This window comes from Anastrepha ludens, chromosome 5 (assembly GCF_028408465.1).
Source record: "Anastrepha ludens isolate Willacy chromosome 5, idAnaLude1.1, whole genome shotgun sequence".
NCBI lineage: Eukaryota > Metazoa > Arthropoda > Insecta > Diptera > Tephritidae > Anastrepha > Anastrepha ludens.
The window spans coordinates 51,223,240-51,511,597 of record NC_071501.1 but is presented as its reverse complement, the minus strand read 5'-3'; the positions used below and the strand labels follow the sequence as shown (position 1 = coordinate 51,511,597).

The following is a 288,358-nucleotide window of genomic DNA, read 5'->3' as shown; positions in this document are numbered from 1 at the left end:
TTTGCAGTTTAATACTGATCTGATTTACCACTAAAAAAATTTTTACAGTCTGATCACAAGTAACGCTGTCAGTCAGTAGGGTGAAGCACACCATAGGTTGTGGTGAATTGGATTAAATATACATTCAATAACGTCTCGTTATGCCGAAATGCCAATAGCGTGCCTTTATTGGCATAACATCTAACAACTTGGCAACTTTTTAGTAGCGAACTATGAATTTAAGACTTGCTGCTCAAGTTCTAATAACCCAGCTTTTTTAACTTCCGAACAAGCATGCGTAGGTTTTTTTTGTTTGGTTTTTTGAGAAACAAACAACGGTTAGCCGCTTTGCCGTTAGTACCACCTAATGGCGACTATGCGTACAGGAACCAAATTGCCTAGAAGGAAATACCTTACCGGCATAAAATAAACCTGTAGGAAGTATTTTTTTTTCTGGTTATTCTAATTTGCTTCGTATACAATTTTTCAATAAATTCTCAGTTATTAAATTCTTTGAGCGCCAAAGAATGAATTATAAAATTACCCATTATTAACTTTAACAAAAGATTTTCTACATCTAACAAAACCAATGATTTCTCTTTCTACATATATCAGTCCAAAAATTTGCAAGCAAAGTAATGAGAGGAAACCAGCAAACCTGAGACAATGCAAAATTCAGCCACTGCATTGCCGCACTTATTTATACAGGAAATCGCAGTGCTTCTTGACTAGCATCTCTACCACTTTGCACTCAAGTCTTTATTTTTATTTTCCCGTACAATACAGCATATCTTTGTTCCCAACTCTGATTGGCAATGCCACACACCTCAATATGCACTCGGCACTGAATTTGTGCCTCTTAAGGGGGGAGCCTGGTTTATAAGGTCAAAAAAATCAATATTTTTTTTTTCGTTTTAAGCGATTCCTAATATATATATTTCAGAATATTCACACAAAGTTACAGAGCCTAATGCTCAATATTTCCGTAGATACAAAGCCAAAGGTAGGCGAGCGTTAGGTAGTTACGCTGTGACCGGACAGCTATAGTACAAACTTTATCTTCTTTTCTCGACTTTTAATTTTTATGATTTCTTTGAATTAGCGTACATGAATGAAAAAAAAAACTAATCAACCTTTTGAAATGAATCATAGCTTGTTCCCTTCAGTATTAAATTCTCTTCTATTTGAACTAACAAAATAGATAAAAAAATTTTTTCAAGATTTTTATATCAAGTTGAAGTGAATTTTTTTTTTATAGAAAGGCATTTTTTTTCTTTAAAACGCCCAAAAAGTTGAAATTTTGGAATTTCACTCAGTTTTTTTAGTTCATCTAGAATAAAAAAAATATGATAATTAGAAATCCATTTGAATTTTTTGCTTTAGATAATAATTACGAGCTGTATCTTGTACGCCAGTTGGAAACTCCAGCGTTGCATCGCTCTACTAATTTCTATGTTAAACATTTTTTTCAACTTATTTTAACCAGTACACAAATTTTTTATACTTTTTAAATGTTCATTAAAAGATAGAAAAAACTTTGCAGTGCTAAATTAATTTTTTCCTTAAAAAAAAAATCGCAAAGAGATGCAATTTTTAGACCTCATAAACAAGGTTCCCCCCTTAACACGCCAGCTGTTGAGAACGTCGCTTAGTCCGATGACATTTTTAGCTAGTGCCATGCCTCGCACATCTTGGATGGACGTGAAACCAGTTAACCTTTGCTATAGCATGACACCTACCATTCCGGCAGATGTGTGTTCTTCATGAACGGATCGCCGATTTCATATATATTAAGGAAAATTAGAGTTTTTAAAACGTTTTTCGTGGTCGTTATCACAATTAGGGTGTTGCATCCAAAGTTTAGTTTCGGTTTCCATTGAAAGTTGTTTCAACGCGGTGTGTTCCAGCATACAAACTTTTTTTGAACTAGGTTTTGAAAGATATTCTTGCCTTACAAACTGAATTTTTTCAAGAGAGACATCTTCTTGCAGCTGTGACTGATGGTGGAATTAACACTGTGGACTCTAGTGAGCCTTTTCAGTTGAATGTATTGGTGTTACCTCACCACAATTCGACTTCTCATTATAACAACCACTATTTGGTTGCTGATTGGTATTCAGCTTCAACGACCGAAGCTTATCGCACGTGATACTATATCGACGTTGCTATGAAATTGAAAAAGTAGAAAGCATCAAGTTTTGTTCTTATTAATATATTTTCACGTGGTTGCGTTCATCCGTGATATACACTTACGGTAAAACAAAAACGATTTCGGATTCACCAATTCGCAATATCGGCGACCGGAAATCCAAGACAGCCGCAGATTACGTGGAAAATGTGCATTCATTCATAAAAGATCAGCCAAATTGCATAGAGATTCATGGAGTTGGAATAATTCGTATCACAAAAAATTATTTCTTGAGTTTTTGCCGAACATTTGGACTGTCCCATTCTATGTATTGTGTGATTAAGACTAGCAATTTTTTGACTATAAAGACATTTTATAAGTAAACCATTTCTTAGTTTTATTTACTAATACAATGAAATCGATTTGGGCATACCAGTAGAAGCTTTAACACACAAATTTTTTTTAGTGGTAGTCGATATAACGAATCGGAGAGTGATTACTTTGAATAGAAGAAATCATCTGGCCAAAAGAAAAGTTTTACATTGGCCAACAACTGGGAAACAAATAATGCAATATTTGTGATTTTTTTTATTTTACTTACAATTTCCAAGACCTCTGGAACATCAACTCAAAACGTATTCGGGTTAAAATGGAATTACTCAACACACACATACACGTGTACGTACATTAGTACAACACGCATGACCGCAAATGGAATGTGTCAGCACATGTTGCATGTGGCACAACTGGACTATACACGCTTTGATAGCTGCTGTCACTAACTTAATCAGCAATATGAGCGAACAAGCCAACAACAGAATGTGCAAGACAATGATGTTTGCAACAATAATACTTAGTACTACACTATCAATGCGCCAACAACAGACCTATTGCTTATAAGAAATTCAGCGCCCTCCGCTCCCTTGCCCCCTCACTTTGTGAACTCGTATGAAACTTTGTAAGCTGTTGTCAACAACTTTACCTCCAAACTTCAACTGTTGTACAGTTATTCAAAAGTTAGATAGACTGCACTGCAGCTAAAATCTTTGTTGTTTTATTATAGTTAAGAACATTCACTTCTTTTGTATACAGAATTCAAATATGGCACTGACAAATGACACTTGCATATCTTGCAAATATTGTTTTAGGTATAGAACATTTTCAAACAACCGAAGTTGTCAAGTCAACCCAGAGCAAAATATTCCCTTTCCTAATATAAATGATAGTAAATAATGCATAACTATTTCTTATGAAAAGAGTAGGAAGTTAAATTGCTTCTCGTTCAGTACCATCTAAGGGGTGGTTAAATTTCAAGGGCCGGTGTTGAATGTGAACCACACCTAAACGTCAAGTTTTTTTTGCATTTCATTAAACATTTTTCATTTCCAGACTAACTCAATTTGAACCATGGAGAGATACACTTGCTCGATTGTGTTAAAGTTATTCAGGCCTATTATGGAAACGGGCGTTCAAATCAAAATGCATATCGCGCACTTTGTCATTTTTTCGGTCAGTTTAATCGTCCAAATGTGCGTACAATCGGAAAAATTGTGCAAAAGTTTGAGCAAACCGGGTCTGTAGGAGATGTGAAAACACCAGTGCATGCTCGTATAGCTCGTACTGCAGAAAATATTGGTGCTGTTCGCGATAGTGTGGTTGAAGAGCCGTCCACCTCAACTCGTCGTCGTGTCCAACAATTGCACCTCTCACGCTCGTCGTTGATGAACATTAAGCATAAAGACTTGCATTTACATGCTTACAAGGTGCAATTGACTCAAGAACTAAAGCCTCTTGACCATTTCAAACGTCGTCAATGGTCAGAAGGTGGCAGGAAATGGCAACAGTGAATGACCAATTTTCGAAGAAAATCATCTTCAGTGATGAGGCACATTTTAACCTCAATGGATTCGTCAATAAGCAGAATTGCCGCATTTGGGCGAATGATAATCCAAAGAGTGATTGCCGAAAAACCAATGCACCCACATAGAGTGACTGTTTGGTGCTGTTTATGGGCCGGCGGCATCATTGGGCTGTATTTTTTCGAAAATGAGGCCGGTCAGGCAGTTACTGTGAAAGGTGTTAGCTATCGTGAGATGATAACGAACTTTTTATGGCCCGAATTGGAAGATATGGAGGTGGACGATATGTGGTTTCAACAGGACGGTGCCACTTGTCACACAGCTAACAAAACAATGGCTCTTTTGCGCGAAAAATTTGATGGCCGAATCTCACCAATTCACTTAGACCTTACAGGTCCGATGTGATACCACTGTGCGACACGGCTGACCGTGAATACGACGCTAATAGCATTTAGGGCTGCTCGGTATTCCAGTGCAACCTTTGATCTTAGTATAGCCGCATTCATTGATTTAATGGCCGATTGGCTATCCGGGAATATATTTATAGTAGTTTTTGTTATGGCATGCGTATATGTAGCCACTTCTTTTATGGCTAGAACCTCTGCCTGATATACATACTCTGCAGTAGTCTGCTAGTCGAACAGATATTTCCAGTCCTAATTCTTTCGAAAATACTCCATAGCTAACTTTATCGGCTAGCTTGGAACCATTTGTATAAAAATTTAATTCCCCCCTTCCCCATGGCCTTGGTCTCTTCCACTCTCTTCTTGACGGTATACTTGTCTTGAAGAGCTTGTCGAGGGTAAGTCTAGGAATAGAATAGTCTATTTTTTGTTTGTGACTATTCAGAGAGTGCCAAATAGAAGCGTGGCCAAGCCGCCGATCGCTCCACAGCGCTCCACAGAAGCTCCTCTTCCAATCTGCGGGGTTCATAGCAATAGATCTCCAGCTCCTAACTCGTAGCTTTTTCAGGTCGGCTAAGATTTGGTCAAGCCAGGTTAACTTTGGACGTCCTCGGGCTCTTGTCGTTAGACAGTTCGTTGTTAAAAATTTTGTTTGAGGGCGGCTGTCTTCCATGCGCACAGTGTCCCCTAACCATCGGAGCCTTTGGGATTTAATGTGTTTCACTAGATCTTTTCCCTGGCATAAATTTAGCGACTCAACACCCTTCGGAGCTGTTTTCGTTCGAAGACTCTTTTAAAGTCCTTTCGTCGTTGCCTGTCAATGTCCAACACTTGCAGCCGTAGGGTAGCACCGGCAGTATTTTTGACTAGTAGAGGCAGAGTTCACATTCATGCGTTAGCAGTTTGGACTTCAGCAATTTTGTGTGGGCGTAATATGCTTTGTTTGCTGCCATTATTCTATCTTGTACAACAGTAGTTACGGCACAATACAAGACAGAATCATATCTTCTAATGGGATGATTAATTTTGCGCCACATTGTATGTACATCGGTTGTCCAATCAAACCTGACGGCTTAAATGCACGCCTTTGTATGCTACTTAAAAATGTTCGCATTGATAATAAAAAGCTTCTTGCAACAAAGACGCGCACACTTCGTATAATAGGCATTTTCAGTTTTCGGGTTTCCCCAACTGTCAAGTATCGCATGCAATAAGCAATTATTTGAGCTGTCATGCAACAATCTTGTGATCACACAAACATTTTCATACAGCTCCACTACAGCTGTGTGTAAGATATGTTGTAATCCAGAAGAATAATTAAATCCGCCAGAAAATTTACTACTTAAACCCTTGCACATGCATCACCCATTCACTGGCGCCATTTTCATCTTCATCTTTAGCTTCCAAGCGTTCGAGCTATACATATTTGCGACAGCGCCGTCCCCACCGCCAGAATGTGAAAAGCAGATCCCTTAGCCCAAAAGAATAAACTGCATCAAGGGGTTTACTTTAAAACAGAAATTTATATTAAAACTATCACAACCGACTCATTGTTGCATACGTTCATTCATCTGTTGGATAGTCGGTCGGTTGATTTGTCGGTACAGTCGGATGCACGATGGCGCTTTAGACCTCCGCTAGTAAGTACTTTTGCAGTGGGAGGCAGTTGAAGAACGTGCAAAGGCAAATAGCGTCAAAAGAAGAAAAAACAAAAAAAAACGCCAAGCACGAAGTAAAAAATAAATAAAATTGCGAAAAATCCCCAAATCTCATTGCTCGAGTCATTGTTTCCAGTCACGCTCGCAGGAGTGATGGAAGATCCAAGAAAGGATAAAGCAGCGGTTGCATTGCAAGCAAACAAAGTATGAAATGGCGAATAAATAAAGGAAAGCAGCCACAAAAAAAAAAAAAAGAAAAAACAATAACAAAAGAAACTTTTTCTCCCCTTCGCATTCCCCGCATCAGATAGGCAGTCCGACATTCAGGCGGATTCAAACTTCAAGGCACCGTACAAGATAAGCAGCGTAGCAGTACGCGCAGGCAGTGCCACCAGAGTTCATGCCACAAGTATGTACTACTGGATAAGCCCAGCCAGCAACCGATATCAATTGAGCCAACGGTGCTGTTGCCAGCGCGCTCATTCAACGATAAAACGGTGTATTTGTATGTGCTTGGCGTTGATATCGGCAAAAATATACAATAACATGGCAGCGCGCATCCGGCAAAGACAACGGATATGAATATCCCTTGAAGCCATCAGACAGCGCAAATGAGCGTATAGTTATTGAGATGAAAATTGCAAAATGAGCACTGCAACTGAAATGAATGAAAAAAGAATAGAACGACAACGGCGGATATGGCTGGACAGCACAGTGACACAAAACAAAGGAGAAGGGTATGCAACATGAAAATGTGCTGGAAAAATACGACGATTGTACATAGTGGAGAGCTGTTTGTAGTAAAATTTTACGTATACGCAGTGTAGTACAATCTCTAACTGTGGAACTTTGTGCTTGTATGTATGTACAAGCCAACGTTGCAAAAGTAAAATTACATACCGCGCAAAAAATCATTCAAATAGCAGTAATTGTGCAGTTTCTTCTTTTCTTTTCATTTTTGTAAGGGTAAAAAATACTCAGATTCATTTGCGGTCGAAGTTGCTGGGCGATGAAACAAAAGCACTGAGTTGAAATATATATATGTACGTTTTTAGTTGGCTATTATTGTTTTACATCCACAGTCGTGCAAGCGATACCTTTAATACTTAGCTTTTTTATTTTAGGTAAGAAAAATCCTGCATTTTAGTGGGTAAAGTTTTTTCTCACCCACTGGCCGAAAGAATCCCTTCAACAGCTTTCCAGATAAATATTAACTAACGAATATAATTTTTTTACCATATAAATATTTAATCAAAGCGCAAATTGCGAGTTCTTTATCAGAACATTGAGCTAATATCCGTTTTATTTGTCTCCATCCAATTCATTTCGATTACGATTTTGCGAAGTTCATAAAAACCCAGCTTAACTATTTGATTTGTGTACGCCTAGTTGGTTTTCCACAAACGGAGGGACCGACTTACAGTTTTATGCAGCCTCAAAACGGCAGATGGTTTTTTATGAGGAGCTTTTTAAGAGCTCCAGAGCTTAACGACCCAAGTGACCTAAAGCTAAATATTTTAATAACCAGCGCTTACACACTTTTCTAGTGTTTGGCCGAGCTCCTCTTCCTATTTATGGCATACGTCTCGTTAGTTTTTCGGCTACGGCGGCCACTCCTACAATGATATTATCTTCATCCCAAAATTTGCCGTCAAATCTACACTGCAGTTGTTAGACCACGAGTAATCTCGATCTTAGGCCAAGAGCGCAAAGATTTGTGAATATTTCCATTAGCGGGAAGCTGAGGGATACACTAAAAGAAGCTGTAAGTGCCATTTGAATCACCCTCCCTTAGAACAGGGGACAGGATATCAGTCGGCAGCTCTTGAGGTCTTGCATGTGAAAAAGATATTCCAGTAGCATCATGAAATTCTAAGCTACTCGAGCATACTAAAAATATTTCATTTAAGATCGCTTACTTCGTTAAGTCAATTTTAGCGCAAAAACTCCAAGATGGAAAGAATGGTGTAATAATTAACACACGTCTCCTCATACCAGAACCTTTTACATCGATGGATTTAAACTTGCAAACAGGTTTCTTACAAAACACAACTCCCAAGCTTTCCTCTGAGTTACTCGATCAATACAGTTTCTGCTTCTTAAAAATTCCAGCCATCTTGGACGCTTCGAAGCTTGTACGCGGACGTTTAGTAAGAGGCGTCAGGAGTTGAATACCCCAAAGCCAGAAAGACTTATATATCCTTTCTAGAGAGGGTTCAAGCCGACACTCAATAGCCGGCATAAAGAAGCTTGGTTAAGTTCAGTCTAAAGTGGCTGCCGACGCACATGAGAAGCTACCGCGTAAGAGAGTACGAGAGTAGAACTTTTCTTTACATTCAGTAAGGAAGCTACACATATTGCGAACATCAACTGAGTTTAGATCCGCTACGCTTTCAACTGTTTACAAATAGTTTAAGAAAAATAGCGTCAAGAACGTTGCCGGAATGACTTGAATTTATATCCGTTCAAGGACTGTCACTCCAGCAGCATTCCCCGTGTACGTATTAGGAATGTTCATGCTGTTAAATCTACAACAAGAACGAAATATGGCATTAATTAACAAGAATAATGCTGCTATTGAAGAAGTTTACATTTGCCAAGCACCAGCGACTGCTAACGGTTGAGAGTGCCTTCAAGTTGCTCTCGATACACTAAACAAATGAGTACAGTATTTTCAATTTGCTGAATGTTTTTCGAATGTTTTATGTTTATGAGAATAATTCAAATTTAATGGCAAGATTACCGAAGCATAAACATGTAATGAATCGCGATATTTGTATTTTTCGTTGACTGTTCTGAAGAGCCAATATATGCCATGGAAGAGTCCAACATTAGCGGGAGCCAAAAGAGCTCGACTAAGCAAAACAAAATGTTTAAGTTTTTAAATTTTCATGAAATTGTGCACCTTGATTGAGTTTCATAAAGTCAAACTATTAATCAGCTTTACCATCTTTACCTTCTACCCGAACTCCGTGAAAGATTAAAAAAAAACAGCTCTTTCTGCATGCAGCGAGTTTTCATGGGATATTCAGCATATTGACAACGTTAATATGAAACTACAGGACAGATGTCTACGGTATTATTAACGGAAGTCTATGCCAACTTGAATATGGCGTACTGGCTAATTGAGAAAAAGTGACGGGGCAACACTATTGGAATTTGTAGTGACATTCAAGCTGCACTAAGAGCCCTTGCTAACCCAAGCTGATTTTCGAACTTAGTCGGTGTATGTAAGACAAAACTGAACAGTATTGCAAAACAAAGTTTATCTTATTTGGGTGCCTGGACATTGCCTTATTGCAGAGAACGAGTTTGCTGATAAACTGGCTAACGAAGGCTCTGCAAGCTAGATCTGAACCCTTTCTAGATGTCAATTATGCAGACTAGTCAAGTGCTTTGTGAAAGAACCAAACAGAAAACTAGCAACCTTTCTCCTAAAACTTAGTAAGGCCTGCGAGTACTGGTGGGTATAATCACAAGGCACAAGCCCAATGGTCAACAGGTCTCTATCAGGTTGATCAAATTCTGCACCCCGATTAATGCACTTTAAAGCACAGGAATTTCCTCTCAAACGGTTTCCAAATAAATACAACATCTGACGCATCCAATTTTATTCCGTAAGAGGAAATCTGCCTTTATAGGAACCGAAACAAGTAAGTGCATTGAAGCTGTGTAAGAGAAGTCAACGCGCATCTTGAGATGGCCGACAGAAGAAGATTTCCAGCACTGTTACAAGCAACAGAGGAGTTTTCGAGATAGTGTTTTCAAAATATATATGAAATATAAAAGCTCCTTGCCAGTAATTTCTGTAGTACAAATATGCAGTTCAACTGTAGTTATAACGGTTCTACCGATTGATTTAATGACTTACATTTTTATTTTGATATACGCAAATGCTTTTATTGGAAATTGGAGTGCAAAATATTGGCAAATGTGTTTTAGGAATTTGTGAGAAATCGGGGGTTAAACATGACGACTAAATATAAAAATATCGCCAAAAGTTTAAGAATAGTACGCAAGAAGCTGCAGGAATACGGCTTGAATACAAGAAAGCCCGCGCAAAAACTACTATAGTATAAAATACTGAGACTTGTTCGGTGGTACCTTAACTAGGTAGTATGGTCGGATGAAATTAGATGTAATCGCGTGACGATAAAGGTTAAACATCCTGAAAGCCAAATGATCCGGGCAAGCGTTTTTTTCTGTGTACGGCATTCTTTACTCTTTGTTGATGGAATAATGAACGCCCATAAATATGGAGAAGTTGTATCCACTAGTATCGTTCTCGTCGTAGAAGAAAAATATGGGCATACTTCTAAGAACATCATTTGGGACGACTACGCACTATATCATCGGGCTAAATCGGTAATTTTGTGTATGGTGTATTATGGGTATGGTTAATCAACGATATATTGGCATGTCTATGGTTAAGAAGAATGACATGTGTAGCCATTTTATGTCTACAGGTGCAATAAATATTTGCAGATTTCAGAATATCGCATATGGTGTGGCCAGAAAATGATCCCTTCTTGAACCCGATTGAGCATCTATGGCACACGATGAAAACGAAAGTGGCTTAACACAGACCACAAACTCTACGGCTGAACTGAAAAAAGTGTTTCACAAGGTAGGAGAGCAGAAATTTCCAAACGAAATTCTTGAAGACCTCGTTGTTTCAATGCCTGCCTGGGTTCAAGCAGTTATTGCCACCAAAGGTGGTTCAATTAAATGCAGTTTATTTACATTTGCAGCGGCAATGCAGGTCATTTACTAAAATATTTATCAATTTTTATATCGAAAATTAACGAAGTTACTCATAAATTTCAATGCATAGTAAAAATTTCCATGTGCGTATAACAGAAGAAGATAATTTTAAAATTTTTTAGTTAAAAATGAATAATTTTTCCTCAAAAAATGTTAATTTATGGAGAATTATTTTCTACAAGTCTTAATTTTCAGAAAGATTTGATAAGTTAAACCGCAGTAATTACGGAAAAAGCGCAAAAAATTAGGTGGTATGGTTCGCGTGGCCACGAGTGTAGGTATCGGTATCGTTATTTAAGGGGGGAAACCGGTTTAGATCGATCGAAAAATCGTTTTTTTATTGCATAGATCGTTAGTATAGCTACTAAAGAATATGTGGTAAAAATTTTAGAGCGAAATTCGCATTATTCCCGATACTATGACCACTTAAGGGGTAACACCACTGCAGAAATTTCAAAAAATTGATTTTTTTTTTATAAGCTTAAAAAATTCTTTGAACCTTTTAAAATACAGAACAAAAAGTTGTATACGTTACCGAAGTTTATTTCATAAATATTTTAAGCTTTTAACCAAGCGTTAGTGACTGCTACCTAACGATTTCTCCAAATTTCCAAACTTTAAACGCGTTTTTCTCAAAACACGTTTTCTGAAATTGGCACGCAGCATAACTCAAACAATTTTAAATATTTTTAATCAGGTTTTTCACTACGTCTGTATAATAACCTTCTCCTTTTCTTCCTACACAAAAAAATTCTTTAAAAATCGTGTTTATTTTACGCGTGTAGAGTGGTGTTACCCCTTAAGGGGTTATATACCTTGTGTTTTTCAAAAAAATCAAAATAAATTTTATTTCTTTATCGTAAAGTACAATCCCTTGAGAACATTTTCCAAAAATTTCATAGAGATCTGAGCAATAGATCGAAAGTTACAGCGTTTTAAATTGTGCGTCGTCACGTCCTGAGCGTACGGCCTCATACGGCGCTTGAAACTTTAAACGCGATTATCTCAAAAACGTGTTTTTCCAAAAATGCTTTTGCGGTGGACGCGATTGCAAAAAAAGTATTCAACCGATTTTTATAATTTTTTTTTTAAATTGTTCGTAATTGATGTCGCCTCTTAGTGAACGATCAACTTTTTATGTGTAAATTTTTATTTTGCAGATATGAATTTTTTAATGCCAATTTTAGGACTGTAGAAGTGGAGTTTTTTAAAAACATGTTCCTATTTTCACAAAAATCAAAATATTTAATATATTGATCGTTCACTAAGAAGATATAACCCTATACTAATGAAATCTTTTCGATTTTTTGATTTCAGTTGACTTGGTGGACTTGAATCGCGTCCACCGCAAGCCTCTTCCAAAAAAAGGGTCTTGGGGGAAAACGCCATAACTCCGCCATTTTTAAATATTTTTACACAAACAAAGCCTTTTTTTTCTTTAAACATTGTAATATTCAATAATAAAAACTTTTATACAATAAAATTATTGCTACATATCTTTAAAAAAAACCCAACTTTCGCTAATTTCACCGGACCACAAGATATATAACCCCTTAAGTGACCACCCATCGGTTCGGCACCGTAGCGCGCGGTAGTTAGAACGACGTTTTTCTCGAAACTACTTTTTTTCAACTGGTGGGAATTCTAGCTTAAAAAGTTATTGACCAATCGTTCTAAAATTTATCGGGATTTTTTCTTTATTCAATTCTAATCTATATGAATCTAATTCTGGGATTATATTATTATTTAAAATATATTTTTTTAAACAAAATAGATGAAAAAATATGGTATAAATAGTGTTCAAGCGCCTCAAAAGCATGCAATTTTCAATATTTTTTTACCACAACTAGGTTCATATTCTTAGGAAATATGTTGTTAATAAAAAAAAATTGCTGTTTATTTTAGAGAAAAATTGCAACTTCAGGAATTCCCACCAGCAAGACACTCGGATGGCGATCGTCCATGGACAGCACGCTCTAACGCCACTATCTCCCGCGGAAATAGCTTCAAAAAAATTTAAAAGTGTACCTAAAAATATAAATAAAATATCCTCTAAACGTAATCAACTTCTGATTATTCCTTCTTTGTTCAAAAAATTCTTGAAAAACGCCAAAAGTTTGGCCTCCTTAACCGGTTTCCACCCTTAATTACCCTCCTTCGTACCCACGCAACTCATAACTCATAACCCTCCCTAAGGATAAACTAAGAATGCTCACGGACATTCTAACAGAGCGTTGTAGATTGCGCAGTCATTTGCACAGGATTGCGATATGGTCCGCGACCAGTCCATGGAGACTCCAACACACCTGCTTCTCGAATGTGACGCCATAGCGCGTAGAATATTCAAACATCTCAGCCAGATGCAGCCAGAAGAAAGGTATGTACTCTCAGGCCAACCCATCACTATCTTAAGTTTATTAAAGGAACTATATTTCGAGGTCGAAGTGCAAACCTCAATTTCATTCACTCACTCATTCATTCATATTTGTATAAAAGGAAATTCCTCAAAGAGCATTTAACTATTCCCTTATGAATATTTGTAGACATGTGAAGTGCAAAATATACTCTCATTCTGCATGGCCATGAACTTTCCAAAAAAAATACGAACGGAAAGAACTTATTTTTTAAATCCCAAGTTTATTGGCACTTGGTTACAAACTAAACATTGAAAAATCGATTTTCACATCTTACATCCATTCCTTTTTTTGGCTCATTTCAAATAAGTTCGGAGACAAGGCAAGGCACAACAGCCCCCGTAGACGTCAGCGTCAGCCGGCGGCACGAATATCAAACATGTCAGCAGGCATATAAAACGCAATAACAGTGCAGCTAGTTTTTTTTATAACAGTCTGGACCAAGTGCTCAAGCAAAGCGGAAAAGCACACGGTAATGTGCAAATCGGAGAAGAGAGTTAGACAGGTGGATGGACAGAAATGTGGTGAAGGATAGCAGGAAGTATAAAAAAAGCAAGTGGTGGAAAGAATTAACAGGCACAGACTGGGAGTGGGCAAATCAAAAACTAAATAACTTCGATGCCCGGAAAAAAAAAATATGTAGGAAAGCACGCACTCTAGCGAAAATTAGCGCGGCAAAATGCAAACCACATCCATTGCATCATCGACGCTTTTACAATCATACCTGCTGGCTGGCTGTTCTTAAATATCCCAACTGACGCTAAAGCAAATTATAAATCGCTGTAGGTGAAGTTGTGTTGGAAAAACAGAGAACAGCAACCGCAGAACAAATGCAAACGGCACAAAGAGCCCGATGTCCCAAAGTGGCAATGCACTGAAATGCAGCAAGAGACCGCACCAACATGATGTAGTTAAACCCGCAACCGAAATGGTAAATAGGAGGAAAGCTATGAGACAAAATAAAAATGCATCAGCAGACCGCCAACTAACGGAAGGACCTGGCAACGGACGAAGAACTGTATTTCAGGAGTAGTATGCATGTCACGTGATTGCCTGAGGCGACTGCAGCTGCTTGGTAAAAGTGGATGGGATAGAAGAGCAGAGGGGCAGAGAAGCAGACGCGCAGAGTGCTTATTATAAATTGGACTGCTTTTTGCGTGCGCTCACTTTCCGGGCAGGCGATGACGTGACGGGGCGCCTAGTAGAAAAACTGGCTGTGAACGAGTGAACGAGTAAATAGTAAAAGTTTTACCAATGCTAACTGCTCTGCATGCCAGCCGGCAGGCAAAACTAGGATGGTTGCAAATACATACATATACATATGTATGTATGGTATACGAGTATAAATGAAAAACCAAACGAGCTGAGAAAATGTGAAGAGGCTAAAATTTGTAATAGAAAAAAGGCCATGAAGCGTTGAGTTTGAGTTGCAGGCAACGAAGAGTGGCAAAAAGGAAACACAAATAGGCGAACGGCTAAGCAGCGCTGGTAACCGAACACACAGCCAGCAGCAAGCTGAAGTAGTACGCCAATGGTGGCGTTGTTGCTACTACTGTCACTAGCTCTGCCTCTGCTGCTGCCGCTGCCGCCATCGAAATGCTCTTTATCCTTTTTTGTCAATTGTACATTTGCGTGCAACGCTGCTAGGGCGCATATGCGCTCGAGTATGGAATATGTATACATACACATACATACAAGCCATAAAAGGTATGTCTGTCTGAGTGCCTGCATTTAGATTTTTAATACTTTTTTCATTTCGTAGTTTTCAAACCACCATTAAGTTTTTCATATTTTCTCATTTACTTTTGCTTTTCACATTGCATTTTTATGTTTTTAATGTTGTTGTTTCTTCAACTATGTTTCCCCCAGAGAAAATTTCTTTAATTTTTATTTTATTTTCTTTGAATGAGTTGTGGTTGCTCAGTAACTATGTTCATATGTATGTATTTCTGTAAAAGAGTGTGCCTACTTTATTTCTCCTATTCATTTCTACTATTTGATTTCATTTCTCATTTCTTTTTGTTTTGATTTTCTTTTCGCTGCGCTAAAACGCCTCGAGCGCATTTCATTCATTCAATCATTCATTCGTTTATTCATTCACTCCTCCATTCATTCACTCATTCATTCATTTGACAAAACTTACCTCTTTCAATTCCGGAAATGTCTTTTGCGTAGCCTGAAATTAGAAAGAAGAATTAGGAAAATTAATGTTTTAGTTACGTTTCGGGTTGGCGGTGGCGGATATTTGCGCCACACCTCTAACAAATCATTAATTATAAAACGTACATACATATACATAGTATATGATAGAGAGGTACAAAGTGATAAGGGTGTGAGCTAACAAGTAGGTACTCTTTTCAATTAATTAAATCTGTGATAGTACAGTTTGCCGTGCGCTTGAAAAAACAACAGCACAGCAGGACGGGTCGGAATAATCCAGAGAGAAGTGCATTGAAATAAATTATGTATAAAATTAAAATAAATTATGTGGGATAAGCAGGTATGCATAAAAAGCATTTGTGTATTTGTTATTGAGGAAAGGAATCAATATTTTCTATTCCTTTTTCCTGTACGTTGAGAGCCCTCACTGCACTGTAAGCCCCCTCTAAGCGCCATTTCTCAACTGCCTGTTAAAACTAATCTGCTCTGTAAAGGCATTTCCCTTTTCTCAATGATCTGTTATCAGCATGTATAAGGTGGCACAAAATTAATCATCCAATTTGATTTTGCAAAATCTTTTTTACTGAATAAACGAAATAATTTTGAGTGGCAGAAATCTTTGTTTTCATCTTTTCGCGCCTTATTTAATTATTATTATGTTTTTTTTTTTGGTACGGAAGTTGATTTTCGGGTAGTTGAGGGCGGGTAGATGTTGAAATGGCGTTTGCCGTGTAGCACGTAGCGCCGTCCTGCTGGAACCACATGTCGTCTAGGTCCATTCAATATGGGCCATAAGAAATTGGGAAGGCCACCACGTCTACCGAAAAATGGGCGCAATGCGCGCAACGTTTGCGTTAATGAACACTCATTTTGATAATAAAGTTTTATCATTTGAACGTGCTGTTAAATCGTGTAACTTGCCATGATGATTTGGCATAAAAAACTGAATAATAAACAAATCTGTCACCAAAACAAAATGGCTGCCACAGGGCGCCAAAATCGACCCGCGCCAATTGAAAAACCCTTTATGAGTAATAGTGGCTTGTCTTCTGTTTGGCACTGTTGTGAGTGTTTGACTCAAGCATCTGTCCATCTCCACTGCCAAGCTGCTAGCAGAGATGCTTACAAAACTTAAAAACACAAAAGAAATATAATATATAAGGCTTTTTTGCTTTTCTTCTCAAAACTGTCGAATTTTGACTTAGGTGAATTAAGTACGAAGGTATCGGGCGAAATATGTAACCGGAAGAACTTCAATAAAAAATAAAATAATCTGGCTGGCCTTGCCACATAATTAATTAAATATTATAATAGCAATTAATACTAAATATATCTTGCCACTTTTACTGCTGCTGCCGCTGTTGTTGTTGTAGTTGCAACAGTTGCTCTCGTTTCTTGGCGTTCCTTTCTGTCAATATGGTTGGGCCTCATCACGACTGTAGCCACGAAAATTTTTACGGCGTCCCATTTAGCGATGGTCGGGAACATAACCCGGGCTAATCTTGTGTGAGATGGCGGAGGTTCGAATTCCTTCTCCAGCACTGCTCGTTCTTCACTGAAACGTTTGCGGTGAAAGGCGCCATCTTCTGCACTCTCGACTGTATTCGAGCAACTGGGGCAAAAAAGGCTGCCAGCCAGACGGAAACGGTTAGGTAGTAGTCGATATCGCCATGCTTCCTACTCATCCACTCTTGAAGATTTGGTATGAGTTTGTAAGTCCACCGGCCTTTGGTCGACTCATCCTCATCTTTTTTGTCATTCAGCCATCGATAGCGTTCTTTCTGCAGCGTTTTCTGCTACCGTCGGTCTCACTACTTTTACTTCATATAAGTGATATAGCTGCCATCGCATGTATGTCCACTGGTATTTACGCATATTGCGGAGTCTGCTTTCGTTCTACAAGCGCACCACATCGCATGTGGCTATATTTGGCCTCAGCCCATATCGGCTCTGCGCTTCATTGTTTGTCTGTTTGTATGCCACAGGTGGTTAATTGACAAGTTCGAATCAATTTACAAAAATAATAAATTTTCCGATAGGGTGATTAATTTTGCGCCACCTTGTAATTGAAAATAGTTATCCGGCCGTTTATGAACCCCTTAACGACACTGCTATAAGAGCGCTATCTGCTGTTTTTTTTTTTTTTGTTGTTTTGATAGACGTATTTAGATTTTTTTACCTGCTGGTTTGTGCTCCTTAACTAAAACCACAAGAACTGTCTCCTAGCCGGCCTTGAAGTTTTAGCATTTTTCTAGCTGTTGGTTGTGCAAAATTTTTAATCTTATTCCGAAGCCAAGAGAATTTGAAGGATTTTTTTTTTAATTTTGACTTTTTTCAAATTGTTTAATGTCATAGACCAAAAGTATTCGGAGCGACACCTCTCTTCTGGCTGTCTGTTGTGATTGCAGCTTTTCGATGTCGAACATTCTTTGCGTAGGTAGATGTACGTTTTTTGCTGCACAGAGGCGTGTGCGCAGTTTGGCTGCAACAAGGTAATGATCCGAGTCGATGTTGTCTCCTCGGATCGTACGTACATCTAATACACTAGAAGCGTGTCTTCCATCTATCACAACATGATCGATCTGGTTTCGCGTTTTTCGATCCGGGGACAGCCAGGTAGCTTGGTGGATCTTTTTATGCTGGGATCTGGTGCTGCAGACTACCATGTTTCGGGCCCCGGCGAAGTCGATCAGCCTCTGTCCGTTACCGGATGTTTCGTTGTGCAGGCTGAATTTTCCGACTGTGGGACCAAAAATTCCCTTCTTGCCCACCCTGGCGTTGAAGTCGCCAAGCACGATTTTTATGTCGTGGCGGGGGCAGCGCTCATAGGAACGTTTCAAGCGCTCATAGAAGGAATCCTTAGTCGCATCGTCCTTCTCTTCCGTCGGGGAGTGGGCGCAAATTAGCGAAATGTTAAAAAATCGCGCTTTGATGCGGATTATTGCGAGACGCTCGTCCCCCAGAGTGAACGACAGTAGTTGGCGACGAAGTCTCTCTCCCACAACAAATCCGACACCGAATTTGGGTTCCTTTACATGGCAGCTGTAGTAGACGTCGCAAGGTCTTATGGATTTCTTGCCTTGCCCCGTCCAGCGCATCTCTTGGATGGCAGTGATGTCAGCCTTTACTCCCACGAGGACATCAACCAGCCGGGCAGAGGCACCTTCCTCATTAAGGGACCGGACATTTCAGGTGCATGCCCTCAAATCGTATTCCTTATTTCGTTTGGAGGGGTCGTCATCAGTCTTGGAAGTTCTCATCCGAGGCTTTGTTGCTGTTTTCATTGGGGGGCTTTTTAAGTGGCGGGTCCAAAACCCAGCGCACAACCAGCTATCCTGGAATGCTTCGCCTTCTCGTCCGAGGCTTTGTTGCTGTTTTCATTGGGGGGTTTTTAAGTGGCGGGTCCAAAACCCAGCGCACAACCAGCTATCCTGGAATGCTTCGCCTTCTCACGTTAGCTCACTCCCGAACGGGTGTTCGGAAGCTACCCAGAGGATACGTGGGCTAATCCCGGACGTTGTGAGCTGCTTAACCATATGCAGAAGAATCGTCCTGGCCACTCCCAAGTGCATGGCGATCAGTAACTTTCCCCACTTGCGTGGACTTCTACACATGGAACCTGACTTGACATTGGACTTGAATATTCTGCCCTTCGTGCGCCTAAATATATATGCTGACCTCTATACCTTGCCAAACATCCCAAACACTGCACGGCCTTTTGATATTCGGCTGCCGATCCTACTTCTTCTCTGCATATTCGCAATGGTGGGGCTCCAGTGGTGTTGATGCACAAATTTTTCGTTGTGGCAATGTTAATTTTTAGATCTGGTTATTTTTATCAATACTTTTGGTATTTTTTTACCTAAACTTTCATATTACACTTTACTGGTATTTGTTCCTTTTTCAATGAGTTGGAAAATTCATCTCCCTCAAAAGATGTAATTATGTAGCTCGTGAAAATTTTCACAGGATAGCATTAATCAACTTACTTCTGCTTTAGATCTGGTAGATAATTTCACGGCATCTTTTGTTTTGTATATGATATCCGACACATGTCCGCCATGGCTACGAGTTAGATGGTCCATTCGATCACTCCAATTTTGACTAATTTTTCTAATATATCTGAATAATAAATCTAAATGACCCCGAGCAAAAATGAAACCCAAACGATGGCTGCATTTTATAGGCACGTGCCAAGATCCCGACGTCATATTTTCCACGTAGTCGAAGGACAAACGCCAACAAGTTGAGAACTACGATGAATCAACACCTTGCCCAGTGAACGTCGCGAATAGATTTTTTTTTTTTTTTTTTTTTTTTTTTTTTTAAAGCTAAATTGCACAATTTGGAAGCGTTGTTCTGGCGTTAAACGCTTCATGATGACTTGCCAGCCAACGGGACTACGAAAGGCAAGCAATCAGCAGGAAGAAAAATGCAAAATGCAAGATACTCATTCTATTCACAGACATAAAAACAGATAAAGTTTGTTGCTAGGTATTTTAGCTGGACACTGTGAATTGGGAATTGAATTGGACAATGGATCGAATGACACGAGCATTTCTTGCTTGAATACGCCGAAATATCGAAGAGACGGGAAAAGTTTTGCATACCCGCAATCGCCACCACCACAAAATTGCTTAGATTTCTTAAGGGGGTCCTCTAGTTTCTCGTCTGTTTTTTTTCGGGTTTTTCAATAATTTTTAACGGGCAAACGATCAAAATAATAAATCTCAATGTGTTCACATAATCTTTAGTAACATTTAAATGAGCTTTACAAATTTTTTGAAGGCAAAATATATAATAGAATAAAAGTTATAGTGGCCGACAAGAAGACATAAAGTAAAAGAGGTGCTTGACGGTGACCAAGATTGCGGCTGTTTGGCTTATCTGAAATCGAAAAACCAAACGACATTTTAATCTTCATATTTAAGTCTAGCGATTGAACTAGAATGAATTCTTAATTACAAAAATTAATTTTTGTATACACTTTTGAAAATTAAATTCTATTTTTTACTTATTTTTTCCTCATTTTTTCGCTCATAGGAAAAAAACTATCGAAGCAATCATGATAATCCTAGTTCAATCGCTGGCTTATAATATATTAAAGATGAGGTATATATTTGAACAAGATCGGTTCAGTAGTTTTTGAAATATCGTGGTCACTATTTTGAAAAATAGTGTTTCGAGAAAAACGCGTTTCAAAGTTCGCGCATGTAATTTATAGCGTTGAGCGCGCTAAGTATACCTGCTCCGTTCAAGGCCGTAACTTGTGAGCCACTTCGAATATCGAAAAATCCTTCAGCACATACTTTTAACACATGTTGTAAATGTGATTTATGCAAAAAAAAAAAATTCGATATTTTCGACCCAAGAAACTAGAGGACCCCCTTAAAGAGATAGGTTTCAACCAATTAATAGGCAATAGTAGATGTTTAGATTGTAAAATTCAGTGGCTCGTTAGTTCAATACATTTCTGACCAATCGTCTAAATTTGTTTTTCACCAATATTAAATTGAATCCTGCTTTTCGCTTGAACGAAATCTGAGCATTTAACTCATTAATTGGGCTGCCAGTCAGAAGCTCAATTCTGGTGAAGCTTTCACTTTAAAAACCATATCTTTCTGCAATTTACATTTCAAAGAACTCGTCGAATACCCTGACTGACTGCCTGACTGACTGGCAGAATGTTAAAAGAAACTCTAGTTTGGAATTTCACAAGTATTTGTTACTACTAACTACTGGTAGCACAACAAGGAAGCAAATCAGGCGTAACAGCTGCAACGAGAACAGTGCAACAAAAAAGTGTAACAGAGAGAGCAGGGGGTGGGTAAAAACAAAGGTACGATAACGAATGCCAACTATAACTGGTTTGGAGAGCTACAACTTGTACGCCTGGCTTACTCCGCGAGTGATTTACTTTGCATTGCTTTGCTTTGACTTCTCCGACTGCCGACTCTTGTGGTGGTTGTTGTTGTTGCAGCGTGGTATCTATTACAATTTTTCCTTTCATGCTGTCCACCTGCAACTACCTACTCTCTCCCCTCTTGGCGTTGCTATTCAAGCTCAGCTGCGCATTTATCCATACTCTGGCGTTTTGAATTTGTTTGATTTTAACCCTTGTCGCTTTCCGCTTTTACGTTTTTTACCAGCTTACGCTATTTGTTTTCCCCTTCCATGATTTTGCTCGACATAAGCAGTTGCTAAATTAATTTTTCCATTTCCGTTTTGCATACTCGGTATGTACATATGTACGTGCAGTATGTATTGTGTGGCGCAGGTTGGAGGTGGGGATGAGGCTATAAACATTTATCTGCTTGTATGCATGCATTTGCATATTCATAAGTTTGCTTGACTCTATGGCTGATGCATTTGGACGCATGCAGTCACGTAAGTATGTACTACCTGTGTGTTTGTAGGTATGTATGCATGGATATATACGTAGATGAATATACACAAACAACATAAACAATAATTGTGATCATCCATAGGTACATATAATATTTATGTGAATGGGAAAATCCGTTTACTTTCAATGAGAAAAATTATGTAGAAATCTACTATTATTTTTGCTTGCCTCAACATATTTATGTGTATTTATGTACTTATATGCACTTTCCATTAAATGATCTGCCAAACGAATAAATTGGTATTCAAATGCAATTAAAGTGATTTTCCGCATTTGCATTTGCTTTTTCTGTACTGCTACGCGTCGTTGCGCTTAATGTCTCTCATCCCTGCTGTTGACTTAATAAAGCTTGCGATCATTAAATATAAAAGTGATTGTTTAAGGAAATTAGATAAGCTTTCTGACACAGCACGTTCACACGCGGGGCATAAAAACGTGACAAAGTTGACAGTTTTTGGTTTCATTTGGCAACTTAACGTAATTTTCTTATTTTTTTTCCATTTGCAAAAGTTGGCGAGTAAGCAAATAGTTATAAGACTAGTTAGTTCAACTAACTACATCAACTGCTTGCCACGGTACAAGTTAACAATTGTGGGCATTTCCATGAAAATTTCGTCTGCAACTAACTGAGCAAAATTAAAATAAAAGAACACACAGATTTTATTTATGTAGAGATATTTAGCGGCCACCGTAGTGAAAGGGTTAGTCCACAACTATCATCGAAGCAGGAAAAGGTTCGAAAGCAAGTGTATTGATATATTGATGGAAAAAGTATCTTCTAATAGCGGTCACCTCTTGGTGGCAAATCTGCGAATATACAGTATCGGACAAAACATATTGGACTGATACCTATTAGTGAAGCTATTTCTTTTTACTCTTGCAAATATTATTTTAAATAAGAAAAAATATCACAGAAATGAAAAGCAAACAGTTGTTATATGAAAACATAAAAAATATTTAAAAAAGGCAAACATATACAATATCCAGTGCGACAAAACATATTGGACTCGTCTCAGTTTATCGAAGTAGGCGACCAAAAGTCCGTTATTTTTTTGCTACTGTACAAGCCATGTATACTAAGATACTATTTTTTTTTTTTTTGGTCAATGTGAGCGTTGGAATAAGAGTCAATCGTAGTTTCCTATTGAAAATTCTAGAATTCTGTACTTCTATTAAAAAAAACGTGCTAATGGCGGGAAAAAAACATTCAGTTCAATTGAAAAAACTAATTATAAACGACTACGAGCACGGTTTATGGCAAAAGGATATTTGTTAAAAGTTCGGAATGAAAAAATCAACAGCTAGTTTCATTATAAAAAAATTCCGAGAAACTGGAGGTTTTGAAAGTCTTAACCATGGAGAACAGCCCAAAGGTACTACACAGCAGACTCGAAAATATTGATAGAATTGAAGAATCAAAATTCAACTTGAAATGCTCAGACGGAATGAGAAGAGTTCGCCGGCCAAAAAAAAAAAACCGTTTAGATCCTCGATACTGCAAAGGTACGGTTAGGCATGGCGGAGGTGGTATTATGGTGTGGGGTGGTTTTTCTGGGTTTGATGTTGGACCTCTCCATTTAATAGATGGAGTTATGGATAGGTTTATATACAAAAATATACTAGAGAGCGTGATGATTCCCCATGCTGAGTGGAATACTATATGCCACTTTCGTGGTCGTTCCAACAAGACTACGACCCAAAACACACCTGGAAGTTGGTAGCAAATTGGATCGCATCGGAGAAAATCAATGGGATCGAGTGGCCAGCACAATCTCCAGACTTCAATCCAATTGAGAACGTTTGGGAGATACTCAATAGGAGGATAGACAGGCAAGGAGTAAATGGGGGCAAAAAGAAGCTATTTGAAGCTGCCAAACAAGCCTGGTTGGTTATTCCACTCGACGTTATCAACAATCTAATAGCACCCATGCCAAAAAGATGTAGTGAAGTTATAAAAAATAATAGTTATGCTATTAAATATTAGTTAATTATTGTTATTCCAATATGTTTTGTCGCTCTGAATATAACTTTATGAAGTAAACTACAATGTTTGTTAAGTTTTTTTATGCATTCAAGAAATAAATAGTTCGTCTTAATTTCTGGGTATTTAATTTATATTTGAAATGACATTTCACGTTAGGAAAATATAATTACATCGAAGTATGAATGAGTTCAATATGTTTTGTCCGACACTGTATTAATGCCACGAAAAACTCCTCATAAAAAACCATCTGCCGTTCAGAGGCGGCAAAACCAAAAGAGGAGGAGGAGCTCGACCAAACAGCTGATAAAGGGTGTACGCGCTAGTTATATATAAGTTTGGGAAAAAGGAAAGGAAGGAAACATGTTCATGTGCAGACCCAATTTGAAATAGTCGTTAGGGATAAACAAACGCTACGAGATGTTTGTTTATTCACTGAAATTCTGGCTTGGGGTAGTTTGGCGGTAAAAGCACCAAATCTAGATTTGCGTTTTTAAAAGGCTCTGACAAATTATGAAACCGTGTGCAAGTTGGTGCTTGAAGTAGCCTTAAGTAAATTCAGTAGGCAGAGAAAATAAGGTTCCCATAAAATTTTGGTAACGAAGTTTATGAAGATACTAAAATATTTTTTATCCAACTCAATTTTTATACAGCATACGAAGATTTGCAACGAGTTACATATTTATTTGAAAGTACAGGTAACCCTCCTATAATACGGTAGATAGGTTCCTTGATAATGCTGTGTTGTATGAGAACCCCCAGCCGGGGGTTATGTTCCGAAAACTTACTAGAAAGCATTTTTTTTAATTCTACATAAATAACTTATTTTTTATTAAAAAAATGTTTGTTCAAAATAAAAAAGACGATATCATAGTCCGGACTCTTGCTTCACTCAAATTACGGCTTTTTCCAATGCATCTCACATTCCTCCTTTCAAAAGACGAACCAAGATTTGTTCCTTTACTTCTAACGCAAAGGCCCTAGTAGCCAGTTTGCTTAGTAAGCTAGGGTTATATTGTATATATCCACTAGAAATAATAAGAATAATAAAATTTCTTTTTGAAAGTTGTTTTTTATATTTCTCGGACATGGCTTGGGACTGAAAATTAAGTACAAAAAGTTATTCTTTAACACACCGCAGCTCGACACAGACTGCCGACCAGCAGCGTGAGTCGCTTTTGTTTTCAGGCCACGCAGATAAAAAAGAAATAGTTACGCCAACACTCACTGAGATAGAAATGTATACATTTCAGTGGCAACACTGTATCTTTAACACGACAATCCTCGCTGCGGTAATTTTAAAATAATTTTATATGAATTTTCTTACGAATTATAAACTTAGCAGAGGCCTCTTCGAATCGTCACCATGATTTCTGAGCACGGCTATGCCAACACAGGACCCGCCAACTTAACTCTGTGTGAAATAACCAAAACTGATTAAGTCGTAGGTCGTTATTTAAGGGTATGAAGACCATACCAGGCATTGCAGGTACAGACTTGGCGTACTGAGAGTGATAAGCGAATACAAAACCACTTCCAAAAAAGTCATTGCGGGCATTACGCCCATCGATATATTGGCAGAAGAGCGACCGAGAGTGTACATGAAAAAGGAGTAGCACACTAACATATCAGCGATTATAGAAAAAGAGAAAGCCGCATATGTACTTACGAAAATGGCAGGAGCAATGAGAAAACTCGGCAAAAGAAAGGTGGATCTGTACGCTAATCCCAAACATCGAAAGATAGTTAATCGATAGTTATGGTGGCTTATCTTGAAGTTAATACAATTCCTGACAGCTACCACAAGTATCTACATCGCTTTAGGCTACATGAGTCGCCTTTATGTCCAGTATGTCATGAAGAGGAATATGCAAGCATGTGCTTTTTGTATACCCACGATTTGCGACTAGCAGACGTGATTTAGGCGCACTATCCGAAAATCCGATAATTCCAGAAAACCTAGGCGACATTATTATGAGCTCAAAATATACGGCGGATAAAATTGTGTCAGTAATCAGCGATCGCACTAAAGCACGCAGACGACTACGAGATCAGCGGCAGCTAAACAGACGCGACTAGCCGAAGAAACGGACTCTTACTTCGACATGAGACAAGTATGCTGGGACAGGCCCAGCTGGTATGGTTTCTTTCTGAATAAAAAAAAAAAAACTATGAGAAGATTAAAGTGTCTGCAACTCTAGATGAACTGTATGTAAAGAGAAACTGATGGTGCTCAAACCGCCTCCCGACGATTTACATAACTATAGTACCTGAAGGGGATCGGTACTTTGACGGTAGGAAGTTTAGTTTGGGTTTGAGCTTAACAATAATGCCGGTAAGGCTTTCCTCAAAAACGCAAACTTTATTTGACTCAAACAAATTATTGAACGTCACATACGGCGCCATGCACATATCCTCAAATTATTTCCCAATTCCCTCAACTTTGTGCCAGAGTTTCGCAGTGCTTCAATTTTTTCTATCCAAACTAATTCTCTTGAACTTGACTCAGATTTAATCTGCGAGTGCAAGACTCACTTTTTCGGTAACTCCTGTCAGGGTTAGGCAGAAAAAAATTAATCCGTTTATTTATCTGAAATGCACTGTCCTAAATATGACCAGATCCGCCACTAGTCACTGGTTAATGGATGAGAATCCCTGAAGAAATGTCGAGCTAGGATTAACGTTTAAAGCCTACGTCTACATACAATTTCTTGGCAGTACCATGAACCAATTCTGTGGTCTATGTGACATGATTGTCAACTCAGCCTAGCCAAACTTCTCAAATTGGGGATAATTGAATAGAATAAAAACTGTTCTATCATGAGAAATGAGAATTCTTACCCTGTATGAATCAGAGTTAAATGTTTCTGCCATAAAACTGGTTTATCAGACTGCCAATTCCTCTTCCAGTAAATAAATCTAACTCTTAACAAACCATCATTTTGGTGTAGTAGTCGAGGACTATGAGTACATCCGGAAAACCGAATCTAATACTTTTAGCAGAAAACGTAAAACACGTGTTCTTACGCAAATATGCCTAGAAAATAAAAAATAGTTTAAAAGAGCTAAAAAACACGCTTTTATTGCGAATCGAACTAAACGGTAGAAAATAAATTTTAATGACAAAGAGACCTATAATGAAGTAATAGCAAATCGAACGATCAGTCATAGTCAACTATCTCAGAACAGAATTATAACAAAAATTAAGATACAAATAGAAAAATTCAAATTAGAGTTAAAAGCGTGAGATGCTTGATATAGTAAATATTACAGTCATTCTATTGGCAACTACCTATGTACAGAGGGTTATGAAAGTGAAGCAAAATGCATCCCACGCTTTTAACTCTAATTTGAATTATTCTATTTGTATCTTAATTTTTGTTATAATTCTGTTCTGAGGTAGTTGACTATGACTGATCCTTCGATTTGCTATTACTTCATTATAGGTCTCTTTCTCATTAAAATTTATTTTCTACTTTTTAGTTCGATTGGCAATAAAAGCGTGTTTTTTAATTTTTTTAAACAATTTTTAATTTTCTACTTCTTAGTTCGATTAGCAAAAAAGCGTGTTTTTTAGTTTTTTTTTAAACTATTTTTTATTATGAATGAAAATTATTGTTATCATTGCAGTCAGTGAATTAATGATTCGATATATTCGTGTTATATTTAATTCCTTTCTTATCGACTGTGAGTCTAAAGCTATGCAGTTATCGGCCGTGATAAAGAAGTAATCGGGATGAAGAACTTATTTCGTGGAGGGAGCCTGAGAAACTGATTTACAAGAATAAATAAAGATTTTTCATTTTACAACCAAATTCACCTTACTTTATGCCCACAGTAAAAAAAAGAAAATATTAATCCTGGCAATCCTAATAAGGATAATGGAAAACTTTTATCAAATTATTGCATTGTCATCGGTCCTTGATAGGTGTGCAAAATTTCAAGTCGATCAGATTTTTAGAAGCCAGTGAAAATTAAGCTCAAAGATTCCGTTACATACATACAGACATACATACAACCTGACCTAATAAAAGTGTGTTAAAAACACTTATAGTAACGGAAAGGGCTAAGCATTTAGGCCTTGTACAGGACAGGAAGGTAAATCGAAAGCATTAAACATCTTTCCAATAGATCCGCAGGCAAAATATATCGCTAGCAGTGCAGCAATAAGATTGAACACCTTAAATATGTGGTCAAACATGGGCTACGGCCGCGCTAAGATTATATCTGGCATTTCGGAGCTTCCCGGACTGGTGGAATATAGATTATTGCTTGTAATTGCCATTACAAAGTTGTCCGCCCTCCTAACCGAAAAGAATGAGAACGGAACGATGTACACACAGATGGCTAAAATTTCGATGGTAAGGTAGGTAAATGTGTATATTTCGAGCATCTGGAAATCTCCTTCACATTGAGATGAAATGCAAAGTCAATAACCAAGCGAGACTTGGCACCAAGTTGAATGATGAGTGGGTAGACATTAACTTAGGTATACCCTTACAGAGTTGTAAGTCACTTATTTTTCTTAAAGAAACCACCTGCAGAATCGCCCGACAATTGTGCTGACTATACTGGGTTTGCGTCAACCGCTTTTGTGCTGCTGATGAAATTCATCAGATGTTTAATGTCAGCGCCAACTATATCAGCAGGCGCAGCAAAGAAGTAGGAGCCAAGATGCGGATCTTAGCCGCGCCAGAGCAGGGCAGCTAAGGAGAAGGTGCTGAGATGATTCCACCTCATCCTCCATACATCTAGCGCAAAAAAGACTCGAGGTGATTCCAAGTCTTACAGCATGCATTCCTCGCGCATAGTGACCTGTGAGAAAACCTACGAGATTCGAGAGCTGATATTTTGTCAACCTCAAAAGCTCGCCCGAGCGCCCCCGGTCCCCACGTGGCCAGAAGGATTTCGCGACCTTATAAGTTTGTGTACTTGCCCAACGCTCGTTGAGTTGGCGCGATGCTCATCTTTCCAGGAGCAGACCGCAGGTAGTCAAGGGGATCCCAATTCTCTCCTTCGCGGGTAAATCACCTCACATGTCCCTTGTCTGGTCAGCTCATCCGTCTTACAGTTTCCCGCAATGTCGTTGTGGCCAGGAACCCAGATGAGGCTTATGTCAAAGAATTCGGACGCAGTCGAAAGTGAGGTCAAGCATTACACCGTCACTGACCCGAGGGCTCTTATTGCCGCTTGGTTGTAGGAGTAAATATTTACTTTCCTGACTGTTAGTACGCATGTGAGCAGCCAATCAGCTGCCACCATGATTGCGGCTACCTTTGCCTGGAACGCACTGCAGTGGTCCGGTAACCTGAATTTGAGTCCTCGCAAAAGACTCCTCCGCCAAACTTTCCTTCCAACTTCGATCCATCCGTGAACAAGTTCACCAGGCCCTGCCTCCAAGTGTAGCCCCCCGTCCACTCTTCCCTAGGCGGAATATGAGTGGAGAAGGTTCCGGTTGAACTAAACGAGGGTATACACTGATCCGTTGACAGAGGGATGAACTCGAATTTCCCTCTGTCACTTTTTTCTGTTCCTACGGCTCGAGTTACTACAGCACGGAGTGCTTTGATAGGCTTAAAGCTGCAAAAGAGTATTCATAGAAGAAGCGGAAAGCGGCTGCAATACGGGAATATGGGGAATGTTTTGAAGATTGAAAGAAGCATTCGAATATGTGTATTGGTTACCATGGAGATTATTTTTAATAGAATAAAGTAAATATCAGTGAATAAATTAACCATTTTCATTTTCTTGACAAGTAGCGGGTCCTTTTTGGGCAAAAGGTAATTCTACCTAAATTGTGGCCTTACAAAGGTGATGGATAACAATAAGTATTATTTCTATTATATTATTCTAGCTAAGTAGCAGCTAATGCGTACATACGCAGCTAATGCGTACGCGTAATGATCCGAAAGCAAGTACCTGAGAAAGGGTCATTAAAAAGTTTAATCAAAACAATCGTGAGCGCCGTAAGGAATTTTAACTGCAAAATAAATTCAGACATAAAGCCAACAATCTAATTTACTTGTATTCCTTTTCAAATACTATATAATATAATTACATGCAATTGCTACTTAAATGCTCAAGTACACAAGATACCAAAGTGCTCGTGCAAGTAATTACAGATTTTAGCCCACAACAAATGCACATTTATCTTTCTGACTTGCCTGCCGCTGCATCAAATACTTACACTTATATACATACATACACCAGTAGTTATACCCAGTTAGTTAATTATCGCATCAGCAAATTTCATAATGTAATATACAATATTGCAACAACAACAACAAGCAAACAACAAGGGTATGTATGAGTAATCAACGCCAATAAAGAAACTGTGTCGGTTAAAATCGGATGGCGATAAGCAAACGGGAAGTGAAGTGGAAAGGCAAAGTGCGATAATACCTACAGACTATAGTACATATATACATACATACATATTAATGTACGTAGAAAGAAACAGGTCTGCAGAAATAGTGAAAAATTGTTAAGTCATAATAAGAAAAATAAAAAACCTGAAAAACAATTAAAATAATAAAATATTAAAAAAACTGATTGAGTGCGTGTTTCGTGTAAGATTTTCGCGCAATAATACCACTTGTTGTTGTTTTTGTTGCAAATATGATTGTTAGCATTTTTCAATGCCATTCCAGTTAATGAGACTTACAACAACGAGGCAGCCGCTGCTTGCGAACGCGTGCCACAAAGGCGCCGCGCACACAGCACACAACGAAACAAGGTAAGGCGGTTAAAACAGCACACCTTTGTAGCATGAAGAATTGACAAACAGAAAATGTGATAAAACATAAATAAAAACATCAAAAATTGTGTGAAACTATGAAGCAAATACACATTTCGCAACCAGCAAAATGCTCGTAATAGTAAAGAGCTGGCAAAACTTAAAGAAAATTATGAAATTCCAAGCAAAGCATTACAAAAATGTGACGAAAGTGAAAATGTATCAGAAACGCTAGACAACCGATGAAAAAACTAACAAAATATACGAAATGCCAGAAAAAAGTTTGAGTACAGAAAAAACATTCGACGTGAAATAACTATGGGCAGCTTACGGCTGTATTTTAGGTTATTATACAGGGTGGTTAAATTTCAAGGACCGATGTTGAATATGAACCACACCTAAACGTCAAGTTTTTTCTGCATTTTATTTGACATTTTTCAATTTCAGATTAACTCAATTTGAACAAATTTGAAAGATATACAATCGAGCAACGCGACAAAGCTCTTCAGGCTTATTATGAAAACGGGCGTTCAAATCAAAATGCATGCCGCGCACTTCGTGATTTTTTCGGTCAATTTAATCGTCCAAATGTGCGTACAATCGGAAAAATTGTGCAAGTCGGGTCTGTAGGAGATGTGAACACACCAGTGCATGCTCGTACAGCTCGTACCGCAGAAAATATTGCTGCTGTTCGCGATAGTGGTTGAAGAGCCGTCCACCTCAACTCGTCGTCATGCCCAACAATTGCACCTCTCACGTTCGTCGTTGATGAACATTATGCATAAAGTCTCGCATTTACACGCTTACAAGGTGCAATTGACTCAAGAACTAAAGGCTCTTGACCATTTCAAGCGTCGTCAATGGTCAGAATGGTGGCAGGAAATGGCAATAGTGAATAACCAATTTTCGAGGAAAATCATCTCCAGTGATTATGCACATTTTCACCTCAGTAGATTCGTCAATAAGCAGAATTGCCGCATTTGGGTGAATGATAATCCAAGAGTGATTGCCGAAAAACTAATGCACCCACAAAGAGTGACTGTTCGGCGCGGTTTATGGGCCGGCAGCATCATTGGACCGTATTTTTTCCAAAATGAGGCCGGTCAGGCAGTTACTGTGAATAGTGTTCGCTATCGATAACGAAGATGATAACGAACTTTTTATGGCTCGAATTGAAAGATATGGATGTGGACGATGCGCGGTTTCAACAGAACGGTGCCACTTGTCACACGGCTAACGAAACAATGGCTCTTTTGCGCGAAAATTTGATGGTCGAATAATCTCACGTCGCGGCGATATCAATTGGCCGCCAAGATGATGTGATTTGACGTCGTTGGACTTCTTTCTTTGCGGTTATTTGAAAGAAAAGGTGTACGTCGATAAGCCAGCAACAATTCAAGAGCTAAAGGATGAGATAGTTCGGCACATTAATGGCATAGAACCTCAATTATGCCTCAGCGTCATCGAAAATTTGGACCATCGGATGGAGGTGTGCCGCCGAGGCCGCGGCGACCATTTGGCCGATATTTTATTCCATACGCAATCGGGCGATACCAATATTATCATAATAAAGAGAAATGACAAATATTTCCTAAAAGAATTGTATTTTATTCAAAATCAATACCGGCCCTTGAAACTTAACCACCCGCTATAACTATTTTGATCACAATTTTCAAGGAATATATTCAGAAAATTCAAAATAGAAGTTTATACCACAAAATTGATATTATCGCCTTCAAAGTAGTCCTCATCGACTGCAACGTACTTACATATGTTAACGTTTGATCCAGCTCTCGCATAATGTCTGGAACTCTATTTGCGGTATAGCCAGCCATTAGAGCCGTCTTCGATTTTTCCCATTACTTTCTTTCGGCTGTTAAAAAGTGTTTCCCGTATTGGTTCTTTGACGTGATCAAACAGAAAAAAAAGAAATCACTTGAGCCATACCAGGTGAATTCGATGGCTGTTCAGTATCCATTTCGTTTTTGGTCAAAAATTACGTATATTGATCGTACTGTGCCACGGTTGCAATGGTGAATTCTCATGTCGCGCAGAAGCGTAGACAATGACAATATCTGATGAAGCGTAGCTTGGAGTATTTGAGAGAAAGATTCTGCTGAAGATTTTGGGACCTTTGCACGTTGGCGACGGCGAATAGCGCAGGCGAAGGCACGATGAGCTGTATGAGCTTTGAAAGTATTCGATGCGGTACCAGCTGACGGTAGCAGAGGAAGAGGAAAGTCTCCTCTACGTTGAAAAGATCAGAGAGAAGGACTTGGCTTCACTTGGTGTGTCCAACTGGCGCCGATTAGCGATTATCTCGCCTATTAAGAAGAAGAAAAAGAAAATCCACGAGTTGTTTTCCCACAAATCCTTTCTGTTTTGGCGAATTGCTTCACGTAAACGTCTCATAACGCTCAAACAATAGTACTTTTTAACTACCTGACCTTCTGACAAGAATTTGTGGTGTACAATACCGTTGTAATATCCGAAAGTCCTCAACATCGCTTTCTTTTTTGACTGAAAACGACATGGTATTTTTTGGATTTGGGTCGTTCGGAGTTCTCCACTCACTCACTTCCATTCACTCATGATGTATGGATTGCGTGTCGTGCACAAAAACTCACATCTCGTTTCCAGTAATGATATGTTTGCTAAATGTTGGGCGGGTCAGCCTGGAAATCATGTATTTAGCGACATCAACGCGGTCCCTTTTTTGCATGAAATTCAAGTCTTTTGGGACCAACTTTCTGATGGTTTATTTGCGGCTATTGATCATTTTCGCTTTCACTTTATTTATGTTTTCATCAGTTTTCGACGTCGACGGTCTACCACTACGTTCGTCATCCACAACGGACTCACGATTTCTTCTGAAGCGTTCAGCCGCCACTCGTAAACGGCAGTCGACTGTTTAGAGTATCATTACTAAAACTGTTTTCCAACATTTCTAAGGTTTTCGCACCATTCAACCCATTTTTAACGCCAAATTTAACACAATTTCGTTGTTGCTAATTCTTGACTTAGACCGTTACCTGGCGGTTTTTCCTGGAACTTTTCGATCAAGGTGCTGAACAGTGTTTTATATGTAGTATCGTAAAGTTTCTCTTGTGACTTTTTTTTTGTTAAGGAGGTTGAAATCAAAATGTCAGAACCATATCAATGGTGCCGTCACATCAATTGTATGTGGGGCACGCTCCCACTAATGCTATAACAATCCTCCACCTCGCCTAATTCTACCCTGGGACCACAAAAGTATAAATTCTGGGTAGAGCCGCGTTTATGTCCGAATACATAACAGGTACCTGCGTCCAGGTTCCTCTCCTGTAGGCGTATGAAGGCTATACACCGTCAATTACTCCCACTGTGTTTATAGGTGGTTCCAAAGTAAAGAAGACATCGGAAAACTTGCAGAAGTGTTATCTAAACTCACTACCGTCTTGTCTTCTGTACGATACTGCATTGAGTGTTTCACTCAAACGTCTGTGCTTGTTGTCGGTTCGTCAGAAACTGTTCGCCTTCTCTGTTGCTGAAACGCTTTGCGTTACCAATCAATATGGCGAAGTCGCGTCAAACCTGCGAACGTTTGCGCTACCTCCGACTTACTGCTGGTTGCGCACATATCTCGTATGAGGGTGCTGGAGGACGGTTGATGACTCAGGGCTTGCTCCTCCAGTATAACTCGTTCCTCTCTAAAGCGGTCGCAATAAAACATGACATGTTCCGCATTTTCGTCAGTATTCTAGCAGTTTGGACAGAAATGGCTGTCTGCCAGCTTAAAACGGTACAGGTATTCCTGAAAACAGCCATGTCCGCTGAGCAACTGCGAAAGGTGATAGTCGGTGCCTCCATGTTTTCTCAGTAACCACTCATCAACACGTGGTATGAGTTTGTAGGTCCAACGTCCGCTTTGTAACTCATCCCACCGCTGCTGCCACCGACCTATTGTCAGTAGTCGCTCCGCTGTTTTTTCTCCTGGTGTGGGCTGCCCTCCTTGTCTGTTATAGAGCCGAAACATTTCATCTGCCAAGAGGTTTAGGGGTATCTTCCTAGCTATTACGCAGATTGCATCATCAGGCACCGTTCTATACGCGCAAGCTACACGCAGCGCGCCTTGCCTGTATGTCTGGGTGACTTCCCGTAGATTAGACTTTTTGGTCGCCGCCCAGATAGGTGCTGCATACAGAATTATAGAGTCAGCAACCAATGACAGTAGTCACCTGCGATTTTCCTGTGGCCCTCCTATATTAGAGAGAACTGTCGCGTTAGGGCACCATTGATAGATGCCACCTTGGAACTTACATTTATTAAATGCTGCCTGAAACAAAGTCTTGTGTCGATCCAGACCTCAAGATATTTGATCGCCTTTTTCGAGACTATACGGTATGTACCTACGTTCAGCTCAAAGGACTTTCGCCCTCCAGCACTTCGGAGCACCTCGGTTTTGTGACCGGCTAAATCTAACTTAGCCTCGTTGAGCCATTGTTGCACTCTCGCTGCAGCATCGTTGCACTTTTCTTTTAAGTGGTCAAGTTTCCTATCAACTACCACCAGGGCAATATCATCGGCGCATCCCACAATTTCGGCGTTTGGCTGGAGCTTCACCTTCAGGACTGCATCGTACATGATGTTCCGCAAAGTTGGTTCCAGCACTGATCCTTGTGGTCCACCACCGGAGACCTTGTACGTTTTTTGTCCATTTTCAGTTTCATATCGCAAAATGCGGTCACTTAGATAACTGCTGATAATGCGGACAAGGTAGGCTGGTACATTGAAACCTTTGAGGGCCGTGATGATGCTACCAGGTCAGTTTGCCGAGTTAAAGGCATTTCTAACATCTAAGGTGATCACAGCCCAGAACTTTCTTGCCGATCTTCCCGCACTTATAGCCCAGTGTGCTATTTCCACCACCGTTCTTATTGCATTCACCTCAGATCTAGCTTTCCGGAGGCCGAATTAGTTGTCTGAGAGATCTGTCGAGCTTTCCAGATGCTCCTGAAGTCGTTCGCCTTTCTTTTGTGACTGTACTACATGTAGGGATGTACATATGTACTATACAAACGTATGTGCTCTTCTGATACTATTACTAAGTTCAGCTCAAAACTCTTCTACTGATGCTGGTTTTTGCACCGTAAATACTCAAACTTGAATGGTGAACAATGCCCACAATTTTATGATTTATTTCATTGGACTTCCGTTTACTACTGATGTCTGATATTTAAGTATATTTAAGTATGTATGTATGTGCATATGTATAAATTTTTAACCCCCACTTACATGCACACATATATATATATAATATAATTGATGCTCATTTGCAACTAAAAACCAGTTCAATGATTTAGCACAATCAGACTTATTCGCTGGGTGTGAGTGATCGTGTGAAATTTTGTAGATCGCGGCGCCCGCGAAACACGAATCACTATTTTTTCCCATGCAAGCAAAGCTGGATTGCACGAGTATGCAGATGTGTAAGTATGTAGATATTTATTTACTTTGGCTATTCTCTCGCCACGAGCACTGAATGAGCAAAAAGAGATAATTAAATAAATAAAACAAACAACCGGTTACTCAAACATTCGCTCACTGCCGCTATCTGAATTATACAAACAATGGCATTTTTTAGAATTTATTTTCTTTATTTTTAGCGGTTATTTTTATCGCTTCCAGCCGTATCATATAGCAAATATGCAATCTGCAACTCATAGCTGTATTTATTTTTATGTCACACCGCGTGTGCATATGTATATGTGTGTGACTTCGTAGTGGTCTAGATAATCCGATAACCGTGTGCATTAGCGAGTGTGTACAAATGTTTTCAGATGGATAAATAAACAACAGCTAGGCGACATTAAAGTCACTAGTAAGCGAATTGTAAACTCAAAACGTGTTTGCATTGACAGGAGAAAAAAACCAAACAAAAGCAAAGAATAACAAAATGATGTGGTGAGAACACAAGAAAAAAAATCAGCTAAATTAAGTGGCTAGAAGCGGGTCTCGACAGCGGATTTTTATTCGATTGACAGACAACGTAGAACAGACAGGTGTGCGACAAAATGGATTACGCAACCGTAGCATAGACACAAAAGCAGCTAGACACAGCAGTAAGTAACCAGATCAAGAGCTGCCTGTTCGCGACGGTATGCTCGTGCCAGCTGCAACATACCAGAATACGCAGTCGGCAGTTTTATTTTTTGATTACGTAAGAAGCAAAAGAAAGAAATCACCAAAGAATTATTAAAAAAAAAAATAAGAAAATTTATAAAAACATAAAATTTTTAAAAAGCGCCTCTTAGTGAGAGGAAAGCCTCTGAAATTAAGTTGAATTGCATATTGAACAAAATATTTTTTAAGATTTTTATGGACAATATACTTTTTTCATTGGGATAAAAACAAAACTCGAAAATTCGCCTTCATGGCAACTGAGAAGCACAAGGAGGGGCATTAACATTCACTTAACTAACTAACCCTGATGGGATATTCCACTGCCTTTTACAGCAGGGTGCACACCATATTATCCCTAATTTGACCAGACTATACAAAGCAAGCTTACTGCTAGGATATTTACCTACAAAATGGGCTGAGGTTAAGGTTATATTTATTCCAAAGGTAGGGAAAAAACCCGAATAATTGCCTAAATCATACAGAACAACTAGTCTCAGCTCATTTTTCCTTAAAACAATGGGAAAGATAATTGATCAGTATATTAGGGAAAACAATCTAGCAAACTTCCCACTGCATCGACTTAAATTTACCTATCAACAGGGAAAATCCACTGAGACTGCAATACACAGGAGGAACAATCAAATCTATCAAAGCCACAAGAGGTTGCCCCCAAAGAGGCGTACTCTCTCCTCTTTTGTGGACTCTAGTCATAGATGAACTTCTCCACAAACTGAACAATCTAGGTTTTCACACTCAGGGTTACGCTGATGACCTAGTTATTTATGTATTAGGCTGGCATGAGGAAACCATTTCGGATCGCATGCAGCAAGCCCTTACAATAATAAACAAATGGTGCACGGAAAAAGGGCTTTCCATTAACCCATCCAAAACAGCACTTGTACCGTTTACTAGGAGAAGGAAAATAAATCTCAAATGTCCGACCCTTAATGGAACAACACTTCAACTCTCGACAGAAGCGAACTGTCTTGGCGTCAGTCTTGACAAAACGCTTACGGGGAATTTCCATATTGAGAGAGTTACTTCAAAAGCCACAAGGGCATTCTTTGCCTGCACAAGGCTTTTTGGTAAGACATGGGGACTAAACCCTAGAATGACCTTCTGGACATTTGCCACAGTTGTGAAACCCATAGTCACTTATGCATCACTGCATCGCCTGATATGATTTGGTATTACTGGGGCTATGAAAACATGTCCCACGGATGCATTGGGTGTGCTCCTGAACATACCACCGCTTCCAATCTATCTGCCGCTTTTGCGAAATGGACATAGAAAGCTGAGAACATGTGCTTTGTGAATGTCCTGCGTTGGGCAGACAGAGACTTCATCACCTTGGTGGTATCGTGGTATCTCCATGCAATTTTTGGAACAACAAACCTAAAGTTGTACTAAAATTTTTAAAAAGCCTAAAACTCTAGGGTTACAAAAATTGGCCTTTCACAATAGATCAGCTCTGGTCGCAGTGCGTAATGGCCTTCTAATAATAATAATAACTAATTAGCAAATCTAGCTATTGTAAACAAGGGCGAAAACCCGACATTTGCAAGCGCTGTACGACAAAGGGTTTTTGACTTGACACTCACAACTAACCACTCACTTGATATGATCAACAACTGGAGAGTTTCCATTGAAGACTCAAAATCATAAACATATTATTTTTAAAATTAAGGGACCAGTTAGGAACGTAATGCAAATAAATACTCAGAGTAACTTAAATCCCAACTAACCAAAAGCATGCTTCATATAAAATCGACAGAGGAAGTGGATGCATCGGTTGTAAACCTGACTGACTCCCTCATATCCTCATATGATGAAAATAGTCCACTCAAGACAAAAACCTCATCAAAGAGGGGTCCTTGGTGGAACAAAGAACTTGCGAATTTGCGTCAACTAGCAAGATCAAAATTCAACGATGCAATGAAATATCAAACATGGGACAAATATATGAAAGCCCTAACATTGAACAACAAAGAACTGAGGAAATCAAAAATGACCTCATGGAGAAAGTTCTGTAAGGAACTAAACGATGTCCCACCCACGACAAGAATACAAAAATCATTGACCAAAGGAGTGACGAATCCAATTGGCACACCAAAGGCACCGGATGGTACTTTACAGTAGAGGGCATAAAACATAACCCAATACAGATGACATTTCTGTAATAATTGAAGGCAACCACGAAAGGACCGTAAAGCACTTAATTCAGGATGCCTTAAATATAACCTGGGAGTAGTGTAGAAAAGAGGGATTTTCAATCAACCCTTCCAAAACCAGTATTATCCGATTTTCGAGGAAAACGGTCCAAGATATACGCACCCTAAAAGTACATAAATGGAATAGAGGTACATCTAAAGGAAGAGGTTAAATATCTAGGAATTACTACTTGGATAAAAAACTCACTTGGCAGACCCACAACTTAGTAATATAAAAGGCAACGAAAAACCTTTGTACAACAAAACAACTCTTGGGCGAATCCTGGAGTCTGAACCCTAAAATAACCTTCTGTACCTACACCCAAATGGTAAAATCTATTGTATTATAAGGGGTTTTGGTATTGTGGGTTAAAACAAATCAAACTACTGCGATAAATATTATTAAAAATAGCTTTTAATCAAGGCATGGTCTGCACAGCTTCAAGTACATATTATAGTTTTTTTTACTTGTGTACCTCAGGGTACGTACATACATATATGTATGTGTATGTATTTGTTAGTGGTATTCGTATATGCTTGTACGCGAATGCCTTTAATTTTATTAATTTTGTGGAAAAAACAATCATTCTATCGCTCTTTCGTAGTACATTTGCCATCCACCGGAAATATGAAACCGCGCCATGGCATTTGCATGGTATTCAAACAACATGCATATAGATACAGGGTGGTACAAAAGCAAACATGTTAATAAAATAGTACATTGGTGTGAAATCACGAATCAGAGACGGCCAATCGGCACCACCAAGGCGATTACTGGACTTAATGTAAAATCAAAAAATTCATTCTCTGTATCTTATTTTGTATTAACTAGCAGTCAGCAGTCATGGATCTGTAGCGTTCTCAGTACTTACACTAAGCGAAAAGGCTATATGGGACAAATGAACTTCATAACTTTGCTGCTAAAATAGCTGCATAATATTTTCTTGAACAATTGCCTTATGATGTATATAAAAGTGTGTTTTAAATTATTTTTTCGTTTGCTTCAAGTCTCGTTACATTTGAACATTGCTTGAAATTTGAGTTTATTTGAAGGAAATAGTAAAAAGGGACAAGGTTTTCGTTAAGATTTTATTTCTTGTTGTGGCCATTGCGTGATATTTTTATAACCATTTCACAATTTAAAAGATTCCATAAGCTAAATTGAGTAGTTTTCATTAGCAAAGAAATAATTTTCCTGCGTGCAAAATAACTTTTTAAGACACAATGCCAAGGGGAACGCAGCTATGCAGCGAGGAGCGCGCTAGTATTCTAGCTTATAGCGAATAGAGATTCTCAGTTCACAAAATTCCGCTAAAACTAAATGGAAATAAAAATGTCATTCACAACTTTTTGAAAATTTACAAAACAAACTGGTCCGAAGCCTAAGACTGACGACAGCTGTAACAGAGCGATAAAACGGTTGGCCCTCAACAAAAACATCAGCCCCAACCAAATTAGATGTGAACTTTCTCCCAATGTTACGAAGAGAAGAATGCAAAGGAATTTTGGATTTAAAAGATTTGAATTTAAAATATCAAAATAGACTAAGTGAACCGAAGATTACGCCGAAGACCACGCCACAAGGTGCTAGACTCGAATTTGTCGATAATCATAAGTTCCGCGATGATGAATGGCAATCCATCAATTATTGCGATGAAAAAAAAATTTAATCTTGATGGTCCTGATAGTTGTCAGAAGTACCGGAGAGATATTCGCGAGCTACGTTTAACGTGTCACTCCCGAAACTTCCACGTTGGGGTATCTTACCTACCGCGGCAATAGCCCGATTTGTTTAATTTCGCATACGGTGAACGCAGAATATTACGTAGAGGTCTTATTTTATTGAATTTTTCCGAAGAATTTCCGGTGAGCCTTGGACGTATCAGCAGGAGTTTTTCGCGTCGTAAATTATTCCTGTGCGGAAGTGGCACGCAGTTAGCCTAGACCTAAATCTAATGGAGATCATCTGGAGTATTCTTTGGTGGCAAGTTTATAGGCGAACCTTAAAAAAGCTATGCAACAGGAATGCGCAAAAATCGTTCTTAAGGCCTTACAGTCACTCGTAAATTCGATGTCACGACGACTAGTATCAGTTACAATAAATAACGGAGGACATACAAGCAATTAGTTATTATTTTATATTGTTTTTTTAAAGGGACAGCTGCTTAAGAGGCTTCAAAAAATCGATTTTTTTTTTTGCATAAATGTCTTCCCAAACTATCCAAGAATGTGTCTTCAAAATTTCAGAAGCAAATTCAAGAAAGCGTCGAGCAGGTATACGAACGGCCGAATCGCTCGAAGTGCGATTTCTCGGTTTTTTATTTTTACGATTTTTCCTAATTGACGGGAAAGATAGGGAAAAAGTTAAACGTCCTATCGAAACGAGATTACATTGATTGTATTCGGAATTAAATTTGTTTGTTTGTTAAAATTTGTTTTTCCAAAAAAATGAATTTTTTTTTTAATTAGCGAAATATTGTTGAATTTCTCACTTTTTGTTTAATTTTCTTGGTTTAACTAGAAGCTATACTATACTAAAATAAAAATTTTTTTGGGTTTTTGGTTTCAGATGAAAATTGCGACCTGCATCTTTCCCGCCGCACGACACATGCACACTCGAGACGCCTCGGCAAAATGCTTGTACCAGGCATAATATGACATATATTTGAATGAAAAAATTTTAGGAGACTGTTGAAATATATAACACTAAAACCTGAAAGTCTCGTTTCAATCGATTACTTCTTTTCTTCCCAAAAAACCACGCAAAACTTGATTATTTTGAAGCCTCTAAAGCAGGCTCCCCCCTTAAGATTTATTAATTTCTTAGGTGTAATATTAGTTTTGTCCAATATATCAATTTCCTTTGACGCTCCTCAAAATTATTAGATTTTTACAAAAAAAAAGGTGATATAAATTCTTTAAACTGCATTATTTTTTTTTGTTTTCTTCCCTTACGCCGATTTGACCTCTAATTATTTTATTAAAAAAAAATTGTGCATCAGTGTCCCATATAGCTATTTCGTCGACTAGTGTATGTGAATATTAAATTTTCAAAAAATGGTTGTAAATATTTACACTCACTTTATGATTTTAATATGCATATGAAGCGAAAGAGGCAATATCCAGCTATCAACAAAACCTTTTTTTTTTTACTTTTTGCTTGGACAAATATAGTGCAATAACGTCCTTTGACAAATGTATCCTTAAATAGCCTTGAAATTTACTACCGAATAATTTTGAAAAAATATGTATATGCTAAAGGTATATAAATATGTATGTATGCATGTGCAGTAGTACAAACCCAAACTTCGTTCATTTTGCCGTTATATAAAAACGTAAACAAATAATTGAACTTTCCTCCAATGAAATGAAGTATACGCAATGGCTACCACTGTTTGAAACTTTAAAGCCCTTTAAAAAGTTTTCGTGTCAAATGAAAAACTGAGTATACAGCATTACCGTATAAAAGCTATAGGTTAACGCAGTATAGTTTAAAAAAGTTATTTGTAGCGCATGATGTAATCCCGCTTGATCGCTAGATGAAGTAATTTTTTTATCAGCCTAGCCAACGAGACGAAAGTTCACCTGGTTAAAAACTATTATTTTGAATAAACACGCAGTTTAGGTAATATGGCATTAATTTCGGAAATAAGTTTGGAAATCTAAGGAGACTTCTTTGCTCCTCAGAGATGTGATATTGACTGCCAGTCGAGATTTTGAGCGAGAAAAAGCCATCAATGGCAAAGTAACAAGCATACATACACACATATATACATGCATATGAATACATGCGTATGGTTCCAAGATGCATATGCTTGAACGGGAGCACCCTGTTTAAGGCCATCAGTTTTTGTGAAATGTTTAGTGAGCTCTGGTATGTACAAGCAATTAAATAAACATACGCATATTTATATGTATGTATGCTAAAATCTGAAAATTTTATAACCCAGGGCGCATATTAAATTTTATTTGGTTATCTGAATGGCGAGTACAGTAGTGGAAGCTCACTTGTTTTCAAACTAATTTAATGCATTGGAAAAATCACAAGTTGGAGCAAGTTTTATTGCTGAACATAAAACTTTAATCATAAATTCAATAACTCACAAAAGTGATATCGTTGCTGCATTAAATAGTTAAAAATGTACTACACACAAGTACATACATATATAGGTGTACACATAAATGTATAGTTTGTATTGGAGCAAACATTTGCCGTTTTGTAGTGATTTAAAAGGAAAAGTGGAGAAAGACAACCTGCTTTTGAGCAGAGCAATATGGCAAGGCCAGTTTATCTACTTTTTACATCTAATTTCAAACATTTTTATTTCCTTGCATCTCATCCACATAGTTGTCCATTTATTTTCATACAAGTTAGGACCTAATGGTAAAACCGCTTTTTATCACTACAATTAATGTCTCTCTTAAGGGGGGAAACCGGTTTAGATCGATCAAAAAATCGATTTTTTTATTGCATCAATTATTAATAAAACTACTCAAGAATATGTGGTAAAAATTTTAAATGAAAATCGCATTATTCCCGATTCTATGAGCACTTAAGTGACTGCCCGTCGGTCCCTCACCGTAGCGCGCGTTAGTTAGAACGACGATTTTCTCGAATTTTTTTTTTTCAACTGGTGGGAATTCTAGCTTAAAAAGTTATCGACCAATCGTTCTAAAATTTTTCAGGATTTTTTCTTTATTCAATTCTAATCTATATGAACCTAATTCTGGGATTATATTACTATTTAAAATATTGTTTTTTAAGCAAAGTAGATGAAAAATATGATATAAAAAACTACTTTGTGTTCAAGCGCCTCAAAAGCATGGAATTTTCACTATTTTTTTACCACAACTAGGTTCATATTCTTGGGAAATATGTTGTTAATAAAAAAAATTCCTGTTGATTTCAGAGAAAAATTGCAACATCAGGAATTCCCACCAGCAAGACACTCGGATGGCGATCCTCCATGGACAGCACGCTTTAACGTACATAAAAATATAAATAAAATATCCTCTAAACTTAAACAATTTCTGATTATTCCTTCTTTGTTCAAAAAATTCTCGAAAAACACGAAAATTTTGGCTTCCTAAGCTTTAAGGGGGGAGCCTGGTTTATAAGGTCAAAAAAAATCAAATTTTTTTTTTCATTTTAAGCGATTCCTAATATATTTCAGAATATTCACACAAAGTTACAGAGCCTAATTCTCAATATTTCCGTAGATACAAAGCCAAAGGTAGGTGAGCGTTAGGTAGTTACGCTGTGGCCGGTCAGCTATAATCGTAGTACAAACTTTATCTTCTTTTCTCGACTTTTCATTTTTATGATTTCTTTGAATTGGCGTACATGAATGAAAAAAAAATAATGAACCTTTTGAAATGAATCATAGCTTGTTCCCTTCAGTATTAAATTATCTTCTATTTGAACTAACAAAATACATAAAAAAAAATTTTTCAAGATTTTTATACCAAGTTGAAGTGAATTTTTTTCTTTAAAACCTCCAAAAAGTTGAAATTTTGGAATTTTTCTCAGTTTTCATAGTTCATCTAGAATAAAAAATCATGATAATTAGAAATCCATTTGAATTTTTTGCTTTAGATAATAATCACGAGCTGTATCTTGTACGTCAGTTGGAACCTCCAGCGTTGCAGCGCTCTACTAATTTCTATGTTAAAAATTTTTTTCAACTTATTTTAACCAGTACAAAAATTTTTTATACTTTCTAAATGTTCATTAAAAGATAGAAAAAAACTTTGCAGTGCTAAATTAATTTTTTCCTTAAAAAAAAAAATCGCAAAGAGATGCAATTTTCAGACCTCAGAGCCTGGTTTAGGCTCCCCCCCTTAAGGCAGAGTTAATATTTGCAATCCAACATGGCTCTGTTACGAGCACTCATTGCACTCAATACTACTATCATCACACATTTGTGTGCGAATACTCAGCACTACAGTAACACTACAGCTACTGCTAGCTGCTGTTAAGCTCTAACACTTGCAGCTATCATTGCGAGAGAAAGGGGAACAACATCTTACACCTACTCAGTAACGCTGGATATTGGCGCCAAAATCTATGGCGTGCAAAAACAACGTTGATGAACATCAAAATCTACCGCTTATCACAACATGCTATATACATACCATACTTGATAAAGCTTTATTACAGCGCCCCCTTGAAATGAATTCGAGTGATAGGAAGTCATTAAGAAATCTGCAATAAAGTGAGTCACATCGCAGTAAATGAAAACTTTAAGTACAAGTGCATTTTTATTTTATATTATACATACTATGTATGTATGTATGTGCACATTAACAGTATGTACGACACTGATAAAGAGTGACACTGTTAAGTGAAATTTTATATTTGCTTTTAGTGTATTTTATTCACCGATTTCAAATTTTAAGCACCTTTTCTAGCACGAAGGGGAGGAATTAACAAACCATTGCAAGTTCTCAGTATTATAGAACCTATTTGACACTAACATCACAATTATTGGGGCAAAAATGCCGCTCAGTATTGAGTTTATTTTAGTACAATGATTAGGTTCAACTCTTTTGCCATGTAAGGTAATAAATGTGGTTATTACATACAAATGTATACACATATGTGCCCATTGCCCATATTCGACGGACCCGACGGATTTCGATGACTCTTTGGGCCCATTCCAATCGACGAGGCTTATCCGCAGGCAACAATCTTTGCGTCAATTGAATCTTATACGGGAATAAATGCAAATCAATGCGGATAATTCGTTGTAAAGTGGTCCCAGCAATGCCCAACTACTGAGAACGGCGATTTTGGGATGTCCTTGGCGACGCCTTGGCCGGTTTTGATTTAGCCTCTTTGGATTAGAAAGAGCATCACCAGTGGAAAACCTTTCGTACAAACGTTTAATGGTGTTCTTAGAAGGCGCACTTTTCACATTATTTAATTTTGTATACACACGTTGAGTTTTCACAATTGACTTCTTTTGTTGAATGTAAATTTCAACAATTTGGGAGCACTCGCGTGGCGTGTACTATTCCATGGTAAAAATCTGCTTGGACTGACGCTTCCAACGCGGTATGTCATTAAGCGATCTGACGTCTCTGTCAAAAGATACAGGATTGCCAGATGGGTCCGTCGAATATTGGCAACCCTGTATATAGAAGATGTTGATTGAGATAGAAGCTAATGTACCCACAGAAAATACCAATTTACATAGATTTTGGAGAGGAGATCTTAAATGCGTATTTTTTTCGAAAATGCTGATGTAAGAGTAACCAATTTTTATACACAGAAATTGAAGATCCGAACTTGGCCGTTCTTTGATTTCAGCGGGATTCCACGCACAGTCATAATCTTTCAATCGGGTGATTGGTGATGCCAGACTTTAGACGACATACTTTTAGGTAGCGTTAGATTAGATTAGATTAGATTAGATTTGTGGGGGGCTGGACAAGTCGAAGTACTCAGTTACGTAGGGTGCTGACAGAAATAATCGCGCTTCAAGATCGACTATTGTCTCAACAAATTGTGGGATAGATACCGAAACCGTTACTCAAAAATAAATGGATTCACAAGATGTAATACCTTCAAACTAGCCGAAGTAGGCGTCGAATCTGTTAGCTTTTCATAAATAATTGCAAAATAATATAAGGCAAAGTAATAAGCAACGTTCCATAAAACTCTTCGTACAACAGTTTAAGTTTAAGCTCCCAGAAAAGATGCTTAGAAAAACATTCTATTAAAATCTTCGCACAGCTAACTCAGGGAGCATTGATTTCCGCCACAAAAAGTTTTTTTTTATTCTTTTTTTTTTCTTTGACGCGATAATTAGCAAGTGCAGCACTCAGACATGAATTAAGTCCATTGTACTACATTTGGATTCCCTTTCAATTTTCTTTAAATCTACCCGATCTCCGAAGAAATCTGAGAAGATCCTGTGGTGCCAAGGAGCCAAGATGGTCGCTTCTTAACACATCAGTGTCAAAGACCTCAAACCTGATTCGTGGTGGTCCGCCGTCTCATCCCCCTCTTCACAAACTGGGCAGAGTACACTGTCTGAGATGCCCAACCTTTCCATGTGATTCGCCCACAGAAAGTTGCCCGTCCTCAGTCCAACCAGCCGTCTGCACTGCCCTCTGATTAATGGCAGAAGGGTTTGCGACAGTCGACCGGACATGACAGGTAACATCAATTTAGTTTATTCTTACGCATTTATAAAACTTATTCTAACATTGCCAGCGCTCGAACCAGGATTTGTAATATGCATTGTTAATACTTGCAACAAGAAGTTACGCAAACATGCCGCTCATAATTGTGAATGAGAAACTTGTGAGTTAAACTCTCCTCTCTATAGGATATATACCTGTGGGCAAAAAGTAAGGTGAATTTGGTTGTAAAATGAAAAATCTTTATTTATTCTTGTAAATCAATTTCATCCCCTTCAAAATAGTCGCCTCTCGATGAAATACACTTATGCCAACGATTTTTCCAATCCCCGAAACATGCCAAATAGTCCATTTCCGGTATAGCCATCAGAACCTTCTTCGATTCAGCTTTTATCTCCTCAATCGACTCGAAACGCGTTCCCCGGAGTGGTCTCTTGAGTTTTGCGAATAGCCAGAAGTCACACGGAGCCAAATCAGGCGAATACGGTGGTTGCGGAACGATAAGCGTGGAATTTTTGGCGAAATGGTCACGAGAACGAGTGCAGTGTGAGACGGTGCATTATCGTGATGCAAAAACCAAGAGTTGTTGGCCCATAATTCTGGTCTTTTTGGACGAATTGCTTCACATAAACGACGCATAACGCTCAAATAATATTCCTTATTAACAGTTTGGCCAGGTGGAAGGAATTCATAGTGCACCACACCACGAAAATCGAAAATCGAAAAAAACTGTCATCATGACCTTTATTTTTGAACGACTTTGACGTGCTCTTTTCGGTCTGGCCTCGCCTTTAGCACGATATTCGCTTGATTGGTCGGTTGTTTCAGGGTCGTAAGCATAAATCCAAGTCTCATCTCCAGTAATGATGCATTTGAGCTTGTCCTGATAGTCTGAAACCATTGTTTCACACACATCAACGCGACGACTTTTTTCCAAGAAATTGAGAGTTTTCGGTACCAAACGAGATTTGACTTTTCGTAGGCCCAAATGGTCGATGGTCATCCGGAGCGCTCCAAGTCATCAACACGTTCCGACCCTCTTTGAAGTCTTTGTACCACTTATAAACATTTTTCTGCGACATGGTCGAATCACCAAATCACCTTCTGCAACATGCTAAACGTTTCCGCAGCCGAAATTTCATTCCGCAAACAAAATTTGATGGCACTTCTCTGCTCAATCAAATCAGACATTGTAAAAATCGAAAAATGCACTCTTGGTCGTTTGGTAAACAAAAGCGTAAATATATTACTGATAATGACATTCACATGAAATTTGGCCCAGATGTTATTAACAGTGCTGCCAACTCATCAAAAAAATAACTAGAGCGAAATTTTAATCCCGCGATCTTTGACAAATAAATTCACCTTACTTTTTGCCCACAGTAGTATATTTCAATACTAAGCTCGTAATAGTAATTAACAGCAAGCACCTCAGTCTGAGTAAAGTATTCGCAACTGCGAAATGAAAACGAATTAAAATTTTAATTGCCAAGGCATGCGGTCAGTTAACAGTTAACAAGGTTGAATGCAATGCAGCGCTAGAGTGATAATATTTAAATACGTAACCATCGGGTGTTTTTTTAAGAGTTTAAGAACTTCAAATGATAGTACAAAACAAAAATATTGTTGGAATGATTTTTTTTATTTTTTGCCATAATCTGGTAGGAAATTTCATCGATTGTTAAGCGCGCTGTAGGGCAGGTTGTGCCATCTCGTTGAAGCCAAATATCGTCGCTATTTATTTGATACATTTTTCGAAACTAAAATTCAGTCAGCATTATTCGATGGCGTTTGGCATTCACCATAATGGCAGCTAGAGAGAAATAAGCACCGATGATGCCGCCAGTGCTCTATGAGCTTCGCGAACAGATTTTTTTTTTTTTTTTTCAAAGCAAATTTCCACAATTATTTAATGCTTCGTCAAAAAAATGTTTAAAATTCTAAAAAACAGACGGCTGCAAATTAGTTTTAACAATAAAGAAAACATGGTTCGCTGCTGAACCATAAAGGACGGCAACCACTACAATCCAACTTGACCATAGCTAATTGGTTTCACATTATTTTCACTTCGGTCTAAGTGCATACATTTTTGTTAATTATTGAAAAACACATTAATCAGGGGTTTTATTGATATCACGGATGCACACGTATATTGGAAATATATAAGGATTTAACCGTTATTGCGAACGGATGTAAAACAAACATTATTAAAAACCAACGATACAGTCGAACGATTCCGTGGCTATGGTTTATTTTAGTACACAGAGCTATACATATATACATATGTACATACACACATACATACATATATACATACATACATATATACATACATACATATACACATACACACATCTACACCAATATTTCAGGTGATTCATTTAAGTATCTACATTGAGCTGCAGTTTGTTGCGCGTAGCTTTTTGCGCAAGCAAAGCAAAGCTGCCTATTGAAACCCGTTTTCTTATGCGTCATGTCATTACGATTTTGTCTGAGATAGACTAAAATAATTACGATTTGCATATAAATTATAAGGTATTACAATATTTTAATACAAACATGTACAGGTGTATGTATTGTAGTTATTAGAAATCAGGTCTAGGCTGTCCTATAGAAAAAAGCTTACTTCTAGTGTTTAATCTTCTCAAAAAAAATATACGCCCATATTCGAAAATATGTATGGGGCATAGACCTCGTGAAAGTGTAGCACTTTTCATATGAGAAAACAATTCTACAAATTATGCATCCAGTATCCCGTTGAATTTCCGAACGATTGGGCAAATTACCTACCTTCTTCCAGGCTGAAATTCAAGCAATTTGAATCTGTGCGGGAACAAATCATATGAGGGACAATAAGGGTGCACACATAAGTACATGTATGTCTACTCGGACAGTCAAGCTGCATTATCCCCTTCGCGACGGCGCACCTGTACTATACTTTCACACTTTTCACGAGTTCAGCCTCTGTGGATCAAAAAGCGGCTGCCGTATATACCGTCACAAAGGAGTTAAAAGCACTAGCTTTACATTCTATGGAATCGAAACTAGTGTACGAATGCTTTAACAACCTAAAACAACTTAGTGCCACAAATCAAACTGTACTTTGCTAGATTCCGGGTCACTTTGGAATAAAAGGCAATGAAATTGCTGATGAGCTCGCTAGGGCGTGGTCGACAGCAGATTTTCATGGTCCAGAACCATGCTATGGTATCAACTGGGCAGAAGTTTAATGAGGGAAGAGAGTAAGTAGTTGGGAGACTACTAAATAGTTGGGAGAATACTGAAAGAATTACCCACTGGGAAGTCACACAAGAACTTCGTCCCGCCCAGAAGCTTATAAGACCCTTTACCTACAATAGGAAATTGTATAACATGCGCAAAGTAGATATCAGGTTTTCGGACAGGTCACTATTTCATAAATGATCATCTCTTACAAATTCACATTGAGAATGAAACAAAGTGTAGACTATGCCTGAAGAACGGTGAAACCACAGAGCATATCTTATGCAACTGTATTGCTTTGACAGAGACAAGGATGCACATCTTTCAACGAGATCAAATGGATCCGAATGAAAAAAAGAATGCTCCTGTTGGCGATATTTTTGAAATTTTTCCGCAAGCCGGAAAATTTACCGAAAGAATTTGGCTTCAAGCCAATACCCAGCCTAAGCAGGGTACATTTAGGTTAAATAGAACCTAGTGTACTATATTTAATGATAGTAGTGCCAGTCCATTGGACCAGTATAAACTGTTTCTAAAACCTGTAGGAGGACACAAAAGATATTTTAAGTCGAATTAGGCCATTGAGCGTACTACAATTAAAATATCATTATTACACCGCAACTGCTAATATCATTTATAAACAAGAAGTATAGAGGAGAAGTGGGAAGTCCAATATATTACCTTGAGGTACCCAATGAAAGGAGCAGAAGATTCATCCGCAATTATAACAAGACAAATCCTTCACTTAGATAAGTTTTTAATGATAAAAGGAAAACCGAATGAAAGCCAAGAGAGCCCAATTTACACAAAATAGTTTTATGTAACACAGTGTCAAAGACCGTGGATAAATCAGTGTAACTGCAATCAAATCATAAATGCCAGACGAAAATGACTCCTTACAACATTCGCTCAAAATGGCCAGATTGATAGTAGTCCATTATCTCTTCGTAGCAAAGTATAATTTTCATTTAGTAATAGCTTCGAATAATTTGGAAGTAGTGGCCAGCTTTGAAATTGGTCTATAGTTGCGCGCATCATTTTTATTACCACTTTTCAAAAGATTGAATTAACTCCTGATACTTCCCAATCATCAATTTAATTAATCAAATTAATTAATTAAAGATCATTTTTAGTGTAACTGCAAGGAGAATTACCAAAAGACCGTCCTGCGTCCAGTCTGCGATGAGGGTTTCAAAGCTAATATTCCATCTAAGATGTCCCCAGCAGAGATATCCCAATCACCAAAATTTAGCGAGGAAAACTCACCAGATTGTGGCACAGCAAAAGAGTCACCATTGTCACGGACAAAGTATGATTGAAAAAACTGGACAAATAAATCAAGCAGAGATTTCGGTACTTTTATCATCCAAACGAACGGCAGTTGGTACACTCACACAGGACTTATTTGATTTTATGAAGCGCCAAAACGCGACGCCTTAATATTATTATTAACACGAAGAATATAATTGCGATAAAGGAATTTATTTATTGTAGACAACTGGATTATTTGAAAAAAATGGTGATATTAAATGCAAAAATTTTGGTTCTTGGTTTTTATGAGCTTTTCGTAAAATTTATTACTTAAATTTTCAAGTTTTTTTAAGTCAGTTATATAAAGTGTGGTTAAATTTCAAGGGCCGATGTTGAATGTAAACCACACCTAAACAGCAAGTTTTTTTTGGCATTTCATTTGACATTTTTCAATTTCAGACTAATTCAATTAGAACCTAGGAAAGCTACATACTCGAACAACGCGTTCAAGTTATTCAGGCTTATTATGAAAACGGGCGTTCAAATCAAAATGCATATCGCGCACTTCGTGAAGAAAATCATCTTCAGTGATGAGGCACATTTTCACCTCAGTGGATTCGTCAATTAGCAGAATTGCCGCATTTGGGCGAATGATAATTCAAGAGTGATTGCCGAAAAACCAATGCACCCACAAAGAGTGACTGTTCGGTGCGGTTTATGGGCCGGCGGCATCATTGGACCGTATTTTCTCCAAAATGAGGTCGGTCAGGCAGTTAATGTGAATAGTGTTCGCTATCGTGAGATGATAACGAACTTTTTATGGTCCGAATTGGAAGATATGGATGTGGACGATATGTGGGTTCAACAGGACGGTGCCACACTGTTACACTGTCACACAGCTAACGAAACAATGGCTCTTTTGCGCGAAAAATTTGATGGCCGAATAATCTCACGCCGCGGCGATGTCAATTGGCCGCCAAGATCATGTGATTTGACACCGTTGGACTGCTTTCTTTGGGGTCATTTGAAAGAAAAGGTGTACGTTGGTAAGCCAGCAATAATTCAAGAGCTAAAGGATGAGATAATTCGGCACATTAACGGCATAGAACCTCAATTATGCCTCAGCGTCATCGAAAATTTGGGCCATCGGATGGAGGTGTGCCACCGAGGCCGCGGTGGCCATTTGGCCGATATTTTGTTCCATACGTAATTGAGCCATACAAATATTATCATAATAAAGAAAAATGATAATAATTTCTTAAAAAATCGTATTTTATTCAAAATAAACACCGGCCCTTGAAACCTAACCGCCCTTTACTAAGAAAACTATAGCGCCGTTTTTTGAGTGAGGAATATTTGAGGAGTATATTTAAATGCTCGAGGTAAGCATTGAAAACAATCAATGGCAACTAAGGCCGATAGCATATTCTCCCAACAAAAATAATAACTTATTACTTAAAGCTTGAAAAATTGGAAGAAAAATAGTTAAAAGCAATTCTTTTTTGAGGTTTGGTGCTAGAAAATTCATAAAATTCAGCCCTAAGTGGCGTTGAAACATGGTTTCTATCAGCAGGGGAGAAAATATGACTCAAGGGAATTAAGCAAAAGTCCGAACATTTCTTAGACCATTTGGCTTATATCAGCATCTAGGGCTACGATTTTTGCCTGCTCCAGTACATTACATTTTCTTCATTCAAATTCAGTTTACTTTTCAGCTGTTTAGAATATGCCCACTATAGCGCTTTCTAATAAGAGCGGCAAGAATATGGCATTTATCGTGAAGTCGGTTGTATTCCCCTTCTCCCCTCTGACCTTACATAATGGCAAACAATTTCCACTATTTATTGTATAATTACGCGTAAATATTTTTCACATATTTGTGCATATACAGATATAGTCTGTAGGTATGTATAGATAATATTTTTATACTTTGAGTACATTATATGCTTCGAACGTGTGCCCTCACTTAGTTAATTTTCATGTCCGTTAGTAAATTGTCGAACGTGTGTAATTAGTAATGCATTCGTGTGGTAATTACACGATTACAACACACACTGCTTGAACAATAAAATATGCGTTAATTTGTAATTAAAGTTTACAGCATCTGCCACAAACACAAATATCACTTAGTCGTTATGTACTGTATTATAGGGTGATTTACAGATTTGTTTAAGGAAATATGAACTTTTTTAATTTATTTTTTATATGGAATAAAGCTCAATAAATTGAAATAATCGAATTCTTTGAGAGCAATTGGTGATGAAATCACTTACTGAGTACAGAAAATTCATTAAGAGAAAATCAGCAAAATGCCGTTGAAAGATTTCGTATCACATTTCTGGCCTTCCCATCTCAAAAGCTTTCACCTTTTTTTCCGAATAGAGGCTCAAACGCTATTTTCCCAAATTCACTGTCAAATAATTCTATTCACAACCAAATTGTTAAAGAATTCTCTTTACGCAAATCATTTTCTGAAAAACACTTTCAGACAAGAATATGAAACAATACAAAAAAAAAATTAGTGAGTTGAAAAGCTTTGCCTACGTTTTTAATCGTAATTATTATTCCCAAAAATTGTAATAAACTTTTAATGACAGCGCATTGTGATAATTTATTTAGGAAGTGCTGTTTTTAATGACAAAAATTGCTATAAAAAGTAGGCAGTTAAAAATTTTTTGTATGTAAAAACCAAATAACCCAAGTTCACTGACCGCTTCGGATTGTGTTTTACAGCCGGAGTTTTTATTTGAAATTAAACTAAATTGGTAATAAATACTAGATTATATGGGAGATAGTTACAATTTAATAATCCAAATTGGAGCAAACACAAAAACGAATAATTATTTTTTCACAACAAATGTGAGTGGCCTTACGCTTGTACGCTTTATGCACTCATACAGTTATGTACATATGTAAATAAAAACGCACTATATGACTGAAAGCGCAAATATCCCAATCGACATTTTAGTAAGTTTTATAGAGAAGAAATATAGTAATATATAAAGATCACTTCTATGTTTTAGCTTATGAATTATTTTCCACCGGTTTGTTAGTGTCTTTCTTTTCTATGCACCGCAATCGGCGTCTGTAGGGGCCTAGTGAACCTTTAAGGGTATTCGGGAGATCTTTCGAGAAACGCGTTTTTAAACTCTTCAAGACTGCCAAAACACTCATTGTAGAGAACAATCTGAGCATCAATTGCTCAAAAACGTTTTCTTTATATGGGCTAGAAATTTGCAAAGTTGTATTACTAGAAAGAAAGTTGTTATCAAAAATAGTTCCCTTCGGAGATGCGATGTGCTGATAGGGAGCATGCATCAGTTCATCTGCAAAATATGGCTAGCAGAAAGCATGCCCGACGATTGGAATCTTAGTGTTCTTTGTCCTGTACTGAAGAAGGGTGACCCGACGATCTGCACCAACTACCGGGGCATCAGTCTTCTAACCATCGCTTACAAGGTCCTGTCTAGCGTCCTATGTGGAAGATTTAAGCCGTTTGCCAACACACTGATCGGGCCTTATCAGTGCGGCTTCAGACGTGGTAAGTCCACCATCAACCAGATCTTCACATTACGCCAAATCCTGGAAAAGACCCATGAAAAGCAAGTCGACACCCATCATCTCTTTGTCGACTATAAAGCTGCGTTCGATAGCTCGATAAGGGATTGCCTGTACGCCACCATGTCTGAGTTCGGTATACCAGCGAAGCTCATACGGCTTTGCAGAATGACGTTGAGCAACACAACCAGCTCCGTTAAGGTAGGAAATAACCTCGCCGAGCCATTCAGTACCGTTCGATGTTACAGACAAGGCGATCCACTGTCATGCAATCTCTTCAACTTCGTGATGGAACGGGTGCTCCGAAAAGCAGGTGTGCATCGTAATGGCACTATTTTCTACAAATGTGTCCAGCTCCTTGCGTACGCCGATGACATTGACATTATCGGCCGCTGTAAGCGAGATGTCACCGCTGCGTTTTCTGCTATCGAAAAGGAATCATCACGAGTGGGTCTGGCGGTGAATGAGGGTAAAACGAAGTGCATGCTGTCTACAACGCGGAACACACGGCGTGTAGGAACGCATGTCATTGCGGACAACTATACCGTCGAAGTTGTGCCATAATTTATTTATCTTGGCACCGCCGTTAACAGCAAGAACGATACCAGCCTGGAGATCAAACGGATAATCACTCTTGCTAATAGGTGTTACCATGGGCTAAGTAAGCAATTGAGTAGTCGCGCCCTCTCTCGCATGACCAAACTGACACTTTACAAGACGCTCATCATACCCGTTTTGCTTTATGGCGCAGAGGCATGGATAGTGTCACAAAGCGATGCAGCCGCTCTTGGGGTGTTCGAGAGAAAAGTTCTTCGTAAGATCTTCGGTCCTGTATGCGTTGGCGAAGACTACCGTTCAAGAATGGACCACGAGCTGTATGAGCTCTACGCCGACATTGACGTAGTTCAACGCATCGCTATCCGACGCCTGCGTTGGCTAGGACATGTCGTGCGTATGGATGAAGAAGCTCCAGCAAAGAAGGTGTTCGAAGGCGAAGTCCAAGAGAGCCGACGAAGAGGAAGATCATTGTTCCGGTGGAAAGACCAGGTGGAGAAAACCCTGTGCTCGCTTGGTTTACAGAATTGGAAAGGCGCGCGCGGAGCAGAGGCTCGTGAGGTCGTCCGTAACTCGGTAACGGGTTGTTATGGCCTCTGCGCTGCTAAGCCTTGTCGCCAATCCAGTCAGGAAAGTCTGGAGCCACTATGTAGCCAATATAAACTTGAACATCTTGTAAATGTCAAGTCGCCGCTTCGGAGCTGAGATTTGACTTTTTACGGTGTGTTGTTAAAAGCCGATTTTATGCGTGTAATTCATATACAATTCAATTCCAGTCGCCAAACCAGTCCTGAATTGACGTAAAAATTAACTGCGATCATAAAACGATTCTCAATCACCTTCAATCATTGGGATTTATCGAAGAATTGGGGGCCTGGGTGCCTCACGAGCGCAACGAAAACAACAAACAAAGTCACCTTCAATTTGCTTCTCAGCTTCTCGCCCGCCATTGAGTAACACGCGGTCCTACTAAACAGCGCTTTTTGTACCGAATCGTTACGAGAGCTGAGAAATGGTGCCTATAGATCAATATGAAGCAAAGGAGAGAGTAAGCGGCTCAAGGAGATACGCCAAGACCGAGAGTTAAACCGGATTTTCATTCAAAGAAGATCATGATATGTGTTTGGTGGGCCTGGGAGGGCATGGTGCACTGGGAAATGCTCGAAAGGAATGCCAGGGTGAACAAAGAACTCTACATTGCCCATCTACACCGCGTGAATGAGGCTATTCGACTGGAAAGACCTGATTGGCATGGTCAAACCATAGTGCTTCGCGACAACGCCAGGCCCCATGTTACACAAGTCATCAAAGCCGCACTCCAAGAGCTCGAATGGAAGGGTCCTTCAGCGTCCGTCGTATTCTCCGGACCTTACTCCGACCGATTATCATCCGACACCCGCTCCCTGTCAAACCAAATGAAGGATCTTACCTTCGATAACAAAGAGGTCCTTAAAAACTGTGTCAACAACTTCTTCGACACCAGCCCAGGGGATTTTTGGCGGAAAGGCATCAACAGATTGGTCGAGAGATGGGAAGATTGGTTCATATAGCCAGCCCGTGGTGTCCAACATACACAGCCCCAGAAATTTTGCGGTGATCTTTTCTCTCTGAAATCATTCTTGAAAGGCATATTGCGGTCATCTATTTTTATTATTTGAAGTAATGAAGCCACTCTGTCTCTACAAAGGGCTTCCTTAGGTTTAGCGGCAAATTATCACCATCTGTCGAAGCATCCAATTCAGTGAACGCCAGCTAATACGGTGCGTCGAACTGTGTAATACATTGGGATCTTTGAGAGGGTCTTGCCTTCTTATGTTCACTACATCATATTTGTACACATTCAATACATAGTGCATGGCGAGTGCAGTAAATACGTTATGCTACAACTACAACAATAAATAGGCAATTTCATTAATTGCCCAATTGCAGTAATCGTGCACTCGCCGACTCGTTCGACTCCAATGAATAGCGAGTAGTTGGCGGAACGAGTCATCGAACAACTATGGCGCGTGCATGCGTATATGTATTCATGTATGAATGTACGAGTCGAACACCACTTTTGCAGCAAAAAAATGCTGAAGCAGTGCATTTCATGACTAATTTATGTGGGAATAACATTTGGTCGCGCAGATGAGCAGCGAAGAGAGAGAAGGAAAGAGAGATAGAAAGAGCGCACGCACACGGGTATGGCGCAGAGTTCAGTATGGCTAAAATTATTGCAGTTGCGGTGATAGTTGAATGCGCTCATGCGCGGTTAGCCGCCAAACTGGCCGCAGTGTTTGCAGCAGTTGTTATGAGTGGTTGATGTTATCAGCAATAATTTTTACATTTTTTCATTTTAATTTACTGTTGCCACAACTTCACAATGCTGCTCTGAGCAGCATTTTCCAAGCTTCGTCGCACACACGCACTAGCACATAATTAAAACTGCAACTGCTGGCGATGGATGAAAATGTCGATAGTGCACAAATACTCGTATGTATATACATATGTATGTATATCGAATATGCCACCAGCCTATCAGCCAGTCGGTCGGCTAGTCAATCATTTGAGTTTCAATAAGTGAATGGACATTGAAAGGTGGTTGGACGCCTGCCGTACAGCCGTTCGCAACGGGTTGTTTAATATACAAAAGGAGGGAGCGCGCGCTGCTTTGGCCGCTTCGCTGACTACGTTTCGCCCTATCGCTGCAACAACAGCAATTACCACAATGGTATGGCAATTCTAGCTACGCCAATAGCAAGAAAATAAGTTCATTTGGAACGGATAATGTGAAAGGCTGTGGTTTCGCATTATTTTTTGGTTGGCGATATAATAAACATGCACATATTCATATACATATATACATATCTACATAGAAAGCTGATATGCGATTTCTGAAAATTAATTTTTAATTTATGTATATGAAAAATACGTAAACGCGAAATTCCATTCTACTGAAAATTTTGCTGAATGCCGCTGTGTGTTCATGGTCGCATGTAAACTCGGATCGTTCTGGTGAATAAAACTAAATTGTGACGAGAATTGAGGTTTACTTACTCAATTCATAGACGGAGTGTTGGGTTGGCCTGGCTGGCTGAAAGCCATCACATAGATCTATTGGTTCATAATGGTACCAGATGCTGCTTGGCCTTTATGTTTCTTTGTTGTAGACTTCTTGCAATACGCCTGCGTCCTTTGCCAATCTAAGTAAGCCCTGAGCTAAAATCCCGAGATACATTCCAGCTGCTCATGTTGTAAAGCTCCTAAGCATTTCATTCGTGTTCTAGCTAATGCAGGGCAAAAACATAGAAGGTGTTCTAGAGTTTCCCTCTCTTCTAGTTCATTGAGAAATCTACAGTTATCGCTGTTCCGCGATTTTTATGTTGTATGCGTGTGTCGCTAGCAAATTGTGGCATATCAGTATACCTACGATAGTTCTGCTTTTTTTTCTAGACAGAGCTAGTACGAATCTGGCGTATTTATCTGCATTCTTTGCACAAATAATTTGCTTAGTTTTGCAAGTGCCTGCTTTGTTTGTTGCACCTCCTGTCTATCCGTATTTTCATGCCCGCAACGTTGCCATTGTATATCGTCTATAAGGACTTCAGCATGTAATTTTCATGTTCAAATGGTATGTAAACAGCACTTTTGGCAATCTCATCTACAATTTCGTGATTTATATCCGGGCGGTACCCACTAGATATGCAGCCGTCTGCCTGCAACTAGTCTCTCTATGGCTTCCCTGCTCTTAAGAACTTTTTGAGATGAAATTTCATATAAGTTTATCGATGCTTCATTGCCAACGAATATATTTATTGTATGTTGGAGTTGCTCGATGTCTTCGCGAATGCTATTCCTGCTGCCTTTCCTACAGCAAAGAGTTCTGCCTGAAAGATACTGCAGTGGTCAGGGAACTTAAATTGCCGCGCAGCGCAATACATGGTTGCATCTACTATGTTCCAACATTTTCGAGCCGTCAGTAAATAAATACATGAAGCGTATTAGGGACAGGTTTCATGCCTTTAAAGATTCGCTAAGATCTTTTATTTAGAATTCAGGCCCATTTTGTATAGGTCCTTCAGCGAAGGTGTTTGATAGTTCTAATGTGTAAAAATCGAGTTAATTCATAGAAAGTTGCATCGATGGAGATATATTCTGGCAATGCCCTAACGAAAGGGTGAGAATTTTATGAAGAGTGTGCAAAAATTTAATGCATATTTGGTTCACCATAATGCATCTTCTCATCGTATAGTGATCTGATAGATCGAAAATTTGTGGAGTTTGTGTTGATACACACCCAGAAGAAAGGTGTTCATATCCTTGCAACTCCGTCTAATGAAGACATGGAAGCAGTTGGTCAGTGTTGACTAGTGGATTTTCTCCTCGATTCACCATCTTTCACAGCAATTCAGATCTTTAAACAGGAATTTTCAGGGAAGCGTGAATAATGATTTGCATTCGCCTGCTTAAGTTTCAGTTGCCAAACCAATGCATTTTGACATAATATATTTTACAGCAACAACAATCAGTAATCACCGAAAACTCCATCGAAATTGTTCGTATATTTATCAAAAATGAACCGAATTCATCATTGAAATTCATGGAATCGGAGTTGAATATATCCAAAACGTCGATTTATCGCATTTTAACTGATCATTTGGGTCTGTGCCCGTTTCATTCCGCACAAATTAACTGAAGACCAAAAATTGCTCAGAACTCAAAATTCGAAAGACCTCATTAAAGAGGTGGGAAAAGACGAGAACTTCCTTTACAACATTGTAAGTGGTAATAAAACGTGGTGTTTCCAACATGAACCTGAAACTAAGCGTCGAAGTGCCGAATGGAAGACCCCAGACGAGCCACCACCAAAAACATCGCGTTTGGAGAATTCAAAAATCAAGTCGATGCTCATTTGTTTTTACGATTCAAAGGAAATTGTCAGCAAGGAGTTCGTGCCAATGGGCCAAACCGTCAATGCAATTTTCTATCTTGGCATTCTGAAACGTTTGTTGGATCGCATTCGTCGAATTCTCCCTGAATACCGCGAAGGAGGAAGCTGGCGCTTATTGCATGATAATGCACCATCTCATCGATCCACTCTTGTGACTGATTTTTTGAATAGAAATCACATTTGAACCATCAATCACTCATCGTATTCGTCTGATATGGCTCCCTGTGACTTCTACCTATTCAGAAAATTGCATTTGCCCATGAAAAAGAAAATGTTTTGCGTCCGTAGAGGCCATCCAAAAGGCTTGTACCGACATCCTGAAGGACAGTCCGGTCAATGATCTACAACTCTCTTTCGAAAAGTTTTTAGATCGCGCAAAACAGTGTATCAATGCTAGAAGAGGCTATTTTGAATAATAAATTATCAGAACAAAGCTCCTGTCGTTTCTATTTTAGCTTCTTCTTCTTCTTAATTGGCGCGATAATTGGACACACCAAGTGAAGCCAAGTCCTTCTCCACCTGATCTTTCCAACGCAGAGGAGGCCTTCCTCTTCCTCTACTACCACCAGCTGGTACCGCATCGAATACTTTCAAAGCCGGAGCGTTTGTATCCATTCGGACGACATGACCCAGCCAACGAAGCCGCTGGATCTTTATTCGCTGCGCTATGTCTATGTCGTCGTAAAGCTCATACAGCTCATCGTTCCATCGTCTGCGATATTCGCCGTTGCCAACGTGCAAAGGTCCAAAAATCTTACGCAGAATCTTTCTCTCGAACACTCCAAGCGTCGCTTCATCGGATGTTGCCATCGTCCAAGCTTCTGCGCCATACGTTAGGACGGGCATGATGAGAGTCTTGTAGAGTGTTAGTTTTGTTCGTCGAGAGAGGACTTTACTGCTCAGTTGCCTACTTAGTCCAAAGTAGCACTTGTTGGCAAGAGAGATTCTACGTTGGATTTCAAGGCTGACATTGTTATCGGTGTTAATGCTGGTTCCTAAATAAACGAAGTCTTTTACAACCTCAAAATTATAACTGTCAACAGTGACGTGAGTGCCGATACGCGAGTGCGCCGACTGTTTGTTTGAAGACAGGAGGTACTTCGTTTTGTCCTCGTTCACCACCAAACCCATTCGCTTTGCCTCTTTATCCAGTTTGGAGAAGGCAGAACTCACAGCGCGGTTGTTAAGGCCGATGATGTCAATATCATCGGCATACGCCAACAATTGTACGCTCTTATAAAATATTGTGCCTGAGCGATTAAGTTCTGCGGCTCGTACGATGCTCTCCAACATCAGGTTAAAGAAGTCACACGACAGCGAGTCACCCTGTCTGAAACCTCGTTTGGTATCAAACGGCTCGGAGAGGTCCTTCCCAATTCTGACGGTGCTGCTGGTGTTGAGCAACGTCATCTTACACAGCCGTATTAGTTTTGCGGGGATACCAAATTCAGACATAGCGGCATACAGGTAACTCCTTTCCGTACTGTCGAATGCAGCTTTGAAGTCGACGAAAAGATGGTGTGTGTCGATTCTCCTTTCATGGGTCTTTTCCAAGATTTGGCGTATTGTGAATATTTGGTCGATGGTAGACTTTCCAGGTCTGAAGCCACACTGATAAGGTCCAATCAGTTGGTTGACGGTGGGCTTCAGCCTTTCACACAATACGCTCGCTAGGACCTTATAGGCGATATTTAGAAGACTAATCCCGCGGTAATTGGCACAAATTGCAGGATCGCCCTTCTTATGGATTGGGCAGAGCACACTTAAATTCCAATCGGCAGGCATGCTTTCATCCGACCATATTTTGCATAGGAGTTGATGCATGCACCTTACCAGCTCCTCGCCGCCATGTTTGAATAGCTCAGCCGGCAGTCCGTCGGCGCCCGCGGCTTTGTTGTTCTTTAGCCGTGATATTGCTATTCTCACCTCGTCATGGTCGGGTAACGGAACGACAATTCCGTCGTCAACGATTGGGGTATCGGGATCTTCACATTCTCTATGACATGCGCAGCTGTCCCCGTTTAACAGGTTCGAGAAGTGTTCCCTCCATAATTTAAGATTGCTCTGTACGTCAGTCACCAGATCGCCGTCTTTGTTCTTACAGGAAAACGCCCCGGTCTTAAAACCTTCTGTAAGCCGCCGAACTTTCTGGTAGAATTTTCGGGCGTTGTTCCTATTGGCCAGCATCTCAAGCTCCTCGCACTCACGTATTTCGGCCTCTCGTTTCTTCTGTCGGATAATACGTCTCTCTTCCTTTTTCAGGTCTCTGTAGCGATCCCACATGGCTCGCGTTGCGCCCGATCGCAGCGTGGCTCTATAGGCGGCATCCTTTCTTTCTGCGGCAGCATGACATTCCTCGTCGTACCAATTGTTTTTTCGGGCTCGCCGGAATCCGATTTCTTCTTCGGCGGCGGTACGTAGGGAGCGAGAAATGTTGCTCCATTGCTCGCGCATGCCGGTTTGTTGGGCAGTGCTCTCCGAGAGCAAGAGTGAGAGTCGAGTGGCGAATCTTCTGGCTGTCTGTTGTGATTGCAGCTTTTCGATGTCGAACATTCTTTGCGCAGGTAGATGTACGTTTTTTGCTGCACAGAGGCGGGTGCGCAGTTTGGCTGCAACAAGGTAATGATCCGAGTCGATGTTGGGTCCTCGGATCGTACGTACATCTAATACACTAGAAGCGTGTCTTCCATCTATCACAACATGATCGATCTGGTTTCGCGTTTTTCGATCAGGAGACAGCCAGGTAGCTTGGTGGATTTTTTTATGCTGGAATCTGGTGCTGCAGACTACCATGTTTCGGGCCCCGGCGAAGTCGATCAGCCTCTGTCCGTTACCGGATGTTTCGTTGTGCAGGCTGAATTTTCCGACTGTGGGACCAAAAATTCCCTCCTTGCCCACCCTGGCGTTGAAGTCGCCAAGCACGATTTTTATGTCGTGGCGGGGGCAGCGCTCATAGGAACGTTCTAAGCGCTCATAGAAGGAATCTTTGGTCGCATCGTCCTTCTCTTCCGTCGGGGCGTGGGCGCAAATTAGCGATATGTTAAAAAAACGCGCTTTGATGCGGATTGTTGCGAGACGCTCGTCCACCGGAGTGAACGACAGTACTTGGCGACGAAGTCTCTCTCCCACAACAAATCCGACACCGAATTTGCGCTCCTTTACATGGCAGCTGTAGTAGACGTCGCAAGGTCCTATGTTTTTCTTACCTTGCCCCGTCCATCGCATCTCTTGGATGGCAGTGATGTCAGCCTTTACTCTCACGAGGACATCAACCAGCCGGGCAGAGGCACCTTCCCCATTAAGGGACCGGACATTCCAGGTGCATGCCCTCAAATCATATTCCTTATTTCGTTTGCAGGGGTCGTCATCAGTAAAGGCAGTTCTCATCCGAGGCTTTGCAGTTCTTTTCATTGGGGGGGATTTTTTAAGTGGCGGGTCCCAAACCCAGCGCACAACCAGCTATCCTGGAATGTTTCGCCTTCTCACGTTAGCTCACTCCCGAACGGGTGTTCGGAAGCTACCCAGAGGATACGTGGGCTAATCCCGGCCGTTGTGAGCTGCTTGAACCATATGTAGAAGAATCGTCCTGGCCACTCCCAAGTGAATGGCGATCAGTAACTTTCCCCACTTGCGTGGACTTCTGCACATGGAACCATCCTCTATTTTAGCTTAGTCTTGTTTATTTTGGACTTCACCTTGTATAGAGAGTGGTAATATATTTCTGTAAACAGAGTGGAATTTACCTATTGTTGCAGAGAATAATATATGTATATGTAAATAATTGGCGCGTACACCCTTTTTCGGTGTTTGGCCAGGCTCCTTCTCCTATTTGTGGTTGTTTCACCAACCCATTCGGCTACGGAGGCCGCCGCAAAGGATAATAGATTTATTAAATTTGACCATTAGCCGTGGAGAAAAACAAAATTGTGTGAACAACTTCGGCTGCCACGTCACAGAGACCTCGGCAGCCGATATCTGCCCGCTTGCTTCACTCGTACAATCAGTCGCTGTTCAGACGTCAACGTCGAGATAAGGGCGAAGACTGTCTTGATTTTTATTCGTTAACAAAGCACAATCACAAGCCCTAAACAGGTCAGCAAATTCGTGCGCCTGGTTAAAGTTTCCCCTTTATAAAAGGTTTTAATTGAAGATGTCTCATCATTACAACCAAAGAAGATTAAAATATTTACTTTCGTCATTTTCGCGATAAACCGACCTACACTTCCGAAACGGCTTTTAAATATGTAATTTAATACTTATAAAATTTTAATAAGGCAGTTTTCTGTCACTTTAAGATTATGCGGCGAAAAAGTCCAAGCCTTTTAGACAACGCGAAGCCTGAAATTAGTTAATATTGCAGCTTCTCAAAATAGCAGACAATGTTGATATATTTTACTCGACACTCGTATCTAAATATCTGCCGCCATCTATACGATCCAAATGCTTCGAGAAAAATTTTCAACAAGCCGAAATTCGACGCCTTCCGTTTTGGAAACGAGTTCAAATATTTATTATTAAAATTTAAATGCTGGGCAATTCGCCACTTATTTTTCACAAAAAACAAAAAAAAAACAAATTTTTTTAGAAGAAAGTTAAAACCTAATGAACTATCAAATATATAGTTAAAAAATTTCAATATTCGGCTTTAACTTCCCTAGAAAATCCCCCTGTACGAATTTTACGATACGAAACACGAGTTTTACTAATACAGAGGAAATCGAAAACTGAACTTTATGTAGATGAGAACTATATCAGAACCAATAAAAAATATCAGTTAAACTCATTTTTACTTACTGATTTTTTTTAACAATGTGTGTATGACTATAAATAGCTTTAAATACAGGCTGGTATTGCGTTTTTTTTTTGTTTTTTGCAGTCGCAGTGCATCACTGGCCATTTTTTTAGTCCTTATTCACTCCGCTCGGGAGCAGACTCTTCCATCGTACACGGTTCTGAGTTGTTGTTTTTGCCCCGTCCCAGGAGATGTCGACATCTTTAAGCTCGAGCAACGTCAACCTTCTCCAAACAATCTTTGGCCGACCGCGACCTCTGCTCGCTTGCGGGTTCCCGCGCAGTGCCATTTTCATTGTTGTAGCAGTAACTTTGCCCTGTCAGTGTAATGTAATTACCGGTCTTCTTCGTCTAGCTCATCTAACTGTAGGCCCAGGACTTTTACCTTGAGTTGTAGCTTGACCTCCTTTGTCCAGGTGGTGAAAAGGGTCGCCGTGGATTTAGTCAAGGAGAGTCGTAAGTTCCTCGCAGTGAAGAAGCGAGAAAAGCTGGCGAGATAGTCGTTTACCTTGGAGCATAGTCCATCAATGCCATTGTCCGATGCCAGTCGTCGTTCAGTCGTCGGCGAATGAGACCAGGGAGACTCCCTCTAGTGGCTGGGGGAGTTTCGAAATATAGAAATTGAAAAGCAAGGGTGAAAGGACACCACCCTGCGGTACTCCTTGCTTTATTTTCCTCTGTTTAGATGTTTGGTCTCGAAATATCACAAACGAATGACGACCACTCAGGTAGTTCGCGGTCCACCCCTTCAGCCCTGGCGGGAGTGTCCACTGTAAAATGTCATCTAGTAGCGTGGCGTGGCTGATTGTATCGAAAACCTTTTTTAGAACCAACGCTACTAGGACAGTCCTCTCGCAGGGGCGGTTTTGGTTGATTCCGCGATTTACCTGGGTGTTAATGTCGGCGAGTGTTGTGGTGGTGTTTTCGTAAAGAGTGGGAGTAGAAGGGCTTCAAGAGTCTTCACTGCTGGGGAAAGGAGAGTTATCGGGCGACCTGCGCTAGCAATTATGATGTCAGGCGAGCTGTTGCAATTGCCCACTACCCTAGTGGGGGCGTCGTCGTTTACAGTGCTGAATGTTGAATCGTCTATCTGCTCCGCCAATATCTGCCCCCTAAGATCATTTGGCAGGCTTGAATGCCAAAGATCGTGATGCGCATTAAAGTCGCCTACTACCAATCGGTTTTCACCCCAGATGAGCGCACCAATATCAGGGTGATATCCTGCCGGGCAGCAGGTGACAAAGGGTATGTAAATATTATAGATTTTGAGCTCGGCATCGCCTGACCGGACAGCTATCCTTTGACATTCTAAGGTGCTGTCCCTGCGGTCGATGCCTTCATCGATGAGACGATACTACACTGTATGGTGGACTATAAACGCTAATCCTCCACCGTGGTCTCGCTCGGGATCCTTTCTGTGCACGTTATAGCCGTCCCTGGTGATCAGGGAGGAGCTAGCGTGCAGTTTTGTCTCTTGGACCGCAGCTATCTTGATACCTATCGACTATCTCGTCAATCTTACTCGTAAGTCCATTGCACTTCAGTTGTAAGAGTTTAGACCAAGAGCTGCTGTTTTGTCCCCACAGTGGGATAGGAGCAGGAGGGTTGTGGGTCAATGGGGCAGTTGTGTTGCGCCTGAGGGTTCCTTACAGTTGAGGTATGGTAGGTGGCGGCAGTTTGATGTGCCGGCACTAAGCACGGTATCGCAGTTGAGGCAGGGGCCGCCTGATGTAGCAGAACGTTGCCACATACCTTGTGGACCACTCCCTGTGAGTCTTAAGGCCAGAACAGGTCTTAAGATGGCACCACCCGTTGCACTTACTGCACCTAACCGAGGTGGTGCAGGTTGTAACAGATGTAGCAGTAAAATACCTCTGGTCCAGGGTTGGGTTCAACGCCAGCCCTGAAGAGAAATATTTGGAGCAAACGTGCTGCAAGAAATTGCTCCTGTGACGAGAGATTGGGGGTGGGATACGGTACACTAGACAGGGCTAGTTTACTGGGGCGGCAGCCCTTGGTCGGGAAAAACCCGAGTCATTCCGGTAACGTAGAACCGGCTGCCATAGAATGTGCCGTTCTCGTGATGCTATCTGCTGGTTTTCTAAACGTGTGACCTATCCATCGTCACTTTCTGCGTTTGATTTTCTCATTCGTTGATCTCCACAGGGCGTCGTTGCTGTAGGTGCTCGGGCAGAATATTGTACGGTCACCATTACAAATAGTAATGGCTTCAATGCGGTGACTACTTGCAAGGCAAGTGAATGAGCACAGGAAATACAGTATAGTGCGCTTTGTTGCACGCCCAGGGTCAACGAGTAAAATTATGCAATTATCGCCAATGCGCAATTAAGTTAAAAAAGTGTCCGTTTCGTGGTTTTTATAAATATACTATTTAATATTTGCTAATAAAATCTGAACAAACAACACGTCTGCAGCTGCCCCGACAAAAGGTTTCAAAACTTGTTTTCTCATTTGAGTTACGTACGGAAGTAAATAATTCGATCTGCTTGTAATACAATAAAAACATGCGATAATTTGATTTTAATTTAATAATTTTTCTTAATTAACAAAAAATTAATCTTGAATATGCAATTAAAGTGGTATAATACCGTTTTTTATTTTGCAGTTAGAAACTGAAAAGAAACAATGAACAGAAAATGCTGGCACTACGAGTGAGTGAGTAAGTGAGCGTTAACCAGATTATAGCTAAATGAATTTCCAAATGGGTACATTGGTTATCTAATTTTTTCCACATTACTTTAAATTAATGAAAATTTAGTTCAGATTTGAACCGGTTAATTAAGAAATAAATCTTAAAAAGGTATGTGACTTTTTTCCAAAAATTTGGGATGATGAGGTGCAATGGACTGGTTTAGTATTCGGTATTTCGCCATTAAAGTAAACAAAATTTATTTTCTGATTTTCTTATATTTCTGTAAGCTCTTATATCTAGAAATATTAGTCCCAGCTTTTAAAAAGCAGTTTTACAAGAAAAACAAAAAAATTATCTGCGGTACTTCTCAAACTTTTATATAGTTTTTCAGTCAGACATATTCAATATTTATACAATACTAAAATACAATGGTGCGAGACTACCGTTCGGAAATGCGTAGGTTCCAATCTCCGTACAAGAAAATCAAATAATGGACCAAGTTTTTTCTAATAACAGTCACCCCTCGGCAGTTAATGGCAAACCTACAAGTGTATAGTATTTCTGCTATGGAGAAACTGATCATAAAAAACCATCTGCTGTTCGAGGGTAGCATGAATTTGTTGGTCACTCCATTTGTAGATTAATGCCAAGACACACACTAAAAATAGGAGAAGGAGTTCGACCAAACACCTAGCAGAAGTATACGCACAAATTATTTATTTATTCTATTCTTAATAATGTGACTATCCAATTTTATTGAATTGAACAACGATTGGAATTCATCTTCATTATTCATCCGCATCAGTAATGCCGATCAAAATAGTTAAACGCATGTAAAAGCGATAGAATTAAGTAAACCCTCAACGAATTAATGAGAGATGCCTCACAGGTAGAAAAATTCATAAAATGTAGAAACTATATTGTGAAACTCTCTCCCTGAGAATCAACAACAAACCAAAATAGGTCTAGCCCATGGTGAACAGATCTTTAGAGGTCTACTATTTAGCAGACCCTTATTCGGCTCTCAGCGAATTCGACAGAATCAGCTGATCGGCTGACATCACTTGTGGTGTGGTACACGAAAAAATCAACCAATGGCAGCACTTCGTTTCCGGCTGAACAACGACTGATCGAAAGAGTGTGTGAACAGGATGAGCCTGTAGACTTTTGCTGGCGAGTGCCCAGTGACGTAGCAACCGAAATTACTTGCTCAAATTCGTTTTTCACCATAGTTGAAGGCCAAACCTGGTAATCCATCATCCTTAGGTCTAACAAGTTTCCATATTCTTAAGTATTTTTCATAGGCTCCACTGGCAAATGGGGAAATTCTTCAACATTGCTGTGAAAGAATTTTTTACGTATAAATTTTCATATTTGGAATTAGGGCATTGTAGCGCAACCTCAATTGTGAGGTCAGAGCAAGAAATTCGCAATAAATATTAAATAAAAAATATGAAAAAAATCAAGCAGAGTTGCTCGCATTCAAGTGTGTCAGCGCACGAGGAAAATATTATATGTACATAAGTATGTATGTATGTGCACATCTCTACATTTGTGCGAGTATTTTGGTCATTTTATTGAACGAGTTTTTTATTTTTCCTTTCAATTTCTGTACGATACGTATAAATGTATGTGTATGGAAAGTGCGTGTCCCGCTATTTATTTTCATTTCTATTATTACGTTTGCTTGTTTGCTTTCATTTAAATTTTTATTATTTACTTATTTAGTTTTCGAAAGTTACTTGGTGCATTAGGGGGAACATCGTAGTGACCCAAAATGGTAGCCAAGCTTAAAAAGTATTATTTTCGCAAGTAAAATGCTTAATGCAAACATATACATACATAGACAAGCATAAATAGATGGAATATACAGGGTTTGATTGAAAAGTAATGAGCCTTATTTTTTTAAGCAGTTTTATTAAACCTTTTGGCTTATACAACTAATATTCTTCAAAATACGACCCTTGAGCGTCAATACACCCGTCGCGTTCAATTCGGCTCTCACAGTTTTTTGGATCGCCTCGATGGAGTCGAAACACCTCCCCTTCAGCTTTCTTTTCAGGCGCGAGAACAAGAAGAAGTCCGGAGGCGACAGGTCTGGGCTGTAGGGAGGGTGGGGAAGCACCGGAACCCGCATCTTGACCAATGCAGAGGAAGGCGGTGTGCGCCGGCGCATTGTCGTGATGAAGTTTTCCGGTCACGATTTCCCGCACATTGTAATAAGTTAAATTTAACTCTTCACTGATCTCACGTAGACTAGCCCGACGGTCAATGTTCAAAAATTCACGAACCCGGTTCACATCTTCGTCTGTTTGCGTCGTCGAAGGCCTTCCAGATCGCTGTTCGTCTTCGACGTCCTCCCGGCCTTGCTTGAACGGCTTGTGCCACCGTTTTACCTGGGCACTGGACAGAGATTGGTCCCCGTAAGCCTCCTTGAGTAGCCCAATGGTTTCGGTACTCGTTTTGTTTAGCTTTACGCAAAATTTGATCGAGTAACGTTGCTCCAACGATCGCTGCATTTTCGCCACTACAAAATCCTAACACACTTTTAAAACAACGTAAACCACTTCCTTACCCTCTTTCAAACTGTTTCCCAATGGAGTAGGTGACGCCTATTTCGTTTATTTTGTTTTTTTAATTGTGCGTGTCAAAATGGTCCAGTGCCTCATTTGAATCAGTCTAAACCATTAAATATGCGCATGCAGCTAATAAAGTACTTGCGCCATAGTTTGAGCCGTAAACGGCTGTTTGCTATAAGAGAAGCTAAGGACTTTTGTACGGAACTAATTTTCTACTGTATGGTTTGCATTAATAAATGTATAAGAATAGACTAAGAGTCGGAAGAAAAGGTTGTTCAAGATTAATTTTGCTGCATGAATCGTTTCCAAGGCCACCTATGTATGTATGTACACACATTCAGGCCACCAAATCGTCTATCACAAACATTGTGAAATAAAAAATGCTGGTGTTTAAAATGAAGGGCAAATTTAAAATTTAGGGCAAACATAGAAAATGGTAAACATATGGGACGGCAGGAAAGCTCACTCTAAACTAAAGCGAAAATAAAGTATCGATGAGGAAATTTATTTGTACAAGTCCATAGCAACATACCTACAAACTCCATATTTAGCGGAAGCAACCGATGCTTGAAAGTGGCAGACATCGTTTTCATAGAATTGGAAATTGAAGACATTATGCGTTGGCTCAAATGACGCACATATTTATGTGGACACAGATGTGTGCATTTAGATATCATAAGTATGTACGGTGTATATACAAGTACAGCTGCGGGCATATAATTGTGGTAGAGCATATTAATGTTTGGGAGTGGTCCAAAGATGTAAAATACTTTTTGGTTAAGAAAAAATTCTCATGCACACAATTAAAAAAAATGCCAGAAAGTGGTAAAAAACAAGTGCAATGTTCCGATTTGAGAAGAAAATGTCAACAAGCAATGGTTCTCACTGAGAAAAACAGCGAATTTAAGCATAAATTTACGAGTTCTAAAAATAAAAGACTTCAAAAAAGTAGTAAACTCACTTTGAAAATGAAAAACAAATTATAAATGAATTCGAAATGTGATTAAACTCATGAAGTGAACGCACCATTGGAGCATTTCGACCATAATTCGTACTGAGGTTCTTAGCGGGAAAGGGATAGGAAATGCAAAAATTCTAGAACGATTACGAATGTTAATGCAGTAATGAAGCCAATCAAGTTCAGGCTTAATTTAGAGTTTTAGTTCTACTTTCCTACGACTTTAACTTAGTTAGGAGCAGCCGAAAAAGATAGGAAGGGAAAGGGTCAGTAAATTTAAAGTAATTGAGTGAAAAGCTAAGAGAGATTTTTTGTACTCGTTTAAGCAAATTTATAATGGGGTCTCTTAATAAAAGCTACATATTTCAGCTCCTCAAAGGAGCAACTCACAACCCTCGCTAAGGACAAACTTAGAATGTTCGAGGGCATTCTCACAGCAGCCCGGAGAGGATACCGTGAGTGCAAGGACTACGCAAAAGTGGTTTTCAAAATTCCGAAGTGGTAACTGCGACGTGGAGGATGCCCCGCACGCTGGTCGTCCTGAAGTCTGTAACTCCGACGCCTTGCTCGAATTCGTGGAAGCTGAGCCAAATTTGGCAGTCGATATGATAGCTCAGAGGTTAAATTCATCGCATGGAACAGTTCACAGGCACCTGGTTCAGTTGGGAAAGGTTGCAAAGCTGGAAAAATGGGTTCCGCATAGACTTTCCGTCGCCAACCTTCAGCAGAGAGAGTGAATGTGTGTTCTCAGCTGCTGCAACGGCTTGAAAATGAAAGTTTTTTAAACTGTATCGTTACTGGTGATAACAAATGGGTCCTTTACAATAATCCTGTTCGCAAACGTCACTGGTTAGATAAAGATGAAACACCAGAACCGACCCCTAGAGATGGCCTTCACCTCAAGAAGATTATTCTGTCTATTTGGTGGGATATGGCCGGTATCTTTTTTTATTATGAACTTCTGGAACTAAACCAGACGATAACTGCTGATTATTATTCCCATAAGCTATCAAACCTGAATGAGGCACTTAACAAAAATCGACCGTCTTTAATGAATAGACGCAAAGTTTTGTTTCACCACGACAACGCAAAGACCTCATACCGCAAGACAAACATTGGGCAAGCTGAACGAGCTCGGATGGGAGCTAATGCCGCATCCACCATACTCTCCGGATATTGCACCTTGTGATTATTACCTTTTCCGTGGACTTCAATCCCATATGAGTAACAAGAACTACTCCTCAAAAGAAGCTATAAAAAGGGATATCGAAGCGTATTTTAGCTCCAAGGACAACAAATTTTTTGAGCAGAGAATTAAAAATTTGCCTAAACGTTGGGAAGACATTGTAAATAATGAAGGAAAATATAATATATTATTGAGTAATAAATACTTTAAACATCTTCTTTATTAATTTTAAACCCACCTTTACAAAACGCACGAACTTATGGGCTGACCTGATAAATAATTTTAACGCAATAACTCACATTCTACACTTTGAACCCTTGAGCTAAGTTTTTCGTTTGGGCGACCCAAGTTACCACACTCCGTCCTTTACGTTATAAAATAGACTCCGTACTCTAAGGCTTACGGTAAAAGCAAACACTTCTGATCTTTTAATTATTTCGTTTTGCACAGTACAAGAATTTGCGCGTTACTAAAATGCGACAAAAATCGTTATGAAATACCGTTTTAAACATAATTACACAATCAACGTAACGATATTGGCACATTTTTCTATTATTTCTTTAGTAGATATCATCATCATAATCATTTGATCTTATTATTTTTTCGTGCGGTGTATACATCGATTCGTCCAATATTGAAAACAAACTTTTTTCCTTTTCTATTCTATTAAAATTATGTATTTTCATTTGTTTAGGTTTGTTTAACTTTGGTTTCTATGGATGTGAGTGCTTTGTCTAAGTTTGCCGTCAGTCTTTTCCTGCCTTTCCTCCTTTCTATTGTGACCTACGCTGCACTAATGGACATTACCGCTGTCTGGTTGATAATGTTTTCAATAAATAAATATTAGAATATGTGTACATTAAGTTACTTATGTAAGTACACATTCCTTTTGCTATGTATGCATGGCCAGCAACGTAATGGCCAGTTTTTTGTTTTCATTATTTTAATTTGCTAACCGTCTGGTGCTTGCCATTTCTGTTGCTTCATTCTATTTTATCATTGCATTTGAATCTTTGTCTTGTCACGTTGCTTAACTTCATACATAATTTGTTTTGCCAATGTTCACACTACGTCGAGTTCTTTACATGTAATTATCTAATGTTTGTTGTTGTCAATAAATTATAGTGTGTTTTTAAGTTTGCTGGCTGTTGAATCTTTCATACTCGATTGTTAGCTTAGTGATTTTCCTTTGTCTCGCCTTATGTAAGAAATTGCGTTGCGTTGTATCACTGCCTGGATACTTTTATTGCTATTGAATTTCATCGAAAATTTTAATAACTATTTCTAATAATGCGGGTGCGATAAGCACTGGACATGGGAGATTCTAAAATAATGAAAAAAAAAACCTTTACTTCCTTTATCAGATATTTTGGAGGCGCCTTTTTAGTTTTCGGTGAGTGAAACATCTTAGTGAAATAATAATAAATTAGTGCAATATCTTCGATTATTTGTAAAGCCTATGAAATAAGACTTTCAGCTATTAGTCCATAGATGCCGCTAGGAATATGTTTAAACCTTCCCGAATGTCTTGTTTTTGTCGCCTGTCATCTGTCAACAATATTCAGTTCATTGTTTGTTACGTTTCATACAACAGTGCATTTTTGTCGCTCTTAAAAATGTCGAGTTTCGTGCCTTCAAACTACGATTTGCGGACATCGTTGATTTTCTGTTATCAATTGAAGAAAAACGCTTCTCCCGGTTCAAAAGAAAGTCTTTTTTGCATCGAATCCTTACAGGTGATGAAAAATGGGTGTATTTCTCCAATCCCAAGCGTAAACGATCGTATGGTCCGCCCGGCCACAAGCCAAAAACAACGGCCAAACCAAATTGCTTCGGCCGCAAGGCAGTGCTGTGTGTTGTCTGGTATCAGCGTGGTATGATTTGGTACGAGCTATTAAAACCAAGTGAAACAGTTGACGGTGGACGCTACCAACGACAATTGGCCGATTTGAACAGCGCTGTACACCAAAAACGCCCAGAATATGCCGATCGGCGTCACAAAGTAATTTTTCTTGATGGCAATGCACCGCCACATCGAACAAGAGCGACCCGGAAATTGGTGGAGACGTACGATTGGGAACCGCTGGTGAATGCGGCTTACTGACCAGACTTGGCGCCTTCCGATTATCATTTGTTTGCATCGATGGACCACGCACTTTCCAAGGAGCGCTTAAATTTTCACGAAGAAGCCAAAAAAAATGGCTCGATGATTGGTTTGCGGCCAAAGACGGCCAATTTTTTTTTGGCGCGGCATCCACAAATTGCCTGAGAGGTGGGAAAAATGTGTCGCTAGCGATGGCTATTATTTTGATGATTAAATTTTGTAACAATTTTTTGTTAATAAACGTTTGAAATTGCAAAAAAGTCTCATTTCATAGGTATATACATATTTTTTGCCACTTTTTTGGGGTGACGTATGGGAAAAACTTAATTTTTTTTATTCAAAATTTTTAGGAAAATTTGTATGTATTTCTTTTTGATACGATCTCATTAAAAAAGCATATTTTGTACTGAAAAATAAAAGACAATTATAAAAATTATTTGAAAGGGCAGAAAATATTTCACTTTAAAAAATAATACAAAATATAGCCAAATTTCCAATATTGAATATATGTATATCAAAGTTATTAAATTTTTTTTTAAAGTTGACCTCGAAAAGGCGTTCGACCGCGTGCCAAGAGATCTCGTTTGGACGGTATTAAGAAAGCACCTGGTCTCGGAAACCATCATTAAATACGTTATTGACACCTGCCATCAAGAGTGAGCTGACCCAAAGCTTCAACGTTAATGTAGGTGAACATCAAGGCTCAGCTTTAAGCCCTCTTCCCTTTAATCTGGTGATGAACATTCTGCTGCATGCTGACGATGTAGCTCTTCTCGCACGGGACAAAGCCATCCTCTACGAAATTCTGACTTAGTAGGTTACCGTCTATGAATCGAATATGCTACGAGTAAACCGCACAAAGACCGAAGCAATCGAGACAGCAAATAACACCCCCCTCAAAATTGTCGATAGCTTTAAATACCTGTGCGCGCATATTAGTGAAGTTGACACCTTCGAATGAGAAATTCCTCACCGAATTCAATGAGGATGGCAAAGCTAGAGGACAGCTTCCGGTGTCCTGTGCGAGAAGAATATGCCACAAAAATTAAAAGGTGAAATCTACAAAAGCATGATCAGGCCGAAAATGACACATACATATGTACATGTCAGTAGGGGGCTGCACCACATAAACTGGAGCTGAAACTGCACGCGGTAGAAATGCGGATGCTGAGATGTACCAGAGGCGTTACACTGCTGGACAAGATTGAAACACATTTATTCTTGGTAACAATAAAGTTGCTCCAATCAGCACCAAGCACCAGGAAACCCGCCTACGCTGGTACGGTCATGTCATGAGAAGACCAGAGTATCACGCAGTGAAGCAAGTGTTGCAGACGGAGGTAGCGCAAAGAGTTTCAGACGGATCACCAAAAATTTTGGAGAACACGATTGAAGACGGCATGCAATGAAGAAACGTCAGTGAAGAAACAACTCACGCCTGCGTGAGCTTGAGATTGCGCACAAAGAGAGCCAGTTCGAAATAGGATAAGGCTATGTTTCAGAAGAATTCTGATATGTAATTATTGAATTCCTAACAAATTGAGAGCAGTAATTTAGCAATTCAGAAGTAATTTTATTGGGGCTTTTCGAGCATCACAAATGCCGCCTTCGCCAAGCTCTTAGCAAGCAGAGGAACACTGTGCTTTAAATTGTATTTCCTTTATACTTTTTTTTCTCCTATAGTATGAAAGAAAATCACCTCCTACGCACAGAAGTTTAAACCTCAAACTCTGGCTTTGTGATTGTCAAATTCAATTTAATCAAATTGCAGGCAATAAGCGTTGTTGCTCAACTGGAATTTCGGTACATAAATTTCTCACTCACTGACAGCGCAAAGCTTGTCTCCGCCATTCCCCTTAGATTGTGAGAGCCGCTGCACAAACGTTAAACAACGTATGCGTACACGAAACAAACATGCGTTGGTGAGGGCAACGACTTTGTTTTTTCTTTTTTGTAGAAATTTTGATTTTGGAAATTCCATTGCAAGCCAACGAACCATGTTCGATTTGTAGAATTGCTGTTGTTATAGTAGCATAAATTGTTTGTGTTTTTTTATTCTTTCAGCATTTCTTTATTTTCTGTAGTGAGAGAGCATCATTGTATGAATGTTACTGATAAAAACATTTGCCAGCGCTATGAGTCATTGTTAAAGTAGAGAAGAGTATACATACAGACAAGCATAGGTATATACATGCATACGTACGTACATATGTATATATAAAAGAACTTACATATTGCAGACATTTGACGATTTTGCGCAATTTTCTATTGTTTCACTGCTGACGCTGGTAGATAACAAATGTTGCACGTTGCAACAAATGTGGCGCAACGCACAATATCAATAACAACAGCAACATTTGCGACTCTGCACATAAACGACAGGAACTAAAATAATAGAGAAGCAACTCAGCTAAATGCAAAGATATTGGCGTCTATGACAGTTTTATGGATGTTTTTTGAAAGTACTGTGGCGCGAGATAAAGAAAAAAGCTATTGGACATAGGTGAATACCTATATACACACATACAATCCCGTGTAGAAAAGTAAACCGTATGGATAGGGGAGCGAATAGATACAGATATGTATATATACATTTAGTAGCCCCAAGCGCCTTCAAAAACTAAACTTTTTTTTTTTTACTGGCGCACGTCGAATACGCGATTCAATGAATTTGATGTTGTGTTAGAGTATTTTTCCGTGAATTACTTGAAGCCATAATAGCGCAGTTCAAATAAGACTCTCCTATATGTTCAGATACCCTACAAGACAGCTGACTATCATATAGGCACTCATATTATCATCATCACTATCCTCATCAAACTACACATTTTTGTTCTAGCCATGGGAAAGTTCTGATAGTTTCCCTTTGTCGGTGTGATATTCTATGTCTCTTTTACCAATAGCAATTTCTTATAACTGAAAACTATATCTACTATGATCTAAAGGCAAGGCAACTTCTCATACTTGTCATCAACAAGTAATCAGCACTGATGGGCCAAACTACTCATTTTCGTCATCAAAAAGTAATCAGCACAAACTCCTCATTTTCGTTAAAAAGTAATCAGACTGAGGAATTTCGTTAAAATGTTTTATTTAGAAATTATATAATTTATATCTTTTTCTTTTCATTAAAAAACTTTTACACACCAATTCGGTATTTCGTCCACGGAGATTCGAATTCACGAATTTTCAAGTTTTAGCCAAGCATCTACTCATTTGACTATGGCGACCTTACAACAAGCACCGCTAAGTTTCACACTAGTACTTTTTTCAGAGCACCACATTATTTCGTTAAAATTAATCAACACTGATGACAATAACTCCTCGTTTTCGTTAAAAAGTACTCCGACTGAGGAGTTTCGTTAAAATGCTTTATTTAGGAATTATAAAATTTATATTTTACGGAGATTCGAACTCAACAATTTTCAACTTTTAGCCAATGGCGACCTTACAACAACAACAGCCAAATTTCACACTAGAACTTTTTTCAGAGCAGCCACATTATGAGCATACAAATGAGTTGCCTTGGCGTTTAAAGTACAGTAGATATATTTTTCACTTATATGAAATTGCTATTGGTAAAGAGAGATAGAAATCACACCGAACAGGGGAAAAGAATATCAAATGAAATATTTGATTTCCCCATTGAAAAATGTTGTACTACTGTGGGCAAAAAGTAAGGTGAATTTGGTTGAAAAATGAAAAATCTTTATTTATTCTTGTAAATCAATTTCATCCCCTTCAAAATAATCCCCTCTCGATGAAATACACTTATGCCAACGATTTTTCCAATTCCCGAAACATTCCAAATAGTCCATTTCCGGTATAGCCATCAGCACCTTCTTCGATTCAGCTTTTATCTCCTCAATCGACTCGAAACGCGTTCCCCGGAGTGGTCTCTTGAGTTTTGGGAATAGCCAGAAGTCACACGGAGCCAAATCAGGCGAATACGGTGGTTTCGGAACAATATGCGTGGAATTTTTGGTAAAGAGATATAGAATTCACACCGAACAGAGGAAAGTAATATCAAATGAAATATTTGATTTCCCCATTAAAATATGTTGTAAATGCTATTCTGATAATGCGCATGTATTAGAGACTAATAAAATACTTGTAAATGCGTTGGAGTTTTTGTCGAAAGTGCTCAGCACTGTCTTGTCGGGTAGTTTTATAAATATGCATACATACATATTTTACGGAACGAAAGCTGAAATACTTCTAAATCTCCCCTGTTGCTGGAAGGGGTAACTATACCGAGACCCTACATTCGAAAGTGCAGACTTAATTCTAAACAGCGGGCGCTCTCAGCCAGTGTAGAATGTTTGCTGATTAGCAGTGGAATTGAAGCTGCGATCAGCGAAGGTAGGCAAATTTCACAAGCCCAACCCCAACAGGCTTTGAAAATCTATTATATAATTTTGTTTACCACAGCGCGCGTATAAATCAACAAAGCAAGTGCACTTTTTATACAAAAATTTTAAGGTGGCGAGCCAGACGAAATCTTAACTGCAATAGAAGCAGAAAAATTTATGTATTGAGCCATACACAATTGGATGATTAATTTTGCGCCACGTTGCATATATTTGTCTATACGATTTTTCAATAGGCGCGCGACATAACTCTTACAGGCGCTTCAAATTATCAAAAAACTTCACTTCTTGATTCAATTTGATATTCTAAGAATGGGAGCCAATATCTTCATATAAAAATATGGACTGAGATCGGGAATCCCAATTCCAGTGAACGTGGAATTGACAAATTGTTTGCACTTAAAACAAAATAAATAAATAATTGGCGCATACACTGCTGTTAGGCGTTTGGCCGAGGTCCTCCTCTTATTTGGAAGTGGAGGGATCTACAGTTTTAAGCCGACTCCGAACGGCAACTAGTTTTCATGCCAAAAACACACTCGAAGGCTTGTATTGCCTGCCGCAGGGCGACCGCTATTAGAAAAAACTTTCTATAATTTTGCTGTTTCGTGCCCACGCACTCCTGGTAGTCACGCACCAACCCATTCGGCTACGGCGCCATTTACAGTTGTGATATTTTCGGTCGATCGACCGCTGTGTTGTCACATTGCCATAGATGGGTTTAAAAATTTGCCTTTACTTGTTGAGTGACGAAGGCTTTGTGAAAAAACTTTGTACTTTCTAAATGTGCAGCAGGCATCGCACCAAGGAATAGTAGTCACGCACAAACCTACCCGTCTATAGTGAGTGGCCTGATACCATTGTCTCTCTTATTATAATACATTTTTCCACAATTTCTATGCCATCCCGCAGATCATTCACATATATGTATATCTGGCGCTAAAGGAAATCGTTATGATATCAATTTTTACAACGGATTTGCTTCTCTGTATTTCCGGCGCCACAACTACTATTCCACAAAGAACAAATACATATGTACATGCATGCATGTGTATGTATGAGTTAATGCTTCATCTACTGCAACTGTCCATCATCATGGCAACGGAATTCTGTTGATGCTGTCATTGCTGATAGTCTGTGCTGAATGAATACTCGTCGCTTTTAGTTAGCTGTTGGCTGTCAGGGACAGGAAATGTGGCAATGACTGCACTTGTCACGTACAGCGAATAATGCTCAAAAGATGCGCACTCATTCGCTAGCATGTTGCACGCAACAAAAACATCAATGACACTGGCAGCATATGTAGCAAGAAGAAAAGCGTGAAGTTATAATATTGTACATACATACATATGCAGGTATGTACATAAGTGCGTGTGTATGTATTTTATACCGATTGCAGCCAAAGTATTGCATTGAATGCGTATTTTGTGGGAGAGTTGTTGAACGAACGAGGAATGGCTGGATGTTGGTGGATTGTTGCACGAATGTCGCAAGTGTTGCTGATTGATTTGTTTTGATGTATGCATAGGCATGCGTGTGTGTGTGTTCGATACACACACATACCAATAAACTATACACTTCAATATTTACTGCGTGCACGCTTGATTGAAATTGAATTTATTTTATTTATTTACTTGCAAATACAGCAGCATAGCAGGCAATGGCGAGAATAACAATGAGAGGAAGAGTGCGATAAAAGAAATAAGCAGAAAACAGCAGGAAAAAGAATGTTAGTCGATTTAGATGCCATGATGAGCAAAAATGTTTGTACAATCTATATACTATAAAGTTCCGCTTTGGCGAGTTTGCCAGCGGAAATTGGCAAAACAATAGTTGTTGCAATAGCGGAGCTTACAAAATGGTCGCTCAACAAGGAGATCAAAGGGCATGACGACACGCAATCATATTCTTCTACACGCAATCAAGTATTCAGTAAACTCTATGGTAACTAGAAGCTGCAGGATGCATGCTCGTCAAATGGAAATACATACATACATATGTATGTAAGTATGTATGATACATGAATTCAAAGGGAAAAACGAAAACATTTCAAACATTCTGTTTTTATATAAAATAACCTTTTGCGATGCAAGTTGGCCTTTTTGCGATTGGGAAACGCTCTTTTTAATTATTATTTTTTTAATCATTTTTTTAATATTTTTTTAAATTACATATTTTCTCAAATATTTGTTTTTGTTAATGTTTTTTAATAAGCTATTTTTTATTGCCTTTTAGATATTTTTTAAACTATTTTTAATTATCTTTTTTGTTAATTTTCTCACAAAAACTTAACCTCGTTTGCTTTTTACATATTTTTTAAATTATTTTTAAATATTTTTTTTTTATTTTTTTTTTTACTATATTTTTTTAATAAATTTTTTTTAATATATTTTTTTAATATATTTTTTTAATATATTTTTTTTTAATATATATTTTTTAATAATGTTTTATTAACAAGTCCTTCTGTTATGGTTTTTTAAGTATTTAAAATATAAAATAAGTATGTATATATGTACATATATAGTTATTTTTCTATTATTATTTTTAGTTTAACTTACTTTTTTATTAACAATTATTATTTTTTAATTATTTTACTTTAACCATTTTCTTTTTGTTTCTTTTTATTTGTAATCATTTTTTACATTACTATTATTATTTTTTTGTTTGTTAATGGTTTTTAATAAGATTGTTTTTACACCATTTTTAAATTATTTTGTTTCAATTATTTCTTCATTTTTTTAATTATTTAATATTTTTATTTATTAATTATTCTTTTATTTTTTTTTTTAGTTTTATTTTTAAATAATTTTTTTTGTTGACAATATGTTTTTATTTATTTATTTATTTTTTTTTTTTTTGATAATTTAAGTTAATTTTGTTAATATTATTTTTTTAATATTGGTTTATTAACTACTTTTAATTATTTTTTGGGAACTGGTTTTTTAATTATTCTGTTTAGTTATTTTTTAATTATTATTTTCAGTTATTGGTTTAACAAATTTTTTTGTATTACATAATTTTTTCAATTTTTTTAATTATTATTTTTGAACTATTTTATTCTGGCTTTTTTTTAATTTTTTAAATTAATTTTTTATTAATTTTTTAATTATTTTTTAAATTTTTTATATTCTTTTATTATTTTTTTGTGGTTAGTTTGTGTTTTTGAATTATTATTTTCGTTATGTTTTCAGTTCATTCTATTATTATTTTTATATAAATATATTTTTTTTTTGTAGTTATAGTTTTTTTAAGTGATGTTTATCGCACAATTCGCGATATTTTGTATGAAAATAATAATACGATTAAGTCAACAAATCAAAGGTTGGTCAAAAAATGTCAGGAAAGTGGTTCTGCCGAGGATAGAAAGAGGACTGGAAGACCAAAACCTGGATGTTGTGTTGCTGCTGTAGTGCAAAGTGTTGATGAACAACCTTCAACATTGATATCTCGACGGCAACAACAATTAGGTATTTATGAATGATTTTAGCTATTGCTGTGCTCAGGTTGACAAATAAAAGATGCCAATTTTTACATATTTATAATTGCTAAGAGCCGTATTTTGAAAAAAAAAAACAATGTTGCACGTTTTATTTCGAAACAACATCTAAGCGCCTCTTTTGTTTTTTTCTTAGTTGGCAGTTACACCGTCTTTGGGTGTTTGACCGATCTTCTGCTTATATTTGTGGGGTGCGTCTTTATGTCGTTCCACAAATGGAGGGACCTACAGTTTCAAGCCGACTTCGAAGATATTTTTGGTTTTTTTATGAGGAGCTTTTTCATGGCAGAAATGCACTCGGAGGTTTGCCATTGCCTGCCGAGGAGCGACAGCTATTTGAAAAAACTTTTGCTATCAATTTGGTGTTTCGTGCTCAAAGACTCGAAACTACGCACTTCCGAATGGTAGTCACGCACCAACCCATTCGGCATAGCGGCCGCACGTCTTTTCAAATACTCTATATAATAATTTCTCTGATACTAATAAATGATAGTGCATGAGAACTTTAGGGGAAATCAAAACTTCTTTGAAACGCTTCGATTTGTCAAAGAACACGCTCTCTCCCAATCACAGTCATCACAGTTCTGGTCCTAAAGTTTTTTATAGTGAAAATTCATCCCTTTCACTTGCAACACCCATTATTGGAAAGCCCTTTATGTATATACACAGGTGTTGTAATTTAACGGCACTTCTGACTGCAAGGCTAGTTAGGGATAGTTTCCAAACAATAATTATTAACTGATTATTTCTATGACTAGTGACATGTATACATCATTTACGTACTTATATTAATAATTTCTAGAAAATCATGACCACTGATCACCAACAATAAATCCCAACAGACCAACGGCGGAAGCGCCTAATAGAAATGTATGACAGTGCACATATGAACAAACTTGTCTATGGTTCTATATGTCATTACTATTATTATGCACGTTTTCTATTTTTCCATATACAGTATATGCAAATGTCTTCACACAAGTGTACACACATGTTTGTACGTATGTATCGTATGTATGAATATGCAGTACTCGTAATCAGATCAGCTTGGTGGTTGGCTATCTCATACACTTCAGTGAGCAGACACAGCCCCACCACTGACAAATTATAGGCATTACAAGTATCTGTTTGCATGTGTGTATGTATGTATGTATGTATGTATATATGTATGTATGTATGTATGTACATAGATATATAAACATTTGTAAGCTTGTTGATATTCCGCGAACTGTCAAAGCGTCAGACAGGTTGCTTGTGTTTGTATGCTTGGCTGGTTGCCTGTTCACTTGGCCGGCAACAGATTCATTTGCACAACCGACAACCGGCAAGTAGCCCAACTCGGCAGCAAACAATACACCGAGGTCAATGTCTCGATCTTGTAGTGCTCTCTGAGCAGCCATATACATACATAGATACATACATATACACATTTGCACATACAACTGTGCAAATTATATACCCATACAGACACGTGCATTTGTAAACATGATATGAATTGTTAGTTTTGTAATTTGAAGTATTGGTGCAAATGTCTGTTCTCGATTTATTGGCCAAAAAGCACTTGGCCGTAAAGTGATAGGTTAAACAGCTGGGCGAACGCAGCGCTTCGAAACCGGTTATATGAAATTTTAGTGGGTTCGCAAAATTCTGCTAAATGCTAATGAGTATGAAATTTGGTATATTGTGGAAATTGCGTTTTTTACTATGTGACCTCGGCAGCAATTAACTGAAGCTTGAACAAAATGAATAAAGGTCTTATGTAAATTTGGCACTTTTGGAAAAGTGACGACGGCCATAATGGAAACAATGGGTTGCAAAATGTTATGGGGAAACTGCTAATTACGTTGCTTATTTGTGCAGAATCGGCTTAGTTTTGGAATGGTTAAAACAAAAGCAGAAAAAAACCATCAAAGAAGTCAAATAACGGCTTACATTACATATTGCTGAAATGAGCGAAGAGTTGTATGCTTTTTGAAAACAAATTTGCTTAAAAACAGTTAATGGATAAGATATAGTTTTTACAGTCTGTTACATAAGAGCGTGGCCACTCTTACACGTAGATAAAAAATCAGAGCGTCCTGCTTTTTTTTCTATGGCATAGAAGGCACCTCTGTCCTTCATGCTTTTTGTAATAAGTCAGCTGTCTGTCAAATTTAGTCTTCAATTGAGTGGTTTTTCGAAATGAGTGCTGTTTACGCCTCTCGCTTTGAGACAATTTTTCTATGTTTGCATGATAAAGGACCCAAATTAACGCAAACTGCTGCTGCGAAATATATGGGAACGTCGAAGCAGTTCGACAGCACGTGGATAAGTCGCTATGAAAAAGGTCGGTAACGTTGATGATTTTCCTGATCGTGGAAGTACAAGCAAAGTCTCAAAAAAAGACGAAAAAAGGATTCTCGCATTGTTCTCGAAAGATCCAACTTTGACTGTACGTGGAGCTGCTGTGAAATTGAAAGCAAAAGGTGCTGACATATCTTACGTAACGATTCGCGGGCACTTGCCTGCCAATAAACTGAAATATCGCAGTACTTTGGAAAAACCAATGTTGAGTGCAAAACACGTTGAAAAACGAGTGTAATGGGCGAAAGAAAACTTGGGCCGCGATTGAAGCAACGTAACTTCTTCTGATGAATCCTCCTTCTGGACATTTCCGAGCATCAAACACGCCTGGACAACCTCCACCAGTAGGATGCTTCAACGGACTGTTAAACACCCCGTCAAGGTCCATGTTTGAGGGTGCTTCTCAAACAAAGGTGTCGGTGCTTTGTTCTTATTTACCGAGAATTTAAATGCCGAAAAAATGAATAAAATATATCAAAAAACTTTGTTACCATCTGCTAAGCAATGGTAATATATATCAAGAAAAATGAAAGCTGGATCCTTCAAGAGGACAACGATCCGAAGCATCGGAGTCGAGCGTGTAGCGAGTGGAAGGCGCAACACGGATTTGTCACTTTAGATTGGCCATCTCAGTCACCGGATGCAAATTCCATTGAAAATGTGTGAGGCCTGATGAAAATGCAGCTTCGCAGACGCAAACCATGGAATTTAGATCAACTTTCTCGACAAATTCGAAAAATTTGGAGGTCTTCTCCGATATAATATGCAGAAAAACCAGTCGAAAGTATGCCGCGACGGTGCCAGGCCATAATTGAGAAAGCAGGAGATTGGACTTGCTACTGAGGTATTTGCATTGAGTATTGACGACCAAATTATCAATAAATTTGCGAATTTTCGAAAAATCAATTGTTGTTATTATGTAACAGTGACTACGCTCTTATGTAACAGACTGTACGTTGTCGATAGTACTAGGCATATTTTTGCGTTGCGACTATGGATGAAACTTGAGTCTATCTCCATGATCATAAATCAAAACAAGAGGCTAAAGATAAGGGTGGTGTGTATTCGATTCCTCGGCTCCGAAACAAATTCGCGTCCAGAAATCAGCCAAAGACGTGTTAGCATCAGTTTTTTTGGGATGCGAAAGGAATTTGGATTTCTGGATTACTTGCAAACTGGTAAAACAATAAATTCTGAATGTTATTGTAACCTTTTAGATCAGGTGAAGGAAAAAATTCGTGAAGAAAGACCCAGTTGGCAAATGTAAAAAAATATTTTTCATCAGAACCGTGCACCGTGTCTCAAGAGCATTTGACAGTGGCTAAAATCTATGAATTAAAGTTGAATTGTTGGAGCATTCATTGTACTCACCATATTTGGTCCCTAGCGACTTCCATCTGTTTCCAGGTCTCAAAAAAATTCATGCGTGGAAAGCGTGTTTCATCAACTGATGAGGTCATAACAGCTGTGGAAACGTATTTTGGAGCCCTTCCAGATTGTTACTTCAGCGTTGGAGTTCATAAATTGCACTCTCGTTAGGACAAGTGGATTGATGTCCAGTGAGACTATACTCGTACTGAATAATAAAGTGTATTTCAAAACATAAAATTGCGGAGGTTCCGGGCAACAAATTCGATGGGAAACAGCCCACAATCGGAGCCCAGCCGGACATCAAGATTCATTGAAAATATTGAACTCGTCGCTACATGCAGGGAGGTTTGACGGATATTTTCTTTACCGATGCGTCCAAGAATGAAATAGGGTCTGGAGCCGGATGGTACTTAAACGATAGTAATAAGTATCACTATGCTATGGGGGAAGTGGCAACTGTTTTTCAAACAGAAGTTTTTGCCATCCTGAAAGTAGCCGAATGGATAATCGAGAGGAGATGGAGCGGGAAAAAGATTGGAGTTTTCAGTGACGGTCAGGTTGCACTGAAGGCCCTAGAGAACGCGAAGCAAACCTCAAAGATTGTTCAAGAATGTAAGAAGAGGCTTAAGTCTGTCGCAAGATAAAACAGGCTTGTACTTATATGGGTTTCAGGACACTCCGATGTTCAAGGAAATCGCCAACTTGGCCAACCGTAGATCAGCGGTGCCCCCACAAGGGCCAGAGCCAATAATTGGAAGCAGTTCCGCAGGAATCATGAATTGGATCAACGATTATGTAGGCATAATCTACGTAAAGAGCGATGGTCCGGTCTAGAACGCTGCAGAACTGCAAAGGGTTTGGTGACAAGTCCGAACAGAAAACTGTCAAACTTTCTATTAAAACTTAGAAGAAAAGACGTTCGGTTGATGGTCGGTATCATAACAGGACACTACCCATGGGGTCAGCACTGAGCACTTTCTCTGTGAGTGTCCTGCCTTGGCTAGAGCACGGCTACGATCTGCGAGAAAATGTTGGAGCGATTTTGCACGGTAATCACTATCTTTTGGAGTGATGAAGCTAATTTTCATTTAAATGGAAATGTAGATAACCAAAATTGCCATTATTTGCCACCTAAAAGATAAAACCCACTATTAAAACATCAACAGCCACTTCACTGACTCAAAGTGACGGTTTGGTGTGCCTTGTATGTTACGCAGTGGAATAATAGGGCCATATTTTTTTTTAAATCCGTCGAGGGTAAGCAATTTCTGTGGCGGTGTCTCTTATCGGCGCATGCTGAACGATTATTTTCTACTAATAATGAGAGAAAATCCTTCTTTCGGTACACAAACATGGTTTTGGCAATATGGCGCTACGACACACACGGCTAGAGTGACCATGGCGATATTCTGTGATTTCTTGCTATAGATCTGATAAGACATATCCTGGCCGCCCAGGTCACCCGATCTTATCCCTGTGGACTTTTCAGCGCTAAAAGAAAATATCGATCGCGAGTTTAATGGAAAGACGACATCACTTCTTCAGAAAGTGGGACGGTATATGGAGGCCAGATTCCAGAGTGTATACGACAAAAGTCAACAAATAGAGAAAATACGTTTTAAAAAATAAAATCTGTGGTCAGATTGGAGGTACTTTTTCCAATACGGGTTTTTTGACAGATCACGCGTGCCTACTGGCAAACTAAATGATTCATTCTTTTCGGTATTCATTGACATTACATCATGGAAAGACTACGTCTCAACAGCGTTTACAAATCGTACAAATGTATTACGAAAATCGACGCTGTGAAAAGTGTTAATCGCGTGTTTAGACCAACGATGAGGGCTCAGCGGTCGTATTTAAGCTGAAGAGCAACCCGAAGCCATTCAAGAATTATTGGCAGCCAACATTACTAAAGTTATTCACAAGATACCTACTGAAGTCCTACATCTTTAAAAAATAAATGTCATGAATGGTTCTACAAAAAAATAATAAAAATTGTCCAATGAATTAGAATTTTTGTTGTTTTATTTCAATTTAAAATCTGATACCTCTAAATTGATCCCCCATTTTGAATGTTCAATCGAGCTCCTCCCTCCCTAAAGATCCTGGTGTCGTTTTTCGAGTAAATTTTTATTTAGTAGACATATAAGCCATACTATTTCGAAAGATTCCTCCATATTGGCGTTTGTGTGTCTAAATAGTTCCAAATTCACTGACCCTTCCTATACTCTGAAGTTGTTATACTCGTTTACGTATTTCGTTCATTCCAATTGGGAATACCCCACTTTCGTTTGGAGACCAACTCAAAAAATCTCTATGAATAGAGCTGAACGGATCCAAGGAATGTTTCTTAAATACGCTCTACTGGGCTTTGGTGAGGCCATTCTTGCATATCAGTTTCGTATGCTTTTGGTTGACCTAAAGTCTTTGGAAGTAAGAAGATCAGAACTTTCGTTTTCGTTTCCTTATAGCAACATCAGTGACAGTAGGGACTACGCATTGCTTTTGGAAACAATTAAATTCAATATCCCTCAATGTAATCTTTGTTGTTTTACGCGGGTTGAGCTCCATGTGACTATTATCTATTCTCGACTCAACTTCATTAGGCAATGAAAGGAAAGAAGCCATTCAAGCCGCTGTAACCCTCATCACAAAGAACATTCCCAAAAAAAGGCAGAGTTTGTTAGATAACTTGGAAAAGCGTGCAAAATTGTGTATCGAAACATAGGGCCATTATATTGAAGAATCAGCAATTTATTTTCGAGTGAATTTATATTAATTGGCATTTTCTGGCCATTGCAATGAAATTCACTCAGAAGTGGATTACTAAACCTGCAGAAATAATTCTTTTCCTTATGTGGCCCGTGTGTCGGTTTTGGCCTAATCCAAAATGGCGCTTCAACTGGTTGTGTCCTGCGCTCGTTGGTGCCAGTTGAAAATCTCGGGTGAAAACAGGTAACTTGGTCTTTCAGCTAAGATGTGGTCTTCCACGTCTTCCCTTTTGAGCTACCGTGTCGTAAATTCGCCTTGCTGTAGCGTCTTCTTTCATACGGGTGACATGGCCCAGCTAGCGAAGCCGCTGAATTTTTACAAACTTATCCGAGCCCAAGTCCCTAGCTCTGAGGGAGCAGATTGGCGACATCGCACCGAGCAACATTATCGGGCAAAATGCTCGAACGTGGGGACAGCTGGAGCGCGGTAAAAGAATACATCGAGAATGTACTACGAAAAAAAAAAAGATTGACTTCGACCCAGTGCAGCAAAGTGAAGCCGCACAGATAGAGACACAAGAAGACGAGCCTATAGCATGAAAGCTGGCTACTAATATGGTGGACCCCGACGTGGGTGAATAGAATTGGTCCTTTATGAATGCCGTTCTGGGTTCTCCCGAAGTAATATAAAAAGCAGTTCCGGGAAGGGTGTCTCCCCAGAAGGAGAGGAGGGATCGTTTTATGCGCCGCACCACACGACCCACCAAAAAAAAAAAATATCCCTAGCTCATAGAGCTCGTTATTCCACCGTACGCGGTACTCCTCAATAATGCGACCAAAGATCTTACGTATAATATTTCTTTCGAAGGCTCCCAAAACTTTCTCATCTACAGCTGACATCGTCCATGGTTCTGCGCCATATAACAGGGCGGGAATGATGAACGTTTTGCAAAGTGTCAGTTTGGTCCTTCGAGAGAGAGAGAGAGATCTGTACTTCTTAATTGCCTACGGAGCCCTAAGTAACACCTGTTGGCACGAGTTATTCCCCATTTGATCTCCGTTTGCAGGCATAACAAATATTTTTATACACCGGTCATTTCAATTTGGAAAATTTTACTTTCTTTTTGAATAGAGGCTATATTTTACATACCGAAAGTCGTTTTCGAAATGTTACTTTCATACAAGGTGACACAAAATTAGTTATCGAATTTTGTTTTCGAAATAATTTTTTTACTAAATAAAAAAATTTTGAGCGATGGAAATCTTTATTTTGACCTTTAAGCGCTCCACTGCTTGTAGGCAATACCGCAGCTGTCTGCTTCACAGATGTCAAATATGATGACGTCCGACGCCATTTGCAGAAATTATAAATCGATAGGGTGATTAATTTTGCGCCACCTTGTATTAATATTTATTTAACATTTAGTAAAGTTATGTACGTATGAATGTATGTAAACAATAAACCTCTAAGCACGATTTTAGCACTTCCAAAAGCAGAAATCTGTAGCTTTACATGACTCAGCATACTTGGCATATATGTATGTATTTCAGATTACTTTTTTCATCATTATATCTAACTTGAGCCTTAGAGTGAAGAAATTGCTATCCAGCCAACTATTGATTGGCAAAACTAACTGCAGCGTCTTACGAACAACAACACCGCAAAGCACTTCCCTCAGCTCAACTGCTGAAGCGCTCTTAGCCTGTTTCTGGTGTTCCCAATAATTGTGCCAATGTGTCGAAACAAGTAAAGAGATAAACAAACGCATACACATAAAACCAATATCTTACCATTTTTCGCATAAAGAATAGCACTCAAGTTAGCCTCAAAAACTCTTGCTTTTTCTTGCTTTGCAAAGTTTCTTTGTTTTCCACTTTACACTTTAATGAGACATACAAACACATTGTACTCATGTGCATACCAATAAATGGATGTATTCATCTGCATATACACATGGTAGAAAAAGTCTGCGTTCACCCACTGTTATAAAGTATTAAAATAATTTAACGTGTTTATCTTAAAACTCTCAGTTATTTCTTTTCACGTATTTCAAAGAAAATTATTCATAGAGGTTATGAACAAAATTTTTTGGAGTTTGAGCTGCGTCGTGTTCAGATAACGGGATTGTAGTACAGTTACTTAAATAGGCTAAGCAGAAAAAGTGTGCGTTCATTTCGAATAGTGACGATTATTTGCATGGCAATTACGTTAAATTAAATTTTAAATCATTCATGTAGTTGACGCGGTTAAGAACAAATCTAAAGAGGGAAAAATTGATATTAGAAATACATTTTTTGTTACTATGGACCAAAGGCGAAAAGAAATAGATATTGGTAAAAGGAAAATCATTATAACCTTGTGGCAAAATAGTATGAGCTATCGGGAAATCGCGAAAATTGCTGGGCGGCAATACTCCTCGGTCCAAAGAGTGATAAACAACTTCAAGCAAACGAATTGTTTGGAGTCTAAGCCTCGTTCTGGGCGTCCAAAAAAACTGACGGAAAGAGAAGAACGCAACATAACTATTCTTGTGAATTCTAATCCACGACTAACAGCAAGCCGAATTTCAAAAGACATAGAAGTAAAATACCAAAAGAAAGTACATCCAGATACAGTAAGAAAAATTCGAAAAAGAATCGGATTTCACGGCAGAGTGGCCCGAAAAAAACCCTTCATATCGCGAGTAAATCGACTTAAGCGGATGGCTTTCGCCAAGGAATACGTAAACAAGCCACCTGAGTTTTGGAATAGTGTGATTTTTTCAGATGAGGGCAAGTTTTGCATTTTCGGGATAAAAAGTCGTAAAATTATTTGGAGGAAAAACGGAACGGCACTTGGAAAGCAAAATCTGGTACCTACGGTAAAGCATGGGGGAGGAGGTGCCATGATATGGGGGTGTATGGCTAGTTCGGGCGTTGGAAATATGCAGTTTTTTGAGTCGATAATGAACAGACATGATTATCTCGATATTTTAAAAACGAATTTGTGAGAAAGTGCAATCAAACTGGGACTCGGTGAAAGATTTGTTTTCCAACAGGACAACGACCCGAAACACACAGCAGAGATTGTTAGGTTGTGGTTGTTGTATAATGTTCCAAAACAACTTCGCACACCTGACCTTAACCCCATTGAGCACTTATGGAACGTTCTAGAAAAAAAAAATACGAGAGCGTACAATAACTAGCAAGGAAATGCTTAAGAACGCGCTTAAAGAGGAATGGGTACCCATAAGTCCAGAAATAACAGCCAACCTAGTTGGATCAATGAAAAGACGCCTCCTAGAAGTCATAAAAAGCCGGGGATATTCAACTAGCTATTAATTTTAAAACATTTCTATGATCTTAAGCCTTTTAGTTTATTATTATTGAAGTGAACGCAAACTTTTTCCGTTTAGTTTGAATGGCCTTTTTAATTTTATGTGATCTCATTTTAAATTTGATTTTGTTATTGGTAGCGAAATATGTGTGATAGTTACGTTTAAGTGAACTTAATAAAACTCATTAAAAAAAATTTCTGAAATATTTATTGTTTTGAACTTTTTCTAATGCAAAGAATATTTGCATAGGTGAACGCAGACTTTTTCTACTATGTGTATATGTACATACATATATATTTAATATATAGTAAACATGAGCCCATGTCATCAGTCATCTGTGTGCGCTTCCTTTCTTCTTCGATGTTGTTCGCACAATCTTTTACTCATTGCTTTTCTCTGAATATTTTTTTCTTGGAGGGTTTTTTTCATTTTCACTTCTTCTAAACTTGAATGATTCATTGTTATTCTTTATGAGGAGTTTGCTCGCATGGAAGAGAAGGAGAAGACTGCAATGTTTATATTACTGTCATTACGCCAGTTACCGCTTAAAAACCGGTTTGTGATTGAGATTTTAGACAGTTTTTGGTGCCTTGCCTAATATAGGCGGACCGCAGTTGATTGGCTAGGCTATTGCGGTTGTTATGTTGATGGATCGATTGAGCAACATGTGCAAATGATAAAAATGTATTCTAAGTAATTTAAGGGGTTAGGCCACTGTAGAATTTCGAAAAAATTGTTTTTTTTTTATTGAAATTGTTACTTCGGAGCTTCTAGAATATGATGCAAATAGAATTAAACCGAAAAAAATATTTTTTATTTCAAATTTCGCGCCTTTCCTGCAGCGCGTCAGTTCTCCCTAAAATTACTATATATATGCATTAAATTCGCGCTTGCGCAGAAGATAAGTGTAACTGCTTACCGATCGATTTTTCTCGTTTCTAATGTCCTGTGGGCAAAAAGTAAGGTGAATTTGGTTGTAAAACGAAAAATGTTTATTTATTCTTGTAAATCAGTTTCATCCCCTTCAAAATAATCCCCTCTCGATGATATACACTTATGCTAACGATTTTTCCAATCCCCGAAACATGCCAAATAGTCCATTTCCGGTATAGCCATCAGCACCTTCTTCGATTCAGCTTTTGTCCATACTCAGTGTATCGCAACCCAATATCAACTTTCAACAAACGCCACAATTGTGGAGCATAAAGGTGCGCCGTAAATATTATTTTCAAAGCCATTATTAGTTGTTCTCCGCCTCGCTTGAGCATGATTGGGTAAATGCCATCGGGTCCTGGGGACTTAAAGTTTTGATGCATGACGAGAAGGCGAACCTTATCGTTTCCTCGTTAACTATCCTGGATGCAATAAACCAATCACATATGTTGGTAATTATATTGACATGATCCGATTGATCGATAGAGCTTTGACCAACAACATTCCTGGAGCCAGGGAAATGTGTTGAAAAGAGAACATCGTACACTTCTGATTTTGAGTCCGTATAAGTATCATCTGGTTTGAGCAGTGAGTCTAGCCTAGCCATCCGGTCTCTTTGAAGGGCTTTGCATAACCTCGCTGAACTCTTTCGTTCCTCCATTTCACTGCAGAAGGTTCTATAAAAGTCCAATTTAGATGATCTAATTTTCTTTTTATATACCTTCCTCAACTTTCGGTAGGCAGTCCAATCTTCTTCCAACTGAGTTTTAAGAGCTCTGTTAAGAAGTTTCCTGGAAGTTTTCCGGAGTTTCGCGAGTTCTGCGTTCCACCAAGGGACTGTCTTACCCTCTCTTCTCCTACGTTCCGGGCACACCTTGTTATAACACTCGATCAAAGTTCGCCCCAATGAGTTTGTGGTTTCTTCAATTGTGCAGTTGTTGTCCGGAGTTTGCGAACATCACGGATTTCCTCTTTAGTGAGATCTTCATATCGTGTCCAATCCGCGGATTGTCGAGGATTCCGGCATGCTGGGGTCAAGGTTGTCTCGGCCGCAAACCTGAACTCTATAGAACGATGGTCCGACAGGGAATCTTTATCGAGTACTTTCCAATCAGTGATATGGAGGTAGTAGAGTGTGTAGTACGCTACTTCAGTCAGCTTCCAGATATAGCAAAGATGTGCTACTGATACTTCCATAAGTAGTTTTTCGAACTTCAAGGAATATAAAAGGAGAAAGGACTGCCCCCTTAATCGAACTGTAATGGGAAATTTAACCTAACGATGAGCACTGGTCCATTGTCGATCTTTTGTTTAAAAAAATTGGTATCATGAGCTTGGGCGATCTTCTGCATTGCGATTTGACTTTTTATGATTGATAATACTTTTATTTGGTGCCTTGAAAAGCAGAAATCAAGTCAAATAGCGTAAACTATGTCTGCGCTCTACAATAAAACAGTTGTATTTGTTCGTTTTATTTTTATTTTTGAAAATATGCTGCTTATTTTTATCATATCAACATACATACTTACTTACATATTTCACCATATTTGTAATGAGTAAGCAAATTAACATGGAAAAATCACAATCAAAACGTGAACAACATATTTCTCAGGAACTTGAAAGATAAGAACTTTCAGCTGATTGTTCATACATACATATTATATATATTTTCATCAACATATGGACACCGTTCATAGCGTGAACTGAGTACTACTTTGCCGTGAGATACATATGAAATTTCACGCATATTTCACGGCAATGAATTTTTTTATGGATTTTGACAGTCATTTCACGTGAAACGCGAACTTAGAACTATGTTTAAAAGAAAAAATGCCTAACGCTATGTTCCGGCTGTAAATATTTTGCTCCACGCTGCTGTATTTAATAATATAAATACTAATTTTTATTTTATTTAAAATGTGAAAATGTGATTTCCAACTTACCATTTACGATGATAATGAAAATGATCGACACGAAAATCAGGTTTAATCCACATTTTGATGACATTGTTTAACAACAGCAACAACAAAAAAGTATTCACGCGATAATACTAAATTGCAGTTCATCAACACGTTTTAACCGCGAGAAAGCGAAAAACACAGAAACACACTTTAGTATTTACTTAGTTCTACGAGGGTTTAAATTGATTGGCGCTGACGGTTGATGCCGATAGGAATTGTTGACTTTCAGTTGGTTACCGAGAGATCAGGCTCAAGCGTCGATGTATGCTAAGCGACCCGTAACCGACTGCACAAATTCAATTCAATTCAACTGTTGTTTATATGTGAAATGCCGAGCACCAGGATGTGTAGATGTGTGGATGTGCGGATGCTATGTTGCGGTTTCAAGGCTAAAGAGCGTATCGTTGTGACTGAAAAATTTTCAAATTTCCACAACAAACGTGCGACTACGCACCAAAAATTCCCTAAACCATACAAACACAATGACACTATGGCGTTCTACAAAGGACTAGCCGTGGAAAACCTAATTCGTAGTAGGTTGCGGCATATCGTGAAATAGGATTGTACGGCGAATTTCGCTTTGGTATTGGTACTGGCGCGGCGGTGCTGGCAGTAGTTGTCCGCCTTTTCAGTGGGTTTTTTCTCCTCTTCCTTTAATTTGGCTATTTGGCAGTGTACAGAAACGAAAGCAGCAAAATTTCCGCTCTTTTCCTAGCACGAGCTTACTATTGTAGTTGTTTGTGTTAGCGTTGTTGCTTTTAGAGTATTCGGTGGGTATTTCTGCCAGAAGCACGTCAATATTTCGATTTAGTCCTTGTGCGCGCCGCGCGTACGTTGCAAACGGGTACCGGTAGAGCAAGTATAACGGTATTTAAATTTGACGCTTTTCGCTTCGAATGATGCTTTGTTTTTTTTTTGTTTTTACCCGCACATTTCAGCTTTGGCTGGAAAACCTAAATGAAAACAAAGGATTTTCCGCACCGAATCAGCCCGATGAACCGTCAACAGACACAACACACAAGTCCACCACCAAAAACGTCCTCGATGCGTAACTTTCGTTTTGGCGCTTCAGTTTGCCTTTACCGTTGCGCGGCGTTTTGTCGTCACACTCTTTTTTTTGGCTTCGACTCCGACACTTTTTTATTCACTGCCAATTATTTTTTCCATGTTTTGCTTTAACTTCACTCAATTCAATATGATTTGTATGCTTTTAACCGGATTCCCACTTTACATTTGCGTATTTTCCGTTGGAGATTGCTTCGATTTAGATATTTTTTCAATGTATTCCTTATTTTTTCGCGTTGATTACCGCTGATTTATTCAGGATTTTCCCCACATTTTTTCGTTTGCTTTTATATTTTTTTCCGTAGAATTCACTATTTGCATTTGATTTCAATATTTTGGTTGTTATTTCTTTGTTAATCCTTTCTATTTTCGACTTTCAAGCCAAAAAGTCAACTTACATGGATATGGCGTGATGAAACTATTGTTTTTTGATCTGAAAAAAAAAAAAAAACACACAGAATTAAGAGCCATGACCAGAAAATTTAAATAAAAATAGTTATGACTATCCCTAAAACTTTGAAGACAATTCTATCTAATTATTACATATCGAGGCATTTACCTCGTAGACTATTGACCGAAAAGTAAATCCACAATAAATATAGTTTCTGGCACGAAGACGGAACTTCGGGGCACAAAGAAATCTTTAAGTTGCTATCTGAGCAGTATCTACTGTGATGATACCCACTGTTACCGACAGTTACATTTGGAAGTAAATTTGATGTCAGATTGCGTGAGCAATGGAGCAATCCAGAATGCATGCAGGGGGTTTGACGGATATTTTCTTTTCCGATGGGTCCAAGAATGAAATAGGGTCTGGCGCCGGATGGTGCTTAAACGATAGTAATAAGTATCACAATGCTATTGGGGAAATGGCAAATGTTTTCCAAACAAAAGTTTTTGGCATCCTCCTGACTAGAATTACAGTGAGGTATGCCGAATAATCAGTCAGGCCCGAATTAGGAAGGCCTCACTGAGGCACGCCTCACTGAAATGCGGTCTGCCTTATTTGCGCCTAATCACGGCCTTACCAAAATTTCTACTCGGGCTGAAAGTAGCCGAATGGATAATCGAGAGGAGATGGAGTGGGAAACAGATTGGAGTTTTCAGTGACAATCAAGCTGCATCGAAGGCCCTGGAGAACGCGAAGGCAAACCTTAAAGAATGTTCAAGAATGTGAGAAGAGACTTAATTCTGTCGCAAGACAAAACAGGCTTGTACTTATATGGGTTCCGGGACACTCTGGTATTCAAGGAAACGAAATTGCCGACGAATTGGCTAACCGTGGACCAGCGGTGCCCCCACAAGGGCCAGAGCCAATAATCGGAATCAGTTCCGCAAGAATCATGAATTGGATCAGCGATTATGTAGGCAAACTACATAAAGAGCGATGGTCCGGTCTACATAGAACGTTGCAGAACTGCAAAGTATTTTGTGACAAGTCCGAACAGAAAACTGTAAAACTTTCTACTAAAACTTAGAAGGAAAGACGTTCGGTTGGTGCTCGGTATCATTACAGGACACAACCCATGGGGTCAGAATATGACAACCATTGAAATCATTGAGGACCCAATGTGCCTGTCATGCTTGGAAGAGGTGGATAGCACTGAGCACTTTCTCTGTGAGTGTCTTGCCTTTGCTAGAGCACGGCTACGAGTTTTGGGTTCCGATTTCATGATAATGAGTAATATTCGTTCTCTAAAACTGGAGGATATTTACAGATTTGCCATCTACCCCCTTCCTTGTCTATCTACCCTCTTTCCAGAGCTTTAAATACAATTGGCGTTTTTAGCCTGAGTGTTTTAAGAGCCACCAAATCTCCTGGTGCTCCTTGGCTCGACCTTTTCAAATTTCAGTTTGAATTTCGAATCCACAATATAAAATAAAGTAGAGCCTAGCACACTCGCTACCAATAGATTTGAAAGTAATTTTTAAAATAAAGTCACTTAAGCAGATTTTTGCAAACTGCAACGGTTACGCGCCACGGCCTAACTAACCTGCATCATAAGCGCAGCCCTCATGACGTACAGGTAAGGCTTGCTTTGATGCCGGGACATGAAAAGTAAGAGTTTCTTGTGAACTGCCCAGATCTAAAACTTTACAGCTACAGCAAGGATAAAAAGTTAGAAATACACCATCTTCAATCATTATTTTATTTATTATCATTCTTAAGAGTGACAAGCGCGTCCGATATATCAAAACTGACAGAAGGATCGAAATGGCTAATTAAGTTCGTAAGTAAGTTATCATTAAAAGCCATCATATCCAGCTCTCACACAGGTTTGTTGGGCCTAAGTAACCACATATTCTAAACGAGCCGCTAAGTTAGCACCAGTGTTGCCAATTTAGCGACTTTGTCGCTAGAATTGACGACTTTTGCTTGAGTCTTGGCGACAAAAAAAAAGTTTTGACGACAAAAATTATTTAGCGACTTATCTGGCGACTTTTGGAGAGCAAATCAAAACCGTTTTAGGCAATAGATACTTTTCTATCAACTTGATTACCCGTGAATGCCCTTTACCTTCCATACTCTAGAGTAACAATTTACTGACTATAGATAAAATAACGCAATCCGTCGCCATTTCTTTCATATGAAAATTTTCGAAATTCCGTGCGTACAACGATAACTACATTTATAAAAATTAACAAGCAGTTTCAATTTTTAATTTCAGATGATCCGTTTTTGAGTAATCGATGCAACCATGGAGGAGGAAATACTCCACGAGATTGTTTATAACTTTTTTTATAAATTAATATTTTCCCATAAAAATTTACGATGACAGTCTTTAATGGACACTTAATTAAAAAAAAATCCGATCCACAAATTCCTTCATTTTCCCCCTAAAAAAATCACTTATTTCTGTGGCTATCACAGTGGTGTTCCCCCTTAGCTTTTTTATGCCACTTTTTCTTTACTATGCTTAAATATATTTTATAAATCCATTTCAAGACTTTAATTAATAAGAATATAGTAAATTGTTATATGATTTGCCTGGTTTTATTATAAAAGCGTAATAGTTAATATTATTAATTTTATAAATTTTCAAATTTCCATTTGAATCCAGTACTGGATCAACTTCGTAAATAACTTTTTCAACATTGCTTGAATCACTCATGCTTTCCAATGATATTTTAAAGATACGAATGTTTTTCAGACACAAATTAACAAAGCGTTAGAAAATTTAGTAGATTTATCGAATCTTAATAAAAAAACCAGTATTTCAGGAGATTCAAACTAACTTCCGTTGATCTCAAATTTCAGTAGAGTTGGTGTTAGCGACTTTCTAGCGACTTTTGATATTGGCCCTAGCGACTCAGATTTATTGGCGTTGGCAACACTGATAGCACATCCAGCGTGGGAACGTGGTAACGGCAGCGCTAGTCGAAGTGGCGGCTTAGGTAAAGTAAAGCTATTTTTTTTTTCTATTCAAAGGGTGGTACTTCCAAACTTCCAATCCTCAGGTGTTTTTGTCTCCAGACGGCATTCAGAACGACCCTCCATATTAAGAGGTCGGAAATGCTTAGCTTTTTACAGAGTGTTCGTCAAAATCTGAAAGAGGTAGCTAAAAATGTGAGAGGGAATTGTAATAAGTAAATCGGCACTAACGCTGCATTCGGACAATTTTGAAAAGAGAGGCTTACGCGGTCGTCTCGCGCATAATAAGCAGTTCATATCTCATTGAAAGGCAAAAGCGCATTGCTTTTGCAAAGAATTTAAGTTTGATATTTTTGGAATTAAAGGCCGTAAGATCATACAACGAAAGAAAAGTACGGCACTCGATAGAAAGAATTTGATGCCTATGGTGCAGCACGGCATGAATGGAATGTATTGAACCGATTATGGACAAATATGTTTACCTTAACATTTTAAAGTCTAATTTGAAGCAGAGCGCTGAAGAATTGGGTTAAGTAAATTAATATTATTTCCAGCAGTGCTAATGACCCAAATCATACTGCTGACATTGTAAAGCTTTGGTTGCTTTATGATATTCCCCCAACAGCTTCGAACGCCGCCTTAGTCCCCAGGCCTAAACCCGATAGAGCACGTATGAGATACATATACTGGAGTGAGTAATACGACAACGCAAAATTACTTCGAAGATAATACAAAACGTCTAGCAGAAGTTTTGCAATGGATTGTCTTTATGTAGGTAAAGCGTTTTTTAATAAGACGTGTTATTTTGATATTCAAAGAAAAATGCTATTTTCTAATATAAATGATCGGATGTTTATTTTATTGTAAAGAGGAAGGTAGTGAAAAATAACATCAGGTAAATGACCATCACGACTACGCTTACAGGACAATATCCTCTTTATGAAATTTTCCATAACCGAATTGCAAAGTGGCTGCCCTAAGTCCTCGATAGCCTCACGAATTCCATCTTTGAGGTCTTGAATCGACCCTGGGCTGTTAGCGTAGACCTTCTCTTTCACGTGGCCACAAAGAAAAAAGTCACAAGGTGTTAAATCACAAGATCTCGGTGGCCAATTGTGATCACCTCTTCGAGAGATAACACGGTACGGAAACTTTTTCGGTCCGGTTTCGTTGCTTGTGTGGCACGTAGCGCCGTCTTGTTGAAAATAAACGTTATTCAGATCAATACCATCCAATTCCGGCCATAAAAAATCGTTAATCATCTCTCGATGGCGCAATCCTATTCAAAATAACACTTGTTATGGGGAAATCCTTTATATACCTATAATTGGCGCGTACACCATTTTTGACTGTTTGGCCGAGCTCCTCCTCCTATTTGAACGTCCGCAATTTATGAATTTTTAAATCAATTTTAATTAACCATAGGCGGAAATGTGATGATTTTAAAAATCTTAAAACTTCTTTTACACAATAGTTTACTTTGTGTACTTATTTTTTGCAGCGGCTGTATGTATCCCTTGGTTCTTGTTTATTGTTGTTTTTACTCCCTTGTCACGCTCATCATACCAGGCTTCCTCAAAGTATTAGGCTCATTAATTTATTTAGAAAGCCAAAAACCAAAAAGAAAACAAATTAAATCCGCTATTTTATACGTGTCAAAATAACTCGTATGTCCTTTCCAGCATTTCGTGCGTCTCAGCTCTCTCGCTCTAATTCTATACAGGCACTCTTTATCTCCATATTGCCTGCAGTGCGTATGTTTCACTCTCCGATGTTACTATTATCTTTCATCCTTTGTGACAACCGAGGTCCAATTCGACTGTGAGGCTTTTTAAAATGTAAGACACGCTCAGAGCGCCGCATAGAGAACAAAATAAGTGCATATGTTGAGTATTCTATGTTGATTAGTGCGCAATGTCAAAGAATTAATGAGAAAGCAAACCATCACTGCAAGCAGTTCACGTATCTCATGTATGTGTGTATGTATGTGCGTATCTTTGTTGAATGTGTGTGTAGATGAAAACAAAAAGCAACAGCGTCGATATTGTCAATGTTGAAAAAGTGGATAAGAAAGAATGTGCAGCAGAAGCAGAGTGTGTACAACATGGCAGTTTCCAATAGTATAAAAGTACTGTGTAAATATACAGTACCTTGCCAAAGAATTATAATCATTTGAGTTTTCGATTTTAAGTTGGATGAAATGTAGAAATACGTTAATGTTGCAAAACATGGAATTGTATGCGATTGGGAAAGATAATTTCACCAGAGAAAATAATTTGTGCGTGAAAAGTTAGTAAACTGATGATGCACACATCAATTTATTACTTTTGGTAGGATAAAAAGAGCATTTTTTTATTACAAGGGAATCCATATTACTCAGCTAGGAAGCTACTCAATCTACGAGGGTTGCCTGATTTGAGTTCAATATTTTTTGTTAGGTTGCCACATCTGTGATTAAATTTTCTACCAAAATTGTATCGTCATTGCTTAGCATTTGTAAATTTTTTTAACCCTGATTTCGACCGAACATTCATCAAATGCATCATTACGTCAGGCGAGACGTGGGTTTATGAGTGCGACACGCAATCCAGACATCAGCGAGTGAGTGGAGAGCTCCGAATGAACCAAGACCAAAAAATCCTCGTCGCTTTCAGTCAAACAAGAAAGCGATGTGCACGATTTTTATGGATTACAACACTATTGTACACCACAAATTTTTGACAGAAGGTCAGAATGTTAATAAAGACTATTATTTGGGCGTTATGAGACGTTTACGAGAAGTAATTCGCCAAAAAAGAAAGGATTTGTGGCAAAATAATCCGTGGATTTTGCACCATGAAAAGCACCGTCGCACATTTCCATTAGTATCGATGAATTTTTAGCCAAGAACGAAAACAATACCACTCAACAGTCATCGAATTCATCTCATATGGCTCCCTGCGATTTTGTTCTGGTTAATCAAATCAAAAAACCACTATCGGTAAAGAGATTTAACACGTTCCCACGACAGTCGGTTCTACGTTACTGGAACGGCCCGGATTTATATTCGACCAAGGACTGTCACTCCAGCAGCATTCCCCGTACATTTGTGGGGAATGTTTATGCTGATACAACAACCACAATAATAACAACAACGAGATTTAACAGCCAAAAGGAAGTAATGGAAAAATCTCTTTATCTCTGAAATCTCATACACATAGTAGAAAAAGTCTGCGTTCACCTATGCAAATATTCTTTGCATTAGAAAAAGTTCAAAACAATAAATATTTCAGAAATTTTTTTTAATGAGTTTTATTAAGTTCACTTAAACGTAACTATCACACATATTTCGCTACCAATAACAAAATCAAATTTAAAATGAGATCACATAAAATTAAAAAGGCCATTCAAACTAAACGGAAAAAGTTTGCGTTCACTTCAATAATAATAAAATAAAAGGCTTAAGATCATAGAAATGTTTTAAAATTAATAGCTAGTTGGATATCCCCGGCTTTTTATGACTTCTAGGAGGCGTCTTTTCATTGATCCAACTAGGTTGGCTGTTATTTCTGGACTTATGGGTACCCATTCCTCTTTAAGCGCGTTCTTAAGCATTTCCTTGCTAGTTATTGTACGCTCTCGTATTTTTTTTTTCTAGAACGTCCCATAAGTGCTCAATGGGGTTAAGGTCAGGTGACTGTGGGGGTGTGCGAAGTTGTTTTGGAACATTATACAACAACCACAACCTAACAATCTCTGCTGTGTGTTTCGGGTCGTTGTCCTGTTGGAAAACAAATCTTTCACCGAGTCCCAGTTTGATTGCACTTTCTCACAAATTCGTTTTTAAAATATCGAGATAATCATGTCTGTTCATTATCGACTCAAAAAACTGCATATTTCCAACGCCCGAACTAGCCATACACCCCCATATCATGGCACCTCCTCCCCCATGCTTTACCGTAGGTACCAGATTTTGCTTTCCAAGTGCCGTTCCGTTTTTCCTCCAAATAATTTTACGACTTTTTATCCCGAAAATGCAAAACTTGCTCTCATCTGAAAAAATCACACTATTCCAAAACTCAGGTGGCTTGTTTACGTATTCCTTGGCGAAAGCCATCCGCTTAAGTCGATTTACTCGCGATATGAAGGGTTTTTTTCGGGCCACTCTGCCGTGAAATCCGATTCTTTTTCGAATTTTTCTTACTGTATCTGGATGTACTTTCTTTTGGTATTTTACTTCTATGTCTTTTGAAATTCGACTTGCTGTTAGTCGTGGATTAGAATTCACAAGAATAGTTATGTTGCGTTCTTCTCTTTCCGTCAGTTTTTTTGGACGCCCAGAACGAGGCTTAGACTCCAAACAATTCGTTTGCTTGAAGTTGTTTATCACTCTTTGGACCGAGGAGTATTGCCTCCCAGCAATTTTCGCGATTTCCCGATAGCTCATACTATTTTGCCACAAGCTTACAATGATTTTCCTTTCACCAATATCTATTTCTTTTCGCCTTTGGTCCATAGTAACAAAAAATGTATTTCTAATATCAATTTTTCCCTCTTTAGATTTGTTCTTAACCGCGTCAACTACATGAATGATTTAAAATTTAATTTAACGTAATTGCCATGCAAATAATCGTCACTATTCGAAATGAACGCACACTTTTTCTGCTTAGCCTATTTAAGTAACTGTACTACAATCCCGTTATCTGAACACGACGCAGCTCAAACTCCAAAAAATTTTGTTCATAACCTCTATGAATAATTTTCTTTGAAATAAGTGAAAAGAAATAACTGAGAGTTTTAAGATAAACACGTTAAATTATTTTAATACTTTATAACAGTGGGTGAACGCAGACTTTTTCTACCATGTGCATTTCGAAAAAAGATTTACAGAAACGTTTCGGGGGCTAGATCAAAAGCTGGCATAAAAGCGTTGCAGTTAACGAGAAGAACTTTGAAGGCGATAAAATCACTTTTGAAGAATAAGCTTGTAGTTTGAATTTTCTAAATGTATCCCGGGAAACCTTCTGATCTAGTTGGCATATGTTATCAGTTGAGCAAGTGGAGAGCAGGCGGCCAAATATAAATTCACGGAGATCGTCGGTTCGAACTAGCATGTGAGCTCTTACTCTATTGTCCCCAGCGAATGTGGATTACAGTGTTTACAAGGATTTACTTAAAGATAATTATAACTGTATTTAGTTTCATAGTAATAAAGCGAAAAATACGAATACGGTGAAAACAAATGAGCAAAGCTGGAAATGGTTTTGTTTAATTAAAATTGATATTTTAATTGATTTTCAAAGACCGTAAACGTATGAGCACCGGCTGTGTTGATTTTTATCGTATCTCAGTCTCACAAGCTAAATTTACAACCCAAGTGACGTGGAATCCAAAGTTCTCCCCAAACATTTTTTTTCACCATACCTATCAAGCAAGCCTTGAAATCTATCATTCTTGGCAGTATGTCCATCCCAAGGCTTTTATAGGGAATATTTAAATTGATAAGATCTAATAAAGAAGTACAATCTAAAGAGCCACTCACAGCATTAAACATAAAGGACAGTGATGGTACAGTTCTCCTAGCTTTTATGTTCTTAAGGCTTATTAGAAGCAAAATTCAAAGAACGCAAAACAGATTTAAGAAATACCTTCTTACAGGTGTAGTTCAATGGACTACTGACTGAGTGCTTGGATTTGTCCAAGCCCCCACAAATCTAATCAAAAATAAACTCACCTTCTGAGCACGCTCGATGCGATTAATAGAATTACTGTGGCATGGTCTCAAATAAACGTAGCGTATTTCAAAGTGGAAAATACGACCGTGGTACACAAAAATTGTTTGCCAAAAGTTTTCGGAGAATTAAGGAAAACCAACCGCCGCAGACGAATCATCCTTTCCCTCCATTCCCATGACAGCCGGAATGGCTCGAGTTTTCCCGGCCAAGGGCTGCCGCTCTAACAAACTAGCCCTGACTAGTATGCTGAACCTCACCCCTTCTTCTGGCTATGGCCACTAACATAGTTCCTGCCAAGTGGAAAGCAAGGAGGGTGGATGGTCCCACTATTGAAACCTGAGAAACCCGCTAACCAAGTGGGGTCCTATCGTCCGATAACTCTCCTTTTCCCAGTTTTGAAGGCACTTGAGGTCCTCCTTTTACCATTCTACACGAAACACCCGACCCCAGCTACTCATCAGTATGGCTTCCGCTGAGTGCATAGTACCACTACAGTATTCGCCGCTATAAACACCTAGATTCACCACTGACTTAAACAAAACCGCCCTTTCGAGAGGACTGTCCTAGTAGCGTTGAAGCTGTCGAATGTTTTCGATACAGGCAGCCAGTCCACGCTACTAAATAGATGATTTTCAACTGTCTACTCTCTCGCGAGCTATCTAAGCCGCCAGCATTCGTCTGCCACTTTTCGAGACCAAAACTTTAAACAGAAGAAGATAAAGCAAGGTGTGCCGCAGGGCGGTGTCCATTTACCTTTGCTTTTCAACTTCTAGGTACATCTCGAAGCTCGCGCAAACACGAGAGAGAGTTTCATTGGTCTCCTACGCTGACGATTGTTCAATAATGGCATCCGGCAATGACCACTTTTCCAACGTTTTTCCACGCCTGAAGAAGCTGTTGAAGCTGCAGCTGGTTTTGTAGGTGTCGGTTTCTTATTGGTAAAAGTGTTTGGAAAATTGGTTCATACGAGTGTAGAAGTAGGTATATTCACTTCCAAGGAGAATATTTTAGAAAACTAAATTCCCGCTGTTTTTTTTTTGTTTTGATGAAAATACAACTTTGTTCTGAAAAAATGGTTGCAAGTAAATCATTGGAAGTATTGCTCATCGCTGACTACTACTTTCCCCCATCTTTCTGGTAGATCTCGTATACCGTCGTGGTAAAACTGTTCATCTTTTGAGCCTATCCACAGATCAAGCAATTTTTTGATGTCTTCATATGAGTGGAACTGCTGGTTAGCTAGATCTTGTGCCACCGATCGGAACAGGTGATAATTGGACGGCACAATATCTGGAGAATATGGCGGGTGGGGTAGGATTTCCCATTTCAGTGTTTCTAGGTAGGTTTTAACGGGCTTGGCAACATGAGGCCGAGCGTTGTCATGCTGTAGAATCACTTTTTCATGCCTCTCCGCGTATTGCGGCCGTTTCTCGCGCAGTGCTCGGCTCAATCGCATCAATTGAAGTCGATACCGATCCGCAGTGATGGTTTCGCTTGGTTTTAACAGTTCATAATAAATAACACCCACTTGGTCCCACCAAATACATAGCATAACCTTCGCAGCGTGAATATTCGGCCGAGGCGACGACATGGAAGCATGACCGGGCAGTCCCCATGACTTTCTTTTCTTTGGATTGCTGTAATGAATCCATTTTTTATCACCCAGTTGTCACAGGCGAAAAAACGACGTTCAACATCCCTTGGTTTTAACTCATAAGGAACCCAAGGCCCCTGTTTCTGAATCATTCCCAAAGCATGCAATCGCTTGGGAATGGATCGGCGGGTGACTCCTAATACTGAAGCAAGCTCTTCTTGCGTTTGACACGGATCCTCTTTGAGCAATGCCTCCAATTCAGCGTCTTCGAAGGTTTTTGGCCTTCCTTCACGCGGACGGTAACATTAAAATCACCGTCTTTGAAGCGACGGAACCGATCTCGGCACGTTGTTTCGCTTAAAGAAGCATCTCCATAAACTTTTTGTAGCTCTCGATGCGCTTCAGCTGCCGTTTTTTTTTCGAATGAAAGAGGAAAATCAACACTTCCCGCAAATTACGATTAATTGGCACAAAATCAGATATTTTCACAAAACCAAAAGTGAATGATACCAAAACAAAATCTCTAATGTGTCGAAGCAGTTTGTTTACGATATGTCTAAGCTTGTTTATGACGTTTAGGTTATGTTAGAATCGACTAGCACCCACTGCTGGCGGCATCTATTGACAAACAGCAGGAACTTAGTTGCGCACCTAATATTATTGAACTGTACGTGCATTAGGCGCAAAATATAGAAGGCAACCCTCGCATAAAAGTTGGCTATTTGTCGTGTATATTTCACCGTTGCAATTCAGTTTGAAACATTTGTTTGAACAATTTAACGCAAATCAGAGCGTTTACCTAAGTATTATACTAAATAGGTACTAAGAAACATTTTATTTATGAAATAAATATCACTACGTGACTTCGTGTTAATATTTATTTACTTTGCCCGAAAAGTGGCTGGAAATGATTCATTAAATTAAATAAATTGGCGCCAAATTCGTATAAAATGTGGGAAATCGTGTAGGTAATGCATTATTCTCAGGACAAAAAATCACGTAGCAGATGGCGTTTTTGTATTAGCTGGCAGTATATTTTTCTGAGAGGTCTGTGCAGTAATAGAAACCCCGCCAGTGTAGGGCATATCACCGGTCGTCTTCGTCTAGCTCATCTAAAGGTAGGCCCAGGAAACATGCTGTTTCGACGGGATGGGTCCAGCGGGAGAGGAGTGTTAGATGAGTCGGTTTTAGAGGGCATGTGAAAAGGTGGTTAATGTCGTGCAGGGTGCCTTCACATGTAAACTTAGTAATAGAGCGATACTCAGTTGAACAACGAGTAAAAGTGATCCGAAAGTTTTATGAAAATGGTCGTGCAAGAATGGTATTTCGCGAATTGCGCATGAGCAAAATTGCCAAGGTACTGAAAATCCACATGTCATTAACGAAGCTGAACATCCTCAACGAGTCATTGCTTGATGTGGCTTTCGGACTGGATGGGTCATCGGACCGTACTTCTTCGAAAATGATGCCGGTAACGCTGTTGCAATGAACGCAGTTATTGTGACATGATAACAAATTTTTTAAGGCTTGAATTAGATTACATGAACTTGGGCAATATGTGTGAAAAATTTTCACTAGTTTGTGAAGAGATTGAAATTATTTTAAAAAACTTTACTTAGGGAAGCGCGAAATAAAACGAATATTGCCTGTTTGCGTAATAAAAAAAGGAAAATGAGGGTTCAACAGGACGGTGCCACTTGCCACATAGCGCATGAAAATGTATTGTCAGTTGGGTCGTGGTAGAAATTTAGCGGATATTGTCAGAATTAGGTTTAAAGCTTCTTTCTAACCGCTGTGAGCGCATGAGCGGGGAGTGGACCATGTTAACTTCTATACTGGTGCAGGTTTTCTTATTTTTAATTTTTTTTATTTTTTTATTGTATTTTTTATTTTTAAAAGCTCACATGATAATAAAATTATAAGTAAACTCAAGCAAACGCAGCGCTAGCAGCAGAGGCTTTCGGCTGGCTGGTTGGATCAGAAACGACGGAGTAGGTCGGTGTCCTTCAGAAATTTTTAATTTTTTTTAATGTTATCCTCAGTGGCATCTTTTAAAAGTAGAAGAGGATCTGTGTTGCTGAAGTGGTGATGCCTTTGAGAAGCAAGTTCTGGGCAGGATACCAGCAGATGATGCACACTGACTGTGCCTTGGCAGAAGGGGCAGGTGTTGGATGTATTAACCTGTAATAGGTGTACGCTAGTTATTATGGTGTGCCCAATACAGAGTCGTGTGTATGGGGTAATGTGGTTGGTGGGTACCAATGATGGATAGGCAGGTTTTGTAGATTCGGGGTGAATATTCGAATAATGGTGTTTATAATACGACCATTCACGAAGTAACTTTGTTTAGTCTGTTCATGAATAAGTCGGTATATGTCGCTGAGTACTTGATGACTTCTGATGTGACTGTTGGTGTAAAGGAAATGTCCTTGGCAATTGTATCTGCCAGTGTGTTACCCTGGATGCCGGAGTGTCCAGGTATCCACATAATTTTAATGCTACTACGATGGGTAATTAGTATGTTTTTAATACAGTCGATGATTTTGCTTGATTTTTTTGTGGTTTGGCAGTAGACCGGTGAGCAACGTGCGTACGCAATCGAATCGTATTTCAAGGCCAATGATTCGTCGTAGAATTTGTTCGCATTTCAATGTTCGACGTTTTCGTGCCGCTATTGGCCACCTAAAGAACACAACTTACTATTTAAACAACGTCATCCCAAAGTGATGGTTTGGTACGTCCACTTGTCGAGGGCAAGCAATTTCAGTGGACGGTGTCTCATACCGGCGCATGCTGAACTATTATTTTATGCCAATGGCAAAGAAAACAGCCTTCCTCCACACATGGTTCCAGAAAGATGACGCCACGCCGCAGACAACTAGAGAGACCAAGGTGCTACTGCGTGCTTGCTTCCCTAGCAAACTTATAAACCCTTTCGGCGACATATTCTGTCCCACCCGGTCGCCCGATCTTAGCCCTATGGATGTTTTCTGTGCGGTTACCTCAAAAGTAAAGCCTATGAAAGAAATCTAGCGAATTTTGGCATTCCGACATCACTTGGAGAGAGTGCGGAGGCCAGATATCTGACGTAACAGTCAACATTTAGAGGAAATAATTTAAAAAAAATGAAATCCTCACAGTTCTTCTTTGTAATAGTTATTGCAATAAACTTATGTATATCAATATTATTTTTTTTAACTTAGCTTTTAATTTCTAATTCTTCCACCCCACACCCTACACATAAACACCGTAGACTAAAAAAATATGATGAAACAGAAAAAGAATCATTTGTATCAGCCTGTATTTTTCGAACTAAATGAAATTCGTTATCTTGAGTTTATTTTCTTTAATAACACAACAATTGCACTGCAGACGATTCGCCATATAAATTTCTAAATTGCATATCATATCTTTTATTAGAGTCAATGCAAGGCAAAATATGTAAATAAATTTAGTGAATAGAATTGTTGGTGTGTATAAATCTATATAAAAAATGAAAAGTTAAGGTGAACCTGTAAAAAAGTTACTGACAACAGTTGACTGCAATCGCCATTCGCGTCAATTATTGTTTTTGGAATTACCTCTTAAGCATTTTTTATTGTAAAATGCTATTTTTAGCTTATTGCACTCGGGATATAATAAATAAAAAGGTATTTTTTTTATTTTTTTATTAATTTTATTAATAGTAAAAATATTGAACTAAGGAGATTTCAAAGCATAGACTAAATTAGTCTTAATAAGGTTAGGTAGTGATGGTTGCCCAGAGAGTGGGCCCACTTGGGCGAAAGAAGTTTGGTTCATCCTTTGTGATACCATTGCAAGAGGGGAAAAAGAGGTGAAGGAAAAAAGAGGACGAAAGGGAAAGGGATGAGGAAGGTTGAATGTTTGTGGACTACGAACGGTGACTAGTCTGCGGTTGTATTAACCTCTTTATGTTGCTGAGGAGCAGGTGCTGAGATGATTCCACCTCATCCTCCTTACAGCTGACGCAAATTCCGAGTCTCACGGCATGAATACCCCGCGGATAGTGCCCCGTGAGGATGCCCTCGAAATTTGGGAGATGAGATTTTGTCATCCTCAGAATATCCCTCGAACACCTCCAATCCAAATGTGGCCAGAAGGACTTCGCGACCTTACACGACCGTGTACTAGCCCAGCGCTCGCTGAGTTGGTGCAAAGCCCATCCTTCCAGGAGTAGAGCGCAGCTTGTCAAGGGGATCCCGATCCTCTCCTTTCGCGGTCACACTACCTCACATGTTCCTTAAAATTTTTTTTTTTTTGGACCAATCATCACCACAAGACAGCATGGTTTTATTGGTAGCCGTTCAAGGTAAACTAACCTTTTCGCCTACACCAACTATCTACTGAACTCACTGAATACCAACACCTGTGTTCATAGCATCTATACTGACTTCAGTAAAGCGTTCGATCGAGTTGACTATGACATCTTGCTATGCAAGCTCAGGAAATATGGCGTCTGCGACAAAGCGTTAGACTGGCTTAGGTCATATCTAGCTGGTAGACACCTGCAGTTCAAAGTGGATGGCCACCTATCCAATGAATATGCGGCTAACTCTGGTGTTCCGCAAGGTTCTCACCTCGGTCCGATTCTTTTCAGCATATTCGTGAATGATATTGGTAACGACTTCAACTCGGAATACCTACTCTTTGCAGACGATCTTAACATTTATCGATCAATCACTAGTGTGCTGGATAGTCATCTACTACAACAGGACGTCGATAATCTCTCTGACTGGTGCACAAGGAACAAACTGGATCTCAACTTTAACACTAAACCTACCATGGACGGGTCAAATGAGCCATTTTAAACTTTTTATCAGAAGTTCTTAGAAATAACATTATTAAATCGTCGTTTGCCTTCACGTGTTTTATTAAAAAATACATCGAATGTATTATTCAAGATTTACTCTTCTCTTGCTAATTGTTTTACCGAGAAATATATGTGATCTTAATAATATAATATATAATTATATAATATTATATTTTAAAGACGGGTCATTTGACCCACTTTGGTAGGAATAGGAATACATAAAATACCGGTAGGTTTAGTGTTAAAAAGTGTGCTGTGATTAGAGTTGGGTATTTCCCGAGAAAATCCCAATCTCGAGAATCGGGATTTCCCGAAATAACGAAAATTTCAATTCTCGAGATGCGGGATTTCCCGAAAATAATTTTTGAGATTTCTCGAGAATTCTCGAAAATTCGGGAAAAATTCCAAAAAATTAAAAAAAAAAAATCTAAAACCGGTGTAAGAGCAATGAATTTCATAAAATATTATTTTTATTTATTTTTATTTATTTTTATTAAAGTATAAATTACATAAAAAAAATATTTGAAAATACATATTACTATTTCAATTATTGCAAACAAAAAAGTGAAACAAAAATAATTACAAAAAAATTCAAAACAAAAATAATTCAAGATTATACTTATTAAAATAGGGGAAAAAAGTGATTGTAAACATTATTTCCCAAAATGGTGTTTTAAAAAACACAGACTGTCAATGGTTATCGCGTACGCTTTTTGGACACAAAATTACCCGCTGTAGAAAAATTCCTCTCATTGTGAGTCGATGTTAAAAGCCCCGATCAGTCTTTCAACATTTTGTGTTTTCTCTCCAGTTTTTTCATATAGTTTTAGCTCGTTTCTAAGCGACGAAAACATCTGGTCCGCCGCATGTTGCGCAATGTCTGCTTTCGGTTTTGAGCATTGCTGAACGTATTTTTCAAGCTGTTTCGCCATATCTTCTTCATCGACGTTGTTGGTTGCAAATACGTCATCATCGTCAGAACTAGACACTGCTTGGTCTTCTTGAATGCTCGTAGAAAATAGACGAACCAAGTAGTTTTCGGCTTCTTTTATCAATTCTGTTTTAGAACAGGTGTGGAAAAATTCAGATTTGTCACTAGAGCTGTTAACTGGATCGTGTAAATATTTAAAGGCCGATAACAAACGGATAGATCTACGAGCTGTTAAGTTTTTTTTTAGGCTGGATAAGAATTCATTGCCCAATTCGGTGTGCTGATTCTCCAATTTTGTGAACAAAAATTTGAGAATAGAATCCGCAGCAAGTAAGTTCACATTTTGGCGACTAAGTGCTTCTACAGCAACACGTATAGGTTTAAGAGCATTTATGATATCCTCGCAATACTTTTCTTCTTCGTCAGTAGTGGCCATAAAATTTAAATTAAGAGTGTTGAGCGCCTTACGAACATGCTTGCTGATGCAAATGTATCTGGCCAGCATAGTTTCCAGGCTATTCCAACGTGTTTTGCAATCCAACAGCAAGAAAAGCTCTTTCTTCTCGACCTCTTTAACATAATTCTGCAAGATGGCATTCCGTACAGGCGAGTTCTTGAATTTCAAAACTATCTTGCGAACCTTTTTTACGATTTCAAACGCAGACTTTATAGTGACCGTCTTGTCAGCAACAAATACGATATTGTCGTCCTCGTCATCGGAAGCGTTTTCCGCATTAATGTCATCCGAATCGTCTCCATCGCTTACGTCACTATCGTATATCCTATTTGCGACTTTTCGTTTCTGGTACATTACCTCCATGACCGCCAAATGTATGCCGTGATTGTAGCAAATCTGTTGATGCGCTGGTGATAGTCTCCCAAATATGATCATGACACTGGCACCATCACTTGTAATAGCCACGATGTCGGACTGTAGTTTTATATTGAAGTCTGAAAGCTTTGCATTTACCAGCTCATATACTTTTTCAGCGGGACATGATTCCTGAATGCGAACCAGGCCAAGGTTGTCAGATTGTCCATCGTCATAATATATATGGATGTTCATGTAACGTCGGTTTCGCACGCTTGTCCACTCGTCGATGCTCAAGCTGAACTTACGCTGTGCAGATTTAAAATTTTCAATTTTGATCTTCAAATCGCTTTTTATTTTCGTGCAGTACTTCATAACCAAACCCAGAACAGCTTTGTGACACTTTGGAAGATGAAATCCTAAGCGGCTGATACTATTACGAATGAACTCACTTTTTGTTATCGCGTTTTTTGGAATTCCATCTTTTGCAGCCAATTTTGCAACAATTTGTTCAAGCGATTCAGGCGAGGAAGAAGTATTGAAAAAGTTGTGAAGAGTTCGGGTCTTCTTGGCTGGTGGCTGTTCTTTTGGAGCCTCATGTTCCCTTCGCTTCATGTTGTGTATCCTCTCCATGTGACGGTGAAGTCCAGATGTTGACGATGACTTGCATTAAATGATTTTATTGCATTTCAAACATGTTGCTTCGTCGTCAAATCGCTTGAAAAGCTGCCACACTTGGTCGTATTCGTATTCTGAAAATTAAAAAAAAAATGGATTTCTCGAGAAATCTTGAAACGTTCTCGAGAATCGGGATTTCCCGAAATGCTAAAAATTTCAATTCTCGAGATTCGGGATGGAAAAATATCGAGAATTTCTCGAGAATTCCCGTCGGGAAATTCCCGAAACCCAACTCTAGCTGTGATGTCCTTCTGCAGTGTACACACTCAATGGTGATAAAATAAGGGAGGTGGATGACATGAAGGACCTTGGTGTCACGATTGACAGCAAACTAACTTTCCACAAGCACATAGACGGAATAACTCAGAGAGCTTTTAAGATACTCGGATTTATAACTAGGAATAGTAAGGACTTCAAGAACCCCTACTCCCTGATTTGCCTAGTTCTTCCAATACTGGAGTACGGATACATAATCTGGACACTTCACATTCATCATCAACCGTGTCAGCTACAGAAGATATCTACATTCGGTACAACATCAACAGTCTGCGGGCTTGCCGTCGCATAACTGATCTGGCGTCCTTCTATAAAGTGGTAAATGGTATTATTGATGCCCCGGAAGTACGCAGCTCCTTCGAGCTTGCCCCGGCTGGTCTCACTCTTAGGAATAGTCGTCAACTGAAAACAGTCGCTACCTACAAAAGCTAGGTCTATCACGGCCCGTGCAATAGAATAGCCATCAGCGTCAACTCACTTCATGGTGTTCTCGATTTCTATGGTGGAACCTACGATACATTTCTGCGAAATGCCAAAAATATCATCCTATAGTAATACCCTGATTTTTCTCAAGAACCTTCTGTCCCATAATCTTTATCATTGTATTTCTTACCTGCCCTCTATAAATTCTTATTCTGTACTCTCTTTTTTTTTTGTATCTATATTGCCGATTGGCGTTTGTTTTAATAAAATAAAAAATAATATTGGGTGTCTAAGCTTAGTTGAACTGGAAAGAACTGAAAAACTGGAAAAAGGAGGCAAATTTACATGTTTTGACATTTGCATTAGTGTAATTTTTCAAAAGATCTTCTCGCCTTATATTAAATTAATTTAATTTTCTTCCCTTCAGCATCAAAATAGGTTAGCTGTAAAAGGCAAGGTAAATCTATGGTATTAAAGGTAATATCAGTAGGTCAGCTAATTTTTTTTTAATAAATTCGAAATCCATAAATGTAAAATTACTCCCATAGTATAAATATACAAATAAATGGAAATATTTTTATGTCTGCGATTCTTCAGTTAATGTGAAAATTTTTTGGAGATATTATTGTTGTTGTAGCAGCATAAACATTAAAATTAATAAAAACATTTTTCTAATAGCGGTCGCCCCTCGGCAGGCAATGGCAAACCTCCGAGTGTATTTCTGCCATGAAAAAGCTCCTTATAAAAATATCTGGTCCCTCCATTTGTGGAACAACATCAAGACGCACACCACAAATAGGAGGAGGAGCTCGGCCAAACACCTAACAGAAGTGTACGCGCCAATTATTTATTTATTTAAGCATAAACATTCCCCATACATATAAGGGGAAAGCTGCTGAAGGCGCAATCCTTGGCCGTATAAAAATCCGCTTCGTTTCAGTTACGTAAATTCGACTATCCTAGGAACGATTGAGGCATTGTATAAAATGTTCGTTGAAGCGCTTGGAGAAAATAAGCTGCTAAATTTTCTAAAAAAGTAGCATAGCAGCCTTCACAATAACTAAATTTATTGGATGGCTACTGCTGCGTTCATAATAAATGGATTTTGTAACTGTTGTTTTTTTTTTTTTTTTTCTTTTTTACATCTACTTATATACATATATTTAGCTCTATATATTATATAAATATAATACTTCAAAAAAATTGCTTATTTTTATGGATGGATTTTTTATATTTTCCCCCTAAATTGTATGTCAGAAATTGCTTATAACCGAGGTGCTTATAAGCGAGAAATACTGTGCTCAACAATTTATCCATCCAGTGCCTCACAAATGCAAAATAGTATAGGTACATCTGGTTTAATCAGCAGCTACTGCTTCCGGATAGACTACCGTATCAGGCTAATCAACTTATTTGAATGAAAAGAGTTGCCAAGCGATTGCGAGAAAAATAAATAAATAATAGCAGAACTGAAAAACTCAGCGTAAATATTTTATTTCCAATTCTCCCTTCTAATTCACAACAATACAGCATTTAATAAATATAAACACACGAGACAACAGTTATCGCATTCGGACGCACTGGAAACAAGTAAAGGAATGAAGGTGAGAAGGAGAAAGATAGAGTACGAGTGGAAGGTATGAAGAGCGGCATTATTGACAGCACAAATGCCATATTAGATTTGTTAATAATAAGAGCTAATATTTACAAAACGCAGCGAAGCTGATAGCAGCAGCAGCGCAACATACACAAAAGCAGCGCAGTAAAGCAGAGCTGAGAAAATCTAAATACAACCTACGAAGAAAGGAAGTTATGCAAATTGGAAAACAATAAACATGAAGCTAGGAAATTCAAGAAAATTGCAATTTAAATTTGGTGAGAGTTACAAACAATGTGCACGTATATTAAATCACGCATTACATAAAATAGCCGCCTATTTCTAAAGTATTTTGCTTCTTTCATGACTAATCACAATTGGACATATCCTACTGCAGTACCAGCGCTGCCAGCGTCAAACTCGTAGTCGACTGCGCCGCACTAACAGCATGATGCAGAGCGAAAGTGCATAATTGCATGAGCAGAGCACATAGCAGCAAAGCGCATACACAGAGCAACAATGTTGACTCCAACACAACCGCTGCTGTTGAGTGAGCCCGAAGTAGACACGACGATGAGCGCATGCAATAGCTGTTTTACATGATAAATAACAGAAAAAACATTCACGGTGGCAATTGATTTTGAGAGAAAATAAACGAAAAGTTTCAGGAATTTAGGCGTCGAAAATAAATGAAAGGCGTGATTTGTTTTAGTAAAATGTGAAGCAGGTAAATTAAGTTTGTAAATAAACGCGAATTTAGGCGAAAATTTCTCGTTTTTAGATTTGTTTCGCTACACTTTGTTGTGCTAATTATTGCTCACCGCCGCGTTTGTATGATTTTCCTCTCTTTTTTTTTTTGTATAATATTTCAGTGGAAGTTTCAGAAACAACATAACAAAAATAAAAAGCAAGACAGTTGAGAAAACTTATAACGGTTGAACACTCACTTTTTCACAGTCTGCAATGAACTTTTTCGTGTTGTTCATAGTCAGAACCTCATGATAAAACTCATATTTTTTCTGTGTATTTTTTGAACTAAAACATTCCTTATGGAATAAAATTTATCTTTTGCGATATTTCCACTTCTCCACTTATACACGCACTTCTACTTCGGACATACTTCACTTATCGCATTTTTGCCATTTCAACTACTATGAATTGCTTGCGTTTTCATATTTTTTTCTTGCACTTTTGACACAAATTCTTATTTTGGTTTCTTTGTTGTGCACAATTATGGTTTTCACACAATCCTGCTTTAACACACTCATTCAATTATACACAAAAAATGCTCCTCCAGCTGTTGGAGTTGGTGTGATGCTCTGGCCCCACAACCGAGTGAGTACAAAAACAACAAGTATATCCTAAGAACTACATACACACATTATGTTATTTTCTTTCCCAACTGTCCGTATACCAATCCAATAATGACAATTTCCATTTAATTATTATCTCGGCAGAGAAATCTCCAACAAAAATTCACATACATATGTATGTATGTATAAGCAGCGAGATTGAACATAAAAACCAAAACGAAAGAAAAGTGTTTGGACGCACACAAAGCGTCGCGACCGTCAGAAAACACATACACACGCGTGCGTTTAAAGAAGCTGCGTCCGTCCGCTAACGCTCTTGCTTCCTTCACTTCTTTGCTTTCTTTTCTTTTTTTATTGTTATTTTTTATTCTCCTTTAACATCTCGCTTCTCACATACACTGGCGTACACAGTTTGCCCTCAGTTTACCACCACCGTCGACGTCGTCTTCGTCTGCGTCCCCGTTAAAACTCGGCTTCGTCGTCGTACCAAACCTTTCTTTCGCACAAAAAACCGCACACTTTGCGACTGAACACAAGCGAACGCTTTCAATTTCCCGAAACAACTGAGATTTTCTTGCCTCTGCTCAGTTCAGCGCCAGTTCAGAACGGCTTCGTAGCACTCCGGTTCAGTTTTCCACCGTCTTGCTGCTCACAAAACTTTTTTAATCAACAAAAGTTTGCACACTTGTGGATACACTCTTCTTTCTGGAAGGCGACGACAGTCCTCCAGTATGAGATAACAATGAATTAATCGCATAACCATGGCGTTGGTGTGAAAAAGATAGCTATTGCTGCGTGCTGGAATTAGCCAATTTTTTTCTGTAGTGCTGTCCCAGTTGTGCTTGTTCGAATTGCTGTGGTAAAGTATCTGAGAGATACATACGTTAACACGTTGTGTGCCAAATGTGCGAGAGTAGAATTTATTCAAAATATCTGCAGTTGTTATTGAGAAGAAATTAAGCTTCTTTACGTGCCATAAATATATTTATGTATAAATATCAAATAACAGTATTAATTAGAGAACGACGGAAATCGATTTTTGAGATAGAACCACACCGAGCCAATCTCAGCCGCAGCCGAATCGAAACGGAACCGAACATTTTAAATAGCACAAGCAATAAAGAAGAAATATTTAAAAAAAAATACCCATATTTTTATTAAGAAAAATGTCTCAATCTCAACTCATAACATTTACTTAGGCGTGTAAAAATAAAGAAAAAATGCATGCATTAATGGTTTAATACGTATAATTCAATAATTTTATAGATTAATGTAAAAGCCAAAGCTTATAGGCATGTTCATCTTGCTAGCACACCGTTTAGAGGTAGAGAGCTGGCCTGCGGCACTGAATAATTGCCACTAGCCACACTCGACGGAGGGGCAGATACTATTTCAAAGCAAAAAAAGAGGTTGTCTGTAAAGTCGGTTTACTGACGATAGTTTAACGTGACAACGTCATAAGAAAACATTGATAGAATGGTTGCAATTTTCAAAACAAAATTTTAATTTTATTTGTTTGATAGATACTTTGTATGGATATAGAGGAGGAGGTAAATGGAATTGCAATGGAATAGGTCAAGTTACATTTACACAAACGTGAAAAATGACGAAACATTTATCAAATTCATGAAAGATATCTTCAATTTCGATTGTGCATCAGACGTTAATAAGTCAACAACACTAAGAGGCACCATCATCGATTTGACTTTTTCAAGACACAATACACTCGAAACACTCCCTTTCATTTCCTACTTTTTCTATCATCGTCCTATTCTCAACAGAGAAATGGTTCATTACCATGCACACATGAAGAAGGCATATACAAATACAAGTATGTGAATTTATATACAAATGCGCATATACATACATATATATGCTCACTCAAGTAGGACAGAGCCAGATGTCGAACGTTGCCGATTGTGCTCTTTGTCGTTCGTTCCGGTCTCTCGCTTGCAGTCTAAGCACATTAGCTTACATTTGCTTGCGTACGGAGTAGATTCGTATATTTGATATGTCCATATGATTTGTATACATCTTTACATATAGATTTGTTCTTTTTGAAAATTGCGCGAAATTGTATATGTATGTGCATGTTTATATACATATATTAGCATACAACATATCTTATAAGGTATATGGTAAATATTACCATACATTTTTTCCTTCATATATAATAAAAAAAAATAATAATAACATTAAAACAACAGGTATTATTAACAAACTTGGTTTTATTTTAAATTCTTCAAGTGAATCAAATTAATAATAATCAATAAGAAGGCATATGCAAAGACAAATACGTGAATTTATATATGTCCATATGCGCATATACATACATATATACGCTCACTTAAGTAGGAGAGAGCAAGATGTCGAACGTTGCCGTTCGTTTGCTTTGTTCGTTCCGCGCTTTCGCTTGCAGTTCATTCAAGGTAACGGCAATGAGCAAGGTAACGACAAATGAGCAAGGTAACGACAAATGAGCAAGGTAACGACAAATGCGCAAGGTAACGACAAATGAGCAAGGTAACACTAATGAGCAAGGTAACGACACATTTTTTCGAGCGTGCAGCCGGCTAAATCGAATTATAAGACGTTATCACGTCAAAAAATATCAGTTTCATACCGTCATTTGAAAAAAGTTATAGTTGCAAAAGCTAAAACTTGATACCATTTTAAACAAAAATATGAGACGTTGGAGTCTTTTTTGACCAAAGCGGAGCCGAACTGAAGTTTTGTGGTCGAAACTCGATCGTTCTGTGGTTGTTGTTGTTGCTGTAGCAGGTATTAGGTATTTAATACTAATCAAGGTGTATTAAATAGGGTGTACACGACAACAACAACAACTCTGTTCAACTCTATTGTAAGGTATTATAATGCCAAAACGTATTTAAATTGGAAGGAAAATATTTTCTCATGGATTAACAATTGCTTTCAATTTGAGATTTTTCAACTTTTGAGACTTTTCAAAATAATCATAGATTAGAGCGCTCCATTAGAGAATTTAAATATGTTTAAGTGGCTAGATATTAAAAATATTATTTCATTATTCTTATACTCTTTTGAATCTTCCGTCGAATTACGAGAATTTCCTTTTACATTTTGCGCCTTTGCAGCACTACATGTGCCGAACTGTATGACTTCGTTCCCACGACGATCGGTTCTACGTAACCGGAACGACCCGGCGGTAAACAACCCCAAAATTTTGGGTGTAACCATCGACAGTTTGCTCTCCTTCTCAGCGCACACACCCACAATTGCCACTAAAGTTCAAAATCGCAACAAGGTCCTCAAGTCGCTACCCGTTCCCGCTAGTAATAGTAGCCCCGTCAGTGTCGGGCATATCACCGGTCGTCTTCGTCTAGCTCATCTAGAGGTAGGCCCAAGAAACATGCTGTTTCGACGGGATGGATGCAGAGGGAGAGGGGTGTTAGATGAGTCGGTTTTAGGGGGCATGTGAAAAGGTGGTTAGTGTCATGCGGGGTATCTTCACATGCCGGACATATATTTTAGATATGTCGGGGTCAATTCTGGATAAGTAGGAGTTAAACCTGCTACAATATCTAGAACGTAATTGTGCCAGTGTTACACGTGTCTCACGAGGAAGCTGGAGCTCCTCAACTGCTATAGGTGGTGGTTGGACTCCGATTACGGCATTCACAGGACGGAAGCTTGAGAAGGTGGTGACGGTCTCCCGCCAAATGTCGTTTATTGACGGTCTAAACACTGTCAGGTCCAGTAGATTTCGGTCAGTTTTGTCCTGGATTTCGTCAGCGTAGTTTAAGAGATGGCAGGTCTCACGCCTGCGATGGGTGGTGATTGTATTCCCATGACGACATTCAGGAGTCGAGAGTTGCTTTACAAACTCGACCTAGGTAGATTAACCTATCAGTTACCGGCGTTAATGCCGGTCAACAGAAGGCCCAAGAAACGAGTTGTTTTGACGGAGTCGAGGTCTTTCTGCTTTAACCACCTTGTGAGAAGCCAAGATGTAGGTATGGTACACTAGACAAGGTTAGTTTATTGGGGCGGCAGCCCTTGATCGGGAAAAACACAAGTCATTCCGGTAACGTATCGAGGGTGGTTAAATTTCAAGGGCCGATGTTGAATGTGAACCACACCTAAACGTCAGCGACACCGTTGGACTTCTTTCTTTGGGGTTATTTGAAAGAAAAGGTGTACGTCGAGAAGCCAGCAACAATTCAAGAGCTAAAGGATGGGATAATTCGACACTTTAACGGCATAGAACCTCAATTATGCCTCAGCGTCATCGAAAATTTGGACCATCGGATGGAGGTGTGCTGCCGAGGCAGCGGCGGTCATTTGTCCGATAGTTTTAGCCATACCAATATTATCATAATAAAGAGAAATGACAATAATTTCCTAAAAAAATTGTATTTTATTCAAAATCAACACAGGCCCTTGAAACTTAAGAACCCTTTAGATAAGGAACTATTTGTATTTGGTGGTCTTTGGAGGTGTGCTGCCGAGGTCACGGCGGCCATTTGGCCGATATTTTGTTTCATACGTAATTGAGCCATACCAATATTATCATAATAAAGAGAAATGACAATAATTTCTTAAAAAAATTGTATTTTATTCAAAATCAACACCGGCCCTTGAAACTTAACCAACCCTTTAGAACCGGCTGCCATGGGAATGTAAACTGGTACAACATGTCAAGATATACCCGAATACGCATAGTACACAAGTAAGTTGATCCAATGTTGTGGGTCCAGAGCCTGATTGCATTCTTTGAGTCTACTATTATATGACTTTGATTAACGAACTACAGCAAAAACAACGCACACAAGGTGTTGTTAGTAGAGCAGCTGATTTGTTTTTTTTTTTGTTTTCTTGCGATTTAGTCTTTTGAATTCTAAAGTGAGCTCTTTTTGTTGTTGCAAAAAAATGTACAAAATACAAGTAAACTTTGCTGTTGTTACTCTATTCATTTCACCTTGAATTGATCACCTTGGCACACAACAAATTGAAGAAATCCAACCCATTTTACAACAACAATAAAATATACAATTTCATTTTCGCAATTCATACATATTAATAAACAACTTTATTCAATTTGATTTCTCATTACATTCAGGAATATATTTATGATTCATACGGCTGATTCATTCACAATTTACTCTTTTATTACTTTTAATTTTTGTTTTGTGTACAAATCTTTCACAAGTATGTATTTCGCTGAAGAATTATTATTTTTTTTATTATGCTCACATTCTACTTCCACCGTATTTTATGTAATATATGTATGTATGTATGTATGTATTTTGTAATGTTGTAGTATTGTCTTGTAAATAAAATTAATATTTATTTTCAAATTCAAACTCAGCGATATAAAGAAAGGGATGTAAGTAAGTAAGAAAAGTATGGTATAATAAAGATAATAAAGTGAAAGTGTGCGGAAGTTAGGAGTAATGTAGTTTGTGGTAGCCAGCAAATAGCAGAGAAATTAGAAGTAATTTAAGAAAAATACAAGCAAATTAGGGAGAACGCATAATTTTGCGATATTTTGAATTTTTGTTGTTTACTTTTTTATTTTTTTGTTGTAAATTTTCGTTCATTTTAATGTGGTATTTGCATTTTCTATGTTATTATGCATTATTTTTTAATTTATAAGTGGTAATTTTAGAATTGATTTTTTTTCAACGTTTTTGGATTAATGTTTCGTTTCTTTAGTTTTCTCTAATTTTTCTTTTTTGTTTTGTTCTGTTTAGTGTAATATACGGCATACATTCAAACGATTTATTCAATGTTTCACTTGCATGTTGCATACGCATTCACTATTCATTTGTTAGTAGGAAAAAATTTTATCTTTTGATACCCCAGGCGTTGTTGCTAGGCACCGGCACACGACGCTGACCGGATTCGCGCTGCATAACCTCCATAATGCTGGTGGCGGGCAACCAAGACTGAAAACACAAACAAGGTGGTAGCAAAATTTCAATGTTTTGTCTCTTTTTTTTTTTTTTTTTTTTTTTTGTAATACAAATTATCTATATACAATTTTTTGATTTCAAACTCACCCTGTCTTTGTAGGCTGTAGCTACCACGTTACGATTTGGCTCTGCATCGTAGGCAACCGACTCGACACCAAACATTTCGCACATTTCATGCACCAGCTGCCTCTTTTCCCTATTCATTGTGGGGAATGAGTGACTGCGTGATTTTTGTTTGCTCTCCTTGGCGAGTTTTACCAAGTTGGTTAGAGCATCATGTATGGATTTGACCAAGGTTGGGTCACGTTTGGCGAAATTGCGTATAAAATCAGAATATTTGGTTTGTAGTTTTTGCGGCACATCGGGGTTGCGTATTTGTAGGCCAATAGCCAGACGGCGATTACGTTCGAGCAAACGGCATTCTTCATTGCAGTCCAAGCTGAGGAAAGAAAAAGGTTATAATTAAAAATTAAAAAGGTCGAGAGTCGATTTTGAATCTCTCGTCATATTTTTTTGTTATTTATTAATGTTGTTGTTGTTGTAGCAGCATAAGCATTCCCCACACTTACATACGGGGAATGCTGCTGGAGTGACAGTCCCTGGCCGGATATAAATCCGGGTCGTTTCGGTAACGTAGAACCGACTGTCGTGGAAACGAGTTATTTATTAATGCTTCAGCACACTTGATGCAACACTAGCTTATGACCAGGTAGCTTTCCTTATAATTCATACTATAGTTATAGTTTTCAGGGTTGTTGTTGCTGTTGTAGCAGCATAAACATTTCCTGTGCATATACGGGGAATGTTGCCGAAGTCACAGTCCTTGGCCGAATATAAATCCGGGTCGTTCCGGTTACGTAGAACCGAATGTCGTGGGAACGTTTTCAGGGTATTTTGCTGTTGCTATAACAACCTAAAATCTTTCTCATAAATTAGTAGAGTTGGCTTCTAAAGTAACAGTTATTGGTCGGGTCATTCCATCAATATACACACGATGAAAATGAGTATAGAGGGATAAGCCGTCTGCTCAAGCCAGCAAACTATACATACATACCAGGTGGCGCAAAATTAATCATTAAATTTAGGTTTTTCTAATAGCGGCCGCCCCTCGGCAGACAATGGAAAACCTCTGAATGTTTTTCTGCCATGAAAAAGTTTCTCATAGCAAACCATCTGCCGTGCGGAGTCAGCTTAGGTTCCTCCATTTGTGGAACAACATCAAGACGCACACCACAAATAGGAGGAGGAGCTCGCCAAACACCCAATAAAGGGTGTAAGCGCCAATTATATACATATAATTCACTTTTGGCATAACTTTTTCTCTTAAAAAAAAAAAACTTTATTTTGACCTTTACTCGCTCCATTGCTGGCTGCTGGGCTGTTTTTACACTACATCTGTCTAGTTCACAAGTGTCAAATATGATAGACGTACAACGCCATTTGAAAAAAGTATAAATCTTCCGATAGGGTGATTAATTTTGTGCCACCTTGTATATTTACATTTATACACAGCGCGAGCGATTCATCTGTGATACAGGGATTTGGCAGTTGTAAGAAGCCAGATTGTCTTTTGCTTGTAATCTTAAGGGAGGTATAAAAAACGGGCCGTTTCGATGGCATTAAACCGAAAAAGGCGCTCCTAGAGGTGATTACAATCGCACCAGAGGCGGTTAGAGTCGCAAGTATGCGTAACGTATGGCAAGCTCAAGTCTGTCTAGTTACACTTTATGTCTACTATGTGAGGTTAACGGAGTCGTGGCACTTTTTCCTTGCCAATGCTAGATTTTAAATTGATTGGCATGCAGAAATTATTTAAACTGGCAAAGTTTTAAGGCAGAATTAAATTCTAAAGAAGTCTGTGTGCGTACGTACCTACATAATTTTAGTTACTTACGTTTTATTTGTCTTATTAATTTTAACGGGAGCGAGTATTTCACTTAGTTCCATATAATTGCCACGTTGCATTTCAGCCATCGAAGAAGCCAATTGGGCAGTGGCAATGCGACTAAATTCACGCGCCAAGTCATGACATAAACGCATCTGTTTACGATTGCCGCAATCGCATTGAACTTCAACCTGTTTGTAAACATCAAATAGTTAAAAGAAAAAATAGTAACATTCGCAACATTTTTACTCCACTTACCATTTCCTTGCACGGTGTATCTGGGCAATCACCATCGTGGCATGGCGACATGCACTTGTGGCCGCAAGTGGCGCGCGACTTAGTGCAGTGCTGCTTGCACACCTCGCCCGCTGTCTGACAAACACCCTCATGGCATGTCTTAATACACTTGTGGCGCCCACACGGTAGCGCCTTGCCACATGCCAAGCCACAACTGAAACTCTCCTGTGAGCATGGAATGGTTTTGCGCTGCTCGTGCTGGCCAAAACACCATTTGGTGGTGAACATCATGCATGGTGGGCAATTGGCCGCCGAGTGGCAGTTGTGCTGGGGTGGATGTTGACAGGGATGGGTGCGCGAGCAAGGGCGCTTACAGGCCGGCCTTTTGGTGCCACACGGCACTGGTGGATAGATGACTTCGGCGCCACATTCACAGTACAGCTCCTCGAAAGAGGAACGATAACAGGGCGGACAGTTGCCGCGGTGGCAGGGTTGGTCGCATTTGTGTTTGCCACATGATAGTGTATAGTTGCAGGGCAATGGGCAGATGTGATCGATATCGATGCAGCATTCCTGGTTGCATTTATGTTTGCCACATGAACGTTTTTTAACGCAGCGCTTCTTGCAGCGTGCATCGTCGGCGCGCGTTGACAGCTGGCGGCACTTGATAAGTTGGTCCATGTGACCGCAACGACATTTGACAGCCGTCTGTTTGTTGCATGGTGGGCAGTTACCCAGGTGACATTTGCTAGTGCAATGATGAGGATGTGCAGGCTTACCACAACGCAGTGTCTTGCCGCACACGCCCTCACAAACTAATATAGGATCCAAACAGGACTTTCTTTGACCAGTTACAATAGGCATTTTGCCGCACGGGCACGAAGTGACCATTTCGGGACTTAGTTTGCATGTGCGACATTCACCAGGATGACAACAGTCCTTGCACTTGTGATTGCCGCAAGCCAAATCTTTGCCGCACGGCTTGCCGCAAGAGTAGGCGTGCTTATCATGTGAGTCGCGTGTGCAAGCGACTTGACGCTCCTGCTTGGCACAGTGGCACTGTTGATCCACCTTCTCGGTGCATGGTGAGCACTTGCCATCGTGGCACTTAGCCGGACATGTGTGGAGCTCACAGTTCAATAATTTTCCACAAATAGAATCGCACTCAATGGCCTCTTTAACGCAGCATTGCATTGTTTTGGTTGTCTTGCCACAGCCGCATTCACGCTTCACATAAGCCTGACATGGGGGGCATGGGCCTGGATGGCAGAGTAGGGTGCATGCGTGTACACAACCTTCAACACGACGACAGGTGTCACCACATGAATGTGCGATATCATGACGAGTGTATGGTGGATTCTTGACCTTTCCACAGAAGCAATAATAGTCGCGTGGCACCTCCTTTACGACATTTTGACATGCGGGACAGCGCCAGCCGTCATCTGATTTCGATGATGAAGCCCATTTGATGATGCATTGTAGATGAAGTATGTGATAGCAGTTGTTGCAGGACCAAACGCCATGATGTGCTTTGATGGGCTCAACGCAAACCAAACACTCCAAACGACGTGTCTCAATGTCGCGTACGAGTTTTTCACGTTGCGATAACTTCTCATTCTCCGGGTAGACTTTTTTTGGCGAAGGTTTCTGCAATGTAAAGGATGTAAAAGTAAGCCAAAATTATACGTATGCATGTATATGGATATATATACATATGGACTGAATACGACAGCATCAGTGTAAATTCTACGCGAAGCTTGAAGAGGAGTAGGAGAACGTTCCCACGACAGTCGGTTCTACGTAACCCGAATGACACGGATTTATATCCGACCAAGGACTGTCACTTGAGCAGCATTCCTCGTATATGCACGGGGAATGTTTATGCTGCTACAACAACAGGAGTAGAAAAGGGGCCTAAAAGCAATATATAGAAATGTTATAAGGCGTCTCCGTTGTACAATACTTGTCTCTCTTAGAATATTGCAAAAAATACTAAGGTTTTCAGAAATAAACCTTGTGACAGGTTTTATTTACAGTTATTTTTGACTCATATTGTTATTGTTGCAGCAGTTTACTAGGCCCTGCAGATCGTCATCGTCTATTTCAGAGGGAGAGGGGTGTTAGATGAGTGGGTTTGAGGGCACGTGAATAGGTGGTTAGTAGCGTGCAATGTGCCTTTACATGCCGGATATATATTTAGTTTGTCGGGGTCAGTTCTGGATAAGTAGGCGTTTAACCAACTGCAATATCCAAATCGTAATTGAGCCAAATTTACGCGAGTCTGGGGAAGCAGTTGAAGATCGTTGCCTGCAATATGTGATGGTGGGCCTGCGAAAACGGCATTTGGGGTAAACTTGGAGATTCCTCGCAGTGAAGAAGCGAGAAAGACTGGCGAAATATGTTAAACATTTTTTTTTTTTTTCAAAAGTTTTACCACATGCCTTCTAGCTTATTTGTTTATCAAAACTTAATTCTATATAAAATAAATATTTTACACGCTAAATGAAATTTTTCTTACCTTTTCCGGTGACGGTAGTGGACTATCTTTTCCATTATCCGTCGAGTATTTCTCTTCCACGCGAAAACCATTTATACGATCACGATTGCGATTCCAATCATCGCGCCGCTTATTGCTGCGATGATAGTCGACAGAACGGCGCCCATTTTGATAACGACGTGCATCTCGATCACGCTCCCGTTCGCGCTCAGCACGCGCAGAAGGTTTTTCCGACTTCTCTAGACCATCATTGTTGTGCTTATTAGCGCTGCCAGCACCACCTGCACTGCGTTCGTGGTTGTGTGGTGAACTATTGTAATCATTGCCATTTCTGGAAAACCCATTCGATGATGAACCTCGTGAACCATTACCGCTGGAGAGGTGTTGCTTATTTGCGGAGCCAGTATAACGCGAGACGGCACCACCAACGGATGAGGATGGAGAGGCAGCTGAATGTGGATTAAACAAGTTAGTGTTTGCTATTATATTTGTGCCATTACTTTGGCGGGTGTTTTCGAGCATATCTGCACCATGCTCCGTTTTTGTGCCCATTTTTTGTTGCTGTTGTGCCGGCATTGAAGAATTGGCACTCACATCAGTTTTTACTAAATTCAGTGTTGCATTATTATCTATAGTAGAGGTCAGCGAAGCGTTATCACGACCAGAATCTTCAATACCTGAAGTAGCAAAAGCACCTCCGACAACACCGTTAAATGCCTCATGTACATTTTGCTCTTGACAAAGTACGTAGTGATTTTCTTCATTGATAGGGGGCGTTTTAAAATTCTTTGGATCCTCTTTTCCAACGCTACCTGCAGCTTCATCAACTCCTTGACTATTTGGTGTAAACTTTTCGAACTTTTCCTCGTTCAAACTGAGATTGTTGAAACGTGGCACAAATTCAGGAGCAGAAGCTTGCAAATTTGATGCATTAAAATCGAAGCCAGTGGCGAACGGGTTCATATAATAGCCGCCAGTATTACCGAAAGGCGTGTAAATGTTGTCGAAGTAATTAAAATTTGTATTTGGATTATTATATGCGTTGTAGCCGCCACCGCTAAGGTCGTTGTTTGAATAAAGGCTACTGCTGTTGTTATACGGCGAAAATAGACTATTGGAGAAAAGCTGCAAAAACCATGTGTTTTTTTTAAATAGAATGCAAGCAGAAAATCAGCAATATTATGATTGAAGTAAAAATGTTTATGCGAGTTGTAAAGCCATTGCCATTATGTCAAGTTCAAATGCAACAGAGATAAGAATTCCTTGACACGAATTTATTTATTAGAGTATACCGTGAGATATGGCGATTGCTTTCATTGTTAAATTAGTCACACTATAAATGAATTTGACTATCGAGGACTTAAGTGTTTACCTACAGCAACATAAAATGCATACGTCATTCTATTTACAATGAAGACGCTCCAAATTCCTTAGATTATTTATATGTAGTTATTTTCGAACACATAATCAGGAGCTTTTTTTCAAAATATGCGTTCTTATGATAAAAATATGTGAATTTTAATGCCAATTTTACATATTGCTACTATTTGTTTTATAATTATTAGTTTCTGTCAAAAGAAAAATATTAACAAATTCCTTTTTTTTGTTTGGTAGAAAACTGCATGTTTACAACAACAAAACAAGAATTTAAATTTTAAAATTTTAGCTAATTTTGTACCTATTTGGCTATTTTAAAACTATGCATTTACAGTTTTTTTTTTAATTACATCACATCTGTGCAATCTTTAACGCCATTTTTGCTAATTTTACTCACATTTGTCGGTTGCTGACTGCTTTCTACGGGTGCATCATCTCTGCCTGATCCAGTTTGTATTTTATTACTCATTGTGTCGACGAAATTGAAGTAATCATTATTAACACTCTCTTGTGCGATACCACCACCACCACCGTTGACGTTAACTTGTGTGGCAGATGCGTTTGTTGCGTTACCGGTGCTACCGCCAACAGCACCAACATTTTCATTGCCATTACTGATTAGAACGTCAGCTCCATTATGACCAAAACCATTATTGCTGCCTAATAGATTATGCTGCATGATGAATTGATTAAAATTAACATAATTATTATTTCCTGTCTCTCCGGGCCCGCCAGCTGAAGCAATACTATTATTGCTTCTACTCCCATTCATAATTGTTCCAGGATTGTGAGGAAACTCACTGGCTTGAAAAGTGGTTTGCTGCTGTTGCTGCTGATTCCTTTCATCTGCTATTGCAGTATCCAGTGCACTTTGAAATACTCCTTGCCAAATTTGTGATAGAGGCGCTTGCGGATCTGCCGACATTTCCAAATAAAACAAAAAAACAAAAAAGAACACCAAAACCACGTTGTCAGCGTCGCAATGAGTCGTTACTATCGTTGTACTTTTTATGTTGTTGTTGTTGCTCTTTCCGCCCAAGACGCTATTAACCACTTTATTTTCAATTTCCTTTTGCTATTACGGCCGCCGCTACAACCCCCTCCGCAACGTCTTGTCAAGTTTCTAATGCTTCGTCACTTTCACGGCTGCGGCTGTGGCTGCTTTTTAATTCCTCTTTTGCGTAGTTTCTTTCGCTGCGTATGCTATGATACTAGTACAGCTATTACTGATCTATGCCCTCCCTGCTGCAGATGAATCCACTTTGGATCCGTGTGCTCAGTACACGCGGCTTTTACTGTTGTCCCTCCGGCCAAAATTGGCCACTAAACCCGTTTGCGTGCTCAGTATCAGGTACTTTTTACTTAAATTCTGCCCTCACTGGCGAAAATATTCCCTAAAAACCAAGGAACTAAAAAATCCACTCGTCGTTACACACGCGAACACTTGGTTGTCGTCTGCAATTAGGAGACCAAAAAATACAACCCCATTGTTAGAATTAGTTTTTTCTACACTAGCAAAATATATCGACTAGATTATATAGTTTAAAATCTCAATATTTAAATGAAAATAAACCGTGAAATTAACGCACGTAATTACCAAATCTCCGATGTTCTTCTGCTGACAATTTCACAAATCAGGCAAATGGAAGTTTCGCAATAGATTTCGAACACTGATTTCGAAAATGCCAGCCAAAGAAAATGAGGAATCAGTGTATCACCGATCACAGGGTTGCAACTAAGATAATAGAAATTTACAAAAATTATCGACTCACATCGATACCACTTTTATATGAAAATTGCTATAATTTCAGCTTAAACCGTATATAAAACTTATTTTAGGAGCCAAAAATCGCCATTAGAATTATCGGTGGAAATCACTCTGGCACGAAGTCATTGTCTCTATCTGAACCATAATCACTACTTACTTACTTTTTCGTACATATAAAAATGAAACGAAAGCATTGCTTTCTTTCAGTTTCTCGTTTGGCAAAGAAAATGGATTATTTTCAGACAATTGAAACGTCAAAAACGATTACCCAGACAAATTTACCCTTCTAAATGTGAAATTATTATTGGAATAACTTATCTGACGATTGGGGTTGGTACAAAATAATCAATTGGAAACCTTATCGTTAATCTAATGCAACCCTGTGCTAACAGCGCCGTCTATGGGACATTAGCAGTAATATTGAAAAAAAAAACATTCACTAAAGCTACGGCGCCACACTCAGGCACTTGCTGTCCAGCAGCTTATATGTGTGCGTGTCGGGTCACACACGTACTTGTTTCGTGTCACACATACTTGTTGTCGGCTTTTGCATGATGAAAATCAAAAATTTTAGATTTTGTTGCGGGCAAGCGTCATGCACCCGACACACACATACAAGCTCCTGGACAGCAAATGCATGAGTGTGTGGCCGTAGCTTTATACGTAGTTATCATGCAAAAAATGTTATGCGCCATTTGAATTGAGTGTTTGTAGCATGCGCACGTAAATATGTTGTCTTCGGAGAATGATTTGTTGTAACTGCAGCAGTTTTACCAGATAAAAAGAAAAAAAAAATTTTATGTACGAGAAACCTAAATGGTTTACACATGAAAATTTATTGAGTGAATTGAAGGCGTCATGTGAAGAGGAATACCGTAATTTTCTGAGAATGAAACCTGATACGTTTGAAGAGCTTTTGTCAATGGTTACGTCGATGATAGAAAAACAGAATACTGTTATGCGAGAAGCAATATCCCCAAACATGCGATTATCAGCGGCATTGAGATACTTGGCGACAGAACAAACTTTTGAAGATCTAAAATTCCTCACTGTAATTTCTCCAAAATCCCTGTCAAATATTATTGTAGAAAGTTGGGAGGCTATTATTTCATGGGTCTCAAATTATATTAAGATAAGAGCGCTAAAAGAATTAAATTTATTTATAAGGAAAACCGAGTAATATATACCCAGATGTGTATTTTAAAACATCTTTTATATACTTATGTAGGTGTACATTTTGGCAACAGCACACCCAGTATAGTTTTCTAGAATAATGCCCATAATTGAATAATGTATCTAATATTTTATTTTAAAAGTAATTGAAATTTTATTTCATATTCTTTTTTCTTCAAATTCTTAACGTTTATTTGCAAAAACAGTATGCCAAGCACTGAGATTAGTTACACCTGCGAATAGAAAAATAGCAGTGGCCATTTTTATCACATATCTTCAATTAAATACTTCTTAAATAAAAATTTAAAACTAATTAAATACCTCAAAAGCGTTTTCAAAACAATTCTGTAGTTCCAAAAATAAAAAAATTATAAAAATAGTAGCAAAAATGATTTAAACGTGTCATAAATACACCGCACGCTCGATAACGTGAACTAATTCAAACCAAGGCAGTTCACGTTAACAAAAGTGTTCACGTTTTGGAATGCCCAAAAAGACTAAGTAAATAAATTTTTTCACATTTAAATTCACATTTTATTCTTGTTTTCGTTACATATTAATTTAAAATTAAGTCTTACGATGGTTTTATTAAAAAAAATCAGTCATCTTTTTTTGTATCTTCTGTTTTTCTAAAACTTGAAGCACAGCTTTCTCCCTTAACCGATGAGTGTGCTATCATATCATTTTGATCGACGTGTTTATGACCAGCTCATATTAACGCCTTGTTGAAAATTTCAACTGCTTCAGTCGGCTTAATTTTCTCCAGTTGCTCTGATACGCTGCCATCATCGGATTCGTCCTCTTGTTGATGATCGTCATCCGCATTGCCCTCCTCGATATCTTCGTTCAATTAATGAATGGCTGGTAACGTGAATTCAATCTGAAATTTTTAATAAAAAACAGTTTTTTCAATAAGCATATCTGCGAACACGAACGAACCTCAGTATTTAAACTACTAAGGAGATTTTCTTTTAAAACCGCCAACGGAACATTATCTTCGGGATCATCATTGCTTACCACAAAATTTAAATAACTGTTCCAGGACTTAGCTAATGTTGCTTCACCAACAAGAAACCAAGCCGCAGCCAAAAGATTTATAGCTTTTTGAAGTGAAAACTTCTTTAGAATCGTTGGGAGTGATTTGAGAAAAAGTGAAACGAAAAAAGCGACACTCTTGGCTACGAATATTACATATACACGTAGCGAAGAACTAAATAACTTTTAGGCCAGCGCCGACAGCATGGCGCGATAGCCGAGCGGCTAGCAATGTGAGCTTCCGATCCAAAATCCTTGGTTCGAATCACAAGAAAAAAATTTTTTTTATACAGTTATTTTATTTTTTTATTTTATGATTTGAGGAGCTTTTTTTCATGCAGAAATATACTCGGTGTTTTGCCATTGCCTGCTGAGGGGTGAGCGCTATTAGAAAAATAGTTTTCCTTAATTTTGGTGTTTTCACCGAGATTCGAACTGACGTTCTCTCTGTGAATTCTGAATAGTAGTCACGCACCAACCCATTCGGCTACGGCGTTTGTTTAATTTTACTGATGCAAAAATGAGGAAAAATATATGAATAAAGTTTGCTTACTGTTTACACATTTTCCAAAGGTGACGGAGAACCAAAAAAAAAGTCGATTTTCAAACAAATACGAGTGCATATGTGTAATTGTGTTAGAGTTTCGGTCACGCCCCAGCAAAACCTGCGTGCATATGTGTTTGTAACATTCAAAAAAATGTAATTGTGTTAGAGTTTCGGTCACGCAGGTTTTGCTGGGGACGCTCATAATAGCAACCGCGTGTGTATTTTTATATTCGTAAATATTTTCATTTTTAAATATTTACCGCAATTATGTCGAAAAATAATGCAGAAAAGTGTCGTGAATATCGACAGAAAAAAAAATCAATAAATGGCATCACGGAATTCATTCACGAAAATTTAATAAAGTATACACCAGAAGTATCGCGGATACTTAGAAAAGATTACAATAAAGTTCCAATGATTTTAAGTGGCGATTTTAACGTAAATTTTGCATTGGACACAGCGGTTCCTTTAATTGACGTTCTCAATACAACATTCAATTTAAAAATGTGTAACAATCGCACTGAATCGACAACACGATCAAAAACAACCATTGACGCGGTATTTCAAAGACATGTTGACAACATCGAAACCAAAGCATTTGTATCATATTTTAGCTATCATAAGCCACTCGTATCATTTGTTGAAATTGAAAACATTGAGGATGAATAATAATAAAATGAAGAAAATAAAATATGAACTTTATAGCAATATTATAATGAACCTATAATTATCTTGCTCCTAATGCTGCTTTCGTCTTATTCTCTCTCAGTTTGTTTTACGGAAGGTTTCACTTCTATCGCGTCTAACCGTTAGACTGGTGTTTTTTTTTTTTAAGTTAATTTTTTTCAACGACTCGAGTAAATCAGACTTTGTCGCTGCTATTGAAGCTCGAAGGCTTAGTGATTTTTATTGCATTTTGATCCATCGGTTGATTGCGTGGGGGTAACGTTTGGTGGCATAAACATTGCCGAAATTTGCCTATTCTCTGTTGTCAGTTCAGCTTCATTTGGGTGAGAACGAGCGTTGTCGATTAGGTGGAGAGCTTTAATTGTTAAGGCTTTCTTCTTTAAAAACGATGTAACCTTAAAAATCAACCAGTTAACCTTAAAAATCGGACAAAACTTAAAAGGAATATTCACCTGTGGAACAAATGACTCAAGAAACCATTGCTTAAAAATAGCCTACGTCATCCAGGCGGATTTCGAGCTCTTATAGTCGGTGGGATACTGAAAGTTTTTAAAGCAGCGTGGATTCTTCGCCTTTCCAATTACCAAAAGCTTAAGCTTGTGGGATCCAGTGGCGTTTGAACAGCATTAAAACGTGATTCACTGCTTCTCGGACTTTTCCCCTGGGGCACTCTTCTCCAAACTTGACGTGCCTACGTCATCCAGGCGGATTTCGAGCTCTTATAGCCGGTGGGACACTGAAAGTTTTTAAAGCAGCGTGGATTCTTCGCCTTTCCAATTACCAAAAGCTTAAGCTTGTGGGATCCAGTGGCGTTTGAACAGCATTAAAACGTGATTCACTGCTTCTCGGACTTTTCCCCTGGGGCACTCTTTTCCAAACTTGACGTGTACGTTTTCTCTCACAAAAGTCTCCAGAATAGCACCGACTCGTCAGCATTATATAACTGATCGTTGCACAACTCCGATTCACCCATTTTAGCTTTAAGTTTTTCCTTAAACGGATCCACTAGCTGAGGTTGCGAAGACGGTTTTTCGCCTGATATTTTAAGAAGACGAATACCGTACCTCTTCTTGAATCCTTGGAGCCATCCATCACTAGCGAAGAAATTTGCTTCATTTTCTCTAAATTTTGCATGCAGTGTTTTACCTTTTCTTTCAACATTAGAGCACTTACTGGCCAGTTTTTATCCCGCATTCGGATAAACCAACGATAATGAGCTCTCTCCACTTTGTGCAACTCTGGAGAACGCAGGTCCAGGTCCATAATACGTGTTGTTTACACATTTTAAAATCACTTGCTTTTTCGCTTTAATGTTACAAATTGTTGATTTAGTTAGTTGATTATATTTCTTTGCTAAAATCGTGACAGATGAGCCTTTCTTTAAAAAGCCGAGAATTTAGCCTTTTGTTTTAATGGCAAGCACACGGGTTTTTTAGAACTCATTTTCTCCAGAAAACATAAGACGAAACACTCTTTGCAAAACCAAAACTGCGACGGAAATATTTTACTCCTTACATGCAGTTACGAATAAAATGCCTATTTTATAATCAGGGTATTCCCCAATTTCAGAATTACTTGAGATCAATGTAAACTACATTCAAATGATTGTAACGTTTATTGTTCATGTTATAGAGCTTTTTGTGTTTGTTCACGTTTTAGAGTAGTCAATGCACAAAAATGTCTGTTCACGTTTTGAGGTGTTCACGCTTTAGAGCGTTCACGTTATCGAGCGTCCGCTGTATATATACATAATTGGCGCGTACACCTCTTTGGGTGTTTGGCCGAGCTCCTCCTCCTATTTGTAGAGGGCGGCTTGATGTTGTTCCACAAATGGAGGGACCTACAGTTTCAAGCCGACTCCGAATGGCAAATATTTTTATGAGGAGCTTTTTCATGGTAGAAATACACTCGGAGGTTCGACGTTGTCTGCCGAGGGGCGACCGCTATTAGAAAAATGTTTTTCTTAATTTTGGTGTAATACCGAGATTCGAACCAAAGTTCTCTCTGTGAATTCCGAATAGTAGTCACGCACCAACCCATTCGGCTACGGTGGCTGGCCGTAGATTTTGTTTTAACGACTTAATACTCGTATGCGGACCTTTGTTTTATTATTTATTAGTTTGTGCAGTTTAAATGTCAGAAGTCACAATATTGCCAAGCCATTTTCACTAACATCAAATTTCTCCACCTTTTGCTACCTTTGCTTTGTTCATTTGTTTTGTACTGTTAAGGGACCTGACGTCAGACTTGTCAAAATCGCGTAAAATTAAGTAATTGTTTTCTGAAGACGCCTCCTTCGGTACTCACCCTCGGCTTGCTGTTCAACTATGATTTAATGAGTTGCACTTTTTCGATTTATCATCCCCCTGCTCTTCCAAATTCTACTTCGTACTAATTGGTGAGTTTGGTCCCATTATTTTTATAGTACAATTCTATAATTTTTAATGAAAAATAACACAATAATTTGCTGCTGGTATGGTGATCCATTTATTTCTACATCGTAATTAATTTGCTTGTCTCTTGCTTTACATTAAGTATGTATGTATATATTTATTTTTTTATATATTTATGCATTTATGTTTTTAGGTATACAATATTATTATCACATCTTATATACGTCTAAAATATTTATGTTCCTAGTGCATGTGTATGTATATACATATGTACGTATTTTGTAAGTACAATACATAAAATATGCTTAGTTTTTGTTTTTGTTTTTGGTATTAAGTAGGTATACAAATATTTATTTTATGTGCATCTAATGTCCCAATTTGATGTGATTTTAGCTCAGGCTTTGAATTTCGTAAAAGTGTAGATCTACTTGCGCATGATTTTCGGAGTATTGATTAATTGCTCTTTTTTTTTTGTTTTGTATACATAAATATATGTATGTACTTTCTCTATATGTATACTCTAAATGTGCACAAATTTTTACAACAAGTCATCTTTTACACTTTCCAATGATAAAAAATTTAATTTATGCTTACTCTTGCTTACAAATGCTCATGAGAAAACATAGGAAAGGAACCGGAAGGTTCCCATGGGCGGACATCTAGAATGTGTTTACAAATAATTTCTTATTTCTTCTTGTTTTGTTTTTGGATTGGATTCAGCATAAATTCAGCAATTCTGACATAACACCTGAAGGGTTAACTAGGCTTACAAAAACGCGTTTCATTTAAATAATCGCCGTTTTGTCCACTGTAAAAAACAATAAATGCTACAATTCGGGCTTTTTAAGAAGGCTCATCTTTGAGAGAAGTGTTCGAATGTGAATACATTGCGTGTTTTGCATGTGGCCGATGATTTTTTTTTTACTTTCGTATGTTTTCTATTGCATTCCTCGTTTTATGTTAAGGATCAATCTCTTATATTCATATAAAAATATCTTTAGAAATTTTCATAAGCAATTTGTGAAGGCATTTTTATATGAAAAATTCTTTTTTAAGAACTCTGCACATAAATTCAATATAATTTCCCTTTGCTTTGAAAAATAAAAATTCTAATTTTCTATACCCGCTACCGCATTTACACACATGCGATCTTCAAGTTTTTGTTTTTACATACATTTAGTCTAAGAATTTCAGTTACTCCATAAAGCTTTTGCGGCAGACGTACTGCTCAGTGTAGTTAAAAGATTTCAGATGTCTATATTTCACTCCACAAAACATGAATTTCACTTACACAATAGGGATTGAAGTACACTCAGGGGTTTCCTAGATAGCATAAAGCTTAAAACTACAAGAAACACTTTTGTGCATCCGACGTCACTTTCTTGCTCCATTTTAGTAGATACATTCGCCAAGTAAGTCGCAGGCGCCCTTTTCGAGTGGCTTTAACCATAATGGATTATAGTTGGGACACAATTTACCATGCATTGGAATTTTGATTTCCACAGGTGTCACTGCTGCTCCCTCCCAATCGAAGTCTTCGAAACGATAACCATCCGATTTGTTGCATTGCATACTGAGCGGTTCCTGTATGTACATGGTGTATAGTTGGTCCACCCGCGGTTGTGTCCATTTGATGCTGCGATAATTCTTCGAACGTGCGCCGTTTAATTTTATGCCGCGCTGGTGTTCTTTCCTATTAAAAAAAATATTGAATGTTTGCAATTATTAGATATTGAAAATTAGAAATATTGTGAATATTCATTTGAAAGTGTGGAGTTAAGTTAATAATGTTACGGGTTACTAAACCCAATGCTTTGCCTGGGTATTTTGTCCTTTGATTTACATAAAAGTGGTTCGTGGTACCAGCTGATGGTAGCAGAGGAAGAGGAAGGCCTCCTCTGCGTTGAAAAGATCAGGTGGAGAAGGACTTGGTTTTACTTGGTGTGTCCAATTGGCGCCGGTTAGCACGAGCAAGAAACGATTGGCGCGTTTTGTTAAACTCGGCCAAAATCGCGTAAGCGGTTATCGCGCCAATTAAGATGAAGAAGAAGAATCGAGGTTACCGAGTTAATCATATATACTAGGGTGACTTTTTATATTTTGCGCCGAATAGAGAAAACACAGTAAAATAATAAGTAAATAGACTTCTGATTCAAGTGAATTTTGAAATCCCTTTTGCCACTTAGAGGTGCGCAACCTCCAAAAGGAGCTGTTTAAATGCTTCAAAAGCTCTTTCAGGCGTTGGTCGAACGTTGATCTCGCATTTGATATTTTTGATGTTGGGGAACAAAAAGAACTCATTAGGTACCAAAACAGAGCTGTAAGGTGGATGATGCGTTAGTTCGATCCTTCGAGTGTTCAAGAACTGTCTTGTGTGGCCCCATAGGTGTGAGCTCGCATCGTCTTGGTGATGGATGATTCGTCTTCGGCGGTTGGTTTTCTGTAATTCTTCGAAAACTTTTGACAAACAAATAATTGTGTACCACTTAGAATTTACTGTTTCAAGTTGGTTAATGGTAGTAAAGGCTTTAGCACTGCGACCATATTGATCTATTGTGCACCCTATGCTGTCTATTGACTGTTTAGTATGCTTATGAATTGTACCAGCTCCTTCTGAGGGAGTGATTGTAGGTCTTCATCTATAAGCTTGAACTTGTTTAAAAACTTTTTCCTTCTATGCGTCAACCCTGGACATTCGATGATGAGATGTTCTATAGACTCCTCATCTTCGCAGCAAAATCTGCAGGTGCTGGTGTTAGTTATGCCTAATTTATGTAAGTGCTTGTTGCAGGTGAAGTGACCCGTGAGGGCGCCTGTGAGAGTGCTCTTTTTGTTTAACGTGAGGGCCATGTTGGCTCTTTTAGCGTTGACACTTAAGAACTTTCTGGAGTGTCTAAGACCCTCTACGTTGTTCCAATGCTGTTCTTTTAGGCTGTTTTTGTTATACCAAATATGGGACTAGGACCAATGAAATTTACATCTGCCCCTTTTTTGGCTTGAAAGTCTGCCTTTTCGTTGCCGTCATATCCCTCATGTCCTGGTACCCAAATTAAGAAGACATTGTTTTTGGATGCCAGGTTATTGAGTGCCTTGTGGCATTCTAAGAGAGTTTTTGAGTTGTAGGTATAGCTATCTAAAGCTTTTAGAATTGATTGGCTGTCCGAGAATATTCTAATCTTTACTCTCTTGTGGTTTCTACGTTGCATGATGTTTGCCGCTTCCATTATTGCGTATAATTCCGCTTGGAAGATGGTGGTGTCCCTGGTGAGAGTGAATGATTTGTGGATTCTGGGCCCCTCCTTTTTACACCATTCCCATGTTGCGTTCAAGGCATTTTGCATTAAGTCTGTTAGTGTCCTTTCATGATTGCCTTTTATTATAACAGATATGTCATTTGCATAACCAATGGTTATAAATCCCTTATTGTTTAGGTGCTGCACCAAGTCATCAACTAGTAGGGACCAAAGCAGTGGAGAAAAAACTTCTCCTTGCGGACATCCCTTTACTGTTGTTACATTAAGTTCAACTTGGCCTAACGAGGATTTAATAATCCTCTGATTAAGCATTTGGCTTATCCAATGTGTTAGTATAGGGTTTGCACCTCTTTTCTCTAGTGCTGTTCCCATGGATTTGTAATTTGCGTTGTCGAAGGCTCTCTCTATGTCCATAAAGGAACAGAGGGCTATTAACCATTAACCATTCTCTAGTGGAACAGTTGAGACATGACCAGATTTTCCAAAAAACCGGCAACCATTTGCTCTGAGGTGCCTCTTCCGTGAACAATTTTTGTTGGGTTAGGCTCGTTTTGGGACACCCCTTCAATCGATTGGTGTTTTGTTTCTAGCTCATAGACAAGTATAGATCCAAGATTCGTCACCTGTTATGTCATAGACGTGCTTGAACCACCGCAGCTGAATTTCTTCAAAATTTATGAGACAACGACAATCGACACGAGAACTTTTTTGGGTGATTGCCAAATTATGCGAAATCCAACGAGAATAAATCCGATATTTGGGTCTTGCAATTAGCTTAGCTTACAAAAGACTGATTGAGCATTGCAGAATTATATAGAAGAGCTTCTGAAATTCTTCTAAGTAGTTTTAGTTTGGATATGTATATAAGCTATAGGAAGCCCGCGACGTCTTCGAAGAAAAAAGGTCCGATGACTTTGAGCGGGTGTAATGGCTCTTCGTGGGTTGCACGCGGATTTTCAGTGCCTCAGGAGCTTAAATTTTGCTTATTTACGTACCCGCTAAGATGGCAATGTGCCTCATCACTCATGATTATTTTTGATGAAAAATCATCTTCCTCTTGGTGGTGATTAAGGATGGCTTGAGCGTATGTTAGACGCGATTGGCGGTCAGCAGCTCACAGCTGATGCACCGTCTGGACTTTGTACGGAAACATCTTCAAATCTTGTACCAAAATTCGCTGTAAAGACCGTCGACTGATACCCATTTGCGTGGCACGTCGTCTGGTCGATGACGACGGCGCTTCCATGACATCCTCGGCTACAGCAGCAATATTCTCTGCAGAACGGCTACTCCGGGGTCTGCCACTCCTGGCAGCATCTCGTGTTGTGCCAGTCTCTTCGAGGCGAGCGGCTAAACGTCGCAGTGTCTCACCAGTAGGCGTTGGACGGCGAGGAAATCTGCGACGAAATTCAAGTTGTGCCAAAGTCACCGACCGATTATTGGTCAAATAAATAGTCAGCAATATTCCGCGTTCTGGAGCAGTGTAGCGTAACACTGTTTATTAACGTGTATTTCGCATGTGTTTACTACACAAATTTCAAAACAGAACTGACATTAGGGGCCAATCGCAAAATTTATAGCATTTTCTGAAAGGAGGATTACTTTAGCGCCACCTGTTATATATAATTTGCGCGTACCCCCTTTTCTGGGTGTTTGGCCAAGCTCCTCCCCCTCTTTGTGGCGTGGGTCTTGATGTTGTTACACAAATGGAGGGACCCACAGTTTAAAGCCACTTCGAACGACAGATATTTTTATGAGGAGCTTTTTCATGGCAGAAATACACTCAGAGGTTTGCCATTGTCTGCCGAGGGGCGAAAAAAAGGTTTTTTTTATTTTGGTGTTTCACCGAGATTCGAACTTACGTCCTCTCCGTGAATTCCGAATGGTAGTCACGCACCAACATATTCGGCTACGGGTTAATTAGTTGTTTTCTATTTTTTTCTAAACTGGACAAACGTGAACGAATCTAATTGGTCTAGGGGTAAACTAGAGCAAGACGAGCTATCTTTGACCGTCAAACAAATAATTGCAGTTGGCCACTCACATACGTATACCATTGACAATTGTAATTATGAAGTGCCACAGGAATTCGTCTGCCTTCAAATCCAACAAATAATCTCTCCATGATAAAAGTGGTTCTTTGAATTGAGTAAAGTCTTTCTCGACGAACAAAATTCACACTCTATAAGTCTCGAGGGCTCGAGGAAATTGAGCGAGAAATATAATTTATGAAATTCAAACAAATAAATTCAAACAAGCTCCTCTTCCCACTCACAGATCTCTGCAGCAAAGCTATTGAGCGTGATGATCCTTTTTTATTCAAAACTCGACTTTTATCAAAGCAATTGCGGCTTTAAGGTCGAGTGCGAACGGTTCAAAGAAGATGCTAGCATCTATTGGGTTTAAGGAAACCAAACAGCAGAAGAGTTATTAAGAGAAATGCCTGAGGGATAGCGGGTCTGCTGCGTTGAAACTCCGTACCTTTTATATGCGGACCACTTAGCCTAATCTAAATGGGCAAGACCAAAATAGATTAATATGTCATAGTGTGGGATATTCACATGCACATATGTACATATTAATATATATGTACTTTCAACATAAAATAATTGCTTACTTTTTCATGTAAATGAAGTAATTTTCCAGTGTCTCTTCGGAAACGGAGCTCTTGCACACCTCTAACTTGGTTGCCGGATAGTAATGGATGTAATTCACACACATTTCGTCGCTAATTGAAAAGCCGCCCAGCGTTGCATTTTCATAGCCAAGTGTGTTGTAATAACACGTTGTGACCAAAGCATCTCCCTGTGAAAAGTCAGTAAATATTAGAGAAATATTTATATTGAGCCTTATTCGTCAACTTCACTTACCGGCAGCACATGTGGCTTATAGTGCAGATTGCGCATTTCCTGGAAGTGGTGAGAGTAGTAGTCATCTCGGTTGATTTCGCGTAGCTCCTCCTTGTCCCGGAAGTGGCGTGTCAGAACGCGAACGCCACGTAGATGTGTATGTAGTTGAGAGCCGAAAATGATAATACCGCTTGGAGGAAGAGCCTATAAAGTAGGAACATTCAAATGATCCTATTTTTATTGTTTATTTTGTTCAATAGCTTTAACAATTTTACCACTTCAGTGCACTCGGCGATACAATAACCACTTAGCGGAAATCCAACTTGTCCAGGTGGTATTGCCATCTTATCAGTGTATTCCAGACCCAATTCCATTACGCCAGCATCGAATTGCCGTAGCTTTGAAGATAATTTAATCCTCATGCCTGAGCTGTCGATTCGACCTTTTAAAATAAAATGAAAATCCATAGTTTTTTTTTCAAAGCGTAGCTTTTAAAATTTTAAAAATAAATTTTATTTAATGTCAATATCATTTATTTTCTGCGCTGTAGGTTAGTAAAAGGGAGCGGCAATTTTTGCGTGGAAATTGGTAAAAGGATGCTCGCAAGTAAGGCCAATAAATTATGGGAATTTAATTTAATAAAAATAAAAAAAATTAGCCTCCCTCTAACTTTACAGAGCGATTCCAACGTTGGTTTTTAGCGCTGCGGTTACAGCTTTCTTGACCTCCTGTACCTTGGCATAACGAGATCGCTTGAGCTGTGACTTCGTCGTCGGGAATAAGAAAATGTCCCAGATTGCGTTATCAGAACTAAAGGGTGATTCTTTTTTTTCAACAAAACTTCATGAGCAATGAGCGAGAAAAGCGCCGTAGGGTTGCCACAGTGCAAGATCCAGTCACTCTCAGCGAGTTTGGGTAGCATATGTGAGGAAAATTAATACGGCTATGCAAGATGACGTTACTCAACACCAGCAACGCCGTCAGAACTGGGAAGGACCTCTCCGAGCCGTTTGATACCAAACGAGGTTTCAGACAGGGTGACTCGCTGTCATGTGACTTCTTTAACCTGATGTTGGAGAGGATCGCAGAACTGAACCGCTCAGGCACAATATTTTATAAGAGCGTACAATTGTTGGCGTATGCCGATGATATCGACATCATCGGCCTTAACAACCGCGCTGCTAGTTCTGCCTTCTCCAAACTGGATAAAGAGGCAAAGCGAATGGGTCTGGAGGTGAACGAGGACAAAACGAAGTACCTCCTGTCTTCAAACAAACAGTCGGCGCACTCTCGTATCGGCACCCACGTCACTGTTGACAGTTATGATTTCGAGGTTGTAAAGGACTTCGCATACTTAGGAACCAGCATTAACACCGATAACAATGTCAGCCTTGAAATTCAACGTAGAATCTCTCTCGCCAACAAGTGCTACTTTGGACTAAGTAGGCAACTGAGCAGAAAAGTCCTCTCTCGACGAACAAAACTAACACTCTACAAGACTCTCATCATGCCCGTCCTAACGTATGGCGCAGAAGCTTGGCCGATGACAACATCCGATGAAGCGACGCTTGGAGTGTTTGAGGGAAAGATTCTGCGTAAGATTTTTGGACCTTTGCACGTTGGAACGATGAGCTGTATGAGCTTACACATAGCGCAGCGAATAAAGATCCAGTGGCTGCGTTGGCTGGGTCATGTCGTCCGAATGGATACAAACGCTCCGGCTCTGAAAGTATTCGATGCGATACCACCTGGTGGTAGTAGAGGAATAGGAAGGCCTCTTCTGCGTTGGAAAGATCAGGTGGAGAAGGACTTGACTTCACTTGGAGTGTGAAATTGGCGCCGGTTAGCACGAGAAAGAAACGACTGGCGCGCTTTGTTGAGCTCGGCCAAACTCTCGTAAGCGGTTATCGCGCCAAGAAGAAGAAGAAGATGTGAGGAAAATGCCTGTTTATCATCGCTTCAGCACGACAACGTAGAACTATAAGTCACTACCTATTCCGGCAGAAATAAATTAGATTTTCGCGAATTTTAATAGGGCTACTAAAAAAAGATATTGAAAAAAGACACATAAAACACAAATTCAAAGTCCTATGACTTCTACTGTAACTAAAGGATGACTCTCTGTTTCCTGACATGCAAGCGTACGAACGACGAAGTGTTGCCAGTTGATGAATTACAAGCCAATTCTTGGAACATAATCGCCACACCTCGTTTTAGCATTTTGTATACTATTTCTTCTTATATAAATATTAGCTTGAATTTCTGAAAGATTTCTACAATTCCAACATCAACTTCGAAGTTTCGAAGGCGAAACTTTGATTAGTTTAGTCCAAAGGTAGAGTGCATACCACCTGGCTGTACGTATTCTCTAATTCACGTACCATTAAAGAATCTTGAAAGGTCCTTTGACCAATTATGTCGCGGGCTTTACTAGTATGGGCTCCCTGGAACCTGAATTCTGATAATAATCCCGGTAAAAGTTTGTAACTCTGTTATTTCCTGCTTTTCGTAACACACCTTGCACTGGACCGCGTGATGAAGATTTTGTCATGTCTGTTATCTTCCAAGTTCGTCCAGCTCGTCCGTATATAATAGTTTCGCCTTCTGGAGCTCCTGCTTTTCGTAACACACCTGGCCCAAGTGATGAAGATTTTGCCATGTCTGCTATCTTCCAAGCTCGTCCAGCTTCATGATAGTCCCGGGTTTAAAGATGTCAGATGCTGTGTTTATTAAGAGTTAAAGAGAGTACATCACCAGCCCGGAGGAAATATCATATGCTTTCAGCAGCGCCTCGCTCCTGAGCGTTGGTAAATATATAGAAGCTTTCACGGGCTACCACACTATCTGCATAATGTGTCAGATAAAGTGCCATGGTACGTTTACACATAGAAACATTCTAGGCTGTAAAATTAGCTTTATTATGGTTTCGTAATCGTATATTAGAACCAAAATAAAGCCGACCAACAACTCTATTGGTGTATCCCTGCTAATTGATGCGTTTGAATATATCATTAAAAGATAAGAATTTTTAATTCTGATACGAGATGTTAATTTCTCAAAACACTCAGTGTTAAAAAGTCAGATTATGACTGTGGAAATGCGAAGTGAAATGCATTTTAACAACCGATACTCAGATGTAACACCTTTTTAACTCTTACTATCGTCATATAACTGCTTTTTCGATGCACATTTTTGATTTATTTTCAACCGCCAAGCACTTTTTGTCGGACTACAAAAACGGCTTATTGACGGCCTCCGTCCCGTGAAACTGTTGGTAAACCTTTCTGATAGGCCTAGCTAATTTCGTCGTCGTGATTTAGAAAGAGTTAAAATTATTGCAATTAGTGCGCTGAATTCGCATCTGAACGCTACAACTCGTCCGATGTTCCAGTTCTCTCCTAACATCAAATATTGCCATGGAACTCAGTCGGCTGAGAATAGTGGTTTCGAATGTGAAATCGTTAAAATCTATATGCTATCCATGCTTTTTCGCCCTGAAAAGAACAACTGCGGCGCGACGGCCAAGGTAAGCTCAGATTCTTCCGTAATGAGGGTGTTGTGTTGGGTACTACAGAACTAGCGCTCGAAACTAAAAATGAATTTGTGACTAAAAGTTTGGACGACCCATCAAACAATGGCCTAATATCGGAGCCTTTATCCGCAATAACAGAAGCCTCAGGGCAAAAGTAAGTAGCGAGTGAACGAACAATTTATAGTTAAAGTTACAAATCGCTAGGTTTATAAATAGAACTTTGTAAATTATATATGTATATTGTGCATACATATTATGTGGTATGTATGTACGTATATACTCGTACTTGTGCTCAATAATTTATAATATACATTTAAGTCTACAAGTGGTTGCATTTCTTACCTTCTTTCAATTCAGGATTGTTAAAATGAACTTCTAAGCGAACAAATGGATTATAATCCTTACCGCCGATTGGCAAACCAGTTTCCGGTGGATAAGTAAAAGTACTGGCACCCATAGCCCACAATGATATGACTTTCGAGCACACCTTAGCTTTCGCCGGCAATTGTTCACAGTCGCCATTGTACAATGGTATCTGCACCTGTGGATCGGTTTCACAGTGAAAAACTTCGAGATGATGCACCAAATCGGGCGAGGTAATAATTGGCTCGAATTGCACTATGTGTTGTTTTGACGCGAATGAATCATCCAATTTCTGTATGTGACACCAATAGGTTGTCTCCTTTGATGGCACTGTCACATTTTCCAGTGCGACTTGAACAGTTTTTAAATTTCTGTATACAAATTTTTATTTAATAACAATTTTAAGTCTATGTAAAAAATGCAGGTAGTTACGTTTCCGGAATAAGAATTTTGTCGGCGCGAAGTAACTGCATCATCTTAATGCCAGACTCGTGCGTTGTTACATTCGGGAAGGGGAATTGGTAATCTTCCAGTGCCAAACGACTTTCACCTCGCGCCCAAACAATGTACATGGTACCCTCCTGGAAACATAAAATTTTATTACACCAAATTTGTTGTTAGAATAAATTAGACGTTTTAATTTTCTTTAAACGAATCGGTAACCAATAAGCGGGAGATCGAAAAGTTTATTTTCTCCGCTTCAGATTTTTCTGTATAAGCCTGAATTTAAGGCAGCGGCCGCGGAATCCTGTATGTATGTATATATCTATATCTGCGTGATACACCGGTAATAGGTCAAAGGATGTACGTATAGTAAGTATTCGAGCGAAAAGTTCTACTTGTGCTGTTCATGGGTAGCGAAGAACAAAGCGGTTATTCCAGCTGGGATATTATGTACGATTGAGGGTAAAGATACAAACAAAGCATTTCTTTTCAGAATCAGATTTGATTATCAACCATAATAGCCTTACAATGAAGAACAGTAGGTTGAAATGGTTGCAAAGAGAGAGGGCACACTTGTATGACAGTCTAACTTCGTTCTTTGTAATACCATGGAAAAGGGTGTATATTTGTTAATGACGACAAAACATGACTGAGTTACGGCGGTGTTAACCGTTTTATACTGCTGATAAAGTTCCACAGGTTTTTATTTAATATTAAGGAGTAGAAAAGAAATCAGAGTCAATATACTTAAATCTTAGCCCCGCGAAAGCAGTGCAGTTAAGCAGAAACTACAGAAATAATTCCACCTCACCCTCCATATAGCTGACGAAAATAGGACTCGAAGTATGGCTTTTGATAAAGCCACTTTCGCCTCAATATGTTCTTCTGCCGAACGACACGGATTTAATCAAGCCATTGTAAAATGGACATATTCCATGCTCTCTGAGAGGCTGTTAACCACTTGTGAGAACAGTGACGAACTAATCACAGTCGGGGCCAAGCAAGAATGTCCCCAAGGGGGTGGTTTTTCTCCGCTGCTGTGGTGCTTCGTCGTAGACTCTCTACTAGCGGAAATGCAGGAACTCGATTTTCATTCCCAAGCATATGCGGACGATGTCTGTACGCTAACATCGGATAAATCCCTAAGAAAGCTTTGCACGAAAGTGCAGAGGATTCTGGACAAAATCGATGACTGGTGCATGAGTCAAGGTCTTTCCGTTAATCCGAATAAAACAACCGTAGACTTGTTTACAAGAAAACGGGAATTGGATGGACTCAGTCTTCCAACACTGAAAGGTGTGACACTTGGTCTTTCCGATGAAGTTAATTATCTAGGAGTAATCTTGGATAAGAAGCTGACTTGGGAGACACACGCATGCATGCAGGGAGATCTGACGGATATTTTCTTTACCGATAGGTCTAAGAATGAAATACGGTCTGGAGCCGGATGGTCCTTAACTTTTTGCCATCCTGAAAGTAGCCGAATGGATAATCAAGAGGAGATGGAGCGGGAAACAGATTGGAGTTTTCAGTGACAGTCAGGTTGCATTGAAGGCCCTGGAGAACGCGAAGCAAACCTCAAAGATTGTTCAAGAATGTAAGAAGAGGCTTAATTCTGTCGCAAGTCAAAACAGGCTTGTACTTATATGGGTTCAAGGAAACGAAATTGCCCACGAATTGGCCAACCGTGGATCAGCGGTGCCCCCACAAGGGCCAGAGCCAATAATCGGAATCAGTTCCGTAGGAATCATGAATTGGATCAGCGATTATGTAGGCAATCTGCATAAAGAACGATGGTCCGGTCTAGAACGCTGCAGAACTGCAAAGTGTTTTGTGACAAGTCCGAACAGAAAACTGTCAAAATTTCTACTAAAACTTAGAAGAAAAGACGTTCGGTTGATGGTCGGTATCATTACAGGACACAACCCATGGGGTCAGCATATGACCACCATTGGAATCATTGAGGACTCTGTAAGTGTCCTGCCTTTTCTAGAGCACGGCTACGAGTTTTGGGTTCCGATGTCATGAGAATGAGTAATATTCGTTCTCTAAAATTGGAGGATATTAACAGATTTGACAAAGAATCTCGAAAATTCTCACAGGACTAACTATCTCTATCTCTGTCTCTATTCTTTCCTATCTCTTTCTCTGATACTTTTCTCCTTCCCTCCTTGACTATCTACCCCCTTTCCAGAGCTTTAAATGCAATGGGCTTTTTAGCCTGAGTGTTTTAGGAGACACCAAATCTCCTAGTGCTCCTTGGCTTGACTTTTTCAAATTTCAATTTCAATGGCGAGTGTCACAGCAGACACCCACGAAATTCGAGAGCTGAGATTTTGTGAATCTCAAAAAATCCCTCGAGCGCCTTCGATACACACTTAGCCAGAACAATTTCACGACCCTACAAGTTTGTGTACTTGCCCTGCACTCGCTCAGTTGAGCCGCAGCCCTTCTCTCCAGGAGCAGACCGCAAGTAGGCAACGGGAAAACTACACCACAGGTCCCCTAGTCAGCTCATCCGCTTAGCAGTTTCCTGAAATATCGCTAAGACCAGGTACCCAGATTAGCATTATATCATATGATTTGGATCGAAAGTGAATTCAGGCATATTCCAACCAGTAACGAGCGCACCAGCATGTAGAAGAGTAAAAAAAAGTAATCTAAAGTAAATGTAATAATGATTCACCCTTTGTTGGGTATTTGGTCGAGCTCCTCCCTCTATTTGTGGTATGCGTCTTCATGTTTTTCCGCAAATGGAGGGACCTGCCTCCGAATGGTAAATGATATTTTATGACCACCTGTTGTATGGCTGTAATACATTCGGAGGTTAGAGGCTATTAGAAGAAAACTTTTTCTGTCAGTTGATGTTTCATTACGCCACAGTAAAAGAAAACTAAGGGAGTGGTTTCCAATTAGAGATACATTCTCTTGAAATATTTATGCTGAAGGAGCTCAATAATATCATACTTTGGGCCGGTTCATCGATGTAATCGAGACTCTATTCACGTCACTATCTTATAATTACTTTGAAAATTTTAATCGTTGAAGAAATTATAATGCATGGAGGTTCGATTTCTCAATAAAAAAGTATCAAAAAAGTCAGATAAAAAAGTTTCTTCGCCTTTTATATAGCCATTTCACTTATAGAGGCTATCACTATTCAGTGCTCGCAGCTCTCGGGGATGTTTTTGTTTTGAAGACAAGTATATTTATCCAAAATAACCAAATAACCGATTTCTTGGAAATCATTTCGCTGAAATCCTTCTCCAGCGGACATGTCATTCCGAATGCCAAAGCATCTCTGAAATACTGGCCATTATACTGGCCAACAAAACTGCAACTTTTGTCTGATGATTGAGATTTCTATAGACGTGTTTTAAGTCCTAAGATATCACCTGAACCTCAAGCTTTTTCTATCACAGGAGGAGTCTATGCATTTAAAAGCGAATACTGACTGTAGGGATAGTGACTTTGAATGTGACCTGGAAACTCAAGATGATTTAAACGAGATGATCAGAGATTTGGATCTAACAAAGCCTGCTTCTGAAATTTTGGCTGGTTGGTTGGTTGGTTGGTTAGAGTGGTAATTCAGCCAGAATCCAACTAGCGCTTCCGCACCATTTTGTTGCCACATCCTCGTTACCAAATTGTTTAACAGTTATTTGCAGCAGGACTATATCCAGTCTGTGCGGTTTAGGAACCTTATTAGGTTGTTGACGTCTAAGCCAGATAGTTGCTCGAGACTCGAACAGCGGTTTGCCCAGGGTTAACATTCTGTCCTTCCATAGGGCAGGGCATTCACAGAGGAAATGGAAGATTGTTTCTTTTTTCTCCGGTTGTTTACAACTGTGACAGTATGTGTTTTGAGGGATGCCCATTTTGGCGTTTTGTTCTCCGATAGACCAAAAGCCAGTTATGACTGCCGTAAGTCTATAGGTGTCCCGTCGTTTCATGTTTATTAATGTCGACGATTGCTTGAGGTTGTAGGTGGGCCATAACGTTCTGCTGATTTTGCATTTCGTCTGGTCTCTCCATCTACAATCTGCAATTCGAAGGTATTTTAGGGAAACTGCGTTCTTGACCGCACCTAGTGGAGTGAATACTGGTACTGCAAGAGCGCTATTCATGGCAGATCTCCCTCTTGCCAGTTCATCAGCTTTTTCGTTACCTTCTATGTTCCGGTGTCCCGGGGCCCAAATTAAGGTTACTCTATGGTTTTCACTCAAGTTGGTGAGGCTATTCCTACTTTGCTCCACCACTTTAGAGGTTGTTATAGTCGCATCCAGCGCCTGGATTGCGGCTTGGCTATCCGAAAGAATAGCGATATTGCCCTTAAAAGAGAAATCTGCGATTAGTAACCTACAGGCTTCCCCAATTGCTAGTACTTCCGCTTGGAAGACGCTGCTGGTATTAGGGAGACGCACAGATTTTTCAATTCCAAGTCTATGAGAATATATACCAGCTCCAACACCACAATCCATTTTACTGCCATCTGTATAGACTGTGGTATCGAAGTTGTTTAGAGAAATTTTGGCTTCTAGGTTAAAAAAAAGAAACTTAGTAACGAAGGAAACTAGAATTTCTTATTACCGCACAAGAGAACAAAATCTTTTGAAATACTTTGCTGAAGAAGATGACTTTGTATTTAAATATATACCTGGTTTAATGGCTTTTTTTTATAAAAACAGCTGATACTGAAATTTCAGCTACAGATATGAAATGTTCATAAAAAATTGGACTAAGATCATGTGTCATAACCCAATCATCAGACATGCTGTTTCTGGTTGTTACAAAAACAAAAATTAAAACAAAGGAGTTAAAGGAATTAAATGACATTTTAACTATTAGCATAAACCTCTCAGTTTGGCCATTGTACTTATAAATTACAATTGTACTTCTCCTTACATGCATCCGCAAATCCAGTGGATCACACGTGTCGAATTTCCGCTTAAATGCCAACGTGTACTCATCCATTTTGAACAGTTCGCAATCTTGCTGATAGTCTTTTTGCACAAATTTACCATCCGGACTTGTGTAGGTATCAGTGACAATGTTGAAAAATCCATTTTGATTCTCGAAGAAACAGATATCCGCATCGCCCATTTCGCCACGCTTCGAGAAGCCCAAATAGAACCAGCGATGCTTTTCATTGAAGGCATTTTGCAGATGAAACAGAACTTCCTGTTTATACCAATCCACCATCCAGCTGAGCTTAATTTCAGCGTTGTCCAGATAGATTTCATGAAGTTTCGTGTCCGATAAACCTGTGAATTTATTGAAGTTTATTATTTTGGGATATTGATTATGAAGTTATACGTAATACGAGTATGTCTGTATAAATTATTGCAGACTAGTAAGAAATTCAAAAATTATAGACTAAAAGAGTACGACGGACCCCCTATTGCTGAATTGTAGCAACCAAGGCGAATTCATTCAAGATGGTGGCACTAGACAAACGACAACGTTTTGTTAATTAGAATGTCACGACAAAAGGAAGTAAAAAAGAAAAAGACGAACTACATTGAAAAGCCGACATGCAGTTGAAGCTGAAAGCATACGACGGTACTGTGAATGGAACGGATCTTTGACATTTCATTTTGCGCTGACATTCTAATGTACACGGCGAAAGAAAAAAAATTAAATCAGCTGGCCTACTGATATCACATTTAATAGGTTCGAATTGGTAGCAATCATAAAAGAAGCAATAATAAACAGCTCGAACAGAGCCGCTTTTGGATTCATTCACCGTTTTCGCAGCGAAGCTTGCGAAATCATGATATTTTCTAGTTATGGATGGTTAGAATTAATTACTCAACGAATCCTCTCATTTCTAGAATTTTTAGAGAGATCTCGTATACCGTCGCGGTAAAACTGTTCATCTTTTGAGGCAATCCACGGATCAAGTCATTTTTTGAGGTCTTCATATGAATGAAACTGCTGGTCAGCTAGACCATGTGCTATTGATCGGATCAGGTAATAATCGGACGGCGCAATATCCGGAAAATATGGCGGATGGGGTGGAATTTCCCATTTCACTGTTTCCATGTAGCTTTTAACGGGCTTGGCAACGTGAGGCTGAGCGTTGTCATGCTGTAGAATCATTTTTTCAATCCTCTCCGCGTATTGCGGACGCTTCTCGCGCAGTGCTCGGCTCAATCGTATCAATTGAAGTCGATACCGATCCCCAGTGATGCTTTCGCTTGGTTTTAACAGTTCATAATAAATAACACCAACTTGGTCCCACCAAATACATAGCATAACCTTCGCAGCGTGAATATTCGGCCGAAGCGTCGACGTAGAAGCATGACCGGGCAGTCCCCATGACTTTCTTTTCTTTGGATTGCTGTACTGAATCCCTTTTTCATCATCCGTCACGATGCGATAATGAAAACCCTTCTTTTTTTGTCGCTGAAACAGTTGTTCACAGGCCAAAAAACATCATCCGTTAACTCATAAGGAACCCAAGTCCCCTGTTTCTGAATCATTCCCAGAGCATGCAATCGCTTGGAAATGTTTTGGCGGGAAGCAAGCTCTTCTTGTGTTTGACATGGATCCTCATTGAGCAATGCCTCCAATTCAGTGTCTTCGAAGGTTTTTGACCTTCCTTTACGCGGACGGCCGTCAACATTAAAATCACCGTCTTTGAGGCGACGGAACCAATCTCGGCACGTTGTTTCACTTAAAGCAGCATCAGCATAAACTTCTTGTAGCTCTCGATGCGTTTCAGCCGCCGTTTTTTCGAAGGAAAGAGGAAAATCAACTCTTCCTGCAAATGAGGATTATTCGGCACAAAATTAGACATTTTCACAAAACCAAAAGTATATGATACCAAAACAAAATCACTAATGCGTCGAAACAGTTTGTTTACCACATGTCTAAGCTTGGTTTATGATGTTTAGGTTATGTTAGAATTGACTAGCACACACTGCTGGCGGCATCTATTGACAAACAGCGGGAACTTAGTTGTGCATCTAATAATTATATAAATAGCTAGATAAGTAAATAAAACGCATTTCATTAAAAAATCTAACTTGGTTGCGCTTCCGCACCATTTTGTTGCCACATCCTCGTTACCAACTTGTTTTACAGTTATTTACAGTATGACTATATCCAGTCTGTGCAGTTCAGGAACCTTATCAGGTTGTTGACATTTAAGCCAGACAGTTGTTCCAGACTCTCGAACAGCGGTTTACCCAGGGTTAACAATCTGTCCTTCCATAAGGCAGAGGAAATGGAAGATTGTTTCCTTTTTCTTTTCTCCGGTTGTTTACAACTGTGACAGTATGTGCTGTGGGGGATGCCCATTTTGTCTGCTTGTTCTCCCACAAACCAAAAGCCAGTTATGACTGCCGTAAATCTAACTTAAAATCAGTTTTAAATATTTTGCCAATTATAGATATGTTAAAAGTAGTTTCTAGAAAGGATGATAGATTACCAAATTAGCTATTTAGCTATGGTTGGGGAAAAAATTGTGAGCGGACCTTTGGCTGCCACGTCACTTGAGAGATTCTGTAACTGAATTCTGCACAATTATTTCACATGTATTTACACACTCGTCCAATCAGTCGTTGTTCAGATGACAACGAAGTGTTGTTTTTTACGTGTCTCACTAAGTCACACAGTTTTTTCGTGAACAAACCGCTTTGTGACCCAAGTGACGTCAGCCCAGCAGCTAATTCTATCAAATTCGCTTCGAGAGTCTGCTAAATAGCACACCTCTATAAATCTGTGACTAATATCAGACCGCCGTAGCCGAATGGGTTGGTGCATGACTACCATTCGGAATTCACAGAGAGAACGTTGGTTCGAATCTCGGTGAAACACCAAAATTAACAAAAACATTTTTCTAATAACGGTCGCCCCTCGGTAGGCAATGGCAAACCTCCGAGTGTATTTTTGCCATGAAAAATCTCCTCATAAAAATATCTGCCGTTTGGAGTCGGCTTGAAACTGTAGGCCCCTCCATTTGCGGAACAACATCAAGACGCACACCACAAATAGGAGGAGGAGCTCGGCCAAATACCCAAAAGGGTGTACGCGCCAGTTATATATATATATATAATATCAGACCGTTAACCGGCTCTTAGCGAATTTGACTCCTGCATGGCAACCGGATTTGTCCGCTCAAGTTTGTTTTTCTCCATAGTTACGTTAGTAACCAAACCTTGTAAATCTATTCTCTATGGAAAGGGGAACTTATTTGCCAACGGTTAATGCTACTCAAACCATTGCATTCGATTTCCCAGCTTCAAAAATAGAACAGCGTAACCATCATACTTCCCCCCCGTGTTCTAATTCTCTTAATTCAGCTACCCTAAGTTAATCAATATCACCTCAATTTGATTATCTCACACAAACAATTACGCCTAGTTTTTCCTCTTCTCAAATTAATTCTCTCTTTACTACACTTTCGTCTCTTTCAAAAATTCTCGCCACACAAGCTGAATCGATGACATTGTGAATTCAATTAAATTTCACTTAAAAAAATATTAGTACATACTCAATATTGTTTGACGTACATAAACATATAAATACATATACATATATTTATATCTGCGCTTCCCTCTTTAGTTTCCTAATGACATTGAAAATAGTTCAACGAAATATCAGCGAATATTTTAACAACCGCCATGAGCTATTATTATTGATTAAGGAAGAACATCCAGACAAAATATGCATCAGGAGCACCACTTTTCACAAATGTAAATTTAAGCACAGTTGTTTATTCTAGAAAGTACATTTGCCAGTTCTAAAATTAAAAAAAATTGACACAAGTAAACCAGCTGTAAATATACACCTAACTCTGTTTTTCCATGGCTTTTTCGAAATTTTCGTTCGAAACAAAAAATGTTTTTCTAAACAAAACATAATTCCTAAAAGAATGCCTTATTAAGTAAAAAGCGCCAGAGTATGCAACAAATAATAAGGGCAAATTTAAGGAACAATTAATAAGATATCCTAATAAAATAAAGCTTCTATGGATACCCAGCCACTTAGGCATCCTTGGATAAGAAAAAGCCGATTCAGCGGCCAAAAATACATATTCCCCTCTTCATCACCTTCGACACATTCTCCTCCAATGACATTCTTTACATTATCAACCACCATTCTGCCCACTTGAAAAAGTTGAATGGCCTCAATTTAATCATCCGTACAACCTTATAAACACTGATTGTAGAAAATTCCTATTCCCGACTTCCACTTTCACTTCCACAAACTAACATTCTAAACTAAAACACGAAAATTTCTCCAACACATCCTACATCCAAGAATGATAGAGAGGAAGATTGCGCCTTCCGAATTCGCTGTGTCGCAAGAGTGCATCAATAAACAAACAAAAGGAAGGGGAATTACTTGTTTGTGATGTCAGAGTAACAAGTATTGTTGGCGCAAAATTAGTCATCTAATACTGTAGTTGTTTAGTCCACAACTGACAAATAGGACTGACGTGCGACGGCATTTGCAGAAGTTATACATTTTTCGATGGGATAATTAATTCTGCGCCACTTTGTATAAAAAAGCTCGAGAAAGCAAAAAACAGTCGCTAACAGACTTTGTTACAACGAAAAAACCAACAGGGTGGTGTTCCATCGCCACTTCTCTGGCTATTCGCTGTTAATGAGTTACTAAATAAATTTGAAGGTACGGCATCGAAACTAGTAGCATATGCAGATGACATAGCCATAGTAGTGACAGGCAAATACCTAAACACCGTGAATGACATAATGAATAATACACTCGCAGCAGTGCACCAATGGACAACACAGGCAGGCAGGATATGATACTTTTTACTAGAAGGTACAAGATCCCCTATTGGCAACTCTCGAAGCTAAACGACGTAGAACGAACTCTTAAAAACCACACAAAGTACCTTGGAGTAATTCTGGATAGTAAACTATCATGGAAGCACAATATATTAGAGATGAAGAAAAAGGCCAGCAAAGCACTATACGCATGTAAAAAGATGCTGGGAGTTACATGGGGTCTATCTCCTGCTATAATGTGTTGGTGCTACTCAGCTATAGTAAAGCCAATATTACTATACGGCGCTCTGGTGTGGTGGACTGCGCTAAGAAAACGGACATATAAAAAGCCTATGGAAAGTATTCAACGTCTTGGTGCACTTTGCACAACAGGTGCATTGAGAACTACTCCAACGGCAACGCTTGAAAGAATACTCAACTTGTCACCGATTGATATTGCGGCGGAGTGCCTAGCAACTAAATCCGCCGTAAGACTCAGCGCGGCAGGCGAATTTACCTGTAAAACATTCGGACATAGCTCAATAGGCATCAGTTATAGGGTCCAAACGGACTATATGACTTCGAAATGCAATTGGGTGAAGAAATTCCGAACAGCAATAGAAGAAGAGGGGTGGAAAAAAGGAATGAAACCTAACCCAAATACTTTTAATATATTTACCGATGGCTCGAAAATGGTAGACGGAGTAGGGGCAGAGATCTATTGCGCAGAGCTAGGCATCAGGCAGCCATTTAAGCTTCCTGACCACTGTAGCATCTTTCAAGCAGAAGTCTTTGCGGTAGGAAAGGCTGCAGAAATAGCAATCGCAAAGACATCAAGCAACTCCAAAATAAATATATACGTTGACAGCCAAGCTGCGATGAAGGCAAGGAACTCATATGAAACTTCATCTAAAAATATTCTAAAAAGCAGGGAAGCCATAGAGAGATTAGCCACAGACAGACGGTTGCATATCTATTGGGTACCCGGACATAAGGGCGTTACTGCTGGCGGCATCTATTGACAAACAGCGAGAACTTAATTGCACACCTAATACTTATATTTCTAATCAAAGCTTATTTCCACACGTATGGCCTTCAGCCACTGTTATTCCTATTCATAATCCTAATAAACCCTCGCAACTTTCCTCTTCTTAGCGATCAATCATGTCTAAGTAAAATAGTGGTTCATCACAAAAAAATAATTCATCAGTCACATCAACATTTTTAAAAACAAGCATACATTGGTAGATGTGGACTAGCTTATCCCACTTAGCATTTTGTGCCAGATTCTTTGAGTTCTAATCAGGTTTAAATACAGCGACCGACTTTGAAAAGCATTTGATCGGGTCGGAGTTCACGCAGTTTTGAGTCAGCTTTCAAGCTGGAATATTGGTCAAAATGACTTTACTTTTGTAAAGCTTTCAATGACACATCGCCGCTTTTGTGTTCGTGTGAATAGGAAATTTTCCGAGTTTTACTGCCTTTATAATGGTATTCCCCATGGTGGCATGTTCATATATTCCTTGACACAGAATTATAAATTTAAGAAATGTGTGTATGAATTTTTTACGATATGTATTAATCAGCAAACAGGTATATGAGTATATGCACGAGTATTGGGGAAGAGATATTCAAAATTCGAATCTTTCGGTTCTCAGCATTGAAAGATGACATACCACCTTGATCAAAAAGTTGCCGGAATATATTCAGAAAATTCGCTTTCAAAGTATTCCCCATCAACTGCAACGCACTTATGCCAGCGTTTGCTTCGGCTTTCAAAATATTTGTTGGACTCTACTTTCGGTATAGCCATCAAAACCGTTTTAGATTTTTCCATTACTTAGCCTCGGCAGCTAAAACGCCAAAGAGATTTCCCTTACTAGTTTTTTGACTCCATCAAACAGAAAGAAATCGCAGGGGGCCATATCAGGTGCGTTCAATGGCTGTTGGATGGTATTCGTTTCGTTCTTCGTCAAAAATTCACTAATAATTATGTCATTGTGCGATGGTGCGTTATCATGGTGAAAAATCCACACAAAAAAAAAACTGAACTCAAATCGGTTGACTTATAGCGTTACCTGCCAGTTGTTACGGGAACTTTTTGATCAAGATGATATGCGAACGAACTTATTTAATATTCAAAGCAATAACAGCGGAAGCATGTCGACAATAATCTATCAAAGAGCTCTACATAATTTAAAGGCTTCGTTAAAATTCGGTGATGCGATAAACTTAGCAGTAATAAGTTATGAATATATACATATGTATGTATGTATGTATGTATGTATGTATGTATGTATGTATGTATATTATGTATGTATGTATGTACGTGTACGTAAATACGCTGCCTAGCAATCTTTGCGCGGGTAAAAATCTATTCTCATCACTCTCATTTTTATTCCACACACATTTCCAATACCCATTACATTGCTTAAATACCCTCATAATCGGTGTGAAACGTAAAGTGATCTGATCTCAAGCACCAAGGAATGACAAGTCGTATTAGCGAGTGCGAAAATTTATTCCTTTGAACATTCATATTTATGGCGGAGGCGGAGCCGCCAACAACTGTGTTTTTGCCCTTCGCCCGTTCTGCTTTTGGTACTGATGATGAAATCGTTTAGAATGCGATGCTAAGAAATTCCTGTGTCCTTATTAAGGCATTGACGTTTTCATCAAACCTCACCCTCATCGACTGGCAAGTCCTTGCCTGACTATTACTACTACTCCTCTGATGTTGTCATTTCCGAGTTACGATACTACATACTAGCAATGGAAGAGCACATTAGGGGGTGTGTAAGGTTAAACTTAAGAACACAAAATGCTGGTGGATAAAATTCCTAAGCATTTCTCATAAACGTTCGCTCAAGTGACATGTTGGCATTTTATGAATTGTTGATGGTATTTCAGTTTATTGGATGTTCTTGGTTATCTTCTTGTCTTATTGTTTGGTAGGATGACTATTCCATTTTGGTGGGGGATAATTTGTACATGTATAAGTATCTTTGTATGCGTCTTGCATGCACGTGTGCTGTTTAATAAGAATATTCTACTTTCATATTAACTTCTTTGTTACTGGAATGGATTGTAATGCTCAATAATGGAATTCATATTGGTATGAATTATTGCAAAGCTATTTGCATTAAGGTGGAATAAATTTTGAATTAATGATGCCAAAAGATGCTTTGGCGTTTTCGTACACTTTTCCGCACTTATAGTGGTAATTAGTCATTACTAAAGTGTTACTGCAAATTCTACTATTCTTACTATTTTCATATATTTAGTACTCATTGCACGTATACGAGTATTAGGGTACATACTCGTACACCCAACGCGTTTACGTGGGAGATGCGTTCCCAAAAGCGTGCAAAAAATATCCTAAACAAATACAATTTCAAACATTTATTAACAAAAAATGGTTACAAATTTAATCTTCAAAATAATAACCATCGTTAGCCAATAATTCCCATCTCTCAGGCGATTTGTGGATGCCGCGCCAAAAAAATGACCGTCTTTGGCCGCAAACCTATCATCAAGCCATTTTTTGGCTTCTTCGTGAGAAGTGAAGGGCTGCTCCGAAAGTGTGTGGCCCATCGATGCAAGCAAATGATAATCAGAAGGCGCCAAGTCTGGTGAGTAAGCCGCATGCACCAGCGGTTCCCGATCGTACGTCTCCACCAATTCCCGGGTCGCTCTTGTTCGGTGTGGCGGTGCATTGTCATCAAATCAGTTCATGCGGCACCCATCTTCCGTCCTTTAAAATCATGCCCATGTCTTTCAAACGTTTGGAAACGGTGTTTTGGGTCACTCCCAACTGCTCTGCCATCATTGCTTGCGTTTGACCATCATCTTCATCCAGCAATGCTTGCAATTCGGCGCCCTCAAACTTCTTCGGTGGCCGGGCACGGTCCTCGTTCTCCACGCTAAAATCACCACTTCGGAATTTTTCAAACCACCTGAAGCACTGTGCTCTACTTAGAGCATTTCCACCATAAGCTTCTATAGGCATTTGAAGAGCTTGAGAAGCAATTTTCTTCAATTGATAACAGAAAATCAACGATGTCCGCAAATCGTAGTTGAAGTCACGAAATTCGACATTTTTAAGAGCAACAAATATGCATTGTTGTATGATGTATGCGGCTGTATTTCAGCTATGACATCGCGTATGTTGGTCCTCAGTGCATCAATTGTTGCTGGTTTGTTGGCATAACACTGGTCTTTGACGGCACTCCAACGGCGTCAAATCGCAGCTCCGAGGCGGACAAACGATATTAGAATTTCGGCTGATAATGCGATCTTCGAAGACAGTGCGCAAAAGATTGATCGTAGCATTCGCTGTGTGGCAAGTAGCGCCATCTTGTTGGAACCAAATGCCACCAATATCCTCCTCTTCAATTTCTCGGAACAAAAATTCGTTCAACATGGCCCGGTAACGCTCTCCATTGACGGTTACGGCCACTCCTCGCTCATTTTCGAAAAAAATGGACCAATGATGCCTCTCGACCAAAATCCGCACCAAACAGTGACTCGTTGCGCATGCATCGGCTTTTCTTCGAGTGCGTGCGGGTTTTCTGAGCCCCAAATGCGGCAATTTTGCTTGTTAAGATACCCGCCGAGATGAAAATGAGTAACGCCCACACGCTTCAATCGGTGATTTTCTTCTTCCCATTGCCGTACGTAATTTTCGTACACATTCTGCAACATTACCATGATTTTCAAAGTAATGTCGCAATATTTCCCAGCGTTCTTTGAGCGTATACAAAACCATTTTCGTTCAGCGGATGAATACAACTAATTTTCTGTCAAATCAGATGACAGCTAAGTGTTACCATTCTTCAAATAATACCTAGTTCAAATCCGTAACGATAGATGGCGGGCCCTGTATATGTTACTTCCTTCTTGCACATTTTTCAAACATGTAGAAACTTTCGCCTCTTCGCATTTCGCATTAAACGCATTCAGGGATGGTGCGCTTAAATAACTATGAACACAATCTATAGTGATATTTGTACTGATCCATCTTTGTCATTTCTTTTTCCAAGACTTGTTTCTCATTCTAAACCGCAGTAAAAAATTTTCGCAAGCACTTCCCTTCGTGCACTTCAATGGAGGTTTTATGGTATATCACTGCTTTATATGTGTTGAGGAAAGTGTTATGAATGGAAAGTGTTCATTTCATTTGAAAATTTACCAATTATAAGCACACAAGTTAGGAGGACTGAATTCGGTCTGGAGCGAACTTTATATACACGCTTACAGTCTAGTAAACTTTAATTTGGATTAGCTGACATTAAAAATGACAACAACTAAATTCGTCTCAGAATCCCTATTATTTTCACCTTGCTATATGGCAGTGAAACCTGCTATAGGAGCTGCTCATCTTAGAGTGGAAATTTCTGCGAAAAATCTTTGGCGCGATATGTGATAAAGGCGAATGGCTGAAGAGCTACAATCATGGAGTCCGCAGGCACGAAACCGAGACAATTCGAAACATACGAGTATAACTAGTATGCTGAAGCAGGACCAGGGTTGTCCAGCCAACAATTATGAGGATGATGACAATGAGAGTTATAGCTTGTAACATCAGAGAGATTGAAGAAAATTTTGCCTTATTATATAAAAAGTGAGCGTAGCTTTTATCCGATTTCAATAATAATGATGTCGGATCAATGCGAGTACTAAATCAGAGGAAGTTTTATTAATAGTTTCTGGAGCCACACGAATTGACCAAAACAGCGTTTTGGTATAATTCGGATGTATTTTTTTAGCTGCATGAAAACTATCCATATCTATAAATATGGTTTGATAGGTAAGGTTCGTTTAACGCCTGACAGAACTTCCAAATATGGACATTTCGAAAAAAATAGATCTTTCGAAATGAGGAAGGAGCTGCCGTGAAGGAAGGTGAATGGCGAGTGCTATCGAGCCATGCTGACAGAATTTTTGTTTCCAAATATTAATCGGCTAAATATCGACGACATTTGTTTATAACAAGACGACGCAACTTGCCATACAGCGCGCTTAATTATCGATTTTTTGAACTTATCGAATGGATCATGTAACTCGCAGCCCCGGCGGATATACATATAAGTATGCCGGATATCATACTGAAAAAACCCCCATGAAATTATAATTATAAGATTATAATAAGAAAATTCATTAACAATTTTGTTTTGTATTATAATTTTAAGATCTCAAGCGCTTCAAAAACATCCGATATAAGGTGATTTCTGATTTCCTCTGATTATCTGCTTGTATACTGCAGCTGTCTAGTTCACAAGTGCCAAATCTTCCGAAAGGGTGACTAATTTTGCGCCACCTTATACCTATATTTATCTCGATTCTTTAACGCAGTTAAATACAGCCGAACGAAACTATAATACCCTTGGGCGTAAGTGCGCGGTTATAAAAATTTGGCCGGAATGGATCAAAGAGAAAGCAGATATACAAGGCCAAGTCCAAAATAAACAAGACTGGCGTCATAAAAATGCTTTTGAAGGCGACATCTTTTTAATGAGTTAGTGCGTTGGAAGCTACATCCTTAGCTGACTTCTAGTGAAAGCTTCGGTTCAGTGGGAGCGAAGTTATTGTGTTTAAAGTGTCAGTATGTTTGTGTCATCGGTACAAAAATGAGTTTCGAACAAAGAGCTAATATCGAGTTTCATTTCAAAATCGGTAAAACGTTTACCGAAACATTTGAATTGTTGAAAAAAGTTTATGGCGATAATTGTCTATCTCGTGCCAGAGTTCATGACTGGTTTACACGCTTCACAGATGGTTGTGAGGACATAAATGACAATGAACATATGGGCCGCCCAAAGTCAGTAATCACCGAAAACTCCATCGAAATTGCTTGTAAGTTTATCAAAAATGAACCGAAATCATCGCTGAAATTCATGGAATCGGAGTTGAATATGTCCAAAACATCGATTTATTATTTCGGCTTACGAAAGGTCTGTGCACGTTTCATTCCGACGTTTCATTCCGCACAAGTTGACTTAGGACCAAAAATTGCTCAGAATTAAGCATTCGAAAGACCTCATTAAAGAGGCGAGAAAAGATGAGAACTTCCTTTACAACATTGTAACTGGTGATGAAACGTGGTGTTTCCAACACGAACCTGAAACTAAGCGTCAAAGTGCCGAATGGAAGGCCCAGACGAGCCACCACCAGAAGTCAAAAATCAAGTCGATGTTCATTTGTTTTTACGATTCCAAGTGAATTGTCCACAAGGAGTTCGAGCCAACGGACCAAAACGTCAATGCTATTATCTATTTTGGCGTTTTGAAGCGTTTGTTTGCTTCGCATTCATCGAATTCACCCTGAATACCGCGAGGGAGGAAGCTGGCTTTTATTGCATGTTAATGCACCATCTCATCGATCCACTCTCGTGACTGAGTTTTTGACTAGAAATAGTATTTTAACCATCAATCACTCAACGTATGCGACTGATATGACTCTCTGTGACTTCTACCTATTCGCGAAATTCCATTTGACCATGAAAGGAAAACATTTTGCGTCCATATAAGCCATCCAAAAGGCTTGTACCGACATCCTAAAGGACCTTCCGGTCAATGACCTGAAACACTCTTTCGAAAAGCTTTTAGATCGCGCAAAACAGTGTATCGAGACCTGAGGGGACTACTTTGAATAAATAAACTCGAAGTTATCAGAAGAAAGCTCCTGTCGTTTCTATTTTAGCGCAATCTTGTTTATTTTGGACTTCATCATGTATGTATTGTGTTCTGAAGTGCTTCATAATGCTTTGCTGAGAGGTTTTAAAAAATTACAACATTATTAATCTGCGCTGAAGAGATAAATATTGGTTTAGTAAGGAAAATTTCTATCTGAAAATAATTGAATTATATTTTTAACATTTTTTGTGAGCAAACTAGAACTAAAAAATTATTTTCTGATTTTCTTAAAAAAGTAGCTACATACCTATATAATATTTTAATTCTTGTCGTAATTCAAGCAAAAACCTCCACAAATCACAACTTCATGCCTCATCAATATTCTGTGAAATGTTATAGTTGCGGTAAATTTGGCCATAAAACTGTGGTGTGCAAATGTATCTCATTTTAATAAAGTTACCAAGTCGATTACACTCAATAAGCAACTGTTGATCGATCCAGCACACACTTTCAGTCAACAAACATCAATCATTTGCCATCGGTGCAAAAGTTCAAGACATCACGCTTCGTGCAGCTCGTGTTCGGTGGATGATGGTGCATACCGTAGCGTAAACGGATGTGTGTGATGAATCACCTTCAATTAAATCACGACCAGGTAGGCAACTACATATATTTTCATACATATGGTATTATGAGGCAGGAGTGAAGAAGCAAAATAGAGCACATTGTTATCTAATACTATAGTAATATAGAATAACCAAAAATATGCTGTAAAACATGATATTGAACATTTAAAAATGTTGAAAATATGAATCTAATGGTAAAATTTTCTTGTGTAAAAATCTATTGAATTCTATTCAAAAAAAGTGCAAAAGCTCTGGCGAAAGTCGGAAAAATACTAATTCAGAGTAAGTATAGAATTTCAACAATCTTAGCACAAGATCCATAATTGAGGCTCTTAATATGTTAGGCACAGACATAAGGCGAATGGATAGAGAACATGCTTAAAACTAGAATAATCATCGGTGAGGTAGGCAGCAGCACGGTAAAACACTCTGTCAACAGGGGAACCCCTCAGGGAGGAGTGTTATCCCCTCTGCTGGGGTTACTAGTTGTCAACAATATACTTACCAAATTCAACCGAAGGGGAATTAAAGTAGTGGCGTACGCGGGCGACATAGTGCTCATGATTTCAGAAATGTTTCCAACCACAATCAGTGAGATTGTGGAAGGAGCTCTGGGCCACGGACTGTGGTTTAAGTGTAAACCCGAGAAAAACTGAACTGATGCTATTCACCAAGAAAACCAAGGTACCAAACTTCAATCTCCCAAAACTAAACGGCGTTAGTCTCACGCTAACCCAACAGGCTAAATACCTAGGTGTTGTCCTAGACCCCAAACTCAGCTGGAAGTCCAACGTAGAGTACAGGGTAAAGAAAGCGAATATAGCACTTTACACGTGTAAGAGAACGTTTGGTAAAAAACTAAAACTAACCAATTGGACCTACACAGCCTGCAATAGAAAAGAAATACAACAAAACTAAGCTAAACAAGATACAAAGAACAGCGTGTATCTTAACTACAGGAGCGCTTAGCACCAGTGCTACTGAAGTGCTCAATGTACTAACTCATCTGCTACCATTAGATTTACACATTAAAACAATCGCTACTTGCAGCGCGGCGAGACTCAGAGACATAGGAAGCTGGACAACAAGGTCGCACGGTCACAGTAAGATCCTCCTACAAGGACCCTCGCTGCTCAAAAACAGATCAGACTACACTGTCCCCGACCTTAACTTTAAGAAAGGCTTTACGGCGCGTTTTCCACCGAGAGCCGAATGTAGCAAAAGGAAGGTGACTGGAAGTGTTTGGCCGAGCTCCCCCTCCTATTTGTGGTGTGCGTCTTGATGTTGTTCCAAAAATAGAGGGACCTACAGTTTCAAGCCGACTCCGAACGGCAGATATTTTTTATGAGGAGCTTTTTCATGGCAGAAATACACTCGGAGTTTTGCCATTGTCCGCCGAGGGGCGACCGCTATTGAAAAATGTTTTTCTTAATTTTGGTGTTTCACCGAGATTCGAACCTACGTTCTCTCTGTGAATTCCGAATGGTAATCACGCACCAACCCATTCGGCTACGGCGGCCGCCAAGCCATTCGGAGAAGCATGCCAATTACTAAAAATCTACAAGGAAGTTGGTGCAAGAGTAGCTATCTTCTCAGACAGTCAAGCAGCTATAAAGGCCTTAGACTTCAATTCCATTTCATCCAAACTAGTCTTACAGTGTAGGGAGGAACTGGAAATGCTTAGTCATTGACTTGAAATCACTCTGATATGAGTTCCCGGTCACAGGAACATACGGGGTAATGAGATAGCGGATGAGCTAGCAAGAAAAGATTCGACACTAGAAATAGCAGAGGCGATGTCAGTTTCAGGTGAAATCCTTTTCTTCTACAGTGTGCATACGGTAGTTGAGGACATGCATATATGTGGATATAATTTCCCGAAACTATTTTAAGATGAGAAATGCAGAGACGTTCAGTTATCGTCACTATATCTACAAATCTCACCGATTTAGAAATCTCTAATTTTCTTGAATGCATCCGTTCATTCTTTCATAAGGTTCGCCGTGAATTAGAAGCATCAGGGAACAATGCAGAATCTGTTGCCAAACGCAAAAAACACAAGAAACGTTTTGACACTGTTCGGTCTGCAGAATTTATTCGTCAAGTGCAAGCGATCATTCACAAGCATCATTCAAAATCAATGAGAGCCCTTGCGAGGAAGCTTAATGTTTTTGAAGGTCTTGCCCATGAAGATCTCCGGTATATCCGGTAAATCTTACGTTATGCGCAGAAGACAATCGAATCAAAGAAGCGAGTTATTCGATAAATATACCTTCTAAATAAAATGAAACACCCTGAAGCATCTGAGCTGTTATGGTTTCTTTCTGACGAAAAAAATGTTAACCAAGACCAAAAGACCAACCGCACAAATGACCAGAATGACAGATCGCTAGGTTTCAATCCTACAGAGGTTCCTGTTGTCATGCACACGAAGTTTCCAGCCACTGTTATTATTTTAGGTGTTGTAAGCAACAAAGGACATGTCATTCCTCCAAACGTTTTTACTCAATGATTTCGAGTGAATTCTGCTGTCTATATCCAGGTTCTAGATAACAGCCCGTACACACCTAAAAGTTTCGCAAAAGTTGACAAATGTTGTAGTTACCATAAAAAAATACAATTTGACTACTAAGTTCAGCGAAGTTCCGTATTGTGCAACAAATCCCGCGCAACTTAAGCGCGTTTGAATCATCACAAATGAGAGAGCGAATGATTGGACTCATGATCTCAAAGTTTGGAGCTAATACCTGACGGTCATAAGATGGTGTTATACTTGGGCGCGGGAGAAGTGATTGATTTGCAGAGATTTATACCTTTGTACTTTGGCAACGGCGAATATCGCAGGCGATGGAACGATGAGCTATATGAGCTTTAGACATAGCGCAGTGAATAAAGATCCAGCGGCTACGTTGGCTGGGTCATGTTGTCCGAATGGATACAAACGTTCCGTCTCTAAAAGTATTCGATACGGTACCAGCTGATGGTAGCATAGGAAGAGCAAGGCCTCCTTTGGGTTGGAAAGATCAGGTGGAGAAAGGTTTGGTTTCTCTTGGTGTGTCCAACTGGCGCCGGTTAGCACGAGAAAGAAACGACTGCCGCTTTTTGTTGAACAAAATCGCGTAAGCGGTTATCGCGTCAATTAAGAAGAAGAAGAAGATGCCATACAGAGTAAACACAAAGGGAAAAAGGGAGAAGGAGCCCTGAATTGGAGGATGATGACCAACGCAGTTGAGAAGAACAAAGCTTTGCAGAAAGGACTTGAAGCAAGCCTAAGTCTCGCCGCATGGATACCAAACGCACAATGCCCGGTAAGGACATCCACCGAATTCGAGAGCTGCAGTGTCTTTGCGCGTTTACGCAAAACCCAGCGCTAACTCTTTCCCAGAGTAGTCACACGTTTTTGAAGGAACTCTAATTCTCTAATTTCTCGGGAACACTATCTCCAGGGGGCCCTATCTAGCCAGCTTATCAGCCCAGCAGTTTTCCTCTATGCCACTGTGATGGGAAGCCCAAATGAGGCTAATATCGGAGTGTACGAATGCAGTTGAGAGAGAAATCAGGCATTTCCCGACTAATTTCGAATGCATAAAGAATGAGCCAGAGCCCTAATTGCCGCCTGACAGTCGGAGTACCTCCCTTACAAGAATTACAGATGTAGCCATTTCGCAATTCCGGTGCTGTGAATAGAAATATTCGGTACATTTTCGAAAATAACGGCAGAATAAAAATAAAGTATAGAAAACATATGTCACGAAATTCATAAAGTAAAAGTTAAAGTGGGTGTAAAAAAATCCTCTTTTATTTTTATACCATGTCACAGATCTACATATTCGAAAACTAGCTATCCCTCCTGGCCATGGAACGCTTATAAATAAATTGACAAAATACAAATGGCATTATGAATCGTTTATCCCTATGCAAACTAAACCCAGTTATGTACTCTGCAGCGTGTGCATGTCGCAAGCTAAACATATATGTTTGTATGTAGATACATATAACTAAGACTGGACGTGGCAATAGTGAAACACCAAGCCACCATGAGCTTTTATCAACTTTTCATCGCTATTAAAAACACACTTCATCATTGTATCTTTTATAAATAAATACAAAAATAGATACATCAAGCCATATATGTATGTATATGTATAGATGTAGATTCATATAAAAACACACAGCTGAATTAAGAGATTACGTATACGCCACGTTGATCGAAAGTTACAGGTATTTATTTTTTGCTTTACTTTTTACTTTAAATTATTTTTATCTATTTTTATTATACGACTATTCTAAAATGGCGGCCGCCGTAGTCGAATGGGTTGGTGCGTGATTACCATTCGGAATTCACAGAGAGGTCGTTGGTTCGAATCTCGGTGAAAGCCAAATTAATAAAAAACATTTTTCTAATAGCGGTTGCCCCTCGGCAGGCAATGGCAAACCTCCGAGTGTATTTCTGCCATGAAAAGGCTCCTCATAAAAATATCTGCCGTTCGGAGTCGGCTTGAAACTGTAGGTCCCTCTATTTTTGGAACAACATCAAGACGCACACCACAAATAGGAGGAGGAGCTCGGCCAAACACCTAACAGAAGTGTACGCGCCAATTATTTATTTTTTTTTATTTATTCTAAAAATACTCACATAAAAGCGTATGAAACAAGTAAATGCTGAAAATAAATATTGCCAAACTCACAGGAAGCGAGCGAGACTTTTGCTTAATTAAAAAATTGTTCATTGCTACCGTTGTATTAACTTCAAAGAAATATGCGGATACACAAATGTACATATGTATATATGCCCATATTAGCGTAGAAGTTTTATAGCAGAATACCATGAAGTTGTTTGTAGTTGTTTATGGCAAGCTACTCGTGTATGTCAAATGATCATTTCCTCGAACTTTTAAGTGTCACAACTAACTTTAATGAAAGCAAACTGAAGTAAAGTTAGATACTTCTTGTTGAAGTACGATGCGCAGCATAATAAATAATATCCGGTATAACATACATGCACGAGGGTGAATATTATGTTACAGGAATTGAGATTTCTGTTTCAAATTTATTAGCACATAAGTAACGAGAGTGTATTTCAAAGTAAAAATGTTGTGCTCGAAAAGCTCTTAAGCATAAAGAGGCGTAAATATATTTTGTTAAATGAGAAGAGGTTAGAAATGTTAGCAGAATATTTTAATTTTTATCGCAGGATTGTCTTCAGACTTTTCAGCCGTCGCGTTATCTTACAGGAGGGGTTTATATCCTTTGACATTATTTCCAGCAATAGTTTGCTTCGTCGAACTAATATAAAGGGTGGTTAAGTTTTAAGGGTCGGTGCTAATTTTGAATAAAATACATTCTTTTTAAAAAATTATTATAATTTCTCTTTATTATGATAATATTGGTATGGCTCAATTACGCATGAAACAATATATTGGCCAAATGGCCGCTGCGGCCTCGGCGGCACACCTCCATCCGATGGTCCAAATTTTCGATGACGCTGAGGCATAATTGAGGTTCTATGCCGTTAATGAGCCGAAGTATCTCATCTTTTAACTCTTGAATTGTTGCTGGCTTATCGACGTACACCTTTTCCATCAAATAACCCCAATGAAAGAAATCCAACGGTGTCAAATCACATGATCTTGGCGGCCAATTGACATCGCCTCGACGTGAGATTATTCGGCCATCAAATTTTTCGCGCAAAAGAGCCATTGGCACCGTCTTGTTGAAACCACATATCGTCCACATCCATATCTTCCAAACACTATTCACAGTAACTGCCTGACCGGCCTCATTTTGGAAAAAATACGGGCCAATGATGCCGCCGGCCCATAAACCGCACCAAACAGTCACTCTTTGTGGGTGCGTTGGTTTTTCGGCAATCACTCTTGGATTATTATTCGCCCAAATGCGGCAATTCTGCTTATTGACGAATCCACTGAGGTGAAAATGTGGCTCATCACTGAAGATGAATTTCTTCGAAAATTGGTCATTCATTGTTGCCATTTCCTGCCACCATTCTGACCATTGCTTGATTGTGTATCTTTCCATGGTTCAAATTGAGTTAGTTTAAAATTGAAAAATTTCAAATGAAATGTAGTAAACAATTTGACGTTTAGGTGGGGTTCACATTCAACATCGGCCCTTAAAGTTTAACCACCCTTTAAAATGATGCTTGTCATGCTTTTTTAATTAAAAATATTTACGGCCAGTCGTATCTGTAGAATGTTGTCATGTCTTTGGTGAGGTCCCTTTTTTATATGAGCTTCATGCCCTTTGTGACCAGATTTTAAGCAACACTAAATGAGGCAAACTCAAATCATTGACTAGAATCTTCTGAACGGAAGCATAAGCAAAGTTTAAGTCCTCTGTCAGCTCTCTGATGTTTAAGTTGCGGTTATTGATCAACCCTTCTTTCACTTTATTGATGTTTTCATTACTTCCCGATGCCAATGGCATGCCACAACGTTCGGCATCCTCGATGAACTCACGAACTCTTCTGAAGCGTTCATGCCACTCGTAAACAGCTGCCGGCTTTTTTCTAGAGTATCAACGAAGGGGTTTCCTAACATTTCTACGGTTTTCGCACCATTGAACCTATTTTTTACACAAAACTTAATACAAACTCATTGTTGTAAATTCAAATCCATTTTCAAAACTGTAAAAAACCGGAAAGACGTGAAAATAACGAAATTTCAGTAGGAATTTTAATCACAGATGTGGCAACCTAGAATGAAAAAAAAAAAAACAGAACTCAATTCAGACTTAAAGTATTGCCTGGTGGTTTTCCGGAACCTTTTGTTCAAGGTTGTATACAAAATATATGAATTTGTCTAGATAGTTCAAGTTAGCTATGACCGATGTCGTAATTTGCGAGCAACCTCAAGTTGGCTACACCCAATGTTCTTATTACAAGAAGTGATATCCAAAAATCAATTTGGTTATCTATACTCTCTAACTCACTTTGGATAGCTGAGAATATGTTAACAAATGCATTTTTCAGGTCTTTCACGAGGCGTCTGTTGGCGCACCTAAAGATTACCAGAACGTCCGGGTGAAACATTGCGGGCGATAGAGAGCTTGGAGCCTTGCTGATATATTAGTTCGGGGAAACAGAAATCCATTATTTTATGTAAAATTAAACAGATTATTTAAGATGTTTCGGATGGTCCGGTTTAAGTCAAATGTGCACCGCTTTGTTGCCTCTCTCATAAAAGTCTTGGTCCTTTTTGGCGAAAACCTCTAGTAATCGATTTTCACAATTTCTCTTAATACCAATTTCTTACCACTCAGGAACTTTTACAATGAGAGTAAAATATGGTAATCGCTTGGTGCCAGGGTCGAATCATATGGTGGGTTCATTGAAGCTTCCCATCCAAGCTCCTGGAGTTTTTGGCGACGTGTGTGGCCTTGCGTTGTCCTCATAGAACACAACACCTCCTTTGTTGGCCAATTCTGGCCATTTATGGTCAATCCCTAGCTTCAAACGGTGTAGTTGTTGACAGTAGGAATGTGAATTTAGTGTTTGGACATACCGAATAATCTCATAATATATGTTACCTTTCAACTTCCACGAATCACACTGTAGAAACTTAGCTTTTAGTCCTAGTTTGGCCACCGTTTTAATTGCTTTATCACGCTTTGATCTTGATTGTTTCCGCACAATATTGTCGGATGTGACCCATTTTTCATCTTCAGTCACTATTCGTTTAAAAAATGGGTCCATTTTATGCCGTTTGGCCAAGGCTTCGCAGATGGAAATTCGATCAATAATGTTTTTTGGTGTTAATTGGTGTGACACCCAAACATTGAGTTTCTTTTTGAATCCAGCTTTGTGCATATGGTTTAAAATTGTTTTATGGTCGATCTTTAGCTCCTAGGCGATGCTATGACTTTGATTTCATTGACATTTTTGACAATGGGCCTGCCTGTACGAGGTACATCTTTAACATCAAAAATACTGGAACGGAATCGACGAAGCGAAAATTGCACGTAATCAGTTGTTACAGTATCGGCACCATTTTCGTCTTAAGTAAAGAAAAACTGTAAAAAAGTACCGAATTTTCTCTTTGTTGTTGTGAAATGTCATCTTGATAACGAGCATTAACTTTAAATTTTTTGATCGATATTTTACGGGATATCGATCACAACAGCCATCTACCGAGAAAATAATGGATTTCGTTTTTCATGGATACCGCAATAGGCACTCTGTCAGCGATTAAACGAAAAACTCTGTGGTTCGCCCTTGTATCGCACAGTATGGGATAATTACATATTCAAATTGCATCCTCTTTGATGTGGCGCTTAAAGCTTTGACGTTCTTGAACAAACGACGATAAGTCTTTAATAAAGGAGACTTTCTTAAGAAAACCAATTTTTTACGTGGAATAGTGAACTTGAGAAAAAAGACACAAAATTGTTGTGCTTACGCTAGCGCACCAATACAAATTTTTTATGCTTTATGTTCTCCTTACGATTCGTTGGATTTGGTTTGGCCCATTTTGCGGAGGTATACTTGGCGGAGGTAAAAACGGTTTACGTTCATTGTGTGCGTGTAGCGCCAACAAATATAGTATCACACACTTACACACAAATCCTTTACTCTTCTAACGCAATAACTGTGGAAATATGCTATACTATTTATTTATAATATTAAAATCATACGTAAAGTCAACCCAAAAGTCGATTAACAAAAACTATTCACAAAATTTACGATTCTCGAAAGTTTGAATTTTAATGGCAAATAAACTTTTTGGGTTGGATTATTATAAAGCGAATATGTATGCATGTACGTTTGTGTGTATGTGCTCCCATGCACGTTTGAATACAAATACAAGTACATACATACATTGCTGCATATGTGAAATATTTAACACTTTGACTTTTCAAATCACTAGCACAGGAGTAGAAATATACAAATTCTAACTGAATGTATTGCATAATACACGGGGCATAATAAAAAGTCGAACATAAATGTTAATAACGGTACTGCGCAGCAACAAAAACTGACATCCGCTGAACTCAAAGCAATTAAAAATGAAATTGACCATAGCGAACGTGACTGAGCGCGAACGACGCGTTATAAATTTACATCGCGGCACAGTGGCCTAAAATAGCAGATAAAGCAATTAACGCTAGAATAGTGTCAGAGCTTTAAAAATGCAGATGAAAACATTAGAAGAACTTACAAATATAATTGTTTTGTTTTTGGTACAATGCGCTTAACGGTAAATTCCAATAATATTATGCCAAACTATTGCACAATAAATAGTGCTTCAATCTATAACAAAGAATTGATTTTGAATCCGACAAGTCTAGATCTAAAAAAATTTTTCGTATGTTGGCACACTCTTCATATGAAGATAAGTGAACTTTCATTAAATCTGTCAATTAATTCTTTGGTTACAAGACATTTAGTATCGACGTGTCTCAGTAATGTCTACAATGGAAAAAATCAAGTATCGTGAGGTGATTGAGTTTTTTTTTTGGAAGGCAAAGGAAATTTATGACGGAGTGTTGAAAGTGTACAAGGTTTTTTTGTCAACACTTAGCACAGCAATAGAAAGATGGTTTGCTGAATTTAAACGCGGTCGTACAAGCCTTGGAAACGATCCACGTCAAGGACGTCCGAAAACAGCAACAACACCAGAAATCGTAGAAAAAATTTGGGATATCGTATTGGAAAATGGTGGAGTGAGTGAAAGAGATTTAGTAGAAGTCCTAGGCATCTCATTGGGCGGTGTACGCAGCTCTTTGACTGAATATTTGGGTTTCAGAAAGCTGCGTGCCATTATAGCAACATTTAAAGCTATTTCGAAATAATCAAGTAGATTTTATGCATCGATTGCTCACTATGGATGATACTTGAGTCTATCACCATGATTCTAAATCAAAACAAGAGGCTAAAGAGTGCTGTGAACCTGGTGCTTCGGCTCCGAAACGAGTTCGTGTCCAGAAATGGGCCAAGAAGGTATTAGCATCAGTTTTTTTGGATGTGAAAGGAACTTTGTTTGTGGATTATCTGCAAACTGGTGAAACAATAAATTCTGAATATTATTGTAACCATTTAGACCAGCTGAAGGTAAAAATTCGTGAAAAGGATCCAAGTTTGAAATGTTGGGACAACCATCCTTAAATAATTCATGCGTGGAAAGCGTTTTTCATCAAATGATGAGGTCACAAAAGCTGTGGAAGCGTAGTTTGCAGCCCTTCTCACTTAAGGATGGAATTCATAATGTGGAATCTCGTTGGAACAAGAGTATTGATGTTCCAGGGACTCTGCTGAATAACGAAGTGTATTATAAACCATAAAATTGTATTTTCTTATCGAACCGCAACACTTTTTGAACGACCTAGTATAAAATCTGTAGAAAAAGTATCGGAACTGCAAAGATTTTTGTATGACACTTTACAATCAGTTAACCAATAAAGGAACGAGCAGTCGATTTTACCCGAAACGATGTCGCGAATAAATAAAGACGCCAAAAGAGATCGGCTGTTATTTAATGATAATAAGCAAATTAATTGGTAACTAGAATTATAAGAAGGAATCGTTTCAGAAAAATTTAAGGTGTGCAAAGCAAAACGTAGAAATATTTTCTACTCTCGCTTCAATTGATTTATATGAACAGCCTGATACGGTCTCCATATAACAGTGGTATACTTTAATTTCGACCGAAGAAATGAAAAGAATAGAATTTTGAGTGCACACCCAACTCTTTTTTTACACGATATTTTTTTTATAAAAGTGGTAAAAATGCAACAACTGCATGAGTGTAAGGACTGCGTAAAAGTGGTTTTCAAAATTCCGAAGTGGTAACTGCGACGTGGAGGATGCCCTGGTCGTCCTGACTCCGACGCCTTTAACTCCGACGCCTTTCTCGAACTCGTGGAAGCTGAGCCAAATTTCATAGTCGATATAATAGCTCAGAGGTTAAATTCATCGCATGGAACAGTTCACAGGCACCTGGCTCAGATGGGAAAGGTTTCAAAGCTGGGAATATGGGTTCGGCATAGACTTTCCGTCGCCAACCTTCAGCAAAGAGTGAACGTGTGTTCTCAGCTGCTGCAACGGCTTGAAAATGAAAGTTTTTTGAACCGTATCGTTACTGGTGATGAAAAATGGGTCCTTTACAATAATCCTGTTCGCAAACGCTTATAGTTAGGTAAAGATGAAACACCAGAACCGACCTCTAGAGATGGTCTTCACCTCAAGAAGATTCTTCTGTCTATTTGGTGGGATATGGTCGGTATTGTTTATTATGAACTTCTGAAACCAAACCAGACGATAACTGCTGATTATTATTCCCATCAGCTATCAAACCTGAATGAGGCACTTAACAAAAATCGACCGTCTTTAGTGAATAGACGCAAAGTTTTGTTTCACCACGACAACGCAAGACCTCATACCGCAAGGCAAACATTAGGCAGCTGGACGAGTTCGGAAGGGACCTAATGCAACTTGTGACTATCACCTTTTCCGTGGACATCAATCCCATATAAGTAACAAGAACTACTCCTCAAAAGAACCTATAAAAAGGGATATCGAAGCGAGCCAAAATTTGAGCAGAGAATTAAAAATTTGCCTAAACGTTGATGGTTAATGATTAATAAATATCTTAAACATCGTTTTTATTAATTTTAAAACCACCTTTAAAAAACGCACGAACTTATGGACTGACCTGATATATTCACAAAATTCAAAATTCAAGTTTATTCTTCAAAAGTTATATCATGGCCTTCAAAGTACTTTCCATGAACTGCATCGCACATATGCCAGCGTAATCCCCTTGAGATATTATGCACTTGTGCCAACGGTTTTTCTAATCTTCGAAGCATTTCACCAAATCTGTTTTTTTTTTATCTTGTTCAGCTCCTCCTTCGATGCCGTCTCTATCTCGTCAATTGAAGCGTAACGTCGTCCTATCATGGGCCACTTTAGTTTCGGGAACAAGAAAAAGTCACAGGGGGCAGATCTGGGGAACACGGTGGCTGTTGCATCATAAGTGTGTTGTTTTTTGGCCAAAACGTCGCGCACAAGCAACGATGTGTGAGCAGGGGCGTTATCATGATGCAAGAGCCAATTTTTGTTCTTCCACAAATCCGGGCGTTTCTGGCGGATTGCTTTGCACAAATTGTGCAGATTGTGCATAAATTGCAGGTAATATTCCTTATTGACCGTTTTGCCCTGTGGCAAGAACTCATGATGCACAACGTCCCTGCCTCAAGAGAACGGTAAGCACAACTTTTACATTCGACCGAACTTGGCGCGCTTTTCTCGGTCTTGGTTCGTGCGGCAGCTTCCATTGAGATGTTTGAGCTTTGGTTTCCACATCATAACCATAAACCCACGATTCACCAGTCACCAGTTATGACCCTCTGGAGCAAATTTGGGTTGTCGCGGACAGAGTGTAACATCTCATTAGCAATGTTCATGCGATGCTGCTTTTGGTCGAAATTGAGCAGTTTTGGTACGAATTTTGCGGCGACCTGTCTCATGCCTAAATCATTGAAATCATTTTCTTCACTTCATCAATTTTTTCGTCTGTTGTTGAAGTGCTCGGACGTCCGGCACGCTTTTCACGCTTTTCGTCGTTCACATCTTCTCGGCCTTCTGAGAACATTTTGTACCACCGATAAACGTTGTTTTGGTCCAAAGCAGCTTCTCCGTATGACATAGTCAACATTCGGAATGCTTCCGCGCACTTAATTTCGTTTTTCACACAAAATTTGATACAGGTTCTTCTGTCTTTCTATCTTTTTGAATAGGTAAAAATCGAAGACGAGCCGAAACACGTGCAAGCAAACCTAATACATATTACAAGCTAGTTGCTCTTAGCTAGTTTTCTCTTATAATTATTTTGGTATTTAAATAATAAAAGATTAATGGTTATTTATATAAAAAAGGAGATTAAATTCACTAATTTTATAGCAAATTTGAGAACGCAAATCAATGTAAATGTATGATTTGAAAGTTCTTCACGACCATAAATGCATACCGAGAGGCAATTATTTTTTTTCGTACACAAACACAACTTTCATCTCATATACTTTCTATAAATGTATCTGTACTGGTTCGGAAAATCCTTGAGTCTTACAGTATTGATAAGCACTTAGCTCCTTTGCGCTTAAAAGTTTGTTTTTTAATTTTTTAAAGAAGTGTTCGCTGCAAATGTATGCGCAACATAAATTTATATCGCCAACATGAAAAAAACCTAAATAAAAGTCAATTTATATTTACGAGTGCCTAACTACGGAAAAATGAACAATGGTGGCTGAAAAGGACATAATTGATTTTCAAACTCTTCTTCATGATGATCTATAGCGGGGGTGGCCAAACTCCTTGACAGTTCGAGCCGTTTTCCAAAAGTTGAAATTTTTCTCGAGCCGCAATTAAATACGTATTTAGAAGGTATACAAAAAAGGTCTCAAACGTTTTTTTTACAGATATTATTTTGTATTTATTAACAACACATAAATAAAAGTATGCATATTGTATTGACTTACACTTTTCTTCTACGTAGGTTGTTCCGCATATTAGAATAATTCGACAAGCAGCTTTTTTTAACCCAATATAAAGGGTGGTTAAATTTTAAGGGCCAATATTGAATGTGAACTATACCTAAACGTCAAGCTTTTCTGCATTTCATTTGACATTTTTCAATTTCAGACAAACTTAATTTGAACCATGGAAAGATACACACTCGAGCAACGCGTTAAAGTTATTCAGGCTTATTATGAAAATGGGCGTTCAAATCAAAATGCATATCGCGTACTTCATCTTCAGTGATGAGGCACATTTTCACCTCAGTGGATTCGTCAATAAGCAGAATTGCCGCATTTGGGCGAATGATAATCCAAGAGTGATTGCCGAAAAATCAATGCACCCACAAAGAGTGACTGTTTGGTGCGGTTTATGGGCCGGCGGCATCATTGGCCCGTATTTTTTCCAAAATGAGGCCGGTCAGGCAGTTACTGTGAATAGTGTTCGCTATCGTGAGATGATAACAAACTTTTTATGACCCGAATTGGAAGATATGGATGTGGACGATATGTGGTTTCAACAGTACGGTGCCACTTGTCACACAGCTAACGAAACAATGGCTGTTTTGCGCGAAAAATTTGATGGCCGAATAATCTCATGTCGCGGCGATGTCAATTGCCGCCAAGATCATGTGATTTGACACCGTTGGACTTCTTTCTTTGAGGTTATTTGAAATAAAAGGTGTACGTCGATAAGCCAGCAACAATTCAAGAGCTAAAGGATGAGATAATTCGGCACATTAACGGCATAGAACCTGAATTATGCCTCAGAGTCATCGAAAATTTGGACCATCGGATGGAGGTGTGCCGTCGAAGCCGCGGTGGCCATTTGGCCGATATTTTGTTCCACACGTAATTGAACCATACCAATATTATCATAATAAAGAGAAATGATAATAATTTCCTAAAAAAATTGTGTTTTATTCAAAATCAATACCGGCCCTTAAAACTTAACCACCCTTTATAAGAGCACAAAAAAACTATAACGAGGAAGAAAATTAAAGAAATAACCGCATGCTTAATACCTCAATCGTATTTAAAGAAAAGCTTTAATTTACCTTAAGCGTGCATTTACTAAAAGTAAAATATCTTGAAAAATTAGGTAGCTATTGAATTGTCCGCAAATATTGATCATTTGCTTAATCGATTAGTACGAGTATTAAGAAAACAACTTGTCGTTTCCTCTTTTTATTTTCACAATTTATGGTAAACAGCAGTGCAAGATACGCCCACTGTGCGCTCCACCCCCAAGTGCAAATATTCTGTTATATCTACATACAGACATACAGTCATACATATATAAAAGCAAACATAAATGCTTTAAGAACACAAGAGAAAGCGAACGTAACCTCGTTAACGACCACAGTTATAGGAGCGAAATCAGAATACGTGTAACAGGAAAGAAAGGAAACGGAAAAAAGTGGTTATATAGCGTAACAAATTGTAGCAACAAAAGCAATTAATTTGTTTACTTTCGTAGAGAGAAGAGAAGTCTCATTTATTTAACTTAGTTAATTGCTTCATCATGAAGAACCTGGCACAGTTCGTTGACAGCGCCAACAGCGTAACGGTGTTTTCACCAGCACACACGCCTACATACTCACATCTTAAGCTAAGTAAATACATATACATATATACATACGTAGAAGCCCGAAGCTCAAATTTTAATTGTACGAAAGTGCGAGCAGAACGCAATTTTCCACGCTAAGTTGCTCAATAGCAATGTGGTCAGTTTAAATTGCTAGGAGGCGCGCGGTAAATTTGAAAATTACAATCTGCTTTTAACTATGCAAAAAAGGGATTACAAAATTAATCCTCGTGCGCGTGTACATACAAACATACGCACGTATGTATGCCTGTTTGAGCAGCAAGTTCTTGTATTCCTTAATTTGTGTTAGGACGAAAAAACTTTTATTAAATCGAATAAATCAAAATCATGCGCTACATAGACACTCATACTTACACACATACATATGTACATATATGTATTTTATATATAATAAATCATGCGTTGAGTGATTTGATCGAACTTACGATTAGCTGTTGTAAAGAACGGCAGCGGCAGGGCGGAGAGCAGGCAAAATATGAAACAAACCATACACGATATGTAGGACGGCGAGTTTACTCTAGAGCACGTCAAACTGCCAGCGTTGCTTGATAACATTCCTTTTACAGCCATTTTCATTAACAAATATGATAGTACAGCAGTTGCTCGACGTTGCACAAATATACGTTTGTTTGCTTGCAGCTCGATGTTATGCGAGTAAAGGATGAAGACCGTGTCGGAAGCACATTAAGAAATTGATTGGTCCTTCACGCCACCAACTAAAAAGAAAAGGAATACACAAACCCATTGAAAGACAAACAATTAATAAAGTAAATGGTTTCGTTGAAGGGGAAAAAGTTTACAATTACTTGTCAGTTGATATTTATTTATTTGTATTCATGTTTTCCAAACAAAAAAAAAGAAAACAAAAATAATAAAAAGAAAACTATGCTGCGAGAATGAAATAAAGCAGAAATGAAATGTTGTGCAAACTGTCGAGCTGTTGTAGATTCGTACAACTTTGACGAGTGTACGGTTGTACGGGTGTAGTGTAGTGTGTGCATATTCTTGTCCCCTCAAGGGCATTCCGAAAGCTTAATATTTATGTCGCCTCCCTGCACTTACGTCTGCGGGAGATGTGCTAATTTGTGAGTTACTAACATCAAAAGAGAACTACGAGCAGTGAAGTCGTTACCATCAAATCATCTCCAAAAGGGCAACCAACGATATAATCATCTTCGTATTATGCAAACCCTTTTATGGTTGTCAGGCACACACATACACACATACAAGCATGCACATATGGAAATATGGCTGTATGTATGCATATGCATCTATTAATATGTGGTTATGTGTGTTTGCTTTCACATCTTTTCAACTTGGTTGGTTGCTCGGTTGTTGCGTGGGTTAAATACCTTTTAACATCAGCGCTATTAAATAAATATGTTGGGGTTGTAAACGGATTTACTACAAGCTCATGTGGCATTTGATTGTCAACAAAAATCGAAAAAGTTTTCCGCAATTAATGGTTTGGTTTCATATGGAAAATAATTGCATTAAATTAATTTGTCAAGTAAATACATACAAGAGAAGAAACGAAAGGAACCCGCATGTTAAGCGAATGAGAGACGAACGGCTGACATCGATTGTGATGAAAGCTCTACTTTAAACTCCACGACGTCCAGGAAGAGCACCAAAGCGTTGGCACGAGTGTTGGGCGTCTGAATCCCGCTTCGAATGATGCAATAATTATATTTTTATTTAAAAAAACGCTTAAATTTTGTAATTTTTTTCGTTCGTAGCGACAGACCAATCACCTAGTCTGTCAGAAAGCAAAATAGATTAACGAAACCAACATAGGACTGAGTTTTGTCGAGCCGCTATGGTCCCGAGTGGAAAGAACAAGGAAAAAAACAATTTTTCGTTGCAAAAAGTTCTGCAATAAAGATTAAGAAGAAGATAAGACATACAAAGTGGCGCAAAATTAATCATGCAATGTTTCTTAATAACCTCTTTGCTACAATAAATAAAATTATTTTGCATTTATTATTAATTATTTTTATTATTAAACAGTAGAATCCGTTTATTATAACTCCGCTTATATTGACCAACAGCCTATTATGACGTAACTACACTACGAACTTTTGTATATATATTTCATATAAAATTCTTTATAAAAAAAGTCGGTTATATTGACTTCTCTTATAGTGACTCGTCGCTTATTATGACCCATTTTTAATAAAGTAGGTCTGGTTATAATAAACGACATAATACTTTACATTGCAAAGTACACATTGGCCCCTATTATGAGTTACATTCGATCTTCGATATTCATTGGTTGTCGAAGATCGAAAATCGAATGTCAATTTGGTATTATGAGCGGTGCAACCCTATCGAAATTTTCGTTGTTTACCGAATTTAGAGTCGAATGCAATTTTGCTTTCGATCGTGTAGCGTATTGTGGGAAAACTTGTTAAAGTGTAAGTTGTTTGCGATTATTTATGGTTTTATAGTAACCAAATAATAAATATATACTGATTTTGTTAATTTTATGCAGGTCGAAAGTCGTAAGTACCAAACAACAATTAGAAAGGCGAATCCACAATTCGCAAAAGGGATTTGCACCAAAGTTCAAGCAGCAAAAAAATGGGAGAAATTTACAACGGAGCTGAATTGCTTGGGACCACCAGTGAGATCGGCAGCAAAATGGATTACGCTTAATAATGGTTTTTTTTTTTGATTTTTATATAAATACATTTTTATTTTCCCTTGGTAGGTATGGACTGAAATACGTAGAGGAACTGAAATACATATTTATTTTCGAATGACGAATAATTGAATAAAGCAAATTTATAACAAAAATAAAACAGAAACTGTGGCGTAAAGGTTTCTATTTAATACTTTTTAGATTTTTCTATAATATTCTCAAAATTTCATTTCTTATGTTTTCTACTTCTCCGTTATTTGACTCCACTTCAATATCTTCAGCATCATCGTACACAGTGGGTTGAGCAAGTCCTAGCATACCTTCATTACCAATACTCAATTGGTACGATCACTGAGCACAAAATCGCAGAACTGTGACTAGCTTTAAAATATTTGGAATGGATTTGGCTCGGGAGCACTGCTGCAACTGGTTTTCTGTACTGGATAGTAGGTGCATAAACGCCTCTTTAGATAATCTAAAGTTCTTTAAAAATCTGTAAGGAAATTTCTGTAATATTAAGTACGTCAACACATTTTGAAAATTCTAAACATACTCAGTGGAAGACATTTCTAGGGGGTTGGATGCGTCCGTCAACTGTTTTCTACTTCTAGCTAGTTCCACTAATCTTTCATCGTCCGATGAATCGTCGAACCACAACTCCGTTGTACTCATTTTCACAAAAAATACTTTTTTTAACTTTTAAAAATAATGTTAGCAAAGAATTTCAACACAATCGGTTTTTCTTTTATTTTGATTTGCTGTATCAGCTGAGAAAAAATTATTTATTGTAAATGCGTCGAGCGATCAAAATTCACAATAGTCCTATTCTTCAACGAATGAGCACCATAATACCAAATGAAAATTCGTTCGATCAGCACTTTCGACTACAGTCGAAGATCGAATGTTGCTCATAATAGGGGCCATTATGTTTACACCTTCGGTAATGTTCGTTGATTCCCGACGACGTTCGGCACGTGGCTCGTTTTTGTTTTGAATCTCAGTGAGTAATTGACGCTTGAAGGTCACGCATTAATTTTCGTTTGTCGTTTGTGTTTATACTGTGAAAAGAATGTCGTTTGAACGCCGTAAAGCATTTACGATTGAGGAGAAATGTGCAACAATATGCAGGTTAGAAAATGGAGAATCAAAGTCATCCTTCGCAAAGGAATTTGGCGTTGATCATTCGACAATCTCAATGATTTTTAGAAACAAGAACCGCATTAAGCAATCGTTCAATTCAAATGTTTTGAAACTGAAAAGGCTTCGAAAATCGCGACAAGAAAATGTTGATGAAGCATTTATTCAGTGGTTTAAAACCATGAGAAACAAAAGAATACCTATCAGCGGCCCTATGCTACAAGAAAAGGCAAACCTTTTTGCCGCGCGTTTTGGTATTCTCGATTTCAATTGTTCTGCAAGCTGGATCAGTCGTTTTAAAGTTCGGCATAACATTGCGGCGGGAAAAATTGTCGGTGATTTGTCGTCTGTTGATCAAAGTTCAACAACAAACTGGTTAACAACTGTGTAGCCGAATCTACGCGGACAGTTTTCTGATGATGATATATTTAATGCTGATGAAACTGGACTGTTTTGCAAATTAATGCCGGACAAAACATTAAAATTTAAAGGTGAGAATTGTAGTGGAGGCAAATTATCGAAAGATAGAATAACTGTCATGATAGCAGCTAATATGAGTGGCACAAAAACAAAGAAATTGCTCATTATTGGAAAGTCACAAAAACCCAGATGGTTTAAAGGGGTCAAATCATTACATGTCGATTATGCTAACAATCGTAAAACTTGGATGACATCAGAACTTTTAGAAAAATGGCTTTGAGATTGGCATCGTGATCTAGTGAAAAAGAAGAAAAAAAATTTATTGCTGGTTGATAATTGCCCGGCACATCCAAATTTTACTGTTTTAAAGTCTATAACACTTGCTTTCCTTCCGCCGAATACAACATCAGTACTACAGCCAATGGATCAGGGAAGAGTGCGTGCACTCAAAACGAATTTTAGAAAAAATCTTGTGCTCAAAATGATTAATAGTCTTGCAGCTAATGACAACAACCCTTCTACAAAAATAACGATGCTAGATGCAATTCTGATGGTTAATGATGCCTGGAATAAAACGTCACAAAGTACCATTCACAACTGTTTCAGACATGCAGGATTCATTGAAAGACTCGACGGTTTACCTAATCAAAAATCAGAACTTGAATTTGATGAAGAAGATGATGTCCTTTGTCTTTGTGGTCACGAAATCTAAATTCAGATTCTTTAGCAGCACCAGCAGTGTGGAAAGATTATGTTGACAACGATAGTGTTCTCCTCACATCCGAAGAACCCACCGATGACAATATCGTACAGAACATTAATGCTAAGGAACAACTTGAAAGTGATGGCGAAGAGGAAGTCGAGGAAGAACCATTACTTACCGCAGAAGAGGCATTAAAAGCTGCAGAATTATTATCCCGATTTGTTAACAGCAATATTGAAAACGATAATTTGACCATGGCGATGTCTTCTATACACATAGTTTTAGAGGCTATTTTTACAATAAAATGAAAAACCAAAAGCAGACAAAAATTAAAGATTATATTCATTAAAAAATACACTTGTATGTGTATAATGTGTACGTAATAAACGTGCAATTTTAATTTCATTAGTTACATACTATGTTTTTCTATTAAAATACATGCATACATATAATATTTAGGCAGAAATGTTTTTTTTTTTTAAATATGCTTTGCATGACTTTCGCTTATTATGATGGTAAAAAAATGAAAAAAAATGGATTATTAATTTTGCGCCACCTTGTATGCACTTAAAAAATTAATTTAATGAAATTCTTTTCCATAATTGACGGCCGCCGTAGCCGAAGGGGTTGGTGCGTGAATACCATTCGGAATTCAGAAAGAACGTAAGTTCGAATCTCGGTGGAAAATCAAAATAAAGAAAAAGTGTTTTCTAATAGCGATCGCCCCTCGACAAGCAATGGCCTCCGAGTGTATTTCAGCCATGAAAAAGCTCCTCATAAAAAATTTCTGCCGTTCGGAGTCGACTTGAACCTGTAGGTTTGTCCATTTCTGGAACAACATCAAGACGCACACCGCAAATAGGAGGAGGAGCTCGGCCAAACACCTAAAATGGGTGTATGGGCCAATTATACCTTCTGCTCAAATATGAACGAGACGTTATCAATAAAACGGTCCGCGGATGACATATTGCAAAAATAAATTTTTTGTTTTTTGGTAGGACTGTTATAAGCTTACGTGGCAAATTTCAGCGTGATATGTCACATAGTTTGTTTTCTGTGCTACTGTAAACAAGTCAAGCTCGAGTGTGTTCTTCGAATTTAAGGATGGAAATTCAAGTTGAACAAAGAATTTGTTTGAAATTTTGGTATTCCAACAAAACTTCGGCTTCAGACGCCTTAAAAATGTTGCAGACAACCTATGGGGGTCTCTGTTCTATCGCGTGCACGTGTTTTCCAGTGGTACAAATCGTTCAAAGAGGGCCGTACATCGGTTGAAACCTCATGAACGTCGTCCAGCAACATCAGTAAACGACGAAAACATCGGAAAAGTAAAGGAAATTGTGCTTGAAAATCGCACAAATCGCAAAATCGGTTCATGCTGAATATTATTTAGACGTTTTAAAGCGTTTGCGTGAGATCATTCGTCTTAAAAGGAAGGAATTGTGAGACAACAAGTCATGGTTCTTGCATCACGATAATGCCCCAGCTCACACATCACGTCTTGTTCGCGATTATTTGAACAAAAATAATGTTAATATCGTTCCGCAAGCACCGTATTCGCCTGATATGGCTCCATGTGACTTTTTCCTGTTTCCCAAGCTCTTTTTTAAACCAAATATGTACTATTTTGGTCGACCACCTTTTGCCATTTTTCTTCTAGAGACATTATTCCATCAGTGTAAAACTTTTGTGGTTTCTCGGCGAAAAACTGCAACAAGTAATTTTCACAAGCTTCTCTTGAAGCCAACTTTACTCCATTAAGGGAGTTCTGCATTGACCGATGGCACAGACAATTCATGTGGTACCCAAACATCGAGCTTCTTTTTGTAACCAGCCTTTTTTAAATGGTTCCAAACCGTTTGATGATGAGTGTTTAGTGCCTTGGCGATGTCATGGCAGCTTATGTGACGGTCCTGGTCAATCTTTTCCACAATTTCATCGACTTTTTCAACGATAGGTCGACCGGAGCGAGGTACATCTTTCACAGCGAAATTTCCAGAACGGAAGCGAGCGAACCATTGTTGTGCTACACGAACTGATATAGCATCGTCTCCGTAAACTTCACACATTTCTCCGAATTTAATTTTTTTTTTGGTTAAATGAAGCTTAAAACGTCACCTTTCTAACACCATATGATATGACACAATGTGATTGGTAGCACTGGAGATAGATGACTCCAAAGACATCTATTGACAAAATACGAAAAGACTTTTTCGACTACCCTATATATACATATATATTTCCCATAATTTTGCGCCACCCTGTATACACCTATTTATATTGTTACATACTTCACTTAAAGGTAATTTGTTTTACAAAGAGGTATATAAAAATTGAGAAATTTTTCCTTAACCAAAGCGGGCTCGACTTATTCGCTTCTATTAATTTTTATATCCACGCAGTTGTGCCCAAGGGTATTATAATTTTCTTCGCTTAACGGCTGTATGTAATAGCATAAACGAAATGAGATAAATATAGACATGTACATATGTATCGAAATACTCAGAAGAATGGCAAGAGTGGATTTAGCCATATCTGTCTGTCCATCCGTGCGCAGGGTAATTCACGCACGGTAAAATTAACATATTTCAATGAATCTTGGAGCACATATAGTATGTTAAGAATGAGTTTGGGCGTTGAAAATAAATTCAATTTTTCGATTTCAGTAGAAAAGAATAGCACAATTTGTTTATCTTTGAATTTTTGTTTTTTTTGATACTTATTCATATTTATTCACGCATTTAAAGTGAATCAAAAAAAACTTTAAATTCTTTGAAGAATCAACACCTAAAGCAACAAAAACATAATGACATACTACTTCAACAGTGTCAATAAGCTGCTTTTATCAACTTTAATACGGGCATGTTTTATTTAATACCTACATAATGTGAATACGTAGTATTTTAGATTAATTTAACATTTGGTATGATAACCGTTAGCTTCAATAACATTTTGCAGGCGCTTTTTTATGGAATGGACCGCATAGAATGGAGCGACTCTTTTCTTCCAAAAGGCCCACAAATTTTCAAACACGTTTGTGTCGGGACTCTGGGTCGGTGTATTTATAACTTTACCTGGAGCAGCTACATCTGCATATTATATGGGGGTATCTATTAAGAGGTGTTATTTTGATATTCAAAGAAAAATGCAATTTTTAAAATAAATGATCAGATGTTTATTTATTTCATTATAAAGAGTATGCCGTTACAAAGGGATGCCGTTATTAGTAGAAAATAACATCAGGCAAATGGCCACCACGAACACGCTTAAAGGACAATATCCTTTTAAGAAATTTTCCATAACCGAATTGCAAAGTGGCTGCCCTATGTCCTCGATTGCCTCACGAATTCCATCTTTGAGGTCTTGAATCGACCCTGGGCTGTTGGCGTAGACCTTCTCTTTCACGTGGCCCCAAAGGAAAAAGTCACAAAGTGTTAAATGGCAAGATCTCGGTGGCCAATTGTGATCACCTCTTCGAGAGATAACACGGTCCGGAAATTTCTCCCGTAAAAGATCAATGGTTTCGTTGGCACGTAGCGCTGTCTTGTTGAAAATTAACGTCGTCGAGATCAATAACATCTAATTCCGGTCATAAAAACTCGTTAATCATCTCTAATCTAATCTAAATAACACCTGTTATTGGAAAACCCTTTACTTCTTATGCTTTGGATCGTTGTCTTGGTCAAATTTAAAATTTGGTTTATTCTCAGCGATAAACCCAATTTTGTTAGCGCTACCGACTAACTTTTTTTTAACATATTTAAATATTGTTTGGCGTCAATTGTGACGCCAATAAACGCTACTTCTTTATTTGAAATGAACCCCCAAACGATAGCGGAAATTTTTCCATGTTTAACCGTCGATTTTGTAAGGCGGTCAGGGTCTTGTGTTTTATGATTTCGGTCAAATATCTTCGAGTACCAAGCATATACTCTTATGGTAGCTAAATAATGAGAACAAGCGAATCTCTTGTGAAGCCATACCAGTATTTTGGGCTTAAATGCCTACCAGTGTCTCCAATATCTGTTCATGAAGCAAGCGACCACTTAGCTACCAGTTTTACTATTGTAATAAAAAAAATTTTTTGAGTGAATCTTTACTCGGACCTTGGGAATTTTTCCTATTAAGTGAAAAGGATGGCATCCCCCAATGTTGATGCACATTTGTGATCCATGGCTGCTCAGTGAGAACTGTTCGCATTCCATAGAATAAGGGCTTCTTGTTTTTTTTGTTTTTGTTTTTTTTTTGTCGGGACAACTAGCAAGTGCAGCACTCAGGTATTAATTAAGGCCATTGTACTACACTTGGATTCCCTTTTAATTTTCTTTAAATCTACCCGATCTCCGGAGAAATTTGAGTAGATCTTGCGGTGCTAAGGAGTCAATAGCACATCAGTGCCAAAGACCTCAAACCTGATTCGAGCGAAGGCGGGGCACACGCGACTTCAAGTAGACCCAAAGAAGAAGTCTGAGATGGTTAAATCGGGTAACCATGCTGGCCTTGCTAAATCGCCAAAACGAGAGATTACGCGTGTGAAAGTTTGCTCAGCTACCGCGGCACTTTTAGGAAATGGTCATTGTACTCACACTACGCCAACAACGCCTATCGATTATTACTTAGTTCACAAGTGTCAAATATGTTTGACGTACGCTGCCATTTTCAGAAATACATAATAATATCTTTCAATAGGGTGATTCATTTTGCAGAAATGTGTTCCATGACTTGAGACTGGATACATAAAATGATTTCGAATGAAAATACGTAAGAAATCTCGGTTGATGATCTCACCGGGCATGGCGATCGCAGATTCGATGCACTTTTTGCAACATTTCTCCTATTCTCCTGATCTTCGCAGCTCGAAGCAATCACAGAAACCCCCGAATATCGGAAATTGTCTGCGACATGGATTTCAAAACCGCTGATAGAACAACTCAATTTAATTCGGAGGCAGGCCTCAAAAGAGTTTTTGGAGCGCTACAAATTCGAAGGTGGCAATTCTCTTCACACTATTGCTATTGGAAATGAGGCTTGGATTACCACCTATTGGGCTGAAAGCTCAAGTCCGTCTCAACAGTGAAGAAAGAGGGTGGACCAGTGGCTTAATGACGTAATTTTTTACGTTTTTTTTTAAACTACTCAAACTACTACAAATAAGACTTACTTTCGGAGGTGCCTCGTACGCTCAATCCGGTGAGCGAACATCAATTAAAGTAGCTTAATAAGCGATTGATATAAAATAGCTGTAGTTACAATGTATAGGGAAACATTTTCCAGATACTAAATTTGGCCTTAAGCCAATGTTCACCATAAGCCAAATTTTTACAAGAATTGACACTCAATGCATTTTTCTCGAATTTAACACCACTTTCAGTAGCACGAAAAGAAATAGCCTATTTTACTGAATATTTGTTAATTGGTTAGTGTTTCGAGAGAATTTAAATTATGGTACAAAAATATAACCACTTTTACACCACAACTCGCAAAAAGAATTAAAGGCGAAAACTGTAACAAAGTCGCATGGAAGCCGCCAGAGTAATTGCAGCAAAAAAGAGGTATTACTATGCCACAGGTAACATACGTACAAATATGTAAGTCCATTTATTATGTAATGAATTTAGATGAAGTTGCCAATCATACAACCGGATCCTTGAATTCGCTCAACTTGCCAGCTACACCGCCGTGCACGTTTTAAAATTGCAATTTGAAATGTTTATCATCCGTCTCCGACACAACATCAATCTGCCACAACTTTACAACAGCATCAGGCTTTCTTTGAAAAGTATCATAAAAAATTCCACAAAAGTCGCAATTTTGATGGAAAAGAGAAAATGTACTGTTGCAACCAATCGAATTCGAACGTTTGTACTTTCCGGTGAGAGTCGCATTTGTGATGTGCAATGCTGCAGTTTTGGAAACTAATGCTACTCGATTGGACAGTTGTTTGTACATATGTATGTTCTATGGCAGTCTCATGAGTCGATAACCTTGTAATTCATTCGTGTACGTACTAGACGAAAAAAATATAAAAAAGTCGTGCATCCAAAAGCACTTCAAAAAACTTTAGCAATAAATGTGAAATTTGTATCTTTAAGTGCCATTGCAACTTTGATATTTACATACAGAAAAAAAATTATAAAAAATGTCTAAGCCCGTACGATACCTAACTTTTTATTGATGGCCATTAATGTGGGTGGTTTTGCCTAAGATTTTTAAATTCAGTTCACTCACTTACGCACATCCACTTGCCCGATCTTTTTCATATTTCATCATATCATATTTCCAAATCAGTTGTTGCAGGCTGGAAAGGATATGGAATCAATTTTTTTGCCTCTTCCCAGAGATCCACTTATTTACTTATTTTATGAGCAAAATTTCAAAATTATTTTAGAAATGTATTTCAACTCAATGATGCACTTTAAAAAGCTCTATCTCTTGATTGAGTATTTTGCTGATAGGCAAGCAGCGGTCAAGCCTCCGGCCTTAGCGCACATCGGTCCAAGATGTGTTAAATTCTCGCTTGTCCAACATCACAACACCACACATTGTTGGGACCCCGGTCACTCTGAAGTGGAGGGAAATGAAAGAGCGGATCAGTGTGCAAGGAAAGGCTTTGAACTAGATCTTCAGCGAGTGGTAGAGGACATAAGTATTCCTCTAAATAAACTGTACACTGTGTACTGCGATTGGCTTAAGCGTAATCCCGGAAACGAATAGAGGGTGTTCTCTGACTACTAACTGCAGGCTCTCCAAAGCGCTCTGGCCAAACCTGAATCCTAGAAGAACAAAATGTCTGTTTGGATCAACAGATCAACTACCAGCGTTGCTATAGCGGGTTACTGCACTATTGACACCATAGCCGCTAGAATGGGTGTCCCTCACAATGAGTCAGGAGTTGTGAAGATGAAGAGGAAATTGCGTCGGTACAACACCACTTCAAAGAAGCCGTGCCACAAATATCTTAGTGATAATTTCTTTGAAGATCTGGGAAATTTGCAAAATGCCTCCCTGGAGGGACTAGTTCCTAAGGGCGAAGGCTAGACCCGGGTGCCGAACCGAAGCTTTTAAAAAAGGAGGGTTAAACTCATTCCCGCCTGTTAGTATACAGCAAGAGCGTTTTTGTTTTTCATTTCATTTCGATTTTAAACAAAATATGGTCAATTATTCCACTGTGTGTTAATGGACATATGCACCAAACTGTCACGTTGGGATTGTGAAGTGGCTGTGGATATTTTAATAGTGAGTCCTGTCCTTTAGGTGACCAATAACAGCAATTTTGCTTATTTACATTTTCATTTCAATGAAAATAGGCGTCGTCAATCGGAAATATAGTGTTTAACGTACGAAATCACTCCACCATTGTCTCGCAGAAATTGCACGCAAATTGCAAATGAATCAAATCTGCACTTGGGTCATCGAATATTGTAACGTAAATAAAATTTACGACGAGCAGTTGCATACGAATTATTAGCCTTGAAATACGCTTCGCTTGAGAACACACGTTACTCACCCTCTACTCCGGCATCGTGACTAAATAACTCGCACGAATAACGATGCTAACGCGGTCTCCTTCCCACTCATACGCGCAGCGGTTAGAGAGAGAAACTTTCAATTAAAAACCCAGTTCTGCGGACGGACGCGCTATATAAGACGTAATCGGTGAGCCAGTCTTTACATTCGTTAACTTTCAATATGGGAGATACACAAATTCAAAGAAAAGGCACAAATTCAATTTTACACGTCCATTAGCGAGAAGTATTTAATAATACAATTTTCTTCTTTCTCCTGACATCAAAGTGAGTGATTTTTCAAGAATGATAGAAACAAGACTGCGCCCATCAGAGAGTGCGTGACGTCACGTTTTTCCGAGTCGTGCAGTATTGCCAACCATTTGCTTTTCGCAATAAATTTAGTATTTTTTTATACCGAAAATGCGAAAATTTTGAAGTTTCGTGTTTGTTTCTTTTTTTAATGTAAAGCTACCGAAACTTTAAGTTAAAAAATAAACTATATTATTATGCAAAAGAAGGTTAAAAAAGGTCACTCTGAGAAGATTTTAGTGCTAATGAAAATTAGTTGGTTCTTATAAAATTTGATATTTTGAAAATGTGAATTTAATTTTTTGCTCCTTTTAAGGTTATGCAAGCATATTAAATATCCCTCTCTCAACTCTTTTTAGGATTAAAAACCTTTTTACACATTTTAAAAGGCGTTTGAATTTACTGAATGCGGATTAAAACCATAGAGGTGTAATCGTTTTTTCCGGTCCTCCACCCTTAGTGGGACATAGGGCATCAAGAGGTGTGTTCATAGTAAAAATAAGCAAAAAAATACCAGAAAATTCTAAAGAAATCATAATGACATTTTTTACAAAAAAAAGTACCTTATATTGTTACATAATCTCAAATATAGCAAAAAAGTCGTTGTCTTAACAAAATAGTTTCTCTTAACAAAAAAAAAAAAACTCATAAATTAAATTGTACATAATCATAACACACTTATTGAAAAAACGCACATTTTAAAGACAATTTGTCACGGATATAAAGTTCTTAAAGCAAGTCAATAAAAATTTGGTGTTTTATTTTCTTTAAACGGGCATTTTAGTGCGTTTTTATATCCAAAGCTAGGCAACACTGCAGTAGCGAGCGAAAGATTTGACTGCTGACAGCAGAAGAACACCAACAATAACCGCAATCGCGAGCAATGCGACCAGATGTTAAAAAAAGTAAAGCTAAATAAAACTGAGTGAATTATTGAACTAATTTTTAAAAAATGTATATTTTACAAAATCATAACATGACATTTTAATTAGAACATGCTAGAAAAATGTCATGAAGAAAGAACTAAAACTCCGAGACTAAATACCGAAAAAAAATGCTAAATCAAGTTACGAAAATGGTAATCTGGCCATACTGGTGCGAAAACGACGTAACTCATTGTCAAATTCGCTGAGAGCAAAGTAACGGTACCACGATATGCGCAATCTCATTATTCTTTCCTTCATGCGGACTTTTGTTGTTTTTGAAAATTACACTGGAGAACTAAAGGAAAAGAAAATGGTTTTAAAAGTAGTCGTTACCTTGAAAGTCATAATATCTTGCAATTTGAAACTATTTTGTGCTCGTGCGTAATCGTTTTTTATATACCTTCACGCCATGATTTAATTATTAAAGGTTTGCTTATTAGTGACATGCGATTTTTGACACTCCCTTACAAAAGCTTGTATTTAAGCAGGTGAATAAAGTTGAAAATATTAAATAATTTTTGGTAAAAATCTTAGCAAAAAAGTATTTTTTACTTAAATGGAAACAAACAGCGAACGGTTTAAAAAAATAATTTTATTAAATATTGGAATGTAAATAATTGTAAAAATAGAAGTTATTAGCGGAAATCGCCAAGTCTACTATTAAAACAAGAAATTATTTCACTTAATCCAAGATTTTATTTTGTGAATTAATTACAATACTAAATTTAAAACCGATCGCAAAGTTGCGAAGTTTCGCCAATATGAAACTATTTCGTTAAAAATAAATAAATAATTGGCACGTACACTTCTGTTTGGTGTTTGGCCGTGATCCTTCTTCTATTTGTAGCGCGCGTCTTAATGTTGTTCCACAAATGGACCTACAGTTTTAAACCGATTCCTGCAGATGGTTTTTTATGAGGAGCTTTTTAATGCTGGTCCTGTGCTTTGCTAAGCCTTCTCTGGACACCTTATCGAATCCCAACTTTTTTATAATGAGGTTTGAAATGTTACCGATTGCGTCGGGACTATCCAATTATTCTTACTGTCGTAACTCTTTGGGAAATGCTAGCTCTTTAAAAAAACATGAATTCCGTCTAAATCACCACATCATACGAAATAAAGCTTTGTAAATTCTCCACTCATCGATCTCGGATTGCGTCAATAACTCTATCATGTCCTGACTTAAGAGGTATGTATTTCATGTCGTACTATCATAGTCCTGAACATACCGATGTAAACTCTTTAACGAGTTGTTGCTCGTAAGCAGATCATTTTGAAAATGAAATGTTTTTTCTACAAATTTTACTTTTCCTCCACTTTTACTCAAAATTTCTAGGGCTAGCAACCCAGTGTCTTGCAAAGGGAGCCGATTTGTTAAGAGTAAACGAGAAAGCTGCTTACTGAGCAAATTTTTTACTATTGAATCATGCCTTCACACCTACGTTTTATTCTAAACAACCCATAAATCAAATTATGCCCCAAAATATCCTAAGCAATAAAGCGGTTTTTCCCATAACAAAAACGTCAGCTATTCTCAACGGCCAATTTGTGTTTTCGATTTATGCACAATGAGAATTATGAGCGGAGTGAACCCAAAATCAAGCAACGCCAAAGAGATCAGGTGAATTTATTGTTTTTCCCAAATATTTTATAAAGCTTTTCGAAGCAAAATTTATATTTATGTATGGATACAGTTTGATTTATCTATTCGCCTTTATTTGCAGTTTACTACATCGACAATTGAAACGCCTGAAATACAGCGAATTGTTTATTGTGCGCCACTGAAATAACGAGCTCGCAACTTTACTTTGATAAGCTGCGGTTGAGTATTTTCGAGTCAGTGCACGTCAAATGCTATACGATATTGCAAATCCTTTAAACTTCAATACAATTTCAATGTTAGCACAAATATGTATGCGGAATTTATATACATACATATGTATGCAGACAAAACTAGAGTTTACGTAGATGTGAAGAAACCTGCAAAATTTGAGTGTGCAGTTTTTATAAATTTTTAACATATCGCTAATTTGCGCCCACGCCCCGACGGAAGAGAAGGACGATGCGACCAAAGATTCTTTCTATGAGCGCCTGGAACGCTCCTATGAGCGCTGCCCCCGCCACGACATAAAAATCGTGCTTGGCGACTTCAACGCCAGGGTGGGCAAGGAGGGAATTTTTGGTCCCACAGTCGGAAAATTCAGCCTGCACAACGAAACATCCGGTAACGGACAGAGGCTGATCGACTTCGCCGGGGCCCGAAACATGGTAGTCTGCAGCACCAGATTCCAGCATAAGAAGATTCACCAAGCCACCTGGCTGTCTCCTGATCGAAAAACACGAAACCAGATCGATCATGTTGTGATAGATGGAAGACACGCTTCTAGTGTATTAGATGTACGTACGATCCGAGGACCCAACATCGACTCGGATCATTACCTTGTTGCAGCCAAATTGCGCACCCGCCTCTGTGCAGGAAAAAACGTGCATCTACCTACGCAAAGAATGTTCGACATCGAAAAGCTGCAATCACAACAGACAGCCAGAAGATTCGCCACTCGACTCTCACTCCTGCTCTCAGAGAGTACTGCCCAACAAACCGGCATCCACGAACAATGGAGCAACATTTCTCGTTCTCTACGTACCGCCGCCGAAGAAGAAATCGGTTTCCGGCGAGCCCGAAAGAACAATTGGTACGACGAGGAATGTCATGCTGCCGCAGAAAGAAAGGATGCCGCCTATAGAGCCACGCTGCGATCGGGCGCAACGCGAGCCATGTGGGATCGCTACCGAGAGCTGAAAAAGGAAGAGAGACGTATTACCCGAAAGAAGAAACGAGAGGCCGAAATACGTGAGTGCGAAGAGCTTGAGATGCTGGCCAACAGGAACAACGCCCGAAAATTCTACCAGAAAGTTCGGCGGCTTACAGAAGGTTTTAAGACCGGGGCGTTTTCCTGTAAGAACAAAGACGGCGAACTGGTGACTGACGTACAGAGCAATCTTAAATTATGGAGGGAACACTTCTCGAACTTATTAAACAGTGACAGCTGCGCATGTCACCGAGAAAGTGAAGATCCCGATACCCCAATCGTTGACGACGGAATTGTCGTTCCGCTGCCCGATCATGACGAGGTGAGAATAGCGATAACGCGGCTAAAGAACAACAAAGCCGCGGGCGCCGACGGACTGCCCGCTGAGCTATTCAAACATGGCGGCGAGGAGCTGGTAAGGTGCATGCATCAGCTTCTATGCAAAATATGGTCGGATGAAAGCATGCCTGCCGATTGGAATTTAAGTGTGCTCTGCCCAATCCATAAGAAGGGCGATCCTGCAATTTGTGCCAATTACCGCGGGATTAGTCTTCTAAATATCGCCTATAAGGTTCTAGCGAGCGTATTGTGTGAAAGGCTGAAGCCCACCGTCAACCAACTGATTGGACCTTATCAGTGTGGCTTCAGACCTGGAAAGTCTACCATCGACCAAATATTCTCAATACGCCAAATCTTGGAAAAGACCCATGAAAGGAGAATCGACACACACCATCTTTTCGTCGACTTCAAAGCTGCATTCGACAGTACGGAAAGGAGTTACCTGTATGCCGCGATGTCTGAATTTGGTATCCCCGCAAAACTAATACGGCTATGTAAGATGACGTTGCTCAACACCAGCAGCGCCGTCAGAATTGGGAAGGACCTCTCCGAGCCGTTTGATACCAAACGAGGTTTCAGACAGGGTGACTCGCTGTCGTGTGACTTCTTTAACCTGATGTTGGAGAGCATCGTACGAGCCGCAGAACTTAATCGCTCAGGCACAATATTTTATAAGAGCGTACAATTGTTGGCGTATGCCGATGATATTGACATCATCGGCCTTAACAACCGCGCTGTTAGTTCTGCCTTCTCCAAACTGGATAAAGAGGCAAAGCGAATGGGTCTGGTGGTGAACGAGGACAAAACGAAGTACCTCCTGTCTTCAAACAAACAGTCGGCGCACTCGCGTATCGGCACTCACGTCACTGTAGACAGTTATAATTTCGAGGTTGTAAAAGACTTCGTCTATTTAGGAACCAGCATTAACACCGATAACAATGTCAGCCTTGAAATCCAACGTAGAATCTCTCTTGCCAACAAGTGCTACTTTGGACTAAGTAGGCAACTGAGCAGTAAAGTCCTCTCTCGACGAACAAAACTAACACTCTACAAGACTCTCATCATGCCCGTCCTAACGTATGGCGCAGAAGCTTGGACGATGACAACATCCGATGAAGCGACGCTTGGGGTGTTCGAGAGAAAGATTCTGCGTAAGATTTTTGGACCTTTGCACGTTGGCAATGGCGAATACCGCAGACGATGGAACGATGAGCTGTATGAGCTTTATGACGACATAGACATAGCGCAGCGAATAAAGATCCAGCGGCTACGTTGGCTGGGTCATGTCGTCCGAATGGATACAAACGCTCCGGCTTTGAAAGTATTCGATGCGGTACCAGCTGGTGGTAGCAGAGGAAGAGGGCGGCCTCCTCTGCGTTGGAAAGATCAGGTGGAGAAGGACTTGGCTTCACTTAGTGTGCCCAACTGGCGCCGGTTAGCACGAGAAAGAAACGACTGGCGCGCTTTGCTAAACTCGGCCAAAATCGCGTAAGCGGTTATAGCGCCAATTAAGAAGAAGAAGTTCTTATAAATATAAGTACACGTATAAGTTTATATTATATATTAAACAAAAACTTGACATTATGTGACTAATTTTAAACTTTGACCTGCCGGACCAATGTTTATCAGTAAATTTTTCTCGTGGTCAGTATAAGAAAAAGAAATTTCGCCCGTTGCATCTTATGAGTAAATTATTGTATCAATTACAAAAAAAAAAAGATAACATTTCCGTGCGGCAAGAAAATTTTATTTAACCGTTTATCAGGAAGTATAACTTTTACGATGCCTTTACGTGTGTTTGGTTGAGCAACACTACAATTTAGAAACTTTTTATTTATTTACTTACTTGAAATATAATTGTAAATAATCATATTTCGAAATCAAAGCAATTTGCAGCAGGCGCCATCAGCCTGGCTTGTAATTAAATAATTTAATATAAAGTATAAACTATACTCATACTAACACATCCGTTGGAAAGTTCCGGTCCTAACAAAGAAAACATGTACTTTGGCCAAAATTCGCTTTATTCATCAACTTAATTCCCATTAAGAACAACGTAATCATTTCTGCGCTGCTCTAACATTTCCATACCACTTTTGTAGAACAATTTATCTTTTCCCTCAAAATGGTCCTCAGTTTCAGAGATAACTTCTTCATTCGAGCGAAATTTCTTACCGGCGAGCATTTGTTTTAGGTCTGCGAACAGCCAGTAGTCCCTGGGAGCCAATTCTGGCAAATATGGTGGATGTGGGAGCAATTCGAAGTTCAGTTCATGTAGTTTTACCATTGTTTTGCAGTCAACAGTTTTGGTCAACTTTGAACAGAACTTTTTCATAGACAAATGCTCATGCTACACAAAGCCAACACGTTCTTTTGATATCTTTACGATGTCAGCTAACTCACGCAACTTCACTTTCCGATCATTCAAAACGTTTTTGTGGATTTTTTTGATGTTTTCTGGTGTTACCGCCTCATATGGACGTCCACTGCATTGAGCACCATCGGTTTCTCTACGATTGCGTGTGAAGTCAGCAAACAATCGATAATTATTTTTACGAATGTAAGAAGAAACGTAAAGACTGCAGGGTCCGGCACTCGAAGTGTAACCAATTAAAAAGGCCATAGATTGAATTTGGAAAATTTTTTTATTCAGTTCAAAGTAAAAAAATTTGTGAAAATAATACAAAATTAAGAATCAATTTACATTTTCTCGATATGACCACCTTTTGCCTTGACTATGGCCTTGAGAGGGTCCAGAAACGAATAGCAAGCTGCCCGAATGTAACTTACAGGTATTTTGGCCCACTGCGGACAATAGATTTTTTCAGCGCATCGAGACTGGTTAATTTTTTAGTTCGGACCTTGCTCTCCAAAATGACCCAAAGAGAATAATAATAATTGAGAGCCATTGTGTGCGCGTTATAAAGTTCGTAGCGTTTTTTTAGACATTCTTGGTTCACTCGAGCTTTGTGACACGGTGGCGAGCCCTGTTGAAACGTCGGTGGTCTGCCACCGAAATGCGTGTCTGCCCGCGGTCTCAAAGCAACCTCCAGAATTTTCCATTTTGTATTTACCTTGATACCCGACTCGATGAAAACGATTGTAGAGCGCCCATCTGCGGTTACAGCGGCCCAAACCATTACCTATGGCGTGTGCTGCCTCCTGGTGGCCAGTCGATGATTCAAATTCTCATATGAACGGTCCGGTCGGTCAAATAAACCCTTTCGGTTTGGAAGTTTACGAATTGCTCAATTTGAAAAATTTTCCCGTCAAAAACACAGTGTTCGGAAATTGACCGCTTTCGGCCAAGCGAAGCAACTCCTTCGCTCCCTCAAGTCTGACTTGTTGCTGCTTTGGTGTGAGATTATGCGCCTTTTGGATCTTGTAAGGCTTGACTTTTCATTTTTCAGTATGTGGCTACAATCAGATATTTTCAGTTCTTTCGCCATTTGATTGGCACTTTATTTGACGTGACGTTGCAGTCTTTTGATGACTACCTCCATGACGTTTCGCCATGCTACCAGTATCATTGTAACGAGTAATGGTGCGATAAACAAAATTTTATTTACTTTAAGGTGCTCGAGCTCACGAACCATCGCTGGTTGTGATTTTCCAGCCAAATATAATGCAATCACACTATTACGTTTGAAATCCATTACTGATTTTCTTTTTTTCCACTTACTCTCGGCAAAATGCTTCCGCGCGCTTATAAACAATACCCTGGGCTGTTATTTAGCCAACTAGTTAATAGACAGCTTCCATTTGTGGAACAACATCAAGACGCACACCAAAAATAGGAGGAGGAGTTCCGCCAAACAGCCAAAACGAGTGTACGCGCCAATTATATATATATATAAAGGGTTTTCTAATAAGAGGTGTTATTTTGATTTTCGAAGAAAAATGCTATTTTTTAGTATAAATGATCGGATGTTTATTTCATCATAAAGAGTAAGGTATGCCGTTAATAGTGGAAAATAACATCAGGTCAATATCCTTTTCATAAAATTTTCCATAACCGAATTGCAAAGTGGCTGCCCTATGTCCTCACGAATTCCATCTTTGAAGTCTTGAATCGACCCTGGGCTGTTGGTGTGTTGGCGTAGACCTCCTCCTTTACTTGGCCCTAAAGAAAAAAGTCACAAGGTGTTAAATCAAAAGATCTCGGTGGCCAATTGTGATCACCTCTTCGAGAGATAACACGGTCCGGAAACTTTTCTCGTAAAATATCAATGGTTTCGTTGCCTGTGTGCACGTAGCGCCGTATTGTTGAAAATAAATGTTGTCCAGATCAATACCATCCAATTCCGCACAAAAAAAATCGTTAATCGTCTCTCGATAGCGCAATCCATTCACCTGTAACACCTGTTATTGGAAAACCCTTTAGCATGAAGCTGGCTAAAAGTATGGTGGACCCAGATGTGGAAGAATTGAACTGGTCCATTTTATGAACGTCGTTCTAGGCCCTTTCGAAGTATTGCAGACGGTTGCTGTAAGTGCGAAAGCATTTTCCTACCTCAGCAACCAAAACAAAAAAACAAAAAAAAACAATTCTCTGCATTCATATATGAATTTTATATATTGGAATGAGTGTTGGTTTCTTAGTACTAATGATAACAAACTTGACTACCTCAGTCATAACTTGCTACCGTTATTTAATGTGCATTTCCCGCTTGTTCTGTAAATATTTTAAATAGTTCATGTCCTTGGTCTAACTCGAAAGATCCATCTGCCATTAGAAAATTCAATTTGACGGATACTTCTTGGCGCCAGGACAAAGAAATTCAAAACGAAGCTGCTGCTATAATAAGAGAAGCAAAAAGTTGGTTGGTTATTCAAAACTTGAAAAAACTTCTAGAATTTTTTTTTAATTCATGGCAAGGAAAATCACAAGTGTAACCTAACGGACCTTGATGAACTTAACGACTTCAAAGATGGTGCGTATTTGGGACATATTCCCCTTCTGGCTTAGGATGCCTGAATCGTAGTTCCGCGAGTGAAGAACAGCCGGAAAGATAGTGCTGAGATGATTCCAACTCAATTTCCAAACAGCTGCTGCAGAAAGGACTATAATCTAACTTAAGTCTCACCGCATGGACACCTAACGGGCAATGTCCGGTAAGGATAAACTCAACTGTTTAACACCTAACACCTGTTATTGGAAAACCCTATAGTACGGTAGTTGTACCGTGTTCTGCTTAAAGGCATGATTGACTATTTATTGTGTTGCTTTTTCAGAGCGAACCACCTTATTCGCTTAGCTATTATTTTTTCTAGCAAATTGCTAAAGTATGATAGTAACGATATTTACCTACAGCTGCTTACTTGATCTGAGGGTTTGTTTGGATTGAGTATCAGAATAATGTCTGCGTGTTAGCTCGTGTCGTATGCACTCAAATTTCCTTGTTTCTAATACAATACATTTCGGTAGGATATGTTGAACAATGATTGAACTTGTGGTTCGAAAAAAGTGCTTGAAGTGCTTGTTTTATACAATTTGTACTCTAAGCCTTAACCTTAATTTTGACTTTAATTTGAATTTTAACTTTAACTTTAGATAAGTTGTAATTTTGACTCTAACCGTAACTTTAACTTTAATATTAACGATAACTTTAATTTAACTTTAACCTTATCGTTAGCTTTAAATTTGATTTAATCTTAACTTTAGTCTTTACTTTAACTTTAATCTTAAATTTAACTATTTATTCTTCTAAACCCTACAGTCAATAGTATCGAAATGCTTTATGCGACTCCGAATGAGTGCATACCTAGCGAAATTGGCATTCATCTGAATCAGGAGCTCATGTATAAAAAATACTGCCAAAATAGTGAGCACATACTTAAGAATCCCGAGAAAGTTCCCCTCCGAAATCTTTAGAACTTCTACGAAGCTCAGCTCTTTAGCAACTTTCGACGCTCTCACAGCATATTCGTTAGTGTTGCTATCTATTATGATGGCAGATCTTCACCGTCTGTTCGGTGTTATTCTTTCGAAAAAACTATGGTTTCTCGAGCACTATGATATGTGATTGTGTCCCGTCTTACAGACAATATTCTCGCACTTTTAGGAACAAGAAACTAAGTGGGCCCATTCTGTCGCCAAACAGTGACACTTTCAGAACTTGTCGATAGTTGATGAGTCACCTGTGGATTAGTGCTACTTTAAATGCCACATTTTTGCTTATTCAGAGCCACTAAGCTAGAAGTTCGTCACTAAAATGGGTAAAGTGGCTTGTGAACTTCGGCACACAAAATTGGAAAATAAGTTTAAAATTTTGGTAAGGATGCTCGGGTGTAAGTATTTGCATTAAGAAATTCGTACTAATACAGAAAAAACATATAATTTTATAATAAAAATATCATATTAAAGGGTGTTCCAATAGTAAGTATTATTTTGAATAGCCCGCTATTTCGGTAAATGTAACTTTTGAAGCTGTCATTTTTTGATATTTGACAAGTAGAAACTACGCCATTAATAAAAATGGAAAGATACACGCTTAAAAACGCATTCAAATTATTAAAATTCACTATAAAAATGGTGAAAATTTGGCAGAGATGGTTCGTAAAACTCGAACATTTTTGGGTCATCGTGAAGCACCTTGTCGGACCGCAATACAAAAATTGGTGAAAAAATTCGAGCTGTTGGGTCAAGTTAGTGATGTGAAGAGTAAAACCCACGCACCTCGCTCAAGAACAGCTGAAAATATTGCTGTTGTAGCCGAAAGTGTTGAAGAAAACCCAGATTTGTCTATTCCTCGTCATTCTTAGGAATTTCACAAACATCATTACACCGTATTTTGCATAAAAATTTGGGTCTTAAGACGTATAAAGTCCAGTTAATACAAGAACTCCAGCCGGCCGATCATCAACAACGTCGTGTCTTTGCTGATTGGGTCGTTGAAATGTATGAAAATGATCCGGAATTCCATCGAAAAATCATCTTGAGTGATGAGACCCATTCCCACCTCGGTGGCTTCGTCAGCAAGCAAAATTGTCGGATCTGGGGCTCAGAAAATCCAAGAGTTATTGTTGAAAAACCTCTCTATCCTCAACGTCAGTCTCACGTTTGGTGCGGTTTATGGTCCGGCGGAGTCATTGCACCTTACTCTTTCGAAAATGAAGCTGGAGCAACAGTTACGCTGAAGGGATTGCGCTATCGAGAGATGGTTAACGATTTTTTATGGCCGGAATTGGATGGTGTTAATCGGTACAACGTTTATTTTCAACAAGACGGCGCTACGTGCCACACAAGCAACGAAATCATTGATATTTTACGGGTATAACACCTCTTATTGGAAAACGCTTTAGTTAAAGTAAGAGCCTTAATACCAGACGTACCCACTATTGAAAAAATGAGATCTTAAAACACGTAGGCTCAGGCATTATACGAAAAATGAAGGTAGTTTCTGCTTCAAATTATTTTGACGGATAGAGGTAATTTTAAAGTTTCATAATTTGTACAAATTCGTGAAATGAGTTAATAATAATATATAAGGTGGCACAAAATTTATCACTCTATCGTAAAATTGAAAAATGCAAACTGCGCCTACAGCTGCAGTATAGAAACAAAAGAGCAGTGGACCACGTAAAGTCTAAATAAAGGTTTTCATCTCTCAAAAATTTTTTATGTATTATTATTATCAAAAACAAAATTGGGTGTTTTTTTAGCTGCATGCGAACTATCGATAACAATGGTTTGACAGCTGAGAATGACCAACTTTGTTGACATTTCTGTTCAGTAAGGTTTGGCAAGCCTTCATGAATTGTTTAACGCCAGAACAACGCTTCCAAATTGTGGAAATTTAATTTGAAAAATAAAAAAAACTAGTTCGCGAAGTTCATAGAGCACTGGCGGCGTCATAAGTCTTTATTTCTTTCGAAATGAAGAAGGAGTTACCGTTGTGGTGAATGGCGAGCGCTATCGAGCCATGTTGACTGAATTTTTCGATCGATTTATTGAAATATTCAAGCCATCAATGACGCCATATCTGGCCGTATATTTATTATTGAAAAAAGTAGTCAATAAATGGACCCTGTAACTCGTTGTAGCGGCGGACATATGCGGGATATCATATTCCAAAAATAAATGCCATGACAGTGTCAACCAGATTATAAAAAAAAATTTCATTCTAACAATATTTCTGTTTTGAATTATCATTTTAAGTATTCAAGCTCTTAAAAAACACCCTGTGGATTGCGAAATACATATGCATATTTAACAGAACACCCTTGTCTAAATTGTTTTATTTGTGCTAAAATTTATATTCGTTGGGGTGAAATGCTACGCACAAACCAGAATGGTACTTTCGTCCTTCACGCTTCTAACCATTTGCATTGCAATTTTGAAAAATTTCACCCCGGAGTTCTTGCACATACCTATGTACGTAACTCATACGGCCTTTAAACGCACAACTCATTTTTTCTCTTTTATTACACATTTCATGGTTATTATTTTATTCAAAAGGCCTTTTTATTCTTTGTTTGCAATTTATTGAAATTTTTAATTAATTTATTGCATTAGATGGCAAAAAAAGTGGAACTACCTTATATTTTTTTATCACGGGCTCAGGTATGTACATATATTTTGAACGTTTCCAAAAATTTTGTAATTTGAAAACTTTATTACTTTTTCTTGGAGTGCAATTCAAGCTTTTTTCAAAAGTTAAAAGTTTTGAATAAGTGGAGGAAAAATAAAATTTGTAGAAAAAATATTTCATTTTGGAAATGGTCTGCTTACGAGCAACAACTCGTTCAAGAGTTTGTAGGGGTATGCCCAGGAATAACTAAACGTACGCTGCTTTGTTGCTGTTACCTACTAAAAAGGTGATAATGAAATTTCCTGATACAAAATGTGAATAGAATACGTAAAGTTTGTAAAAGTTGCCGGGCCGCTTGCCAAACTAAATATGATATGATGTGACATGACACAAGGTGGTGCAAAATTAATTAACAAGTTTGGTTTATGAAAAACATTTTTGGTAAAAAAGGGGAAAAAATGATTTTGAATGATAGCAACCTTTATGCCAATCTTTACACGCTCCACTACTTGTCTTTTTGTACACAGTAGGTTCTGTTTTTATGCGGTAGATACGTTCCGCAAGAAACAGCATAAAAAAAAACAGCATAAAAAAAGCTACTAGTTCTATAGTAAAATTATAGATACGTTTCAAAGTGCTAAAACCGTATAAATCTGAAATAATGTAATAAAATCGCATAAAAAAGGGCACTAGTCCCATATTATAACTATAGATACGTTCCATAGACCGCATGAATCTGAAATAATTAAATAAAATCGCATAAAATATTGTATTTTTGAAAATTATATCTTTATTTAAGAAACGTCAGAAGAGAAAAATAAATTAAAGTCAGAAATAGAATCAGACAATACCCATATGTTGCGCGTTCGTTTAGGATTTGGCGTAAAATCACTTTCGTCACTTGAGGAAATGTACACGTCTGATCTAGATAGTTATGCAGGCGGTTCCATACTTGTAGGGTTAGCATTTCTGATGTAATCTGTGATGAGTTTTTGCTTAGCTGGTTTAGAATCTTGTTTATATGTACAATTCCCGATAGGTCGACATGCATTTTGTAATTAAAAAAAAACCGCACTATTTCAAAACCGCATAAAAAAAAGCCGCATAAAAACAGAACCTACTGTACTGCATAACGTAACCGAAGTGGCAGAAATAGGCTGTCTCCAATGAGTGCGCAAAATGGAGAATTTCTCGCTACTCCAGAAGCAGGCCGTTGACAGATGGTCTAACACGCATACCTGCTAAAAAGCTAAACAAACGTAGCCCAATCCACAACTGACGAGTTGTTAAAAATCCACCAGCAGACATATTAAGAATTACGTCAACAATAAACGGCCCGTGGCCTTTGGGAGACCATGCCAGGAAGATGGAGTGGTCGTACAACGATAAATGCAGAAGCTGCAATCAAGAAGAATCTAAGGAAAGAGTATTTCATTGTCTATGTGAGTGCTCAAGTCAGGGTATTCTACGAAACAGAATGCTGAGGGAATTCTCAAAAGTTAACTCTCAAGAAATTGCAGAAAAGAAAATAGACAACATAGGCAGATTCATAGTCAGATCAAGATGGTTCGACTAATACAGGGTGACAAAAAATAACTGTATACAAACTTTTCTGTGCAATTAGATGAATGTAAAAGTTTTTTAGCGAATGCTCTTATTTTGTGATTGTTGTGTATGTTCTGAAGTACAAAAAAAAGTATTCGTTTCTGTTCCAGTTCTTTTTAATTATTATACTTTGTGTAACAATGTCAAGTAGTCGCTCAGCTATTATAGCCCTGCATCGGCTGGAAGCATGCAACGGTTCAACGAAATTCTATGGTCTCGATGAGGAAAATTGCTCGTGAGACAGGCATCAATCATGAATCAGTTCGCCTTATAGCAAAAAAAGAACTTGGACTTAAGCTATAAACTACAAAAATGCCAGTTGTTCACGGATGAAAACAAGAAAGAAAGACTCAAAAGATGTCGCTCGCTCCAACGTCGGGCCGCAGGTACGGGCTGGGGAAAAATCGTGTTTACGGGTGAAAAGCTGTTTATCGTTGAACAAGTTCACAATCTGGTCTACAGAAGCCCCTGAACCTTCGTCCATTGTTGAACATAGTCAAAATCCGCAATCTGTCATGATATGGGGTGGAATTTGCTCCAGTGGCAAGACTCCTCTGGTTTTCATAGACCAAGGAGTCAAAATCAATAAAGAAGTTTACCGTCAAGACATATTAGAAGCAGTTGTTTTCCCCAGTTCAGCACTTTGGTGACGATGAGTGGACATTTCAACAGGACTCGGCACCAGCCCACAGAGCAAAAACAACCCAAGAGCGGTGCAAAGCCAATTTCCTCTCTTTCATTACTTCCCAAGAATGGCCACCCTACTCACCGGATCTGTCTCCGCTAGATTTTGGAAGCAAGGGCCTGTGCAAAACGCCATAAAACTTTGGAGTCCCTGAAGCAAGCATTGCATCAAGAGTGGGGTGGCATAACGGTAGACGAACTACGGCCTATAGCCCAACATTTTTTGAAACGTTTGAGCTTGTGTATTCGTGCTAAAGGTGGCCACTTCGAAACTGGCTGAATATAATGTTACTCAAACATTGTCTATTAAAATTCCACAATTTGTTAATTAAAAAATTTTGTTTACACCTATTTTTTGTCACCCTGTGATGGTGTATGAAAATGGCATATTTTGTGCTAATTGGGTCTGGGCAGTACCACTCAGACGACACCTCTACCACCACCACCAACATATTGCAGCTGTCTAGTTCACAAGTGTCAACTATGATTGTTGTTGTTGTTGTTGTAACAGCATAAATATTCCCCATACTTACATACGCGGAATGCTGCTGGAGTAACAGTCCTTGGCCGGATATAAATCCGGGTCGTTTCCGTAACGTAGAACCGACTGTCGTAGAAACGTGTCAACTATGATTCAAATACGACGGCTTTTGCGCTCCCTCTTTCGATAAGGTGATTCAATTTGCGCCACCTTTTATGTGATAGTAAATGATTCAATTCGTATTTAGATTAAATTTTCCTTTATATAAGTTTTTATAATACACATTTACTCGTAAGTGAGCCAAGCAAGCAGCTCACTATTGTTGTCACACAATATACATATAATATAATATTCGAAAAAATTTAATCCACAATTCCTTAGTTTCTGCACACTGTCTTTCGTTCATTGGCATACAGTTATTGGCCACCCGCCAGACAAACAGACGCGCAGAGTCGTTTGTCAGGTTGAACATCAAAAATTGTGCAAATAAGTAAGTTGTCACTTGTTTGTGCTTATGTGCTTATATCCTAATATCCCCACACATTTGCATATGTATGTATGTGTGTACACATACACATGCTATGTCAATTTGTTTATGTGTATATAAAAGTATTTGCTAGTTCGCTGTCGTTGTCATCCTGGCGCACAGTTACTTGCATAAAAATTTCATTATTTATTTAACATATCAAATGCATACACGTACATATATATGAGCACACGTATGTATATATGTATATAGGTAAGCAAACAAACACAGTTAACATCTACATACATAACCACATGAAAAATGTTATGCACCCACCTTTAGTAAATGCTTGAATGCTGCCCGTAGTATTGAAGTTTTATGTTTGCATTTTTTCTCTTTTATTTTACTCACACACACACACACCCTCACACCCAAGCGCAAACAGCCATGAAAATGTCGTTATTTATTTGTCAGTTTAGCAGCTTCCCCTCACTGTTACCTGGCTATTATTATTTTTTAATGATTTTTGTTTTTGTTAACACAACTTTCACACTTTTGGCGTTACTACCGAAATCATAATCAGGATATCCGTCGTTGTGTATTTGTTTTGCGCTTTGCACTTTCCGCTTCCTGCTTTCCCTTTTAAATATTTAATTCGCTATAATATCGCGTGTTTGTATTTTTGTTATGTTACGTTTTAATTCCGTTACTCTTTCTCTTCAATCACAATTGGTTATGCCACACTAAATTCATAACATCCGCTCATTTCGTCGAACAGGAACGGCCGGTCGGTTCGTTTGTTCTCGTCGCGATGGCAGCTGAAGAATACTGCTGTAAGCGCAAGTCGGTCTCGTTTTTATATCCGGCGCATTGTTGCGGCATTTCATACGATGCGAGCCGAATTGACGATACGCGGTAGCAGTGTTCGCATTGCGATACGAAAGTGCTGCTATTTCAACTATTTTTCGTACCTTTTCGCTATTTGTCGTAAATGGCAGAGAAGTTTCAATTAATTGAGCCATCAAATGGAGCCGTATACGAGAAATCACGATTTAAATATTAATTCTTTTGGGGTAAATTTAAAATAAATTCATTAGAAGGGACTCGTTTTTTTAGCAATACATATATACGTACGTATTTATATATAAAAAGTGTAAACTCACATACAGTATGTACTCGATAATCAGATCTGATTGGGGTAATTGAATTTAATGAAGTTGTTGCACTTCGCGAGAAAAAAATTTACAAGAAAAATGATCTTATATTTCTACAAGGTGATTAGTATTCGACACTTATCATGTAGACAGCTACAGTGTACAAATAAACAAGCAATGGGCCGCACAAAGGTCTATATAAAGATTTTCATCACTCAAAATAATTTTTTATTAAAAAAGTTATTGAAAAAAACAAAAAATTCGATCTTAATTTTGCACCATCTTTCATTAAAAAAATTTTTTTTTAATTATTTATTTTATTTTAATAATCTACAATACAAATTACCGTATAGATTAGACAAAAATGTTGAGAAAACCAAGCCATGTTTGGCAACTAAAATATTAGCAATCAATATATGTAAATACAACTTAAGCAACAAAATTTTTACAAATTTACAAAATTAGATTTAGATATTTCACGCTCATAAATTACTTTTTGGGAGTTAAAAACATCAATAAAATAGCCCTAAACTCTGACTTTTTTTCAAAGGCATACTTTAAAATTAATTTCATACTTGCTTTTTAATTTTATAGGTTCATCCTTTCTGTTAATATGTTATAAGAAAAAACCAATTTAATTTTTTTGTTTGAGATCGATAGATTAAGAGTAATAATAGAGCAGTTGGGCCTCGCGCCGTATGCAGCCGACAAGAAATGATACTGAGCCGCCATTTAGAAAAAAATATATGAAAAATTTGTTTTTTTTTTGTACTCTCGAAAGGTTAAAAAAGGTTAAAGTTGTGTTAAAGCTTCAAAACAATATAATTATTTTATCAGCTTTAAATATATGTTTAAAAAATTACCGATTTTGAGGCTTCTATATGGACTTCCCCCCTTAAAGCTAATCCGCTCAAGTAGAACTGGGCATTCGACGTTGCCATTAACAACACTGAAAATAAAATAAAGTGAAAGGTCTGTCCATATCTTTTCCAAATTGATTAGCTTTAGCCGAGAATTATATAACTGAACAGATCTGGGGAATACGGTGGCTGTGGCATCATTAGTGTGTTGTTTTTGGCCAAAAAGTCGCGCACAAGCATCGATGTGTGAGCACGTGCTTTATTGTGATGCAGGAGCCAATTTTCGTTCTTCCACAAATGCGGGCGTTTTTGGCGGATTGCTTTGCGCAAATTGCACATAACTTGCAGGTAATATTCCTTATTGACCGTTTTACCCTGAGGCAAGAGCTCATGATGGACAACGCCCCTGTAATCGAAGAAAACGCTAAGCAAAACTTTTACATTCGACCGAACTTGGCGCGCTTTTTTCGGTCTTGGTTCGTGCGGTAGCTTCCATTGAGATGACTGAGCTTTGGTTTCCACGTCATAACCATAAACCAGGTATGACCCTTTGGAGCAAATTTGGGTCGACGCGGACAGAGTCCAACACATCATTAGCAATGTTCATGTGATGCTGCTTTTGGTCGAAATTGAGCAGTTTTGGCACGAATTTTGCGGCGACCCGTCTCATGCCCAAATTATTGTAAAAATCGAATGGTATGAACCAATCGATATATCTCGGTCCTCAGCAATTTGTCTAACGGTATTTGAAAGAAAAGGTGTACGTCGATAACCCAGCAACAATTCAAGAGCTAAAGGATGAGATAATTCGGCACATTAACGGCACAGAACCACAATTATGCCTCAGCGTCATCGAAAATTCGGACCATCGGATGGAGGTATGCCGCCGAGACCGCGGCGGCCATTTGGCCAATATTTTGTTTTATTCGTAATTGAGCCATAGCAATATTATCATAATAAAGAAAAATGACAATAATTTCCTACAAATATTGTACCTTATTTAAAATCAACACCGGCCCTTAAAATTTAACCACCCTTTATTACGTAGATTAAAAATGTTTTTCAACTGGTGCGTACACCCTTTTTTGGGTGTTTGGCCGAGCTCCTCCTCCTATTTGTGGTGTGCGTCTTAATGTTGTTCCACAAAATGGAGAGACTTACAGTTTCAAGCCGATTCCGAATGGCAGATATTTTTTATGAGGAACTTTTCATGGCAGAAATATACGCGGAAGTTTGCCATTGCCTGCCGAGGGGCGACCGCTATTAGAAAAAACGTTTTCTTCATTTTGGTGTTTCACCGAGATTCGGATCTACGTTCTCTCTGAATTCCAAATGACAGTCACGCACTAACCCATTCGGCTACGGCGGCCGCCATCATCTTATAGCTGCTAATACTTTCCTTCAATCTGTTCATTAAATCAATGATCTTTGACACCCATTTTTTATTCAAAAGCCACATTAACTTTGTTGAACTCACTTCTTACTCAATCTTAGGTTTTGTATGGCGTAATAGCTCAAAGTTCTCGAACTCTTGCACTCTTAAATTATTTTTTACCTCATTTGTTTGTTTTGGTTTTGAATATGAACATTTATCTGGGGGCTTTGCCTCCAATTTGCAGTTGATTGAAGAAGGTGTTCCTTAAATATACTCTCAGGTCGGTTCTCAAGTCCTATCCCTTCCTATAATTCCCGCTTGACTTAAAGTCTATAGAGAGTAGAAGGTCTGTACTCTCACTGTCCTTTGTTTTTAGTGTAACTAAAGGAAAAGTTGATTGTTCATCCATATTACGGATCATTCAGTTTCATATCCCTACTAGATCTCTGCGCTTCGAAGAGTGGTAGCAAAGTTTTTTCAGATAAAAAAAAATGAATCTTACAGCGTGGCAAAAATTGAGGAATTCTGTATCAATGGTTACAATTACTGAGTTCCTACTGTATACTATACTTATATAACAGTAAAGCTAAAATGTATAGCATTGTTATGTATTTAATAACGTTTCACTTCAGCAATTGAAGATTATATTGATGTGCTTACGAGCACTATAATAATACGAATTTTTACTAGTTGATTGCTTGCTCTAGAAAGAAAATTAATATTCCGCGAAAGTAATATTTAGAATAAAACGGTGGGTAAAAATATAGCTTTTTAATCAGGTCTATAACAGCTTAACATCTATATAAAAGTACTTCATAGCAGTTAAGAAATTTGCCCAATATGCCAATATTGTTAAACACTTGGAGAGGATCATTAAAGTCATTGCCCTTTTTATTTCTGCAAATACCAGCTAAGTACCAGGCAGGAAGATATGAAAAAGGGATTTCTTTGTTGAAGATGGATTAGCAAAGTTTTCTTCTTTAGAAAAGAAGCAGGCTAGTCTTGGCAAGCTTTTTAATTTTGGAAAACACTATACATGAGAGTTAAGCTTGAAGAGGGATTAAATCGGCAAGCATGAAATAAGCATCATGAATTTTCTCTGGAGTATTATAGACAGCGGGCAATCTGTAAATTTAAGCTATGGGCAAACTGGAGAGGTAGTGCCAATCTCTGCTTGTTCGTTGGCCCTTGAACGAAGCTACATTGATCGTCATTGATTAAATGGCCAGGCAATATTCGACATTTGAACAAATTATTGAGCAAAATAAATTAACCACGGAGAGATAACCCAACTGAGGTGTTTTTTAAACACATAAGAAACGTTGATGGAATCAAGTGGATAAAATTGGGGCTGATTGTCGAATAGCACATAAACATTATCGGCAGTCGGGTCTAGTGTTTCATTCTCTTTCAATGTAATATAATACTTAACTGCTAAGAGGCGATTGACGGCAAATAGTTTATTTGTTGTTTGTTTGAGCTTAACACTGAGAGGATATAGGCTTCCTTCCCCCGAAAAAAACTCCTTCTCGTGCAAACGCAAATGCATTACATGTACCAGGCAACGTTAAGTTGGAAAAAATTATTTTCAGATTTAGTAACGCAATTTATTTATTTAAAAGGTGACGACCTCTGTGAGTATTTGTAAATAATTTTACTTCTAATTTAATTCTATGTTATTGTTTTTATTCCATACTGAGCACTACTTCTGATATCTGATATCTGACTTCGGACAAGCGGTTAGCTATCCAAACGAGTAGCTATCAAATTTTCTAGTTTTACTCTGTGGCACAAAATGCCCTTATCCAATTACGAAATTCCTCGGATGAGTCTTGTAATCGCAAAGACGATTCTGGCAACATTAAAAAAAAGTGGGACAATGATGCCGCAATTACTACATCTACATAAAAGTGTTTTTCTCTGCAATGGCAATTTTGCTTGCTAACATAAACGTTAAGATGAAAATGCGCCTCGTCAGATGTGATTGATATGGGGCAAATATAGCGCCCACTCAGAAAAGCAATAATGGAGTGACCTTCAACTATTGTAAGTAAGTAATCCGATATATCTGTCCTTCTTGCAATGAGTTTCATATTACCGGCCGTAGCAGCCACACTCCCATTGGCTCGCCTTTTGTCTGCCATCAAATTAAAGCAATCACTTGCGTACAGAATTTCTTGTGAGTTTTTCACTCTAGCGAAAATTGCGCTTTGGGCATAGCAGTACTAGTTTTCAAAAACTATTTATCAACATTGCTCGAGCTTAAGCAGCTTATTTCGTTTAGCAGGGGCAGTCAAGATTTTTCAATAAGTGAACACTGTTAGGGCTTTTGATTCAAATTGAATCCATTATTCCAATCAGTCGGAAGTGAATAAATTAATAATATTCTTCAACTTCAAAGAGGGTTGCCTTTTATATTTTGCGCACAATCATGAAAAAACTGTAAAATAATAATGAAAATGATTGTATCTTTACTTTTTTTCAAAATATTCTCCTTGAAATACACTTCTGCTTGAACTTGAACTAACTCTCAATGGACTTTTGCCACTCAGAAGTGGATACCTGCAAAAGGAGCTGTTTAAAGGTTTCAACAGCTTCTTCAGGTGTGGAAAAACATTGATCTGGCGTTTTATTTTTGCCCTTCGGAAATAAAAAGAAATCATTCTATACCAAACCAGGGCTGCAAGACAGATGTCCCATCAATTCGATCTTTAGAGTGCTCAAAAACTCTCTGCTGTGAGCCGATACGTGAGAGCTCGCATTGGCTTGGTGAAGGATGATTTGTCTTCGATTCGCGGTTGGTTTTTCTTAATTATTTATTTATTATTCAGTTGTTTATGCCAAATCATCATGGCAAGTTACACGATTGAACAGCACGTTCAAATGACAAAACTTTATTATCAAAATGAGTGTTCATTAACGCAAACGTTGCGCGCATTGCGCCCATTTTTCGGTAGACGTGGTGGCCCTTCAAAGTCGACTCTTCAACGTTTGGTGGCCAAATTTGAGACGACCGGGTCAGTAAACAATCAGCCAACACCTGTAAGTTCAAGGAACGCAAGATCAGCCGAGAACATTGCCGCGGTCCGTGAAAGTGTACAGCAGAACTCGAGGCAGTCTATTCCTCGCCGTGCAAAAGAACTTGGCCTTTCGCATACTTCAACTTGGCGAATTTTGCGTCGGGACTTGGGCCTACACCCGTACAAGATCCAACTGACCCAGGAGCTCAAAGTTGATGACCATAGACAACGCCGTTTGTTCGCTGACTGGGCTTCGAATCGTTTGGAAGAGAACCCCAGTTTTGGGCGAAAAATCATCTTTAGTGACGAGGCGCATTTTTGGATGAATGACTGTGTTAACAAACAAAATTGCCGTATATGGGACGACACCAATCCACACGAGGTTCACCAGGTGATAATGCATCCTCAAAAAGTTACCGTTTGGTGTGGATTTTGGGCCGGCGGCGTCATTGGTCCGTACTTTTTTGAAAACGACGTTGGTGAGGCGGTCACCGTCAACAGCGAGCGCTACACAACGATGATAACCATTTCTTATGGCCCATATTGAACCATATGGACCTAGACGACATGTGGTTCCAGCAGGACGGCACTACGTGCCACACAGCAACATCTACCCGCCCTTATTGAAAAACCCTATATTTCACCTGAGGAAGGGGAAAAGCGATTTTAATTTGTGAACCCAGTTTTTATCACATTTACACAAATATGTATGTATGTATGTATGTATATGTGCCTGTTAAATGATGAGACTGACACTGTGAAACGTTTTACTTTGACGCTCCATGCGAATTTTCAATTCAATGAAATAATTTTCTTCTGTCTGCTGCCTAGGACGCGTGCCGCTTTTTTCATTCACAGCTTCAATTCAAATTTCACCTCCTACTGTAATCTAACCACATGCAAAACAGCAAAAGTTAAGTGTAGAACTAAAAACAAAAAACGGACTCAATTCGCACTTACGCTCTCGCGAAAGGACTGCAGAACTATCATAGGTATCTAACAGACAATGCAGGAAAAGCAGATAGGATGTTGAGGAAACTTTAGAAAACCTTCTGTGCGTTTGTCCGGCATTATCAAAAACGCGTTTAAAATGCCTGAGATGATGAATTGTTCCCTAAATTTGCTCCCCAGCTATTATTTTCTGTTTTTAAATTTGAAGAAATGTTTCGGTGGTTAAATTTTCTGAGTAGAATGAAGAGTTTGTCGATAAGCCATATTATTTGAAGGGCATCAAAATTTGAGAAACGTGTGATGATGTGCATCGATAAGTTCCTTGATCTACTCTCGTACTTTAAAATTATAATTTTCAAAATTTCATTTAAGGTAAAACTCTCTTTAACCCAGTTTGTTAGGCAGACAAAGTTTACAAATAATTTTATTTTATTTTTACTCGCATTGTTATTATAAAAATCCTTTTATTTTCTCTTTGTGTTACGCACGAAGTGGTCGTCAACTATGATAAATTACCAGGTGCGGCCATCCGAAGCAAAATTGTCAGAGTAATTTCGGCTGACACGTCATCGGGGATTCGACAGCAGAATTCTGCGCGCTAATATCACAGGTATTCAAACACTCGTTCAAGAAGTCGTTGTTGGAATACCTACTAATTTTGAAGTTTGAAGCATTGATTGGTTTCGTATATCAGCAAATCCAAACCAGCCAAATCTAAGTTTTTTCGTAAACAAACCGCTGTGAGGACCACACTAAAGTTAGCCAATTCCTTCAAAACTCCTCAGTTGATTCCTTCAAAATTGCTGAGAGACGGTTGACTGTCTAATGTTGGCCACACCTCTGCATTATGCCCATCATTACGTGGGGATCGAAATCGTGATATTTAGATTACCAGCCGTTATGCCACTCGCAAATACACACACGTGTAGATAATACTGACGTGAGATGAAACATTCACCAATGGAGATGTTACATCCAATTGTCTAGTTTAGTGTTTGACTTTGATAAATATGCACGAAGCTGTGCTGTCTTGGTCGTAATTTAATTCGTGCATGCAACAATGATTTAAGATATTGATTAGCAAAGCAGACTTAACCCTTCATTAGGCACGTGGTCTACAATGGTAGACCACGTCTTTTCAAAGTCGTGCAACTCCTTAAATTTGTCTCTTAAATTACCTAAGCTTTTTAATAGCTGTTTATAATTAATCTCTTTATCCAATTAGTGCATTCAGTGCGGGTTTGACGTACAGTTGTAAATTTTATCAAGGTCTGAACAGTGCTGGTCTACATATGTAGACCACGTGACTAACGACGTTACTTTTTCTTGCGGCAATATTACTTGATTTATTAAATATTTGAATTAAGTTCAGTTAAGTTTTGCTTATATTTTTTTACAAGAGTGTGCTAATTTAATTAGTTTCAGATAATATTATGTCTGATTAAAAAAAAAAAAACGATTGGAAAGCAGCAAAAATCCGCTCTCCGAACTATCAAGTAGTGAAGAAAGTGCTATGGATGCTAAAGAAAAAGCTTACATATTTGGGAACTGTGAGAAAAAATAAACGCGAAGTTCCCAAAGAATTCTTTCCCAGGAAGAATCGTAAAGAAAAGTCAAGTATTTTTGGTTTCCAAGAAAATTGTATACTAGTGTCGTACTGCCCAATAAAACCGGTCAGTGATCCTGATATCATCTATGCACCATGATAACGCAATAGATGAGCAAACAAATGATGAAAAAAACCAAGTGATTTTCTTGAAAAATGCGCTTGGGAGCTCATTCGACCACAAATTGAAGTTAGATCAAAGAATCCTCGACTACCCATGGAAATGAGGCAGCGAGCCCACAACCTTCTTGGCATCCTAAGCATTGCACCACAACCCACTCAATCACCAAGTAACTATGTCGGACGTTGTCATATTTGCCCTCGCAATATGAACAAATCATCCCGAAAGTCGTGTACTAAATGCGGCAGATTTCCTTGCAAAAATCATATGAGGGAAAGTTGCACGGAATGTCTCAGTGAGGAAATATAAGCAGTTTTCAGAAACCATAACATATAAGTTTTGTACTGAACTTTTATTTTTTTATTTAAAGAATTGAATTTTACATATTTTTATTTTAAGTTTTACGAATAATAAAAACTCTTTTGTAAATCGTCCATTAGTTATAAGAAAAAACTTTTATGAATTGCAATAAATGTTAAAAAACACATACATTCACGTTTTTATTGAATTTACAGAAGATACACAAATATTTTAGTGAAAATATTAGTTTATATTCCTCACATTAAATCACAGAATATACTTATGAAGTATTATTGAGAAACTCAAATGAATAACACTTTTAGTCATAATATTAAAATGGTCTACGATTGTAGACCACGTGCCTAACCACGTTACAAAAATCCACGTGCCTAACGAAGGGTTAATTTCATTTCACTGCACGGAATTTTAATGGGGTTGCGTGATAAGTGATTTCAGCGGGAGCTCGTGTGTATACGCGTATATGTATTCATATGCTTTTACATGCAGATATAAGTAAATATATAGCTACATAGTACGTAATTATGGATACGTCTTTATCTAGTGAAAATAATTGCTCTACATGTTTGTATATTAGCGGATATTTCTTTTTCGTTTATAAGTGGCGTTTACATCCTTTTGTTGCTTGTTTAGCCGATCTCCTTCGTCTGTTAAAGGTGAGTGTCTTGATGTTTTTCCACGTTGGCGGGTATTACTAATTTAATAAGTTCAAAGGGAACGCCAGTCCAAAAATTAAGGAAATATTGCAGTGTTTGTAATGCATCAGTTGCAATACCAAATTAAGTAAAATCGGTGAGGGTTTTTATGCTTTCTAAAATGAGTTTATATAAGGTGAAGTCCAAAATAAACAGGGCTGGCGTCATAAAAATGTTTTTGGTGGCGCCATCTTTTTAATGAGTTAGTGCGCTGGAAGTTATATATCTAGCTGACTTCCAGTGAAAGCTTGATGACATGCAGTTCAGTGGAGGTGAAGTTATTGCGTCTAAGGTGTCAGTATGTTTGTCTTATCGGTACAAAAATGAGTTTCGAACAAAGAACTAATATCGAATTTCGTTTCAAAATCGGTAAAACGTTTACCGAAACATTTGAATTGATCAAAAAAGTTTATGGCGATGATTGTCTATCTCGTGCCAGAGTTCATGACTGGTTTACACGTTTCAGAGATGGTTGTGAGAACATAAATGACAGTGAACATATGGGCCACCCAAAATCAGTAATCACCAAAAACTTCATCGAAATTGTTCGTAAATTTGTCAAAAATGAACCGAAATCATCATTAAAGTTCAAGGAATGGGAGTTGAATATCTCCAAAACATCGATTTATCGCATTTTAACTGATCATTTGGGCTTACAAAAGGTCTGTGCCTGTTTCATTCCGGCGATTCATTCCGCACAAATTAACTGAGGACCAAAAATTGCTCAGAATTCGACATTCGAAAGATCTCATTAAAGAGGCGGGAAAAGACGAAAACTTCCTTTACAACATTGTAACTGGTTATGAAACGTGTGTTTCCAACACGAACCTAAAACTAAGCATCAAAGTGCTGAATGGAAGCCGTCTTACGAGCCACCACCCAAAAAATCGCGTTCGGAGAAGTCAAAAATCAAGTCGATGTTCATTTGTTTTTACAATTCCAAGTGAATTGTCCACAAGGAGTTCGTGCCAACGGACCAAACCGTCAATGCAATTTTCTTTTTTGGCGTTTTGAAGCTTTTGTTGCACCGCATTCGTTGAATTCGCCCTGAGTACCGCGAAAGAGGAACGTGGCGCTTATTGCATAGTAAGGCGCCATTTCATCCATCCACTCTTGTCACTGATTTTTTGATTAGAAATCGCATTTTTACCATCAATCACTCACCGTATGCGACTGATATGGCTCTCTGTGACTTCTACCTATTCGCGAAATTGCATTTGGTCATGAAGAAGAAAATGTTTTGCGACCGTATAGGCCATCCAAAAGGCTTGTACCGACATGCTAAAGGACCCTCCGGTCAATGACCTGAAACACTCTTTCGAAAAGCTTTTAGATCGCGCAAAACAGTGTATCGAGGCCTGAGGGGACTACTTTGAATAAATAAACTCGAAGTTATCAGAAAAAAGTTCCTGTAATTTCTATTTTAGCTCAGTCGTATTTATTTTGGGCTTCACCTTGTAAAAAAAAGATTTGTATGTGATGTGCAAATTTAAGTGACCGTAACTAGACCGTAAGCGAACACGAGATGTGTATTTTTGGAAGAGAATTATTCGAATGTTTACTAGTCACTGCCTAATAGACAAGTTGGCAAAAAAGTTAGTCGCACCTTTCCAAAGATGGTGCGGGGTTGAAAAAACAAAGAGCAAAAACAAACAATTTATCATATCCTCAGTAACTTTTTCGCACATTGCAGTAATAGGTTTTGGCAGTTAGAAAGAGCATCTCCATAAACTTTTTGTAGCTCTCGATGCGCTTCAGCCGCCGTATTTTTTCGAAGGAAAGAAGTAAATCAACACTTCTCGCAAATGACGATTATTCGGCACAAAATCAGATATTTTCACAAAACCAAAAGTGAATGATACCAAAACAAAATCACTAATGTGTGGAAGCAGTTTGTTTGCCATATGTCTGAGGTTGGTTTATGACGTTTAAGTTATGTTAGAACCGTCTAGCACACACTGCTGGCGGCATCTATTGACAAACAGCGGGAACTTAGCTGCGCACCCAAAAATAAAGAAATGTTACCGGAGTATGGCGCATCAAATGGCCTGCTATAATGCTTGGATCCCTTACCAAGAAACACCAGGAATACAAATTCAACAAAAATAGTTATTGTTTAAATTAGCAGAACAGCTTTCCACCGACTACAGAGCTGCAAGGCAGAAAAAATCATCAGAACATGAAGGCCCGCAAAGACCAAATGGAACTATATATAAAATATTCTATGCCACAATAAAAAATTTTGTTAATAATTAAAAAAGACAAATAAATGTAACAAAAATGTCAAAAGTGTTTTGTGGGAGATGTACACATAAAAAAGTTTTCACCTTCACAAATAATGTAAAAGGTTGGGCAATAATTTCGTAGCCTTTTTGCCGAAGACTTTTATTTAAACAAAAACCAAATATTATATCAATAAGTTAATCAATTATATATTCGTCGTTGCTGTTTACAACCTCTTCCCACCTTTCGACCAAATTTTTAATGCTTTTTCGCCAAAAATCGGCTGGTCTGGTGTCAAAGAAGTTGTTGAGCCAGTTTTTAAGGATATCTTTGTTATCGAAGGTAACGCCTTTCATTTGGTTTGACAGGGAAAAGTTAGTAATCGGTCGGTGTAAGGTCCAAAGAATACGGCAGATGCTGAATGACCTCCCATTCGAGCTCTTGGAGTGCGGTTTTGATGACTTGTGCAACATGGGGCTTGGCGTTGTCGTGAAGGAGTATAGTTTGACCATGTCGATCAAGTCTTTTCAGTCGATTATCCTCATTAACGCGGTGTAGCTGGACAATGTACAGCTCCTTGTTGGCCGTGCCATTCTTTTCGAACATTTCCGAGTGCGGCATGCCCTCCCAGTCGCACCAATCACATGTCAGGTTCTTCTTTGGATGAAGATCCAGCTTGACTCTCGGCCTTGGTGTAACTCTTGGAACCGCTCACTCCCTTCTTTGCTTCATATTGATATATAGGCACCATTTCTCATCTCTCGTGGCGATGCGGTATAAAAAGCGCTGTTTATGACCGCGTTTTACTCGATGGCGAGCGAATTTGAAGACGACTTTCTTTGTTTTTTTCGTTGAGCTCGTGAGGCACCCAGACTACCAGGCTCCCAATTTTTCGGTAAGTCCTCATTGAATGTAGGTGATTGAGCATCGTTTTATGATTGCAGTTCATTTTTTCCTCCAATTCATGTCTGGTTTGGCGACCGTTCTCCTTCAAAAGTGATTTGAGACGTTCTTCATCGAATTCAGAAGGCCCTCGCTGCAGGACGTGTCATCGACGTCAAAGTCGCCATTTTTGAACTTTGTAAATCATTGTAAATCATAAAAATATCTGCCGTTCGGAGTCGGCTTGAAACTGTAGGTTCCTCCATTTGTGGAACAACATCAAGACGCACACCACAAATAGGAGGAGGAGCTCGGCCAAACACCTAACAGAAGTGTACGCGCCAATTATTTATTTATTTTTATAAAAACGCTATGTACTTATTCCCCAGCCCAATACAAATAATGCATAATTTTTTTTCCAAGTGAAGTAAGTTTTCACTACTCTTTTAAGTTATATACCTATGAAATAAGACTTTCAGCTATTAATCCATAGATGTCGCTAGGAGTATTTTTAAACCTTCCCAAATGCCTTGTTTTTTTCATCTGTCATCTGTCTACAATATTCCGTTCATTGTTTGTTACGTCTCATATAACAATGCATTTTTGTCGCTCTTAAAAATGTCGAATTTCGTGCCTTCGAACTAATATACGATTTGCGGACATCGATGATTTTCTGTTATAAATTGAATAAAAACTCTTCTCAAGTTCATCAAATGCTTATAGAAACTTATGGTGGACATGCTCTAAGTAGAGCACAGTGCTTCAGGTGGTTTGAAAAATTCCGAAGTGGTGATTTTAGTGTGGAGAACGAGGACCATGGCCGGCCATCGAAAAAGTTTGAGGTCGCCGAATTGCAAGCATTGTTTCAATGAAGATGATGGTCAAACGCAAGAAATGATGGCAGAGCAGTTGGGATTGACCCAAAAAACCATTTCCTAACGTTTGACAGACATGGGCATGATTTTAAAGGTCGAAAGGTGGGTGCCGCATGAACTGACAGTGTGACAATGCACCGCCATATCGAACAAGAGCGGGCAATTTTTTTGGCGCGGCATCCACAAATTACCTTGGAGATGGGAAAAATGCGTCGCTAGCGATGGCTTTTATTTTGAAGATTAAATTTGTAACCATTTTTTGTTAATAAACGTTTGAAATTGAAAAAAAGTCTCATTTCATAGGTATACACCGTAGGTACCTGACCAGATTTTATAGCGCCACTTCTGTTATTAAAACCACAGAATAGTACTACAAGAATAGTATTCAAAGTTCTTTTACGTTTTCAAACCTCCAATTAACTTAAATTCATCTACAGCAGCTCCTTTGGAACTGCATCCTGGAGCTAAAAAAATGGAATATTTTAATATAATTTAAATAAAATGCTCCGCAAAAGCTCAAATCAATTTCTCACAAGTCCATCGTTATTGCTAAACAATTTCGCAACTCAATTCAATTTCAAACTAGGACGCTACTAGGCATTTCATCCTTTAACCTTTGCAAACAATTTTTAATTTCAACCTATTGTGTTTGCACACAAACTCACATACCGGCACATAAATACATTAGTCTGCCCTTTGTATTTTTTGTTGCAGTAACAACAAAAACAACTTTTTCTATCTCCAGAGACATGCCGCATGATATTTGCTCACGTAAGTACGTATGTATATATGTATGTATATACCACTGTGTATGTATGTATGTATATAACCACATGCATACCTACTCGTACGTACATATTAGTATTACATACCTTGGCGTGCGTGTGTAGGCATGTGCATATGTATACGATTCAATTCGAACTTGAAAATCTGTCGAAGATAAAATGAATGATTGTCTGCAATTCCCTTCCATTTGATAGCAACAAAAACAAAATAAAGCAAACGGGGTAAAACATGTAACCTGCTATATAAGGATCATTGATTGCATGATTGCGTAAATGAATTACTGTTTTGCAAACTGAAAATACTGAAAATATTCGGAGCAGCACAAGAGTTGGATAAGCTAAGGAAAAGGAAAAAATTCTCACAAATAAATAAATCTTTTTAAATGTTGCTTCGTGTGTAGCATTTAAATTAAAATCAAAGCAATGTTATCGCTCTCTAGACATGCAGCTTTGTGTTCGTCGTAAATGTTAATCTTTAATTCGACATATTTTATAACATTTAAGCAATTATAAACGTAAGGAAACTCTCTACCTTTTGATTGCTATTATGAACTATGCTCTAGCCGGGTATTACATTCCACTTCGCTGCCTCCACAAGTTAGTTTTTAATGAACCATAGCGCACTGTGACCACTGATGTGGTCTATTGTGCTTGACCGAGAGTCTATTATTGAAGGCTTAAAATTAATTTATTTTTTATTTATTTATTTTGTGTCCAGGCATCCGGTCGTTTCATGTTTATCAATAATGACGTTTCGTTGTGGTTGTATGTGGGCCATGGTAGGTAGGTAAGGTAGGTAATATGGCAAAAGTGCCACAGGCACACTTCAAGTAGCACCTACGTGCCGTTTTGATACCATAATGTGGACCACCACCTGTGCAAAGAAAAATTATGGGAAGCGAAAACCTTCTACAGCCATCCAGTGCTGTTGATATAGTGGAGAAGAGAAAAGAGATCTAGGCTGGAGTATTTTTTCAAGTCATCCCCAAAGGGCACGCTAAGGAATCTCAAGCGCCTAGCCGCCAAAGCCAGACATTTGCAGAGAAAGTGTTCCACAGTGAGTATAATTTATGAGTAGACAATGCATACGAACAAATGCAAAATTAACGGAATTATAATATTTTTGTGTGAATTTTTCTCGCTGAATGCATTGTAAAATTTGTCACAGAATTTGTGGCAAGACTAAGTCCAATTCACGACTCGAAGGTAATCTTTTGAGGATTTTTTTTCAATGATCCGATGTCCAGGGCCCTAATTTGTTCCAGCAGTTTCGAGGTTGTTGTGGCCGTATCCAGTGCCTGAATTGCAGTTTGGTTATCCGAAAGAATAGCCATGTTGCCCTTGAAAGAGAAATCTGCGATTAGTAACCTACAAGCTTCCCCAATTGCCAGTATTTCCGCTTGGAAGACACTGCCGGCATTAGGAAGGCGCACATATTTTTTAATTCTAAGTCTATGAGAATACATACCTGCTCCAACAATCCATTTGAGAGCTATCTGTATAGACTGTAGCGTCGAAATGGTTTAGTGAAAATTCCTTACTCCATTCCTACTGAGATGGAATGAGGGTGGCAAAATTCAATTTAAATGTTACTGTTGGAGGATGATTTAATCATTTCTCCCCGAGGTGTACTGAGTTTGTCACAATAATAAACCGGCATGACCATACGTTTTTTTCTGTCCAGCGACTCGCTTCATTTAACCTAAATGCACTCATGGTTGCCTTCTTCTTCTTGATATGTAGATCTATCGGAATAACGTGTGCCAGTGCATTAAGAGTCGCCCTCGGACATGATCTGATTGCACCGATCGTAATTGCAAAGGCTGATCTGAGTATATTTAGGTTTAAGACCCCATCTTCTTCCAAGCATACGTTCGCAGGCTTACATGGCAATAGGATTGTAGATTTGAATTTGCAACAAGTAGTTTGTATTAAGTTCTGAGTTCAGAATGGACCTTACAAATGTTTGAAAACTCCTTCGGTAATGATACCCTAAGAAAAAACAGTTGTTTACGAGTGTCATGAACGTTTAAGAAGTGATAGTGAGTCCATAGAGGATGGCGAAGGTAGTGGTAGGCCATCAACATCGAAAACTAATGATATAAAAGTTGATCGACAACCTCATGAATATAATGCAAAAAATAGAGCGCGATGATATAGCCAAATACATAGTTTTCAAGGCTCTGAATCCGAGCCAACATTCATCAAACGCATAATTACTAGAAAAGATACGTTTGTTTATGAATACCATACGCAATCCAGACATTAGGCGAGTCAGTGAAGAGCTCCAAATGAACTAAGCCAAAAAAAACGGGTCGTTTTCAGTCAAAAAAGAAAGCGATGCCCACGGTTTTTATGGACTACACCCTTCCTCCTCTGTTCTTCGCACTGATCTCTCCATCCGCAAACTGTGTTTTGAGGGTTGTGCTATGGCTATCTTTCCGAGCAGGCAAGACTGGAAGGAGGGGAGAGTCGGGATATAGGTACCTTTGTTTTCACTGACGGATCCATAATGGAATCTGGAGTGGGAGCGGAGGTTTTCTCTAAATCAGCCAGCATTTCGGTCTCCTTTAAACTGCCGGAAACGAGCAGCGTTTTTCAAGCAGAGGTCTTCGCCATCCTGCAGGCATGTAAAATACTTCAAGATCGCTGTTGGGAGAGAGACATTAATATTTTTTCCGATAGTCAAGCTGCGATCAAGGCACTGTCGTCGCCGTATTGCAGCTCTCTTCTGGTGAACTCCTGTAAAGAGGAACTCAAACGTCTCGAACGTGCAGGAAACTATTCCCTTATCTGGGCTCCTGGGCACAAGAATATAGAGGGAAATGAAATTGCCGACGAGCTTGCCAGGAAGGGGTCGATATAACCGGTTTCAGCTGTCCCCTTCGCTGACATCGGTGCCCCTTTGACCGTTGTTGAAACTACACGATGTATTTCTTAGAAAAGCGCAGGACAGAGGTCTGTCTCATCGTGCGCTATTTCGAAAACACCATGGCCTCAATACGATAGAAACAGAATGCTTAAGGTGATGGGAATCCCCCACCATTCAATTTCCAAACTCATTGCAGTGTTCACTGGTCACTGGGTGATCGGTACTCATGCGGAGAAGCTTGGAATTCCGTACAACCCCTATTGCAGAAGCTGTGGAGATCCTACAGAGAAAGAGACTTTTGAACATTTTCTCTGCCGGGCTGGCGTCTAGGCGCTTAAGATTCCTTAGCGTACCCTTTGGGGATGACTTGAAGAAATTCTCCAGCCTATATCCCTTTTCTCGCCTCCACTACATCAACAGCACTGGATGGCTATAGAAGGTTTTCTCTTCCCAACATTTTCCTTTGCACAGGTAGTGGTCCACATTATGGTATCAGAACGGCACGTAAGTGCTACTTGAAGTGTGACTGTGGCATTCTTGCCATTTTACCTTCCTACCTACCTACACCGCGAACGGTATTGTATATCACGAATTTTTCTCAGAAGGTCAGCCAGTTACTAAAGACTTTTATTTGAGTGTTATGAGGCATTTACATGAAGCAATTCGCCGAAAAAACGGATTTGTGGGAAAACAACTCACGGATTTTGCACCATTATAACCGTCGGACAGTGCCATCATTATCCGAGAATTTTCGACTAAAAATGAAACGAATACCATCCAACAGCCGTCGAATTCACCTAACAGACGAGAGGCTATATCGAAAACAGAGTAATAGAAATGCTTCGCGAGCTTAATCAAACGCTGGCGTAGCTGCGTTGCAGTTGATGGGGAATACTTTGAAGCCGAATTTTCTGAATATAATCCGGGAATTTTTTAATCACCTAGACAGCAATTTGGCCTCATTGAGCACAACTTCCGAATGGCGGCGAATGCAAGCAGAAGAAACAATTGGCGCTCTTCTATGTTGAACTAAGCCAAAATTCGCTACCCCAATAAAGAAGAAGAAAATCCAATTATTTAAGAGTGAGTTTTATGTTCCACATAATTTAATAATTTATAAGGTATCCAAGGACATACCACTTTATATAAAATATATATTAATGATTTACAAATTATATGGAAGTACTTTGAGTTTCGAAAGTTTGTTTGTATAATTATTTTAGATTAAATCACAAATATACTCGTATATAAATACTACCTAAAAATTTAATAAAAGTAAATTCTCTTCTTCATTTCAAGCAAACCAACAAATTAATTAACTGCCCTCGCTGCAATTAAAACGGTCGTAGTGTACCCATTAACGGTTGTTGCGCAGGCGGAAATGGCAAAAGTGGTTGCTGTGCGGCAACGTTGTGGCTGCCGGATGTGGTACCGCTAGGCAGTGTGGCGACGCCTGCAGCTGACACAGCAGACAACATTCGCATACTAGCCGACAGGGCCGTTGAAAAATTAGGAATGTGTGGCGATGCCGTTGTGTTGGCCACCGCCGCAGCCGCTGCCGCCGCCGCTGCCGCTGAAGACAAAGCAGCTGCAGCTGTTGTTGCACTACTTGTTCCAGTTCCAGTAACGATTGGCGGTATGCTGAGACGTGACACAATTGGTGTTAATGATGCCGCACTGGTGGAAGGCAATGCCATTGCGGCTGATGAGACTGCATTTGATGCGTTACTTGTTGACGACGCAACCGGATAGGGTAATTGCAGTGGACGATATTGGCATTTCTTGGCATGCGTGCGCATGTTGCTGGACTGAGTGAAGGCCTGATTGCAGTTGGGATGTGGGCAAATGTACGGCTTGCAGCCAGTGTGGTAGTTCAAGTGAGTCTTAAGGTGATGTTTCTTGGTGAATGCCTTCGGACAAATGGGACAGTTGAATGGTTTGATGCCTGCAAAGATACAAAGATATTTAGCAATTAATAAATGAAATGGGAACAAATCGTGCACTCTTTGCCAACCCACCTGAGTGAAGTCTATGATGCAGCGTCATGTTGCTACGATCTGCGAAAGATTTACCGCACACGGAGCACTGGTAGGGCTTCTCGCCGCTGTGGGTGCGCATGTGCTGTTTGAGTAGCATTTTTCGCGAAAAGCGTTTGCCGCATTCGGCGCACTTGTGCGGCTTAACTCCCGTGTGTATGCGTACGTGCATATTGAATGCCACGCGCTGGTTGAACGATTTGGGGCAATAGGGGCATTCGTACTCCTTTTTGTTGCGATGGATCTTCATGTGACTGCTGAGATAACCCTTGTCGTTGAATGTTTTGCCGCATTCCGGACATTCAGCGGCGAATTCTTTGGTGCCGCGGTGCACGGAGAGATGATATTTGTAGTTGCGCAGCTGAGAGAAACCTTTGCCGCAGTCGGTACATTCGTAGCGTGGCGACTTGTGGGTCTTTTCGTGTGCCTGAAACAGAATTTGAGTTGTAAAATTATTGGGGAAATTATTGAAAAATTAAAAAAAATTCTATCTTAACATAATACTAAGTTTTTCACTTGAAAAGGAATGAAAAATATCACGAAAAAGGAGAATAAGTGTTTTTGATGGTATTGAAAGACCAAAACTGTCCAAGAATATCGGTGTTTTCAAGTATAGGCAGTGAGGCTTGCCTGCCAATTGGAATTTAAGTGTGCTCTGCCCAATCCATAAGAAGGGCGATCCTGCAATCTGTGCCAATTACCGCGGGATTAGTCTTCTAAATATCGCCTATTAGGTTCTAGCGAGCCTATTGCGTGAAAGGGTGAAGCCCACCGTCAACCAACTGATTGGACCTTATCAGTGCGGCTTTAGACCTGGAAAGTCTATCATCGACCAAATATTCACAATACGCCAAATCCTGGAAAACACCTATGAAAGGAGAATCGACACACACCATCTTTTCGTCGACTTCAAAGCTGCATTCGACAGTACGAAAAGGAGTTTCCTGTATGCCGCGATGTCTGAATTTAGTATCCCCGCAAAACTAATAGGGCTATGCAAGATGACGTTGCTCAACACCAGCAGCGCCGTCAGAAGTGGGAAGGACCTCTCCGAGCCGTTTGATACCAAACGAGGTTTCAGACAGGGTGACTCGCTGTCGTGTGACTTCTTTAACCTGATGTTGCAGCGCATCGTACGAGCCGCAGAACTTAATCGCTCAGGCACAATTTTTTATAAGAGCGTACAATTGTTGGCGTGTGCCGATGATATTGACATCATCGGCCTTAACAACCGCGCTGTAAGTTCTGCCTTCTCCAAACTGGATAAAGAGGCAAAGCGAATGGGTTTGGTGGTGAACGAGGACAAAACGAAGTACCTCCTGTCTTCAAACAAACAGTCGGCGCACTCGCGTAGCGGCACCCATGTCACTGTAGACAGTTATAATTTCGAGGTTGTAAACGACTTCGTCTATTTAGGAACCAATAACAATGTCAGCCTTGAAATCCAACGTAGAATCTCTCTTGCCAACAAGTGCTACTTTGGACTAAGTAGGCAATTGAGTAGTAAAGTCCTCTCTCGACGAACAAAACTAACACTCTACAAGACTCTCATCATGCCCGTGCTAACGTATGCCGCAGAAGCTTGGACGATGACAACATCCGATGAAGCGACGCTTGGAGTGTTCGAGAGAAAGATTCTGCGTAAGATTTTTGGACCTTTGCACGTTGGCAACAGCGAATATCGCAGACGATGGAACGACGAGCGGTATAAGCTTTACGACGACATAGACATAACGCAGCGAATAAAGATCGTAGTCGCTGGATCTGGCGTAGTTGGCGGGGTCATGTCGTCCTAATGGATACAAACGCTCCGGCTCTGAAAGTATTCGATGCGGTACCAGCTGGTAGTAGTAGAGGAAGAGGAAGTCCTCCTCTGCGTTGGAAAGATCAGGTGGTGAAGGACTTGGCTTCACTTGGAGTGCCCAACTAGGGACGGTTAGCACGAGAAAGAAACTCGGCCAAAATCGCGTAAGCGGTTATCGCGCCAATTAAGAACAAGAAGTGCTGGGATTAGTTGATATGAGCCAGGAAATAATTTATTTTATTTAAATGTGGAAAGATATGCTGTTAAATACTAAAAAAGTGTTCCCTTTTTGATTTGACCGGCATGTTCGTAGACGAAGCCTCGCGCAGGAACTAAATATGGACCATAAAAAAGTCTCAAGCTATTTGCGCAAAAATGCTGCAGAAAAATAATGGATTTCTTTCTCTGTTAAATGTTTGAGCGCCTAGTCTCAAGTCGTGTCTGTCTATAAGCAGTGCGCAGTAAATATAAAAAAAATATCCCTATGTACATATGTACGTATATACAGTATTGTGCAAAAGTTTCAAAAAACTAAAGTTGAATTCAAAAATAATAAAGGTTGGCAAAAAAGTCTCGCGGTATTTCCGCAAGCTTGTCTTTGCAAGCGCGTAGTTCTAGTTGTATTCGTCGCATCGGTTCACGCTAGAGCTTTTTGGAAAGCTCTTTTCACGTGCTAACACGTGTTTGATTAATTGTTGTTTGCTTTTAGTCGTTCGTGAGTTATAGCGTCGCAAACATGGAGCAAAATAAAGAGAAAATACGGCATATTTTACAGTACTACTACGATAAAGGCAAAAATGCATCTCATGCTGCCAATAAAATTTGTGCAGTTTATGGACCCGATACAGTTTCCATTTCCACCGCACAACGATGGTTTCAACGTTTTCGTTCTGGTGCAGAGATCGAAGATGCGCCACGGTCCGGAAGGCCTGTCGTCAAAAATTGCGATAAAATCGCTGAATTGATCGAAAGAGACCGGCATAGTAGCAGCCGTAGCATCGGCCAAGAGCTGGGCATGAGTCATCAAACCGTTATAAACCATTTGAAGAAGCTTGGATTCAAAAAAAGCTCGATGTATGGGTGCCACACGACTTGACGCAAAAAAACATTTTTGCCCGTATGGATGCATGCGAATCGCTTCTGAATCGCAACAAAATCGACCCGTTTTTGAAGCGGATGGTGACTGGCGATGAAAAGTGGGTCACTTACGACAACGTGAAGCACAAACGGTTGTGGTCGAAAAGCGGTGAAGCTGCCCAGATGGTGGCCAAGCCTGGATTGACGGCCAGGAAGGTTCTTCTGTGTGTTTGGTGGGATTGGCAGGGAGTCATCCACTATGAGCTGCTCCTCTATGGCCAAACGCTCAATTCGGACCAGCACTGCCAACAACTGGACCGCTTGAATGCAGCACTCATGCAGAAGAGGCCATCTTTGATCAACAGAGGCCGAATTGTCTTCCATCAGGACAACGCCAGGCCACACACATCTTTGATGACGCGCCAGAAGATCCGGGAGCTCGGATGGGAGGTTCTTTTGCATCCACCGTATAGTCCGGATCGCGCACCAAGTGATTACCACCTATTTCTGTCCATGGCGAACGAGCTTGGTAGTCGGAAGTTGTCCACAAGAGAGTCCTGTGAAAATTGGCTCTCCGAGTTTTTTGACAATAGGGAAGCGAGCTTCTATAAGAGGGGCATTATGAAGTCGGCATCTCGTTGGGAACTCGTCATCGAACAATACGGCGCATATTTGACTTAAATCGCATTATTATAACCAATTTTATGAACAATTGAAAATTCAATAAAAATACCGCAAGACTTTTTTGCCAACCTATATGAATTCTAAAATGCAGAAGTGATAATAAAATGGTGGAAAGAAGGCCAAAATATCTACAAATTGCAAGAACAAGCAGAGCATGGGCATGAGTTTGGACGGTAATTCAAAACTACGAAAATACCGGAATTATAACTTCAAGAGCAGGCCAAGAGCAGGGCGTCCCTGTAAATAGGCATAAAGGGAAAACGCAGTTTTAAAGGGCTTGTGAAGAAAATTGCAAAGATAACAGCTTCAAAAGTGAAAGATAAAATGGATTTCAAAAATATTTTAGTGTTTCAACTGCAGGCAGAGTCTTAAGAAACGTTGACTATCATAGAAAACTTGCTAGAGAGAAGCCAGTTATTTCTCTAATAAATAGGCAAAGTTGCATTGCTTTGACAAATGAGCATTTACACAACACTCCAGAATTTTAGAAACAGGTTATTTTTTCGGATGAAACCAAATATTGCATTTTTGGTATCAGAAGAAGAAAAATTGTGTGAAGAAAATATAGTACAGCGCTGAATAAAAAAATGTATTACCAAAAAAAAAAAAACATAATACCACTGAAATATAGTGATGCAGCTGGTGGCCTGGGAAAATTGGTGTTTATCAATTCAACAATTGCATATATGGATATTTTAAAACGACTAACAGAGGCATATCCTGGGGTATGTGTGGCCACCTGGAGGATTTAGACTATGCTGACGACATATGTCTGCTGTCGCATAAATATTCGCACATATCAGCAAAACTTCATGCGGTGAGCGAGGTCGCAGCACAAACTGGACTAAAAATCAATATCGCGAAGACTAAAGTTATGCGCATCAACACCAGCGAATCGCAAGCTCTTCAGATTGCCGGCACACCCCTGGAAGATGTGGATGAATTCTGCTACTTGGGGAGCATTATCTCCAAAACCGGCGCTTAAGCAGCTGACATACCTAACCGTATATCCAAGGGATGCGCTGCATTTGGCATCCTGGATAAGGTGTGGAGAGCGTCTCACATCTCCAGGCATACCAAAGTGATTTTCAATGCCAACGTAAACTCCGTACTATTGTATGGGTGTGAAACTTGGAACATATCGGCATGTATGTACTACAATCGCTGCAAGCCTTTCTTAATCTTTGCCTACGCAAGATTATGCTCACATATTGGCCCCAGGTTATTAGTAACGCTGATCTCTGGATCGTGACCAAGCAAACACCCGTCCACATAGAAATGCAACGCCGTAAGTGGAAATGGATCGGTCACACGTTGAGAAAGCCCCATGATGACATAACAAGAACAGCACTGGATTCGAACCGCCAAGGCAGCCGCAGACGTGAGAGACCAGCCAATACGTGGAGGCGTCAGGTCGACGCAGAAGCAAGAATGTTTGCCTTACATAAAATTAATTATAATTTGTTTATTGAGGATCTATGCTCCATCTAGGAGCCTCGGGGAAAATATACATATATATATATTAAAACAAAATTTAAAGCAAGCCGTTGAGATGCTGGGGTTATGACTTGAATACTGCTTTCAACAAGGCAATGACCCCAAGCATATAGCTCATATAGTAAAATTATGGCTTCTCAATAATGTCCCCACGCTTTTGTCAGTACCTCCAAAACCACCAGATACAGCCAGGGACAGAGAAATAGCTCACTTCTAATTTTAAAATGTTTATTACTGTAATGTTTTTATACACAGGCGTAGATAAATTTTTTGGTCATGTGTTGTCAATACTCTCTTGATACCGTTTGAAATTTACCGTTATCGTTACTCTTAAAAAAAGGAAGCTTATTTGGAATCTTTTTGAAAAAGGCATCAACAATTCGAAAGTTGCCGAGTTATTAGATTGTTCTAGAAAAATGGTGCATAGTTCTATTGAATTGATCCAAGCAGACGAAAGTTTTTTGCAAAACAAAAAAATAAGAAAGCCTCCGCCACGTAAAATCACGCCAAGATTAGATAAAATTATTGGACGGAAATGTAGGGCCGATCCTTTTAAGTCCACAAATACCATAATGACGGAAATTAATGAAGAGCACATACTTAATCTATCCAGTAGACTGGTTAGAAGACGTTTCAATGAAGCCAATTTGTATTGGAGAACTAGCAGGAAGAAACTACTTCTTACAAAAAAAAAAAAGTATCAAAGCGTGGTTAACATTTGCTGCATCAAAGTAAGGATGTAAATTTTTGGAAAAGAGTGGAGCGATGAAGCTAAGATTAATAGGATCGGACCTGATGGAAAATCATTCGTTAATCGTCCAAAAACCAAGCGTACAACTCAAGGTACACTAAGAAAACAGTTAAGCATGGTGGAGGAAGTGTTATGGCTTGGGGTGCGTTTTCGTGGTATGGCGTTGGTCCATTGGTGCGAATTAAAGGCACAATGGAGAAACATATTTATTTAGATATACTTAAAAGTACAATGGAGCCATTTGCTTTTGAAAATATGCCTGTAAATTGGATATTCATGGAGGATAATGATCCTAAACATGCATCAAAGGTGGTGAAAGAGTGGTTCAATAGAGAACGTGTAGAAGTTTTGAGTTGCCCGGAATGATGTAAATGTTTAGATCGGGGGAAACAATTTCAAAAATGCCGATGAATTATGGGAAGGAATCAAAAAAGAGTGGAATTCGATACCGGTGAGCAGATGCAGGACATTATTGGAGAGTATGTCCTGAAGATGTGATGCAACTAGACTAACCAAAAAAGTTGTGGCCAATCAACTAAATATTGAGGTAACTTATGAAAATGATGCGATTCTATAAATATTTTAATTAAAATTTCAATATAATTACAGCGTGTGCTATTTCGGTGTGCAGCTGATATAGTGGCATTGCAACAATAATGATTAGAAAGGTATAATCGGACGGACAAACATGTGTTCTTTGAAATTTAATTTTGTATTATAAATTTTTTTTTTTAATTTTTTTTTTTGGCACTAACGAATGATAGTCACGCACAAAACATTCAGCCACGGTGTCCGTCATTTTGATTATACAGGGTGACCGACGTGAATCTGACGTTTTTGGGATGGCTAGTACTCTGCCGGTGAGAGGAGTAGGGAGGCGAATTACAAGCCAGTAATCTCGCCATTCGATGCCGTTTCAGTAGCTATGGAGCGGTGGACGGTTGAACATCGCATATTTGCGTATGACGCATTTGTGCAGAATGGCGGGTCTGTTATTACCGTGCAGCGACTTTTTCGTGTGCGTTTCAATCGTGGGCGTCGTGGAACCGTTCCAAGCCGCAACACGATTCTCAGTTGTGAAAAAGAAGCCACCAGGTCCGACTAACACAGCAAGAACACCAGACAACATCGAGCGTGTGACAGCCGCGCTGACTCGTAGCCCTGGGCGCTCTGCACGTAAACACGCGCGCGAATTAAGAATGAGCCGTGAATCTCTGCGAACAATTTTCCAGAAAGACTTAAAATCTCACCCTTACAAGATGTGTGTTGCTCAGAAGCTTGAGGAAAGAGATTATGCGCAGCGGCAGGAGTTTGCTTTTCGAATGCAAGCGCTTTTGGAAGACAATGAGAATGCAGTTATTATCATGAGTGACAAGGCGCATTTTCATTTGGATGGGGATGTTAATTTTTCACAAATAATATTCATCTTCAAATGGCATGTCATGACAAAGAATTTTGTGTATTAAAATAAAATATTTCATTTAAAATAACTGTGTACTGTTCATTTCAAAAACGTCAGATTCCCATCGGTCACCCTGTATTACCATCATACCACAGTTACCTTAAAATTTTACGCAAGACTGTACATATCACGCTTCTTTCACCTGCCTTCTCTCGCCGAATCATTTCAGCAACGCATCGCGAGTCAGTTGATCGCACCAGTAACAGCATTGCTTACTCTTTCGCAGACCTCACTCGCAACAACCAACCAGAGCAGCGCCCTCGCCAGTTGCTTGGTGCTATTTTACACAGCGGCGCCTAAATGTGTACGTGATGTCGCCAAACACAGCAAGGAAACCTGTTTTTCTCCATCTTCTCCATTTACACAACTCTCCATACTTTGTGTTAACTGTCTATTTTATGCTTTACTACAGAAATACACACATACAAACATTTGTACGCACTGGCAACACTTCAAATTTATTTGCATACTGGATGTATGTAAGTATGTGCATACAACTGCAACCAGCCCCGCCATACCGACACGGGTTGACTCCACCTATGTTCAAATCTGCATATGTGTGTGTGTGCGTAAGTATAAAACTGGTTTTTTGTTTTAGCTCCACCCAATCGAAATCGTAGCTGTTGTTTATACCAACGTGTCCACATACGTAATATACATATGTATGTACTTGTGTGCGTATGCAGTTAGACATAAGTATGTACATTCATATGCACACGCATACTTATTTTTGTGAATACATATCTAAATATTAATTGTGGAAGTCATAATATCGTTCGCGATGCTTGTAGGCAATTCATGCACGTGTGGTGAAAAACCTTAGCAGATATTTACTGTTAAAAAATGAAAATGCTTCTCGAGATAATTTATGTTATATACAAATATGTCATTATTGAACTTAGAACTTAGAAGCATTTATTCCAGGATACTAAATTCCTTCCTAATTTTCATTGCTGATATGTAAAATGATTTGCGTGAGGCTAAAATTGACAATCATGATACAGGGTCCGGCACTCGAACTGTAACCAATTAAAAAGTCCATAAATTTAGTTAAGAAAAGTACTTTTATTAAATTCAAAGTAACAAATGTGTTAAAATAATACAAAATTAAGAATCATTTTACTTTTGCTCGATATGACCACCTTTTGCCTTGACTGTGGCCTTGAGATGGTCCAGCAACGAATGGCAAGCTGCCCGTATGTGACCTTCGGATTAAAAACTACAAGAATAAAATACATTGACAAGTTTGAGATATTAAAGGGACCCGGTGGTCTAGATATTTCAAAAAATCGATTTTTTGTTTTTTCGATATTTCGAAAGTATAGCATCTTAAGAATATACTGTGAAATTTTCATGCGGAAATTCCCAATATTATAGCATCTACAGCCCAATAACTAGGTAGAGAGTGGTCCGCACGCTCCTGTATCTCAAACTTTAAACTCGAAAACGATTTTTTTCGGGCTCTGGTTTGTCAAAAAAAAAAAAATTATTCAACCGGATCGTCTGAAATTTTAATATGTTTTTCACAAAACCAATGGCTACCGCCCGTACTAGAATCATATTATTACTTCAATTATTTCGTACATTTTTGTATTAAAAAACTGAACAAAAAACGATTACACTAGTCTACAAGGAAAAGTATCCGAAATAATTTAAACTAATATCTGCTTCTCTGCCCATGCGAAATTCGGATTGATAACTAAAATTAATTTATTAGTTTGAGTTTTTACGATAATCGTATCTTTCGTGTTTAATGGAACTAGGCCGACAAAATTTTAAGAAAAATAAGACTCAATTCAAGAAAATTAGTAAGCGACTATATCATGTCTATGTTATCTTAATCGATTTTCAGGTGTAGGAAAATTTCGAAACATGAAAATTTCAAAATGCGATATCTCTGCGAAAAAAAAAATGATATTTGAGCAAACAAAACGCCATTTGAAAAAAGAAGGATTGTATTTAAAGATGCCATCCTTTAATTTTGGTGAAAGAAAACATCTGCAAGGCTACATAACCTCAAATATGGGCAAAAATGGGGTTTTTTGCACTTTTAGGTTAGGATATCTCGAAAACCAGAGCTGATAGAGCAATTCAGCGCATCATAAACCTTCGGAAATATATAGTCTGGTTTCTGGGTCTGAATGTTGGTTAAATTTTGTCGGCCTGTGTTATTAGAGTGTGAAATTCAACCGACCATTTTGTTATTTTTTTTTATTCTAGTACGGGACATAACTACAGTCATACTGATTAATAATTTTTTTGCGGTTTTTGTGGTTTTTATGTTTCAGATAAAAAGAAGACCCAAGATGTACAACACCAGCCCGCTCCAATTTTTCGTGAGGGTCAACTTCAGTGCCATTTTAAAAATTATTAAAATTTAAAAAAATGTGTTTGCTTCATTTTTGTACAATATATAAAAGAAGTTATATAATATAAAAATCCTAAAAAATGTAAAAATCGTTTTTTAATTTTTTATTGTACAAAAAAATTACTCATAATAGCGATCTTTTTTTCTTTTTAACAGGGTGGCTGATGAAAGCCGCTACCAAAAAAAAATTGAATAACATTTTTTCTTTTTAAGTTATCTGTTCCATTTTTGTTTTAATTTGCAGATTGATCTTTAAAATTTATTAAAATGGATAACTGGGACACGCAAACAAGAATTTGGATAGTCCGCCGCTATCACGCACTGGAGTCCGTAGTTTTGGTACAGAGAGAGTACAGGCGGATGTTTGGCGGCGATCCCCCGAGCAGATGGACCATAATGAGACTGGTGAATAATTTTGCTGAGCAAGGAACAGTCGCAAGAAGGCCTTATCATCGAAACCCACCAGTTCGGACGGAGGAAACGATCGCTGCTGTAGCTGCAGCTATACAAAGCAATCCAAGGGTTTCAACAAGAAGCTTATCTGCTCAACTTGGTGTCAGCCGACAGTCTTTGCAAACAATAGTGCATAAAGATTTAGACTTATTTCCCTACAAAATTCAAATGGTTAACAAACTGAATGCAGCAGACTTGCCGATTCGCTTGGAATTTTGCCAGAAGATCCTGCAAATGGTGGAAGAAGACCAAAACATGTTAAACTGCCTTTTCATGTCTGATGAGGCCCATTTCGATTTAAACGACAATGTGAACAAACAAAATTGTCGAATTTGGAGTACTTCTAACCCACAGATACTCCACGAGACGGAATTGCATCCTCTTCGCGTGACAGTGTGGTGTGCGGTTTCTTCACGCTGTATTGTCGGGCCTTATTTTTTTGAAGAAAATGGTCACACCGTTACGGTTACTGGAGACCGTTATTTGAAAATGCTGAAAGAATTTTTCTATCCAGAACTACGCCGAAAGAGAATTCCTTTCAACTCTGTGTGGTTTCAACAAGATGGGGCAACGTCTCACATAGCCCAGACTGTTATGACAGAGTTGCGACGAAAATTTCCCAATAAACTGATTTCAAGAAACTCCGAATTTCGTTGGCCCCCCAGGTCGCCTGACCTTACTGCACGTGACTTTTTCTTTTGGGGTTTATGTAAACAAGAAGTTTATAAAACAAAGCCAACAAATTTGGATGAACTAAAACAATCCATTCGGGCAACAATTGCGGCTATTCCTGTCGCAACTCTCAAAGCAGCAATGAACAACTTTTTACTGAGATGCCGCACTTGTGTCAACGAGCATGGGGGACATTTAAATTCAATTATTTTTAAAACTAGTTAAGCTACATCTAATAAAATTTAATGACCTTCAACTTGAAAAAAAAAAAAACGAATTCCATGCACTAAAACAAAAGTTATTTGAGTTTCTTAATGTAGCAAAATTCATCAGCCAACCTGTATAATCGTTTTCGTCTGATAATATAGAAAAACTGAAACCACCTTAAAAGTTGATGAAAAGAAAAGTGGTGGGTAATATGACCCAGGGTATTCGGGTAAAGTGGCCCACTAGATAAAATCACCAAAAACAAAGAGTTCATGATAAGTCAATAAATTTATTCATATTTTTTTAAAAATTTAATTTTGGTTGAAAAAAAAAAGATTAAACTTAGGTAAATATAAATCAACATTCTGTATAGCAGATGGTGGAAATTTGTGTCTCTCATACTCTTGCTCAAGTAAATCGAAAAACATCTTTACATTTTCTTTTGTGAAACCCATTGCTATATTAAAAAAGTGCCTTTGGAAAGCGAAATCTAAACTAATTTTTTGTGCCTGCGCAGGAATCCATGCAGCTAACCTTTCCCTGCACATTGCTTAAGGACCGAAAATTTTGTTTGGCACTTTATTTCTTTCCCCTATTTGAAACGCCAGGAAACGAATATCGTGTCCTGTGAGGCCGCAAAGTTTTGATTCCATTTCAAAAGTATATTTTACAAGGTCTTTTTCTGTGGCTTCGTCCTGTATTGGCGTACATCCAAGTGGGGTTTTTAAAAGCAGGCTAGGGGATGCATTACTTCTTGCCATTCTTTGCAATATTACACCAAAAGTCTGTGATGCAAGAAGTCCATCTCCTCATTACTAACATCTACAATGGATTTTTTCATCATACCGTGATCCCATTTCCTTATTTCTCGGTTTTTGGCATGTCTAAATATGTATAATTGGGAAATACAAAACAGGAAAATTAACGAGAATTAGGAAAATACAATACTAAGGGAGTAATGTGGCCTACTAGTTCACAATAACCGACGCATACTAGCCCACATTAGCCACTGTATCACTTACAAGAAAAAAGTATTACAAACTTTTATTTAAAAAGAGTTTCTTACCGCATTAAAAGATGCAGAATAGTTTAATAATTCTATCTGAACTTTCACACTCTGAAAATAATTACTTGATAAAAAAATACCATTCATATTACACGCCACTGAAAAACAAATCGACTGCACTTCTCAAAATATTTTGATCAACAGCTCATCAGTAAAGAGTCCTATTCAGAAGGCGAGCAGCGTAAAACATCCATTATATGAATTTTGAAGTTCATAAGCAATCTATGCTGACCACATTACTTGAATAGCCCACAATACCCGATCTTACTCTACCACAAATTTTCGAGCTCTAGACCACCGAGACCCCTTAAGTTTGTTTAGAGAGTGGAAAATTGAGTAAAGTTAGAATTTATGTATCACAATATCACTATATGGTAGCAGAAGTAGTTGAAAACAATAATTTAAGACTTATTTAAGGGGGAACGCTACTGTGAAAATTCAAAAAAATTGATTTTTTTTTGCATAAATTGTTAGTACAACTACTCAAGAAAATGTGGTAAAAATTTTAAAGCGAAATTCGCTTTATTCCCGATTCTATGTGCACTTAAGTGAGCGCCCGTCGATACGATGCTTTATTTCAAACGCGTTTTTCTAGAAACAACTTTTTTTGATACGGTGGCAACGATTTCTCGAAGACTAATGAACCGACTTTAATTTTCTTTTTTTTTTTGAAAATTTTTGTTATCACATTGGCTATCGTTGTACGTAGCCGATTTTCGAAATTTTGAAAATAACTATTGTTTTGGGCCTGTTGAAAATCAAAAAAAATGGTGAAAAGCACACATCGAAATTCCAATCACCACCATTTTGTCAAAAACACAAAAAAAATAAACGGCTACGTACAACGATAGCCAATATTGTGTAGATTAATAAAATTTTTGGTTTTTTTGATTTCAGAAGATTATTCATTGCTGTATCGCTGCCACCAGATGACGTCATTTTTTTTAACTCGTTACGTTTATTTACATAAATTTGTCAATTTCCAATTTTTTTTAATAAACATTTACAGCAACATAGTTTAATACATATATAATAAATTGCCTTCTGTCCGATCCTCGCATAATCATTCCAACTTACAAAAAAAAATTCCCAAAAATCGACTATTTTTTGACCCCCCACAGTGGCGTTCCCCCTTAATAATAAAAAGCGAGAGCAGCTCAAGATTCATCATCATAATTAACGATTGTCTGTCAAAGTAACAAAAGTTTCTTAGAACGCTTTAAAGTCCAAAGCGACCTTTAAAAAAAATCATTTATTTAATTTATAAAACTCATTATTTTAATAATAGTAAGCCTCCAATACTCGTATCAGCTGAATATTGGTTCAAAATTCAAGTTAGGGGTTGGATTATATACGATAAGTTACGCATAGTTACTTCCAAGGGTATGAGGCCTCACTTGAACTGGAAATAAAATTCATTCAACAATGGATGAATGAATTTTTTCTGACGCCATTGCAAGGGGGAGATGGAAGCCAGAAGAGGAAAAGGTAAGCGCGGTCGCTAGTCTTCGATATCTCAAGAGCAATTTTGCAAACACGTTGCGATAAAACTAATTAAAGTTAAATGCAGGAAGTATAATTTTTATTATTATTTTTGATCTAAACCTGTTTACCTTTCATTTCAATAACATGCGGCTAAGCAAATTTCGCAGCCAATTAGGCAATACTTCAAATACGCAGACATATTTTGCTTATAATTATGTACAATGTGGCGATTTATAATTTTTGTTAATAGCCTCTTACGTCAATCATATTTGACACGTGTGAACTAGACAGCTGTAGTATACAAACAGACAAGCACAGTAACGCGTAAGAGTCAAAATAGAGATTTCCATTACTCAAAGAAAAAATAATAAGAAATAAAATGGTTTTCTTATTCACTCACTAAAAAATTTATTCAATAACAAAATTGCATGATTAATTTTGCAATCCACTTCCTCACATCTTGTCATAGTCTGGTGGAACTCACCATAGAGGACGACATTGGTGAAGAAGCTGCAGAGAGTTCAGAGGTCGGCACTCATTGGAATCAGTGGAGCGCTTCGAACGACTACTACTCTGGCGCTGAACGCAATTTTAAATGTGGTACCTGTAGACATCGCAGGTAGAATTGCCGCTACACGTATCGCAATCAGACTCAGGGGCTCGGGCTATAAGCTCAACCTCACTTATGGACACTCAAGCATCCTTAGAAACGTCGAGTTCATCACCCTGTCAACGGAAGAGTGAACGGGGGGCTACACTTGAAGACAGGGCCTGGTGAACTTGTTCACGGATGGTTCGAAGTTGGAGGGTAGGGTTGGAGGAGGAGTATTCTGCAAAGAGCTCGCCATCAAACTCAAATTCAGGTTACCGGACCCCTGCAGTGTGTTCCAGGCAGAGGTAGCCGCAATCAAGGTGGCAGCTGATTGGCTGCTTACATGCGTACTAACAGTCAGGAAAGTAAATATTTACTCCGACAGCCAAGCGGAAATAAGGGCCCTCAGGTCAGTGACGGTGCATTCGAAACTGGTCAAGGAATGCTTGACCTCACTTTCGACTGCGTCCTAATTCTTTGACATAAGCCTCATCTGGGTTCCTGGTCACAGCGACATTGCGGGAAACGCTGAGGCAGATGAGCTGGCTAGACAAGGGAGAGAATTGGGATCCCCCTGACTACCCGTGGTCTGCTCCTGAAAATATGGGCATCGCGCAAACTTAGCGAGCGTTGGACAAGTACACAGGCTTGTAAGGTCGCGAAATCCTTCTGGTCACGTGTGGACCGGGGGCGCTCGGGCGAGCTTCTGAGGCTGACAAAATATCAGCTCTCGAATCTCAGGGGCTTTCTCACAGGTCACTATGCGCGATTAATGCATGCTGTGAGATTTCGAATCACCTCGAGTCCTTTTTGCGCTGGATGTATGGAGGATGGGTGGAATCATCTCAGCACCTTCTCCTTAGCTGCCCTGTTCTGGCGGGGCTCAGATCCAGACATCTTGACTCTTCCTTCTTTGCTACGCTTGGCGATGACATGAAAAATCTGATGAATTTCATCAGCAGCACAAAGCGATTGACGCAAACCCAGCAAAGTCATCGTTCGTAATCCACACGCTCCTAACCATCCCAGCACCACCTCTCCCCGCCCTCTCCCTGTATCCCATAGGTCTTTCTCTTTCACCTCTGCTCCTTCATAATGGTATCACAAAGGACGAATCCATTTTTCTTCATCCAAGTGTGCTCATTCCCTGCGCAACCATACCAACCTAGCCTAACCTCTTCACATCTTATAACCCTTACGGCTTCAAAGCACAGCGAAATGATTTATTTAGCGGAAGAAAACTAATTTCTTCTAAAATTCTCTTAAACCGGCAGGAAACTCAACGCGATCATAGAAAAACTTCCTCTTAATCTCTTAAATTACAAAGAAAGAGATAAAGCGATTACTAACCCGACTTCACCGTGGCCGAACATTTTTAAGTTTGCCTTCTAAATTCTAAGTTCTTAACCTAACCTTATGCCCACATAATGGTTGCTTGTAACACCCTTTTAACGTTCATGTAAAGCTTATTTTCAAGTATTAAAACAATTAAACACAGCCAGTAGTCGCTTGGAGCCAAATCGGGCGAATACGGTGGATGTGGGAGCAATTCGAAGTACAATTCATGTTTCATATTTTGCCATTATTTAGATTGACTTGTGACGTTCTTGAACAGAACTTTCTCATACTAACTCATGCAATGCCACTTTTCGATCATTCAAAACGATTAAGACTAAAAAGACTAAGGACAGAATGGCAAACAACAAGACATCCCGCAGATAAAGCACGACTTAACAAGATGACAAAGATGATTAAAGAAATGCTTAAGGACTTCGAGGACAAAAAAATTCAGAATTTTTTGTCCAACCTAGATCCAACAAAAAGCAGCAATTACTCACTCGGGCGGACAACACGGAAGATCAAGAAAACAACACCTCACCAACATGCAATTTTAAACGAAAACCACACATGGGCCAAACGCCATTAGAAGAGGCTAGTGTGCTCGCCAGACCCTTTAAAAAGACATTCAAAAATCAAACGGACACTCAAAATTATAATCTGCCTGCTACATCTGACATAGCCAACAAACCTATCAAGAGAGTAACTCCGGACGAAATTCGACGCAAAATCAAGACCATAAACAACAAAAAATCTTCAGAATATGACAAAATCAATGGAAAAATATTAAAAGAACTACATGACGATGGAATAATATACTTAAGAAACATCTTTAACTCATCCATTAGGCTAAAGTATTTCCCCCTTCCATGGAAAGTTTCAGAAATAATAGCTTTGCCGAAACCAAATGAAGACGCCAGTGAACCATCATCATATAGACCTATAAGCCTCTTACCAATTCTTTCAAAACTATTTGAAAACTTGAACCATGCTCGTCTTGACCCCATCATAAAGCGAAAAACATAATTCCCTCCCACCAGTTTGGATACCGACATAAGCACTCGACCATTCAACAAGTGCACCGAAGAACTAACAAAATCATTAATGAAATTGACAAGAAAAACTACTGTGTCGCAACTTATCTCGACGTAGCGAAGGCGTTTGGCAGCGTATGGCACCCAGGACTACTATATAAGTTAAAACAAATATTTCCACTTGGCCACTATCTATTACTGCCAAGTTACCTAAGCGACCGGTACTTCTATATTAAACATCAGGACGAATGCTCGGAGATATTAAAAATGGATGCCGGAGTACCACAAGGCAGCGTACTGGGACCATTGTTGTATGTAATTTACACATATGGCATTCCCTATCCAAATGACGACAGCATGATTGCTACTTTCGCCGACGACACAGTATTAATTACGTCTGATAGGAATATAAATGTCCCTTCATCGAAGTTACAAAATCTAATTGACACAATGTTGACTTGGTTTGCAAAATGGGGAGTCCAAGTAAACACAGACAAAACGGTCCAAGTAATATATACCAACCGCAAACATGACCATCCTACGATTACAAATTAATAACACAGTCATCACTCAAAACATAAAAGCTAAATACCTGAGCATGATCATTGACGCAAAACTGACATGGAAGGACCACATAATCCAAAAAAGGAACGAAGTGCAAAACAGATTCAGACAACTGTCTTGGCTACTCAACAAGGTCTCAAAACTGTCAGTATACAACAAACTTCTAATATATAATATAAGGCAATGATAATACCCATCTGGAAGTACGGCATAGAACTATGGGGGACAGCATGCAAATCAAATATACAAATAATTCAACGACTTCAATCAAAAATTTTAAGGACTATCGTAAATGCACCCTGGTACAAACAAATGAAGACTTACACCGCGACCTCAAAATTGATCCCATAAAAGACGTAATTTAGAAATACAGCACGAAACACACACAAAAACTACTAACACATTCGAACAAAGAGGTACAAGAAATACCACACATGGAGCTAACGCAGAAATTAAGACTAAAGCGAATCACACCAACAGCATTAGCAGATACTATTTTGATAAACTAAAACTATGTATATTACTGTTGCTAATATATTAAATGTAAGCTGTGTAACTATTAATTGAAGCATGTTATTTAAAAGCTGATTTCAAATAATAATTAATCTCCCACCTAAGCTATAAAAATTTCTAAGTGTCCATCGACAGATGTAATAAAAAAGAAAAAACACAAATACTAACTCACGCAATGTCACTTTTCGATCATTCAAAACGATGTTGTGGAATTTTTTGATGTTTTCTGGTGTTACCGCCTCATTTGGATGTCCACTACGTTGCGCATCATAGGTGTCTCTACGACCACGTTTGAACTCAGCAAACCATCGTTTTATTGTTGTTTCTGATGGAGCGGAGTCCTCATAACACTTTTCAAACCATTGCAGCGCTTGAATGGTATTTTCTCGAACCGATAGGCGGTGTAAAATTAAAATACGAAATTCTTTTTGATCCATTCTTTGAAAATAGTAAAAGTAGCGTCACTCTTAGCACAATAACTCACGAACTAACGAATCGAATATCATGAAATTTTAACAGCTGTCTTTGTATGGTTAGTACTAACTGAAAAAAGGATGAAGGCAATCAAATGGTGTTAGACTCGGGACTTTTCAGCCCTTGTGGCTATTGTGTTACCTTTCAGGAGAACGCAAAAGTTAATGTGCAAGGCTAGCTCCTTCACAACTTGTTTTGTTAGTTCCGGTTTACCGCAAGGTTCTGTTTTGGCCCCGCTTTATTTACTATTTTTGGGAATGAAATACCTATTCTCTGTATGTCAGTATGTCAATGTCCATGCTTGATGATATTCAATTGTATTTGTCTAGTTGAGGACTTTTCTTTTACAATTAATAATGGCCTCTCTGAAATTTTACAATCGGTCTACGGTAATTGTCTTAGCCTAAATGCGGCAATTCATATGTATTGCCCATTAGTAGCCGTTTAATATATGTACATGTGTAGTAGATATTCCAAAATTGTTTGTCGGTATGTGCGCCTGATGCTCTCTAATAAGATTAAAAATTCAGGATTTGTTATTAATTCTGTGTTAAGCTGTTCTGACCATATAAATAAAGCTGTAAGTAGGTGTAGAGTAGATTCAGAGCTTCAGCGTGGTTCACGCCATCAGAGACTAGAAGAAAGTTAGGTATTCTACTCATTGTACCTACATTCACATCTATTCATCTACACTTCACATAGTCTGAGCTCATATATAGCTCGTTACAGCTATGGTTCCTGAGCGTGACCATTTGTTTGTGGAAAAACTAAATTCTAAGATGCAATTAGTATAATTAGTGCGAAACTCCCAATTGCCTTTACGAGAAATTAAGATTAATGAGATCTAATTGGCATCAAATACTGATTCTTCCCAATTTTCCAACTTCTCCTCATCATGGCTTTTCTTCATTAATGCTATTAGGCTCTGGAAATAAATTCTTGAATCTGTCGGGGATGCGATAGTAGTAACTACAACGGGGTAATGGTAATACACGATTGTTTTAAATCTATTCAATTAATGTGGTTGTGATTAAACTGTCACAATTTTTCTGTCTCTTTAATTTCTACTATTAATCTTAATCCGGTGGTTAAATTTTAAGGGCCGATATTGAATGTAAACCACACCTAAACCTAACGTTTTTTTCTGCATTTGATTTGACATTCTTCAATTTCAGATTAACTCAATTTAAACCGTGGAAAGATACACAATCGAGCGACGCGTTAGAGTTATTCAGGCTTATTGTGAAAACGGGCAACAGTGAATGACCAATTTTCGAAGAAAATCATCTTCAGTGATGAGGCACATTTTCACCTCAGTGGATTCGTCAATAAGCAGAATTGCCGCATTTGGGCGAATGATAATCCAAGAGTGATTGCCGAAAAATCAATGCACCCACAAAGAGTGACTATTGGATGCGGTTTATGGGCCGGCGGCATCATTGGGCCGTATTTTTTCCAAAATGAGGCCGGTCAGACAGTTACTGTGAATAGTGTTCGCTATCGTGAGATGTTGACGAACTTTTTATGGCCCGAATTGGAAGATATGGATGTTGACGATCTGTGGTTTTAACAGGACGGTGCCACTTGTCACACAGCTAACGAAACAATAGCTCTTTCGCGCGAAAAATTTGATGGCCGAATAATCTTACGTCGCGGCGATGTCAATTGCCCGCCAAGATCATGTGATTTGACACTGTTGGACTTCTTTCTTTGGAGTTATTTGAAAGAAAAGGTGTACGTCAATAAGCCAGCAACAATTCAAGAGCTAAAGGATAAGATAATTCGGCACATTCACTGCATAGAATCTCAATTATGCCTCAGCGTCATCGAAAATTTGGACCATCGGATGGAGGTGTGCCGCCGAGGCCGCGGTGGCCATTTGGCCGATATTTTGTTCTATGCATAAATGAACTATACCAATATTATCATAATGAAGAGAAATGATAACAATTTCTTAAAAAAATTATATTTTATTTAAAAGCAACACCGGCCCTTGAAACTTACCCACCTTTTAAAAGACCTAAAAGTCTTACAGATACAGTCCCATTCCTACACTACATTCCTACTCTACATCAGACTTTTGAATTCAGAGTGTTCTGCCGATATGTTATGCTTATAAAAGAATAATACTACATGCCTTGTACAAGGTGGCGCAGAATTAAACACCTTATCGGAAGGTTTATAATTTTTGCAAATGGCATCGTATGTCAGTCATATTTGACACCTGTGAACTAACCAGCTGCAGACCCATTCAAAATTTAAATGAAATTTTAAAGTGTCATGTAAAGGGTTTTAAAATAAGATGTGCTATTTTGATATTCAAAGAAAAATGCCACAAAAAATCGTTAATCATCTCTCCTGTTTAACACCGAACACCTGTTATTGGAAAACCCCTTAGATGACACCTCTATATCTTTAAAGCTTGAACGTAAAGACCATTTTCTTAGTTTGCTCTCTCTGTAATTATGGTTCTTGAACCCCTGTGTAGGCAGCACAGATCTCACATTTAATATCGACACCCCAATTTTTTCTATTCTAGTCCAGTATCATTTCTGGCTTTCTGTTTTTTCAGATTTTTCTTTCAACGATCGCGGTGCATAGCCAAAGATAAGAACATAATTTTGTTCTTTTTTGGGATATACAGGGTGGGCAATTTTGTACTTGAATAACTTTTTTCTATATAAAAAAAAAATTGATTTTGAGTGACGCAAATTTTTATTTTGGCCATTTCGCACTCAACTGCTTGTCGGTTTGTCTACAACAGTTCAACAAATTTGATTTAGTGATTTCAACAGTGCCAAATATGATTGACATGCGCCGCTATTTGCAAAAATTTTAAATCTTCCCATAGGCTGATTAATTTAGCGCCACCTTGTGTGTATGACTTTTACTACTTTATCACTCTTTTGAAACCTCAAAAAGGAACTATGGACTTCTTGGTCTTTGGTTAGTTTATGAATAGGTGGAATTTCAGTTTTATTATTTTTCAAAGTATTGAGTCTGTGTTATTATGTACGTGATCGTAGTGTTTATTTAGTAGCGATAAACGGATACAATTGCAGGGGTATAGAGTCCTTTTCGGCCGCCGTAGCCGAATGCGTTGGTCCGTGACTACCATTCAGAATGCGGAGTACGTAGGTTCGAGTCTCCGTGAAACACTAAAATGAAGAAACAGTTTTTCTAATAGCTGTCGACCCTCGGCACGCAATGGCAAACCTCCGAGTGTATTTCTGCCATGAAAAAGCTCCCCATAAAGAACAAAAATATCTTCGGAGGCGGGTGAAAACTGTAGGTCCCTCAATTTGTGGAACAACATCAAGACGCACGCCACAAATATTAAGAGGAGCTCGGCCAAACACCCAAATATATATATAATATAAATGTCATTACATAAATACGTAGTAATTTATGGCAATTTAGTATCACCGTTTAGATCTCTTCTCCGATTTCGAGCACTAGGCGGTATTAGATTCAAATTAATGGACCAGCAGTGTCTCTGCATACACCTTGTGGACCCAAACTAGAGATAGTGTTATTTCGATACGTGTAAATATGAGTAAACTCTCGATACTTTGTTCTAGTACTAAGCACTCTTTGTACAAGGGTCCTTTATTCAAGTACTCAGGTGGGTACCGAGTGCGAGGTTAGAGTATTTATTTGCGCTTCTTTCACGGATTTTTATTTATTTGAAATTAGATCAATCATTATGTAGTGGTTCGACAATACTTGTGCATAGTAGCTGTAAAGGATTTGGCTAAGTAGAGTTCCATAGAACTATTGGACCCAAGATTCCAATGCATTCACTTCAGGAACTCCGTTGCTTATTCAAAAGGAGATCCACCACTGAGGTCTGGTGCTTAGACAAAAAAAAAAAATACTCATAAAGCTACATAAACTTTGGCCTTAAAGTGTAACCTGCCAGATGAATAGGAAGACACTAAACGCACTGTCTCTGTGTGAGTTTTAAAATGAGTTCGATACCGATAAATAACGAGCACTTCTGTCCGATGCTTTTCTGCATAATTTTAGTGAGCATGTCGTTATGGGAACAACATTAGCTTTAAATTAGATATTTCATTCACTCATTCCTTATTAAATTCACTTATCTTAAACTCTCACCTGCAATGTTTGTGAGCAGCCGAACACCTTATCGCAAATACAACATTTATAGCTTATTTCCTCGGCATTCAAAGTCGCCACCGACGCAGGGCTGCTTGCACACAATTTAGTTGTTGTCGCTGTTAACTTGCAATTTGCCGCCGTGGTCAAAGCGATCGTAGAGGAATTGAGTAGTAGTAGGTCGGTGGAGGATTTCGTCTTCAGAAAATTTGCGCTAAACGAGGAGTGGCAAGTGGACGCAGTTGAAGACGTGGGCGAAGAAGGTACCGACGGCATGCCTCCTGACTTGTAGGCGGGGTAATGTTTATAATAATCTAAGCAATCTGTACAACTCGCGCGTGGATAGACATTTTTAGGCGGTGAAGACGATATGGGCGCACTGCAAGGGTTCGGCAAACTTAAAAATCGAGAGCTGCCGGGCTGAGCGGTAGTTGAGGGACTCGCAGGCACTGAGTTGATGACGTACGGTGCAAAGTAGCGTTTTTGGTAAGGTGTTGGTGTAGGCGCATTGAAGTTAGCCACCGCGTAGGTAGGAAACATATGAGGAAAAAATTGCGCATAAAATTTAGTGGCATTTGCGGCTGCAGCGACGGCTAAGAAGTCTGAGTGGAGACTATGGTAGGTGGGTGTGGGATAAGCGGGTTGGCGTGGCATGTTGACTGTTGGCAACTGTTCTACGATAGGCGAGGATTTTGAGAGGTCCAGAATATCGGTGGTCGACGAAGTTGATAGGCCGGGTGCGGTAGTATTAGACTTGGCGCTGATCGTCGGAGTTTTGGCAAAGTCCTTGTAATTTTTCGAAGCACTTTTCAACTGAGCATCATCGCCCAGTATACGACTGATACTGAAGTCGGTGACGTGAGCGGTATGCTGCGTTTGTTCATCACCCGATTCTGAACTATTGCTGCTGGTCACCGATTTCGCGGGGCACACTTCATAGTTTTGTATGCGTTGCAACATCGTATGCTTGAAGCCCATTTTAATATCGTTCATTACCACACAAAATGCGTATTTGACTCTTTTTTTTACCTTTCCGAGCCAATGCGCGCACTACTTAAAAATTTGTTTATGCTTTAGTTTAATGGCTGGTTTACTGATTTATTTATTTATTTTCAAATTAAACTTATTTATCTTTACGACAAATTCACAAATCACTCGAGTGCTAGCAAATGCGTGTATTTATCCGCATCCAACTGTCACGCTGCACGTCAAAATACGTTATGTTGCATTGCCGTTAACCGATGTCTCACATCAACTCACAAAAACTCCGAAAAAAAAATATATTAAAACGTTTCGGCCCTGTTGAGCCAATGAGCAATTGAACGCGTTTACAGGTCAACAAAACCTCTCAGCGCAGCACTTGCTGTTGTCACTTGTTGACTATGAGGACTGACGATCAACAAGCGTCGCAGCCACGATCTTGACTGTGGCGCATAAGGAAAAAAGAAGCACAAGAAAGAATGACAATAAAAGGAGCAGCAACAGCAACAGCAACAACGTTAATGCCTATAAAATGCGTCAACAGTGCTAACGTTAAATGTTGTCAACACAACACTAAATCGCTACTACCAACTGCTCACCTCTGCTATTGCCTCCCTCCAGCCCAGCATCTCCTCTTCCCACGTTCGCTGCATCGTCGTCGGGTTCATAATCGACCTGAGCGTAACCAATGTGTTGGCAATTTGTTAAACGTCGATCTGCTGTTGTGCTCAGCTAAATGCGCTCACTCGCTTACGCTCAAGTACGTAAGTGATTTTTCTCTGCCGCTCTTGATTTTGATTTGACTCTCCTTCATTCCAGCCGTGTTTAAGCCATTGTTTTTATTGCCTTCGTTGGCGTTAAATGATAAAAACGTAACAAATAGTGTTGTTGTTTCGTTGCGTGTACAGTGGCACTCGATGGAAGCATTTGTGTGCAAAACTTTATAAATTAATGTTGACGACTTTAATTATTTATTTATTCAGTAGTGCGTAACAAAAATGTCGAAAATACATTTAAGAGATTAATTCATAACTACAATACGAGAATCTTAGAATATTTAAGATCAAAAAACCAGAAACCAAATACAAAATATACAAGTTGAAAGTGAATTTTGGAAAAAAATATCCAAGTTGAAAGTGAATTTTAACGAATTAACCTTCCGTTGGACAACTTTTTTAAAACCTTCGGTTGGGCACCGGGCCTGGCCTTTATCGTCCTGTTCGAGGACCCTTTTAAAAAGGTTGTATCCATACATCGATGGAAAATTCAATTTTAGGAAGTTACTTGGAAGCTCAAATCGTTGGCTATAATAGAAATATGTTAAATTAAGTTCAGAAATATGTTAAAAATGAAAAAGCCAGTCTGCCCAGACCCGGATGCAAAACGAAGGGTTAATAATATTTAAAACTGAAATAACAAACATTTTTAAGTAACTAGTTTGATATGTTATATAGAAAGTAATTTTTTATTGCATTTGAAAAAAAAGTTTGGCCTCAGAAAAGTTCAAATCCAAAAGGTTTGAGAGATAATTAAAGTTAGACAACGTTCTAACGAGTGGTGCATTAGCACTATATAACGTCTTGCTAAAGCCAACGCGAAAACTTTTAAAATTTCTCGAAAATTTCTGTGAGTAACAGTAAACTGTATTCTTTCTAGAGGAGACGTTAAAAAGATCAAAGACAAATGATACTGCCTGAAGAGTACCTCTGTCACTCAATGGGAAAAGACTAATCAATCGACAACAATATTCGTGTGATGGAATCGGGTCTCAGAAATTGAGTGAGTGGAGTGCAAAACGCACACACTTTTTTTGAACGAGTATAAGCAAAAGCGAGTATACCAAGTAAATTAGGATATGGTCCTGACTTGAGGAATCAGCAAAAAGCACACCCACCACAGGGTGCTGCTGTAGATTTGGGAGAAGAATAAAAATGTTCCATATTATCCGCATGCTATAATCAAACAATTAAGATATTTACTGTCCGAAAGTTAAGATTACGCAAAATATATTTTTTGCTCACCTATGCGGCGGCCGCCGTCGGTGGCTACGATTCGGTAGCGCCTGCGTTCGAATTTGCGTGAAACACCAAATGATACAAAAACTTTTTGCTAATAGCGGCCACCTCTCGGCAGGCAAAATTGAGTGTATTTCAGCCGCGAAAAAGCTCCTCATAAAAGTATCTGCCGTTTGTAGTCCGTCTAAAACTGTAGATATCTCTATCAAGACGCATGTCGCAAATAAGAGGAATTGCGAGGAGGAATTAACAGCTTGATAATTGTTAATAACAGCTTGATTTATTTGTTGATAATATACGGCATATGCCGGCCACGGCTACGACTTATGTACATGGTCCGTTCGATCAGTCTAATTTTTGACTACTTTTTCTATAAATCTGAATAATAAATCTAAATGAGCCCAATTAGCAAGATTGAGACACAAGTGACAGCCATTTGGCTTCAATTCTTGCAGAGGCTGTATTTTTAAGGTACGTAAGCCAAGATCTTTACGTAAAATTTTTCACGTAGTCGAAAGACAAAGGCCAACAACTTGAAAATAACTACGAATTGACATTTCTATTTCCATCTATGAACTTCGCGAATTAATTTTAGGGTTTGCACTTTCAAAACAACTTTTGGAAGTATTGTCCAATTAGTCTCGCGTCTTAGCTCTGACAGGTGCGAGCGTTCGGGCTCTCAAACTTTTAAACGCGTTTTTCACAAAACTACAATACTTTTTGAAAGTCGGTGGTCACTGCCATTTAAAAACTACTTGACCGATTCATTCCAAACTTGGCACACATTTTCTTCATATAAAATACCTCCCCACAACGTTTAGTTTATTTTTTTTTTTGACCTGAAAGGGACAAAATGACGGAGATTTCGTTGAAAATAGAAGTTTTCACTTTAGACCGCCGCCAAAAGTTTTTAAACGAAGAAAAAAATAAGCGGACAACGTTGGGGGAAGATTTAATGATACTTTAACTAAATTTGAATTTGTTTTGGTTTCAGATAATTTCCGACAGAGATACAGTGATCACTGCAAAATGTTTTTTTTTTTCAAGTCGTTCTCGGACATGGTCCGCCACCGGCTTATTTTTAAGTATTTCCGCATGAAAAAAGTATAGAATATAGTTAAAAGTATGCTTAATAATGTACAAAAGGTTTTAAAAAATTTGCTCAATCCATATTTTAGAAAAAAATTCCCAAAAATAGTGTTGTTTTTTCCGCCCAAAACCCTTACCCTTAAAGTAATTAATCTGCAAGAACTGTCACAGTAGACCAATCGTAGTTGAATCGAGTAATATCAACATTTTGCAAGGTCTCGCACATCTCGTAACGCGTGAAAATATTATTAGAGCTTAGTTGGTTGTCGTTAATGTCTCATTCATTATTTAGCTCCGGCCTCACAAAATTAGTTACCCACTTATTTCGAGGCACGCCACACTCTAGCAATGGGTAAACGTTCTTTAGTGATGACAAACTGGAGTAGTAATGCATTCAATTTTTTGATGATTCCTGCCAGACTCTTGCTGACATTTACCAGAAGTTAACGATCAGCGCAAAAAGTGGGAGATACATTATAATATAAAACTTATTAATTTATTGTTTTTATATTAAAATTAAGTTTTATTCTTTATTACAAACCCAAAACTAAGGCAACGACAAATCAATAGAATGATAGCTTTTCTACTTCATTATGGTTTAAAAACATGTAAAAGACCTGCAACTACTGTACTACAACAATTACGCACTCGTACATTCTGCTCTAACAAATCTCTCACTCTCCGTTATCACATCTAAATATCTGTAGTCTCTGCTGCAAAAGCTGCGGTCCACCACTCAAATGAAAGCGATCGTGTGTTGGCTGTAACAGTTTGTTACAGACTTTATGCCGCTTAACGCCCAACTCATTCCACTAATGTTTGGCTCACTTTTGCGATCTGCTTCACTATATAACACACCACATACGTTCATACAAGCCTACATATGTATGTATGTGTAAAGGTATGTATTACTACTAAAACAATTTGTACCTGTGCCATATGAAATGGAATGTTTGTACACCCATATTTCACTCGTTGTGGACGGTAGTTGATATCGCGAGTTATGTCGTTAACATCCTTCATGCGCTTATGGTCGTCTATTCGCATTGCTCGTCATGCTGCTAAGCCGTCCTGCAAATTTGTATATGGCTCCTACATTACATTACATTGCATTACTAGCGCCTGGGAGTACTCGTGCTCATACTTGTGTGCCATTGAGATAGTGTTACGGTGCAGATCTGCAACAGCCAACGCCTGTAATGAATTGCGACTATAAAATGTGCGCATAATTAAAATTGAAATATTTTTACTATGCGAATTGTTGATGTTTAGATACTCCACAGATTCCAGTTGCACTTTCATTGCGGTTTATACGAATTTGGTTTAGTAGTCGGCAGTGGAATGTAAAAAATTTTATCAGTTACCAAAATGAACAAATCTGCTACTCAACATTTTTGATATTTTGCAGGTGAAGCAAAAAACAAAGAAATATTAGATTGGGTTTTCTTTTTCTAACAACGTTAAACTCGTTATTCCTGACTTAATACTAGAAGTGTTTTTGTGGTGGTGTATTAAAATTTAGGGTAATAGGAAGCACCATTTCGCAAAAGTGTTGGTTAACGCCTTTGTCCTTTTTAGGAATGATATGTGCTAAGTTTTGTGGTAAAAAATACTAACGAGGTTGAGCACGTTGAAATATGGAATAATTTATTCGGGAAGAACTTTTTTTAACTTATCTATCAGCCTTTTAGCCCGATATACTTCATATAACGTTTCTAAAGGTTAAATTTTAAGGGCCGATGTTGAATGTAAGCCATACCTAAACGTCAAGTTTTTTTCTGCATTTCATCATATTTTTTCCAAAATGAGGCCGGTCAGGCAATTACTGTGAATAGTGTTCGCTATCGTGAGATGATAACGAACTTTTTATGGCCCGAATTGGAAGATATGGATGTGGACGATATATGGTTTCAACAAGATGGTGCCACTTGTCACACAGCTAACGAAACAATGGCTGTTTTGCGCGAAAAATTTGATGGCCGAATAATCTCACGTCGCGGCGATGTCAATTGGCCGCCAAGATCATGTGATTTGACGCCGTTGGACTTCTTTCTTTGGGGTTATTTGAAAGAAAAGGTGTACGTCGATAAGCTAGCAACAATTTAAGAGCTAAAGGATAAGATAATTCGTCACATTAACGGCGTAGAACCTCAATTATGCCTCAGCGTCATCGAAAATTTGGACCATCGGATGGAGGTGTGCCGCCGAGGCCGCGGTGGCCATTTGGTCGATATTTTCTTTTGTGCACAATTGAGCTATACCAATATTATCATAGTAAAGAAAAATGACAATAATTTTTTAAAATAATTGTATTTTATTCAAAATCAAAACCGGCCCTTGAAACTTAACCACCCTTTATTATTGATTTACTACCCTATATCCCACCAATTTTTCACAAACACTTTATTTCCCTAAATACTAATAAATAATTTACTTAGTTACAATGAAATGAGTTTGAATAATAAAATGTTAATTACTAATAAAAATGTTTCTTTGATGGTATAAGTCAGTCATAAGTGGCATAAGTCATTTCAACCTTTCAAAACCACATTTCCTTTAACATTTTTTTTTAAATTTCATAAACATAATAAATACTTGTTTGTTGGCACTACTTTACTGTCGAAAAAACATATTCCATAGCACAAAAATATTTTTTTATCCTTTAAAATGCAAAACTCTAACTATAAAATATGACTTATTTTGACTTATACCACTTTCAAAATCAAGGGTTCATTTATTGAATTCAAAAGACATTTTTGTTTACTTAATTTGGAAAATAAAGTCAATGAAGAATGAAAGAACTCATTTCTTTCATAAGGTAAAAAGTGCACTGCAAATGTCCAACTTAGTAGGCTGTACTGAATTTTTGAAAAATACTTCTAATTAGCAAAGAAATATTCGGGTATTTGAATTTACTTATCTGCCCATTTTTACAAGTGAAAAATTCATGCTCGATAGCAGCCTTGAATTTGAATGCTGGAGGCTATCAATTAATTTACGGCATTAACATTACCAGTAAAAAAACATAGTAATGCTCCAACTAGATTAGTAACTTCACATAAGAAATTAGTCATAGTTTTTGATGTACGAGTATTCTCTTTTAAACCTAGCATACGAGACTAAATTAGAGCGAGCGCTACATCAAATCAAGGATCAACTTCAACTACTCAACGGTGGCAATTATACAATTAATTAGGCAACTTGTTAACCCTATAGTTATATATTTTTAAAAAATCAGTTATTTATATGACAAACATTATGCGAAAATCATAGGTAAACCTTCCCAAAGAGTGATTAGTTTTGTGCCACCTTGTACTTCGGCTAACACTTATAGATCCAAAATACATGGCTGTTCTCGTTACATAGGCTCCAAAACTAACGCAAACGCTCCTTGCAAGATACTTCAACCATTTCTATGATTTCTTCCCGATTTTGCCTCGATCGGTCGGCCTGAGCGGTGATTGTTTTGAATTGGCTCTCTTCTCTACCTTGAAAGTACAGGCTAAGTTACTAATACATTTTTATTTTATTTATTTTATTTCCTGTGCAAGAGTCCCTACGACTAAAAATATTTGGCATTTCTTTCATTATGATTTGTGATCTTTTTTCTTGCTTGGTCTCTATTGTTTTCCAAAGTAGATGTTGAGCTTGACTACCAGTCGATAGTGTCCGGGTTTAAGTCCCATTGTGGACACGAAACCCCAAAGTGCAAAATTCCAGAAAAAGTCATTTCCAATAGCGGTGCCTCCTGGGCAGGTTATGGCAAACCTCCGATTGAAATATACATATCTGCCTTGAAAAAGGTCCTCATAAAAAAACATCTGCCAACGACATAAAATTGTGGAAGAAAATCAAGAGGCTCAGTACAAATTTGAACAGGAGTTCGGCCAAACATTTAACAAAGGATTCAAGCGCCAAATGCACATAAAAATATATGTATATACAAGGTGGCGCAAAAGTAACCTTGCGATGTTTTTTGGCTGTAATTAAAAAAAAAAAATGAAAAACTTTGATTCTTCTTGTGGATTATTTTTATTTGGTCTTTTAATTTTTTTTACATCAAATCGAGAATATGATGTCATGTAAATGGCCACCGCCATAGTTGATTGCCATTTGAGCCCTTTTAATGGCATTTTCATCACTTTGGCCAAAACTTCCGGCGATAGGTCCTCACATTCTTGACGGATATTGTCTTTAAGAGCTGCAAGAGTCTGAGGCTTGTTGACATAAACCCGCGACTTCAAAAAGTTCCACAAAAAGAAGTCTGGAGCGGTCAAATCAGGCGATCTTGCTGGCCAGTGCAAATCGCCAAAACGGGAGATTAGGCGCCCGGGAAATACATACTTCAGCATATCGGTTGTGGCACGTGCAGTGTGTGCCGTTGCACCGTCCTGTTGGAATCACATGTTTCCCAATCCCAATTCATCAAGTTGCGGCAAAAAGAACTCGTTGATCATTGCTCTGTAGCGCTCACCATTCACAGTAACCGTTTGGCCCGCAACGTCTTCGAAGAAAAAAGGGCCGATGACTCCTCCAGCGAAAACAGCACACCATACAGTGACTTTGAGCGGGTGTAATGGCTCTTCGTGGGTTACACGCGGATTTTCAGTGTCCCAGAAGCGTAAATTTTATTATTTATTTACGTACCCGCTAAGGTGGAAATGGGCCTCAACACTCATGATTATTTTTGATGAAAAATCATCTTCCTCTTGGTGGTGATTAAGGATGGCTTGAGCGTATGTTAGACGCGATTGGCGGTCAGCAGCTAACAGCTGATGCACCGTCTGGACTTTGTACGGAAACATCTTCAAATCTTGTACCAAAATTCGCTGTAAAGACCGTCGACTGATACTCATTTGCGTGGCACGTCGTCTGGTCGATGTCGACGGCGCTTCTATGACATCCTCGGCTACAGCAGCAATATTCTCTGCAGAACGGCTACTCCGGGGTCTGCCACGCCTGGCAGCATCTCGTGTTGTGCCAGTCTCTTCGAGGCGAGCGGCTAAACGTCGCAGTGTTTCACCAGTAGGCGTTGGACGGCGAGGAAATCTGCGACGAAATTCACATTGTGCCAAAGTCACCGACCGATTATTGGTCAAATAAATAGTCAGCAATATTCCGCGTTCTGGAGCAGTGTAGCGTAACATTGTTTATTAACGTTTCGCATGTGTTTACTACAAGAAAGTCAAAACAGAACTGACATTAGGGGCAATCGCAAAATTTATAGCATTTTCTGATAGGAGGATTACTTTAGCGCCACCTGTTACATACCAATTACCGTTAATAGTATATTTCTGGAACATTCTATCAAGGTGGTATATAATTCTGGGAATAAATTAAGAAAAATATGTAGAAAAGCACCCGAATTATCAGCAGTAGAACACCTCGAATCATAATTGATTGTTCGATTGTCAATAACCTGACTATGTTAATAACCACGATAACAAGTCAGCGTTGTTGCTCATGCAATGCAGTCCGATGTTTTCACTTTAGTGCGCACTCAAATGCGTAAAGCAGCTACTACACCCAAAAAATCGGTTGAATAAATATTTATGTTCATTTATTTAATTGTATTGATACTTAAAACACTAACACAAAATCCAAAAATAATGCGCGCTCTTTCTTTGTCTTTAAACATTTGGAGTTCCCTGGAAATCGAGGCCCCCGAAGTACATGTACCCGCTAACTTCAGTTTAAAATTTTAATTACACTCACTAAATCATCTCCAAATTGAGCATGACTAATGTTTATTAACTGCTAATGGTGTGTTTTACAAAGTTACGTGCTTAATGTCAGTTGGATTGATGACGGTGGCTTATGCTCGGCTCCAAAGCATTTCGGACCATGCGCCCCGGCTAAGCAAATAACTAACCGGCTACTAACATCACTGCTTACAAGTATTGACTCTCTCCACTGAACGCGATCCAGTTTAGTGCGTTTGCAATCTGGCGTCTTACCCGTTCCGCCGTTCATCCAGCTGTTCGACGTTGACTGCCGTTTGTTTGTTCACTAAATTCTCGTTGACATTTTGACAAATTTCCGAACTACTAACTCAACTCAACCAGCCGCCGAATGTCGCCGCCAACCGTTCACATACTCGCTATCGTAATCTGATACGATCTTTACAGTTCGTTCTACTGAATCGATAACCTTTGGGCTGGGGATAACCGTCTCATTGCCTCTCTTTCATTTTGCTTAGGCTCCCCATTTTTTGCTCTCGTGCCACTCCTCCAATACCCTCTCTCCTCTTTTTAGTTCTTGTCATCTTTCTTGTGTCTTCGCGGTGCCCAATGTTTTATATTTCCATTCACACTATTAATTTTCTGGCTTTTGTTTCATTTTTGTCCCCGTGAGTTTTGCTTCGGTGGGGGTAATCAGCCAAGACAGACCCAAAGGTGGTCAACATTTATCATTAACACTTCATTCGCTAGTGTGTACGAGTGTGTATGTGCCGTATTTCGGGTACACTTTTATGATCACAGCTAGGGCGTCGTTTGGTTTTGGTGGGAGTGTGTGTGTGTGTTTGCGTGTGTAAGAGCCGAACTTTAATGTCATGTGTTATCGGTTCTGATCAGCAGGCGCATCTCCATATGATCCACCTTTCTTTTGTTTAATTTTTTTTTTTCGTTCTTCGTGTGAGTAGCTTGGCGGGTGCTGCTGGTTAGCTGGATGTGTGAATGCGAAATGGAAAAGCTTTTTGTTTTTTTGTTGGGTGCTTGAAAGTGGAGAAGTTTTGCCAAAACGAATGCCATAATTTTCAAATTACCTGGTATATATTTAAATGAAATATAGGAGATATAATTACTATTTTAATGATTAATGTCCAAAATGGGAGGGGAAATCTTCAGAAATTGAACTGTCGTCGAATATTTCAAACTGGATAAGTATAACGGGAAAGCACTTGTAGGTAAAAAAGGATTAAAATAAAGTAAAGTACATATGAATAAATATAACATATGAGAAGTTTTCTTTGAGAGTGGTGTAAGTGTATTTTATTTTATACGGAGATATCTAAGGTTTTGCATTTGAATAATTTGAAAAATATGGGTATATTTTATTAGGTTAGTTTTGTATTGATCAAATTGATTTAAATTTATATTGTAATTATTTTTTAATAACAAAATTATTAAGTTATTAACAAAAACTTATAATTTCATTGACTTCAAAGGACTTGCACCGCTTTCAAAGTCAGCAAAAAGAAAATCTCTTACATTTACAAAATATTAAATGTGGCAATCGAAGCAAATCAATTTTTTTTGAATAAAATATAAAATTTTAAAATTATAAAATTAAACATTTTTTTTAATAAAATTTAAAACTTTATTCAAAAAAAAAAAAAACATCAATAATAAAAAAACTAAATAAAAAGGCTTTATTTGAACATTTACAATTTAACCAAAATTATTTATATTCTTACTATTAACCCTCCGTTGGGCACCCGGGGCTGGCTAGACTAGCTTTTTCATTTTTAACATATTTTTAAATTTAATTTAACACATCTCTATTACAGCCAACGACTTAAGCTTCCAGGTAGTTTACTAAAATTTAATTTTCTGCTGATTTATGGATATGAACTTTCAAAAGGATTCTCGAGCAGAACGAAAAAAAGACATGCCCGAGTGCCCAACCGAAGATTTTAAAAAAGGTAGGTTAATATATTTCAACTTTTTTCTTTATGATAAAGTTTTCGAAAACACAGGGTTTGATTGAAAGATGAGCCTTATTTTTTTTAAGCAGTTTTATTAAACCTTTTGGCTTATACAACTAATATTCTTCAAAATAGTATCCTTGAGCGTCAATACACCGCTGGTAGCGGTCCTTCCACTGCAGGAAACATTTTTAAACTCATCCGCTGGAATCGCATTCAATTCGGCTGTCACAGTGTTTTGGATCGCCTCGATGGAGTCGAAACGGCTCCCCTTCAGCTTTCCTTTCAGGTGCGGGAGCAAGAAAAAGTCCGGAGGGGACAGGTCTGGGCTGTAGGGAGGGTGGGGAAGCACCGGAAACCCCATCTTGGCCAATGCAGAGGTGCAGAGGAAGGCGGTGTGCGCCGGCGCATTGTCGTGATGAAGGGTCCAATTGTTGACGAGGTCGGGCCGAACCCGGGCGACGCGGTTTTTCAGCCGAAGGAGCACTTCTTTGTAAAATGCCGCGTTTACAGTGCTTCCTGGAGGTACAAACTGTTTAGCTGTACGCAAAATTTGATCGAGTAACGTTGCTCCAACGATCGCTGCATTTTCGCCACTGCAAAATCCTAACACACTTTTAAAACGGCTTTCACGCGCGGAGCGATGTTGACTGCACCGCTGTTGCCAGCGAACTGGGACCGGTTTCTAGTGGAAGGGGAAGGTCCAACGACCATTTTCCCCCACCAGCCGATTCGGTTGATCGCTTGGCAAACACTCCGCGCGGGAAGGCTTATTACTTTTCAATCAAACCCTGTAGTAATGATGTATTGGAGGGGCATATGGTAATAAATCAACATTGATGGGCACACTGTATTATATATTTGCTGCATTATAAATATCAGTAATTAGTAAACTCTTATTGATTACTGAAAATATTGTAGTAAACACATTTTTTTACTGATTACTGGATACAAATTTCATTAAAAATTGTTTTTTTTTACTTATTACTGAAAGAATTTCCGTAAAATTATTGATAATGTAATTTGATTTGCACTATCCTTACAAATTACAATTACTGGCCGAAATAAAAATAGCCTGCCAGCTGTTTCTGTACTGCACTCGCTGGTTCCAGTTAGAAATCCCGAGCGCTGACAGGTTCTGCATCTCTTTGTCCTTCCAACAAAGATGTGGTCTTAACCTTGCTGGAGCGTCCTCGTTATACCGATGGCATGGACAAGCCAGCGTAGGTGCTTAACTTTGTCCATATTCTTCTATACCCCATACAGCTCCTCACCAATGTGGAGGCGACCAAAGATCTTATTGAGAATTTTGCTCTCGAAAGCTCCCAAAACTTTTTTACTGAAATTTTTGTCCAGTAATCGGTAAATAAATATTTTTGCTGCAATTTTTTTTTCAGTAATCAGTAAAAAATTACATTTACTGCATTTTTACTTCTACTGCAAAGTGCCTACCTACATATGTAAACCAATCATATCCGAAAATATTTCGAAAGCGATGGGTCTGAAAAGATGATGTAAACGTGGAGTACTATACGTATCTCCAAAGCTTTGTGGGGCAATAAAGAGAGTAATAAATTTAGTGATTTAAAATCCTCTTTCTCACTAAATGAAGTGTTATAGAACATCGTATGTATGTGCATGGCATTGTTTTGAGTTTCCTTTCAGTCTGCTTTTTTTTTAAATAAATTTATAAAAGTATCGGAATGGATCCTGAGTTTTCATTTACATTAAACTTTCATAAGACACAGTCTGCGGTTACACGGAAAGTCGCTAACTGCATCATTAGTAAGTCTCTCTTTGACGCCATGGCGTAAATGCACAAAGCGTGAATTTTTTGTTTTTTTTTATTATACTTATGAAGCTAGGATGGGAGTACTTAAATGAAGATGCTCATACAACTTTGAAGACAGTGTGGAAACCGAAGCCAGGAAAGCCAGCCATACATTATTCAATATTAAAGATTACGGCTGCTGTGGCCTAGTTATTGATTCCTGAAAACAAGTAAGGATCGATTAAATCCTTTTTTGCATATTTCTATTTTGTTCAATTGTTCAATTTTCATTTCTGTTTTATTCAATTAAATTTTACGCGCCTAATACATTTGCTTTTCCATTTAATTAATTTGACGCTTTGTTTTTGCTTTGAAAATATGCTTTCTGTTTATGTTTTTGTTTCAGTAGCTCGAAGGCTTGTGCTTGGATAAACTTTACGAAAGTTGAATCTAAAAAAGTAGTAGCATGTAAACTTCGTAACAAAAGGGTGAAGTACTCGTACAGTGGAAATACATACAATGAATTTACGTAAGCATGTGCAGGCACACTCCATCAACACGCAGACGAGAAACAAAAATAGGTTAATCCTTATTGATGGAGCTTCAGAATATGTAAATTTGAAATTTGCTTCAAACCAACCCTAAGTGCGTAGATTTTATTTGTATCTGTATGCAAATATTACTATTCATATACATACACATACATACATATTTATATGTATTGTGACCGACAAAAGTCTACATACACCCCCCATTTCCACTGGACTGCAAGTTGAAAAACTTTACTGAAAAATGTGTTTACACAGTTTTATTTGAAAGCTTTTTCTAATCATTATAAACTTAAAAAAAGAGGTTGTCTGTAAAGTCGGTTTACTGACGACAGTTTAACGTGATAACGTCATAAGAAAATACTGATTGAATGGTTGCATTTTTCAAAAGAAAATTTTAATTTTATTTGTTTGATAGATATTTTGTATGGATATAGAGAATGAGTTAACATTAACATAACATAATATAACATAACAGAACATAACATAACATAACATAACATAACATAACATAACATAACATAACATAACATAACATAACATAACATAACATAACATAACATAACATAACATAACATAACATAACATAACATAATATAACATAACATAACATAACATAACATAACATAACATAACATAACATAACATAACATAACATAACATAACATAACATAACATAACATATCATAAAGCATTCACCAACAGCTTTCATTTGATACCCATATTGTACATACACGTCCGAAGGCTACCCGGGTCCACGTTTTGACCTATATCTCGAGACCCTATCTACCAATAGGTATCCAAACTATACGGAAACCATCTTCAATACGTCCTTAACAATGTGTGTAAGTTTGGTTTAATTCGGTGCAAAGACACGGCGGGTCCACGTTTTGGCATATATTTCCAGACCCTAGTCATCAATAGGTATGAAAATTACCCCGTATTAAAGCACTTATCAACAGCTTTCATTTGATACCCATATTGTGCAAACACATTCTAGGGTCCACGTTTTGGTCTCTATCTCGAGACCCTAGTCACGGAGCGGCTGGAAATACTCTGAACTAAGGCATTCACCAACAGCTTCCATTTGATACCCATATTGTACATACACATCCGAAGGTTACCCGGGTCCACGTTTTGACCTATATCTCGAGACCCTATCTACCAATAGGTATCCAAACTATACGGAAACCATCTTCAATACGTCCTTAACAATGTGTGTAAGTTTGGTTTAATTCGGTGCAAAGACACGGCGGGTCCACGTTTTGGCATATATTTCCAGACCCTAGTCATCAATAGGTATGAAAATTACCCCGTATTAAAGCACTTATCAACAGCTTTCATTTGATACCCATATGGTACATACCCAACCAAAGGTTACCCGGGTCCACGTTTTGTTCTATATCTCGAGACCCCAGTCACGGAGCGGCATGAAAAATACTCTGTACTAAAGCATTCACCAACAGCTTCAATTTGATATCCATATTGTACAAACACATTCTAGGGTCCACGTTTTGGTCTCTATCTCGAGACCCTAGTCACGGAGCGGCATGAAAAATACTCTGGACTAAAGCATTCACCAACAGCTTCCATTTGATACCCATATTGCACATACACATCCGAAGGTTACCCGGGTCCACGTTTTGACCTATATCTCGAGCCCTATTTCCAAAATAAAATATAATCCATGTTACTCGTGGATGATGTAGCTTTCGAATGGGGAAAGAATTTTTAAAATCGGTCTAGTAGTTTTGAGCCTATTCATTACAAACAAACAAAGTTTTCCTCTTCCTATAATATTAGTATAGACAACATATCTTATAAGGTATATGGTAAATATTAAAATACATTTTTTCCTTCATATATAATAAAAAAATTAATAATTATAACATTAAAACAACAGGTATTATTAACAAACTTGGTTTTATTTTAAATTCTTCAAGTGAATCAAATTAATAATAATCAATAAGAAGGCATATGCAAATACAAATACGTGAATTTATATATGTCCATATGCGCATATACATACATATATACGCTCACCTAAGTAGGAGAGAGCAAGATGTCGAACGTTGCCGTTCGTTTGCTTTGTTTGCTTTGTCGTTCGTTCCGCGCTTTCGCTTGCAGTTCATGCAATGCAATGAGCAAGGTAACGACAAATGAGCAAGGTAACACTAATGAGCAAGGTAACACTAATGAGCAAGGTAACACTAATGTCAAGGTAACACTAAAGAGCAAGGTAACACTAATGAGCAAGGTAACTACATATGAGCAAGGTAACACTAAAGGGCAAGGTAACACTAATGAGCAAGGTAACGACACATTTTTTCGTGCGTGCAGCCTGTTAAATCGAATTATAAGACGTTATCACGTCAAAAATCCATACATTAAAGCTATGGCGAAAAAACCTAAAACCAACGTTGACAAAAGTCTACATATACTACACAAATATCTTACTGCAGTGTGGAAAACTTCACTTAAGTCTAAGTAATGTTGCTTCTTAGTATTTAGTTGGTCCACCATTAGCATCAATTACAGCTTGAAGCTGGCCAAAAGTCGAAAAAAAAATTTCTAGATAGAGTTTTTTTGTCTTTGGGTTGGCTACAGTAATGCCTTGAGTAGTGAAAACCGTTCATAGCAACGTCCTGTACCCTAAGTATCCTCTGTATTTTCAGTCGCAACGTGGCCTTCGTTTGAGCATCGTATTACTGTCGATGAATAGTGAAAGTTGTACACATTTGAAAGATTTTGTAATGGAGTAAATTGAACAAAACCAAATGGAATCATCTTCGGAAGGCTAGTAAAATACGAGAAATCTTTAGTACATATCAATACCTCGACACAAAATTTTTAGCTGCAGCAATACGTAGATACATTTTTTGAAATTTTCTTTATAAAATTTGAGTTTTCAAACTGTATAGTAATACAACGCCGTCATATGCTGCTTTGAAACCTATTAAAGGTTACTCAAAAAAGTAATGGTTACTGAATAAAACGAGATTCAGCTGCTACCACTTGCTACCTTGCGACCCCGAAATCATATAAATTTACATGCATCTTGATTATGTTCTAGAATATACGCTATTTCACTTGAGGGGGTGGCCAATAGGGGTGGAAGGGGGTGGATTTTCAAAATTTAAAGATCAAATTCGTAATCAGCGACCCTGAAAACATAAATTAACATGCATCTTGATTATGTTCTAGAATATACGCTATTTCACGTGAGGGGGTGGCCAATAGGGGTGGAAGGGGGTGGATTTTCAAAATTTTAAGATCAAATTCGTAATCAGCGACCCCGAAAACATATAAATTAACATGCATCTTGATTATGTTCTAGAATATACGATATTTCACGTGAGGGGGTGGCCAATAGGGGTGGAAGGGGGTGGATTTTCAAAATTTTAAGCTCAAATTCGTAATCAGCGACCCTGAAAACATAAATTAACATGCATCTTGATTATGTTCTAGAATATCCGCTATTTCACTTGAGGGGGTGGCCAATAGGGGTGGATTTTCAAAATTTTAAGATCAAATTCGTAATCAGCGACCCCGAAAACATATAAATTAACATGCATCTTGATTATGTTCTTGAATATACGCTATTTCACGTGAGGGGGTGGCCAATAGGGGTGGAAGGGGGTGGATTTTCAAAATTTTAAGATCAAATTCGTAATCAGCGACCCCGACAACCCCCGAGTAAGAAATTTTGAATCAATTACTTAATTTTTTGAGTTTTGGCCAGCTTTTCGGGAATCGGCCGCACTGTGCGTCGTGGCATCGAGATGACTAAATTTTTTAACTCTACAAAAGTTATATTGTTCCAAGCTTCTATTAGCCGTTCTTTGAGTACTGAAGCGCTTGAAATCGGAGTTTTTCTAATTTTTCGATCTAAAATTTCCCAAACATGTTCAATAATATTCAAATCTGGGCTTTACGGTGATGTATTTAATTGCCTTGGAGCATGGTCAAGCAGCCAATCCTTAACAATGTGTGCTGTGTGCTTTGGATTGTCATCCTGTTGAAAGACCCAACCTAGACCAAGCTCCAAATCATCCACCGAAGATTTCAGATTGACTTGCAATAGTGATTTGTGTTTATAACGATCCATATTATCTTCAAATTAATACTAATACTCCAACTCTCGATACAGCAACAGCTCCCCAAACCATTACATTGCCGCCTCCATGCTTCACTGTTGATACCAAATTATTCGGACTCAGTGCAGTATTTTTTTCGCTCCACACTTTTGCTCTTCTCTCGCTACCGAATATATTAAACTTCGACTCATCTGTAAACAAAACTTTTTGCCAAAAATCCATCCCCTTTTCCCTGTGTGCTTTGGCGAACTCCAGGCGAAGTTCACGGGTGTTTTCAGAAATAAGAGGCTTTTTTCGTGGTGTTCTACTATGAAAGCCGTTTTTGTTCAGAGCTCTTTGAATTGTTCTCGGATGAACACACTTGTTGGATGAGCTTGCTATATCCTCGGTCAATATCGGAGCGGAAACTTTTTTTGTCCACTTCTTTTAGAACCCAGCTGACGTCTCTGCGAGATAGTTTGCTCGGGCGGCCACTGCGCGGCTTATTTACGGTGGAACCACTATTTTTAAAGTTAGTTTACTTAAGTTTAAGATTTTTGAAATTTCGCCATATGATTTTTTTTCTTTTCTGTGCTGAATAACTAAATTTCTAACGTCAACTGATATTTCTTTTCGAGAAGCCATTCTTGATGCTTAAGTATTCAAATTGCAACTAAAATCAATATTAGGAAAGCAACAAACATAAGAAAAGGAAAGAAAGGAAAGAAATAGACAAACTGTATTTTACCGTTATCACAACATAGGATATCTGAGTACAAACTAGGAAACCGCTTCTGTATGTACACTTTTGTCAACGCTGTTTTTGCGTTTTTTAGCATAACTGTGCTGTTTTACGTTAAAGATTGGATTTGTTTCAGTTAAGTCGATTAGAAAAGGATTTCAAATGAAATTGCATAAACACATTTTTAAGCAAAGTGTTTGTACTTTGCAAACAACGAAAGGCAGAGTTGTATGTAGACTTCTGTCGGCCACTGTTTGTATAATTTTCTGCATAGCTGTTTACATGGAAGTAAGTCTTCCAGGAAAAGGATGTGCAAAGTTTACGTACCAACTTTGCCGCATTTCGAAATCCTTTCAATTTACTGAGAGAGATGGTTTTCTGTGACTTCCACAAGGTGTCGCGAACGATGACGCTATCACGTTCTTTAATTGCGATGGATTGCTCGTGGAAAGAGATGCGTATTAGTTTTGCGGGGTACCACATTCTGACATCGCGGCATGCATGTAACTCCTTTCCGTACTGTCGAATGCAGCTTTGAAGTCGACGAAAAGATGGTGTGTGTCGATTCTCGTTTCATGGGTCTTTTCCAAGATTTGGTATATTGTGAATATTTGGTCGATGGTCGACTTCCCAGGTGTAAAGTCACACTGATAAGGTCCAATCAGTTGGTTGACGGTGGGCTTCAGCCTATCACACAATACGCTCGCTAGAACCTTATAGGCGCTATTTAGAAGACGAATCCCGCGGTAATTGGCACAGATTGCAGGATCGCCCTTCTTATAGATTGGGCAGAGCACACTTAAACTCCAATCGGCAGGCATGTTTTCATCCGACCATATTTTGCATAGAAGCAGCTCCTCGCCGCCATCTTTGAATAGTTTAGCCGGCAGTCTGTCGGCGCCCTCGGCTTTGTTGTTCTTTAGACGGGTTATCGCTACTCTCACCTCGTCATGGTCGGGTAGCGGAACGTCAATTCCGTCGTCGACGATTGGGGTATCGGGATCTTCACATTTTCTGTGACATGCGCAGATATCACTGTTTAACAGGTTCGAGAAGTGTTCCCTCCATAATTTAAGATTGCTCTGCACGTCAGTCACCAGTTCGCCGTCTTTGTTCTTACAGGAAAACGCCCCGGTCTTAAAACCTTCTGTAAGCCGCCGAACTTTCTGGTAGAATTTTCGGGCGTTGTTCCTATTGGCCAGCATTTCAAGCTACAAGCACCTGCGTATTTCGGCCTCTCGTTTCTTCTTTCGGATAAAACGTCTACCTTCCTTTTTTAGCTCTCTGTAGCGATCCCACATGGCTCGCGTTACGCCCGATCGCAGCGTGGCTCTATAGGCAGTATCCTTTCTTTCTGCGGCAGCATGACATTCCTCGTCGTACCAACTGTTTTTTCGGGCTCGTCGGAATCCGATTTCTTCTTCAGCGGCGGTACGTAGAGAACGAGAAATGTTGCTCCATTGTTCGTGCATGCCGGTTTGTTGGGCAGTACTCTCTGAGGGCAGGAGTGAGAGTCGAGTGGCGAATCTTCTGGCTGTCTGTTGTGATTCCAGCTTTTCGATGTCGAACATTCTTTGCGTAGTTAGATGTACGTTTCTTGCTGCACAGAGGCGTGTGCGCAGTTTAGCTGCAACAAGGTAGTGATCCGAGTCTATGTTGGGTCCTCGGATCGTACGTACCTCTAATTCACTAGAAGCGTATCTTCCACCTATCACAACATTATCGATCTGGTTTTGTGTATTTCGATCAGGAGCCATCCAGGTTGCTTGGTGAATCTTCTTATGCTGGAATCTGGTGCTGCAGACCACCATGTTTCGGGCCCCGGCGAAGTCGATCAGCCTCTGTCCGTTACCGGATGTTTCGTTGCGCAGGCTGAATTTTCCGACTGTGGGACGATATGTTAAAAAACAGGCTTTGATGCGGATTGTTGTGAGACGCTCGTCCACCGAAGTGAACGACAGTACTTAGCGACGAAGTCTCTTTCCCGCAACAAATCCAACACCGAATTTGCGCTACTTTACGTGGCAGCTGTCATCTCTTGAATGGCAGTGATGTCAGCCTTTACTCTCACGAGGACATCAACCAACCGGGCAGAGGCACCTTCCCCATTAAGGGACCAGACATTCCAGGTGCATGCCCTCAAATCGTAATCCTTAGGACTATAATCTATCTTAAGTTTCACCGCATGGGCAACTAACGGACAATGTCCGGTAACGATAAACTCAAAATTCGAGAGCTACGACTTTGTTAGCCTTAGAAGTTCTCTCGAGCACCACTCTACCCCAAAAGGAAGAAGGATCTTGTGATTTTATGCATTTGTACACTTACTCAGTGCTCGCTAACTCAGTTAACTCGCAAAACCTATCTTTCTAGGAGCAGGCCCAGGAGGTTTTCAAGGAAATTTCAATCCTCTCATTTCAAACGGAATTCGTCTCTAGGGTTCTCTGCTTAGCTAGCTCAACATTCCGGAAATTTCCCGCTGTGCCACTGTGACTAACGAGCCTAATAATGAAGTGTTTGGATGCAGGCGAGAGAGAAGTAAGGCATTCTTCGATTAATTTCGATTGCCCTAGCATTGAGTTCAGAGCCCTAATTGCCGCTTGGCAGAATTATAATTAGAAATAAATATATCATGTAACAAAATAACTGCAAGGTTATGAAATCAATACTCAAAGATAGTGTTTTCGTTGGCCTCATTTGGAACCCTTTATTGCTTCCTTGCTATCTGTTCAATGTTAAATAGAAAATATTTTCCTAAACTAATAAACTAAACGATGGTGTTGAATAGTTTCATATTACTCCACTCCACTACATACACACAAACTATGATTTCTATACTAGACTATAGACGTTTTAAAACTTGAAACAATAAAAAGTCGGTGCATGTTCAAATTTAAATACAAATTAACTTGAACACCTTAAAAGCGCACAAAAATTTGATGAAAAGGTGTCAATAGTTATCTACCATAATACCTTTAATAGCAAACGTAGATCGCCTAATTCGGATTCCCCAACGCGTCAATGCTAAATGTAGCCACACACACGGCTCTCGCCGAATAAGTCAATTTTAATCTTGTTTGAGGTTAATTTTATGGCTTAAAACACTATCGTACAACAATACCACATACTTGTTCATATACATACACATATACATATAAGTACCTATACGCATACATCTGTACAATACTCGTATAATGTTTTCATCGGAAATCTAAAGCAACAACAGACATCCATCAATAGAAAACAAGCTGTTGAAAGCAATAAAATAGGATGAAACACCGTAAATTTCGGGCAAAGTGGTTGAGGTGTGCGTTAGACGTTGTTCGCCATTAGTAAATGCATTCAAAAATTAATTATGTTAATTAAAACACATTTAAAATGGAATAAAAATAAATTTTTCAATTTAAAATCGATCGCATCGCATGGCACATTTTGGCCATTCGAGAGCACATTTCATTGGAATCGCTTACCGGTTGCGGTTGTTGTCTGTTGTTGAATTCGGTGTGCTGAGGTTCAGCTATGAAATTGGTTTATTGCTCTTTTCGCTGTTCTTAATTATGTTTCGATGTTGGATTTACTACTTATATAGCTATTCTACATAGACATAGATTTACTATGCACATATAAATGTATGTAAATTGCATAAAACAAATACGGTTATAATCTCTAAAATAAAATCACCGTCACTTCTTCACTGAAGCTTGTGAGGTCCACTTTCAACTGTTACCGATTGACGGCTGTCTTCAGTTTTGGAGAAATTAAAAAAACATTAAATTTGCAGTTAGCCAAAGGAGGAGGCAAAGATCTTTTTTTACTTCAAAAACAAAAAATCCAAAAAGCAAATAAAAAATACGAATTTCAGGATAATTGTTGAGCCAATGCAAGGATACAGACAAAATGAAAATGATAAATAAAATATACCTAAATGAGCTACACAATACATTTTTGAATATTATTAGAATTTTGAGAAAATTTTTCAGATATGGGGCTAGAAAGTGTGTGAAAAGGAATTCTACCGGGGTGAGACTGTTATTGGTTAGGCTTTCAAATGCCTCACTACTTGAAGTTTTAGTCATACGAGTGTAGATGCCAGAGGCTTTTATTTTGCCAGTGGAAATTTAGAGCAGAATTATGATAAGATAGATTACAAGGTTTGGCTATCTGAAGCAAAATTGTGAGAGTATCGGCTTCTTCGTCAACAGGGTTAGGTTAGGTTAGGTTGGTATGGTTGCCCAGGGAATGGGCACACTTGGACGAAGAAAGATTCGTCCTTTGAGATACCATTATGAAGGAGGTGAGGTGAAAGGGAAATACCGAGACAGGGAATCGGCAGCAGATATCTGCCCGCTCATTTCACACGTATTCACACACTCAGCAAATCAGTTTTTGTTCAGATCATAGGTGACTAGATGCAAGACTCTTTTTTTCGTGAGAGCGTTGTCAAAATGAGCATTTTTTAAACAAACATTGGGAATCTTCAATTTCCACCTCACCATTGCGGTTGGTATTCGCCCCAGTAGGTTAACGCGTACACAAATAAATATGTATATTGGTTTGTGGAATAAGTTGGTAGCGTTTTTATATTTTCTTTTACTTCACAACGATTTGTTTGCTGTTTGGCAAAGGGGTAAGCATTCATTCGATAGAACCCTTTCTGCTCTACGAAACTGTGATAATTTTATTTTAGCGTTATTTAATGTTTTATTAGTTTTGAGGCTTAGAAATGGATTACCCAGGATACAAAAATCAACGTTTTCGACACCTGCTCTTCATTGAGGTCAAAAAGCTGCCGAAGCAGCCCGAGACATTTGCAACATTTATGGAGAAGATGCCATAGGCGGCACGGCATGGTGCACTGGGAAACGCTCGAAATGAATGCCACAGTCAACAAGGAGCTCTACATTGCCCTGGTATACCGCGTGAATGAGGCTATTGGACTGAAAATATCTGATCGACATGGTCAAGCCATACTCCTTCACCACAACCCCAAGCCCCATGTTGCACAAGTCGTCAACACCGCACTCTAAGAGCTCGAATAGGAGGTCCTTCAACATCTGCCGTATTCTCCGGATCTTGCACTGATCGGACCTTGCGTTACCTTCGATAACAAAGAGGTCCTTAAGAACTGCCTCACCAACTTCTTTGGCACCAGACCAGGCGAGTTTTGGCAGAACGGCATCAACAAATTGGTCGACGTGTGGGATGAGGTCGGAAACGGCAACGGCGAATAAATAATTGATTAACTTATTGTTTTTTGTTTAAATAAAAGTCTTCGGTAAAAGCGCTACGAGATTATTCCCCAATGCAATAGTAAAATAAAAAGAATAATCACAATATAAAATACATAAATAAGCAAAATATTCAAAAATTAGGATTTAAAAAAGTAATGAACTCAAAAAACATATTTATAAGGAAACACATCCTTCCAAAATTATGCGATCTTCAACAAAGATCCCTCAACAGACTATCACTTTGGTGTAAAAGTCGAGGACTTGAAGTAAATCCGGAAAAAACGAATCTGATACTATTTAGCAGAAAACATAAAACACATGCTCTTAAACACATGCTCTTAAACACATATTCCTAGGAGGGAAACCACTTAGAGTAACAGAAAAAGCGAAATATCTAGGACTTGTAATGGATAGGAAGCCACATTGGGGGCTCACAGTCGCAGATAAAGTACGCAAATCTATGATGGGAATTGGAACCCAGAATGATACACTGGCTGTACACAGCAGTGGTTAGGCATATTGTCTACTATGGCATTGTGATATGGTGGAATACCCTTGAGAAGGGGGTGAACATAAAAAACTTGACAAAGTTCAAAGACTAGCATCTGTGATGTCAACCACACCATCGAAAGCATTATATGCTACATTAAACTTGCTGCCGGTAGATCTGCAGGCAAAATATATCGCGCGTAGCACGGCAATAAGGCTGAACACTCTAATTAAGTGGTCAAATAAGACCTACGGTCACGGCAAAATCCTGCCGGTTGGCACATCGGAGATTCTCGGATTGGTGGACTATGCACTCCCGCCCACACTTGCCATTACAACGTTCACGACCCTCCTACCCTTAAGGGAAGAGTGGGAACGGGACGATGTAAGACAGGACGAGTCTATCCATGTATACGCAGATGGCTCAAAGCTCGAGGGCGGGGTGGGCGGAGGTGTATACTCCGAGCATCTGAGGATTTCGGCTCCCCGACTACTGTAGTGTATTTCACGCTCAACTGATGGCAATAATGAAAGCCGCGACACTGGTACAGTGTGATGCGATATCTGGAAATGACATCTACATACATTTTCACTGACAGCCAGGCGGCAATAAAATCTCTCACAAAACAGTCGACAACCTCCAAGGTAGCCACAAAATGCCGCACATCTCTTAATGAGATGGTTGAGTCATTTCGCTTAAGGATAATATGGGTCCCTGGGCATCGCGACATTGAGGATAACTGTAGAACCGATGAACTAGCGAGGCTCGGCACCAAGTTGGCCGATGAGTACATAGACAATGACATAGGCATACCCTTACAAACATGTAAGCTACTTATCCTTGAAGAAATCGTAAGGAAAGCAAACGAAAGATGGCGTAATGAAGCCACCTGCAAAATCGCCCACCAACTGTGGCCGACTCTCACTGCTAAACGCACAGAATCTTTGCTTTGCCAAAATAAGCACAGTTTTAGCAGACTGGTTTCAGTCATAACGGGACATTGTCTCATAGGTAGGCACGCCCAAAGGATGGGTGTGCAAGCACATGACTTCTGTAGAAGTTTTCTTGATGAGGAAGAGGATGAGACAATCTCGCACCTATTGTGCTATTGTCCTGCTCTATCCAGACGGATATTTGCTATTCTAGGCAAACAATTTTTTACCGAACTGGAAGATCTCAGTTCTGCAGAAATAGGAGGTATTCTAAAATTTTTGAAAAGCACACACTGGTTTTAGGAGAAATAGGGAAAGCTCCCCACGTGGCATCACAATGGGCTTTGAGCCTGACTATGTCCCACAGGACAACCGCTTCAACCTAATCTAACCTAACCTAAGGAAACACATAAAATATTGGAATTTTTTAGTTTAACATGAAAAGTGGGTAACAAAACCATATTTGTGAAACAATAAACAAATAAGTTAAAGCAAAATCAACAAAAGAACGATAACTGAAGATAATCTTACCACAAACTAAAGAGATCACAAAGCAAATTCAATTTAATTATCTACGCTTTTAAAGCAAAGTATAAAATCTTCAAACAAATACGAACTTACATAAACCAACACCCAGTTTTTAACAGAAATAGATATACTAATTATATTCTCAGTGCTATAACTTTTCTTCTAATGAAAGTATAAAAAAATAGACCAAAACATTCGTCTTATCTTGTGCAGGAGTGGTTGATATACCATTGCAAACAGCTTAAAAAGGGTCGCCCGCCGCTCAGATGGATTGACGGGGTAAAGGAAGGTAAAGTTTTTTTGGGTTTTCGGGTATGGAGAACGCAGGCATGAAATCCGTCCATGGTTCTCCAGTCAGCAATAATGATGATGATTTGTTAAATTACTGACTTAAAATGTGCAGGAAATGCGAACAATTTTTATAAGGCAATTTCAAAACTTGGCAGTCAAGCAGTGTTGCCAAGCCGAAAAACAACTCAACTGGATACAGTAGCTACGAGTAGTGATGCAATACATTTACACCCTTTAAGATACTTACAGTACTAAATAACTTTATATTGCAAAACGAAGTGTTAGATTTCCAGTTTTAAGTCCTACGTTATTGACCTCAATATCTACCGTTTGATTTCATTTGTCATTTCCAGAAAAGAAACCAATAAAAGAAACGGAGGCAATTACGGTGTCCTATGCTTCATACTGTAAGATCGACAGTGATAAAAATAAATATGCATATATACATACCTACCTACACATACACACATACATAAATATATGTAAGTAAATGGATTTATTATACTTGTACATTTTAATACACATCCAGCGTTCAATCAACGGTATTCACGAATACGAATGAAAGGCAAGACGGCAAAATTTATGTGTACAAAATCAGTGGCTCAATGAAAGATACAAATTTTAATTTTCGTAGAATTTTAAGCAGTCCAAGATAAAATTCTCTATGCACTAAGAAACTGTCCAGTACAACTAGGAAATCATTCAAATTTAATGATATCAAAAACTGGTGGAAAAAATAGTCGACATACGGCTTAGGTTGTTGGGATTGATTGCGCATTGCGAAAATTTGTTTACTGTTATTTAGCATTTTCGGTTATTTTGCGGTGGTCAATTTGTCAATTTAAGTGGCGGAAGACGACATTGTGTTGGCGCTTCGCTGCGTTTTAATTCCTACGAATAATTTGCATAATTAAATTATGAATTCTGACGCTTGTGCTGTTGTACTTAATTAAATTTTTTTTTTTTTTGCGTGTACTAGCGCTCTTCCTATTAATATTCTTAATACTAATATTGTTAAAATTTGGTAATATGTAGTTTTACACTCTGGTCCAAAAAACTTCACTTTTTATAAACAACAAGAATTCCGGTAGCCTCTTATGAAATGTTTTTGAATTCTTTATAAAGGGTGGTTAAATTTTAAGGGCCCATGTTGAATGTGAGCCACACCTAAACGTCTAATTTTTTTCTGCATTTCATTTGACATTTTTCAATTTTAGACTAATTCCATTTGAACCATGGAAAGATACACACTCGAATAAAGCGTTAAAGTTATTCAGGCCTATTATGAAAACGGACGTTCAAATCAAAATGCATACCGCGCACTTCGTGATTTTTTCGGTCAATTTAATCGTCGAAATGTGCGTACAATCGGAAAAATTGTGCAAAAGTTTGAGCAAACTGGGTCTGTAGGAGATGTTCGCGATAGTGTGGTTGAAGACCCGTCCACCTCAACTCGTCGTCGTGCCCAACAATTGCAGCTCTCACGCACCGTCGTTAATGATCATTATGCATAAAACTTGCATTTACACGCTTACAAGGTGCAATTGACACAAAAACAAAAGCCTCCTCACCATTTCAAGCGTCGTCCAAGGTCAGAATGGTGGCAGGAAATGGCAACAGTGAATGACCAATTTTCGAAGAAAAACATCTTCAGTGATGAGGCAAATTTTTACCTCAGTGGATTCGTCAATAAGCAGAATTGCCGCATTTGGGCGAATTATAAGCCAAGAGTGATTGCCGAAAAATCAATGAACCCTCAAAGAGTGACTGTTTGGTGCGGTTTATGTGCCGGCGTCATCATTGGGCCGTAATTTTTCCAAAATGAGTCCGGTCAGGCAGTTACTGTGCTCGCTATCGTGAGACGATAACGAACTTTTTATGGCCGAATTGGAAGATATACATGTGGACGATATGAGGTTTCAACAGGACGGTGCCACTTGTCACACAACTAACGAAACAATGGCTCTTTTGCGCGAAAAATTTGATGGCCGAATAATCTCACGTCGCGGCGATGTTAATTGGCCGCCAAGTTCATGAGATTCGACACCGTTGGACTTCTTTCTTTGGGGTTATTTGAAATAAAAGGTGTACGTCGATAAGCCAGCAACAATTCAAGAGCTAAAGGATGAGATAATTCGGCACATTAACGGCATACAACCTCAATTATACCTTAGCGTAATTGAGTCATACCCATTTTATCATAATAAAAAGAAATGGCAATAATTTCCTAAAAAAATTGTATTTTATTCAAAATCAATACCGGCCCTTGAAACTGAAAATCATTGAATTGAAATTGGGGACTTCTCAGACGACTGTGTATAGCATGGGGGCGATTTTTTGTTATATCTGTGCCGTATGAGCTGAGAGGTGAACTAAAAATCGATCTGATCCGAATTTCTGACAAAAAGGCCAATTATTTTGATAGTGGAATATTTTCATTTTTACATTTTTTTATATAATAGTTATAAATTTATTTATTATTAGGAGCGCAACTAAGTTCCCGCTGTTTGTTTTGATGAAAATACAACTTTCTGAAAAAATGGTTACCAGTGAATCATTGAAAGTATTGCCCATCGCTGGCCACTACTTGTTCCCATCTTTCTGGTAGATCTCGTATACCGTCGTGGTAAATCTGTTCATCTTTTGAGGCTATCCACAGATCAAGCCATTTTTTGATGTCTTCATATAGTGGAACTATATGTATATATATATATAATTGGCGCGTACACCCTTTTTTGGGTGTTTGGCCGAGCTCCTCCTCCTATTTATGGTGTGCGTCTTGATGTTGTTACACAAATGGAGGGACCTACAGTTTCAAGCCGACTCCGAACGGCAGATATTTTTATGAGGAGCTTTTTCATGGCAGAAATACACTCGGAGGTTTGCCATTGCCTGCCGAGGGGCGACCGCTATTAGAAAAATCTTTTTCTTAATTTTGGTGTTTCACCGAGATTCGAACCTACGTTCTCTCTGTGAATCCCGAATGGTAGTCACGCACCAACTCAATAGTCTGTAATAAATGTGTTAGTGAACTCCACTACTAAAAACATTTGCTAAAATTCAAAGAGAGACGAGACCTTAGGCACCACATAAGAAGCTTATCAATATCGCCATGTAAACTATCTGCGTCTGAGTTATTTTTAATATTTTATTGCTCACTCCGTCGTAGTTACTTGATTATGAACCTTTGATTGCTTTCTTTTCTCGATGCAGCGTTTGGCAGTGAAAGGAATTAATTAAAGCCTTTTTAACTGCCGATACCAGTGTCCCAAACAGTATTCCTCATAACATGAAAGCACATGCAAAATTGTGTGCTTCTTCCTATTTGGTTTGGTTCTTTTTTGGATTAGAGAGTGCAATTAAAATGCTGTTGCTGATTGTTCGCACATCACTGGTCGGAAGATTTCCTTCGACACACGATTTGTGTGCTATTTTTTTGATTTTTTTTTGCAAATTAATTTATGTGCTATGTAGTCAAGATCTCTTTTTGATAAAATTATTTTAAATTGTATGCTTAAACAGAACAGATAGAGTCTTTGGCTAATCAGAGAAAATGAAAATACAATATCATAATCTTAAGTTATCCAGTGGCTGAGCTTCTGTGTATTGTATAAAGTTATGGTATTTCTACTATGGCCAATCTTATTTTTAAAGTCTATAATCGAGTATCTTGGGCTACGTAAGCAAATATGATAATCAGGCTATGTTGAGTATTTTGACAACGATCTTTGTTTTAATATAAAATATCAGACAGGTTCCTAGAAATTCGGTACAAATCAAATGTGATACGTGAGATATTTAGCAATTTCTAATATATTATTTTGGCAATTTCTATTAATGTTGCATATTTGACTTTTTCTTATTTCTTTTCTTTCGCCTTCTTTCACTGCCTCAAAATATCACACTTATTTACAATAATTACCAATTTCAGATTGGTGGCCATCCTATACAAAAATAAAAATAAGTCTGGAAGAAAACCTTCCCAAACAGTTTTCGTTTGATACCTACATATGTTGTTATAGTTAATTCTTTTTGTAACTATGATATTTAATTAGCTTAGATTTTTTAGATAGTTGGCAAACCTATTTAAAAATATGCCTTTATTACATTGCGTTTAATTAGCGAAATATTATCCGCATTGTAATATTTAAATTTAATTAGTCCGTTTAAAATTTTAGGTAGGTGGCAAACTTATTCAACACCTTTCTTCACTGTGATCACCAGGGCATCTCTAATTATGTTCCAGTAAGTTCTTTTTCTTCGAGTCTCAGTGAAACACCAAAATTAAGAAAAACATTTTTCTAACAGCGGTCGCCCTCGGCAGGCAATAGCAAACCTCCGAGTGTATTTCTGCCATGAAAAAGCTCCTCATAAAAAATATCTGCCATTCGGAGTCGGCTTGAAACTGTAGGTCCCTCCACTTGTAGAACAACATCAAGACGCACAACACAAATAGGAGGAGGAGCTAGGCCAAACAGCCAAAAAGGGTGTACACGCCAATTATATACAGGGTGAACGATATGAAGTGTTACCAACTTCACACTGCTTGTATCTGTATTTGGTTTATAAGCCATCAAAAGCATTTGCATCACAGTTTTGTTTAATTTTTTTTTGTTTCTGTAATGGAATTCAAACGTAATAGTGTGATTGATTTATATTTGGCTGGAAAATCACAACCAGCCATTGTTCGTGAGCTCAGTCACCTCAAAGTGAATAAAATGTTTGTGTATCGCACTATAAAACGTTACATTGATACTGGTAGCATTGCAAAACGCTATGGAGGTTGGCCAAAAACCGCAACAGCGCCAGAAATGGTTCGGAAAATGGCCAAAGAACTGAAAATATCGCACGACAGCATTCGACGCATATTGAAAAATAAGCTCAAGGTTAAGGCTTACAAGTTCCAAAAAGCACACGATCACGAACAAAGGAGTTGTTGCGCTTGCACGAACGTGGCGAAATTCCTGGCATTGTGTTTTCTGATGAAACAAATTTCCCAATGGAGCAGTTCATAAACACTTAAAACGATCGTGTTTACTTGACCGAACGCTCATACGAGAATTAGAGCCTACGTATGGCCACTCGAATTTCCAATCGCAAGTAATGGTTTGGGCCGCAGTGACCGCTGATGGACGCTCTCCAATCGTTTTTATCGAGGCTGGTGTCAAAATGAATGCGACTTATTATCGGGAAAATGTTTTGGGACTCGCCACCGTCTCATAAAGCTTGTGTGAACCAAGAATGGTTAAAAAATCATGTTCCACACTTCATATCGTATGGGTGCGCTGAAAAAAGCGATTATACGAGAATGGGCCAAAATATCTCAAGATCACATTCGTGCAGCATGCAACTCACTTTTAGACCGTTTATATGTTAAAATATATGTTAAAATTGTAATTATTTTTGAACAAGTTTGTCTTTGGAATCAATAAAAACTAAACTTCTATTTTAAGTTTACGGTTCATACGGTTTGCCACACGCGTGTTGCAACCTCAGCGATTTTGTCACTTTGTTATGCCTGGAGTATTTATATTATATTATGTGAACTTTGGTGTCCGACTATTTGTTATTTTATATTGGGAGGTTGAATTAGTTTAAAGGTTTTTTTCGAAGATTTGGGGCTTTATTGTGAAAAAACGGTACAAAATATTTTATTTGAAGTATTGGCCATCGCTAGCTACAACTTTCGCCCATCTTTCGGGCAATTTCCGGATGCCGTTTCTCCAAAATTCTGGCCGCTGCTTGGCTATCCATGACTCAACCCATATTTTGGTAGCCTCGTACGAGGATAACCGCTGGTCCGCCAAATCGAGACTCATATGCCGGAACAAATGATAATCGGAGGGACTATACGGCGGGTGGGGTAACACTTCCCAGCCAAGCGTTCCAAGGTATTTTTTGACAGGTTGAGCAACATGCGGCCGAGCGTTGTCATGTTGCAAAATAACCTTGTCGTGCCTTTTTACCGCTTCCGGCCGTTTTTCTTTCAATGCCCGGCTTAAACGCATCAATTGCAGTCGGTAACGATCCCCCGTGATTGTTTCGCCCGGTTGGAGCAGCTCAAAATATACGACGCCGACCTGATCCCACCAAATGCAGAGCATGATTTTCTTGCCGTGAATATTCTGCTTGGCCGTCGACGTTGATGCGTGGCCGGGCAAACCCCATGATTTTTTGCGTTTTGGGTTATCGTAGTGGATCCATTTTTCGTCGCCAGTCACCACCCGATGCAAAAAACCCTTCCGATTTTGTCGCTCGATCAGCAATTCGCACGTAAAAAATCGCCGTTCGACGTCGCGCAGCTTCAACTCGTACGGGACCCAATGTCCTTGCTTTTGGATCATTCCCATCGCTTTTAGACGCTTGCAAACGGTTGATTTATCAACGCCCAATGATTCAGCAAGCTCTTCTTGGGTTTGGCACGAGTCCTCGTTTACCAATTCCCCCAATTCCGCGTCCTCGAACTTTTTGGGCTGGCCAAGACGCTCCTTGTCTTCGATGTGAAAATCACCACTTTTGAATCGTCGAAACCAGTACTCACATGTTGAAATCGACGGAGTATGGTCTGGGTAGGCCTCCTGCAGCAATTCACGGGCTTGGGCTGTATTTTTTTTCAAATTGAAGCAGAAAAGCAAAGCTTCCCGCAAATTGCGTTTCGACGGCACGAAAGTTGACATACTCGGAGCACGAAAACACTGCGTTGTTTATACTTCAGCGAAATGACAGATACTGATAAACAAAGCCTAGGGATGAGGCTTTGTCATGAATATATATTCAGTATTACCAACGCGATAAAGTGATAAATAGCGCCATCTGTGTGTCACCTTTAAAACTAATTCAACCTCCCAATATTATGTAAATGTGGCATGCTAATATGTATATATTTAGACCTTTCCGTTTCTCTAAGGGGTTTTCCATCTGGGGATATTAGTTTCAGAATAATAATCTTCTACAGGGGTCCAAATATAGGTATATATATAATTAGCCGAGGTCCTTCTCCTATTTGTGGCGTTCGCCTTGATGTTGTTCCACAAATGGAGGGACCTACAGTTTCAAGGCGACCTCGAACGGCAGATATTTTTTATGAGGAGCTTTTTCATGGCAGAAATACACTCGGAGGTTTCTCATTGCCTGCCGAGGATTTGGAATTGTATTTAGTATGGTGAAATGCACTTCAACATTAAGAGGGTTGACAAGGTTCAAAGATTTGTATCTGTTCTCATAATTGGTCAAGCACACCAAAGCGACACTTAATTTTCTTCGTAGATCTGTAGGCAAAAAATATCGCTAGCAGTGCGGCAAGAAGGTTGAACATTTTATATATGTAGTCAAACGTGAGCCACGTTAAGATCCTGACTGGCATTTCGGAACTTCCCGGACTGGTGAACTATGCACTCCAGCCTACAATTGTCATTAAAACGTTTAGAATCCTACTACCTTTAAGGAAAATGTGGGAACGGGACGATGTAAGATAGGTTGAGTCCATCCATGTATACACAAAAGGCTCAAAGCTCAAAGGTAGGGTGGGCGGAGGTGTACCTTTTGAACATCTGGAGTTCTCCTTCAGTTTTCGGCTTTCCGACTACTGCAGTAACTTTCCCGATGAATTGGTGGTGATATCTGGAGATGATATCTAAACTTTCATTGATAGCCGGATTGCTATATAATCTCTCCTAAAGCAGTCGACAACCCTCAAGATAGATGTGAAATGCCGCATATCTCTTAACGAGATGGCTGAGTCATTTCAGCCAAAGGTAGCATGGGTTCCAGGCGATTGCGGCATTGAAGGGACTTGCGAGACTTGGCACCATGTTGACTGATGTGTACGCATACATTGCATACCTTTACAGAGTTGTAAGCTACTTAATTTTGCGAAAATTGTAAGGGCAACGGATGAAAATTGATGTAATGAACCCACCTGCCGAATCGTCCGACGGTTGTGGCCTACTCCCAATGCTAAATGCACAGAATTTCTGCAAAGCCAAAATAAGTGTAATTTTAGCATAATGGACCATTTATAATTAGTCTCTGCTTAATTGGCAGACACGTCCAGAAGATGGGCTGGTAGACACATTACTTCTGCAGAAGTTGTCTAGATGATGAAGAGGAAGAGACGACTTTGCACCTTCTGTGCTTCCTTCGTGCTCTATCCATACTCAGATTCACAACTTTAGGGAGACAGTTCTTCAATGAGTTGGAAGATCTCCACTCGGTAGAAATCAGGAACCTTCTAAAGTTTCTAACGGATTACATTGGTCTTAGGAGAGGAAAGAATAAGTTCGCTACGTGGCATCGCATTGGGTTATGAGTCTTAGTGTGCCCAAAGTGGAGAACCTAAAAACTAATCTAACCTTTCCTAATACACCGATGGCGCAGGATGTATTCGTAATGATTCAATTCATAGCCCAAAAATTATCATGGTTTTATAAACACTTTTTATTAACACTTTGTTATACAGGAAAGAGAAGGCATGTGAACCGATCCGAATTCGAAAAGTGCAGCAGCTTAGAACGAATACATTTCTCTAGATTTTACGCTTAACGAAACGTACTCGTACGTTTTCTTCCATAAATGCAAAGTATTTCAAACCATTTCAAACCATTAAGTAAATATAATTCCGGCCTGGAGAAACAATTTTTGAACACTTAACTGGGTACCACTCATACTTAATTGCAATCACAATACTGTTAGTATCACAGAATTTAATTTAATTTAACGCTATAAAACTCATTTTTATTGCACATTTGCCCGAAAAACCATACTTTCAAATCAACCCAGTTACTGAGTTTTTGACAAAAATTTACATTTTACGGTTTCACGATCAGTTGTTAATTGATTAACGCCGCGAATAAACTTGCTTTAAACTTATTTATACACGAATGTATACTTGTACGTGCGTATGTATGTATAAATATAAGCATCTACTCGATCGGCGGCGAGGCATTAAAATCGTGTAGGAGTTGCGGCGTTCGAGTGCAAAAGTGCCAAGATGCGCGCAAGATTATACATAAAATCGAGTAATAAAAGCTCGAGAACTCAGCGAACGACGCTAATTATTGCCAATTGCGATTGGCGTTCAGTCCATCGATCCGTCGATCGAGCGATGCCTTGCAATTGTCGTTGTTTATCGCTGCCGACAATGTAACGGCGTGTTAATAAGTTGGCATTCGAAACACGGCGACGGTAAAACATTTTAATGAATCATTGGAATTTTACGCTCGCGCAGTGCAGTACAACTCCCATTCCAACTGCCAACAAAGGCGCATCTACCTAAGTAGTGCTCGTATTTTGCCACTTCCCGTGGGGATGTGAGCAATTAACAAAAGTCATTGACGATTGACTGATATTTATGTAGTCGTCAATTCGAACTACGAACAATGTGTACTCGTACATATGTATGCACACATAAAGTCATATGGTTGATCAAATATCTAAACGATCGATAGTTTGCTGAGAAAGAATTACTTGTAAGCAGCTTCACGTGCAGTGGCGCACGGTGCGCAGTGCGAGGCATTTGCTCAAGTGCTATATTGTCACTTTTTATCAACATCATAATGTAACTTAATCACTTGAGATCAATTTAGCGTGGCCCCAAAGTAGGCGAACGCCATGTCTTGTCTTTTGCTTGATGGGCTTGCTCGTCTCGCAAGCCTAGATGCCGTCGGCAGTGATGTGAAATGGCTCGCGACTCACCGCCAGTGATTGCTGGTATTGGAATTGTTATGCTGGCTACAAGAAGGTAACTTGTTTTAGATGATTTTGCAGTAGTAAAATGCTGGTAGAGCTGCTACTTCGATTTTTCCGCAATCGTTTTCTTTAACAACTGGCACAGTGTTTTAGTTTACTAAAAATGTACTTAAAAAATATTTTCAACGGATTGCCGTCTGGTCTTCTTATCGCATTCCATGCGTTATTCGCGTCTTCTTCTTCTTCAATGCATCAATAAAATTCGCTTTCACACAAATTAAAAAAGCCTGTTTAAGACTGGGAGAAAGTTATATTATAGCTCAAAGTGACTTAATTGAGGCATATATGTATACCTGACTCCAAAAAGTGGAATTTTAGAGTTTTAGTAGATTTATTCCTTTCAATCATCACTACTTTAATTAAAATCATACCTTACACAACCCTCTATAATTAATCTAGCTACAGTGCTGATCGGAGTGTGCAGGCAATTTGTGGAAGCCGCGCCAAAAAAATTGGCCGTCTTTGGCCGCAAACCAAACATCGAGCCATTTTTTGGCTTCTTCGTGAGAATTGAAGCGCTGCTCGGAAAGTGCGTGGCCCATCGATGCAAACAAATGATAATCGGAAGGGGCCAAGTCTGGTGAGTAAGCCGCATGCACCAGCGGTTCCTAATCATACGTCTTCACCAATGCCCGGGTTGCTCTTGTTCGATGTGGCGGTGCACTGTCATCAAGAAAAATTACTTTGTGACGCCAATCAGCATATTCTGGGCATTTTCGGTGT

General features: G+C 38.7%; 3 protein-coding genes across 6 annotated transcripts; all 3 read right to left on the bottom strand.

Moving 5' to 3' along the window:
- Positions 1-122,941: 122,941 nt before the first annotated feature.
- Positions 122,942-131,547, bottom strand: LOC128862743 (protein shuttle craft). Of its 2 annotated transcripts, none has more exons than XM_054101447.1 (7): positions 131,458-131,547; positions 130,258-131,315; positions 128,505-129,608; positions 126,008-127,633; positions 125,759-125,940; positions 123,952-124,303; positions 122,942-123,837 (listed from the first exon to the last, which is right to left on the bottom strand). In XM_054101447.1, exons 2-7 carry the CDS (start codon positions 130,783-130,785, stop codon positions 123,736-123,738), a joined length of 3,894 nt encoding a protein of 1,297 aa, XP_053957422.1. In that variant the 5' UTR covers positions 130,786-131,315; positions 131,458-131,547; the 3' UTR covers positions 122,942-123,735. The 2 variants fall into 2 exon arrangements, with proteins under 2 accessions (XP_053957422.1, XP_053957423.1); XM_054101448.1 differs by having other exon boundaries at positions 131,450-131,520.
- Positions 131,548-137,542: 5,995 nt separating this feature from the next.
- On the bottom strand, positions 137,543-210,413 carry LOC128864201 (tyramine beta-hydroxylase). Of its 3 annotated transcripts, XR_008454656.1 has the most exons (10): positions 209,950-210,413; positions 181,473-181,763; positions 152,811-153,169; positions 147,894-148,042; positions 147,441-147,832; positions 143,842-144,008; positions 143,588-143,770; positions 143,335-143,522; positions 138,755-139,156; positions 137,543-138,271 (listed from the first exon to the last, which is right to left on the bottom strand). XR_008454656.1 is itself a non-coding variant. In XM_054103756.1 (9 exons), the coding sequence occupies exons 2-9, from the start codon at positions 181,621-181,623 to the stop codon at positions 138,856-138,858; spliced, it is 1,890 nt and encodes a 629-aa protein (XP_053959731.1). In that variant the 5' UTR covers positions 181,624-181,763; positions 209,950-210,413; the 3' UTR covers positions 137,543-138,855. The 3 variants fall into 3 exon arrangements, 2 of the variants coding, with proteins under 2 accessions (XP_053959731.1, XP_053959733.1); XM_054103756.1 differs by having other exon boundaries at positions 137,543-139,156; XM_054103758.1 differs by lacking the exon at positions 209,950-210,413 and adding an exon at positions 193,459-193,719 and having other exon boundaries at positions 137,543-139,156.
- An 18,224-nt stretch (positions 210,414-228,637) lies between these two features.
- Positions 228,638-252,524, bottom strand: LOC128864707 (zinc finger protein 397). Its single transcript, XM_054104458.1, has 3 exons — positions 251,547-252,524; positions 229,369-229,837; positions 228,638-229,295 (listed from the first exon to the last, which is right to left on the bottom strand). The coding sequence occupies exons 1-3, from the start codon at positions 252,522-252,524 to the stop codon at positions 228,685-228,687; spliced, it is 2,058 nt and encodes a 685-aa protein (XP_053960433.1). The 3' UTR covers positions 228,638-228,684.
- Between the last annotated feature and the right edge of the window lie 35,834 nt (positions 252,525-288,358).

Coding starts and splice junctions, on each gene's coding strand:
- LOC128862743 (XM_054101447.1), bottom strand. CDS start 130,785: ATGTCGGCAGATCCGCAAGCGCCTCTATCACAAATTTGGCAAGGAGTA. Junction 129,609..130,257: donor GCAGTCAGCAACCGACAAAT/GTGAGTAAAATT, acceptor TGGTTTTTGCAG/CTTTTCTCCAATAGTCTATT. Junction 124,304..125,758: donor ATTAATAAGACAAATAAAAC/GTAAGTAACTAA, acceptor TTCTTTCCTCAG/CTTGGACTGCAATGAAGAAT.
- LOC128864201 (XM_054103756.1), bottom strand. CDS start 181,623: ATGAAAATGGCTGTAAAAGGAATGTTATCAAGCAACGCTGGCAGTTTG. Junction 147,833..147,893: donor AAAATTCTTATTCCGGAAAC/GTAACTACCTGC, acceptor ATTTGTATACAG/AAATTTAAAAACTGTTCAAG. Junction 143,523..143,587: donor ATAAGCCACATGTGCTGCCG/GTAAGTGAAGTT, acceptor GACTTTTCACAG/GGAGATGCTTTGGTCACAAC.
- LOC128864707 (XM_054104458.1), bottom strand. CDS start 252,524: ATGGGCTTCAAGCATACGATGTTGCAACGCATACAAAACTATGAAGTG. Junction 229,838..251,546: donor GCTGCTCACAAACATTGCAG/GTGAGAGTTTAA, acceptor TTCCCCAATAAT/TTTACAACTCAAATTCTGTT. Junction 229,296..229,368: donor GCATCATAGACTTCACTCAG/GTGGGTTGGCAA, acceptor GTATCTTTGCAG/GCATCAAACCATTCAACTGT.